General features: G+C 52.0%; 4 protein-coding genes, 1 long non-coding RNA gene and 1 pseudogene across 30 annotated transcripts; 1 reads left to right on the top strand and 5 right to left on the bottom strand.

Annotated features, from left to right (window-relative positions):
- Nucleotides 1–1,917: 1,917 nt before the first annotated feature.
- Nucleotides 1,918–30,092, bottom strand: CPZ (carboxypeptidase Z). Of its 5 annotated transcripts, none has more exons than XM_016951008.4 (11): nucleotides 29,893–30,092; nucleotides 23,110–23,243; nucleotides 21,199–21,573; nucleotides 18,508–18,720; nucleotides 16,391–16,587; nucleotides 15,678–15,839; nucleotides 15,151–15,309; nucleotides 9,718–9,853; nucleotides 7,169–7,308; nucleotides 3,138–3,237; nucleotides 1,918–2,409 (listed from the first exon to the last, which is right to left on the bottom strand). In XM_016951008.4, exons 3-11 carry the CDS (start codon nucleotides 21,563–21,565, stop codon nucleotides 2,054–2,056), a joined length of 1,830 nt encoding a protein of 609 aa, XP_016806497.3. In that variant the 5' UTR covers nucleotides 21,566–21,573; nucleotides 23,110–23,243; nucleotides 29,893–30,092; the 3' UTR covers nucleotides 1,918–2,053.
- Nucleotides 30,093–32,788: 2,696 nt separating this feature from the next.
- Nucleotides 32,789–42,405, bottom strand: GPR78 (G protein-coupled receptor 78). Its single transcript, XM_009440098.4, has 3 exons — nucleotides 41,147–42,405; nucleotides 40,150–40,263; nucleotides 32,789–35,746 (listed from the first exon to the last, which is right to left on the bottom strand). The coding sequence occupies exons 1-3, from the start codon at nucleotides 41,812–41,814 to the stop codon at nucleotides 35,437–35,439; spliced, it is 1,092 nt and encodes a 363-aa protein (XP_009438373.3). The 5' UTR covers nucleotides 41,815–42,405; the 3' UTR covers nucleotides 32,789–35,436.
- Nucleotides 42,406–104,158: 61,753 nt separating this feature from the next.
- TRMT44 (tRNA methyltransferase 44 homolog) lies at nucleotides 104,159–183,086 on the bottom strand. 11 transcript variants are annotated; one of them, XR_010156453.1, is made up of 15 exons: nucleotides 182,399–183,057; nucleotides 176,948–177,062; nucleotides 173,655–173,874; nucleotides 171,499–171,567; nucleotides 170,413–170,643; nucleotides 168,699–168,770; nucleotides 159,431–159,537; nucleotides 157,961–158,144; nucleotides 155,175–155,607; nucleotides 152,266–152,382; nucleotides 113,604–113,919; nucleotides 112,914–113,088; nucleotides 111,710–112,451; nucleotides 107,159–107,430; nucleotides 104,159–106,652 (listed from the first exon to the last, which is right to left on the bottom strand). XR_010156453.1 is itself a non-coding variant. In XM_063809379.1 (11 exons), the coding sequence occupies exons 1-11, from the start codon at nucleotides 183,015–183,017 to the stop codon at nucleotides 113,906–113,908; spliced, it is 2,181 nt and encodes a 726-aa protein (XP_063665449.1). In that variant the 5' UTR covers nucleotides 183,018–183,057; the 3' UTR covers nucleotides 113,546–113,905. The 11 variants fall into 11 exon arrangements, 8 of the variants coding, with proteins under 8 accessions (XP_063665449.1, XP_016806802.3, XP_024211784.2 ...); XR_010156454.1 differs by lacking the exons at nucleotides 104,159–106,652; nucleotides 107,159–107,430 and adding an exon at nucleotides 109,894–110,878; XM_063809379.1 differs by lacking the exons at nucleotides 104,159–106,652; nucleotides 107,159–107,430; nucleotides 111,710–112,451; nucleotides 112,914–113,088 and having other exon boundaries at nucleotides 113,546–113,919.
- Nucleotides 183,087–184,781: 1,695 nt separating this feature from the next.
- On the bottom strand, nucleotides 184,782–187,790 carry LOC134809861 (uncharacterized). Its single transcript, XR_010156455.1, has 2 exons — nucleotides 187,505–187,790; nucleotides 184,782–185,049 (listed from the first exon to the last, which is right to left on the bottom strand). It is a non-coding gene; the product is annotated as an uncharacterized LOC134809861 (long non-coding RNA).
- ACOX3 (acyl-CoA oxidase 3, pristanoyl) lies at nucleotides 187,790–256,936 on the top strand. 12 transcript variants are annotated; one of them, XM_063809380.1, is made up of 18 exons: nucleotides 187,790–187,980; nucleotides 207,400–207,557; nucleotides 207,952–208,185; nucleotides 209,029–209,103; nucleotides 209,576–209,665; nucleotides 213,447–213,590; nucleotides 217,757–217,845; nucleotides 224,130–224,226; nucleotides 226,657–226,839; nucleotides 229,041–229,163; nucleotides 231,320–231,440; nucleotides 233,993–234,115; nucleotides 234,441–234,554; nucleotides 242,147–242,262; nucleotides 248,453–248,627; nucleotides 249,968–250,035; nucleotides 252,662–252,748; nucleotides 256,568–256,936. In XM_063809380.1, exons 2-18 carry the CDS (start codon nucleotides 207,414–207,416, stop codon nucleotides 256,685–256,687), a joined length of 2,103 nt encoding a protein of 700 aa, XP_063665450.1. In that variant the 5' UTR covers nucleotides 187,790–187,980; nucleotides 207,400–207,413; the 3' UTR covers nucleotides 256,688–256,936. The 12 variants fall into 12 exon arrangements, 11 of the variants coding, with proteins under 11 accessions (XP_063665450.1, XP_024211787.1, XP_016806807.2 ...); XM_024356019.3 differs by having other exon boundaries at nucleotides 224,058–224,226; XR_008547428.2 differs by lacking the exons at nucleotides 187,790–187,980; nucleotides 256,568–256,936 and adding exons at nucleotides 195,417–195,556; nucleotides 249,073–249,518 and having other exon boundaries at nucleotides 224,058–224,226; nucleotides 252,662–252,679.
- On the bottom strand, nucleotides 230,649–230,758 carry LOC112209013 (5S ribosomal RNA; annotated as a pseudogene).
- Nucleotides 256,937–283,566: the final 26,630 nt, after the last annotated feature.

Genomic DNA, 283,566 nt, shown 5'->3' with positions numbered 1-283,566 from the left:
CTGGATCCGGGATGGTGTGTGAAGAGAATGCTATCTCCTTGTCTCCCCCTCCCCGGCCCCCACTCTTGCCACGGCCCCCCTGCACAGCCTTCCCCAAGGCTCCCTGACCCACTCCTCGGCCCAGTTTCTACGCCGGGGACCTGGCCCTTGGCCCCTGACACGAACTGGGCTCTGGAATGAGTCCTTCCACCCCACACACCCACTGCAGCAGGCTGTTCCCTAGACAACGTGAACGGGTGGGAACAGAATGAAGTGCAGGGAAGGCCTTGTGCAGGTGCCCCACGGGGGTACTGAGACTGAGCGGCCACCTGCACACCCCGAGTCCTGGGCACCTTGCACCTGCTGTTTCCACACCCACTTCAGCAAAGCAGGAAGCAGAGGTCTGCTCCACGGGCCTCCTGGGGTTTCAGAGGACCCCTGCACGGTGCCCTGTATGCAGTGGAGCCAAATAAATGTAAACCTTCAAGTCACTAGGCGCATGGGTGAATGTAGGATGCAGGGGCTCAGGAGGCTGTGAGATGTTCCTCAAACACTCCAGATCATTCTTGTTCCGCAAACCAAGCGCTGCTGTGCCAGCGTAAGACTTGAGAGCTGTAGGCTGCCTGAGCCCTCCCCATGCCTTCCCCCGAGAGCACGCCACCCAGCGCCGGGGGTGTGCCTGCTCCTCTGGGCTTCAGCTGGGAACCCCGAGGCCTTCGCCTCAGGGCATAGCTGCCAGGAAGCAATGGAACGAGGCTGAGGGTGCTGGTGGGGACCATGCTGTCATTCAGTTGAGGTCAAGGCACTGCTCAGAGTGGATGCCCAGTTCCATGGAGGGACCTGCCCAGGCCTGGAGCTCTGGAAACCAGGGGGGCCGATGGCACAGCCAGGAGCACGTGAGGAGCCACTGCATGGGAGATGCTGCCCTCTCCTAGGGGCTGAACCATGTCCCTCCCACAAAATTCATCTGCTGAAGTCCTAGCCCCAGGTCCTCAGTGTGATCTTATTTGGAGGTAACATCTTTGTAAAGGTAACTAAATTAAAATGAGGGTCGCTAGGGTCTTATATTAGGCCCTAGCCCAATACAAGAAGAGGAAATATGGACAGAGACACATAGAGGGATGATGATGGGAAGAGTGGGGGAAAGATGACCGCCAAAAAGCCAGGGAGCGTGGCGCCAGAAGGAGCCCGCCCTGCCGACATGGCTCTGACGTCAGCCCCCAGGACTGTGGGAGGACACACTTCTGCTGTTGAAGCGCCAGGTCTCTGCTGCTTTTTGACACAGCCCTGGCCGGCTCAGGTGCCTTCTCTGCTGCATTCTCTGCTCAGGCTATGGGACCCCTTCCTGGCAGATCCCGGGGCTGACAGACTTTCTCGATGGTGAGAGAGGGGACAGGAGAGGGTCCCTGGACCCAAGTAGCATGATCAGGATGAGGGAGGTCCCAGGAGTATCCACGCCCATGGAGCCAGGCCCCCCTGGAAGCCTGTGAGCCTGAGTGTGGTCCCTCCGATCATGCCATGAGGCCCCAGGCTCTGGCCAGCTCTCCTGCCCTTGAGCTCTTGACCCTACCTTGGGGTCACCTGCTGCCCACCCCCATCCTCCCATTCAGCACCCCTCCTTCTCCTCTGCACTCCAGGACACATGAGCTTCAGCTGCAGGATCTGGAGCTCAGCTCCTACAGAGGCTCATACCCTTGGCCCACCTCAGTTTCCCATGTGAAGTCAGTTCAAGGCCTGGTGGTCTGGGAAAAGCCAGCTAGTCCACCCGGCCCAGTACAGATAGGCTGGAGTCTCAGGCCTGCAATCCGGACCTGTGGGCAGCAGGATAGCTGCCCGGGATTGCCCCGTGGGGCCCAGGCCACAGCTGCCCTCAGGCAACAAGGGTCAGTCCCCAGCCTTCCCTGGAAAGCGCCTTACACAGATCCTCTCATTCCAGTGGAAAGTGGATCAAAACACTTTAATAAAATGGCAGCGGCTTTGTGGGATGTCTGTGGCAGACAAAATCAAGAGCCAGGAGCCCGGGACGCGGAGATGGGCCTGGGTCTCCACATCCGGGCGGGTGCTGGGGCCGGGGCTAGTACTTGAGCAGCCAGCGTGGCCTGTGCGTGCTCAGCGATGTGAAGTAGGACCACCACCAGGGCTTACTCCCGTCGGCTGAGGGCTGCCTGCGCGCCCGGAGCGGGTCGGGCTCCGTGGCCTCCCCCAAAGAGCTGGCACCTCCCAGCGGGTCGTGGGGCCCAGTCCTCCGTAGCCCATGAAAAAAGTTCTTGGATTCCAGCCCCAGAGGCTGCAGAATGAAGTCCACACGGCCAGCCCTCTTCATCCGGGTGGGGATGATGACTTTCTTGATGACCTTGGCGTAGCCAGGGGCTTGGGCAATGACAATGTGGATACCTGGGGGCAGCAGTCTCCAGTAGTCGCCATCTGGGGCTGTGGACAAATAGATTAAAAATGATTCTCACGAGGACTGCAGACGCAGCCACGGGATGATGGATATGAGTGGGGAGAGGTTAGCATGGGAGGCAGGCGCCAAATGTGCACTTGCCTCTGCGTGGGCCTGGAACGTCCTTCCCACCCCTTTTCTCTGTCAAACTCTTATTTATACCTCAAAACCCTGCTTAGGCACCCCCTCTTCTCTGAAACCTTCGATGACCACTCCCACCCCCCCATACCCAACCCACAGTTAGCAAAAGTCCCCCTCTTCTCTGGACCACATCTCTGCCAGGTAACACATATCACAGCATACCGTCATTTTTCATCGGCTGTGAAATCCCTGTAAGGACAGCCAGAGCCCACACAGGGCTGGACACCCCAGCTATCAATGGGGTATGAACTTTGGGATAGAAACAAACAGGCTTAGGGGTGGAGGTGGCTCCCCCCGGCAATCTTGGAGAAGGAGGCATTTTCCTAGGAATACAGAGCACGCATCCACCATCATTCAGTAGCTACGGCTGGGCAAGCTCTTCCCTCACCAAATGGTGTAAGGAGATGCAGACCCTGGTTCCTGCCCACCCTCCCCGACCCAGCCAGCCTGGGGAGGAATGGAGCCATCCTGCTGAGGGCTGGGCACACTGTGAGTGCCTGAGGGCGCCGGCTGCCACTGTGTGGCATTTCCTTGGCAGACGTGGTCCCCAGGGAACAGCCAGGGACGTGCTCACCTGTGGTGATGTCGTGGCGAATGCCTTTGACTGATATCCGGGCGTTTTTGACTGGCTTGCCGAATTTATCCGTCACCACACCTTTGATGCCCCGGTGGACCTGAAGAGACCAAGGGGAGGCCAGGGAGATGGCGTGAGCTCTCCTGATGAGGGTGGAGGCCGTCAGCTCGTTCCCCACATGCTCCTCAGAGCTCGGTCTCTAGGGGGAACCACCCCACAGAGCCCCACTCTGCCAGCCCTCGCTCTGCCATCTTTAACGAGTCAGTCACTCCCCTCTCTGGGCCTCAGTTTCCTCCCCGGCAATTGACCCAAGCACGTTCTGGGCTTTTGAATGACCCTGCATCTCACCCGAGGCCTGGCTGACTCCATCTCGATGGGCATTGAGCGGAGACCCCTTTCCTGCCACGCTTCCGCCTGATCGGCATTCCTTCCCTGCCTTCCCAGCCACAGCGGGACTCGCTGGGTTCCTCTGAGCTGAGGCTCCTGAAGGTGGCGTGGGCAGCGGAGAGGACGAGGACAGTGCTCGGACCCTCGCTAGAGCAGCGCGGTTTCTTCATCGTACACGTGTATAACACGCCCTGCCTTCTTACCGCTCGCCTGGCCTTGGCACGAACTGGTCCTGAACACACAAGCTCCCTGCACGCCCACAGCTCCAACGTTTTCACCCTGGAAAGCCCTCCCAGAGCTGCCTGATCCTGTCCACATTTCTTGTAAAACAGTTGATGACAAACCACCCACACGGCCCCTGCTCTAGTCAGCAGAAAACAACGTGGGGTCCAAGGATGCTGAAGGTCACGCTGAGCAGGACCAGGATGCCTGTGGGGAGAGGAGTCCGTCCAGCGAGGCTGCCCCCTGCCCGGGCCCTGCACGGGGCTCAGCAGCAACAGATTCTCAAGGGAAAGGGCTCCCAGCCAGGCCCTGCTGTGCTTCCAGAAACTATGAAAATGATCTTGCTCCTCTTAAAATCAGGATAAAAGCAAAACATTTTAGGTTGGAGAGACTGTTTTCCTATATATTCATCTTTATGTCGACTGTTTTATAATTTTAAATACTTTATATGGAGGGAGGAGTCCACAGAAGCAAAGAGCCTGGGCCTACAGGGTCAGGAAGCAGCCCTGGCAACAGGAGCATCCTCCTTCCCTGGCCCCGGGACATGAGCCCGAGAGGGGCTGGTTTTTCTCTGGGCCAGAAAATCAGCTCTGCCGTAGTGACTGTTCACTTCAGACAAACCTTTGCTTCTGGGTGCCTCAGTTTCCTCAGCTGTAAAATGTTCATGAGGCCAAAGCAGCTCTGGCTTCTGCAGGACCGATGATTTTAGCAAGCATATGAACTCTAATCCCACCGCGGCTGACCCCCCACCGTGACCGATGCAGAAACCGACTGGCCTGACACACGCGGCCCGTGAGCTCAGACCCTGCGGCCCCTAACTGCTGTTCCAGGCTCACGCCCAGCTGTCAGTGGTGCAGGTGGCTGAAAGAGGTGAGTGGGCACCCAGTCTAGCTCCACAAAGCACATGCTAGCACTTATCTCTGTGCCACAGGGATCTCGGGAACCCAGAGCACATGGAATCCATGATGAGCACATCAAGGGGTCCCAGCCCTCCTGACGCGATGGAGAGGGACTGACAGCCACTGCCCCCTGCCCTCTGGGGCTCGTGACCCCCACCCTGGATGCTCTTGTCCACACTTCGCTGCTTAATGGAACCGCACTCCTGAAACAATGTCTCATGGACTCGCATTTAGCGGGAGGGAGAGCATAAAAAGTAAGGTTTTCCTGCATGAGAGGTGATGAAGAGAAACTGGACAGCTCGAGAAGCCACCGCACCCCTCAGCAACCCCACCCTGTGGCTTCTCCTCACCCCCAGACAGCATCTGAGCCTTCTCTGCTAAGAATACCCTCACCAGCCCCTCACCGGGCCGATTCCTTCCCTCCCTTCAAAACACAGCTCACACTCCTCCTCCTCCAGGAAGCCCTCCCTGATGACCAGCCACACTGGGGGCCTACCCCAGGGTCCCACAGCCCCAGTCTTCCTCTCTGCCAGCCCTGGTCTCACTTCTGCCTCCCCCAGCCCCACCCGAGAGCAGGGTCTCTTCCAGGAGGGTCTCTTACAGGAGGCCCTCAGCATCAGCCTGCAGTGGACGGATTTTTTTTTCTGTCCCTGCTCTTGGGCCCACGGGTCACCTTCATGAAACACAGGGCACATGCGGTTCTCTGGTGGGGAAGGAGAGCTGCCACGCCGCCCCTCCCCTCGCCCCGGGTGATGTAGACTCCCACCCGAGGCCTGGCCAGGATCACTTTGAAAAAAGCCTCAATTGGCCACGACAGGCTTGATCCTTATCAGGAGCCCGCACCCAGCTCTCCTGTAAGACGTCCGTCTTAAGAGCCAGCCAGCGAGCTGCCCAGCCTTCCAAGGTCCATGCTTGCTGTAAATCTTCATATCCCAAGACTTCATGTGTAATATCTAGGAGCAATGCCAGCCACATTCGAGGCTCCTTCAACCTCATGTTCATCAGACAGCCGCAAAATGCAATGTGCACAGGCCTGGCGCGAGAGCTCATAGAAGAATGGGACTCGCCACAGGTGGTGCAGGGCTGCGGCACAGCCATCAGAAAGAAACTCAAATGGCAGAATGTTCCATTTTACTTTGTGTAGGGCTTTGTTTCTTTCCTATCTCAGCGGCTGCTGCCCCAGGGAGTTCGCTCGATTCTTACTTGGAGGAAGGTTCCTGATTTTTCTAGAAAGGAGGGGGCTCCTGGACAGAGGGCTTGGGAAGAAGCAGATCTGGGCGACACCAGACAGGCCATGTCACTCTCTGACCCTCTGTCTCCTCCTCTGGCTGGCTCGCAGACATTGGGAGCCTGGAGCACGAGCCTGTGTGTGGCCCAGAGACCCCAGGCCAGAACCTCAACTCCATCTATAAAATGGGACGGCCCCGTCTGCCGCCCGGCCTGGTGTCAGAACCGGCTGCCCTGTGTGGGTGGGCGCCAACTGTACGGTGCTGTGCCCTCACCTTTCCTTGCTGCTGCAGCTCAACCCTCTTTCTGAGGCCTGCTTCTCACTGGGCATCTGTGCTCATATGCAATTTATGTGATTCTTGAAAACGCTTGGGAAAAAAATAGCAGAAGCTTCTTCGAACGCAGGCTGCCTTCCCTGTGACATCCTAGACCCTTCTTGGTGTCCCCAGCACCCTCAGTGTGAGCTGTGCTGGAAGGGGAGCAGACATGGGCACAGAGTCCCCACTCTGACACTGAGTGCTGGGGAGACCTTGGCTCTCTGGGGCAGCGAGGGGGTCATTTTAGACACATTCTCAGCCATCCCCACTCACCTCCCACCTGCCTGCTTCTGGGTGACCTCAGCCTCACGATAGTAGTCACCCCTCAGTCAGGACGCCCTGCCCCGCCCCCAGCCTCTGCCAGCCACTTCCTGCCTATACCCTTCACTCTGAGCCCCAAAACCCTGCCTGAACCACACAGCTACCCCACTGCCCACAGCCCTCACTTCCGCGCCTGCTGGAGCACAGTGCCTGCCCCATCCCACGGCTCGAGTCCTCACCACAGCCCCATGGGCTCTCGAGGGTTTTGATGTCCCCTTGGGGTTCTACCATGCTCCCCTCTGCTGGGAGCTCTCCCTGTCCTGTGGTTTGATTTCTCCTACCCTTCTTCAAGGTGAAGCCCTGCGGCTGCCTCCTCCAGGAAGCCCCCCCAGCCTCTGAGGCTGGGTCAGACGCCTCGCTGGGCTGCCCAGGCCCGTGCTCCCTTGTTTAATTGTGCTGCTTTAGGCCGTAACATCCTTGCTCACAGGGACTCCAACACATGGCACTGCCGCCCCAGCACCCACAGGGCATGCAAAGGAGAGCCGGCTGCTGTATCTCAAGTTGTGCATGGTGGACAATTAACCCCAAAACAAGTGGTGGCGAAAGGAGCATGTGTGTATGGGGCAGTGAGGCTACGGGGGCTGCCCTGGGGGCCTGAATGTGACCCACCCCACCCAGGCCACAGCTGGACCAGAGCCCTGAGACCGTCAGAACTCACCGTCTCCACGAAATTCAGGAGTGACTCCTTGTTGTGCTGCCAGAGCGTGTACAGGGCCTCCTCGGGGGGGAACTTCACACAGCCCAGCTCTACCGTGATCTCAAAGCAGTTGGTGTGCAGGTAGTTGAAGTCGGACATGCCTGTGGCACAGAGACAGCCGGGACGTCAGGGGTGTCAGCCACACAGAGACAGCCGGGACGTCAGGGGTGTCAGCCACACACAGACAGCCGGGACGTCAGGGGTGTCAGCAGCACAGAGACAGCCGGGACGCCAGGGGTGTCAGCCGCACAGAGACAGCCGGGACGTCAGGGGTGTCAGCCGCACAGAGACAGCCGGGACGTCAGGGGTGTCAGCCCCACAGAGACAGCCGGGACGCCAGGGGTGTCAGCCGCACAGAGACAGCCGGGACGCCAGGGGTGTCAGCCGCACAGAGACAGCCGGGACGTCAGGGGTGTCAGCGGCACAGAGACAGCCGGGACGTCGGGGTGTCAGCCAAGCGCCCAGCAGGCAGGTGAGTGCAGCAGGTACTCGCCACAGACGCCCCTCCTGCAGCTGAGGGGCTGAACAACTGCAAGGTGGACCATATGATCCCCACTTTGCAGATCCGCAGATGGCGGCATGAGACATTTAAGGGTCCCGCAATGGGAAGAGGCAGAGCTGCATCTTGAGCTCAGGCCGCTTGGCGGCAAAGTCCACAGGCTTCCCCACCCCCATGCTGTCTCTGGTGAGGTCAGGGATGAATCGGTTTCTAAGAGAAAAGCCCGCAGCACGGGGCAGCCGCACAGGCCCCTGGCATCCCAGCTGCTGGCCTGGAGACCCCATGGTGACAATGTCCATTTACCCAGACGCTGTCCTGACCAGAGTCTAGGAGGGTGGTCCTATTAGCTCCATCTCCCAGGGAGACCACGGGCCCAGGCTAGGGTGGACAACCAGCCACCTGGCCAGCCGAGAAGGCCTCAGAGCAAGCTGGGTCGACCCCAGCCATACCCGCTTCTGCCCTCTGTGCCATCTGCTCTTGGAGCTTCTTGTCCAGCAGAAGCCATGACCATCTCCAAGGCAGGCCTAGGACGATGGCACCCACAGGGCTGGCTGTGTCGGGGGCCGCAGGGAGCCCACGCCCTTCCGAAGTTCAAGGCTCCTGAGCCGCAGAGCCTGCAGCTGCTGTTGACAGTCCCTGCCCAGACCCCAGTGTAGCCACAGTCACCGTCTCTCTGGTCCAGCTAGCTCTGATCCCCGGCTTCATGCTTTCCCAGGGCCATGTCAGGGGCAAGAGGGACAGAGGCCAGGCGCAGTGGCTCACGCCTATAATCCCAGCACTCTGGGAGTCCGAGGCAGGCGGATCACGAGGTCAGGAGATCGAGACCATCCTGGCCAACATGGTGAAACCCTATCTCTACTAAAAATACAAAAATTAGCTGGGTGTGGTGGTGGGCGCCTGTAATCCCAGCTACTCGGGAGGCTGAGGCAGGAGAATCGCTTGAATCTGGGAGGCAGAGATTGCAGTGAGCTGCGATCGCACCACTGTGCTCCAGCCTGGTGACAGAGCGAGACTCCGTCTCAAAAAAAAAAAAAAAAAAGGAACAGAGAGGGGCCTCTCCCAGCTCTGCTCCTGGGTGTCTGTTGCAGACCCAAGTCACAGGGCTATGACGGGGGCTGAGGGCCCTCTGCCTGGGTTCTGGAAGGGAGAGAGGCTGCGCCGCACCAGGGAAAGATCACAGGTGCCAACCATTGAGCAGGAGAGAAAAGTTTTCAGAGCAGGCTGTGAAGATGGCTTCAGAGTGTGCAGGAAGTGCCACCTTCTCTGCCCGCCTGCATGGGAGGAGGGGGCAGAAGGGGATGCCACGTGGGTCCTGGCTCTGCCACCTGTGGCCCTGGGCCTCCAGCACGTCCTTCTCTCAGCTGAGCCCAGCGCTCTCATCTGTGATGTGCCGGCATGGAGAGGTGCAGGCAGGGCCCAGAGCATGTGTGCCTGGTATAGCGGGTGCCCCTCAGGACACACAGTGGCATGTGCCCATTATATTGCTCCTGTGCAGCCTCCCCAAGGGCAAATTTAGCAGATAAAGATGTACACGCTTCAAGTCGGGCTCCAGAGAAACCACGGATACAATTGTAGTATCAGTCCACCCCATGCGGGTTCTCGTAAGCATATCCCACGCATTGGAACATCCTTACATTGTCCTAAAAACAATTCCTCACGGTCTCTCTGGAATTCCAATTTAACTGGAAGTCCAGCATTTCATCTGGCAACTCCACTTCCCTAATGTCACAAAGGGATTGGTCATGGGTGAAACTGTGACATTTGAGTGTTCATGAAATAAACTACAGAAGCCACGGGCCTGGGTCCTGCACAACAGTCACACGACAGCTTTTCATCAAGACAGAAACCAAAACTCAAGCCAGCCTCCTCTACACCAGGTGAGGCATCGCCCTGTCTTCCGGTCTCTCCAGCTGGATCCCAGCAGCAGACTGTGGAGTTATGCCTTGCCCCTGCCCCACCCAGCCCCTGCACCCCCCACCCCCACCCCAGTCCCGCCCTGCGGAAGCCGCACCTCCCGTGAAGCTGTACCAGTCCGCCCCGTTGATGATGCTCCCCCTCTTCAGGAAATTGCCTCCACACCTATTCTCCGACCTGTCCATCATCATGGGGTGGACGTCAGCGTAGGCTCTGGACAGCAGCTTGAACATCTGGAAAAGAAACCTGGCTCAGATAAGGAAAGGGTCCCCTGCAGGACGTCCTGTGAGCTGGGGTCAATGAGGGGAGGAGCCGCGCGTGCAAACACCTGCATTGCAGATAGGAGAGGGGAATGGTGTCTGCAGGTAGGAGAGGGGAACGGTGTCCTGCAGAGGACACAGTGTATGTGAAGGCCCAGAGGTGGGTCACAGGCGGTCTGGCACTGCTGGAGTTCAGGGCCAGGTCCCGTGGGTAACTGGGGTAATCACCGAGACTCTGCACACCTGGCCGGGTAGTGTGGGCTTTCTCTCCTGAGGTTACACACAGACATGGTGTCCACAGGGTGTGTGCAGGTTGGCTTGACAGTTTATAAAGCCCAGGCTGTTGGAGCAGTGAAGGCAAGGGTGGGCTGCATTTTCCCCGACTTCATCTCCAAAGCCGACTACTTCTATGAATAATCATTGCTTCATTCCCCACCCCACTCCACCTCCAGGCTGACCAGCACCATCAGAGGCTGGGACTCAGCCTGCAGGAAGCCCCTCCCTGACTACCCCACCCTGCAGCTTCCACTGCAGTTGGTAGAGGGACAGAACACAGCTCACAGGATCTGCCACCCTTGACATGTTTGGATGTGTGGCTGGGATCCTGGGTCCCTCCCCACAGGCTTCCCTTCCCAGCCCAGAGCTTCCCCGCATTGTGCCCATCCCCCAGGCAGAGTCCACAGATCCTCCTTTGTGGGGGTTCTGGGCCGTCTGTAAGTCCCAGACTGACCTTGGGCAGAGGCTCCTGGTGGGTCAGGCAGGCGAAGGGCTCACCCTGCATGAGCTCATCAGGGCCCCACCAAGCAGGACAAGTCTGTGCTGAGGAGGGGGCTCCCTCTGTCAGAAAGGAGGAGTGGAGGACACTAGAGGGTGGACAGGCAGGGCCCAGTGAGTGAGTGAGTGAATGAATGAGTGAATGAGTGAGTGAGTGAATGCGTGAGCAAGTGAAAGAGTGAGGGAATGAGTGAATGAGTGAAAGAGTGACTGAGTGAATAAGTGAATGAGTGAGTGAGTGACTGAGTGAGTGAATGAGTGAGTGCTCCAGGCCAGAGTGAAGATCTCTCCCTGGTGGGGGTCATGAGACTCAGACTCCCAGACGTGAGGTTTGGGGTTGGTGAGGAATGGATCCAGCTTCTCAGAAGTGAGGCTGTGCCATCTGGACTCAGTCCCACAGACACAAACCAAGGGCACAAACACAACCCCACTCAGGCCCTGTGGTTCCAGGGTGGCAGACCATGGACCACTATCCTGCCAGCAGCCCCTGCACCTGTGGGTGGGGCAGCATCAGCTCAGGAGTGGCCTGCCCTGCCTCATAGCAGGAAGCCTCAGCGGACTTTCCCATCAAGAATGAATCACATCCAACAAACGGTCCATCTGCCCAGGCCACATCTGCTACATTCTACCTGTGTCCCACCTCTGACCTGCCCTTATCCATCAGCTTGACAGGGTGTAGCCTCGGGGGGTAGGAGGGTGGGACAAGACTCTCCAAAGTCTGCTCCTGACCCAACCCACCATGTCACCCTTTCTACCCACAAGGCCTCCCTGCCCTACAGTCCCGCCTCCCTGCCCTACAGTCCCTCCTCCCTGCCCTTGCCCTGCGGCCTCCCTCCCATCACTGGTCAGTCTCTAAGGCTAAGGCGTGGAAGGTGGCTGCCAACCACCAGTCCCCAAAACCCTGGGGTGCAGGGGCCCAGATCTGGCTAACACAGGCCTGACCTGGGAGGGCAGGTGCAGGACAAGGACATCAGAGGAGCTGTCGGTCCAGAGGCTGGGCGCACATGGGCAAGGAAGAGACACAGATAAATGAAACCAGGCGGGAGCAGGGAAGCTGGGACTGAATGGGGACCCAGAAACACAGGCTGAGGACCGTGGGAAACCCAGCCCACCCAGCTCCTGCCCCAGGAAGCCCTTGGGAAACTGGCTATGCTCATTCCCACAGCAAGCGTTGGCAAAGCCAGAAAGGGCTTGGCAGGCAGGACACAGCATGAGCAGGATTCGGGCAAAGGGGCACGTGTGGAGCAGCAAAAGGCAGCCATGGCCAGCCTGCAGGGCCTTGAACACTGCCCCCAGGCACTGGCTCTCGTCCATAGGGCACCATGGAAGTTTGGTGAAAGGGCACTTTGGCACACCCCAGCCAGCCCCTCTCATGCTCCCCTGCCAAACCCAGGCCTCTCCTGGGACCCTGGTTTCCAGAGATCACTGCCGGCCACAGGGCTGCATGATCACTGCCCGATGATTGATGGCTTGGAAACAGTGTTATTTTCTCTGGCTCTGATGGGTCTCACTGGGGTGAACATCCCCCCTGGGGACGTCTTCTCACATCTGGTTCTGAGGCTGAGAGACACTGGGCCAGTGCAGAGGGGATGCCTGCCCTGCCCTGCCAGCTCTGAGGCTGAGACACACTGGGCCTGTGCAGAGGGGGACACCTGCCCAGCCCAGCCATGGCCCCCAAGAGCACAGGGGTGCAAGGCCAGGCCAGAAGTGGAGGCCGCCCAGTCACCTCTGCGGGCACTTGCAGAGGTCTGAGCAGAGAACCAGACACCTCACCCCTTGCACCCTTGGTGTGCACTACCTGCAAGAGTCAATGAATGAATGAGTGAGGGAAGGAGTGCGGGAATAAACAAATGAGTGAAAGAATAAGAGTGAGTGAATGAGTTTGTGAGTGAATGAATGAGTGAGAGAATGAGTGAGTGAATGAGTGATGAGTAAATGAGTGAAGAAGTGAGTAAATGAGTGCATGAGTGGATGAATGACTGAATGAATGAGAAAATTAGTGTGTGAATGAATAAGAGAATGAGTGAGTGATGAGTAAATGAGTGAATAAGTGAGTGACAATGAATGATTGAGTGAATGAGCAAGTAGATGAGTGAGGGAGTGAGTGGGTGAGTGAATGAGTGAGTGAGCGAGTGAATAAGTAAGTGAATGAGGGAGTGAGTGAATGCATGAGTGAATGGGTGAGTTAATGAGAAGTGAGTGAGTGGGTGAGTGAGTGGGTGAGGGAATGAGTGAGGGAATGAGTGAGTGAATGGGTGAGTGAGTGAATGGGTGAATGAGTGAGGGAGTGAAGAAGGGAGTGAGTGAGTGAATGGGTGAATGTATGAGTGGTGAGTGAATGGGTGAGTGAATGAGTGAGGGAGGGAGTGAGTGTGTGAGTGAATGGGTGAGGGAGGGAGTACGTGAGTGAATGGGTGAGTGAATGAGTGAGGGAGGGAGTGAGTGTGTGAGTGAATGGGTGAGTGTATGAGTGAGGGAGTGAATGGGTGAGTGTGTGAGTGAGTGAGTGGGTGAGGGAGTGAGGGAGGGAGTGAGTACGTGAGTGAATGGGTGAGTGTATGAGTGAGGGAGTGAATGGGTGAGTGTATGAGTGAAGGAGTGAATGGGTGAGTGAATGAGGGAGGGAGTGAGTGTGTGAGTGAATGGGTGAGTGTATGAGTGAGTGAGTGAATGGGGGAGGGAGGGAGTACGTGAGTGAATGGGTGAGTGTATGAGTGAGGGAGTGAATGAGAGAGTGAATGAGTGAGGGAGAGAGTGAGTGTGTGAGTGAATGGGTGAGTGAGTGAAGGAGAGAATGGGTGGGTGAGTGAGTGAATGGATGAGTGAGGGAGGGAGGGAGTGAATGGGTGAGTGAGTGAATGGGTGAGTGAAGGAGTGAGTTAGTGAATGATGAACAACTTAAAGAGTGAATGGGTGGAAGAATGAACAAATGCAGGACAAATGCGCCGGTGGCCCAGGTGTTGCTGTCACTGCCCCTGGTCTGCAGAGTGCTCAGCTTGCTCTCCCCATTCCTGCTGGGCCACACCACTCGGCATGGGCCCCTGCACCCGGCTCCCTGGGGCTCCCCTTGGTCTCTGCACCAGGTGGCCTGTGCCTCCAGTGCCCCTCCCTGCCCTGCAGCTGGAAATCTCTACCTCACCTGTGGAGACCTTTTGGGAAACCGCCACCTCAGGGAAGCCCTCCTGAAGTCCCAGACCAGGCTTGGGGTTCCCCACCCCAACATATGCACGTGTGCACATGCATGCACATGCACACACAGGCATCCACACACACACGTGCCCTCACAGCCCTCCTGCAGCCCTGGCAATCTTCTCCTTGCCAGTTTCTGGCTCCATTTCCCACCCTAGACTGAGGACCCCCAGCGCAGGGACCAGTCCCGTTTGCATTCCCAGTGATGGCCCCAGGACAGGGAGGGGCCAGGTGAGGCAGGGCTGATACCTGAGTGCCAACCAGGGGCCCAGCTATGTGCTCGGCCGGGTGGCCTCAGAAAGGAGAACAAACGATGTGTGACTGCTGCTATGAGGGGCCCGGCACCTGGCACTTGCCCACCCAGGGCCAGTCCCTCTCTCCCTGCTCCTTCCCCCAAACACCAAGGGAAAGTGCAGGGAGGGAGGTGGAGGGCAGGCCTGGCTCTCCACGCGAAGCCTGGGGAGCGACTCTGGGCTATCAAGGGGCCAGGTGGAGGGCAGGCCCAGCCTCCGGTGGAGTGGGGACCACTAGGGGCAGTTCAGGCAGCTAAGCTCCAGGATCTGCAGCTGGGGGATGGGCGCTGGGGGCTGGAAGCTGGAGGCTGGGGCCCACCTCAGATCACAACCCCTCCCTCAGCCTCCGCTTTCTCATCCACAGTGTGGGAACGGACCAACTCCGCGCCCTCCCCCAGCAGGTCGTCCTAAGGTTAGGGTGGGTTGGGAGGGTCCCAGCATCATCACGGGTCTCATCGCCGGCTGCTCTACGAACAGTAGGAGAAACTGAGGCCCGGAAAAGGGAGGGCCTCACCTAATGGCCCAGTGGACGGTGGGACCAGAACTCCTTCCCCATCCGGAGGAGCTCAGCACGTGAGAAGCAAGCACGACCCCCGGGAAGCAGGACGGGCGGGCAGCATGCGCGCTGCAGCACTGCCCTCTGCCGGCGCCTCCCGGAAACGCACCCCTCTGCGGTGGGAAGCACTGGGGACCCCGCCAGGTGCGGGGCGGAGCTCAAAGGAACAGCAGCGCTGAGCCAGGGTCCCCACCCCAGGAGCTCCCAGACGGGGACATGTGAAAGACAGTGCAGCCAGCCTCGGGGAGATCAGGGGAGCGACGGCCCCTGAGGCCACAGACTTCCAGGAGGAAGGGGCTTCCCTGCAGAGCTGGGCCTGGAGCAAGTGGTGCTGACCCGCTCTGAGTAGAGGTTCCTAGGAGCTTTGCCTTCACTGAGCTCAGGACTGGAGGGGCACCAGCTCCAAGGGGACCGCGCACACCTCTCCCTCCCCTGCACACACCCGACAGCCCTCTCACCTTCTCATCGGGCGTGGGAGAAAACATCTTCTCCTCCTGGGGGTGCTGGGAGAAGTCGAAGGGGTAGGACACCACCAGGTCGCCCCCATGAAGGCTGGCTGAGAGCACAAAGGGTATGGTCTGCATCCACTTCATGATTGCCTTCGTCTCCGGGGCCACCTGCCGAGGACAGACGAGGCTGCCCTCAGGGCTGGGCTTTCCCACTGGCCCGCAGCCATGCCCTGGGCTTCAGCAGCCCTCTGGGCTCCAGTGGTGCAGACTATTAACGGTCTCTACATCAACGCACCAGCTGGACTCGGCCCCCATCACTGGCCCCCTGTGGGGATCTAGGCGTTTCCAACGTGAATCTCTGAATCTCACCAACACCCCAGCAAGGAGGTGTTCCCATTTCACAGACAGGTAACTGAGGCAGGGAGGGAGCACCAGGCTCTCCTGTCCCCAGGGAAGGACAACTCCAGAGAGCCTGGAATAACTAGGGACCCCTGGATGCCTTGGTGGAGACCAGCATGGGCAGCGGCGGCTCCTACCTTACCCCACCAGTAGTGCTGGGGGATGGGGATGTGGTCGCTGCGTGCGCCGCGGGTCTCCGCCAGCCGGTAGTACTCGGACGTCAGGTCCGGGAAATTTCGGTTCAGATCCAGGTTCTGCGCGTTCTGCCTCCCGCTCGTCCACCCGTTGTAGCCGGCACCCTGAAAACATGGCCAACCCCCGACTGGGTGGGGTCAGCACACCCCACCCTCCTCCTTCCAGATGGGTCTCACGCTGGGCTGAGGGTCAAGGCCAGGGGCTGCGGTTTCCCCCGGCTTTATGTGATGAGCTTGGGGGCATGCCTGACCCTTGGCCTCCTCTCCACCCCGGGGCTCCTTGCTGATGCCACAGCCTTGGGGCCTTCCCTGGCTGCTCCCCCTGAGTGGGGCGCCCTCGACAGTCACCTGCTCTGCTCGTTGCCCACCTCCCCGAGAGCTACCCTGACCCCCCGCTGACACACACGGGCACCATCGACTCCCTTTCCATCATTTTCCTCTATCACACGCATCACCTTTTTAATTCACCTAGAATTCTCAGTGCCTTCCTTCTCCCCGGCCCCTGAAGCAGGGGTTTGCCAGTATCGACACCTGCTGAATGCTCCTCTCCTAGAGAGGCAGGAACGAAGCACCACTAGGATAAACTACTCATAAATGGATGAATGAGGGGGTGGTTCGGGTGGTGGCCCACAGGATCCAGGCATCTGGGCGCTCACCTCGGCAGCTGCCACCTCATAGCCGTCAGGGTTCATGGAGGGCAGCAGGTGGATGCGGGTGGTGTTGAGCAGGCGCTGGATGCGGGGGTTACCAAGCAGGTACTCAGAGCACAGATACTGGGCTAGGTAGATGAGCATCTCCCGGCCCGCCACCTCGTTGCCGTGAATGTTGCCAATGAGCTTCACCTCGGGCTCCACTGGGGGCAAATACAGAGACTTGGGGCATCATCTCAAAGCCGGGGGTCCCCAAAGGCATGAGGCCCCCCCACTCAGCAAGGATGACCAGATGGGCTGGGACCAATTCATACTTGTTTTGACTCAAGAATCTCTGTATATAATGAGGTCTCATCAAGGTCATCACTTTTGTTAAGCTCGTTTTTTATGCCTAGCCAGAATTCTTAGTTAGCATAACTCAAGAATATGAATAATATATGTTATCATTGATTCATGCAAATTTAACTGATGGTCTCTCTTCACGTTTGTGTAATAAGTCAAAGTGCACATTGGTACTTAGCTGGGAAGGTGGTTGGCCCTTGAGTGGATGAATGGATGGGTGAATGGATGGATGGGTGATGGATTGATGGATGGATGGATGGATGGATGGAAGGATGGATGGATGGATATATCAATGATGGATGGATGGATGGATAGATGAATAATGGCTGGCTGGATTGATGGATGAATAGATGATGGATGGATGGCTGGATGGATAGAGATATCGATGATGGATGAAAGGATAGATGGATAAATCAATGATGGATGGATGAGTGAATAATGGCTGGATGAAATAATGCATAAATTGATGCATGAATGGATGGATGGATGATGGATGGATGGGTGTGTAAATAAATGGATGGATGGATGAGTGGATGGATGCATGGATGTATGAATGAATGGGTGGATGATGGATGGATGTGTAATGGCTGAATGAATAAATGGATGGATGGATGGATGCATAAATGATGGATGGATGGATGGATGGATGGATAAATGAATGGACTATAGGAAGAAGAGTGGACCAGGCCCCATGGCCTTACTGGCTGTGTGACTGCAGGCAAGTCACTCCTCCTCTCTAAGCCTCGCATTTGCTCCCCTGGAAAATGATGCCTCCTTCCCCAGCTGTGTGTGGCCCAGGGACATCCAGGGATGAGAGGAAACATCCGTGTTCCTCGGATGCCACATCCCGGGGTATAAATGACCTGGGAGCTTTCTGCGCTGGTTACCTCCCTTGGCCTTCTGCACAGGGGCACCTCTTGCCCTCAAATTCCAGTGCTGTAGGGAGAGCCTCTGCCTCCTGCCCAGAGCATGTTACAGTTGGAGAGGGAACAGTGAGCCTTGGGGGCCAGGGTGTGGCCAGGTGGCCTCTGGCCCCTGGTAAGAGATAGAGCCTTTGGGCTCATGGTGTTCATGCTGCCCAGACCAGTAGGATGAAGACTGGCTGAGGCTGCCAGCACTGAAAAGGCCCTGAGTCCATAAACAAAGAGCAGGTGCATTTTTCAGTAACTGGTGATGACCAAGGGTCAAATGGAGGCTGCTTCTAAAATAATCGATTCTGTTTGAGTAGGGAGGCCAAGCTGGGTGGATCACTTGAGGTCAGGAGTTCGAGACCAGCCTGGCCAACATGGTGAAACCCCTGTCTCTACTAAAAATACAAAAATTGGCCTGGTGTGGTGGCCCATGCCTGGAGTCCCGGCTACTTGGGAGGCTGAGGCAGGAGAATTGCTTGAACCCAGGAGGCAGAGGTTGCAGTGAGCCAAGATCATGCCACTGCACTCCAGCCTGGGCAACAAGAGCAAAACTCTGTCTCAAAAAAATAAAATAAAATTTCTTGTTTGTTTTATGTCTTTTCAGCCACTAGATCAATGTCTCCATTATTATGAAATAACCTAGTCTGCCACCCTAAATTTTGAAGTAAGATGGATATCTGGAGAAATTCTTCTTTATACATATAGTGGTTGCACATGCCCAGCGGGACGTGGCGTGCACCAAGCAGCTCCCTGAGGCCCCCAGCTGTGCCCAGGACCCCAAACACCCCACCAACTTGTGCACCCGAAGGTGGAGCGGCCCAAGCCCTTTCCCGAAACGGGGCCGGGCCAGGCCCTCCCAAGGGCACTCACTCAGCTCGTGCTGGCCGGGGCGGCTGGAGAACTCGATGACCAGCAGCTCCCTGCCGTCGAAGCTGCGCCCGATGCTGTAGGTCCTGGCCACGTGGGCGCAGCGGGAGGCTGTCCGCCTCAGCACACGCACCATCTGGGCGTAGGAGTGGTGGCTGAAGCGGATGAAGGTGGGCGGCAGCCCTGAGGGCAGTGCCTCGTCAGCCTCCAGGCCTCCTGGGGGAGCAGTGGGGGGGCTCAGTCAGTGTCAGGCCCCCAGGCTTCCTACCACTGCCTGGGAACGCTGACCACACACAGCACCCTTAGTCCCCTCTGCACGACAGCCATGCTTAGACATCTCTATCTTTAATTAGAGTTCCCTCTGCAGTGCCTACAACGATATCTAAGCCAAACGGCACCTGAGGTATGTACACAGCACAGCGCCATGGTTCCTAACGTGACTGTGAATAAACATACTATGGGGCCACTGTGGGAAGTTCCTAAAATACGGAGCAGGACAACAGAAAGGAAAAGAGATATATAGGGTCCTGGACCCCCCAAGGCAAACCCCTGCTGGGTGTGCAGAAGGGATTTTCCTGGGTGTGTTTTCCATGACAGTGGCGCTCAGGCAGTTCAGTATTCTGCTTCATTTGCTTGGCTAATGGTGGAAACAGGAAGGCTCCTTGTGGTGCCCCCTCCGGCTGCTGTGAGGCTTCCCGGTGTTTCTGTTACAACCTCATCGGTACAACAGTGAGTGCCTGTCCAGGAAGGAAACAGAAAGGGGGGCTCTGGGAAGGACTTGGGGGAGGAAGAAAAAAGGGGGCTGGGGAAGAGGGAGGGGTTCTGGAACTAGAATACGAACGTCTCTACACCACATACGCACCAGCTTCCCCACCATTCTGTCATCCACTAGAACAGAGGTGCCCTGAGGGCCACCCCGGTGACGCTCAGCTCCCTCCACCCCGCCAGGGGCTTTGCAGCAGTCAGGCCCACAGGAGCAGGACGCAGGTGCCCGCAGGCTGTTCCTGGGTCCACAGAGAGTTAATGTGCTCCTCTAAGCTTCTCCTTGCCCTGTGGTTTTGCTTCTGCTCAAAACGGTTCTCCAGGGGAAAGACTAGCAGAGGAAGCCGGCAATTTGGCGGTAGAGATGCCCAAAATAATCTCCAACCGACTCCTTGGGCTTTCCCAGGGCTGTGGGCTTGGCTTCCTTCCTCGCCTCCCTGGCCTCCCACAGGCAGCTTCACCGCCTCTACAGGGACTGAGCTCTGCAGACAGACGGCTCCCACCTGCTGGCAAAGGGCACCCCCCCTACCGCTGCATCGCATGGGAGCCCAGGGTCCACTCTTCTCAGATTGGGAGCCAGAGGCTGCAAGACGTGCCAGGTTCAGCCCTGAGCACCTGACATAGCCTGGAACCCAGGGCTTGCTGGAGCCCGGCCCAGGTGTTTGTCTGCCTTCCTTCTCCTGCCCTCCTCAATGTCCCAGCACAAAGCCACATGTACAGTGGGTGCTCGGTAGCTGTTTGACAAATGGCCAAATCCATCCCTCCATCCGCGACGGGCTTGGGCCACTCCAGCTAAAGACCCCACTGCTGTCACCCTTCCCGAGGCTCCACTTCCTCTTCCATGGAGCAAGGCTGTCTTGAGACTCGCGTGAGCTAGCACATGTGTGGCACCCGCAGTCAGATCCTCTGAACCCAATCATGAGCGGACACTGCCCTGCACAGTTGAATGTGGCACACACTGGCCCTAGGCTCTTCAAAGACAGGTTCAGACTCATTCAAATGCGATGAAACGCCCACATCCAGGCCTCAGTGGCAAGAGCCACATCCCAAGCCTTGGGGGCCACATGCGGCCAGTGGTAACTGTCTTGGACAGCACAGAATAGAACATTTCTTTTACACAGAAAGGTCTAATGGGCCAGGGCTGCTGCAGATCATGCAGGGTCTCTGGTGGACACCGACTCGTGAGACAACAGACACAGGGGGCTCCATGCAGGGCCCCCAACCAGCCCCGCTGCCAAGTGGCCCTCTGGCACCTCTTTGCGCACCTCAGAGACACGTGGCCCATGGTGGCCCAGGCTTGCCCACTCCCCCTCCACTGTTTTATCTGCAAGAGACACCAAAGCATTTCTCCACAGCTCCTCTCCCTCCTTGAGCCCACAGGGCGGTGCAGACCCTGCCTGGAGGAGTCACTCCAGGCCAAACCCTCTGTGTGATCTTCCAGGCCCAGCGACGAGCAATCGTGAAGCTTTGCCCGCCAGACCTCCCGGGGGATGTAAATGTCCCACCCCCCCTTGACCAGGGGTAAGCACTGTGGTTCTGGAGGGTCTGTGGCTGAGGACTGGACCCCCAGGGCCAGCCCTGCACTCTGAGCCCAGGCTCCCCAACACGAGGCCTGCTCACTGCACCCTGGGCGGGGGCACTGCCCCCACTTGGACTCAGCACACTTCCACCCCAGCCTGCCTCTAAGGGGCTGGAGACTTCTGCTAGGGGGCCCTGGGCAGCGAGAGGATCCTCCATCTGCACTGAGCCCCCGACCCTGCCTGGCACCCTTTTGTGGGGAACATGCTGCCTCGGGGAGCAGCCCCGCCCTCTACCAATGCCTGCACCGTCACTGTCGACGGAAAAGCCCTCAAGTTCCTTCCAGTGTGGCTCTTGGTCCTCCTTGACCACCTGGACCCCATGACCACACAGGCCCCCGCCACTTTCCCTTACCCCGAAGCTTCTCCAGCGGGTCGTAGCAGCCCTCGTCCTCTCTCGTGAAGTAGCGGTGGCAGTCGAGGAAGTAGGGCCAGGCCATGTCAATGGCGTCGAAGGCGGGCTGGCAGACCTCCCGCAGGCCCTCGCAGATGTGCCGGCAGGGTCTGCGCACCCAGCCGCCCTCACACCGGGGGGCCAGCACAGCACAGCCCAGCAGCCGCAGGTCCGGGTTGCATTGGCCTTCCAGGAGCTGGTGTAGAACGCTCAGCAGGATGTACTCGGAGCTGGCCTCCACCACCTCCCACGACCGGTGCTGAAGCAGGTTGGGGAAGGTGGTGTGGTTGTAGGCGGCATCGCTGCAGGTCCTGAGCTGCAGGTCCATGCAGGTGGCTGGGGAGGCAGGGTTGGCAGGTCAGTCCCTCCCGCAGTGGCCCTGACCGTCACGCGTCAGACATTTACATAGGGGACCCCACGCAGGGCCAGGGCCTGCAGGGAGGGGCACCCACGGTCTGGCAGGGGAGGACCAGGACAACAGCTACTGTGCAGGAATCAGAGCCTGTGAGAGACCAGAGGAGGAGCCTAAGACCAACCAGATTCAACTACCCACCAGCAAGCCAGCCGCAGCAGGCTGCCCTGAGCCTCAGCGTCTCCATCTGCAAAGCAGCTGTGCCACACAAGGGCCCGTGAAGGCAGCCAGCTGATGCTGCATTAGGCAGGGACAGGCACAGACCACCCAGGAGCCACAGCCGCAGCACAAAGACGTCCCAAAAGACACATCCTGCTTTGGGCGTCTAGTGTCTTTGGGGACCCTAATGGGTCAGTTGGGGCTCAGGACTTGGATGAGAAGTGGGTAATGACAGATGCGGCTCAGCCAGCTCATCTTTGCTTTGCAGCTCGCAGGGATGCCGTAAGCCCAGGCAGAGGGTAGGGTCCTCACTGTTGCTGGGCACCTTCCTGCTTCCTCATCACAGCTGTTTGTTTAGCTCCAAAAGCCCCATCTCTAAGGCCCTCATCGGCCTAGCAGGGCCCTCCAGCCCCGTCGGGAGCTGACTGTGTCCCCGCAGCCGCTGGCTCCACGCTCGCACCCCCAGGTGGCCTTCTCCTCTTTTCCTCAGCTGGACTTTCCCGATGTGGCATCGCATAGGACAAGTCATGACATTTTGCCACGTCTCATGTCAAAGTCTAGAAAGGACAGGATTCTTTCTGCCTCACATTGCCCTGCTCACCACATTTTACAGCCAGGCAAGGTGGCTAACGCCTGTAATCCCAGCACTTTGGGAGGCTGAGATGCGAGGATCACTTGAGGCCAGGAGTTTGAGACCAGCCTGGGTAACACAGCAAGACCTCCATCTCTAAAAATAAAAATAAATAAATAAAAAATAAAATAAAATAGACATTTTACATATGTCATTGACTTGGTACCCAGAATTTTTTTTCTGATATTTTGAAAGCCTCCACTTAGAATATACCAGATGCCCAAATCCGTCAGGAGGCGACAAAGAAATGTTTGCCCCTTTCAGGGAAAAAGCCCTGTCCTCAGCCCTGACCTGAGCACTTCACATTGGTTGGCTCCCACGTCACTTTTGAAACCATCTCACAAGATTCGTTCAGCACTCCTCCTGTCACAAGGAGGAAATCGGGGCCTGGCGGGGGAGGTGACTCACCCAAACCCCAGACTCAGCAGGGGCCCGGCACAGAGCCAGTGACCATGAAATGCATGTGGACAAGGCCCAAATGCAGGACGTGTGACTGCAGTGGGGACTGGAGAGGGATGGAGAGGACATCTCTGCAGGGGCTGGGGTGGGCATAGCCCGGTGGGAAGCCGGTGCACCTTTTCCTGGCTGGTCTCTTTTTGTTGTGTCTAATTTTTCTCTGGCTGTTTACGAGGGGGTTCTGGTTTGATTAATGGGCTGTGTTATCCATTACCCACTTCTGAAATCACGGATTCAGCTGCCTAAAGTGCTCTGACAGTGTGGGTGCTGCAGCCCTCCTACAGAACAGAAGCCAGGGAGGTCCCGGTACTGTACCGCTGTCTGCAGCTGGTGGCCTGTGGCATTCACCTGGAAAGAGAGACATGGCACTGTTAGGGACCTGCCTCGCCATCCTTCACTCACCGGGCAACACATGGCCAGGGCCCTGAGTGCAGGTAGGGACCAGCCCGGGCCACTCTCTGCCAGCTCCATCTCATGGAGTCTTCACAGCAGCCCCTGAGGCAGACACCACAGTCACCCCCATTTCCCAGGCATTAAAGCTGCGTCTGAGAGGTCACATGACCTGCCTAAGGACAGACAGGCAGCAGCGGGCGTCAGTGGCATCCATCTGGCTCGAAGCCCGGGGCTGGGCCATGGTGCCCACAAGCCTGATGTCCAGGACAGAAGAGCCCTGAGGTGGCATCTGTGAGTGCTGGGGCACAAGTACCTCTACTGTGGCCAATCTCAAGCCTCCCACCGTAAGCCGCTGAGTCCTCAGAAGATTCCAAAAGTGTTAACAGTCAGCCCCCGGAGCCCTCACCAGCAGGCACTGCTGCACCCAGACCCGGGCCCCTCCCAGAGTCAGCCACGCAGGCTCCGTGCCCCCAAGGACACCACCAGGGTGTGGCCTCTCCCCATTTCCTGAATCAGGGGCCCTCTTCCAAGAACAAAGGATCAACACACAAAACCATCCTCACAATCGTGGGGTTTCGAGGGCCCTTTCTGAAGCCCAGACATGTGAACCCAACAGTAAGGCCTCTGAGAAGGCCAAACACAGCCAACCCTAAGCAATGCTGGCTGCTAAGGGCCTTGTATGAAGTGGGACCCAAGGCTCTGTGTGCATCAGGCAGCGAGAACGCATCCAAGGCGGGGAAGCCGGCATCAGATTTAAAACCCGGCTAGTGCTGGGACGGGCCCATGCCGGAGTCCACCTGGCCAGAGAGGGGGCAGGCTGGGCAGTGGGAGCAGCAGGAACCCGGAGAAGGGGACGTGACCCACAGGCAGGACGTGTGGAGTGGGTGCAGGGGGCCAGGGAGAAGGGGGCAAGCAGGCTGGAGCAGAGGAAAAGGCCTGCCTGCCTGGCTGTGACTTCACCTCTAGCCAAAACCTGGGACAGAACCTTGAGGCCAGGAGAGTGCAGGCCGCTTTTCGGAGCTCACCCTAGGATCTAGGGGCTGTGAAAACTTGGCTGAGCATATGGCAACTCTCCAAAGGTCAGAGAGACCTGGGCTGCTCTGTGGCCAAGCAGCTCCCACCCTCGGGAACCTCCTGGGACTCGGTTTCCCCACTGGGGACTGGGCAACCACAGTCCTGGATCCCTACACCATTCAGCTCACAAAGCTCTTGTGGGATAGGGACGTTTAGGGCACTAGTCCTCCACCAGGCACTCCTAGGACAGCTCCCATTTCCATTCTCATCACAGATGACAAAAGAGGTCCACACAGCGCTCTCCGGGCATGGAACAGGCGTGTGCGGGCGGCCCTGGGGAAGACGCGGCTGCCCTTGGGCTCACTGACCCTCCCTGTCCAAGCTGGCAGGGAACATGGACTATGAACCACAAGGGCTGTGGAGGGCAGGGAAGATGCCCAGCCCCAGACCACCGGGCCCAGGTGCCAACCGCCACATCACAGCCGGGGGCCCCGGGCAAGCGGCTCTTTTGTGTCTCCATTTCCCCCATTTCACATGGGTTCATTATAATCATTTTGTAGGAATACTGTGAGATGAGACAACCTATGATCCGAGCCCAGCACATGATCTTCCGGGGGGAAGAGGCTCCATCAGCCACAGTGTGCATCATTCCTGCGATGGTTTCAGAACAACCCGGAGACAAGCTGCAGGAGCCCTGCCGTGCTGAGTGTGGGAGAGCAGCAGGCAAGGGCACTGTTTTCCTAAAGCACCTGGGAGTGGGGTGGCCCTAACCCAAGAGGGGTGCTGCAGTGTGCCCACCTGCCCGTCCATGCCCGCGGACGCCCACAACGCGCGCTGGGATGAGCACAGAGGAGCTTGAGTCCCCCTGGATGACTGTCACGGGCCTGTGGGCGTGAGACTGTCCAGACACCCTCCCTGGCACCCTCACGTGACTCCCAGGCCTTCATGGTCCAGACAGAGCATCCCCAGACTCCACCAATCTGCAGCATAAAGGAGGCATGACAGCTTGAACTTTAGGAAAAAAGGAATGAAAAAAAAGCTGGTCTGGGATTCTGCTTGAAATACTGTGCCCTCACCCGCCTGTCGGTGTGGCTAAAGACAACTGGGTGATGTTGGGAAGAGCAGATAAAAGGCTGGCATCCACACAGGGCCCTGTGTGAGCACCCATCCTGTGCAGGGCCCTGAGCGAGCACCAGTGTGCAAAGCTGGCCACCAGTGAGGCCACTCTGGCAGCAGGGTTTGCACTCAGCTGACCCGTGGTCTCGTCCTGCACTGAGCTTGGACCGAGGCAGATGCTACAGCACAGTCAACTCAAGGGTCAAGGTGATCTCAGCCCAGCACCCCTGCTCCACTCCCTGGGTACCCATCACAAGGCTCTGACGGTGCCCGGCTGGCACTGAGCGTGGCCTGGCCCTGAGCTGGCGAGCCTGGGTGAACCTGGAACTTTGTTTATTCACTCAGCAGACATGAGCGACTGGAAGAACTAACTTTGACTTGACCCTGGGGCCTCTGCTGGCCTCAGGGAGCTGCAAGGTGAGGTGTCCATCCCTGCACCTGCTCCTCCAAAGCCACCAAGCGCCCACACAAGTGACTGGACCATCACACAGGGACTGGACAGGCAATCCTTCCTGGCTTCCTGTGGCTTCCAGTCTCCCTTGTTCACAGATGAGGGCACTAAGACTCCAGGATGAACCACTGCCCGTGCCTCAGTTTCCTCATGTGTAGATTGGGATAAGGATCACGTCTACCTCATAGGGCTGTTGGAGGATCCATCAAGATTAATACAACAGGAGGGTGAGGTGCCCAGTGAATGCTCAATACACAGAGGCTTGGGGCATATCGTGGGCAGGAGCAGGACTATCCCCTGTGACCCCCCAACAAGCCGTGCAGCCCCATCGGGGTTTCCCAAGGGGCAGGAAGAGTGTCTGCTGGCTGGGTCACCCCCACTTCCACTGGCCGCCATGTGCAAGGCACAGAGAGGGGTGGGTTTGTTTGCCAGGGCTGCCCTAGCAAAGCGCCCACCATGCTTAGGTTAAATCAACAACAGCCAGGTGCAGTGGCCCACACCTGTAATCCCAGCACTTTGGGAGGCCGAGGCGGGTGGATCACGAGGTCAGGAGTTCAAGACCAGCCTGGCCAACATGGTGAAACCCCGTCTCTACTAAAAATACAAAAATTAGCCGGGCATGGTGGCACACACCTGTAGTCCCAGCTACTCGGGAGCCTGAGGTGGGAGAATCACTTGAACCTGGGAGGTGGAGGTTGCAGTGAGCCAAGATCACACCACTGCACTCCAGCCTGGGTGACAGAGAGAGACTCTGTCTTGAAAAAAAAAAGCAACAACAGTTCAGAGCCCTGGAGGCTGAAAGTCTGGAGGTCTGCAGGGCCGCACTCCCTCTCAAGGCTCTAAGGGAAGAACTCTGCCGCCCTCCCGGCTCCTGGTGGCCCCAGGTACTCCTTGGCTCGTGGCCACAGCACTCCAGTCCCTGCCTCTGTTGTCATGTGTGAACTTTGTCCCTGTGTCTGTCTCTGCCCAAATCTCCCTCTTCTTCTAGGGATACCAGTTATTGGCTTAGGGCCTGCCCTAATCCCTGTCATGTGTGAACTTTGTCCCTGTGTCTGTCTCTGCCCCTCTTCTTCTAGGGATACCAGTTATTGGCTTAGGGCCTGCCCTAATCCGGTGTGGCCTCATCTGACTCAGATTTCATCCACAAAGGCCGTTTCCAAGTACGCTCCCATTCACAGGTGCCAGGGATTACATCATCAGTATGTCTTTTCTGGAAAACACAATTCTTCCCCCAACAATCAGCAAGCCCCAGTGGGTGCTGCTGTGGCCACAAGAGAGTCAGGATGGTCTGGGAGGAGCCCTCAGGGGCTGCAACTGCCCCAAGACCACACAGCTACTCCCATGATGTGGCTGGGCCTTTGCCAGCTGGCTTGGCCTCCGTAGGCCTCTGGTTTTGCCCCTTACCACACGGGGGTGGGCCTGCTGACCCAAAGCCCACCCTCTGCCTCTCCCAGGCCGCACCTGCCCTGGCAGCCACAGAGCAAAGCCAGGACGACTGTGGCTGGTTAGACTATTCACCATTGCTTCCCCACCCCAACCACCGTGGGACACAGACATCCCCGGATCCCCCTGCAGACTTGCAAATGCACAGTGGGGTGAAAACCTGTGCCCCTAGAAGGCTCTCAAGCCATGGTCTCCAGTACAGCAGCCACGAGCCACACATGGCCACTGAGCCCTTCACATGTGGCAAGATCAAACCAATATGTGCGATGTGTGAAATGCACACCAAATTTCAGACTTAGTACTAAAAACAGTGTGTTTCATTAATAATTTTTATATGAATGCCAAAATGCTGGAATATTTTGGACATATTGGCTTAAATAGAATCTGTTATAGGCCAGGCGTGGTGGCTCACGCCTGTAATACCAGCACTTTGGGAGGCCAAGGCGGGTGGATCACGAGGTCAGGAAATCGAGACCATCCTGGCCAACACGGTGAAACCCCGTCTCTACTAAAACTACAAAAAATTAGTTGGGCATGGTGGCAGATGCCTATAGTCCCAGCTACTCGGGAGGCTGAGCCAGGAGAATGGCGTGAACCCGGGAGGTGGAGCTTGCAGTGAGCTGAGATCGCGCAACTGCACTCCAGCCTGGGCGACAGAGCGAAACTCCATCTCAAAAAAAAAAAAAAAAAAAAAAGAATTTGTTATTAAAATCAGTTTCACCTGTTTCTGTTACCTCATTAGTGTGGCTACTAGAAAATATAAAATTCTGTGCGTGGATGGCTTTGTGTTTCTGTTGGACAGCACTGGTCTGAAAGCGGCTTTTGAAATAGTTCTAAGCCTCTTAACCACGAGGTGGCAGCATTTCTTCAACAGGGGAGTGACAGCCCGTCAGTCCTCCCCCTCCTAAACTGACCAGTGGCTGTGCCTGGGTCAGGGATGAGACCTGAATGAGGTCAGAGAGATCAGGCCATCTGCCCAGGTCAACAGCAGAGTCGAGGAGTCAGAATCTGAATCCCAGACCCTAGGACATGAAAATTACCTCTGTCCCCAGGCTCCAGTGAGGACAGGGAATCTTCCACCAGGGAAGGGTGAGGCAGAGAGGAGAGAGCACCAGGCTTGCTCTGAGCAAGACCCAGATGGCGAGACAGGGACATGGCAGCCCGGGGTGTGGGACCTGCACTGCAGCTGACCGGCTCTGCCCACTTCTGCCTGTGGGCTAGAAACATCCTTGACTTCCACACTCATCCATAAGAGGGGAGACTGGACTGGGGGATGAGTGATTTCTCCCAGAAACACTTGCCGATGCCACGGCTGTGCTCAGCACCTGCCAGGGACAGAGACCAGCCCATGCATCCTGCTGGGTGAGGACAGGGCAGTCTGTGCATCCTGCTGGGTGAGGACAGGGTGGTCTGTGCTGCCTGCGTGCAGAGGAGGAGGCTGCATTTCTTCCTGGGAAAGGGCAGGTCAGGAGAGCTTCCTGGAGGAGGGGGCTGTGGTCTCCAACAAGCCTATGATTCTAGATACTGTCTGGGCTCTCAGGGGCCAAGGGGAGGCCCACCCACAACACGGCACAAGCTCCAGCAGCACCCCACCTGCACACCTGCATGAGCACACACGCAGCGGGTAGAAAAGAGCCCAGAGGTAAGGCGAGGAGCAGAGGTGGGAGGAAAATCCAGGAATCAACAGGACGGAAAAGAAAAGTGTCGACACAGCGCACTGAGGTGGGGTATCGTGGTCCTGGCACATCCACTCGCAGGGCTCAGGCAGTTCTCAGGTATCCACAAACCCCAGAGAACAAGCGATTCAGAACCTGACACCCTGCACCCTTGAACCCACACACGGCCCCACTCCCGCAGGAGCCCAGATGTCTGCTTCTGATGAGAGTCCCGAGCACGGTTGGCTAGATGCACCCCCACACCTGGAGAGGCCGTGAGGCCAGACGGGAGCCCAGGATCCAGCCCCCAGCCTCTACCTTCCTGCTCCCCACCCCCGCTGCACACCCCTTGGGTGAGGTCGTGCGGGCAGACCTCCCAGAGGATCCCTGCGTCCCTTCCCTCTCCGGGCCCCAGATCCCTCTAGGGGGCCCACGCCCCCTCCCAGCCCTTAGGGCCACTTCCGGAGACTTGCTGTCCACATCACAGCCCCAGCTGGGAGGGAGGGGTCAAGAGTTTGCCACAGCCCAGAGAGACTGTCCCGTTCCTGGAAAGACCCGGGGACCTTGGATGGCCTCTCACCCTGCAAAGTCCTGGCACCTGCTCCCTCGAACCCACCTGCAGGGCGCCCCTGCTGCTGTGTCCGACAGGAAAAAGATCTCACCCCCCGGCCCAGGCGTGGTGACCCTCTGCTGCCTGGGGTCCCGGCCTGGATGCCGTAGAGAGCCTCCCTGGTGTCCCCGTCCAGGGGAGAGGTCACCCTACCAGTCCCAGGCCACATACTGCCCACTTTGGAGACGTTCTCGCCAGGACCATAGGCGCGTGACCTACTGGAAGAAAGGTCCCGGGCCCCTGGGAAGCGACGGATCACACTCCCCAGAGGTTGCAGGGTGGAGGGTGGAGGGTGGGGGCAGGGGACGGCCTTACCGGCGGGGTTCCGCTCAAACTCGCACCCCGGCCGGGCAGCGGCGACGACCAGGACTGTAAGGAGCAGCAGCGGCGGCGGGGGCGGCATGGTGGGGCGGCGGACCTTGGACGGCCGGCGCAGTGATGTGGCACTCGGGCCGCGCGGGGCCGGGGCTCTGCGCTCGCTGGGCTCCCGCCCCCGGCGCAGGGAGGGCGCCCCAAACGCAAATGCCGGAGTCGGGTTACAGTGGGCAGCGCCAGAAGCTAGAGAGAGGATGCCGCTGGGGGAGGAGGAGGGGCAGGACAGGAGATAAAGGCCCCTGCCTGCCCCGGGCGGAGTGCCCCGCCCCGTCCAAAGGGCTCCCCGCCCCTCCTTGGGCCTCAGTTTCCCCATCTGCCACCTGAGTGCACTGTGGAGCTGGTATGCAGATTCCCTGCTGATCCTGCCTAAAACCCCTGGTCCCCTGCACAGGCTGCGTCTGCGGGTGAATGCGGGTTCTGGCTGCAGCGCTGACCCCAGCAGACCAGGGCCTGTGAGGTGAGGAAAGTGAAGGCATGTCCCCACCTTTTGACACTTGTCCCCTGTGTGGATGAGGGGAGGGGGCTTTGCTGGGTGGCTGGACCTTTAGGAGCCATGTGCCACATGGGTTCCTTTGCCAGCTATACCAGTGCACCAGTAGCAGTCCCCAGAGCCAGCTGCCACTCAGCCAGCCCTGAGACTTAGGACAAGCCCCTTCACCCAGAGGCTGGGGTAATGGAGACAGTACTCACTGTGGCCCCAACTCATTGCTGGCACCCAGCAGGTGCTGCTTCCTGCAGGTCATCTGCTCAAAGATGCCCATTTCAATACCCCCCGGGATCTGGGGCGTCTGGTGCTCAACCTTGCCCTCTCTCTGCCTGGACTCAGCTGGGTCCTTCCAGAAGCACCTCTGACTGCCCCGGCCAGCCTCCGGGGCCACGGTCTTTGACTTCCCTGTCTGAGCTTTCCAGCCCAGGTCTGAGGGCGAATTCAGACTCCATGCTTTCCCGAGCCCCAGCTGGCAGTGCACAGTCCCAGGGAGGGTTTTCCTCCTCCTCCCTGACAGCTGGGGTGGGGACACCATGCCTCCTTGTTGTCCCCTGCTGTGGCAGGCTTAGTTCTCGCGGACGCTGAGCGTTCAGCCGTGAGTGGCCCACCTGTGAGGGTGTCTCCTAGCACAGCCCTCATTCTGGGCTTTTCCTTCCCAGTGGTACCTAAAACAGACAGTTTAAAACAACGGCATTTTAGATTTGAGGAAATTGAGTGCTAGCTTGCGTCACTTTTTAAGACTCGGGGAGAAGAATTTGGTCATCTTTCCTGGAACCAGCTTCTCTCTTCCACAGTTAAGTTGGAAGGGACAGCCTCTAATCCACAGCGTCTCACCCACGAGGGCCCAACCCACCAAATGGTTCATCAGGGGCAAATCACAAGACAGGGTTAATCGTTCCCAGGGGTAAAGAGGCATCCAAGCCGTCCCCATCACACCAAATCCCCAGACACTGTCCAGCCAGCCCAGCGGGCAATAGGCCACGGGGAGAGGACCCAGCCACACCTGTGCAGTCAAGGTGGGGCCAGTGAACCAGCAGGTGTGGCCAGAGCCAAGTCTGCAAGAGCACAGCCCCCGGGGCCGGGTGTGTGGTCCCATGGGGGGTGCCCTGCAGGACAAGTTTCTAGGAGAGAAGCCACTTTGTGTCATCAAAAGAGCACAGACTCACCGCTCAAAAGAGCGGCCCACCTTGGGGCTCATGAGGATGGGGTGGGGTCAGCATGGCAGCCGGAGGAGCCCGTCAGTCGTTGGAAGCCTGCTCCCCAGCTGGACATGGTGTGTGCATGCCGGCATCCCCAGCACTTGCTCCAGAGCGCATGCTGGGGATAAAAGTGGGTTTGACCCTGTTCCTACCCACCCTATGGCTGGACCCTTGAGAGAAGGGTGCTGGGGCTGTGAGCACCTGAGGAGGGAGGGTTGTGTCTGCCTCGGTCAGGTGGAAGGACTTGGCTAAGCAGAGGAGGAGGAAGTACCAAGAGAAGGCCCAGAAAGGATCCAGGCCCCCTGGGGAGAGGCCAGTAGACTAGGGCACCCAGTACTTTAGCCCGAGGCCACGTAGATAGGAGTGGGGAGCAGTGGGGACAAAGAACAGAAAGGGCCAGCAATGCCAGGCTCAGGAGCAGAGACCATAGCCTGGGGACTTCTCAGGGCTTCTGGCAGGAACACAACCTGCTCTCAGCTGCATTTCTGGGAGCTGGCTCTGCTTGGTGGAGGGTGGGTGAGAGGAAGGACTGCTTCGACAGGGACCAGGAAGGGTTCTGGAGGCTTGGCTATGGATGGGTGCCCAGGTGAGGCAGGAGGGCGAGGGTCAGCAAGCACAGAGGGGATGGAGAGAGGGCTCCTGGCTCAGAACCCCTTCTGGCTGAGTTTTGTACCCCATGTGAACAGGAGGGAGGCTCAGGAGAAGCAGATCATGGTCTCAAAAGGACAAGAAGGCAAGCTGAGAGAGAGGACTGTCACTCTGGGCTCCCACAGGGCCTCCCTCTGCCTCACCCGTCATGGAATGCTGCAGCCCTCTGACAGATGGAATCAATTAAAAAACTCCGGTCCCCCAAATAAAATAAATGAGCAGTTATGTCCTGCAAGCTCCCTGCCAGCCTCACAGCCCCCATGGCTCTCTGCTTCCCGCCCACCCATGGGAAAGCCTCCCAAGCTTGCAGCTCCACCGTCAAAACAACGGGAGAAGGCTCCCTCGCTCGCTGCACACAGCGCAGGGCCTAGCCTAGAGGTCTTGGAAGCCCAGCAGGGGATTGCCTGCAAGCCCAGGCATCTAGAAAGCTCTGCTATCCTGGTAATTGGACTGTGGCTAATGCACGGCAAAATTCCCCCCTTTCCATGGAAATGAGACACCCTCTGAATAAAATGTTTATTGATTCACAGCATTCTTGAGACAGCATCATTCCACAACACGTTTAAGTGCACATGAAAAATATTTTTCAAATTAAAAAAAAAAAAAAGGCCACAAGCCTAAGGCAAGGGATAGCCCAGTGTGGGAGCCACATGGGCTGGCAGAGAAGTGCGGAGGGAATGCCCTAAGATGCCTGCTCCAGAACATTCCATGGAGCTTCCGAGGAAGGTGAAACATGACAGCAAGCAGTCCTCGTCTCTAAAAAAGTGTGCCTCCCTCTAACCATGGTGCCTTCCAGCAGGGCAGGGTGCACGCGTTTCCTTGAGTGGCTCTAAATTAGTGACTAAGGATTTTAGCCTGACGGAGATGCAATAACACAGAGTGTAGGCCCCACTGGCTGGCAGGCTGCTCGCACCTGGGGAGCTCCCAGGGACAGGAGAGGGCTCAGCCAAGGAGCTCACAGCCTGGGCTCCAGAGCTCTAAATGGGGAACAACCTGCTTCTGTTGTGCAAGTGCCCTCCCTTATAAGCACAGGGGCACCGGGGTGCAGCACGGTCTCGAGTTCACGTGCCCTCTGTGAACCAGGGCATGACGCCCACCTGTGCCCTCTGTGAATCAGGGCATGATGCCCACCTGCCCCACCTCCTGCCTGGAACCTCTGGGTTTGATTGAACTGGCCAGGTCTGTATTTTAACGATTTTAACTGCTTCCTGACCACATACCTATAGTTGTTATTATTCCAAACAATAATTTGTTTTATTTGAATTACACTTCATGAGTTATACACACTTTTAAATTTATCCTTTTGGGGGAGGCATTGGTGAGTCAGCAAATAACACCTAGTTTTGGCTGGGTGTGGTGGCTCACACCTGTAATCCCAGCACTTTGGGAGGCTGAGGTGGGCGGATCACTTAAGCTCAGGAATTCAAGACCAGCCTGGGCAACAAAGTGAGCCCTCCATCTCTACAAAAAAAATACAAAAATTAGCCAGGCATGGTGTCCCGTGCCTGTGTCCTCAACTACTCAGGAGGCTGAGGTGGGAGGATGGCTTGAGCATGGGAGGCGGAGGCTGCAGTGAGCTGAGATTGCAACACTGCACTCTAGCCTAGGCAACAGAGTCAGACCCCGTCTCAAAAAGTTTTTTAAAAGTATAATAATAACACCTGTGTTTTTGGGGAAGAATCTGTGAAGCCACCTCAGCTGCGTTCTCCACCGTTAATGCCAAGAGCAAGTGACAACCGCGTGTGTCTTTGAAGAATTCAGCCTCTGGAAGGAAAGAATTTGATGTCCATACTCTCCTTGCATTGCTGGCCTTGGGTGTAGGGTGTCATGATACAGGCTCCACGCCTGCAAGAGCCCACGGTTCAAGCCCATCAGAGAGTCCCATGAGGCAGGGGCCTGAGGTCTTGCAGCCCACCCTACCTCTGCAGGGGATGGCCCTGGGCCTTGAAGAAAACAGCAATGACAGAGGCTGAAGAGAGAATCGTGTCCATTCATTCGCTCACTCACTCATTCACACACACACCTCTCCACCGGGCGCCGTGTGCACTGTGCACCTTTCCCCGAGCTGTGAAATAGGACAGATGTCACAGAAGTCCTCAACACTGTCCCATGGGGACATTCAACGACATTGATGGTGGGTGCTCCCACCGGGGAATGGCACCCCGTGATTACTAAACTGGGGGTGATGTACACCGCTACTCAGGGATGCTCCACCTTCTCTTGGCTCCCCCAGCACTGCTGTTGGGGAACAAGGGCCCTCCCCATCCCAGGCCACCCTCTCTGGACACCTGGGCCCTGGCTACTACTTCAATCTCTTGACCGTCTCATGTCTAAGATCCAGAGGCCCAGCAGTGGCCTTCAGGGGGAGGAAACAGAGGTCACATGCTCTGATGATATCTTCACCAGAAAAGGCTCTGAGCACACAGACTCCACATCTTCCGCAGTCAAGATGCCAAACCCCTGGCAAACCACGGAAAGGAAGGCAGGAGACAGGCTCCATCTGCGTGCCCACACACGCAGTCACAGCGGACAGGCCTGGAGCTGGGGACTTCTAGGCTTCTAGAGATGGGCATGTCCCAGGGACTGCCCGTGCCTGCCGGGTCCTGACCACAGACTATCAGATGTGAACTCTGGGAGCCCCCAACCAGACTCCGCCCCAGCATTTATCTCCCAAACCTGGGCAATGCCGAGAACAAATCGGAACAATGCTAATAACCAGGTTGGAGAAACAGGTGTCCACCTGGGCTGCAGAACAGACCCTGAGCAAGAGTGACCACCTCACCCACATGAACAGCAGTCACTTACAGCACGCCCACGAGTACCAGATGCCACACAGGGCACTTCCCTACCCACTGTCTCGAAGCATCGCCATGACCCCAGAACAAGGGTGAGGAAGCTAAGGTTCAGAGAGGAAAAGCCACTGTCCCGGGGCCACCCAGCGGCCAGGCAGCCGAGCCCGGAGCTCTCCTTCGCCACTCCTGCTGTCCACACCCACATCCGGCCCTCTCCTCCTCCTCCTCCTGTACTTCAGCCTCAGCTCAAAGTCAAGCCACTGGTGTCTGGGGGTCCCCAGTGGCATCTCTGTGGCAGGGCCAGTGCCCTTTCCACAGGGCTTCTTAGAAGGTGGGGGCGATGAGCCCTGCCAGGCCCTCAGTGTGTCTGCTGCAAGCAAGAATCATTCTCTGTGTCCACAGAGCCGTTGTGGGTGGACGCTGGGCGCGGGGTTCTCTTCAGCAGCTGGTGCACCATGCCGGCCACATCCAGAGAGCTGTCATGGGTGGATGCTGGGCGCGGGGTTCTCTTCAGCAGCCGGTGCACCATGCCGGCCAGGACTTGGCGGAACGGCCGGCGGAGCAGAGAGTACGTGAACGGGTCGGCCGCCGCCTTGCTGTAGGTCAGGCACTTGCTGAGGATGCCCCACTGGGCGTTCACGGTGATGAAGGGCACGAGCTCCGCCAGCCTGTTGGGGAAGCGGAGCAGCTAACTCAGCCACAGTGACAGCACCTGCCATGCCCTCACACTCCGGGGGAAGGTGCTAGAACCATACTCAAGTACATACCGCAGCCCTGATGCTCACCAGCCAGGGGGCTCTGCACCAGCACCCTGAGCCTCGGGCTCCTCTTCCTAAAATGGGATTACAAGGCCCAGTCCTGGGACTGCGGTGCAAGCCAACATCAGCCCGCATACCACACAGCAGGTGCTCAGTAGGTGGCAGCACTGCCACCGTCACCAAGGCCTTCTCCCACCATCCTCACACTCAGCTCAGTCCACCCACCTGCACGTACACCTGCCGCGGACACCTGCACACACAACCAGCTACCGAGGGAGCCATTACCACTACCAGGTTGCAAACCAACACACCCCAGATGTGAGCTCTGGGAGCCCCCAACCAGACTCTCCTCTGGCATTTATCTCCCAAACCTGGACAATGTTGAGAACAGATCAGAACAATGCTCATAACCAGGCTGGAGTAACAGGTGTCAACCTGGGCTGCAGAACAGACCCTGAGCAAGTGTGACCACCTCACCCACATGAACAGCAGTCACTCACAGAATGTCCACGGGCACCACACACCATGCAGGGTGCTTCCCTACCCACCGTCCCGAAGCATCACTCAGAGAAGCTCGAGGGTGTCTCTAGGACCACCAGGCACACAACTCCCATAAGAAAGGCTCAGTCTCACATTCTGTGTCTGAGCCCAGTGCTTTTCTGAAATCAGATTAGAACTCAGAGTAGAAGGGACTGGGCTCTGCGTGGGGGAAAGCAGCAGGGGGATGGGCCTCTGGGGACTCTGACGGACCCCTCCACTCTCAGCACAGCCTAGGGTAGGGGCCATGGAGTCAGGACAAGGCTTCTGACCAGCGGCAGCACAGCCTTAGGTGGGGGCCACAGAGTCAGGACGAGGCTTCTGACAGCTGTCACAAGCACACATGCTGACCAGTGGCAGCTGTTCCACCTCCCAGTTCCTGGCTTTGAACCAGGGCCCCCAAAGGCCAGGGCTTTCCCCCACAGCCTGATGATCTCCCAGGCAGTGAATTTCTGTCCCAGGATGTCCCACCCCCACTCAGAAGGACTGCAGCCCTGTGATTTACAAGTTTGGCTGGGTCACTCATTAGTTTGGACCACCCACAAACACAGCAGCTGCTGGGGTGCAGCAATGGATCAGACTGACTCCCTCCCTCCAGGGCACCCAGTCCGGCGGGATGGGGATGAGGAGGCAGGCAGGCAGCCACCTCAAGCTGAGGGGCAGGGCCAGAATGTAAGGACAGAGAGAAGGTGAGGGGCACAGCCAGAGCAGAGGCATCCAGAATCCAAAAATCAGGGCAGGGACACAGATCCAAGGCAGTCATGGCTCTAACCACCTACCCCAGGCTGCGGTGAGAATCCAGTTACAGTAAGTGATAGTCCAGAAAGGGCTTTGCCACCAGCCAGCACACGCACATCAGGTACACTGTCACCCCCACATACAAGGAGCCCACCATCAGGCATAGACTGGAGACTGGTCACAGCCAACCATCAGGCAAGTGGGAAGGAGGGTCCTATCAAAGGATCTGAGGAGGCTGGCATTTCTTTCAGCCACTAGGGGACTGGGCTGCAGGTGAGTAAGAAAGCCACACACATGCCAGAGTGTCTATCCCCTAGTTAAGCCACGGTGCAGGTGGAAGTCATCAGAAACACCCAGCTGACGCTGTGTCTGGAGCCACACTGGGACCAGAACTCATGTATCAACTACCAGCCATGACCCTGCAGAGAAGAGGGCTCGCTCACGTGTCCACTGCTGCTCAACACCTTGTGACCGTATCCATCTGCCCTCCCCCCTCCCCAGTAGACCACAGACTCCGCAAGGGAGGGCTCTGTATCCCTGCCCTCCTGGTCTCACTGCCGCACACCCCACGGGCTTCATCTGCATGACTGATTGAGTCAGTAAAACTCAAGAGTGACAACCAAGAAACAAAATAAAAATCCCATGTCCCCCATCTCCTTTACCTACTTTATCCACATGAACTGGCTCAAGGTGACTTGGAGTTATTTCTAACCAGATTAAATTCACCTTCTAGATGTCCACAGAAGAGTCTAACAATGCAGTCCAGTTCTGAAAACAATTCCCAGGAGAAGAGCTCTGAAATATTTTTAGCAATTGCAGGACAATTGGAATGAGTGCACTACCTTTTAAGGGGCAGCAGGGGCAACACACTCCTGGATCTCTGACTTCCTGTGGGTTAAGCCACCAACTGCATTAGAACCTCATCCACACACACTCAGGAGTGAGGTTCTGATTCGGTTCACTCCTATGATGTGAGAGGCACCTGTCAGGCAGGTCCGTCCAAACTGGTCCAGCTGTGCTGCTCCCAGGCGCCAGCCCTCAAGACCCCTCCCCCACTGAAACACCTGCCTGGTCTTGCTGACCTGCATCTCCCACCATCAGAATCGAGAGGAGCTTGTGTTCCATTTGCTTTTGTAACTGCATGACCAGGCACAAAGCCCAGCTCAGAGTAGGTGCTCATTAAATGCTTAGTGAGTGCACAAAGAAATATATAACCTCATTAGTGCTATATTGTACCCACATTTTTCACAGAGAAGAGAGCCTGAGCTGCCCAGATCCCAGAGTTGGTAATGACATTGTGGAAACAACGCTGCAAAGGCAGGCTTCATGACTTTGTTTGGGATTCTTCCTCTTACACTCATGTGCACACTCATAGCTATGCATGCTCACACACATGTTCAGGGCATTGTAAACACGCAGGAAAATAAGAGTTACACCCATGAATCAACATAACATCATGGCTGAGTGAGCCAGTCTCACTCATCATTCATTTAAAATTTCAAAACTAAATGCTGGAGCTCTTGAAATTTTAGCACTCACCTTCTACACATATGTACATGCATGTGCATGTATGAATACACACATGCATGTGTGTATACACATGAACCCTCACAACATACACATGCATGCATGCGCAGGCACATGGGCACACATACACACAAACATGATAATCAGATAAATAGCTGGTTCCCGGGAGAAGGATGCTACAGTTTCCCCATCCACACTTGTGCCCATGAAGTTTCCTAAGAACCAGAGGCCTTTGCCAGGTTTTATGTGAGGAAGGAGGATGCCTGTGATCCACAAGAAACCTGGCTCCCTGTCCCTAAGCCAGATGGGATCAGTGGCGCCAAGAGCTCGTGTCCCACGTGCTCATTCTGAAGAGCTCAGAAGGAACCTGGCAGGCAGGAGAGAGCTGGTGCCACTCAGCGTGGGCACTCTGGGGCCTTCCGGGTTCCTGGGACACAATTGTTTCCCCCCCACCACCCCCCAACAACATATCTAAGCCACCCGGTAACCTGGGAAGACAAGCAGTCATCCTGGACAGGCTGGCCGACCTTGTAGGGCATTAGATAGCAACCTCAGGAGGACCCTACACAAACAGAGCCAGGATCCTGGTACTATACTCCCTGCTGGCTCCCTCCCCTGGGGTGGGGACCTGGGCCCCTTGAGGATGAGGGCCATGGACCCCTCCCAGGAGCATCTTCCTTCAGGGCATCCTCCTGCTATGGCTCAACACATAGGGTGGAGACCTCCCAGACAGCCTGAGCGCTTCAGGGGCCTGGCCAGAAATTCCATGGAGATTCCAAGAAAGGCAAAACGTGATAGCAAGCAGTCACCATCTCTAATAAACAACGTGCCTCCCTCTAACCACGGTGCCTTCCAGCAAGGCAGGGTGCACACATTTCCTTGAGTGGAGCTAAGGTAGTAACCAAGTGGCCGAGTGGGTGACCCGGGAACCCCGGAGGCAAAAACTACAGACTCCCCTGCCCCTCAGCACAGCACTGTGATGATGGTACCAGCAGGCCCTTTACACACACTCTTTCCCAAATTACCTGTGACTCCAGGTAATTCTGACCTGACAAGTACTCAGGCCAAGGTCTCCAGGAAAGAGAGAAGCAAAGAGAACACTCACCTGGCAGTGTTACTGCCCCGAGGCTCCAGCTGGAGCTTCCACCCAGATTCCCGACTCCACGCCCAGGAGATGCGGAGTCTGAGGCCTGAGTTAGTCCCAGGTTGCCTGATTTTGAAAGCTTTCTAGGTTTAAAGAGCCAGGTGCTGATTCACAGACCCCATATCTGCCTGTGCCTGGACAAGGAGAGTCTCCTCATTTATAGGACAGGTTGGGAGCCAGTGCCACCTCCCTCCCAGGATCTTTCCCAGGAGCTGAAGCACAGCCCTGAGCCCGTCAGGTGTGGAGGAGGGTCCTCTGGTGGTGGCCGCCCTCCAGATATCTTGCTGGGAGACCTCAGAGGCCTACTCAACTGAGGCCAAGCCCACCCAGCTGTTCCCACAACAGAAGCTGGACTGCCAGGACCCACCTGGTCATGACATACGGGGCAAAGCAGATGAGGAAGGTCGCAATAGCAATGCCAATCTTCCTGGTGGCGCGGTGGCGGCGCCGCTTCTGCTGGATGAGGCAGCGCTGCCGCACACTGTGGGGACAGAGGACAGTGGTCAGGATGATGGCAGGGTGGGGACAGAACCCAGGCCCAGAGCCCAGGGGCTGAAGTGAGGGCAGACAGGAGGGTTTCAGGAGGATGTTTAGCCTGGAATCTGAGGAGGAAAGAGGGATGGGGGAGAGAGAAAGAACAAGGGGTAGGCTTGCTTTTTTGTAGGTGAAATAAAGGAAGTCTGGAAAAGAAGGGCCAGCTCCTCCTCCCTTCCCTCTGGCTCATCCTTCTCCACACAGAGGCAACTGAGGCAGGCTGCTGATGGAGGGGCAAGGCTGGGGCCCTCAAGGAGGGAGAAGTCACGTGGCCTGCCCACCCCAGGAGCAGGAGAGCCTCTTGGGTGTTCTGTGGGGGGCCAAGGGGGAAAGGGGAACACCTACAGGAGGTAATTTGGAACAATGGCGACACCAGCTAGAGATTCAGGAGACAAATCCTGCCAAGTAGTGAGCAGAAAGCATGGGGGATGGACCCTGCTCAAGACTTGAAGCCCAAGTCCATGCAAGGGCACTGGGTCAGCAGTGGGCAGAAACAAGCAGATGCCTCAGACCCACAGCCATGCACAGGAGGGGTGTGTCTGGCCGCCCACAGCAGAGCCCGCGGAACCCCTCCCGGAGAAGCACACCCCACCGCTCTGCGCAAAGCTCCCTGTGCACTGTGAGCACATATCCCAGGAGGCAGAGGCCCCCGCAGTGTCTGCACCAATGAACCAACAGGAAACCCCTGCGAGCAGCGTGCAGGGGCAGTGCTGTGGCTGGTGAACTCTGGGCGGAGTAACGGTGGTGATGCCCACAGGCTCCTCAAGCCAACTGCCCAGGGAGCGCCCAAGTCCCTGGCCTGGGCCTGTCGGCATGCACTGGGCCAATACCTGGGGTGCAGGTCGGCGAGCAGCGCGAGCGCCTTCATGGTGACGGTGTCCATGCGCTGGCAGTGGCTGCGTGCCACCCGGTGCACCTGGAGCGAGGTGAGGCAGAGCACCGCCAGCGGCAGCGCGAATCCCACGGCATGGAGCGTGGCGGTGAAGGCTGCGAAGCGCGGACGCTCAGGCTCGGGCGGCAGGCGCAGCGAACAGGACGCGAAGGCGCTGCTGTAGCCAAGCCACGAGCAGCCAAGTGCAGCGCCTGAGAAGGCCAGCGACTGTCCCCAGGCACAGCCCAGCAGCAGGCCGGCATAGCGCGGTCGCAGGCGTCCGGCGTAGCGCAGTGGGAAGCCCACTGCCAGCCACTGGTCTGCGCTCAGCGCCGCCACGCTCAGCGCCGCGTTGGACGCCAGGAAGGTGTCCAGGAAGCCAATGACTTGGCATGCGCCGGGCGCCGACGGTGTCCGCCCGCGCATCACACCGAGAAGCGTGAAGGGCATGTCCAGCGCCGCCAGCAGCAGGTGGCCCAGCGACAGATTCACCAGGAGGACGCCCGAGGCTCGAGTGCGGAGCTCAGCGCTGTAGGCGCAACAAAGCAGCACCAGTGCGTTGGATAGCAGCGCCACGGCCAGTACCATCACCAGGAGACCCGCCAGCAGCGCCTCGCCGGGGCCCATGGCGCTAGCGGCTCGCCAGGCACCCTGGGGTTCTCATGGCTCTGCTTCGGGCGCGAGCCTGGGAAAGTGAGGCGATGGAGCAGCTGAGCGGCGCGCCCACGGCTTCTGGGAGGTGCAGAGCCGGCCAGCAAGGTGCAGAGCAGCGCGAGGAAAGCCGCGACAAGTGCAGGGTCCGGGGCACCCGGGGGGAGGGCGTCGCTCTGCGGAGCAGGAGCAGCCCGGGGCCGCCCTGGAGGCAGCGCAACCGCGGTGCTGTCCAGGGTGCTGAATGCTCTCACCGTCCCGGCAGGACTGTCCTGAGGCTGAAGCGAGGCGCAGGGGCGCGGGGCGTAGGGGCGAGGGAGGTCTCTTTCCTAACACTGTATCTTTCCTTCTTCTCTCCTCGTGGCGTGGCAGGATGGGACTCTGCGCTCTTCTGTTCCGGGCCAGGTCAGTCCCTGCCCTGGTCACACCTCCAGCCGAGCCTTCCAGCCCTGGTTCGCGCGCAGCTGAGACGCCAGCAAAAGCCACTCAGTGGATCCTAGGCAGCACAGCCCTCGCCACGCCTCTCCCTCCAGGCGCTGGCACCAAACTGGAGCGACCTGGTGGCTTATAGGGGCGGTAGGGGCGGGAATGAATTGGCAAGAAGCTGTGCAGGCGGGGCAGAGGGAGTGGCGGGGCGGGGAAGGGGGCGGGGGCTGCCCTCAGGACTTCCTCCCATCCCCCAGCCTCAGCCCAGGAACTGTGACTGCATCGACGTTTGTTGAAGCAAGAAGAGCGACAAGAAGTGGAAACAAGGTTGAGAAAGGCATGGGGGAAGGAAAGAGAAGAAGAAAAAGTGAAGAGGAAGTGGGGGGAAAAAGAGGGAAGAGGAGAGAAAAGCAACAGAGGGAGACAAAGAAGGGGGCACCTTGGGAGGACCCACCCAGAACTGGGTGCCGTAAAGAAATGCCTGTCCTTCACCTGGCTCCTGGAGCCCCGCGGTGCGAGGCCTCTCCCACCTCCGCCATCCTCTGTGGTGGCTTCTGAGCCTTCTCACCCAGTGGGAATCTTCTAATCCATTCGTGGCCACTTGGCAGGACAAGGATATGGTGAAGCCTCCTGGAAGCTGCTTCTTCCAGGAAGCTTTTTGGCATTTTCTCCCCAGTGACAGCCACAACATGACAGAAATGAAGGGCAGACGATTGTCCACCCCTCCCCACACCCACCCTCACCTGCAGGCTCTGCCAGCCCTTTCTGAGGGACAAAGGGTGGCTGGTGGTGTGGAGGCTCACCCTGTGGGCCTCTCTTGTGCCGGTGCTGCAAAGTGGCCAAGGGAAAAGCCACAGGTGCACAACTGGCATGCTGGGGCACCCCCGGTTCTGTGCCTTGGGCCTCACATTCTCATCTGTCACATGGGGATATTCATAGCCCCACTTAAACCCCTTGGGCCTCACATTCTCATCTGTCACATGGGGATATTAATAGCCAGCAATAGCATCTGCCTCTGGTGGTTGCTGTTAGGGTTAAATTGGCCAACATGCACAAAATGCTGAGGACATCCCAGCAGGCAGTGAAGGATCAGAACACAGTCAACCTTTATTAGGGGGTCCGTCTTATACCTGGGCAAAGGAAGTTTCATTCAAGTGTCTATGCCAAGTCTCCATAACTACAAACCAGGAATGCCGAGATTCATACCTCAGTCCTTCTGGCTCTAAGTCCAATGTCCTTGTCATCCAGAGAGGCCATCACACCAGCTCCAAGCCACTGCCATCCATCAAATGCAGAGGCTTTCTCTCTCCCCGTTTCTCCCTGGCACTCCCACAAACCTGCTTTCAAATTTTCACCAAATTAGACCTTGCCTGAAGCTAGAGCAGCCACGTCAAAGTTTTCCTAACATGTCCAGGAAGAGTGGGCCACTCTGCAGCTTCTGCAGGTCAGGCAAGGTTGCAGGTGAATAGCTGGGACAAAGTGATTGTGATGGTGGGGGCTTGAGAGCAGGGGCCTCCCCCAACCCCTCCAAGGCTTCTGAGCGACCATGTGCAGCTCTGGGGAGCGGTGGAGTCATCACGTGGCTTCACAGGGAGACTTTGGTCTAGCCACTCACAGCAGCCTCTGTCACCTCTCAACTACTCCAAAGGGAGACAATTCCACTTGCAGGGGAGCAGAGAGCATCTCTTCTGAGACATGAGCATGGGGAAGCTCCACCAGCCTGTATTATGAAAGGCAGGCCATTCGCTCATCTGCAAGGATGTACTGGACAACTGCATGAATGAGAAAATGTGTGTGGTGAGATCTCTGGACTCTGGTGAGGGCACCTTGATAGGTCTAGATCTGTTCTGTTTGCTGCTCTCCCCAAAGCCCCAGTGCTTCTGACCTCAGATCTTGCCAGCCTGGCTGCCCCCCTTCCCTGGGTTGTAGGGGGTGGTTTTGAACCCTGTGGTCTTATCGGTATAATATCGTTTCATCTTCTTACACTCAAATCTCATTCCTGATGAAAAATTTAAATCCTCTGTAGGGTGAAATGCTGGACCTAATCCTTTTATCTTCCAAAAAGAAAAAGTATATGAAAATATTAAATATTTTCACCACTTCTTTAAAAAGTAAGGCAGTACTCCTAACTATGCAATCCTGCCCATTCTTGCTGAGATACGCATTGCAATGATAAAGTTCAGGATTAGTCCCCGAAGGCTCCTCCCCTGCCCAGTGATAGTTCATGGTTCCCCATTGCCTATGAAATTCCTTAGCAGCCCCTCCAAGTCTACCTACATCTGGTCTTAGCCACTCATGCTGGGCCCTTTGCTGTTGCTGTCACTCACACACAGACACACACATGCACACACATACACACACACGCACACAGGCACACATGCAAGCACACACACACTCACACCATCTAGCCACATCCCCTTTACTCATCACCCATGCACTTAACCCACATTACCTGACTTTGTCTGTGTTGCTGACTTGGCCTGAATGCCCTCTCTCTACTTTCCTTTTCATCTACTCCTCTAAGACAAAGCTCTGCTAAGCCTTCCTCTGTCAGCCAGGGAGAGTCACACCTCCTCAGAGCACCTTCCGAGACTTCCATCTCAGCCCCAACAGAAGTGCTGGGCTGAGATGAAGTGCAGAGGCTGAGATGCCACTGCTGCTTAATTAAAGTAAATGGCTTAATTGTTTCCTTATCTGAAAAATAGGGGCAGGAAGACCCATCTTCGAGGGGTGGGGTGAGAATTAAATAAGGTTACATTCAATAGGTGTAAAAGAAATAAGCTTAGTACTAAAGCAAGTTTAAATAAAATCAAATGAGCTCAGTTAACCATTATTCTTTTCCCGCTTTCCTCATTTTTCCTCCCCAGTTGCATGTAACAAGCTGTCGGTGTATATCTGTGGAAATGAATTTGTCATCAGTGATAGCACTGCAATATGATGTAATTGATACAATTCACTTATCTCACAAAATAAGCTTGCTGTTTCTCCTGGGGGGCCAGGGTGGTTGTGTTGATCAGATCTGACTTTGTCCACATCTTCTCTCTGCTCAACAAAGTGAAGGAATCAAGCCTTGTGTGATCACCACAGTCTGCTGTAACCAGCACGTTCTCTTCTACACGCTGGGTGCCCAGTACATCCTTGCAGATGAGTGAATGGCCTGCCTTTCCATAATACAGGCTGGCGAAGCTTCCCTGCGCTCATGTCTCAGAAGAGATGCTCTCTGCTCCCCTGCAAGTGAAATCGTCTCCCCGTGGAGTCACTGAGAGGTGACAGGGGCCGCTGTGAGTGGCTACACCAAAGTCCCCTTGTGAAACCTCCTGACACCTCCACCACTGCCCAGAGCGGCACACACATGGTCACTTAGAAGCCTTGGAGGGGCTGGGGGAGCCCACAGCTATCAAGCCCTGACTGCAGGAAAGCAACTGGAGGGAACAATCTGGCATGTTAACAAAAATGATTGCTCATAGACAGGCGGAAAAGAGAAAGGAGGCAGGTGGAAAGACAGGGAAATGAATGAAACTTCCAAAAACGGGAAGGCGGCAAGTGCGTGATTCTATTCCCCTACAGCAAAGTCCTGTGCGGCCATTAAAAAGCAGGTGTCAGCCCAGCATGGTGGCTCATGCCTGGAATCCCAGCACTTTGGGAGCCCAAGGCAGGTGGATCAGGAGTTTGAGACCAGCCTGACCAATATAGTGAAACCCCATCTGTACTAAAAATAAATAAATAAATAAATAAATAAAATACAAAAATTAGCCAGGCATGGTGGTGTGCACCTGTAATCCCAGCCACTCAGGAGGCTGACAGGAGAATCACTTGAACCCAGGAGATGGAGGTTGCAGTGAGCTGAGATCGTGCCACTGTACTCCAGCCTGGGCAACAGAGCGAGATTCCATCTAAGAAAGAAAAGAAAAGAGAAAAGACAAGACAAAAAGGAGGGAGGGAGGGAGGGAGGGAGGGAAAGAAAAGCAGATGTCCCAAGGAAAAATCCCACTGTGGATTGTTTAGCGGAAACCACTGAGAACACTGGGACCTCTGAACAAGGTATGGAAGCACCAGATCCTGATGCCAGGCCACCAGTCATGGTCACCAATGGCTGATGGAGCTAGGAGTGGTTGGTTGTTTTTCTGTGTCTTTACACTTTCCTGTGACTTTTACATTTTCTGTGAGAGCACGAAATGCTTTGAAAATCAGAAAATCACTCAGGAAGAAAAGCCTAGATCAAGCACTCCATCTGGAGGCCTCACCATCATGACTGGATTTAATTTTGTTTTCCTGCCTTGGAGCATCTTAGTTTTGTAAAATCCCAGTCGAAATTATCTTCCCAGGAGGAGGGAGGAAATGTGGAGGGGGGAAGAGAGAGACAGAGAAAAGGAGAGAGAGAAAAGGGGAGGGAGGGAGAGAGGGAGGGAGGGAAGAAGGGAGAGAGGGAGAGAGAGGGGGAGGGAGGGAGAGAGAGAGATCATGAGCATGGAATTCCTTAGAATAGCAGAGAGGTAGGAAAGTATTACAGCTGGCAATATTATCCACACACTTAGAAATCACACATGCCCTCAGCAGCAACACATTCCCACTAATTCCTCAATGAAACACGGAAGGGTCCCTCAGTGCCATGGAGCTGGGACCTGTGACTACAGGGCAAATAAGATCTGTCCCTGTCTTCTGGGAGTTCACGGCCTGGGGGCCAAGGGCAGGCCAGAAACTGGGCATGACTCCTCCAGGTATGACTGAGGCTGGGGGAGGCTCCAGGCTCTGGGGGACCCTTGGGTGGCACCTGACCCAGCCTGGGTCTCCCCAGAGCAAGAGAATTTTGAAGGACAGCAGAGTTTGACAAGAAGGGATGAGTAAGAGATTATCAGATGGTAAGAAGGAGGAAGGGGTCAGCGGGAAGCAAAGTTCAAGGTTGTGGACTATGGCCAGGGCAACCCCTAAAAAACCTGGAATGCCAGGCTAAGTGATTTGGGATTTGTCCTAGAGGCTGTGGGATGTCAGCAAAGGCTGCTGGCAGGGGCTGTGTCCTGACCTTTCAGTCTGGCAGCCCTGGAGGCCTTTGGGGTCTTGGTCTGTGCAGCCTGAGCTCCTGCTGCTAAGAAGCTCTCAGCTGGGAAGGACCAGCTCTGCACTGGCCCCACCCTGTGTGAAGAACCCTCCAGAGGAGAAAGGGGTTTGTGTGGGCTGGTCCTAGAGTCTCAGCTGAAGGTCACGAAGCAGCCTGGAGCCCTGCCTACCTGATCACCTGCACGGGGTCCCTTTATCCTCAGAGACAACCCTGCAGCCAGGGCATCATGCTGGGCCACTCACCTGGCCTCCTGTCCTCCTGAAGCACCTGCAACTCTGGAAAGCTGTTCCCAGAGACAGCCCCAGTGCAGGGAGCCAACTGGGCCCCTTGGCTGCTCTGGCCTCAGGGGTGGCCCACCCTGGCAGGCCTCCTGCAACAGGAGGCTGAGGAGGGAGGCCCTAGCCTCAACCAGATGGAGGACATCAGGATGGAAAGAATCCACAGCCAAGGTAAGAGTGTCTCCTGATACTTGGAAGAAAACTCTGGCACTAGGAAGGAAAAGGGTTCCAGTTGAGGAGCCATTCAGGCCTGGGTTGATTCTGCACCTTCTCTTCTGAGCAGTATGGCCTCATCCTCCCTGAGCCTCAGTTTCCTCATCTGCAGCGTGGGAACTCAGAAGCTTCCCCACAGGGTTGGTATGAGGATTAAAAGAGGCATGAGTTGCTGGGCACAGTGGCTCATGCCTGTAATCCCAGCACTTTGGGAGGCTGAGGCAGGCGGATCACTTGAGCCCAGCAATTTGAGACCAGCCTGGGCAACATGATGAAACTCCATCTCCAGAAAATCATGTAAAAATTAGCCAGGCATGGTGGTGTACAGCTGTAATCCCAGCTACTCAGGGGAGTGAGGTGGGAGGATCACTTGAGCCCAGGAGGTTGAGGCCGCAGTGAGCCAAGATCACACCACTACACTCCAGCCTGTGCGACTAAGCAAGACCCTGTCTCAAAAAAAAAAAATTTTTTTTTTTTTTTTTTTGAGACAGAGTCTCTTTCACCCAGGCTAGAGTGTAGTGGCATGATCTTGGCTCACTGCAACCTCTGCCTCCTGGGTTCAAGCAATTCTCCTGCCTCAGCCTCCTGAGTAGCTAGGATTACAGCCGTGTACCACCACGCCTGGCTAATTTTTGTACTTTTAGTAGAGACGGGGTTTCACCATGTTGGTCAGGCTAGTCTCGAACTCCTGACCTCAGGTGATCCACCCGCCTCGGCCTCCCAAAGTGCTGGGATTACAGGCACAAGCCACTGCACCTGGCCCCAAAAAACATTTTTTTAATAAATAAAAGAGGCATAAGTGTCACCACGAGTGTCACAACCGCCCCCACAGCAGTCACCCGGAAACGCCGATGCTCAGACAATGCCACCCACGGTGCACTCACAGAGGGCCTGCAGCCAGGACAAAGGAGACCCACGGGCATCCTTTCATCCACTTATTCCACAAGTGCTTGCCCCTCTTATGCGCCAGGGCTGAGCCAGGAACCGGGAGGTTGATGGCTGCCTCCACACCCAGGGTGCAACAGGGGCCTGGAGAGAGGGGTGCAGGTAAGGCGCAGCAGGCCACAGAGGAGAGGCCATCAGTTCTCACTGGGCAGTCAGAACAGCCTAAGAGACAGGCTCTCCCTTGGGTTCAAATCCTTCCCCTCTTCCCCTCCCCCGCTGCCTCCTGGACGTGAGTGGCCTCAGGCAGGGAAGGTGACCATCTTTCTGCCATCTTATTATCTTTAGTGTGGGAAGAAACTTCTCCTGTCTCTCATGGACGCCTAGGCACAGTAAGTGTGACATTTACCATGAGAACAGCTAGGATTCTCACTAGGTAGAAGGTAAGGGAAACCATGGTGTATCTTTAAGTAGGAATCAAGAGACACAGGGAGGCCTCCATGGCCACAAGGGCCCACTGCTTGCTTGAGGCTGAGGCTGTGGGTCCCCGCAAGGTGCAGCCCCTCCACCTAGGACATGGCAGGCCCTGTCAGAGCAGAAACCACCTGCATCATGGTTCCAGGGAAGAAGCTGGATGGTGGACCTAGGTGACACACACCTGTGGTCCCAGCTACTCTGGAAGGCAAGAGGATTGCTTGAGTCCAAGAGTTCAAGGCTGCAGTGAGCTATGATTGCACCTCTGCACTCCAGCCTGGGAGACAGAGCAAGACTGTGGCTCAAAAAGAAAGAAAAGAAACTTGGTTGAAAATGTGAAGAAAGAGGTTGGGGAGAGGATGTGTGAAGCTTCCCAGGAAGGCTTCAACCTGAGTTTAGTCTTCATGGGAATAACATTTTAAATAAACAGTCCAGTTGTTCATTTAGGAAATGCTGGTTGTAGGTCTGAGGACAAGATGGATAAAACCAGGGTTTGTCACACGACATAAACATGTGAAATGCACCTCTGAGGAGCCTAGAAGGAGCCTACCACACACCTGGTCTGGACAGGACACATAGCCTGGGCACAGGCAGTGCCACCTTTGGCAAAAATGTTTCCAGACATCGCAGGTAATGGTAACACATTATGACCTCCACCAGGAATCATTCTCGTGATACTGGGAGCAGCCAACACTTACTGGGGAGGCCTTCCCATGCGTCACCTCCTCCATCTTCCCAGCAACCCGGTGAGGTGTGGATTCCACCTGCCCAGTTGCTGTGAGCCGTATCTACTCACCACGGCTTATATGCAATGACTGGATGAAGACACAAGGCAAACATTGTCAACAGCTCTTAGAGTGCATTGGACATTTCACCTGCTTAACCCCATCTGATAAGCACCCAAACAATGAGGCAGGTTTTTTTTTCTTCTCAATTTGCCACTGGAGAAACTTGCCCCCAGAGAGACCAGGGGGCTGGCCTGGGGCCACAGAGCTGAAAGGAGCCTGAACCACCCCCACTGTTGGACTCCAAGCCCTGGACCCTGCCCTCTGGCGCCAGCTGGAATCCAAGCAGTCATTAGGCGGGCCCTGCCCACCCTCCATGCTGGTGGCCAAACTGGGAATTCCAGTTGCTGAATTGCAGCTAAGTTGCCTGGAGAGAACTCAAGCTCTCCCTGTCACTCTGCACAGCACCGATTATTTCTGTTTCAGCCACGGTTGGGCATGTCCCCAACAGTTTTTCAATTCTTTGCCTGACAGATACAAGGAGACACCCCAGCCAGAAGGCCTGTCCCACGGCCTCCATAACTGGCCCAAAGAGGACACCAGGATGAGGAGGCGGATAATTAAAACCTGGAGTATAATGACTGCATGAGTCAGGCCTAATTACACTCTGCACTGTGGCTGGTGACTCAGGGGTGCCTATGGGAGGCAGAGCACCAGCTTCTGTAGCCAGCATCTGGCAAAGCGGTCCCGACCCTGGCTCAGACACTGGGTCACTGCATGACCTTGGACAAGTCACTTCATCTCTCTGCACCTCAGTTTCCTCTTCTGCAAGACAGCAGGAGCCATCTGCTTAGATTATCGGGGGTGGCAGGAAGAGATAAAACAAGTTGGAAGCAGCCCAGGCTAAGCATACAGCAGGTGCTTACTAAGTGTCCCATGGTATGGAGCTGCAGCCAAGCATACAGCAGGTGCTTACTAAGTGTCCCATGGTATGGAGCTGCAGCTGGGCTGCCTCAGTCACTGAAGGTCAAAGTCACCAGTGGAATTTGGAGATGGGTCACACTGTTGAGTTGGTTCACTGGATGCATAAAGCAACATACTCAGCCCCTTGGTTACTGTTACCTGTAATAGGTAAACTAAAAGTCAAATGAAATGTTGGGCCTGGGGTGGGGAGCCTTGAGGCTGGACCAAACTCAGATATGGTCTGTCTGGGCTCAGATCACCAGCCTCAAAGCTATCCACAAAAGGAAAAATTAAGCCAGGGCAGCAGAAAGTACCTCTGAGACCTGTGGGTACCAAGAAGACAGTCCATGTGGAGAAAGGGAAAAACCAACTAACTGTGAAACCCAGAGGGTGTGGTGTCAAGGAATTGTTCCATTTTACAGATTGGTATCATCAGCTTCCTGTGAAACTTTTACTAAAATGGGTTGTGAGAGTAACTACTTCATGGACAGTATCTTTAATTTTAAATGCTACAGAATGAAAGGGCACGTTTGGGTTGATGCAGGACCCACAGCTCACTATTGAACACTCCCTGATCAGTATATGTGATCCAGCTGCACAGGAGGTTATGCCTGAGGCAACGGCCAGCCTGTCTGACTAGATGAAAGCCACCGTGGAGTCTGTTTACCCTGAGAAGGGGACTGCCCAACTCTTCCTATAAATGCCAAGTGGAGCACCCCAGATGAAGCAACTGATATGCTTCATATACAAGCCATGTGGGACTGGCTTTATGATGACCAGGATATTCACCCATAGAATATACCCATTACCCAGGTCATGGTAAATGCTGTGGTTAAGGGGGTCCCTTCTATGTGGGCACCCCAAGTGACATTACTCCTGCAGAATCAAACAACAATTTAAGAAGTTCTCTCAAATTTGTTGTTGTAGAGCCGGGTGTGGTGGATCACACCTGTTATCCCAGCACTTTGGGAGGCCAAGGCAGTTGGATCACTTGACGTCAGGAGTTCAAGACCAGCCTGGGCAACATGGTGAAACCCTGTCTCTACAAAAGATAATTTTTTTTAATGTTGTTGCAGCTTTCTTTCAGATCCTAAGAAAATATGAGGATAATTAAGGTTTAAAAAATGGGAAAGTCAAAAGCATGCCAGGTTTTCTAGTACTCCAGCTGGTTACATATGATGGTCTGTTCTTGTGCAGATTTTAAACTGATAGGCAAATTTCATCAAGAAAAATTCAGAGCACAAAGTTGGACCTGCGACTATAGGTTTCCTAAGTTCTCTGCCTACTGCTCTATTTTCTTTTCTGCCTGCTTTAAATCTGCCATCACCTTTCTACTGGTGTTGAGATAACAACTAGTTGGCGTCTTTTTTTTTTTTTGCATACTGGTGAGTTTGTATTGATATCTCATGGCTAGAGTTCTGAAGTAAAAGCTACAGGATCTTTGTATGTATGTATGTGTATGCTTAGATGTGTTTACTTGTATGTATGTATGTTATGGCCACAAGTTACCAAATTGGCTTAAAAATAAAAGTACTCATAAATTAAGTAATAAGCCCTAGTGCTTTTCAAGTTAATGTGACTTAAGTAAATCTTTTATAAATAAGCTGGCTTTAAAATTATTAGTAAAATAAAATTAGAGATGTCTTCATAATTATCAGCATATCTTATTGTTTAAGTTTATTGATCAGTTTTATATTTATCTCTGCTAGATAGTATAAGGTGTCAAGGTTTGGCATGAAGGTTATAAAACTATAAATCCAGCCTGAAGCCAAATGACCCTTGAATAACTGTTGATAAGTAAAGTATTTAATATTATTTATTTAATGAAAACAGCTAAATCCTGAGTTATTGGCAAAAATCCCATTTATTTAACCTTAAGTTTCTCATTTAAGTAAACACCTGATATTCACAGGCTATAAAAATGGTTAAAACAGGAAAATAACTTTAAATAATGACCATCCCAGTTTTCATAAGTAATCTAAGTAAACTATTAAAAATAAAAATAATAACTAATTAGGTAAATGTAATAGAATAAATACCTATAAGTAAGCTGGGTGCGGTGGCTCATGCCTACAATCCCAGCACTTTGGGAGGCCCAGGTGGGTGGATCACCTGAGGGCAGGAGTTCGAGACCAGCCTGACCAACATGGTGAAACCCCGTCTCTACTAAAAATGCAAAAAATTAGTCAGGCACGGTGATGCATGCCTGTAATCCAGCTACTTGGGAGACTGAGGCAGGAGAATCGCTTGAACCAGGGAGGAAGAGGTTGCAGTGAGCCAAGAATGTGCCACACTGCTCTCCAGCCTGGGCAACAGGGTGAGATTGGGTCTCCAAAAAAAAAAAAAAAACTTATAAATAAATTTATATATAATTAAGAATCTAAAGTCATATTAAATATTCATTAAAGTTTTTAAAAAATTATATTACAGTAAAACATTTTTCAAAAAACGTGTTATTAAAAGGAAAATAATTTTTGTTTAATTCAAAGTTTATGAAATGAAGTAAAAATAACCGGTAAAAAAGAGAGATGTAAAGAAAGTTATACATATATGCAGGCATTTTTGGCAAGAAAGCTTAAAAGAAAAATAATTTTATATGAGAAAAAAATTTCCTATGATAAATTTTTGTCCTGAAATAAAATGACTGTTTAAGAAAAAGAATGTTTAGGATAAAATGGGAGGGCCAGGCATGTCATAAATGGTTTGTGCAAGTCCTAATAAGGTTTATAAAAAGAGAATTTATATATATATGTGTGTGTTTGTACATATATATATATATATATATATAAACTTTATGTGATTAAATTGTCTATAATTAAAAGGAGATTATGTATAATAGTCTTTCTACAGATTAGGCCTTGATATTAAAAATGCACTAATACGGCCTGGCCAATGTGGTGAAACCCCGTCTCTACTAAAAATACAAAAATTAGCCGAGTGTGGTGGCAGGCCCCTGTAATCCCAGCTACTCAGGAGACTGAGGCAGGAGAACTGCTTGAACCTGGGAGGTGGAGGTTACAGCGAGCTGAGATCCTGCCACTGCACTCCAGCCTGGATGCCAAGAGCAAAACTCTGTCTCAGAAAATTAAAAAATGCACTAATACACTAAAGAATTGGCTAGAACAAAATTCTCTTAAAGTATTTATTCTTAATAAAATTGCAAGAGATTTTAATTTTTAACCCAAAAGTTCAACTTTTATTGCGTGTTGCTCATAAACCAAAAATAAAATTCTAAGCCCCCCAGCTGATGGACCCCCGACCCCTAGTCAGTGAAGGGCATTCCAAAGAAACCTGAAAAACTAGCACAGGCCATGATGAAAAGCAGGCTGGACATGCCTCATAATACTCTCCTCCCTTTGGAATTCGAGCACTGCTAACCAGCATTAACATTAAAACAGAGACTTAAGGAGAACAAACAGACTCTTTATAGCAATAAGACACCAAATTCCAACCTGACTCTCGCCTAGCATCACGAGAAATAGCAGGCTCTGGAAGAAACTGAAGTATTTTACCACAAAGTACATTCCTTTGACATACTTTGAAATGGCCCTAAAAAGCTGTCTCTGGTGGAGAAAATCTGCATCCTGCAGAGAATCCCCTTCCTTCCCAGATCTTTTCCCTGATCCAGGAGAGAATTAGCTAACAGTCTGGCACCTTTTCATGTCTGATCAGAGCTCTGGAGCCTGCTACCTGGAGGCTTCACCTGCACCATAAAAACACCTTGGTCTCCACAATCCCTTAGCTTAACACAGACACTCCTTTCTATTGATTCTAGATCTTTAAGTCATAATCCTAACTGTTTAAACCAATTGCCAATCAGAAAATCTCTGAATCCATCTAGGATCTGGAAGCCCCCACTTCCAGTGCTCCTGCCTTTCCAGACTGAACCAATGTATACCTTCTATGTACTGACTGACATCTGCCTGTAACTTCAGTTTCGCCTGTGAAAGGAAATTAAATCTGGGGACCCCCAAGTTCACTTAGCTAAAAGGAAGAGTCAAGCTGGGAACTGGGTCACGCAAACCTGCCTCCATCTTTTGGTTCCTGAATCAGATGGCTACAGGATGAAAAGCTACCAGCCTCCCCCATATTTTGCCCACAAGTAAATTCCTAGTGAGCTGTTAAAACTTCATCGTGGCAATGCAAATTGATAGCTTATCTTTACAGGTGTAGTCACACTGGCCCCCCCACCCCACCGCCAGACCAAATGCATGTCTGATTGCTCCCCTACCCCATTTTGGTGTTCTCTTATGTAAAATGCAGGTTCCCCACATTTTTCCTTCACCCCTTTTTTAATGTGAAAACTGAGCTTCTCAATATCCCACCCTTTCTCCTTTAAATTTGGAGCCCTCAAAATCATCTTCAGAGAAAGGCATAGACCTGTCTCCCAGGCAGATCCTTAATGTTGGCAAATAAATCTCCTAAAATGATAAAAACTTGTCTCGTCAGTTTCTTCGACTGACACCCTAAAATGCATAAAATCAGACTGTAACCCAGCCACTTCGGGCACTTGTTCTCGGTGCCTCCTGGGGCTGTGCCAGGGGGCCATGATCCTCACATGTGGTTCACAATAAATCTCTTTAAATATTTTACAGAGTTTGACTCTTCGACGACATGCTATTTTTAGCTTTCTCTCCCATTTGAGAAGGTCTGAGATAATCTCTCCCCTTCAACTTTTTTCTCAACTCCTCTCACTTTTTTACTCAGATTCTAACTATTGTTGTGATCTGATGCTAAAGATGTTTTATCTTAAAGGTCTAAAGGGAATTTTCTTTCTTTTTTTTTTTTGAGATAAAGTCTCACTCTGTTGCCAGGCTGGAGTGCAGTGGGGCGATCTGGGCTCACTGCAACCTCCAATACCCTGATTTAAGCGATTCTCCTGCCTCAGCCTCCCAAGTAGCTGGGATTACAGGCATGCGCCATCACACCCAGCTAATTTTTGTATTTTTAGTAGAGACGGGTTTCACCATGTTGGCCAGGATGGTCTCGATCTCCTGACCTTGTGATCCAATCCGTCCGCCTCAGCCTCCCAATCTGCTGGGATTACAGGTGTGAGCCACAGTGCCCAACCCTAAAGGGTATTTTCTTCTACTATAACATTCTGTACTCTTTGCTGTTCCTGTCTAAATCATTCTATGAAACCCAACACCTTCTCTTATGACCCAGGACACACACTTCCTGTGTCTAATTAATTCAAGTACCGTTTTCAGTTTTGACTTGCAAGGCCAGCTAACTGGATTTCCCATAGGGAAAAAAATCACACTGCAGAAGGTGGGGTTTTCGTTTTTGTTTTGGCTTCTGGTAACTGGCCTAACAAACATATTTTATGTTTTGGGGTTTGTTTCTCTGTCGCCCAGGCTGGAGTGCAGTGCTGCAATCATGACCCACTGCAACCTCCACCTCCCAGGTTCAAATGATCCTCCCACCTCAGCCTCCCAAGGAGATGACATGACAGGCACATGCCACAACACCCAGCTAATTTTTGTATTTTTTGTAGATGTGGGGTTTTGACATGTTGGCCAGGCTGGTCTCAAACTCCTGGGCTCAAGTGATCTGCCCGCCTTGGCTTCCCAAAGGGCTGGGATTACAGGCATGAGCTACTGTGCCTGGCCATATTTTACGTTTTATTGAAATAATTCCTATGTCATCATTATTAAGTTTTTTATTTGCTTACCAAAACTGAGATTTAAAAAAAAAATTCTTATGTCCATGTAACTTTCTGTATTGCTTATTTATTTTGAGACAGAGTTTCACTCTTGTTGCCCAGGCTGGAGTGCAATGGCCAATCCTGGCTCACTGCAACTTCCACCTCCCAGGTTCAAGCAATTCTGCTGCCTCAGCTTCCCACGTAGCTGGGATTGCAGACACGTGCCACCACACCTGGCTAATTTTGTATTTTTAGTAGAGATGGGGTTTCACTATGCTGGTCAGGCTGGTCTTGAACTCCTGACCTCAGGTGATCCACCCACCTCGGCCTCCCAAAATGCTGGGATTACAGGCATGAGCCACCAAGCCTGGCCTTGTATTGCTTTTAAAGTCCTCGTGCTGTTAAGTTACAAGGATTTGATGGCTGGGTCCAAAAGGACACCAAGACCTGCTAAACCTTAAACACTGAAAGCAGTTAAAGTCTCATCTTCAGACCCAGGAGAAGATGATAATCAAAATAAGCTGCATTTATGAGAAACAGGGCCAGAAATTAAAACCGTTCAACCTCTCAAGGCCAAGGGACTATCATGGAAGAGGCGGACGCGTGAGATTGTAAAGACAAATTTTGAGACATAAAGTTAAGTTCAGAGTTTCTCTACAAATTAAACATTAACATCAAACGCACACTGATGTAAGACCAGTATCTGGGCCTCTGTGTCAGATTAACAAGCTTTCTGGGAGCATTAACCCACTCTTTAATAATAATAATAATAATAATTGTATAAATACTGGGGATTAGTTTTTTTAAATAAATTTAAAAAGTAAAAAAATTATAAAAGATTATAAAAAGGTTTATAGAAGGCCAGGTGCAGTGGCTCACGCCTGTAATCCCAGCACTCTGGGAGGCTTAGGCAGGCGGATCACGAGGTCAGGAGATCGAGACCACAGTAAAACCCGTCTCTACTAAAAATACAAAAAATTAGCTGGCATGGTGGCAGGCGCCTGTAGTCCCAGCTACTTGGGAGGCTGAGGCAGAATGGCGTGAACCTGGGAGGTGGAGCTTGCAGTGAGCTGAGATCGCGCCACTGCACTCTAGCCTGGATGACAGAGCAAGACTCCATCTCAAAAAAAAAAAAAAAAAAAAAGTTTTATAGAAACTAGAAACTATATCTTATGGTGAAAATAAATAAAACATTTGTTTATTTGATTAAATTTGGCAGGATAAGTGATATATTCATGTAGAGGTAAAATTTGTCTTTCTCTCTTCTGAAACAGATTTCTGTGTAACTATCCTTTGAGAAAACTAAACAAACAAAAAGAAGGGGGCATGGGGGGAACAGGAGAGAAAGAGAGAGACAAATTTAATTGACTTCATGCTGTCTTCATTAGGTTGTATCGTTTGGGAAAGTAAGCCTTCTCTCAAAGAGTAAAAGTTTTTGCCTTTTTAAAAAAAAAATGTTCGAGTCAGCACTATATCTAAATAAATGAATGATACAATGACCTGTGACCCTGTTTTGTGATATCAAGAGTTTTAAACCTTTGCTGTTTGACAAGCTTTCCAGAATTAAATGATTAATTCAGTCTTTTTGACCTCATTAATTATTTTGATATTAGGTCCTGAAGTTCAAAAGAAACATATTCAGCTGATTTGGTATGTTAAAATTATACAGGAAGCAATGTTGAATATGAAATGGTATTTAACTTTCTTTGGATTATATACATATATATATATGTGTGTGTGTTATTAGTATGTGTTCCTAAATTGTACCAGATTCCTGTGATTCTGGTATATCTCAATATATGTTATCAGTAGCAATTATGATTATTATGTTAAATTGTTGTATGCCACAGAAATAACCAAATTTCCTTGTCAATTATGTCTTTACGGCTGTTCTAACACTTTTGACATCCACAATAGTTTTACTTTAATCCTTTCAATAGCATGGTTTATAATCAGCTATAGAATTCTGAGAAGTACTCTGATAACTTTAAAGATTGTGCCATTGGAATAGAGATAAAAACTTCCAGGGTCCTCATAAAGAGCTGATGTATTCGTGAGGTTTCCTGATCCAATACCAAGCAGAACAGGAGTTAATTGCATGGACTGAACTAACAGTAGATTGAAATAATCTTTTTTTTTTTTTTTTTAAATGGAGTCTCACTCTTTTGCCCAGGCTGGAGTGCAGTGGTGTGGTCTTGGCTCACTGCAACCTCTGCCTCCCAGGATCAAGCAGTTCTTCTGCCTCAGCCTCTCGAGTAGCTGAGATTACAGGCATGTGTCACCACACACCCAGCTAATTTTTGTATTTTTAGTAGAGGCAGGGTTTCACTATGTTGGCCAGGCTTGTCTTGAACTCCTGACCTTATGATCCGCCCGCCTCAGCCTCCCAAAGTGCTGGAATTACAGGCATGAGCCACCATGCCTGGCCTGAAATAATCTTTTATTTATTTATTTTTTACACTAAATCTCGCTCTGTCACCCAGGCATGAGTTCAGTGGCACAGTGGCTCACTGCAACCTCCTGGGTTCAAGTGATTCTTCTGCCTCAGCCTCCCAAGTAGCTGGGATTAAAGGCACCTGCCACCATACCCAGCTAATTTTTTTGTTGTTGTTGTATTCTTAGTAGAGATGGGGTTTCACCACGTTGGTCAGGCTGTTCTGGAACTCTCAACCTCAGGTGATCCACCTGCCTCGGCCTCTCAAAGTGCTTGGATTACAGATGTGAGCCACTGTGCCTGGCCTGAAATAATCTTTTATGACTCTTTGTTTAAAACATTTGATTATTTTTGTTGTGTTTTTCTTCTTTTAAGATATTTACACCCTTAAACAATTAAGGTAAATTTTTATGAGCAAAATTTAAAACATAATTCCTTTCTTTCTACTTAATTTCTCCGAAATTTGAAAACTCTCCGTCGGTATTCTTAATCTATGGCAATATAGTTATTTACATGGGTTCAATCAGAATTTGTTCTATCTTATAGCAGGACACAATTGGAGACACTGGGTATTTTACCAAGGCTTTGCTTAGAATGACATCTTCAGATTGCCTTGAGAAAATGAAGCTGACCTATAGAGCCAATAAAAGCCCCTTGAAAAACTGGCCTCATACCTTGTCCTTTACAGGGTTCTGACCTGTGGCGGGTAAGAATGTCACTTTCTGACAGGCCCAGGATCGTTTTCTTGGGACCTCGAAAAGAGAGGAAGTCACCCAATTCATACAGGTATCTGCAGGCACAGATAAATCCTTGGCTGGGCTCAAGCCTTTTGGAAAGGTCTAATCTTAGATTCCTTATGAAAAAGTTTCCAGCCAAGCAAAAATTTTTTAAAGCCTATATGGCAGATAATTCTTGCTGCACTTTATGCAAATAATCAAGCTAACTATAATTAAACTAAAACGTAATTTTACAAATAAATTGGTCCTACTATGATTTTGTCTCTAACAAAATTGGGGAATTGGACAGAGAAAAATTATGTCTCAAGAAAAACTGTAATAGACTTGTTATTAGATTGTAGCCTTGTCCAGGATTTTTCAATTTTTATTATTTTTCTACAATTTGGACTGAATCCTAAAATTTTTCCTGGCTACAAGTCTCCAGAATAATATTTTCAATTTTTTTCTTTCTTTTCATTGTTTTCCTTTCCATCTTCTCCTGATTTAGAATCACAAAAAAATTAAAGCGGTGCCTTTAAGCCCTGTGAGCTGAAGCTAGACAAAGCTTGAAAGACAATAACAGCAACCTATTGATATATTAAGACCTAAGCTACTTTCATCCCTGCATACTGACTGACGTATGGACTTCAGAGGGATATGGCCTATGTCAGTTTTCCAGGGTTGTTTTCCTTTTTGTTGTTATTCCTCCCATTCTTTTTCTCTTTTCCTCCCCTATTTTTCTCTGTGAGACTCGAGACTACATAACTTACTAAAAGTCAGCTTTCCTAACCACCTGGGACCTAAGCCATCTCAGAATAAACCATCCTAGCCACGAGAGACATCAGACAAAACCCAAGACCAGAGACTCAGTGTTCTTCTAAGAGGCTTTCTTTGAAAGATTTTTTTTAATGGGGGTGGGAGGAGAAAAGTGAAGGGAAAATAACATCTTGAGCACAATTCACTATGTCAACTGGAAGAACATTAGTCTGAAAGCCCCACTGTGCAAGAAGCTGCCTTTCCTCTTGTTCCTAAGCAGATAGAGAGCTACAGATAAAAAGTTATTTACACAGATAGCAACTCTATGAGCACAAGACAAATACCTAATTGACTATTTCCATACCTGCTCCCTTTCTCTTGCAACGTAAGGATTCACTAATGCAACCACACCCTCCCTTTTTCCCCTCCAGCCTGCTTCTCCCTTTTAAATATTAAGGCCCTCAAAATCATTTTTGGAGAATGGCACAGACCACCCACTGTTTTTGTGAATCTGTGTTTTCTTCTGAGCGTGTCCTTAACCCTGGCAAAATAAACTTCTAAACTGATTGAGACTTGTCTCAGACACTTCTTGGTTTACAAGGATGATAGCAACAATGGTGAGGGTGGCGGTGCTGATAATGGTGGTGATGCTGGTAGTGCTGATGGTGGTCATGAAGGTGCTGCTGGTGGTGATGATCATATGCAATAATAACGAGGGTGATATTCACATTTAATTGTCCTCACCGTGTCCCAAGCCCCATGCTAGGAGTTTTTTTTTTTTTTTTTTTTTTTTGAGACAGAGTCTCACTCTGTCGCCCAGGCTGGAGTGCAGTGGTGCAATCTCAGCTCACTGCAAGCTACGCCTCCCAGATTCAAGCAATTCTCCTGCCTTAGCCTCCCAAGTAGCTGGGATTACAGGCGCCTGCCCCCATGCCTGGCTAATTTTTGTATTTTTAGGAGAAACAGAGTTTCGTCATGTTGGCCAAGCTGGTCTCGAACTCCTTACCTCGTGATCCGCCCGCTTCAGCCTCCCAAAGTGCTGGGATTACAGGCGTGAGCCACCGCACCCAGCCTAGGCACTTTCCTGTGTTACCCCATGCAGTCCTCTCGCCAAGCCTATGCAGTAGATATTGTTACTACCTCTATTTTTGGAGAGAGGAAACCAATGCCCAGGGAGGATGAAAACCTCACCCAAGGCCCTGCCTGTGGCTAGTGGTGGAACTGAGAGACACGGCTGTTTACCTCCACGGGCTGTTGCAAGAACGCCTGAGGTTAGGTGGGAAAGAGGCTGTGTGAAACGCCAAGCCCAGAGGCCTTCCCTGAGGACGGTCCCAGAGAAGGGGAGGAGGGTGAGAGCAGGAGGCCCCAGGAGGGGTTCAGACGCTTCCAGCAAACAGAGCAGAAAAGCTGGTTCTTTCACACCCAACAGACTGACTCAAAGGTCAGAGCGAGATTTGATTCAATGTCTTAACATCCATCATGCATCACTCAATAAACATTTACTGAGAGCCCCACACAGAGTGGTGAGTGAGTCTTAGGGAAATCTTCCCGGCTGTGCCAGGGAGCCAGGCTGGCTGCAGAGTCCTGGGCTCAGCGGGCCCCTCTTCGCCCCCAGACAGCTCCTCCCCCGGCAGCCCAGCCTCTTCCCAGGGGGAGCTCACTCACCTCCAGCCTCGAACCTGAGAGAAGCCCAGGCCCGGTGGAGAAGCGATTTTACTTACCTCTCTCCAGCTCCACGCACAGTACCCCGCATTGGTAACTGGACATGGGCTGCAGTGGAAGTATTCACACTGTGGAACCGACAAATATTTCCAACCAAGGCTCCTGTCCTGCGGGGCTGGTTGTTCAACATCTACCAGCACAACACTGTCCAGGCCCCGACTGTCCCCCTAGCTGTGGCCTCTGCAAGGCCAAGTCTGGGGACCCTGAGGCATGGAGGAGGGGTGTCCGAACGGCCTGCCTTAAGCTGCTGACGGTGTTGAGGCCCCACACGGCCCTGCAGCCAGCAGGCCAGTAGGAAGGACAAGACCCCAAACCAGATCCATTTCCAAAGTTAAGGCTTTGCCGTTGATTGTCCTCCATCTGATGCCACAAAGCCAAACCCATGCCAGGACGGATGCTTTTCCATGGGAGCGAGGGAGGGAGGCTGCCTCTCAGCCCCTAGCACAGACAGAAACTAACCATCTACCAAGCACGGCTCAGGTGCCATCTATTCAGATGGTGGGGCGGGGTGCTGAGGCTCAGAGAGAGTGAAAGGGTGAAAGGGTTTGCGGAGGGCCTGCCTGAATAACTCCAGCCTGTCTGACACCTGTGCCCTCGGAGAGACTCCCTAGATAAGGCCAGAGACGACCTCACCTCCTCAAATACAATGCAATGGCACCTGGTCCACTCTTCACCTCTGGGCTTGTTTAATCATGGGCCTCCCCCTTTAGAGGCAGGGATAAGGGTTTGAACTTTGTGGTCTCTGCTAGACTCTGAGCCTTTCCAGAGACTGCACATAGTAGGTGCTCAACAAATAATTGTGGAATGAAAGAATAGTTGAAAAAGCCTAGTTCTCACAGCTGGATTATGACGATGGTATCAGTCAGGGTTCAACCAGAGGAGCAGAGCCAGTAGGAGGTTTATCACAAGGGATTTATTGCAAGGAATTGGCTTAGAGGATCACGGAGCCAGTTAGGCGAGTCTGAGGTCTATAGGGCAGGTCATCAGCGGGGCTGGCTGGAAATTCAGATGGGCTGCAGCTGCTGCCCCCAGGATTGATTCCACTCTTAGGCCTTTCAACTGGCTGGATCAGGCCCACCCCGGTGATCTAGGACAATTTCCTTTAAAGGCAGCTGATTATGGACTTTAATCACACCCACAGCTGATTATGGACTTTAATCACACCCACAGCTGATTATGGACTTTAATCACACCCACAAATACCTTCAGAGCAACACCTGGATTCATGTTAGACTGGATACCTGGGCTCATCGCCTGACCAAGCTGACAGCTAAGACCGACCCTCCCAATGCCCATCAGAGTGAGCTGAAGGCACAGCTCGTCAGCATAACCACTGCCCCTCACTGGGTGCCTGTTTGCCTGCCTGTCTCCTCTCGCGCTCCTTGAGGCTGGGGTCTGTGAATTGGTCTTCCCTCGATCCCAGGAAGTGAGCATGTGCAAGGGAAATTTGCTGCCCCAAAACATGCAGGATGGTGACTGCCTCGCCCACAGCCCTGCTGCGGGAACCTACAGCCTGGGAGAGACAGATTGGGGGTCTCTAATTTGGCTGATCCTGTGGTCGGTCGGCACCCCTTCCTGCTGAGGCTGAACCAGCATTTCCAGGGGCCCTGCCATCCACGCCACCAGAGATCTCCCTGAACTACACCAATTTCTCTTTCCTCTCTTCCCACCCAAACTCACCTGTCCAGGATCTCGTCCCTGAGGCCTGGCTCTCTGCCGGTCAATGAGGGGCGCAATGTACACCTTCACAGAGAGCTTCAAGGCCTGATCCACGGCATGAGGTGTGCAGCGTGCTCCCGACTTGGAGCCAAAAGACCCAGCTTTGGGCAGGCTCTGCAACCTGGGTGAGCCCTCACCCTCACTGAGCCTCAGTGTCCCTGTCTGCAAAATGGGGGAAGCAGCACATCCCCTAGGCACAGCCCGACTCTGGAACAACAAACGTATGCCAAGATGCCAAAGATTCTCACCCGCCCTGTGGCTCGGTGCTGGCCAGGGAAATGGGGGCCGAGCTGTGGCCAGTGAGGGCTGGACCTGGCTCCACACTCAGAATGATTGAATTCTGCATGGTGGCTCTGGCCGGGCTTCCCAGACAAGCCTGGGTGAGTCAGGAACAAGGCAGGCCTGGGTGGGGCTGGGGGAGGGCAAGAGTGTACAGCATGCCACCATGGCCACCATGGCCATTCTAACAACACCTCCCCAGCATGGCGCCCCGCCTCTCCACTGCCCCCAGATCCCAACTCCCACCCTGCAAACGTGGAACAATGGGAAACTTCACCCCCTTCCTTGGGGCACAACTGAGGCTAAGGTAGAGAAGGCGACCCGTGACTTCCTGGAAGGCCGGGAAGCAGAGAGCCCAGCTGACCCTCACTGCCCTTCCACGAGTCCCAGCACTGTCCCTGGCCCATTCTTCATCACTGCCGCCTCTCAGTGGGAAAGCCAGCCAAATTCTGTGCCAAGCCAGGAAGCCAGTCCTGGGGACAGGGTGGGCGAGCTAACAGGTAGGTGGCACCAAACATGCCCTGCCTAATCAGTGCCCCCCCACCGCCCCCCAAGCACACCTGAACCAGCTCCCAGGGTCCTCAGGCAGGTGCTGGGTCACAGCAATGATCAAGGAGGGGTGGCCTCTGGGGTGGACAGACAGACAGACCCGGGCACAGGGAGGTGAGGGATCAGGAGGGGCAGATGGGAGGCCCCCAGCCCAACCTTGAGCATTGGGGCGAGCTCTCAGTGGGTGGGGCCTGTGCCGAGAGCTGTGGGCCAGGGTGGGAGCTGGGAGCAGGCTGGAAGAGTGGCCTTGGCACAGGGAGCGGCATGGGTGCCAAACACTGCTGTGGTGGGCTGGGGGCAGCTCGAAGCCTCTTGTTGGAGCTGGATTCCCAAAGCAGCGGGTCCGCGGGGGCAGATGCTTTAAAGGGTCCTGTGCTGAGCGGAGGGTGTGTGGGAGGGGCACAGGTGTCCCAGAGCTGGGGAAGGGCTGCCCCACTTGTCCCGAGGAGAAGACTCCAAGGGCCTGAGCCCGGATGTGGCAGGGAAGGAGGCTCACAGCACCCACTTCACAGATGAGAAAACTGAGGCTGCCAATGGCCCCCGCCCATTTTGGCTGCCTTGTGATCATGTTGGCTCTGGGATAAGTAACCTCTCTTTCCACATGCCATGAAAGGTTGGCACTCTGAGTACCTTCTTCTTTTCACTAAAAATTCCCTCCCAGAACCCACTTTCTGCTTCTTCACGGGACCCGCTGGCCGGGCCTCCCACCACAGTGAGGAGCCACGAGGGTCCCCTAGTTGGATGCTCAGGTCACACTGCCCTCGGACTTTCTGCACAAAATGCTCAGGCCCCTCCCCACCTCCAGGCCTCGGGACCAGTCACACAAGAAGAACTCTCCGGGTTTGTTTGTTTGTTTTTATAAGAGGAAAAAAATACCCAACAGAAAACTGACAAAGTAAATGAACAGGAAATTCACCAAAAACAAAAAAACGTAAATACTGTATACAGATGGACCATAGCAAAACTGTGTGAAAGGTGGTCGCGGACAGGCGGGGTGGCTCACGGCTATAATCCCAGCACTTTGGGAGGCCAAGGCGGGTGGATCACGAGGTCAGGAGTTTGAGACCAGCCTGACTACCATGGTGAAACCCCTTCTCTACTAAAAATACAGAATTAGCCGGGCACGGTGGCACATGCCTGTAATCCCAGCTCCTCGGGAGGCTGAGGCAGGAGAATAGCTTGAACCCAGGAGGCAGAGGTTGCAGTGAGATGAGATTGCGCCACTACATTCCAGCCTGGTGACAAAAGTAAAACTGTCTCAAAAAAAAAAAAGTGGTGTCAATGTACTAGTCCTTAAAGATAGGGAAAGAAGAGACAGAGCTCTTCACCATGAGGTTGGTAAAATTGCCTCCCGATGGTGATGGGGAAAATGGACACAGGTTTTTCACTTGCCCTGCCGGCAGGGAGGGGCAGTCTGGGCATTGATACTAAAAACAGGCTTATTATCCTTATGCACAATTTTAAATCCATTCCGCAATCATTTATTGAGTGCCCGTAAAGTCTGACAGCTGTTTGTCCAGGCATTTAACACCGAAGAGCCTAGCATAGGAGTCCAATGCTTTGGATGCATAGAGGACGGCAGTGTTTATATAACACACACCTGGAGAGTGGATTCCCTGCCAAGAAAACACCAGGAGCTGTGAGATCCGCGAGCCAGTTCCACATTCATGGGCACAGGAATCTGCCTAGGCTTATGGAGTTGACTTAAAAAATAACACAGGAGATCATACATGGCACATCATATGATCTCACTATGTGTCCACATCTGGGTGTGCACGGGAGGGCTTGGGGTGTGGAGGGGTGTGTGTGTGGAAGGGGGTAACCTTCATGTGCCCAGAGAAGACCTTGAAATCATGTTCATCAAAAGACCAGCGTCCATCTCTCTGGTCATGGGCCTCCATCGATCTCTTTTTTCCTCTAATTTTCTGTATATTTCTTTTTACTTCTTTGATATCCCTTCTTTATGATATCCCTATGCCTTGCTTCCTAATGATATCCCTATGCCATGTTTTAAAATAAAAATGCTATTTTCAAAACAATTTTCTGTTTAGTTACCCCCAGAGAACTCGTGGAAAAATACACATCAGCCCTCTTAGGTATTTTCAGTCTTGAAGAACAGCTTGAAATGATTTCCTCTGCAGGCTGGTGACAGGGCTGGAGTGCCCATGGCAGGCCCCGCCAGCCTCCCGTTGCCAAGAGACACTGGATAGGAGGGAGGCAGTCACAGGTGGCCACTCCCAGCAGCCTCCCTCCTGGGTGCAGGCCTGCCCCGGGGGAACCCAGGGCCTCCAAGCAACAGAGCAATCCTTAGGAATTACAGGTGGCCCTTGAATAATGTGGGGTTAGGGGCACCAAACTCCTGGGCAGCCAAAAATCTGTGTATGACGTTTGACTCCCCCAAAACTTTGTGTGTGTGTGTGTGTGTGGTTTTTTTTTTTGTTGTTGTTGTTTGTTTTTGTTTTTGTTTTGAGACAGAGTCTTACTCTGTTGCCCAGGTTGGAGTGCAGTGGCCCAATCTCGGCTCACTGCAACCTCAGCCTCCCAGGTTCAAGTGATTCTCCTCCCTCAGCCTCCCAAGTGGCTGGGAGTATTGGTGCGCACCACCACGCCCAGCTAATTTTTGTATTTTTAGTAGAGACGGGGTTTTGCCATGTTAGTCAGGCTGGTCTTGAACTCCTGACCTTAGGTGATCTGTCTGCCTTTGCCTCCCAAAGTGCTGGGATTACAGGCGTGAGCCACCATGCCCAACTGACACCCCCAAAACTTAACTAAGAGCCTACTGCAGGCCAGAAGCCTTACCAATAACATCAATAGTCCCTGAACACAAATATATACTGTATTCTAACAATGAAGGAAGAATCTGACAATCTAGCTTTAGCGAAAACATTAACAAAATCATAAGGAAGAATAGATGTATTCACTGTGGAATCGGGCCATCATGAAGGTCTTCATCCTCATTATCGTCACCATGAGCAGGCTGAGGAGGAAGAGGAAGAGGGCTGATCTTGCTGGCTCAGGGGTGGCAGAAGTGGGTGAAAATCCACGTATAAGTGGACCCACACTGTTCAGACCCATGTTGTTCAAGGATCAACTGTAGTTAAAAATCCATTCATTCAACACACACCGTGGAGGCAGAGCCTGTGCTGCAGTGAGGCTGGCCCAGGAATCGGCAGCACCCTGGGGGTCTCTGGGGTCGGGGAAGGCTCCTCCAAGCCTGGTCGAACACAGCCTCGCAGGATGCATGGGGCTTTATGGATGGGCACAAGGAGCAGGGGAAGGCCTCGCACAAAAGCAGATAGCACCAGAGAGCAAGGGATACCAGGGTGCCACAGAGGACGTGGAAGGCCAGAGGAGGGAGTCAGAGGTACCCCTTTTACTTAGGTGTTAGTTTCCTATGCAGTGTAAGGAATGATCAACTTCACCCACCCCACATCCACGTATTCATTTCTGCAGGGCAAAATCCGGGCAGGGCTCAGCTAGGTCCTCTGCTCAGCATCTCACGAGGCTGCAGTGATGGCGTCCGCTGGGTTGTGATCTTATCTGAAACGCAGGGGCCTCCTCCAAGCTCTCAGGCTTGGTGGAATTTGGTTTCCCAGGGTTGTTGGCAGGGCTTGTTCTCAGCAGCTAGAATTCCTGCCCAGGTCCCTGCCAGGTGGAGCCCCATTTTCAGAGCAGCAAGAATGGTCTCTCCTGTAAAATCCCTCCCTCCTGGAGGAGCCCCGTCGGTTTGAAGGCTCCGATGATTAGCCAGGCCCACCCAGGATTATCCCCCGTTCTTAAAGTCCACAGTACCAGGAGATAACCTAATCACAGCCGCCAAATCCCAGCAGATTCACAGCAGGCCCACATCCCCCGAGGGGATTATATTGGGCGGTACACTAGGGGGCGCGATCTTGGGGCCATCTCGGAATTCCTCCTGCCACAGTCATGGCTCACTCTTGCAGCCCTCGCTCCCTGCCAGGTGGCATCCTGGGCATTGCCCTCCTAATGGTACTTTGAGCACTTGCCCAGGCTTTTAGTCCTCTGGTCATTATTTGCAGAACTAGTCAGAACTGCCAGCCGGGCCCAGTGGCTCACACCTGTAATCCCAGTACTTAGGGAGGCTGAGGCAGGTGGATCACCTGAGGTCAGGAGTTTGAGACTAGCCTGGCAAACATGGGGAAACCCCGTCTCTACTAAAAATAGAACAATTAGCCAGGCGTGGTGGTGGGTACCTATAATCTCGGCTACTCAGGAGGCTGAGGCAGGGGAATCGCTTGAACCCAGGAGGCAAAGTTTAGTGAGCTGAGATGGCACCACTACACTCCAGCCTGGGTGACAGAGTGAGATTCCAACTGAAAAAAAAAAAAAAGAACTCTCAGTATTTCTCTCCGGCTGCCCCTCCCCTTCACAGCCACATCAGGAACAAGAAAACTGCTGCCAATGCCGTTGGCCTAGCCATCCTGCCAGAGCTCCAGGGCCAGGAGCCAGGATCAGAGGGGATGCAGTTCCAGGGAACCTGGCCCCCGGGATCCGCTGATGAAGACGCTATCCTGCACCCTCCCTTCTAGCCACCTGCAGCCCCAAGACCACGCTGGCTGCCTGGCAAGGTCCCCAGAGCTCTCTTCCCACCTCTCAAGAGCTGGAGACCTCCCGGGTGGGGCGGCTGATGCAGCTGGTCTGTGCTGGGCACCAACGCTCAGGTGGCAGCTCTGGCTACAAGGGCAGCCTAGCCTGGGGCTCTGGCCTTTGGGGCTCACCCCTGGCCCTGCAGCTCCAGAATCTAGGCCAGGCCCAGCCCTGCAATTCTTGATGCTATAGCTCATGTGCACTTGGAGATGGCAAATGCCATCGCTCGTTTTACAGGTGGGGAAACTGAGGCCCCACGGGCTGTCTATTTTCTCATTTAGGACTCACAACCACCCTGGGAGATGGCACATGCCCCTTTTACATGTGGGAAGCAGAGTCCGTGCTGGAAGAGAACTATGGAGGCTACAGGTGAGTTATTAGGACAAGGACCGGGGTTATCCTTGCATTCACTCAACAGACGTGTGCTGAGCATCAGCTCTGGGCTCGCACCTGCTGGGCCTGGGGTCATAGAGGCAGATGCAGCGCAGTCCCCAGCCTCGGGTTACCCACAGCAGCGATGCTGGCATGTATGAGGCAACGGAGGCCGGGCAAGCTCCTCAACCAGCAGCCTAGAAGCACCTGCCAAAATTCCAATTATCACCTGGGGTCCCTGCATACCTGGCACCAGGCAGAAGGGTGAGAAGACCCCTCCTTGGGTCATTTAAAGGCACCATGCCCAGAGAGACCTTACTGCCAACAGGCCTGAGGCTGTCAGGACCCAGGGGGAGCACATGCCCCAGACTGAGGAAGGGTCTGCAATGGTTCCTTAGAAGTGAGGCCTGGTGGAGACTCAGAGGCAGTGGAGAGCGGAGGCTGGGGTGGAGTTGGGAGAGCACTCCAGTTGAGGGAATGGCATGTGCAAAGACCTGAGGTTAAGAGGAAGAAATTTAAGGCTATTAGAATGAAGGAGTGAATTACTATACCAGTAAGTGAGTTCCCCATTCCTGGAGGTATCTAAGCAAAGGCTGATGTCCAAGAACAGGGACAGGACCTACAGCTGGACTGAGAAGCAAGAGGACGGACCAACAGGAGCCACAGATGCTTCTGAGGGCTTGAGTTGGACAGTCGGGAGGATGGGGATGCCCTCGGCAGGGAGAGAACTCCAGGAAAGTTGCAGGCATGAGAGGGACTTAAGTCATGGGCAGCTGAGATAAAGCAGCGAAGACGCCGGAGGAGGCTGGGAAGCATTTGGAAAGAAGTGCAGCCGATTAGAGCCACACCCCCAGGAAAGGGTCCCTGCGGTCCAGCCAGCTGGGGGGTGCGAGCAGGAGTAAACCCACAGCCTTCACTGTCCCTTCTCCTACTGCATTGCAATCACCCACTCATGTGGGCCACCACACTGAACTCTGGGGACCAGGGACTGTCTTAACACCACCATGCCCCATCCCAGGCCTGAGCTGCTTCCTTGGAAACCCCAACATTAATTCACAGTAATTAATGTGAGCCCAGAAGCCACATCAAAAGTCTTATTCTTCATTCCCAATCAGGAGATAGACAGCTTCCCAGGCTGCACACTCCCACTCCTTTCCTAGGGCAACTGGCATTCTTAAGTCAGGTCCTAGGCCATGGGTGGCCAACCATGGTGCAGTCCTTCCAACAAACAGACTGATAGACATTTCTTACGCCCATCTTATGCAGGGGGTACTTGCATGTCAGTCCTGTAAGGTGACAGCTAAAATCAACACACCAATCAGGATTTGGCTCTGCTGCCTATGAAGAGAAAACCCAAATAAGATAGAGGTTTTGTCTCTTGCATATGGGAGTCCAGAGGGAAGAAATCCAGGACCAGTAGGCAGCTCCGTGGTCATCAGAGACTCAGGCTCCATCCTTCTGTTTCACTATCCTTGAAGAGTAACTTACATCTTCAAAGTCACCTCCTGCCACAATATGGCTGCTGGAGCTCCAGCCATCACATTCCAAGTTCCAGGCAGAAAGCAGAAAGAAAGGGAAGGCAGAGGGAAAGGATATATACAAATAACCTGTTAATGGCCGGGCACAGTGGCTTATAATCCCAGTGGCCTGTAATCCCAGCACTTTGGGAGGCCGAGGCAGGCAGACCAACTGAGACCAGGAGTTCGAGACCAGCCTGGCCAACATAGCCAAACCCCATCTCTACTAGAAATACAAAAATTAGCTAGGCATGGTGGTGCATGCCTGTAATCCCAGATACTTGGGAGGCGGAGGCACGAGAATCGCTTGAACCCAGCAGGTGGAGGTTGCAGTGAGCCGAGATCATGCCACTGCACTCCAGCCTGGGCAACAGAGTGAGATTCAGTCTCAAACAAACTAACTAACTAACAAAAACAAATAGCCTGTGCTCCTTTGAAGATTTCCCAATAGCCATATTCAGTGACTCCCATTACATCTCTTTGACCATCCTGGGTGACCAGGGAAGATGAGGACACAGTCTCTTAAGTGAGCGCATCACCACTGGGCTGGTCACTTGCTGCTTTGCTCTCTGCCTCATTCCTGCCATGAATGATCAGAACCTGTGCACCCCTCAGCCTCCCAGGCCAGCTGGCCTCCGGTTAGGGTCCTGCAGTAGGACGGGGAAGGAGACAGGGGAACTCTCCTGCTCTTTCCAGTTATTCACGATGTCTCTAGACACCTGCAATGGCAGCAGCGATGTCCTTGATAGTGGCTGCAGCTGGCCAAGGTAGCAGCTTTTCAGTGACCCCTGAACTGGGCCTGACAGCATCTCCACCAGCAGGCCCAGACTCGGGGTCAGCCCTGCTGCCGCAGCAGCCTCTGATGTTGGAGCATTCCTTGCATTTCCTCTGGCTCCTGCAGCCTTTCCAAATGCTCTGACCACTGCACTGGACTAAATCCCACCTGCTTGAAATTCTTGGATGGGTTTCTGCTTTCCAGGCTGACAGTGGGGCAGCATAAAATCAGGATTCTGTCAGAAAGAAAGAAGGGGGGCCAGGCAACGAGGGAGCAGCTCCCAGTCTCTGCCAGTCCAGCTCAAAATACAACTCACTCTATGAAAATGGAAGACCCAGGCGCACAGCCCACAGTTCTCATGGACTCACTTGCTTATTAGGAATGAGAGGCCGTACCTTGAAAGGAGGTTAACCCAATTTACGGGCAAAACTTAAGGCATGCAATTTCCCTACTGTAGAAATCTCTAGAACGTGCCTTCACAGAATGTCAGGGTTCTTCCCCTTGCCATGAAAAATAGGAATAGAAAAAGAAATGTTTTTCCCATGCTAGTCAGCAGGGAAGGTGGCATTAGACTTGGGAACATGTCATTCCTCCAAATAAATCGGGCAATAATGGGGAAGTTAATTTCTTCAAACAGGTGTGCTGTCTTCGTCCATTTTCTGCAGCTATAGCAGAATACTGCAGCCTGAATGACTTATAAAGAGCAGAAGTTTATTTGGTTCCAGAGGCTGAGAAGTCTAAGGGCATGGCGCTGGCATCTAGTGAAGGGTCATCCCATGGTGGAAGGCAGAAGGTGAAAGGGAATGCAGGAGACAGAGCAGGAAATGGGGCCAAACTCATGCAAACTCCTAGAAAGCTCAGGCCAAAAGGCTGAAACCACCAACCAGGGTCCCCAGTGAAGGCAGCTGGCAAAGAGAGAAGCGTGCAGTGGGGTGGGAGGGGGTGTCCAGCCAGGATCAGCCCCAGGAACAGGGCAGATAGAGCCCACTCCTAGACCCTGGGCCTACACTTCTGGCCTCAGCCTCCCTGCAGTGTGTCCCAACTTGGCAGCCTTTATCGTTGTCACAGCAAAGTGTTGGCAGCAGGTGGGGCAGGGACAAGGGAGGCCAAGGAGGAGGCCACAGCAGGGAGGCTGCAGAGCCCCTGGCTCACTGCTCACGGGAGCTAAGCCCACTGTCAGGTTCTGGGGCAGCCACTGATAAGGGCTAGGCTGTGATCTGAAAACTCCATGCACCTCCCTGACCCCGGCCTCCCACCCCCACATGCAGAGGTGGCCGCCGGCTTTCAGCCTCACAAGGCGAACCATCACAGAGCAAGACTGCTGCCACCGACGGGCCCAGAATCCTGCCACCTTCTGGGTGGTGCCGATTCTGGAACCAGGAGCTCTTCAGTGAGAGGCCGTGTCCTCCAGGTTCCAGGAAAGAGTGTCTGGGGACACTTCCTGGAAGGCAGCAGGCCCAGAAGCAAAGAAGCTTAGGCAGGAAGGGCCTGCAAGGTGCTTTCATTCAGCCCTGCGTGTTTTCTCACTCAGCAAACACTGTGTTTGGGCTCTGGGGGCAGGACAGAGAGCCAGTAGGTCATGGGTTCTGCCTTCTCCTGTCCAGCCCTGATGCCTGCCAGCTGTGGGGTTCAGGCAGCCACTCTACGGCACTGTCATGGGAAAAAGGAGGTACAAGCTGCTCACGTATTAGCAGAAGCTACCAAGCCCCCCAACACACCGGAGACACGGGAGATGCGACCACTCCCTGGGCCCGCCAGTCAGCAGTGCGCAAGACTCATCCGCCAGATGGCACCGCGTCAGAAAAGAGCAGGTGTAATGCGGGCTTCTGAGAGGGGAAGCAGTTTCTCTTGGGAGGAAAAGAAGGTGCTGGGCACAGGTGAGTCACCTGCATCTCCTCCCTGTGCAGTGGCGGGGCTGGTAAGGACAGGAATTGTGGATGGCCCTGCTCTGTAACTCCTGCCAGTTTTCATGGTGTAAACACTCTCATCTTGGTCAACTCCAAGCTTCCAACCATGACGCAACTGCCTCCCCAGAGGTCTGAGTCAGGGGTCTCCAGAGAAACGGAACCAATACGAGAGAGGAGAGAGGAGAGAGGAGAGGAGAGCGGAGAGAGGAGAGAGGAGACAGATTTTTGTATGGGAATTGGTTCCTGCAGTTATGGAGACCAAGAACCCCCACAATCTGCCGTCTGCAACCTGGAGACCCAGGAAAGCAGATTGTATGACTCAATCAAGTCCCACAGCCTGAGAACTGGGAGCACCAGGTGCCAAGGACCGCGGGCAGGAGGTGTGCACGTCTCAGCTCCGGGAGGCAGAGAACCACTGCCTCCCTCCTCCGCTGCCTTGTTCCCTCTGCACCCATAGTAGATGGGATGATGCCACCCACACTGGGGAGGGCCATCTTCTTTCCTCAGTTTTCTCATTCTAATGCTAATCCCTTCCAGAAACACCTCTCAGGCACCCAGAAATAATGTTGCACCGGCAGCTACCTGGGCACCCCCAAGCCCCAGTGAGTTGATGCATAGCATCAGCCTGCACGAGACATTCCTGAGCGTGTAACAATCCACTCTAAGGCAGCGGCCGACCCCAGCAACCACTGCCTGTGGGAGACAGAAGACAAACACCAAGCCTTGTTGGGCCCACCCCAGACAGCCCCAGGGTGTGTGTCCAGATGCGCCCTCTGCCCCCCATCTCCATGTGTGGGGCCTAACGTGTGTGTGGCACCAGGCATGCAGTTGCCTCTAGGGAGCCTGTCTAAACCATGGCATGTCCTAGACACCTCCAGGGGCCATGCAGCTAGAGGACAAGGAAGCTCACAGGGCAGGTCCCGCTGCCCCCAGAGGGAGTCCCTGCTTTTCCTTGTCCTCCTCCTGATCTCGTGGGAATGAGAATCCCCTGCTCTGAGAGCCTGCAGGCTCTGCTAGGCCCTGGGCCAGACACTAGCCTCAACGCCACCTCATTGGCCATCTCAGCCCAAGAAAAGGCACAAGCCCATTTCACAGGTGAGGAAATAGAGGCTTTCAGTGTAACCGCTCAAGGGGTTCACCTTGCCTGCTGCCTACACAGAGCTGATTCATCAAGACAGGGGAATTAAAAGAGAAAGAGTATTTCATGCAGGGCCAGCTGTGCGGGAGACCAGAGTTTTATTACTCAGATCAGTCTCCCTGAGCATTCAGGGAGCAGAGTTTTTAAGGATAACTCGGTGAGTCGGGGGAAGCCAGTGAGCCAGGAGTGCTGACTGGTCAGGGGTGAAGTCATTGGGAGTGGAGGCTGTCTTGTAGTGCTGAATCAGTTCCTGGGTGGGGGCCACAAGATCAGATGAGCTAGTTTATTGAACTGCGTGGCGCCAGTTGATCCATCAAGTTCAGGGTCTACGAAATATCTCAAGTGCAGATCTTAGGAGCCGTTCAGGGAGGTTACAGCGAGGCACGTTTGACCCCCACTTCCTGTCATGGCCTGAACCAGTCTTTCAGGTTAAACTTTAGAGCACCCTGGCCGAGGAGGAAGTCCATTCAGATGGTTGGGGGATCTTGGAATTTTATTTTGGTTTGCAACAGGCTACCAAATCCTCAAAATGGCCAAAGAGGGCGCCATTCACCCATTTTACAGGTAAGGAAAGTGAGATGCGGTGAACCTGAGGTCGCAGGACCCGTGTATGGAGTCCCAGCCTCCATGTCCTCATGGAAGCTCAGAGGCCCCCTCTCTGTGCCCTTTCCGGGGTCTTCGCCTGGCATCCTCTTCCACACCCTGAGTTCCCAAACAACTTACCCCAAGAGGGGGTGTGAGAGATGATTAAAACCACCATCCTCTCACAGCTCAGTAAGCCAGGAGTCAGAAACCAAGGTATGGCAGGGCTGGCTCCCGCGAAGCCTCTGCGGGCAGGCTCCTTCCCGCCTCTCCCTGCTCCTGGTAGTCCCAGACGTCTCTTGGCTGTGGCCACACGGCTCCACTCCCTGCCTCTGACTCCGTGTGTGGCCTCCTCCTCCCTCTGTGTTGGTGCCTTCTTTTCTGTCTCTCATGAGAACACTTGCCATAGGATTTAGGGTTCACCAGATCATCCTGAAAATCTGAGACAGGTCTCAGTTACTTCAGAAGGTTTATTATGCCAAGGTTGAGGATGTGTGCCCGTAACACAGCCTCAGGAGGTCCTGATGATATGTGTCTAAGGTGATGAGAGCACAGTTTGGTTTTATAGATTTTAGGGAGACACAAGACATTGATCAACATCTGCAAGATGAATATTGGTTCAGCCTGGAAAGGCGGGAAGACTCCAAATGGGAAGGAGCCTTCCAGGTTGTACGTGGATAAGAGACAAATGGCTGCAGTCTTGTGAGTTTCTGATCAGCCTCTCCAAAGGAGGACTCAGATCTGCATTTATCTCAGTGAGCAGAGGGGTGACTTTGAGTAGAGTGGGAGGCAGGTTGGCCCTAAGCAGTTCCCAGCTTGACTTTTCCCTTTAACTTAGTAATTTTGGGGCCCCAAATCAGTCTCATCACATCTGCAAAGATCCTTTTCCAAACGAGGTCACGGCCACAGGTTCTGGAATGTGGATGTATCTTTAGGAGGCCACCGTTCAGCCTATGGACTGCAAGCGTATCTTTCCAGGTACAGAAGGACAAGATCAGAAGTCACCTCTCCGCCTGTCCTGAGCCGGATGCACAGCTGTCCCCTCTCCCCCTTCTCTTCACTTGTTCACCTTATCTTACATAAAATGTACATTTACTCAGTCTCACAAGAATGTCAGCATCTGCCTCACTGCCTACCCGTCCCACCTTCCCTCTCCTTAAGTACTCCCTTCCCCTTAAATACTGAGTTCCCAAAACTTTCTTTGGAACGCGCAGGTCACAGACGCTCCTGGGACGTGTGTTTTCCTTGGGCGTGTCCTCACACTTTGGCTTGTGAGCCTCTACTGATTTGAGACCCCTGCCCCCGTCACTTTTTGGCTAAACGAGGACTCAGCTTCAGCACACGGAGGTGGGAGGAGTCCACACAGGTGTGTTATCCCATTAGCCACAGAGTCCTGCTCTTACCCCACCCCTGGAAGGGAAGATTAGGCTGGAAAAATAAATATTCCTGGAAGGAAAGGCATGTTGGGCAGGCCAAAAGGAAGGTGGGGAACACAAGGGGAGGACGGAATGCATTTCATGAGGGGTGGCTGTGTCTCCTGCCAGGAATGCCCGGCAAGTCCTGGCCACCTGGGGGACAAGGCGGAGTCTCAGTGGGGAGGGTGGGGAAGCTGCGGTCCTCAAGGAAGCAGGTAGAGTGAGTCGGGGGGTGTTCTAAAAGGGAGGTCTGGGATGGCTTTGCTGAGAAGGTGATGTCGAACAGAGAACAGAGGAACTGAGAGACAGCACGGGGCTGTCCGGGGAGGAGAAGGACCCCCGTTGGGGACACCCTGGGATGGCCATGTGCCGGGCTAGGGCGAGGAATAGCAAGTGGCCGTGGTGGGCAGGCCGGGGAGGGGGCGCCCCAGGAAGCCAGGTCACGGAGTTTTAGTTCTTCCTCCAGAGATGCAAAGCTTCAGGGGGCTTTAACAAAGCAGGGGAGGCTCAGAGGACCTCAGTGAGGCCGTTGCCGTAGTCCTGGGAGACACAGCAGATGCGGGCGCGGTCAAGGCCCTGGTGGAGTCCGGATGTGGCCAATCGCGCAAGCAGCTGGGAAAAGTCCTAAGGGAGCAGCCATCACAGGAAGCCGCTGGGCCGCGGTTTGCTGTCTAGGCGTTCGAGGAATCTCCAGCAGCCCTTTGGGAAGCAGTTATTGCTCTTTGCCACCGACCTGGGGCTTCAAGGACCAATTCCAGCCCCGCGACCTGCAGACCCTGGTGCCCCCACTGCCGGGGACACGCTCAGCTCCACTCCCATGTAAGTAGGGCAGGAAGTGCAAGCCAACTGCCCTGGGGAAAATAACACTGGGGACAGTCACGCAGAGCAGCGTCATCGCCAGACAGCCTGACCAAGGCGGTGCTGACCAGGATCTGGGAGCGAAGAGTCCCCCGGCCCCCACCATGACCGCGCACCTCCACCCACCTAGGCACCCAGAGTCCAACCCGGAGAATCGCCCTGAACGCTCCCTCCTCAGTGCCCCCAAGCAGCACCAGGTCCTTCTTGTGTTAAATGCCTCAGGTTCCGTCCCCCACGCCTCCCAAGAATTTCTCTAGATATGCACCCGGCCTCACTCCTTCTATTCTTAAATCCCATCAAGGATTCTCTGTGGCTTTTATAAGATCCAAACCCCACCGTGGGGCTTATGAGGCTCCATCTGACCAGGCCCTGTTCCCCTCTCTGCCCCCACTCCCATTCCTGCCACAGCCCCCCAACCACAGGACCTTTGCACTTGCTGTTCCCATCATGAGCCTACTAACTGTTCCCTGCCTAGCTATGCTGGGTCTCCTTCCAGGCCTCAGGTGACACCTCACTTCCTGACCCTCCAGGTCTGTTGGAGCCCCAACACAGGCTCTCCAGAGACATCCTCTTTCCCCAACTCCAGCACATGGCCTGTGTGGTGTGGGCTGTTGGCAGCACAATTCACAATGGTGGGTTTAGCTCTCCTGTTACTGCCAGACTCCAGGAGGACAGGGGCCACACCTGCTTTCCCAGGTCAGGAACGGAGCCTGAGATGTGTTAAGGCTGAGACTGTTTATTTTAAACCATGGAAGCAGCAGCTGCTTCTGTGCAGAAAGGGATGGAAAGTCACCTTGAAGCTTTGCCCTCTCAAATCACCTGAGCAGGCTTCCTGGGTCATGGAGAGGTGGGTACTGTTTACCTCCTGCCCTGTGGGAGGGGTGCAATAGAACCTTTTAGGTCCCTGTATTAGTCCGTTCTCACACTGCTATAAAGAACTGCCTGAGACTGCGTAATTTATAAAGAAAGAGGCTTAATTGACTCACAATTCAGCATGGGTGGGGAGGCCTCAGGAAACTTACAGTCATGGTGGAAGGTGAAGGGGAATAAAGGCAACTTCCTCACAAGGCGGCAGGAGGAAGTGCTGAGCAAAGGGGGAAGAGCCCCTTATAAAAACATCAGATCTCACGAGAACTCACTCAATATCACGAGAACTCACTCAATCTCACGAGAACTCACTCAATATCACGAGAACTCACTCAATATCACGAGACCAGCATGGGGAAACCGCCCCCATGATCCAACCACCTCCACCTGGTCTGTCCCTTGACATGTGGGGATTATAGGAATTTGGGGGATTACAGGAATTATGGGGATTATAATTCAAGATGAGATTTGGGTGGGGACACAAAGCCTAACCCTATCAGTCCCCCAAGGTAGACCCCAATACTATCCCTTGCCAAGCTGGGGGCTCGCAAATGAGGTGCAAGGTGCATAAGAAACCCAAGGCCTTCCAGAGAAAGGGCCTGCACCCTAGGGTGTGAACAGGGTCATGGAGAGGAAGAACCAGAATGACAGGTGGACATCCAGGTTAACAGGAGCCAGGTACTAGACAGGAATGCCGGTGCTTCTGCCCTGGGCTTCTTCGCAGGCTGGGGTCAGGGCAGTGGGGACAGCCATGAGGTCGCAGAAGCCCATCGCCTCATGCTTTAATCAGTGACACTTCCCCAAGGGACCCACAGTCCAGGAGGGGAGGAAAGTGGCTCTCCTGGTGCCTTGGCAGGGCAGGGGCGGGGAAGTGGGTGGTTTGGATGCGGAGGCACCTCCCCACGCCTCCTGCGGTTCATGGCCTGTGTGCCCTGCCCGTACCAGCTCCAGGGGCCTGGGGGAAGAACCCCAGTGTAGTGTCCATCACAGCCTCACTCTTCTGGGCTGGGACTCACCACACTGGCCACTCCCTGTCCAGGGCTGTGAACCCATGCAGGCAGGGTCCATGTTTTGTCCCTTTGTCCCCACAGCCTTGCACACCATCAGCCTGACTCAGTGCTAAATGCATGAAGGAACTCATGACCTCAGAGCCCAAGGAAGTGCGTGCGTGAGACCTCCTGGTGCTCTGAGAAGCTCAGCTATACAGACACTGCTCTAAACGCCAGTCCTCAGCTGCGTGCCACTGCACTTACGATCGCTGCACTTGGCAGGCTCTGTGTTCCAGATGCTGGTAATGAAAGTGCTTTGCTTGGTCACCACTCAGGGCCCAGGTGTGCAGGATGCAAACTATTCCCTCTGCAGGGAGTGCCATCCCACTGCTCCAGACCATTCCAGGCTGCTTTGCCCCTCTCCATTCAGAACACAGGGCCTTGTGCACAATCACCTGGTCAGCTGGGAATCTCCAAACACAGACACACATGTGTGCTCATGCACACGCACTTGCACCCAGGAGCGGAAGGGCCCAGAGCTGCTCTGTGCAGATTTGCAATTCCCTCATGAAGTCGAGCCACCGTCCCTGCAGCTCTGGGACCCCTACACTTATCTGGGGGTGTCCATCCTTCTCCCAGGACCTCAAGGCCAGCACCTCAAGGCCAGGGCACAGAGCCAGAATGTCAACCCAACAGATACCAAAGTCAGGCTGATATCCTGGAAAAGCCTCCTCCTAGAACCTTTCAGCCCAGCTCTGCTGCCTCTCCATCTTCCATGAGGCTCTGGTCACACTGCCTGGCTGTTTCTCCTTTCTGCTGCAGGGTCTTGTCACCCGCTGTGCCTCTTGCTAGCACGCACTGCCTCCCTTTGATTCCCCATGTGACCACACTGCGTCATGCTGTGGCCCTCAGCTCAAGGATCACCCAATCGAAAGCCCACTTTTGAGCACCTGCACCTCTCCCGGCCACCCTCATCCATTGGATCACCTTGATTTCATCATGTTGTGGCCAGTATTGAAATCATCGTAAAGCATGTTCAGCTGGTTACTCTGTCACCCCAAACACAAGAGAGCAGGCATGGCCCATCTTATCTTCCACTGCATCCCCAGTGGGCACAGAGCGGGCTGCCAGTGAAAATTAATTTTTTTTTTTTGATAGAGTCTCACTGTCACCCAGGCTGGAGTGCAGTGGTGTGATCTCATCTCACTGCGCCACCACACCCGGCTGTCCAGTGAGATTTCTGAGTGTAAGAATGAATGGATGAGGCCATCTGTCATGCTTCCCTTTTCATTCCCAACACTCCCCCTTTTCTATGATCCCCATAAAAGTGAGCTCTGGCCAGGCACAGTGGCTCATGCCTGTAATCTCAACACTTTGGGAGGTCAAGTCAGGAGGATCACTTGAGCCCAGTAGTTCAAGACCAGGCCTGGGCAACATGGCAAAACCCCATCTCCACAAAAAATACAAAACTTAGCCTGGTGTGGTGTGTACCTGTGGTCCCAGCTACTTGGGAGCCTGAGGTGGGAGGATCACTTGAGCCTGGGATTTGAGGTTGCAGTGAGCTGTGATCACACCACTGCACTCCAGCCTGAGTCACAGAGTGAGACCCCTTCTCAAAAATAAAAAATAAAAAATAAGAGCCCTGTATCATTTTTGTGCTCCGACCTCATGAAACAGAGGCAGGGACCTGAGTCCATGTGAACCGGCATATTGGGAAGACCGCTCTCAGATGGGCAGGGTTACTGGATGAGGGGTGATTTGTACCCCAAGTCACTGCAGTGGGTCGGTCTCTGGATGGGGTGCTGGAGTCTCTGGCAGCCTAGGACGGCAGGCAACTCAAGCTGAAGACCCCGAGCAAGGAGTCGGGGCTGGGCACCTGGGCAGGCCCTCCCCACCCCGTGCCTCAGCTTCCCTGCTGTAAGGGGTGGCTTCAGCCAGGGGACTTTGAGTGAATGGGGGCCCAAATGTCACCATCTTTGGAAAAAGCTCTTAGCACAATTAATTTAAGGATCTTGAGACGAGATCCTGCTGAATTGTCCAAGTGAGCCCTAAATCCAGTGGCCAGTGTCACTGAGTCCCGAGCCCAACTGGGGAAGATGCTTGGAGAAGAGAAGCAGGCCCGCAGTGGGGAGGCCCTGGGAACCCACAGGCGGAGTACAGGGATGCGGCCACAAGCCGGGGAATGCCTGGGGCCGCCAGAGGCTGGGAGAGGCATGAAATGCATTTTCCTGAAGGCCTCTGCAATGAACCAACCCAGCTGGCAGCTGGATCCCAGAGTTCCAGCCCCCAGAACACACATCTGCTGTTTGAAGCCACTCTGGTGGTGTTTTGTGCGGCAGCCTAGAAACGTGGTCCAGATGCTATCAAGTCTGAAATTCTGGGCTTCTGTACCTTAGAAAGGGACAGATGGATCACACGGGGGAGGTGACACACATGGTGCCCACAGCCCCAGGCCCCGCCCCTGCCCCACCGGAACCTCTCTGTGCCTCAGTTTCCTCCTCTGTAAGGCGGGGATAATAGCCACCATCTTTCCCAGGGCTGCTGAGAGGATTGTGCAAGAAGGCGCAGGACTCTGAGAACTCCCGGCATTCTGTAACCGGCTGTTACTGTGTTGTTTTTTCTTGTTTGGGAGCAGAGAGATGGATGTGCTGACTCTGAAACCAAATAAAACCACAGAGGCAGAGGCCTTCATCGCAGGCGAGGAGTGCGAGGGCGTGTTCAGGATCCAACACTGAGTTAAAGGGAAGCAAGAAGCGAGACAGCCGCCCAGGCCACCCCGGCTTCCTCGGCCTGTGTGTGCACGAGCTGAGCTCATGGGAGTGTGGGTGTCTCTATGCCTCTGCATACCCAGAGACAGGGCAGGAAGTTACTTTCTCTTTGAAAGGCAATTCATACTCTCCTCACAGTGTTTTTCTGTAGTTTCCAAATATCTGACAGTAAATGAGCATTGTTTTGAATGTAGGAAAAGCCCCCTCAATCAAACATTATCAATGAGCCTGTTCTTGTAAGAGCAGAGAGAATTTTCCATGTGGCAGCAAATCTCACTGGGAAATCCCCAGCATCTCTAGGTGGATGCGGTAAGCCCCAGACACTCTTGAGAGTGGCAGAGTGATGTGCACTGGGCTAATGAGTCTGCTCTGCAGAACATTCGAGGGCAGGTGGTGCCCCAAGAACCCAGCCTCATGGGACCCCAAAGCCTTCTCCTCACTTCCTTCTCCTCTGATGAAAGAAAGACCGAGGTGCCAAGCAGGTGTTGGCTCCTGTGCAATCCTACACATACTCCTTTGGTGCAAACAGGACTGGGGGCAGCTGGAAACCCCCGGGCACTAGGGCATCCCATGTCAGGCTTAAGGCAGCTCAGTCACTACCCTCTGTGTGCACAGAGGAGCTTGGCACTGGAGCTTGCCAGGGCTCTTCTGCAGTGGAACATTCACTGCTTCATCTTCATCCATCATCCACACGTCATTGGTGATGCTGGGTCCCTTCCTGGGTGCTGGTGGCACAAAGTGACCACAGGTGATCTCTGACCTCAAGGGGCTCCCATTGAGTAGGAGGGACAGATGGGAGACCCCTCAGGATAGCAAGGACACCGTGGTGCTGACGTGATGCTGGGGATGGCAGATGAGTGTGTCTCAGGCTGTAGACACTGTGTGGCACAGCTGCTGGTGGTCTGGGAGCCAGGACAGGTTGGAGCCGAATTTCAGCAAAGCCGCCAGGAATTGAATTCAGTGCTCATGACTTCACTCTGGGGCTCCTTCCAGCTCTCCTGGTGGCAGGAACCCAGAAGGAACTCACACCTATCAGACCGGACTGCATGCCAGGCACGTCATACGTCATCCTTTCTGATGCTCACGATAGCCCTGTACAGTTACCATGCCCCTCAGGGTTGTTAGAGAGAGGATCAAAGAGGTTCTGCAATGTGTGTGAAGTCCCACACCGCCAGCAAGTGGCCGTGCTGGGGTTGGAACCCATCTACACCACTGCGGAGCCCATGGCCATGTCCTGGAGCTATTCTTCCTTCTGTCTGGTCCCACCTGCTCTCAGTACCCATCTTACACATCCCCAGAAGTTTTGTTTTCATCAAACGTTGTCTTCAACTCATCCCATGACCCACTGGCAGAGGAAGACAGAGGCCTGAGTCACCGGTGAGCTGGCCACTTGGCACGGTTTGGCCACTGTCTCACTTGTGTCCTTGAGCAAGCCACTTGCCTCTCTGGGGTGAGGATGAGGACTGGAGTGAGCACTCCCCCTTCTGCCTGCCCCACATCCAACCATATTTGCTGGGACCACAGACATCTCCTTGGGAACTCATCCCTTATCATCACCCACAGTCTTGATGAGGTATCAGTGAGCCTCTGCTGGCCTGGCTGGGAGGGGCACACAAAACTCCCCCTGGTCCCCCGTGCTCCCTCCCTGGAGCACAATCTGGAGGCAGAGAACACAGAACACAGAAGTCACACTCCAGCCCTCCTGCCTCCCTGGGGCCCTGCTCTCACTCTGCTCTCTTCAGACCCTGGTCCCGCAGCATCTCCCGCGCCCCTGCAAGGGCTCCAAGTGCTCTCAGTACCTTCTTCGTTGGCTCCAGTCAGCCAGGGTCAGCTTCCGTTACTTGTAAGTGAAGAACTCTGATGGGCCCAAGGGACAAAGGTTGTTTCTGGATCTCAACTTCCTCGCTCAAGAACTTCAGGTGGCTTCCCACTGCCCTCGGATCAGACCCAACCTGGCCTCAGATTCCCCACTTCTGTCCCCACTGCTGCTCAAGCTGCATCCTCACCCCACACCTGACTGCAGACCTGCCCTGCATGCGCCCTGGATGCCGCCCTCTGCTCTCACCACCACGTCTTCTCTCCCTGGGCCTCCCAAATCTAGTCCATCCCAGGAGGCCAGGGCTGTAAACCCAGGGTTTTGTCTTCCCCATTCCCATTCCACAAGGCCTTTGGGGAAGGTTTGTCCTGAGGTTTGCCAGATTAAAGGCAATAAAGAGCCAGTCTGAGCAAGAAGAGGCCTTTTCTGGGGTCTCTGGAACATTCCTCCTGGTATCCAGAAACACGTGGCTAATGATGCTGACACCCAGGCAGGGCTTGGCCCTGGGCAATTGGGCCGGGGTCTGATCCACAATGACCTCCAGCTCAGGGGACATGTCACCTGAGAATTTGCCCTTCCTACAAGCCAAGACCCCACCTCACCCCACCTGCCGAGGTTCTCTCAGCTCCCCTGACAGCTTCCTTCTATCAGGAAAAGACAGGTCTTCAGCCCCTAGGAGGTTCTCAGCTCCCAGCCCCCCTGACAGCCTTCTCCTATTAGGAAAGAACATGTCTTCAGGCCCTAGGAGGGTCTCAGCTCCCAGATCCCATGCCTGACTAAGAGCAGTGGCGATGGAGCATGCGGCGTGACAAAAGGTCTACAGGTGGACAGACAGGATGAATGGAGGGGCTGGAAGCAGGCAGCCTGGTTCCTGGTCCAGGAGTCTCTGTGAAACCATTGCCACTGACCTCCTCACTCTGCCACTTTCACTTTTCGATTGAGTCATTCCGCAGTTTGAACGTGTGCCAAACTTCAGCAATCACAGGAAGGATGAGAGCTCTTCTTGGCCCCAGCTCTCCCTTTGTCCTCTGCAACCGATTACATTACACTCGGCTCGGCTAAACCAACCTGAGCAAGCATGGGAAGGGTGGGTGGATGGTCAGTGTTCTGGAAGGATCTCCCGAGAGTCAGCAGAGCTGAGCTAAGGCCCCAGCTCCACCAGCACAAGCAGATCTCCCAGGCAGCTGTGCTGCCTCTGCGTCCCAGGAATACCTGTACTTTCCTGCCTCTCTGCCTTTGCTCAGGCTGGGCCTTCCACCAGACTGCCCTTCCCGTCTCCATCACTGGACCTTTCCTAGATATGAAACAGGTCCCGGCCAGAGGTGATGGCCCCTCCTCCCCTTCGTCCCCCAGTACTTGTGTGTGCCAGAAAGACCTGGATGTGCCAGAAAGACTTGATGTTATAACATGGGGCCAGACAACTGATGTCCTTTCCTTGATCCTACAGCAAATCTGGGACAAAAATTCTATTACCCTCATTAATGAGAAAAGTGAGGTGCAGAGCATTTACCCCCCATGGCTCAGCAGGTGCCTGACTGAGGCAGCAAAGGATGGGTGCCGAGACTGTCTGGCCCCTGCCCTGTCTGCCTTCCCTCAGTCAGTACCAGCCCTCGGTTTAGTTCCTGCCACTTCTTTATCCCACACGTGTTCAGTGGGAGCTGGTTCCTGGGGACTGTGCTGGATGTGGGGCACCCAGGGTGAGATAAGGCCAGCCTTGCTCCCATGCCTCCCTTGGAATGGTGTTGGAGGCCCATGCGTGAATAGGCACTCGCGTGCTGCCAACCCGAGGACAAGCCCCAGCCATAGTGGACAGTTGTGCTGGTTTCTAAAATCACCCCCTTCTCCCATGGGGTGTCCCATCGCCCAAGGACAGGGCGATGGTGACCCTGTCCTTGGCCCTGGTGCCATTTCTCTTGGCTCTGATTAGCCACTCTTTCCACGTTTCCATGCAGCCGTTCCAGGCACAACTACTGCATGCTCTGGGTTTGTGGGGGACACAGAAATGACTCCTTTCCTTTGTAGACTTTATTCCTTCACAGGCAACTAGAGGACTTGGGGGGCTACTTTCAGCTTGATGCCTACCCTCCCCGTAAGAACAGGGCCTATTTCCCTGGTTTACAGCTCTACCCTCAACAAGCCAAGCACAGGGCTTGCCCCAAAGAAGCTGCTTAACACACACTTGCAGAATAAATGGCTAAGAGTCGTGGTCTTTAGTCTCCAAGAGTGCATGGTCTAGAGGGATGACAAAATACAGACACATCCCTGGGAGAAGCAGCCGAGCCAGCTGGCATCACCCGCCAGGGCCTGCCAGGGCTGCTGCTGAATTGCTGGGACCTTGGTTTTGGCCAGCCATGGTCCTTTGGCTGGGGTCTGCAGTGGGGAGCTCAGTCAAGGGAGGAGAGAAAACCCAGGGGGCTTCCTGTAAGAGCTCTCTCGGGGGCCTTCCTGTAGGCCCAGAACCCTGGGCAAAATGAAAACACACAGCCTCCTGTTCAAAAAGCAGGAGGAAATCTTTATCCTTCGTTCAGAGTTATCTCTCTCTCTCTCTCTCTCTCTAAAGTTGTCATGGTGTTTTAATTTGCTATTTGATGTCACTCTCCCTTGGACATGGATGCTTACAGGGTGAGGACAGATGCAGACAGGAACTCAGGACCCTGCTGTGCAATTCAACATGCCAGGCACCTGATCCCAACTCTGACTTCCCTGCCCCTGAACCCAGGCCCCAGGGCAGAGGGCAGCAGTGATTGTCAGGTGAGGGCAGGAGGCATGGGACAAGTATCAACCTATAAACAGAGGCTTGGCAACAAAAAAGAGTCAAACTGTGTAAAATATGTGAAGGGATTTATTCTGAGCCAACTATGAGTGACCATGGCCAAAGGCACAGTCTCAGGAGGTCCTGAGAACAGGTGCCCGAGGCGGTTGGGTTACAGCTTGATTTTACGTATTTTAGAAGGAGAGAAATTACAGGCAGAGACAAAAATCAATACACGTAAGGTGCACATTGGTTCAGCCTAGAAAGGTGGGACATCTTGAAGTAGGGGCTTCCAGCTTGATATGGTTTGGCTCTGTGTCCCCACCCAAATGTCATCTTGAATTGTAATCCCCATAATTAATTCCCATGTGTCTAAGGAGGGACCAGGTGGGAGGTGAATGGATCATGGGGATGGTTTCCCCCATGCTGTTCTCATGATAGTGAGGGAGTTCTCATAAGATCTGATGGTTTTATAAGTGTTTGACAGTTCCTCCTTCACACACCCTTCTCTCTCCTGCCGCCACGTGAAGAAGGCCCTTACTTCCCCTTCACCTTCGACAATGATTGTAAGTTTCCTGAGGCTTCCCAAGCCATGTGGAGTTGTGAGCCAATTAAACGTCCTTCCTTTATAAATTACCCAGTCTTGGATATTTCTTTATAGCCGTGTGAAAACAGACAAATACACAGGTCATAGGTGGATTTAGAGATTTCCTGATGGCAAGTGGCTGACAGGGTTAAGCTCTGCCTGAAAAGCTGAAGTCAACAGAAGGAAATGTTTGTTGTTAAGAGAAGGGGGAATGTGGAAGCCAAGGTTCCTGTTATGTGTCAGACCCTCCTTAGTTAACTCTCTCCTGGATCAGGAAAAGACTGGAAAGGGAAAGGGATTCTCTACAGAGTGTAGGTTTTCCCAGTAAGAGACAAATTTGCAGGGCCATTTCAACATATGTACATTCTGGGGGTAAACTGCTTCGATCTCTTTCAGGGCCTGCTATCTGTCATGTGATGCTATACTAGAGTCAGGTTGGAATTTGGTATCTTATTGCTACAAGGAGTCTGTTTGGTCAGCCTCAGGATCTCTGTTTTCATGTTAATGCTGGTCAGTCGTGTTGAAACTCCGAAGGGAGGGGGTATAATGAGGCGTGTCCAACCCACTTCTGTCTTGGCCTGAACTAGTTTTTCAGGTTTATGTTGGAATTCCCCTGGCCAAGAGGAGGGACCATTCAGTCAGTTGGGGAGCTTAGAATTTTAGTTTCAGTTTACAGGCTCCAAGTCCCCAGCACATGCTCCACTCTCCCTTAGACTTTACACACAAGACACAGATTCAAAGATAAACTGCCAACTCCAGGGCACTAAACCCCAAGCCTAGGGCCCTGTTCGTCTATGGCCGAGCCAGCCCTGCCTCCTTCCACCCCTGCCTGAGGCCACTAGCCAGCTAAGGACCAAGCAAACCCATCCTGCTGTGGTGACGGGCTATGGCCTCCCAGAGGACACTTTGACTCCATGACCCTGCGTCCTGGTATGGCTCCAGTGACTGTATATAAAAGGTGCTGTTGCCTTCATGAAGAGGGTGCGAGCTGTTTTCTTTTTTTGGCGTAGACACAGTCTGTCTATTTCACCTTCTAGTTCAGGTCTTCCACCCCTGCTGCTGTTGGTGTTCCTTTCTTATTTCCCTTTACCCTGGATCTTTCATTTAATTCTTTGAAAATATGCTATTGATGGGGCATGGTGGTGCACACCTGTAATCCCAGCACTTTGGGAGGCAGAGGCAAGTGGATCACTTAAGCCCAGGAGTTTGAGACCAGCCTGGGAAACATAGTGAAATCCTGTCCCTACAAAACATACAAAAATTAGCCAAGCGTAGTGGTGCGCACCTGTAGTCCCAGCTGCTCAGGAGGCCAATGCGGGAGGATCACTTGAGCCCAGGATGTCAAGGCTGCAGTGATCCAAGATTGCACCACTGCACTCCAGCCTGGGTGACAGAGCAAAACCCTGTCTCAAAAAAAAAAAAAAAAAAAATAAGAGAAGAGAAGAAAATCTGCGATGGGTGGTTTTTCTGTTGTTCAGACACTGGTTTATGCTCAGTGCTTCCAGGAATGACCCACCTGCCCCTCTCACCTTCATGTCTGCACCTGCCCTCCAGTTGTTTAAGGTTCTGCCTCTGGATTTTCACTTTTTATTCTTGTTCTTGCTTTCTCATGCTTTTTACATTCATGGAATCATTGATTTTTACCCAAAGTTTTGTGTGGTTATCTCCTTTTTTCAGTTTATCACTTTGATATGTGATTTCAAATTTATTTCAGCACATTGAGCTGATTTAACATTAACACAACATTTCCCTTATTTTATCCTAATAGCTCCTTTTTTTTTTTTTTTTTTTGAGACACGGTCTCGCTACACTGCCCAGACTGGACTACAGTGGTCTGACCTTGGTTCACTGCAACCTCGGCCTCCCGGGTTCAAGCAATTCTCCTGCCTCAGCCTCCTGAGTAGCTGGGATGACAGGCATGTGCCACCACGCCCAGCTAATTTTTTGTATTTTTAGTAGAGACAGGGTTTTGCCATGTTCCCCAGGCTGGTCTCGAACTCCTGACCTCAGGTGATCCACCGTCCTCAGCCCCCAAAATGCTGGGATTTCAGATGTGTGCCCCTGTGCCCGGACACTAAAATCTTTATTTCGATGTCTATTCCTGACAGATTACCTAAAAGATTAACTAAGGCTTACTTTACTTTTTTCTTCTTCCTTCCTTATCATATTTTATTCTTTCTTTATAAATGTTTTTTGTAATGAATGGCCAGTGACTTGGTTGGAATAATATAACAAAAAATACCCCAAACTTCAGCAGCTTCATGGGATGAACATTTATCTCCCACCTCCCCTCACCCCCACCCCAGTGCTGATGTTCCTGGTGGTGGGGGCAGGGTACTCTGCTCCACTCAGTCATTTAGGGATGCAGGTTATGGGGACTCTGCCATCTTGCGGTGTGGCCCTAGGTCACACTGGATGACGTAAACTAAAAATTAAATGTTAAGCCCCTCAACTGACTGAATGGGCCTCTCCTCTCTGCCAAGAGAGGACAGGGCATTCCAAAGTTAACCTGAAAAACCAGTTCAGGCCGTGATGGGAAGCGGGGTCAGACATGCTTCATTTCACCCTCCCCGCTTTGGAATTCAGGCACAGCTGACCAGCATTAACATTAAAACAGGGGAGACCTTCAGACTTTTTGTAGCAACAAGACATCAAATTCTAGCCTGACTCTAGTACAGTATCACATGACAGATAGCAGGCCCTGAAAGAAATGGAAGCGTTTTACCCCAAAATATATTTATTTGACATATTTTGAAATAGCGTTGCACCTCAGGTGATCCGCCCACGTTGGCCTCCCAAGATCCCAAAATGCTGGGATTACAGGCATGAGCCACTGCCCAGCCTAACAACATAAAATTTTAAACATCCACCATGTAACCCATAATGATGTGGCCCAGGAAGACCCAGGAAACCCTCAGCTCATGTGGAAAAGACAATCAACAGCCGCCAATACCTGGATGACCCGGATGTTGGAATTCGCTCATGAAAACTTTAAAGCAAGTGTTGCAGAAGTAATCCAAGAGGAAGAGGTGAACACTATTGAGTTCAGAGGAAAGATAGGAGATGTCAGCAAAGAAACAGAAGCTACAAAGAACCACATGAAAAATGCAGAACTTTCAAATGAAGTAATCAGAAATGTGAAAGCCCACTGTATGGGCTCAATAGTAGAACAAAAATGACACAGGAACGGGTGAGTGAACTTGAAGATAGAGCAATGGGCCAGGCATGATGGTTCATGCCTGCAATCCCAACACGTCAAGAGGCTGAGGTGGGAGGATGCTTAAGGCCAGGAGTTTAAGACCAGCCTGGGAAACACAGCAAGACCCTATCTCTACAAAATAAAAATAAAAATAAAAAAATTAGCCTGGCGTAGTGGTGTATACCTGTAGACCCAGCTACTCTGGAGGCTGTGGCAGGAGAATCGCTTGATCCCAGGAGTTCAAGGCTGTAGTGAGCTATGATTGTGCCACTGTACTCTAGCCTGGGCAACAGAGCAGGGCACTGTCCCTTAAAAAAAAAAAAAGAAAAGAAAAGAAAGCTAAAGCAATATAATTATTCAACATGAACAGCAGTGAAGAAAATATTTAAAAATGAACACAAAATCCAACTGCCCTTCTTTTTTATTATTATTATTATTATTTTTTTTTGAGATAGAGTTTTGCTCTTGTTGCCCAAGCTGGAGTGCAATGGTGCAATCTCGATTCACTGAAACCTCTGCCTACCAGGTTCAAGCAATTCTCCCATCTCAGCCTCCCAAGTAGCTGGGATTACAGGCACACACCACCATGCCTGGCTAATTTTTTGTATTTTTAGTAGAGACAGGGTTTCACCATGTTGGTCAGGCTGGTCTCAAACTCCTGATCTCAAGTGATCCACCCACCTCAGCTTCCCAAAGTGCTGGGATTACAGGCGTGAGCCACTGCACCCAGCCACCAATGCCCATTCTTGGTAAAAATTCTTAACAAACTAGGGATAGAAGGCAGCATCCCCAACCTGACAGAGTGTCTGCAAAACATCCACAACTAACTTGTACTCTATGGTGAAAGACTGGGTGCTCTCCCAGTGACAGCAAGTAGAAAGCAAGGCACCCATTCTCAGTTTGGTTTACACTGACTAGAGGTCCTAGCAAGGGCAATTAGGCAAGAAAAATAATTAGAAGACATGCAGATTGTAAAGGAAGAAGTAAAACTCTCAATTTGGAGATGACACAAGCTTATATGTAGAAAATCCTATAAAAGCTACAAAAAATCATATTAGAGCCAATAAAAAGCTGAGCAATTTTGCAGGATGCAAGATCAATATATGAAGTCAGTAGGATTCCTGTACACAAGCAACACACAAGCCAAAAGTGGAATTGAGAAAAAAATAGCATTAATACCATCAAAAAGAATAAAATACTCAATAAATTTAACCAAAGAAGTGCAAGACTTATTCGCTGAAAACTACAAAACATTGTTGAAAGAAATTAAAGGAGAGTTAAATAAATGGAAAGATACTCTGTATTCATAGATTAGAAGACTAGACTTATTAGGATGTCCATACTCCTCAAACCAGCCTACAGAGTCAGTGTGGTTCCTATCAAAATTCCAATGGTGTGTTGCACAGAATGAATAAGCTGATGCTAAAATTCATGTGAAATTGCAACAAAGCCCAATAGCCAAACAATCTTTAAAAAAGAACAACATTGGGGCCAAGTGTGGTGGCTCACGCCTGTAATCCCAGCACTTTGGGAGGCCAAGGCAGGTGGACTGCTTGAGCTCAGGAGTTTGAGACCAGCCTGGGCAACATGGTGAAATCCTGTCTCTACAAAAAATACAAAAATTAGCCAACATAGTGATGCACACCTGTAATCCCAGCTACTCGGGAGGCTGAGGTAGGAGAATCACTTGAACCCAGGAGGTGGAGGTTTCAGTGAGCTGAGATCATGCCACTTCACTCCAACCTGGGCAACAGAGCAAGACTGTCTCAAAAAAAAAAATTAGCTGGGTGTGGTGGTGCACACCTGTAGTTCTAGCTCCTCAGGAGGCTGAGTTGGGAGGACTGCTTGAGCCTTGGAGGTTGAGCCACTGCACTCCAGCCTGGGCAACAAAATTGAGAGTCCAGAAAGATACCCATACAGCTATGCCCAAATGATTTTGACAAGGGTAACAAGATCATTTCATAAGGAAAAAATCTTTTTTTAACACATGGTGATGGAACAATAGGACATTCATATGCAAAGAAGAATGAATGTGGATCCCTACCTCACATCACGTACAAAGATGAACTCACAACTCTCAAGTCCTAAATGTAACAGCTAAAACTATAAAACTCTTAGAAAGAAATATGGATGTAAATCTTTGTGACCTTAGATCAGGCAAGTTTCTTGGATATTAAACCAAAAGCAACAAAAGAAAAATTTAAATTGAACTTTATCAAAATGTAAAACTTTTGCTGCAAAGGACATTCTCAAGAAAGTGAAACAAGAACACACAGAATGGGATAAAATGTTTACAAATCATATATCTGATAAGGGTCTAGTGTCCAGAATATATAAAGAGCTTTCACAAGTAAACAAAAAAAGCACAAATAACCCAATTAAAACATGAGGAAAGGATCTGAGTAGACATTTCCCTAAAGAAGATCTGCAAATGGCCAGTAAGCACGCACTATGGCCTGAATGTTGACGTCCCTGCCAAATTCATATGTGGAAATTTAACCTCCAAGATTGTGGTCTTAAGAGATGGGCTCTTTGGGGGGCCCTCTGTTCTCATGAATTGGATTAATTTCCTTATAAAAAGGGTTTGAGTGGCAGATTTGTTCCATCCACCTCTTCTGCCATGTGAGGACACAGCAAGAAGGTACCATCTTTGATGCAGACAGTGGGCCCTCACCAGACACCAACTCTCCCGGTACCCTGATCTTATATTCCTCATTCCCTAGAACTGTGATAAATACATTTCTATTGTTTTTAAATTACCCAGTCTTAGGTATTCTGTTGTAGCCATAGGAACAGACTAAGACAGCACATGAAAAGATGTTCATGGTCATGAGTCATTAGGGAAACACAAATCAAGACCACAGTGAAATACCACTTCACATCTATTAAGATAGCTGCAACCAAAACCAGAAAACAAGTGTTGCCAAGGATATAGAGAGGTTGGAACTCTCATACACTGCTGGTGGGAATTTAAAATTATGCACTAGTATGGAAAACAGACGGGTAGTTCCTCAAAAACTTAAACATAGAGTCGTGTGATGTCCTAGCAATTCTACTCCTAGGTGTTCAAGAGAATTGAAAACATGTTTACACAAAAACTTGTGTACAAATGTTGATAGTCAAAATAGCTAAAAAATGGAAACAAATGTCCACCAACTAATGAACAGATAAAAAATTGTTGTATGTGGCTGGGCGCAGTGGCCCACGCCTGTAATCCCAGCACTTTGGGAGGCTAACGTGAGAAGATTGCTTGAGATCAGGAGTTTGAGACCAGCCTGGGCAACATGGTAAGACCCTGTCTCTACAAAAATACAAAAATTAGCCAGGCATGGTGGTGCATGCCTCTAGTCCCAGCGCTTTGGGAGGCTGAGGTGGGCAGATCACTTGAGGCCAGGTGTTCAAGACCAGCCTGACCAACATGGCAAAACTCCATCTCTACTGAAAATACAAAACTTAGCTGGGTGTGGTGGTATGTGCCTGTAGTCCCAGCTACTCGAGAGGCTGAGGCAGGAAGATCCTGGGAGCCCAGGAAGTGGAGGCTGCGTGAGCTATGATCGTGCCACTGCACTCCAGCCTAGGTGACAAAGCAAGACCCTGTCTCGATAAAATAAAATAAAAATAAAAATTATAGCATGTTCATATTCATACAATGGAACATTATTCAACCATAAAAAGAAAGAAGTACTGATACATTTCACAGCACGGATGAACATGTGTGAAAGCATGTTAAGTGACAGAAACCAGACACAAAAGGCCACATCTATTATTCCATTTATATGAAATGTCCAGAAAAAGCAAATCCACAGAGACGGAAATAGTTGAGTGGTTGCTGGGGGTGGGATGGGGGAGGAAGGCCTGGGGAGGAGCGATGATTGGCACAGGCTTTCCCTTTGGGGTGGTGGAGCTGCCCGGGAACTGGGGAATGATGATGGTTGCACAACACAGAATTTACCAAAATCCGCGGACACTTTAAAATGGATAAAAGAGTGACTTTGATGTCAGGAGAACTACATCTCAATTAAAAATACAATTAAAAAATAAACAAAGACGTATGGGATCACAATAAAACATCCAAAGTTTGTGCTCATCAGAGTCTCAGAAGCTGAAGAGGAAGTGGTTGATGCAGAAAAAAAGATATTAAAAGAAATAATGGCTGAAAATGTCCCATATGTGGCAAAAGACATAAACTGGAAACAAACCAAACAGGTAGGTAAATGGATGAACAAAGTAGGCAACACCTACAGCCCACACAGATGCTGCTCAGCACGGAAAAGGAAGGGCCCTTGGCATGGGCAGCAATGCCAAGCTCACAGCCCTGCTACCTGGAGCACTCCTGTAACAGCGGCTCTAAAGTCTCTGTCAGAGGGTTTCCATGTACACCGCATTCTCTTGTTCTTTTTTGTTTTCACTGAGACAGGGTCTCACTATGTTGCCCAGGCTGATCTCAAACTCCTGGGCTTAAGGGATCCACCTGCTTCGGCCTCCCAAAGCACTGGGACTACAGGCGTGAGCCTCCCTGCCCGGCCATGTGGCATTCTCAATAAGGCAAAGCTAAAGTGACAGAGAGCAGGTCACCGGTTGCTGGATGACGAGGGGTGGCATGGGGAGTTTCTCTGGGGTGACTAAGCGGTTCTGCGTCCTCACTGCAGTGGGGGGAGGCGGGTCACACAAATCCATACACCTGTTAAAATTCATAACTCTGTGCACCGAAAAAGATACGTTGAGAGCATGAGAATCTAAAAAGTAAAATATACAAATTTTAAAAAATTATTTTTCAACCTCAGCTCAGGAAAAGACATCCTGGGGACCCTGGATTGAGAGAAGGTGGAAGATCATCACGGCTAGGATGCTAGGATTTTGTTTTCACAAAACACACTCCATACGCGGAGGACTTTGCCGCTCACAGAGCCCAGTTCCACCATTTCCCAGTGCGTCCTTCACATCCACTGGGTGAATAGGTGAGCAGAAGTCCACTCCCCAGTGAGGGCAGAGGGGCCCCTGGAGGCACGAAGAGGAGAGTGCCCAACACGCAACCACGTGTGGCTGTCCATGGCAGGGCAGGTTCTGTGCCTCCCACATTCAGCTTTTCCTGCACACACCTCATCTACCTGGACAACCTCGCTTTACCCCTGAGGCCTGGGCTGCGGGAGGGCCTTGCCTGTGCTGAATAAGGAGGCTGGAGGGAGCACGGGTCCCTTTCTCGAGGGCACCGCCAGGGAGCTGGGTTCCCAAGGGAGTCCCAGTCTCTCCAAATACCACCCTGGATCCATGATGTGTGGGCACCACGCTGGATCCTGGGAGGGAGCTCATACCCAAGCATTTCCCCCTCAAGCTGGGTGACCTAGAGCAGCCACAGGCTCTCCCTGTGCCTCGGTTTCCTTAGCTATGAAAGTAGAAATAAGACATGAAGATACAGAAATAAAGAGACGTAAAGATCCCAGCTCATCGACTGACTCTCCCACTTCCCGTCTCTGAGATGGGCTGCACCCAGCACCCTCACACTTGAGCCTGTCGTCGGCTGGCAAGTCCTATGCACTTTTGGCAATGCATGAGTGATGTTTCATTGCCATTTACAATGTCCTCAGATTGTCAGCTGGTGGCAGAAGGAAAAGCGCCACACATGCTTTACTTGGCAGCAGTTTTTCCTCTTAGTGATGTGGAGATGATGCCACCACGTCTTGCAGTGGGTCGTGTCCAGGAGTGGAGGGCATGTGGTATTTATTTATTCTTGCAGCCTCCTGCGAGCCACCCACTATGCTGGCCTGGGGTGTAAAGAAGAAAGGCCACCCCCAGCCAGCCAGGAGATGGCAGCCCAGCAGGATGGCCACACACAGATGATGCAATTCTGCCCAAGCAGCGGAGATGGGGAGCGAGGCCCACAGAACCTGTCCCAAATGCTTCCCGTCTTGAGGCTTGGCTCCCGCTTCCACACCACTGGGTGCCTGGCTCTGCCGCAGCCCCCTTCACCCCCCCCCCACACCTGCCCACGTGCTCCCCAGAAGTGCCCAGGCTCACCACCTCACTGCAGAGCTGCCCCTCTGGAGCCGGCAGTTTTGCCCCTAAAACGAGAGCCTAGGCAAGCTGATCTCCAGAGGCCTCCTCGGCCCTCATGGCCCAGGAACATAAATTTTCATTTCTTGTAAACTTGGAATATTTGGAATTCCACAAGTTGCCCCATTGAACTTTTCCAGAAATATTTCCCAAGCTGCAAATTCTTGGGCCTCCTTTGAAATGCATCTTCCTCCAATCCTGCTTCTCTATGCCCTTGGCCTCCCCTGAGGCCCAGAAACTCCTGAGTTTCACTGGGAGGTCTTTTGAGTGGGTCTCCCTGAGGGGTCTCCATGAGAAGCTGTGAGCTTTCAACCCCCATGCCAGGGAGACTAGGGTGATGGGGCTCCAGGAGGTGGAATCTGAAGCTCATGTCACCCTGGAAACACCTCTTCCAGGAAGGCCCCCTGACCACCACCCCTTCTCCCAGCAGGGTTCCTTGGGCCAGCACATGTCCAGCCATCTGTGGGAAGAACTAACCTACCCTAGGCCGTCTGCAGTCCTTCTGAGTGTGACTAGCACACGAGACTCACTGCGTGAACAGGTGTGTGCACACGCTCCAGCCAGGTGAGCCATCTCCCAGGGATGCGCCCGGGTGATACCGCAAGGCCAGGCCACAAGAAAGTCTCCAAATACTCTGATTTCTGTACTTGTTGTGGGCCTGGAACAAACATTTTTCAGACAGACCCCAATCTGTCAACTGTACTGTGTCACCCTGTAGGGGCCCCTTAGCTCTGTGGCCAAAGGGCCCACTCCAGCAAGGTCACCACATCCCATTCAACCCCACATACCCAGCCCCCAGGACAGGGTGTCCTGGTAAGGGAACGGCAGGAGGAATCAGCGCCTGAGAGTGTGAGCCAGGAATAAGTGCACAGAGGGACAAGTGCAGGGATGGAGCTGTCTTTTCCTCGCTGATCTCTGGAAGTGTGGTGTGGGTTTGGATGCCAGTCCTCCGGTTCCTGTGTGGGAAGCATTCTCCCATCTGTGGTTTGTCTTTGCACCTTCCTTGTGGCACGATTCTGCACGCAGAGTATATAAAATCCTTTATGGCTTGAACTCTTCATGTCCCAGTTGAGAAATCATTCTCTCTTTTTTTTTTTTTGAGATGGAGTCTCACTCTGTTACCCACTGCACAGGCTGGAGTGCAGTGGCGTGATCTCGGCTCACTGCAGCCTCTGCCTTCTGGGTTCAAGCAATTCTCCTATCTCAGCCTCCCGAGTAGCCAGGACTACAGGTGTGCACCACCACACCTGGCTGATTTTGTAGTTTTGGTAGAGATAGGGTTTCACCATGTTGGCCAGGCTGGTCTTGAACTCCTGGGATCAAGTGACCTGCCTGTCTTGGCCCTCCAAAGTGTTAGGATTACAGGCGTGAGCCACCGCGCCCAACCCTTCTTAACATTTTTGAGTTTTGCTTTTCACGTTTAGATCCCTGATCCACCTCAGGTTTGTTTTTGTGCGTGGCGTAAAATAGAGCTGAAACGTTTTCATTGTCCGTACAGACAGGCTATGACTCCAGCCCTATTTCTCAAAGTAACTGCCCTTTCTACACCAAATGACATGGAAAAGCCACAGCCACTGTCTGGCGAGGAACCTGGTGTGCTCTCCCTCACCTCCTCCGCTGGCCAACTCCTGTTCATTCCTCAGTACCCAGTGGTGTGCTCAGGCCTCCAGGAATGCCCAAGTTTGGTGCCTCCTCTGGGCTCCCACTAGCTCTGTGTTCCCATCTGTCAACAGCAGAAGATAAGTGGACAAGCCATCCAACCCCCTGGGATCAGCCGTCAGAGGCTGGAGCTGTTTCTCTTATAGCTGTGTGACTTTGGGCACATTCCTTGACTCCTCCAAGCTCAGTTTCCTTGTCTACAAAGACAAAACAAAGATTTTAATGTGTGTCATGAAGTTTGAGGCAAATATTAAGTAAAATCATCTTTATAAGCTTTCTGGCCTATCAGGAGGTCTTTAGAAATTATTGTTATTATGGCCCCAGTGCTGCTTGCAGATGTGAGAGCCACCTCTTTCCTTGGCTGCTTCCCCACAAGACTGAGCACTGCCTGGGCATAGGAGCTGGGGCTGCCCCCAGGCCTGCCTGTGGGGCGTTTTGTTTGCTAAACTGGGTGTACACAGCCCTGGACGAAGGCGGGAAGAAGGGAGGGTGCCATTATGGCCATCGATGGGGAGAGGAACATCGAGAAGACAGAGCAGCCTCGGGCTTGGCAGAGAAAGGGGGTTCCAGTCTACGTGGCCACCTCGTCCCTTCCAGGCGTTCCTTTCACTGTGGAAAATCAGACCTGGCACCCTCCCGGCTCAAGGCACAAAGCCCTGGCAAGTTCTATGAGGACTTCTCCAGATGGCCCGGGAAGGCCTTGGTCGCATTCTGGCTAAACACTCTCCAGCCACCCTCAGCAGCCCTGAGCTGGGCACAGAGTTGGAAGCAGCTCAGCGCCGTTGCTGGGAACAGGAGTCCTCCCCTCGGCACCACCCTGGCCTCCCCCTAATCCCCGCCTGCCTGTCACCCCACCAGGGACATAGCTGAGCAGGCTCAGCATTGAGATCTCAGCCTTCGATATCCTCTCTCCAACTAAAAGTCAAAACGGGCAACTTCAAATGTTTAAAAGGCATCAGTTTTCTCAGCAAGGTTTCCCCGGGCCCTCTCTGCGTCCAGCCCTGTGATAAAAGCAGGAGGTGGGAGAGGATGGAGACCCCACCCTGCCCTCTACTCGGGGGCAGTGACCCAAGTCCTGGGCCACGACATTATGTGAGAAAGGAGCTGGTGAGGCCGACAGAGCAAGTCAGTCACAGTGTCAGGGCCACTGGCTCTCCTGTCCAAGGGTCTGTCCTCACCACCGAGAACATTCACGACCAAGCCAGGCCCAGCTCCTGCCCTGCTCCCTCCGGCCAAACCAGGCTCTTCCTGTCAAAGGCAGTCTCTCATTTCGAAGACCCTGAGCTTTGGGGCCAAACTGTCCATTCATTCATTCATTCATTCATTCATTCATCTCTCTGTGCTTCAATGTCCCTATCTGCAAAATGAGCATAACCTCAGCACCCACCCCACAGGAATGCGATGTGGATTTCCTTCGTGGGTGAAATCTCAGTTAATCATACTCTCTCTTTTACCTTGCCTATGATTGGAACCTAGGGATGAAGACATCAGGCATACAGGAATGAATATAAAATATCACCTTTATCAAATGAGAAAAAAAAAAGGCTGGGTTCAGAACATTTGCAGATGTGCGGCAATGACTTCCTAATGCCACCAGGGTTAGGTCACCGCCCAGCCGCAAGCAGCACAGGCCACACAACCTCCCCGAGTGGGCTTCCCCAGGCCTGGCGGCTGGAAGGAGCTGACCACGCCCAGAGCTGGGGCAAAGAATGGAGAAGCAGCAGATACTCATGGACAGTGTCCTCCCCGCAGACAACACCCTCCCCGCCGAAAGGCAGGGCAAGGAGCAGGGCAAGGGCCGTCCAGTGCCCTGGAAGGTTTAGGAAAGGTGAGGAAACCAGGCAGAGGAAGATGCATTCTATGACCACCTTCACCCACATTCCATCCAAACAGTGTCAGGATATCAATAAAGTGCTTAGAACAGTGCTGGGAAGAGAAAGTGCACAAGGACCAATAGCTATCACCATTATTACAACTTGTACTTTTCAAGCCCTTGCTATGTGCCCAGCACCAAGCAAGAAGCTGAGGATACAGAAGTGTGCAGGGCGAGCACGGCCCTGCCCTCTCGAGCCTCAGCCCCTGGCACTCACTTCTGTGTGATGTTGAGTAAATCAGTCACTTTCCCGAACGTGTTTCCTACTCTGTCAAAAACCAGCTACCCTTTAGAGCTGTTGAAAGGATGTCATGAGATAAAGGTGTTATAACACCTGTCTTCTTCAAGTCATGTTAATCCTGCAACTTTGTTATTTTTCAACATGTTTTAGACACTTTAGGTCCGTTGCACTTTCATATGAATTTTATTTTAGTTTAGTTTAGTTTATTTTTTATTTTATTTTATTTTTTCCTGAGATGGAGTCTTGCTCTGTCACCCAGGCTGTAGTGCAGTGGGGTGATCTTGGCTCACTGCAACCTCTGCCTCCTGGATTCAAGCGATTATCCTGTCTCAGCCTCCTGAGTAGCTGGGATCACAGGTGCACATCACCATGCCTGGATAATTTTTGTATTTTTAGTAGAAATGGGGTTTTACCATGTTGGCCAGGCTGGTCTCAAACCCCTTACCTCAAGTGATCTGCCCGCCTTAGCTTCCCAAAGTGCTGGGATTACAGGTGGGAGCCACCGTGCCTGGCCTCATATGATTGTTAGAACTGATTTATTGATTTTTACAAAAAAAAGCCTGCTGATGCTGCACATGGTGGCTCAGCATAGAAGTTCTCTTCTATTCCTACTAAGCTGAGAGTTTTTATCAAGCACAGATGTCAGATTTTGTCAAAGCTTTCTTGCATCTATGGAGATGATCAGGTGGTTTTTCATTATTAGTTTGTGAATGTAGTAAATTATATTGATTGCTTTTAAAATGTTAAACCAACCTTGCATTCCTGGGCTAAAAATGCCTTGGTCATAATTTATTATCCTATTTTTATATTATTAGACTCAATTTGATAAAATTTTATTACAATTTTTGCACTATGTTCTTAAGAGGTATTCGCTTATTTTCTTGTAATGTCTTTGTCAGGTTTATGTATCAGAGTAATGCTGGCCTTACAGAATGAGTTGAGAAATATCCCTTCCTTTTCCATTTTCTAGAAAGCTTGGGTATAATTGGGGTTATTTCCTTCTTAGATTTTTGGTAGAACTTGATAGTGAAACCACCTGGACTTCAATTTTTTTATGGGGAAGTTTTTAACAACAAATTCAATTTCTCTAATAGATGTAGAGCTATTCAGGTTATATTTTTCTTCTTGAGTGATCTTTGGTATTTTATCTTTCAAGAAATTTGTCCATCACAGCTAAGTCATTGAATTTATTGGCATGGAGTTGTTCATATTATTTCTATTTTCTTTTCAATATCTATAGGGCCTGTAGTGATGTCATCCCTCTCATTCTTGATTTTGATATTGTTGGGCTTTGCCCAAACAGGATCTCCTACAAAACAGTAATAATATTTCAAGCAGACATGCTCCATTAGCTTTTCCAATAGTTATTTCACTTTCTTCCTGGAATCTCCCAAACATATTCTCACTGCCTTCACCTCTATTTGTACCATCAGGTCCTGCATGGAGTTTTGCCCCATGGGATGGTAGTGCAAGGTAGGGCTAGGTACAACTGTATACAACAGAGGGCAGAATTAAGTGGCTTAAGCAGATGAAAGGTTTACTCTCTCAGGTAAAATAAAAGATATCAGGAGATGGGCAGTCTGGGGCCAGTGTGACAACCCCACACTGGCTGCTTCTCTCTTTCTGCTTCAACATATTTGGTATGTGGTGCCCATCTTCAAAGTCACAATCTGGCTGCCAGAGCTCCAATAACTACATCTGCATCCCAGGCAAGAAGAAGGGAAGGGCAGGGGTCAGAAGGGGTGAGCACCACTTATCTATTCCCTTAGGGAACTTTCCTGGAGCCCGCTCAGGTAAATTCCACTTGCACCCCATGGGTCCCACCCTACAGATTAAACTGCCTGACTCTGCCTTCAGCCTGGGGCCTCTTCCACGCCTCACCATCCCTAATACCTCCCTTTGCCCCTAGTACAACCCCACACCCAATGAAGCCAGGGCACCTTCCGTAACTAAGGCCCAGAGGATGATCTTCATTCCTCTGTTCTACAGATGGGGAAACTGAGGCCCAGAGAAAAGGTGTTTGGCCCAAGGTCACTCACAAATTTAGTGGCCAAGCAGGGCAACCACAGCAGCCACTCTTCCTAGCCAGAGCTCCTTCCATTGCATTCCTTCTGGTTCTTTGAAGATGACATTCAGGGAGATTGACCAGGTGGACCCAAGACCACCCAGTAAGCAGCTGAATGAGTCATCTTAGGGTAAGTGTGCCAGGTGCCACTGAGCCCCCCAGAACATGGCTGGGTGTGGTCTTACTTATCACAAGTGATCTCTCATTCACCCCACAGGTTTGCTCCACCCTGACCCAGACCAGAGCAGAGCTGCAGATGGGGCACCCCAAGAAGGTTCCTTTTGTCTTCCTAGAGCAGGGCTTCAGTACCTGACACTGCTGACTCATGTTCCCATCTCCCAGAGTGAGGGATCTCACACACACACGCAAGTGCATGCACAAACACAGACACACGTGCACACTCTGGAAGAAGCAGGGCTGTGCGATTTTGCATAGAGGCATCTGACACCTGGGAATGAACGATTCTAATTCCACAGGCACTCACTGAGTGCCTCCTGGGCTTAACCTCTGGGCCCTTGGAAGCATGAGTGTTGGCCACAGGGCTGCCCCAACGGCACCACTGAATAGGAGGGAGTTGACAGCCCCTGGGATGGCAGCCAATTTGCCCTTCTCCTCAACTGAGATAATACTGGGACAGAAAAGATTTCGAGGCAAATGACACCCCATGCATGGCACATCCCACCCCACCTTCAGATGATCAGAGTTGGAGAGAATGGTAGAAAATATTAGATGAAGCTGCAGCTGCCTCCGTGTCTCCCCGCACCCCTGCCCATTTGACAGGGGCAGCCCAGGAGTCCCTGTTACATCTCTGCTGGGCTGGTGCAGCTAGAAGAGGAGAGGCAGCTCCCAGAGGGGCTGTGAGCAGAGAAGGGCCTGTATCGAAGGCCATTCTTTTTTTTTTTTTTTTTTTTTGAGACGGAGTCTCACTCTGTCACCCAGGCTGGAGTGCAGTGGTGCGATCTCAACACACTGCAAGCTCTGCCTCCCGGGTTCACGCCATTCTCCTGCCTCAGCCTCCTGAGTAGCTGGGACTACAGGCACCTGCCACCACACCTGGCTAATTTTTTGTATTTCTAGTAGAGATGGGGTTTCACCGTGTTAGCCAGGATGGTCTTGATTTCCTGACCTCGTGATCCACCCACCTCGGCCTCCCAAAGTGCTGGGATTACAGGCGTGAGCCACCGCGCCCGGCCTGAAGGCTATTCTTGACCCAGGATGTGGGGACACCCTCTGACATTTCCCAGCCACCCCGTATGGTGAGGGCTCCTTTCTCATTTTGCAGAGGATGGCTAAGGTAAATTGCCTGAAATTAGCTGGGGGCATGTGAGACCTGGTACCCAATTGTCCAGGCCAGAGCCCACACTCCCCAAATCTCAGCATCTTCACTGCTGCTTCTCTCTGGGGCAAAGAGAAGCCCAGCAGCTTCCCGCCCTCCCTTCTGCCCTAATGCCCAGCTGCAGCCTGCATGGACAGAATCAGTTCCTTCTAGGAGTGCCGGCTCAGAGAAAGGTCACTTTCAAAATAGAGAGATTCTAGAATGCGCCTCAGTTCTTGGAAGTCACTTTTTCCTTCTCAGCCAAAAGAGCGAAAGCAGTTGCCCAGGCCCCCGCCCTCTCTTGTCCACGCCAGAAGTTTGTGCCTCGTGCAAACTCGAGAGAAATGGGCGCCTCCCAGCCATGGCCTACTGCTGACGTGGCCTCAAGTCCGGGCCACCACAGGGAGAAATGGGACCTTCCAGAGCTTGTGCAGGAAGAAGCTGGTCATGCCAAAGTGTCAGGCCCTGCCCTGGCCAGAGGGACTGGGCTCCGGCAGTCGTGCCTTTGGGGACTCTCTGAGTGAGGGGCTGGAGGTGGAGCAGGAGAGGCCCTCGGCTGTGCTGGTGACCCTCTCATGCTGTCACTCAGCTCCAGGGGTACGCAGACCCCACAGGGCCCCACCCAAAGCTACCCCACTGGCCCCACTCCACCCTCCCTCCCTGAAAGCCAGGAAGTGCCATCCAAGCGCCCACCCTGTGTAGGCAAGGACAGGAAGAGCCTAGCACAGGTTACTCAGGTGCATGGGCAAGGCCGGGTACCAAGCCAGGTGTGTCTGACCCCAGAGCTGGTGCCTTCTCTCCTGCATGCCCTACCCTGCCCTGAGCCACAGCCTCATGGGGCCAAAGGCAGACTTCTTGAAAGGGCATAACATCCAGCCAGTCATCAAGGTCAGAGGACTCAGGACAACTAAGCTGGAAGGACCCTAGAGCCACGTGGCCTGTGTGCAGGTCTCAGATGAGGATTCAGGGGCCCAGAGAGGACACGACTCCTCCAGCCTCACACGGCAGGTTGAGGAACAGAGTCGGGACACACCTGCTGCCCCCTCCTGAACCCTGGAGACATCAAGCTCCCTACCAGATGGCTGTTGCTTCCTCTGCCCCCCTCCCTCTTCTGCTCCCTGGCACTGAAGGAGTGGCAGGAAACTCAGGAGGGCCCTGTCTTGACATGCCATGATCACCACTAGATACAAATGAACTTTTCAAATAAATTTCTGGATGAATCATTATACCAGGAAACCTTGAAAACTGCCTATTTCTCCTGGAGGCTTCTATCCTCTGTCTGGTCCAACAGCTGCCTGCAGTCTCCTTTCTTGAAAACTTGTAAATAATTCATTTGGCTGACGGGGCTGTTGACAACTATGCCAGTGTCTGCTGCAGCCCCAGCAGCTGGAACCCCAAGTCCAGCGAAGTCCCCTGGCTGTTAAAATCAGCACTGAGTCCTTAGCTCCTCTTTCAAGTCCATTCTCTCCCCAGACACTCATGAACTGGGCAATAGAGCATGGCCCTCATGAGGCTCCATCTGCACACCAATCCTTCACTGGGGTTTCAAATCAGCCAGAAGAGATATCTGCAAGAAGCTTGTTCAGGTTACACTGTTACAAGGTTACATTGTTACAACCGTACATCATTGCCAAGGCCACATTGCTCATGAGAAGATGGGTGAAACTCTAACAACTCTCTCTGATGAGTTCTGGGCTGGTGGTGTTGTTGTTTTTGTTGTTTTGTTTTTTGTTTTTTGAGACAGGGTCTTGCTCTGTTGCCCAGGCTGGAGTGCAATGGTGCGATCTTGGCTGACTGCAGCTTCAATCTCTTGGACTCAGACTCTTCTGCCTCAGCCTCCTGAGTAGCTGGGTCCACAGGCACACACCACCAAGCCTAGATAATTTTTTTTATTCTTGGTAGAAATGGAGTCTCACTATGTTGCCCAGGCTGGTCTTGAACTCCTGGCCTCAAGCCATCCTCCCACCTTGACCTCCGAAAGTGCTGAGATGACAGGCATGAGCCGCTGCACCTGGCCTGGGCTGGGGTGAGGTTTTTCAGGGAATGGTGAAGGGTGAGGGGCTAGAGAATTAGGCTTGTTGATTGGTCAGGTCAGGGAAGGGAGATGAGTCATCAGTATCTGGGACCATGTTCTTGGGCGAGTCAGCTCCTCCGGGGTCCTCAGGACAGCTGGCGTCAGAAGTGTCCTTGGCACGCAGAGCCTGGAGGGGTATCTCAGGGGAAAACACGTTCCCAGTGCTCAGGCTGTCGTCTGCAGAGCACTCGAGGGGGTGATGGTCTTGTGGCCGGGCCTGCGTGACTCTGGGGCCATAGCAGCAGATGGGCACGAGGTGGTGGGTTGGAGCGTGGCCACCCAGGGACGAGCACAGAGGGCGCCGCGCTGAGTTCATTTTTGTTTTCCCCCCTCTATTCTTCCCTGGTTAATTTTATGAAGTTTACAGGGACGGTTTCAGACCCCCAGCGTACAGCTGGGCAGAACTTCCATCTTGTCGTGGGGGAGAGACCACGGACAACCATCTCACTCCCAGGAATGCAGGCGCTCAAAGGAGGGTGTCACACAGAGGCGTGGAAAGCCTGGCGAGCTCTTCCAATATTTTCAGGCACTTCCCACTTCTTATTGGACTATAACAGACATGAAGAAGTACAGATGTCATCAGAGGACAGCTTGATGGACTTTCACCAAGTGGGCACAGCCCTGAACCAGCCCCATGTCACCCCGCCCTGGGGAGGGAACGTTTGAGCGGAGGCTGAAGGCACTGGGAGTGAGCTGTGTCAGTGCCTGGGGAACAATATTTGGGCAGAGGGACCAGCCTGCTCCTTGGCCAGGAGCACCCCAACCCCTAGCCCAGCCTCTGCTCCCTGCCCCGCTTCCTGCATGGCCCTCAGGCCATCCCAGGGGTCATATCCCCCTGAAAGCCTTTCCTGACTCACCCGACTCGGGTTGGGTAAGGCACTGGGAATGAGCTGTGTCAGTGCCTGGGGAACAATATTTGGGCAGAGGGACCAGCCTGCTCCTTGGCCAGGAGCACCCCAACCCCTAGCCCAGCCTCCGCTCCCTGCCCCGCTTCCTGCATGGCCCTCAGGCCATCCCAGGGGTCATATCCCCCTGAAAGCCTTTCCTGACTCACCCGACTCGGGTTGGGTAAGGCACTCCTCTGGGCTCCCACAGCCCCGGCCCTGCCCCTGGTGACACTTGCTGTTCCTCTGTCTCTGTCAGGCTGGGAGCAGCTTGGGAGCAAGGGCAGCATCTGCTCAGGAAATGCTGTGGATGCCAACTGCTCTCGTCATTCTATGGGCCTGCCGCAGGGGCAAAGCCAGGACAGCCCTTCACCGCTGCCCTTCGGTGGACCGTGAGTTCCCAGTGGTCAGCCCGAATCCTCCAAGACCATTTCCTCTGAGCCTAGAACAGGACCCAGAACAAATTGGGTGGTAAATAAATAAGTGAAGCCAGGTGCATTGGCTCACACCTGTAATCCCAGCACTTCGGGAGGCCAAGGCGGGAGGATTGCTTGAGCTCAGGATTTCGAGACCAGCCTGGGCAGCATGGTGAAATCCTGTCTCTACAAAAAAATACAAAAATTAGCTGGATGTGGTGGCACACGCCTGTACTCCCAGCTCCTCGGGAGGCTGAGTTAGGATGATCACTTGAGCCCAGGAGGTGGAGGTTACAGTGAGCTGAGATCATGCCACTGCACACCGGTCTGGGTGACAGAGTGAGACTCTGTCTCAAGATAATAATAATAAATAAATAAATTGAATGGTGCCCCGCCAAGTGCCCAGTGCACGTGGAGCAGGCATCACTCTGCGGCTCCACACCCTGTCTCCTCCCAACACGCCTGTGTGCTCCACACTGCTGCTGCTCTTACTATGTGGGCCTGAGCCTGGGGGCCTTTGCAGGTAACTGTGTTAAGTACAACATTTTTAGAGAAAGTATCAAAACCGTTCAACTCAGTGAATTCTTATCAAGTGGACACATCCATGTAGCGCTGCCCCCCAACTGGGTCCCAGATCAGAAACTGTAGAACATGACCTCACTCTGAGGTCCCCTGCTACTGCCTCAAAGGATGAGGGCAGCCACCGTTTCACCCTCCATCCCCACAAATGCTTTCGCCTGGCTGGAGGGTTGAGTAAAAGGTAGTGCACGCAGTGGCTCACATCTGTCATCCCAGCACATTGGGAGGCTGAGGCGGGCGGATCACTTGAGGTTAGGAGTGTGAGACCAGCCTGGCCAACATGGTGAAACCCCATCTCTACTAAAAAAATACAAAAATGAGCTGGGCATGGTGGCGGGCACCTGTGATCCCAGCTACTCAGGAGGCTGAGGTTGCAGTGAGCCAAGATCGCACCACTGGGCTCGAATCTGGGAGGCAGAGGGTGCAGTGAGCCGAGATCACACCACTGCACTCCAGCCTGAGCAAAAGAACGAGACTTTGTCTCAAAAAAAAAAAAAAAAAAAAAAAGATCAGAGCCCAGGCCTCGTCCTGTGGGTGCATAGTCTGCTTGGCTTGTTGGCAGTGATATGTGCCAGGTGCCCTGTGCAGAGGTGGCTCGTCCCTGCTCACCTAAGCTTCTGTTGCACGTGTGGACCACATGTAGTGCCTCCACTCCCTGTGGACGGGTGCATGGTGGCTTCCAGTGGGCTGGACTTGTGCTTTCGTGCACATATGTGTATGTTTCAGTTGGGGGTTTCGCCAGGAGTGGGAATGCCCAGGCACAGCGTGGCTGATGCTGCTAGATGGTTTGGGTTCAAACCAAGTGGTTCAAAGCATTGAACCAATCCTTTCCCACCAGCCCCACCCAAGAGTTCTGGCTCCTCCACACAGCACTTGCAGGTATCTGCCGGGAGGGTTTTGGGCACCCTGGTGGGTGTGTAGTGATCTGGCATTGTGGTCTCAATCCTCATTTCCCTGATGGCTGATCACGATGAGACACTTTTCCATGTTTATTGATGATCTGAATATGCTCTTTTGTGATGTGTCTTTTTAAAAACCTTTATCCATTTTTATGTTTGATCTACTGTTTTCTTATTGAATTGTAGTGATTCTTGATATATTCTAGGTTCCAATTCTTTGTCAGGTCTATGTACTATTAAGATCTTCTCCTGCTCTTTGACATCTGTTCATTCTCCGTGGTGGCTTTTGATGAGCTGACATTTTTCATTCTATTAGGGTCTGACATCCATTTTCACCTTTATGATTAGACTTTATGTTTCCTGGTTGATACGGTTTGGCTGTGTCCTCATCCAAATCTCACCTTGATTTGTAACTCCCACATTTCCCATGTGTCGTGGGAGGATCCCAGTGGGAGGTGATTGAATTATGGGGGCCAGTCTTTCCTGCGCTGTTCTCGTGATAGTGAATGAGTTCATGAGATCTGATGGTTCTAAAAAATGGGAGTTTCTCCACACAAGCTCTCTTTTTGCCTGCTGCCAGCCATGTAAGATGTGACTTGCTCTTCCTTGCCTTCTGCCATGATTGTGAGGTCTCCATAGCCATGTGGAACTGTAAGTCCAATAAACCTCTTTGTTTTGTAAATTGCCCAGTCTCAGGTATTTCTTTATCCTGAAGTCAGGAGTTTGAGACCAGCCTGACCAACATGGTAAAACCCCATCTCTAAAATGCAAAAATTATCTGGGTGTGGTGGCGGGCAACTGTAATCCCAGCTACTGAGATTACAGTCTGAGACAGAAGAATTGGTTGAACCCAGGAGGCGGAGGTTGCAGTGAGCTGAGATTGTGGCACTGCACTCCAGCCCAGGCGAGAGAGTGACATTCTGTCTCAAATAAAATAGGTTTATTTACATTTTTAAAGGAGATTTATTTAAGAAACAAAAACACAATGGAACACCTCACAGGCTACTTTACACAATAAAATAGGCAGTAATAACAGACATATTTTTGCAAGCATAGACACTCGGTGATGAGCAGACAAACCGTATTCATAAAGAAATTCCTGAGATAACAGCTGTCATTTGAAAACCCATGAAGGACACCCTACGTCTGGTGACGTGATCAATCAGACACTGATGGGTCAGCACTGCACATGCAGCTGCCCAAAGAAACAAGATCTCGAGAAATTTACCTTTCATAAATTCAGGCATACAAAAAGGACATCTCTTCATTTATTGAGGAAGTTTTGACGATTTTATGTACACACACACACAATGCTTACACATAAAGTCAATGTTGTGATAATCATTTTCATGGAGTCACATTTGTAAAAAATGCATACAACAAATTAGAACTCTCAAAGTCTTTACACAATTTATACCTCCCATACTGGAAATTATGCAAAGATGAAATACATAGAATAACAAATTGTAAAAAATTACGTTGATAATTAAAAACAATGGGCCTGGGTGTGGTGGCTCACGCCTGTAATCCCAACACTTTGGGAGGCCGAGGTGGGCGGATCACTTGAGGTCAGGAGTTTGAGACCAGCCTGGCCAACATGGTGAAACCCTGTCTCTACTAAAAATACAAAAACAGGAGGCTGAGGCAGGAGAATTGCTTGAACCTGGGAGGCAGAGGGTGCAGTGAACCGAGATCACACCACTGCACTCCAGCCTGGGTGACAGAGTGAGACTCTGTCTCCACAATAATAATAATTTTTAAAAATGGGAAAACAACAACAACAACAACAACAAAAGAAAACTAAAAACTAAAAAGAAAATTCATATGACAAAGTGTATTAAAGGGATCTATTACAGGGATAGATTAGAGCAATTGCACGAGATGGTCCAGAAAGGCTGGCCGACTTTCACAACCATTGACTATCTTTGAAGTCTCTCATCTCAACGAATAGTTGCTTCTTATCCTTTAGGACATGACTCTCCTAGAATTTCATCAGCTGGAAGAAATGCCAGTGCAGGCAAATAATGCAGTTTTAAACTGAAGTTTTTGTCACTACCATACTGCCTGGCCAATCCACTTATCTGGATGTTTTTTTTTTTTTTTTTTGCCAAATGCATTGGGCTGAATGGAAAAAAACAAACTTTATTGCTAACACTTGAAATGTGCTTTTAGAAGCCTCGATTGAACCGAATTCCAAATCTGTCATTATGGTTTAGGGATTCAATTAGATGTTAGGGATTTTAGACTTTAGGGATGTTGATCTTTCAGGATTTTGACATTCCGGATCGTGGCTTTTGGGATTGTGTCTTTTGGGGTAATGACCAGCACCAAGCCAGGATAACCTCCCCATCTCAGATCCAAAATCATTTCTGCAAAGTCTCCGTTCCATGTAAGGTCCTAAGTACAGGTTTTAGAGATTAAGAGGTGGGCATTTTGTGGGGGAGGGGGGACATTATTCTGACTCCCAGTCAGTGAAACTGCAAGTGCAGACCACCACGGAGAAGGGAAGCACCTCCACAACCAACCCCCAGGATCGCAGTGCTCTTAACATTTTCAGGCCTGTCCCTCTGGACATTTTTCAGACTGTGTGTGTTTTCAGGAACGGGCCCACACACTTCTGTAACTCGCTGTTATTAAAGCTCACGGCACTCCGGGCATCTGCCACATCGCTAAGCATAGACACTTCCCCCACGCTGCCACGAGGCTGCCTGGGGTTCTGCTGGACCAGATTGGAGTAACCAGTCTCCCGCGGGGCCACCAGGCCGTTCCTGACCTTCTGCGCCATGCACAATTACAGGCAGCATGCTCCCAGCCCATCCATGCTCACCCTTCACCTGTGGGACTCCGGTGCCAGCTCATTCCCCAGGACATCTCAGGCCAGCCTCAGTTTCTCTCCATCCTCATTGGGTGATGATGGTCACTGCTGGTCACTGCCGTGGGTGCTCAGGCATGGGAGGAGGGGTGCGGAGTAGCAGCGGCCCTGAGGCAGACCCAGGACCTTGGGGAGCCCTGTGCCCCCTCCACCCCACGACTCCCTCCTTGGCCTCCATGTGCTAGAGCCCCAGGGCAGCCCCCCAGCTTCCCCCACCAGCTCCACCCTGCTATTCCATGGGCACCTCACACCCAACACGTCTAAACCAAATGCTTTCTCCCTCCCGGGCCCTCTTCCCCTGACACCCCCTGAGGTCCACGCCTCTCTCTCTGAACACATCCTGGTGTTCTCTTCCCCTCCCACCACTCCAGTTGCCATCGGGGGTCAGCAGAATAATTCCCCTCACCCAAGATATCCCAGTGCAAATCTCCAGGACCTGTGACTACGTTAGGTTGCGTGGCCAAGGGTCAGAGACACCATGCAGGCATGAAGGCAGCTCACCGGCTGACCTTGGAGGGAGGCCACCTGGATTGGCGGGTGGGCCATGTGATCACAGGGGCCTTCAGTGCGGAGCAAGGGCCAGAAGCAGAGCTCCATCGAAGGGGGACATGGCTGCAGAAGGTCAGGGGACACCCCATGGCCGGCTCTGAGATGGAGGAAGGTTCCCTAGCCCAGGAACGCGAGAGGCTTCCAGGAGCTGGAAAAGGCAGGGAACGGATTCTCCCCTGGAGCCTCCAGGAGGACCCAGCCCTACCGATGCCTAGACTTCAGCCCACAGGACCTGGATAACCAAGTCCAGTGAGAACCGATCACGTGTCTGGACATTCCCACTGCTGAGGTCCTGGTGATTTGTTGTAGCTGCAAACAGAAGCAGGCCACCTCCACTGTGTGGCTCCCCATGTCTATGTCCAGCCCGGATCTCGCTCTGCAGCTGCAGACACAGGTACTCATTCTCCCTATCATCTCCACGGGGATGCCAAATCACTCAAACTCACACTCCACCCCACCTGGCCACCCCCTTGGGTGCCACACCCAGGGAGCCAAAACCTTAAGGCCTGGCTCAGAGTCCCGAGTGCGGCAGAAGCAAGTGAGCACGTCTGACATCCAGATGGCAACACCGCTGCTCTCGCTTCCCTGTGAGGCCTTGCTCATAGCTCACCCCCGGCTGTGTCCTCCTGCCTGCAGCATGGAGATGGGGTAGCTGGATGCAGCAAACGAGGGCCTTCTCCTGGTGAGAACAGCGACGTGGTGCAGGACTCCAGCGCCGCCCCTCCTGGGTGTGGTGTGGGGGCCTGGGCAAGGACCTGGGTCTCTCCAAGCCTCAGTTTCCTCATCTGTGAAATGGGGACAAACACACCACTGCCAAGAAAACTGTTGGTCCTGACCAGGCCCCTTCAGGGCCACTGCCCCTCCCCGGCAGCTGGGAGTGCCCCCTGCAAGGGAAAGTTGCCCATGGTCAGTGCCGCCCTGGCTCGGAGTTGGGGCAGGGAGCAACTTCTTAGGAAGCACCTCCAATCGCATGAACAAGAATCCCCATCTCAGCTCTGCTTCTAGGGAACCTGGCCCAAGGCTGCCCGCTTCACACAGGGCTGCCCACATGCTCCTGCCTGGGCACCTTACACAGCCACTCACTCGCCACTGCCACTCCGGGGCAGCTGGCATCTTACACATGAGGCCGGAGAGGCTCAGAGGGATCAGTGCCACTTTCTGCAGTGGACTCCCTCCCTCCCTCCCTCCCCACTCCCTTTTCCCTCCCTCCCTCCGTCCTCAGGGCTGCAAAGGAACTCTTTGGTTCCTTCAAAGCCTCAGCGTTGCATTTGCAATGAATGTCCTGATGTTTTTTGGTTACCAGAGAAGAGTTGCAACTACAAAATCTCAGATGCATCTGTGTTCTCTTTTCCAGTGTCCATAGTAACTCCCAGTGTTACTCTGTCATCTGCTCAAGGGAGGGGTGATGGCTGGGCCCTCTCTGGGTCCTGCCAGCTGCCAGCCCTCCAGGGCAACGGCCGGGATGGTGCATGAGGCTGGGCTGGTCAGTGGCACTGCTGAGAAGAGGAAGGGGCCCCAAAGTAGGCGGCGGGAGGAGGAGGAGGAGGAAGGCAGCCAAGGACACAGAAGAGACACTTGCTCGGACAGCGACATTCTCCCTCTTCACAGGTGAGCATCTGTAAAGGAAGGGAAGGGTCTCACCCCAAACGCAACAGACCAAAGCCTTGGGATGTATCAGCAAACACGGGGTTGTGTTTCTGTGTCTGTGGGCTCATGGGAGGTGCAGATGCCAGCACCTCACACTCATGGGGGATCTGCAGCCCAAGGCACCGCAACCCCATGGCCACAGTCAGTCAGCCAGACCCTGGCCATGAAGGCTGAGGATGGGGTCCCTTCCATCCAGTCCCACGGACACTTCTGAATGTCTGCACCACTCAGAGGTGACTCTGAGCAGACATCAGGTTCAACTCCGCAGCCCAGCAGAGGGGGCGAGGTGGCCAGGCCTGGCTGGGGGTCACTTGGGGAGGGGGCTTGGAGACTCCCGTGGGCTCCCCAGGCCCAACCAATAACCCACACAACAGACACAACCCATGGCACCCAGACCCACCCGCAGGGCCCCGGCAGGCCAAGCTCCAGCCACAGCCCTTGCTAATAACAAGGTCACGTCCTGAAAGTCCCTCCTCACCCTCCCACAGCTATACGAAATTGCCCAGGGGCTGCCTCGGGACCCCACACAGAAACCTGAGCTGTAAAACTTGCCAGATGTGAGGCTGGGTGTAGTGTCTCATGCCTGTAATCCCAGCACTCTGGGAGGCCGAGGCAGGCAGATCACCTGAGGTCAGGAGTTCGAGACCAGTCTGGCCAACATGGTGAAACCCCATCTCTACTACAAATACAAAAATTAGCTGGGCATGGTGGTGGGCACCTGTAATCTCAGCTACTCGGGAGGCTGAGGCAGGAGAATCACTTGAACCTGGGAACTGGAGGTTGCAGTGAGCCAAGATTGCACCGTCACGCTCCAGCCTGGGCGACAAAAGCGAAACTCCATTTCAAAACAAAACAAAACAAAACAAATCAAAGCAAAAACTGCCAGATGTGAGGCCACACCTAAGCTTCCCAGGGGGCCTGGGCTTTCTGGGCTCAAGGCTCTGCCTGCTGCCAGATCCGTCACTGGGGGACAGGGCAGGGGTGAAGGAGCGGGGGCCGGAACACGCTGTGTCTCCTCAAGTTTTTCCTGGACTCCTGTCTGTACATGGAGCGACAGCCCTGCCTCCAGGTGACCAGGGGCAGGACCCAGGATCCCAGCAAGCTTGCTTGTTTGAACGCTTTTTGGATGCAAGTAACAGAAATGAATTCTGGCTTCAGCCAGGAAAGAAGAAAACAGAAAGAAGGAGAAAGAGGAGAAAGGAAAGGAGGGGAAAGGGGAAAGAAAGGGGAGGGAGATGGCAGGATGGTCCCAGAACCCACAGGCAAGGATGCACGCTGAGCTCCAGAACGCCCAGAGCAGGCGCTGGGGGAGGATGGGAGTGCTTCCGGCACGCAGCCTCCCCTCCCGGGGTTTTCAGCCACGTCCCTCTGGGTACAGTGTTACTCAGCAGAATAATTCACTGCCAGGCGATTCTGGGCTTCTAAACTATCAGCCAGCCCCTCAAATAGACTTGTCCTTCTTCGTTCACTTCCCCAATGTGGACACGCCCTGGCCTCGCCTGGTCGGGGGCCCCCATGGTGTGAGCACGTTCTCTGCCCACATAGGCCAGGGCTGAGGTGGAGGGAAAGAGCCCCCAGTGCCTGCTTGGAGCCGGCCACACTTCTGCAGGGAACACAGCTCCATCCAGCTGTGGGGGCTGAGCTGGGAAGCCCTGAAAGGTGCCTGCTGGCCTCCAGGCCCAGGCCAGGTGGGAACCTGCTGTGGTCGCAGGCCTCCTTGACCCTTCAGGCAGCAGCTGACTCCCTGTCCACAGCCAGCTGCGTTCCAGTGGGGAAGCTCCATCCCAGGCCTGTCTGATGACAATTCCACAATTCCACCCACGCTGCCTCCAGGAAGCTCTGCTGATGAGGTTCCCGTGGCCCTGCCTGTTGCAGGCGGCTGACCGAGGGCCAGCAGCCCAGCCAGCCCAGCTCACCAGGCAGCCAGCCCAGCTCACCAGGCAGCATTTCTCACTTGGAGCACGGGAGAGCTGGAGTTGTTTTTATATTTGTGCCAAGAAATGGCTCCAAGCACTGCAGACGTGGGCTCTGGCGGAGCCTCCAACAGGGCAGGCCACGTGGGGCCAGCAGCCTCCTTCCGCCCAGGGGCTGGCCCAGGAGGTGAGAATTCCACAGAGGAAGTGCACACGTAGCACTTGGCCCGCTCCCCCTGGGGCAGAGCCATCACCTCCCAGCCCTAGAGGACCCCAGGCTGAGGGGGGAAGGGGCTGCCCAGGTCACACAGGGACCCTGGAATGCGGCAGAGCCCAGCACCAAAGGTTAAGTGAGGCCAAATCAGCACTGAGTGTGGAGTGGTGCCCGGGCTGGAAGGACAGTCACTACCTCCCACCCCAGCAGGCGGCTGAGGGCTTCTTTGTTTTTGGTGGAGTCAGGATCTGGCTAAACAGACTGTTAAAGAAATGCGGAATTCCAGTCCATGCCGTTTTCTGGGTAACAGAGGGTTTAGGAGAAATCCCTTCTGCTCCACTTCTGTTGAAAATATTTCTGCACTCCAAGCGCCCTCAGCAGTGTCAGCAGGGCACAGCCCCTCAGCAGCTTGTGACACCCACGTGCCCTGGTCTCAAGGAGGTCCCCAGACATTGCACTGAGCACCAGGTCTCCTTGTGAACGTCCCCATGAGAGCAGGGAGTGCCCCTTCTCTAGCTGGTGTCCCATGTCCTCATCAGGAGCACATACTCAGGGCCACACAGCCCTCGTCCCCAACTATGGTGCTGTGATTTGCTGTGTGTATTCGTCCATTTTCACACTGCTGTGAAGAAATACCCAAGGCTGGATAATTTATAAAGCAAAGACGTTTACTTGACTCACAGTTCCACATGGTTGGGGAGGCCTCAGGAAACTTACAATCATGGTGGAAGGGGAAGCAGGCACATCTCACATGGTGGCAGGAGACAGAAGTGCAAGAAGGAGGAAGAGCCCCTTACAAAACCATCAAACCTCATGAGAACTCCCTCACTATCACCAGAACAGCATGGGGGAAACCGCCCCCGTGATCCAATCACCTCCCACCAGGTTCTTCCCTCAACACCTGCAGATTACAATTCAAGATGAGATTTGGGTGGGGACACAGAGCCCAACCATATCAGTGGCCTTGAGCAAGTGTCTCAGCCTCTCTGTCTCTGCTTCCTCATCTGAATGAGAGGGTGACAGTGAGGACTCCCATCTCTTAGGGTTGCATGGGCATGAAACAGTGCAGCTAGTGCAGCGGAGGGCAGGCACATTTGCTGCTCCCCTTCCCCCACAGGGCGTGACTCGTGCCCCCCACACCGGCTCCCTGTCCAGGGCCACGGAGGAACCCTGGGGATCTCCATCCACCCTACCACGTCTTGCAGACGAGGATGCCCAGGCTGCAGAGGTGCTGGGAGGTCAAGGTGGCAGAGCTGGGGCTGAGTGCTGGCCTCCCAGGGCAGGAGGCTCCTCCTGCGCCCTTGAGCCTGGAGCACCCTCCCTGCATCTGGCCTCAGTGCATCTGACTTCCCACAGGCAGAGATGCCACCTCCTCAGGGGCTGCAGGCTCCTGTTTGCAGATGGAAGATGCAGCTCTGAGGGGTGAGGAGTCACAGCCGGAGCAGCACCCAGTCAGAAGCCTGCTCCAGCCACAGTTTCTGCCACCTCTGTCCTATCTCTCCTTTGAAAGGTGGGGGACAGGGACCTAGAGAGGCTGCCAGGGCCCTCAGTGTAGCACCGCCTCTTCCTGAGAGGTCACGCAGCCAGGAGAAAGGACAGATCAGCTGTTGTTGGTGGAGGGAGTGGGACATGGAGGGGGCATTCCTCTGCGGCTGGGGGCAGCACTCAGGGGAGGGTGGGTAGAGCAGAAGGTGAGTAATGACCAGAATCAGCAGGACCCAGACCAGGAGGCTGGGGGAAGCGGTAGATATAGCAACAGGTACCCTGCGGGGGCCTATTTAGAATCTAGAGAGGTGGCATTCAGCCCCAGGGAGCTCAGGGACTGGGGTGGTGAGGCACAGGGGGCTGGCACTGGCAGGGCAGGGCTGCCACCATGGAGTGCAGTTTGCAGGTGTGGCCAGGGTGCCTGGATTGTGACAGGGGCAAGAGCAAGGGTTTGGAGCAGACCCTTGAGACCCCAGGAAGAGCTCTGCCAAGCCTCAGTGCCCTCTTCCCCACAGGCAGGATGAAGGGAACTTCCTCCCGGGTGGAAGAGATGAGCTATTGCAGGTGGATACAGACTCGGCGCAGGTCCACACCCAAGGGATGGCAGGACCTGCACACACTACAGACTCGGCGCAGGTCCACACCCAAGGGATGGCAGGACCTGCGCACACTACGGACTCGGCGCAGGTCCACACCCAAGGATTGGCAGGACCTGCGCACACTACGGACTCGGCGCAGGTCCACACCCAAGGGATGGCAGGACCTGCGCACACTACGGACTCGGCGCAGGTCCACACCCAAGGATTGGCAGGACCTGCGCACACTACGGACTCGGCGCAGGTCCACACCCAAGGGATGGCAGGACCTGCGCACACTACGGACTCGGCGCAGGTCCACACCCAAGGATTGGCAGGACCTGCGCACACTACGGACTCGGCGCAGGTCCACACCCAAGGGATGGCAGGACCTGCGCACACTACGGACTCGGCGCAGGTCCACACCCAAGGATTGGCAGGACCTGCGCACACTACAGACTCGGCGCAGGTCCACACCCAAGGATTGGCAGGACCTGCGCACACTACGGACTCGGCGCAGGTCCACACCCAAGGATTGGCAGGACCTGCGCACACTACGGACTCGGCGCAGGTCCACACCCAAGGGATGGCAGGACCTGCGCACACTACGGACTCGGCGCAGGTCCACACCCAAGGATTGGCAGGACCTGCGCACACTACGGACTCGGCGCAGGTCCACACCCAAGGGATGGCAGGACCTGCGCACACTACGGACTCGGCGCAGGTCCACACCCAAGGGATGGCAGGACCTGCGCACACTACGGACTCGGCGCAGGTCCACACCCAAGGGATGGCAGGACCTGCGCACACTACGGACTCGGCGCAGGTCCACACCCAAGGGATGGCAGGACCTGCGCACACTACGGACTCGGCGCAGGTCCACACCCAAGGGATGGCAGGACCTGCGCACACTACGGACTCGGCGCAGGTCCACACCCAAGGGATGGCAGGACCTGCGCACACTACGGACTCGGCGCAGGTCCACACCCAAGGGATGGCAGGACCTGCGCACACTACGGACTCGGCGCAGGTCCACACCCAAGGGATGGCAGGACCTGCGCACACTACGGACTCGGCGCAGGTCCACACCCAAGGAATGGCAGGAGCTCCGTCCACGCTGGGGGTCAGCATGGAGCCCAGGTCTGGACACAATGAGTGGGGCGGGGCAGGAGCTGCTGGCTGAAAAGCTGGAGCTGGCACAGCTCCAGGGAAGGAGGGCAGCAGCGCAGGCCCGGGAGGAAGAGGGAAGGCAGTAAAGCTGGCGCGGGTACCTGGCGGGGAAGGGAGCAGGCACGGGCAGAGGGGATTCCCAGCCTTAGTGAATGGGGGCCATTGCTCAGCCCTGCAGGAGCTGCAGGAGACTCAGGTGGGCCATGGGGAAAGCCGAGGAGGTGGGGACATGAGCAGCATGGAAACGGCGCTGAATGTCAGGCTGAGGGGCTTACACCACGCCATGTCCATTCCATGCAGTGCAGACCCCTGATGCAGCCCCTGCCCCGCCCTGAGACCCTCCCAGCAGCCACCACCAAGATGCCCACCAACCTCAGAGGCTCAGAGGCTGGAGGGGGAGCAGGAGAGAGCAGGTGTGGACGGGTGCGGGGACTGCAGAGGGCACCACAGGCTCGGGAGCCTCGGGGGAGATGCTCTGTCCCATAGCTTGGGAGCGAGGCCAGGACAGGCTGAGGTTTGCAAGCCTTGGCACCGAGGTGCGTGTGAGGGCTTGCTGGAGACGAAGCTAGCCAGGAGGATAAGAACAAGAGGGGCTCAGAGCCTCTCGGAACTCCAACATTTAGGAGGGTGAAGGGGAAGCAACCAGGGCACTGAAGAACAGCCAGAGATGCGGGGACATAGGACGGAACTGGGAGCCAGGGCCCAGGCCAAAGCAAGAGAAGAGGAAGCTTCTGGAGGGGAATTCTTTTCCCAAGAGAAGCCCTGTGTCCACCTGACCCCCGTTGATGGCAGGAACCCTGTGTGGGCATCGGGGTGGAAAGTTCTCTGCACCTTACTGGGTGCTGACTCTTTGCTGTGTTCTCTGAGGTATGTGGCCCAGGAGCTCCACCAAACCCTCCATCCGGGTGGCTGCCTGAGATCATTCTGCAGGCTGGGGCCACAACAGAGGCCACCTCTGGGACCGAGTGCTGTGTCCCTTGCTGGTGGGTGCATGGCCCTGTGCACACTGTCAGCCCAGTGTCCTCCACACCTGGGTCCGGATTCCCACGTGGGTGATTCTCTTGCTTTAGGCTGCTTCCCCGGGGCAGATGCTTGAGCCGGTCCGACTGCTGCAGCCACGGCCTAGGGTCTGCTGGGATAGAGTGCCGCCCTTTCCGGGGCTGTAGGGGACAGCTTGCCTTGCAAGGTGAATGGAGTAGACCCTCAAGGGTGTGTGTGCAGAGCGGGAGAACACCCCTAAATGCGGCTCCTGCAGCCTGGGGAAGGGGATGGGTTTCTTTGGCTGAGAATTGTCCAGGAACCCCAGCCAAGTCCAAGTCCTCCCTCTACAGATAAGGAAGCAGAGACCCAGTGGGAAAGCAGCCCAGGGTCACAGCCAGAAACCAAACCTTGGCCTCTGCCTCTCATGTGGGAGGTGAGGGGTGGGGAACGCCCCCTCAACCCATGACATTACCTCATCCCAATGGTATTCAAGCCTGTGCTGAGTCTGTGTGTGCCTGTGTCTGTTGTGTGTTCAAGGGTGAAGAAGAAGTGGTCTTGGGCCAATCCAGAGAGTGGTGGGCAGACCCTGTAGGGGCCCATGTTCCCCACCTCCTGGCACTGACACCTTTGATTAATCTCCCCCGAGTGTAAGCCGGATCTGGGAGCTGGGAGCTGGGAGCTGGGACCTGGGACCTGCGTCTCACCAATAGCATCCACCAAGGCAATGGCACTGCTTCCTTGACATCCCTGAATAAGATCATAACTGGTTGTGCTGCTGTGTGTGAGATGGCCCTGGGAGAGGGCCCTGTGGCCAGGAAAAATCAACCCCACTTTGCCAAGGAGGAAACTGAGGCACAAGAAGTCTCTGGCCAACAGCCTGCAAGGAATCGAATACTGCCAACATCCTGGTGAGTGTGGATGCAGAGCCTGCCCCAGCCGAGCCTCAGCTGAGACCACCACCCTGGCTGGTACCGTGATTGCAGCGTGATGTGACCCTGAGCAGGGAACCTTGCTAAGCTGCACTCACACTTCAGACCCACTGCACCATGAGATAAATATGTGTCCTTGAAACCACTAAGTTCGTTGTAGTTTTTTAAGCAGCTGAAGATTAGAAATATTCAGAAGCTTCCTCTCCCTCCACCTGACCCCCTGCTTCATCAGAGGATTGCAGATGTGGTCGACAAACACCAACAGGAAGCAGGCAGGGCAGGGCGTCTATTTCATGGCGGCTGCCTGTCCTGAGGACCATTCCCATGGATGCACTCAGGGCAGTTTCTGGAGTCATTCCTGGCAGAGTATTCTGAAAACACACCCATTAACCTTCAGGGCTGATATCAAAAGAAGCCCTCGTTTTATGGGTCAGAACCATTTTGGAGAATGTCACGTTATGACTCACAGAACCAAATTTATTCTCCCTCTTTGAACAAAACAATCAATAGCCCTTCTGTAAAATTCAGCTGCTGCTCAGAGGACCAGTTGTGTGTCTCCTCCTGGGAGAGGGGTTACTTCCCCAGGGACCCGGGAAGAGGTGGGACGCCAGCTGTCCCCAGAGTGGCACCAGTCTTCTCAACAGAGAGATGTGGGCAGGGGTCAGGACCAAGAGCAACTTCTGGAACCTTCCAGGCAGCCTTCTAGGTTTTTGGATGGAGAGGCTGGGGCCCAGAAAGGACAGGGGTTGCTGAGCTCACAGCAGATAGCAGCATTGCCCGTGAGACTCCAGGTGCTGAGGGCCCCAACTGAGCACCTCCCAGCTAGCTCCCCATAAGAAGGAAGAAGGGAAGAAGGGGAAAGGAAAAGGGAAAGGGGCAAAGAGGGAGAGGAAGAGTCCAAAAGCATCTCAAATAGCAAAGGAACGTCCCATCTGCCGGAGCCTGGTGAGAAGGCCCTTGTGTGAAATCGCTAACCCTCACTGAGTTCTCACAGTGGCCAAGCGCCCGCTAAAGCTGTTAGGCTCCAAATGTACTCAACCTTCTCAACAATCCTCTGCCAAGATTATCCTCATCCCCGTTTTTCCCAGGAGGAAACTGAGGCACAGGAAGTTGAGTGACTTCCCCAAGATTGCAAGTTTTTGAGGCAGAGCTGGAATTTGAACCCAGGACATCTGGTCCCAGAGCTCATGCTGCTATTAATAGCAGCAGCCTACATACCATCTCTCAGACTTCGAACTGCAGGGGCCAACTGGGGGTGGGGTCTCTCCTGCCCCACATCCCCGGATGGACCAGGGCTCCCCTCAGGCCACCTGCCAGCTCCACCACAGGCCACCTCCCGCCCTGCACATGCACAAGCCATCGCCTCTGCTGTCACTCTATCCCCAGCACATGGAATTGCCGGCCATGCAGTAGGCACTCAATTGGATCCACTGAGCAGTGGCACGGCCACCTGCCCCACAGCTGGGGGCCTGGCAGGGCTGCATCCGGGTTTCTGGCCCAGGGCAGAGCTCCCTCATACAGTGCTTCCCAAGCGATCTCACCCCCACACTGAGGAAGTGGTTCTATCTATGGGTGCTACAGCACAGGGAGGGGGTCCCAGCATCACAGGAAACACACTTGTCTTCCCAGCACCTTGGGAGGCCGAGGCGGGCAGATCCCTTCAGGCCAGGAGTTCAAGAACAGCCTGGTCAACATGGTGAAACCTCCGTCTCTACTAAAAATACAAAATAATTTAGCTGGGCATGTTGGTGCACACCTGTAATCCAAGCTACTCAGGAGGCTGAGGCACAAGAATTGCTTGAACCCAGGAGGTGGAAGTTGTAGTGAATAAAGGTCAATGCCACTGCACTCCAGGCTGGGCAACAGAGTGAGACTCTGCCTTAAAAAAAAAAAAAGTAAACAGTGCCCGCCAGACACTTGTGAAAGGTGGCAAGACTGGCTTCATTCAGACCCCTGGAGTGGGGAAGAGGTTCCAGGACACACTGAGCTGAGTCTCAACTAAGACTAAGGGGACTAGGGCTTTTATTTTATTTTATTTTATTTATTTATTTATTTTTTCGAGAGGGAGTCTCGCTCTGTTGCCCAGGCTGGAGTGCAGTGGCATTATCTTGGCTCACTGCAACCTCTGCCTCCCAGGTTCAACCGATTCTCTCTTATGCCTCAGCCTCCCGAGTAGCTGGGATTATGGGTGCACGCCACTAAGCCCAGCTAATTTTTGCATTTTTAGTAGATATAGGGTTACACGATATTGGCCAGGCTGGTCTCGAACTCCTGACCTCAGGTGATCCACCCGCCTCAGCCTCCTAAAGTGCAGGGATTATAGGCATCAGCCACCGCACCCAGCTGTTTTTATTTTTTTAGAGACAGAGTCTCACTCCATTGCCCAGGCTGGAACTCCTAGGCTCAAGCAGTCCTCCCTGCCTCAGCCTCCAGAGTAGCTAGGATTACAGGCACATGCCACCACTCCAGCTAATTTTTAATTTTTTCATAGAAACAGGGTCTTGCTATGTTGCCCAGGCTGGATTTGAACTTCTGAACTCAAGCAATCCTCCTGCCTTGGCCTCCCGAAGTGATGGGATTACAGGCATGAGCCACTGCGCCCATAGGCTGAGAGCTCTCTCTCTATTTTAGCTTTTATTTCTTGTCCAAGGGTACATGTGCAGGTTTGTTATATAGTAAACTCCTGACTCAGGGGTTCAGGGTGCAGATTGTTTCATCACCTGGGTACTCAGTGTAGCATCCGACAGTTTTGTGTTTTCTTCTGAACCCGTCCCTCCTCCCAACCTCCTCCCTCAAGTAGGTCCCCGTGTCAGTGATCCCCCTCTTTCTGCCTACTGTTCTCATTATTTAGTTCCCACTTATAGATGAGAACACGCGGTATTTAGTTTATTGTTGGTTTCATCTTTGGTGGTGGTGGTGAAAGAGGCATGACACTAAATTGACCCTCAGGACACTCCCCTCCCTCCCCACCCCACACCCCCCCACACACATGCCCTCACCCCTGCCCACCCCCACACTCAATTCTAAAGGGAGAATAGAGAGGAAACCAAAATTGGAGGGTTGAAGAAGAGGGAAGGCAAAGGCCTGAGGATCCATGGATGGAGAAATGTATGGCAGGTGCAGGAGGACAATTCCTGGAAAGGGTTTGGCCAGGCAGGCTGCGGTTTGGCAGCATTGCATTTTCTTGTACAACACCTCAGCTCAGGGGCTGGGGTCACCTTTAGAGACACGGCCCAGGGCAGGGGGCCCAGGCTGAAGATGGGGCAAGTGTCTCAGCACAGTGTTGGGGCAAGTCTCCTGTGCCGGATGGGAATTCACAGCTCACCCCAGAGCCCCAGGCCCCTAGAACCCGGAGCTACATCTCAGGAGGCCACCTCTAACCCAGGCCTCCTTGATGGCCACACTCTGAAGCTCCTGGGGAACTGAATCTCCAGCCCCTCCTCCTGGGCTGAAGGCCACTGCTGCAGCTGCCCCTGCTGCAGCTGGATCTGCCCCTGCTGCACCTGGAGCCACAGAACCACAGAGAGGGGAAAAGACAAACTCACCTCCCACGAGGGACCCCCTTACCTCTCAAGCTTCAGCTCAAGGGTACCTCCTCTGGGCAACTGGACCACACAGGGACCACCATTCCCCAACAAATATAGAGGGCCCCGTGGCTCTCACTGTAAAGGTGGGGTTCACTCCCATGCCCCCTGCCCCTGCATCTGCTGACTCCCCACCCAGAACACATCGCCCCTGGCATCTCCAGACAGGGCACAGTGGCATCACTTCTACTCACAGACCATCAGCCAGACCTGTGGCCCAAGCTAACACAGGCAGCTGGGAATGAGGGGAGGCGTGGATATTGGGTGGGTGTGGCTGTCTCAGCATGGGACCCTCCTTCAGCACCCTGGCAGGGGGAGACACCGCATTTTATCAAATCTAAGTAAACAGCAGGAGGCATCATCCTTTCCATAACACTGAGAAAGAAAATCGCTGCCCCTCTCTCTCTTCCTCCTGCACTGGCCATATGGAGACATGCCTGCTTTCCCTTTGCCTTCCGCCATGATTGTAAGTCTCCTGAGGCCTCCCCAGAAGCTGAGCAGATGCCAGCATCATGCTCCCTAGACAGCCTGCAGAACCCTGAGCCAATTAAACCTCTTTTCTTTGTAAATTACCCAGTCTTGGGTATTTCTTTATAGTGATTTGAGAACAGACGAATACAGGAGAACACCCCTACAAGAAGGGAGGTACACGAGGTAGAATCTGCATTTACTCGGCTTTCTGGAAGAAACTGCCAGACCGTGCAGTGCACAGGGTGCAAATCAAGCAAAATGTCATCATCTTCATACCCTGAGGAGTCAGGGGATGGAGTTCACAGCTGCCCAAACTACTGGAAATTGAGGAGAAAACCCCGGAGAAGGAGAACCCACAAAGGGAGGATCTCCAAAACCTGCATGTCCACTCTCCTGACGTCTTCCACTGAGTCTTGATTTGCACTGGAGTGGGTGGGAGTCCACAGAGGCTGGGGAGGGACAGTGAGAAGCATAGCTGAGCAAGGCCATGCTCTCAGCCCAGCAGAGGGCACAGGTTCTGCTCCCTGCCCCTGGGATTTTCCCAGCCCCCCCCATGCCAGCCCCAGTGGCACAGCTCCCATACACCATGCTGTGCAGGTAGCTCAGGTGGGCAAAGGGCAGAACCCTGAGGGGAAAATCCTCACTGCCTCTCACCTGAGTGGCATCTGAAATGTTGTGGGAAATAGAGAACTAGAGAGACTAAAGAGACAGACATGGAGAACAGGAGGATTGTTTATTTTAAGGTACACACCAGCTCAGTGGACTCACATCTAAAAAGCTGAGCCTTGAACAAAGACAGAGCAGGGTTTTTTTGTTTGTTTGTTTGTTTTTTGAGACGGAGTCTCGCTTTGTCGCCCAGGCTGGAGTGCAGTGGCGCGATCTCGGCTCACTGCAAGCTCCGCCTCCCGGGTTCACGCCATTCTCCTGCCTCAGCCTCCCGAGTAGCTGGGACTACAGGCGCCCGCTACCACGCCCGGCTAATTTTTTGTATTTTTAGTAGAGACGGGGTTTCACCGTGTTAGCCAGGATGGTCTCGATCTCCTGACCTCGTGATCCGCCCGCCTCGGCCTCCCAAAGTGCTGGGATTACAGGCGTGAGCCACCGCGCCCGGCCTTGTTTGTTTGTTTGTTTTTGAGACAGAGTCTCGCTGTGTCACCCAGGCTGGAGTGCAGTGGCGCGATCTCGGCTCACTGCAAGCTCCGCCTCCTGGGCTCATGCAATTCTCCTGCCTCAGCCTCCTGAGTAGCTGGGAATACAGGCGCCCGCCACCACACCCAGCTAATTTTTTGTATTTTTAGTAGAGATGGGGTCTCACTGTGTTAGCCAGGATGGTCTCGATCTCCTGACCTTGTGATCCACCTGCCTCGGCCTCCCAAAGTGCCAGGATTACAGGCGTGAGCCACCGTGCCTGGCCCAGAGCAGGGTTTTTATAAGCTGGCTTACAAAAGCAAAACAAAAGCAGTTAATCATATAGTGCATAGCTTGTGGACTTGCAGCTGCATCAAACGAAAAACAAGAACTGGCTAAATACAGACATTTGTAAAACATAATCATGCTTAAGAGACTAAGGAAAGGAGTAACAGTAAAGGAATTTGTCTTTCTCTTTTTTTTTTCCCCCCTCAACCTTGCTCTGGAGAAGGAAGAGTTGTCTAAAGCCCATTCCTTTAGCCTTGGCTTTTCAGACAGCATTATCTTATAACTCCTTGAAGTGAGCTGCTAAATAGAAAACACTTGTTCTTTTCTTTTTAGCCCTTGCCTTGCCACATTCTAGGCCTTAGCTTTTACTTTTCTTAGAGTGAAGAAAGGCAGTATTTATTTTTCTTTAATTTCTGCCTCAGAATAAGTGAGAGGGAAGCCCAGGGCCCCATCACAAAGGCCTCTTATGGGCTCTTTTCATTAAAAATCACTAAACTTCTTTTAAAAATCAATTTTTTAAAATTAATTTAAAAAATTTAACCCCATTTCGTGCTTTAAAAAAAAAAAGAAAGAAAAGAAAAAGAAAAAAAAAATCACTGAACTCCTAATTACCCTAGAGGCGAAAATTTACTGGCTGCCCCTGAGGCTCAGTCCTCTCTCTCTGAGGGAGCCACAGTGACCGCCTTCATCTGCAGGATAGATTAATACGCGTTTCTAATTAATCACACAGCTCTGTGACCCTGAGCAATTCACTTTCCTTCTTGGGGACCTCTGCATCTCATTTAGAGGAGCTGCCTCTGGTTAACTGCCCAGAGGTCTTTCTACTGTCAAGTGCCCTGTAGCAACCGACAGTCCCAACTGCATGGTTGAGCTCCTGCATGGGGCGGGCTTGAGACGCAAACACCCACTCCTGCCTTCCATTTCAGCTGCAGCCTGGCCAGCAGGTGTTCCACCACCGTCTAACAGATGAGGTGACCAAGGTGCTGCTGCAGGCCGGGATGAGAACAAGGAAGTCAGAGGCTACTGTTACTGAGTGAGGGTAGTCGTCCAGGTTCTTGGTGTTTTGAACAAAGAATTGGACACAACGTACAAAGGAAAGAAGTAAAAGCAGAGATTTATTTTAAACAAAAGTACACTGCACAGTGGGAGCAGGGTTGAGCAAGTGGCTCAAGAGCATCTGTCACAGAATTTTCTGGGGTTTAAATACCCTCTAGAGGTTTCCCATTGCTTCACTCTATGCAAATGAAGGTTTCCCACTGCTTCAGTCTAGCGGCCTGTGACCCGTCTGATTGGCTGCAGGAGGGAAACAATCAGAATGAAGAATAGGCCCCGCCCACGACCAGTCTGATTGGTTGTGGGAGAGGACCAGAGTGAAGAGTAGGTCCACAACCAGTCTGATTGTTTGTGGCAGGGAACCAATCAGAGGTACTTTCATGTTTCAACTGCCAGCAAAAAAAGGAGGGGTTGAAAAGAGGTTGCCTCTGGTATCCAGTCAGCACGAATCGGCCTCAGGTTCCCTGCCTCCAGACCCGATTCTCCTGCCTCACTATCAGGCGCAAGACAATGACAGGGTGTGCGCTCAGACACGGGTGCTGCCTGCTCCTGATTCTGGAAGGAAATATGAGGCAGTGGTTTCCAAGCTTGCATAATTTGAGGGCTGCCTTTGTGATGTCGTCCCTCTCCATGCACCAAATAAACTGTCACCTAGTTAATACTTTGTATTTAGTTGACCCACTTTTTTTACTGAAATGGATTCATTTTGAAAGCTCCACTTCATCATCAATGAGAAACCACCATGCACCATGACTGGAGGGTGAAAAACAAAGGCATGCCCCCCAGACTAAACCCCAAGTGTCCCTCTGGTCAAGGGCCTCACAGGGAAGAGCCCTGCCAGGAGGCTGCAGCCCAGCGTGGAAATCCTGACTCTGGCAGTTGCTGTGTGACTCTGGGCAAGTCACTTAACCTCTCTGAGCCTCAGTTTGCTCCTCTATGGCATCAGGTCACTAACACCCCATGGGTGTTTAACTATGACAACGGATGCAAACTGCCCAAGTGCAGCAGGACTGTGAGCAACAGACAGGGGCACAGCTGCCTCCTGTTCCAGGTGTGAACAGTCTCCCTACCCTAACCTGGGGTCTCCAAATGTTCTGTCTTCCCCTGACTAAGGACTCTCATGGTGGACAAGTCAGGTGATTCCAAACAGCCATGGCAGCCATTTCCTGGATGAAAGCCTGTGTTGGGAAAGAGCAGCTGGGAGCTGGTGAAAGCACACCGTTCACCTGTGTTTAATGCTTACCATGCACTGCATCGCGATGTTTCAGTCCACCACAGAACACACCTACGACGGTGCTCCCGGAACACAATCACCAAGCCACAGGGAAGAGTCAAGCTGGGAACTGCATCAGGCAACCTGCCTCCCATTTTATCCCTATATAAGACAGCTGCAAAGACTGGAAAAAAAAAAAAAAGCTTCATACCTCCCTTGGGTATTTGAACCCAAAATATCTGAGACAGGCCTCAACCAATTTAGAAAGTTTATTTTGCCAAGGTTAAGGACACACCCATAACACAGCCTCAGGAGGTCCTGATGACATGCGCCCAAGGTGGTCGGGCACAGCTTGCTTTTATACATTTTTAGGGAGACATGAGACATCAATCAACATATGTAAGATGAACACTGGTTTGGTCTGGAAAGGTGGGACCACTGGAAGCAGGGGCTTCCACGTCACAGGTAGCTAAGAGACAAACAGTTGTGTTCTTTTGAGTCCTCGATCAGTCTTTCACTGAATACACAACTTAGTCTGGCTCAGTGAACCTGCATTTCTACTAAGATAAAACAAACGTAGGGCACAGGAAGCCATCAGGTATGCATTTGTCTCAGGTGAGCAGAGGGATGACTTTGAGCTCTGTCCTTTGTCCTGTACCTGTGAATATCAGCTATCCATTTACATTGTGAGGGTGAAACTTAACACAACTGTTTTAGGGTGAAGATCTTGGGGCCCACAAGGAATTTACTAGGGAACAAATTGTGAGGGAGGTATGCAGCTTTTTAAAACCTATGCAGCCATCTTCTTTAGGAATAGAATGCGAGGTTAGCCTAATGTAGTTCCCAGCTTGACTTTTCCCTTTGGCTGAGTGATTTGGGGGTCCCGAGATTGATTTTCCTTTCACACTTTGTGCGTCCCATCACCCCACAGCTGCCTCACACACCTGGTGTTTTCTGCATCTCTCAGTTGCACACTTTTCTCTTGTGCCTGATTTAATCTCGTGTGGTTAGTTCATCATGGTCCCTAAGCATACGAGATCCACAGCTAATGTTGCTGGTAAGAGACCAGTAAGAGTCATTATTGCCAGTGACTGACCTGAAAACGAAATGACAAGTGACTAAGGACCACGAAGGTGGAAAATCAGAGGCGGTTATGCTCGCCAGGCAGGCAGGTCCCATTCCACCAGAGCTGTGGCCCTGATGAGCAAGGACAAAGCGACAGCTGCTGAAAGAGCCCGCCTCTGTGAAAGCAAGGCGACCAATGGAAAGTGGAGGCCAAAAGGATCCACTGCACTGAGAGCAAGGTGACTAACGGAAAGTCGAGAGGTGCCTGGATCCAACATAGACTGAAGACCAGACAGAGGAGTGAATGCCTCTCAGCATTGTAACTGCCCAGAGGGTTCTCCTTGCCCACTGCCTACACAGAGCTGATGGATCAAAACAGGAAATTTGCAATAAAGAGCTTAATTCATGCAGAGTCGGCCGTGTGGAAGACCGGAGTTTTATTATTATTCAAATCAGTCTCTCTGAAAACTCAGGGATTGAGGTTTTTAAGGATAACTTGGTGAGTAGAGGGCCAGTAAGTCGGGAGTGCTGATTGGTCGGGTCCAAGATAAAATCTTAGGGAGCTGAAGCTGTCCTCTTGAGCTGAGTCCATTCCTGGGTGGGGGCCACATGACCAGATGGGCCAATTTATCTATTTGGGTGGTGCCAGCTGATCCACTGAATACAGGGTCTGCAAAAGATGTTAAGCACTCATCTTAGGTTATCACAGGAGCAATTTAAGGAGGTTCAGAATCCCACCACCTCCAGCTGCATTACTCCTACACCATAATTTCTAATCTCATGGCAAATTTGTTAGTCCTATAAAGGCAGTCTGATCCTCAGGCAGGCAGGGACTTTGTTTTGGAAAAGAGTTGTTATTGTCTTTGTTTCAAAGTTAAACCATTGTGAACCCCAAATATCTGAGACAGGTCTCAGTCGATTTAGGAAGTTTATTTTGCCAAAGTTAAGGATGTGTGCCCGTGACACAGCCTCAGGAAGTCCTGACGACATGTGCCCAAGGTGGTCGGGCACAGCTTGGTTTTATACATTTTAGGGAGACATGGGACATCAATCAATATATGTAAGGTATACATTGGTTCTGTCCAGAAAGGTGGGACAACTCGAAGCAGGGAGGGGACTTCTGGGTCATAGGTAGATAAGAGGCAAACGGTTGCATTCTTTTGAGTTTCTGATTGGCCTTTCCAAAGGAGGCAGGCAGAGACGCATCTATCTCAGTGAGCAGAGGTGGCTTTGAGTTCTGTCATTTGTCCACAAGGAATTTCCTTGTGAGGGAGGTATGTAGCTTTTTAATCTTAGTAGCTATCTTTTTTTAGGAATAGAATGGGAAGCAGGTTTGCCCTAAGCAGTTCCCAGCTTGACTTTCTGCTTTGGCTTAGTGATTTTGGGGCCCCAAGATTTATTTTCCTTTCACACTGTAAACTAAGTTCCTCCCAAAGTAGGTTGAGCCTACGCCCGGGAATGAACAAGGACAGCTTGGAGATGAGAAGCAAGATGGAGTCGGTTAGGTTAGTTGTCCTTTCACGGTCGTAATTTTCTGTTATAATTTTTGCAGAGGCGGTTTCAGCACCACGGCGATCATGGCCAGAGCAAAAAGTATGTTTTTGATGTTGAAAGGAAAGGCTGGACCTGACTTTGGTATCAGATTTACTGCCAGTTCTGGGTGGTTTACATGATTTGAGGATCGTTATGCATTACATAATGTTAAGATGAATGCTGAGTCTGTGGGTGCTGATGTGAAGGCAGCTGAAGAGTTTTGGAAGCTTGATTATGGAGGAAATTTACTTGCCACAGCAAATCTTCAATATGGAGGAAACCTCCCTATTCTGGAAACAGATGCCTGAAAGGACTTTTGTATCTGCCCAAGGGGTTTTTCCTGACCACTGCACAAAGAAAGACCACGGCATTTTTGTAGAGAAAGAGTTTAACAGACACAAGGGTGGCCACGCCATGTGGGAGACTGAGTTGAGAGGTGACAGCGTGCTGGCAGTCCTCACAGCCCTCGCACGCTCTCGGTGCCTCCTCTGCCTGGGCTCCCACTTTGGCGGCACTTGAGGAGCCCTTCAGCCCACTGCTGCACTGTGGGAGCCCCTTTCTGGGCTGGCCAAGGCCACAGCCGGCTCCCTCAGCTTGCAGGGAGGTGTGGAGGGAGAGGCGCGAGCAGGAACCGGGGCTGCGTGCAGCCTTTGGGGGACAGCTGGAGTTCCGGGTGGGCATGGGTTTGGCGGGCCTGCACTCAGAGCAGCCGGCCAGCCCTGCCAGCCCCGGGCAGTGAGGGACTTGGCACCCGGGCCAGCGGCTGCAGAGGGTGTACTTGGTCCCCCAGCAGTGCCGGCCCACCGGCGCTGTGCTCGATTTCTCGCCAGGCCTTAGCTGCCTTTCCATGGGGCAGGGCTCGGGACCTGCAGCCTGCCATGCCTGAGCCTCCCACCCACTCCATGGGCTCCTGTGTGGTCCGAGCCTCCCCGACGAGCACCACCCCCTGCTCCACGGCGCCCAGTCCCATCGACCACCCAAGGGCTGAGGAGTGCGAGCGCACAGCGCGGGACTGGCAGGCAGCTCCACCTGCTGCCCCAGTGCGGGATCCACTAGGTGAAGCCAGCTGGGCTCCTGAGTCTGGTGGGGATGTGGAGTCTTTATGTCTAGCTCAGGGATTGTAAACACACCAATCAGCACCCTGTGTTTAGGTCTAGGTTTGTGAGTGCACCAATCGACACTCTGTATCTAGCTGCTCTGGTGGGGCCTTGGAGAACTTTTATGTCTAGCTCAGGGATTGTAAATACACCAATCGGCACTCTGTATCCAGCTCAAGGTTTGTAAACACACCAATCAGCATCCTGTGTTTAGCTCAAGGTTTGTGAGTGCACCAATCGACACTCTGTATCTAGCTGCTCTGGTGGGGCCTTGGAGAACGTTTGTGTCGATACTCTGTATCTAACTAATCTGATGGGGACATGGAGAACCTTTATATCTAGCGCAGGGATTGTAAACGCACCAATCAGCACCCTGTCAAAACAGACCACTTGGCTCTACCAATCAGCGGGATGTGGGTGGGGCCAGATAAGAGAATAAAAGCAGGCTGCCCGAGCCAACAGTGGCAACCCGCTCGGGTCCCCTTCCACACTGTGGAAGCTTTGTTCTTTTGCTCTTTGCAATAAAACTTGCTACTGCTCACTCTTTGGGTCCACACTGCTTTTATGAGCTGTAACACTCACCGCGAAGGTCTGCAGCTTCACTCCTGAAACCAGCGAGACCACGAGCCCACAGGGAGGAACAAACAACTCCAGATGTGCCGCCTTAAGAGCTGTAACACTCACCGCGAAGGTCCGCAGCTTCATTCTTGAAGTCAGTGAGACCAAGAACCCACCAATTCCGGACACAGAGTCACTACTCAAATCATTCTCATCCAAAGCTTGTAGGTTAGGGGTTTTTCAAAGGCAGTTTCAGGGAAGGCGTGGGGGTGGCCAGGTAATGGGTGCCTGCTGCTGATTGGTTGGGCAGAGATGAAATCACACAGGATCAAAGCTGTCCTCCTGCGGGCTGAATTGCCTCTGTGGGGGCCACAGGAGCAGGGGTTGACGGGTCCAAGTGGAGCCATGGGTGTCAGACATGCAAAAAGTCTGAAAAGATATCTCAAAAGGCCAATCTTGGATTCTACAATAGTGATGCTATTGGCAGGAGTAATTGGGGAAGTTGCATGTCTTTAACCTCTGATATAATGGCTGGCAATCATTCATGTCTGTGCCTTAGCAGGACTCCTCTCCTCCCCCAGTCTGACGGCCTTCCATTAGCTTTACAAAAGCAGTTGAGTTTGGGGCAAGGCCTATTATAATTTAAACTACAGCCTAGGCTGGGTGTGGTGGCTCACGCATGTAATTCCAGCACTTTGGGAGGCCGAGGCAGGCTGATCACCTGAGGTCAGGAGTTTGAGACCAGCCTGGCCAACATGGTGAAACCCATCTCTACTAAAAATACAAAAAATTAGCCAGGCGTGGTGGCTAACACCTGTAATCCCAGCTACTCAGGAGGCTGAGGCAGGAGAATCGCTTGAACCCGGGAGGCGGAGGTTGCAGTGAGCCGAGATTGTGCCACTGAACTCCAGCCTGGGCGACAGAGTGAAACTCCATCTCAAACAAAACAAAACAAAACAAAACAAAACGAAAACAAAACTACAGCCTGTCTTCCAAAGTTAGCCTAGCCCTATGGCCCAGGAATAATTGAGGGAAAGGTAAGATGGGGGTGGGTTAGCTCAGATCTCTTTCACCATCATCACTTTCTCACTGACAGAATTTTTGCATAGGTGTTTCACTATCATCCTTAAGGAGGCCAAGTCAATGCCAGGTTTCCAGGCTTTTAAGGACTGGATACCAGCCTTGCCTGGTGGCCATGTTGCAGGCTATGAATGTGATCCCGTGCAATGACAGCCCCAGGGCCTTCAAGCGAAACAGTGAGCACATGGGGCCAGGGCACTGCAGGAGCCAGGCAGTCAGGAATAGCCCACTCCTCTTCCAAGAGGCCCTCCTGAGTTGCCGGATGACACAGTTCCTTTCAAGGTCTTGCTTGTGGGTGGTGCTGCTCCTGCACATCCTCCTCTTACTGGTGATTTTCCTCCCTACGTCGCAGTGGTTCCCCCTCCAAATACCACTCCCTTGATCCCATGGACACAGCACTCATAGCAGCTTTTAAGTCCTCCTGGCTGAGGAGGTCCTTTGCCTGGGCTATAGCTTCAGCTGAAGAGTCTGCTGAGAAGGCACTGACGCAACTGTGGAAGGATGGCATCTAGGGCTGCACCAGAAACCTTGTTTGAGCTTGGGGTTGTCAGGCCTCTGAGCCCAAGCCAAGCCATCGCATCCCCTGTGACTTGCATGTATATGCCCAGATGGCCTGAAGTAATGAAGAATCACAAAAGAAGTGAAAATGCCCTGCCCCACCTTAACTGATGACATTCCACCACAAAAGAAGTGTAAACGGCCGGTCCTTGCCTTAAGTGATGACATTACCTTGTGAAAGTCCTTTTCCTGGCTCATCCTGGCACAAAAACTCCCCCACTGAGCACCTTGCGACCCCCACTCCTGCCCGCCAGAGAACAAACCTCCTTTGACTGTAATTTTCCTTTACCTAACCAAATCTTATAAAACAGCCCCACCCCTATCTCCCTTCGCTGACTCTTTTCGGACTCAGCCCACCTGCACCCAGGTGAAATAAACAGCCATGTTGCTCACACAAAGCCTGTTTGGTGGTCTCTTCACACGGACGTGCATGAAATTTGGTGCCATGACTCGGACCGGGGAACCTCCCTTGGGAGATCAATCCCCTGTCCTCCTGCTCTTTGCTCCATGAGAAAGGTCCACCTATGACCTCAGGTCCTCAGACCGACCAGCCCAAGAAACATCTCACCAATTTCAAATCCGGTAAGTGGCCTCTTTTTACTCTCTTCTCCAACCTCCCTCACTATCCCTCAACCTCTTTCTCCTTTCAATCTTGGCACCACACTTCAATCTCTCCCTTCTCTTAATTTCAATTCCTTTCATTTTCTGGTAAAGACAAAGGAGACACGTTTTATCCGTGGACCCAAAACTCCGGCGCCGGTCACAGACTAGGGAAGGCAGCCTTCCCTTGGTGTTTAATCATTGCAGGGACGCCTCTCCGATTATTCACCCAGGTTTCAGAGGTGTCAGACCACTCAGGGACACCTGCCTTGGTCCTTCACCCTTAGTGGCAAGTCCCGCTTTTCTGGGGGAGGGGTAAGTACCCCAAACCCTTCTCTCTGTGTCTCTACCCCTTTTTTGCTTTTCTGAGGCAGGGGCAAGAACCCCTCAACCCCTTCTCCTTTACCCTTAGCAGCAAGTCCCGCTTTTCTAGGGGGCAAGAACCCCCAATCCCTTATTTCCACGCCCCAACCTCTTATCTCTGCACCCCAATCCCTTATTTCTGCACCCCGACCTCTTATCTCTGTGCCCCATCCCTTATTTCCATGCCCTGACCTCTTATCTCTGCACCTCAACCCCTTATTTATACGACCCGACCCCTTTCCCGCATTTCTGGAGGGTAAGAACCCCCGAACCCCTTCCCTCCTTGTCTCTACTCTCTCTTTTCTCTGGGCTTTCCTCCTTCACTATGGGCAACCTTCCACCCTGCATTCCTCCGTCTCCCTTAGCCTGTGCTCTCAAGAACTTAAAACTTCTTCAACTCACACCTGACATAAAACCTAAATGCCTTATTTTCTTCTTATATTCAAGCAATGCCGCTTGACCCCAATACAAACTCAACAGTAGTTCCAAATAGCCAGAAAACAGCACTTTCAATTTTTCTATCCTGCAAGATCTAAATAATTCTTGTCATAAAATAGCAAACAGTCTGATGTGCCTGACGTCCAGGCATTCTTTTACACATCGGTCCCTTCCTAGTCTCTGTGCCCAATGCAATTCGTCCCAAACCTTCCTTCTTTCCCTCCCGCCTGTCCCCTCAGTCCCAACCCCAAGCGTCACTGAGTCTTTCTAATCTTCCTTTTCTACAGACTCATCTGACCTCTCCCCTCCTCCCTGGGCTGCTCCTCGCCGGGCTGAGCTAGGTCCCCATTCTTCCTCAGCCTCCGCTCCTCCACCCTATAATCCTTTTATCACCTCCCCTCCTCACACCCGGTGCAGTTTACAGTTTCATTCCGTGAGTAGCCCTCCCCCATCTGCCCAGCAATGTACTCTTAAAAAGGTAGCTGGAGCTAAAGGCATAGTCAAGGTTAATGCTCCTTTCTCTTTATCCCAAATCAGATAGCGTTTAGGCTCTTTTTCATCAAATATAAAAATCCAGCCCAGTTCACGGCTCGTTTGGCAGCAACCCTGAGACGCTTTACAGCCCTAGACCCTAAAAAGTCAGAAGGCCGTCTTATTCTCAATACACATTTTATTACCCAATCTGCTCCCAAAAATTAAATAAAAATCCAAAATTAAATCCAAATCCAAATAAATAAAATCCAATAAATAAAAATCCAAAAATTAAATTCCAGCCCTCAAACCCCACAACAGGATTTAATTAACCTCGCCTTCAAGGTGTACAATAATAGAGGCAGCCAAGTAGCAACATATTTCTGAGTTGCAATTCCTTGCCTCCACTGTGAGACAAACCCCAGCCACATTTCCAGCACACAAGAACTTCCAAACGCCTAAACCGCAGTGGCCAGGTGTTCCTCCAGAACCACCTTCCCCAGGAGCTTGCTACAAGTGCCAGAAATCTGGCCACCAGGCCAAGGAATGCCCGCAGCCCGGGATTCCCCCTAAGCTGTGTCCCATCTGTGTGGGACCCAACTGGAAATCGGACTGTTCAACTCACCTGGCAGCCACTCCAAGAGCCCCTGGAACTCTGGCCCAAGGCTCTCTGACTGACTCCTTCCCAGATCTTCTCGGCTTAGCAACTGAAGATTGACACTGCCTGATCACCTTGGAAGCCCCCTGGACCATCACCGACGCCGAGCTTTAGGTAACTCTCACAGTGGAGGGTAAGTCCATCCCCTGTTTAATCGATACGGGGGCTACCCACTCCACGTTGCCTTCTTTTCAAGGGCCTGTTTCCCTCGCCCCAATAACTGTTGTGGGTATTGACGGCCAAGCTTCAAAACCCCTGAAAACTCCCCCACTCTGGTGCCAACTTGGACAACACTCTTTTATGCACTCTTTTTTAGCTATCCCCACCAGCCCCGTTCCCTTATTAGGCCGAGATATTTTAACCAAATTATCTGCTTCCCTGACTATTCCTGGACTACAGCCACATCTCATTGCTGCCCTTCTCCCCAACCCAAAGCCTCCTTCGCATCTTCCTCTCATATCCCCCCACCTTAACCCACAAGTATGGGACATCTCTACTCCTTCCCTGGCAACCCATCACATGCCCATTACCATCCCATTAAAACCTAATCACCCTTACCCCGCTCAACGCCAATATCCCATCCCACAGCACGACTTAAAGGATTAAAGCCTGTTATCACTCGCCTGCTACAGCATGGGCTTCTAAAACCTATAAACTCTCCTTAAAATTCCCCCATTTTACCTGTCCAAAAACTGGACAAGTCTTACAGATTAGTTCAGGATCTGTGCCTTATCAACCAAATTGTTTTGCCTATCCACCCTGTGGTGCCCAACCCATACACTCTTTTGTCCTCAATACCTCCCTCCACAACTCACTATTCTGTTCTTGATCTTAAAGATGCTTTTTTCACTATTCCCCTGCACCCCTCGTCCCAGCCTCTCTTTGCTTTCACCTGGACTGACCCTGACACCAATCAGTCCCAGCAGCTTACCTGGGCTGTGCTGCCCCAAGGTTTCAGGGACAGCCCTCATTACTTCAGCTAAGCTCTTTCTCATGATTTACTTTATTTCCACCCCTCCACTTCTCACCTTATTCAATATATTGATGACCTTCTTTGTAGCCCCTCCTTTGAATCTTCTCAACAAGACACACTTCTGCTCCTTCAGCATTTATTCTCCAAAGGACATGGGGTATCCCCCTCCAAAGCTCAAATTTCTTCTCCATCTGTTACCTATCTCGGCATAATTCTTCATAAAAACACCTGTGCTCTCCCTGCCGATCATGTCCAACTAATCTCTCAAACCCCAACCCTTCTACAAAACAACCCCTTTCCTTCCTGGGCATGGTTGGATACTTTCACCTTTGGACACCTGGTTTTGCCATCCTAACAAAACCATTATATAAACTCACAAAAGGAAACCTAGTTGACCCCATAGATCCTAAATCCTTTCCCCACTCCTCTTTCCGTTCCTTGAAGACAACTTTAGAAACTGCCCCCACTCTAGCTCTCCCTGACTCATCCCAAGACTTTTCATTACACGCAGCCGAAGTGCAGGGCTGTGCAGTCAGAATTCTTACACAAGGACCGGATCGCATCGTGTAGCCTTTTTGTCCAAACCACCTGACCTTACTGTTTTAGGCTTGCCATCATGTCTCTGTGCAGCAGCTGCTGCCGCCCTAATACTTTTAGAGGCCCTTAAAATCACAAACTATGCTCAACTCACTCTCTACAGCTCTCATAATTTCCAAAATCTATTTTCTTCCTCACACCTGACGCATATACTTTCTGCTCTCCGGCTCCTTCAGCTATACTCACTCTTTGTTGAATCTCCCACAATCACCATTGTTCCTGGCCCGGACTTCAATCCAGCCTCCCACATTATTCCGGATACCACGCCTGACCCTCATGACTGTATCTCTCTGATCCACCTGACGTTCACCCCATTTCCCCACATTTCCTTCTTCCCTGTTCCTCACCCTGATCACACTTAGTTTATTGATGGAAGTTCCACCAGACCTAATCGCCACACACCAGCAAAGGCAGGCTATGCTATAGTACAAGCCACTAGCCCGCCTCTTAGAACCTGTCATTTCCTTTCCATCCTGGAAATCTCAAGGAAATAACTTCTCAGTGTTCCATCTGCTATTCTACTACTCCTCAGGGATTATTCAGGCCCCCTCCCTTCCCTACACATGAAGCTCAGGGATTTGCCCCCACCCAGGACTGGCAAATTAGCTTTACTCAACATTCCCCGAGTCAGATAACTAAAATACCTCTTAGTCTAAGTAGACACTTTCACTGAATAAGTAAAGGCCTTTCCTACAGGGTCTGACAAGGCCACCGTAGTCATTTCTTCCCTTCTGTCAGACATAATTCCTCAGTTTGGCCTTCCCACCTCTATAGAGTCCGATAGCAGACCGGCCTTTATTAGTCAAATCAGCCAAGCATTTTTTCATGCTCTTAGTATTCAGTGAAACCTTTATATCCCTTACAGTTCTCAGTCTTCAGGAAAAGTAGAACAGACTAATGGTCTTTTAAAAACACACCTCACCAAGCCCAGCCACCAACTTATAAAGGACTGGACAATACTTTTACCACTTTCCCTTCTCAGAAGTCAGACCTGTCCTCAGAATGCTACAGGGTACAGCCCATTTGAGCTCCTGTATAGACGCTCCTTTTTATTAGGCCCCAGTCTCATTCCAGACACCAGACCAACTTAGACCGTGCCCCCCCAAAAAAACTTGTCAACCCTACTATCTTCTGTCTAGTCATATTCCTATTCACCGTTCTCAACTACTCATACATGCCCTGCTCTTGTTTACACTGCCGGTTTACACTGTTTCTCCAAGCCATCACAGCTGATATCTCCTGGTGCTATCCCCAAACTGCTACTCTTAACTCTTGAAGTAAATAAATAATCTTTGCTGGCAGGACTATGCTGAATCTCCTTAGGCACTCTCTAATTAGATGTCCTGGGTCCTCCAATTCTTAGACCTTTCATACCTGTTTTTCTCCTTCTCTTATTCCATTTAGTTTTTCAATTCATATAAAACTGTATCCAGGCCATCACCAATAATTCTACACAACAAATGTTTCTTCTAACAACCCCACAATATCACCCCTTACCACCAAATCATCCTTCAGCTTAATCTCTCCCACTCTAGGTTCCCATGCTGCCCCTAATCCTGCTCAAAGCAGCCCTGAGAAACATCGCCCATTATCTCTCCATACCACCCCCCCAAAATTTTCGCCGTCCCCACACTTCAACACTCTTTTATTTTTCTTATTAATATAAGAAGGCAGGAATGTCAGGCTTCTGAGCCCAAGCCAAGCCATCGCATCCCCTGTGACTTGCACGTATATGCCCAGATGGCCTGAAGTAACTGAAGAATCACAAAAGAAGTGACAATGCCCTGCCCCACCTTAACTGATGACATTCCACCACAAAAGAAGTGTACATGGCCTGTCCTTGCCTTAAGTGATGACATTACCTTGTGAAAGTCCTTTTCCTGGCTCATCCTGGCTCAAAAAGCACCTCCACTGAGCACCTTGCGACCCCCACTCCTGCCTGCCAGAGAACAAACCCCCTTTGACTGTAATTTTCCTTTACCTACCCAAATCTTATAAAACGGCCCCACCCCTATCTCCCTTTGCTGACTCTCTTTTTGGACTCAGCCCGCCTGCACCCAGGTGAAATAAACAGCCATGTTGCTCACACAAAGCCTGTTTGGTGGTCTCTTCACGCAGACGCTCATGAAAGGGGTGATGACCCAGGTGCGCCTGCCAAGGTGTGCGTGAGTGGCATCCAGAGGAGGACACACAAGAGTTCACCCAGGACTTCAAAGGATTTGCCCAGGATGAGGAGGCTGCAAAACTCAACACGGCTGTGGCTAGGACGGCAAACAACTCCAGTCTAGGGTGGAGGAGGATGCCGTTGAGGAGCGCCTCCAGGCGGCTCCTGAAGAACTGACAAATGAGCTGCTGGAACTGGAAGAGGGACGCAGAGCTGAACAAGGGGCAAGAGAAGAGGCAACCGGCGAAAAACAAGATGAGCCCCAAGAAAATTTACAGTGAAGGGTTTAGCAAAAGCTTTGCAGACCTCGACACGCACCTTAACAAGTCTGAAGCATAGACCTCAACACGGAAGGCTTTCTTTCATAGACAGGAATGTTCATAGTGCCTTATCTGCTTACAGGCAAATCTATGATGATAAAAGGAAACCAAGCACATCACCATGGCCATGTTTCTGAAAAGAGTGACAATTCCTCAAGAAGAGCCTCAGACAGGGCTTTCAGGATGGATTCAGAAAGCAGCCCTGTTATCACAGGCGGTGACTGCCCTAGGTGTGCTAGTCCCCTAAAGACCTTCTGATGGGACAAGACGAGGAGGTGGGAGACAGTGATATTGATGATCCTGACTCTGTGTAGGCCTAGCCTAGGCTACTGTGTGTGTTTCTGTTTTCATTTTTAACAAAAAAGTTTAAAAGTAAAAAAGCATAAAGAGAAAAGCTGATATAATATAAAGAATATTTGCCTGTAACCCCACTTTGGGAGGCTGAGGCAGGAGTGACATAGTAGGTTGGTAGGCAGGCAGCAGCAGGACAGGAAAGGGCTACCCCAACCCACCAGGAATGTCAGGTGACTGAGCATCAGGTTGTCGACGAAGAGAGTAGATCCCTGTAAAGTATTTGTTTTCTGTAAAATATTTGAAGAGATTTATTCTGAGCCAAATATGAGTGACCATGGCCCATGACACAGTCCTCAGGAGGTCCTGAGAACATGTGCCCAAGGTGGTCGGGGCACAGCTTGGTTTTATGTATTTTAGGGAGGCATGAGACATCAATCAAATACATTTGAGAAATACGTTGGTTTGGTCCAGGAAGGCGGGACAACTCAAAGGTCGGAGCAGGGGAGGGAAGCTTCCAGGCTACAAGTGAATTTAAACATTTTCTGGTTGACAATTGGTTGAGTTTGTCTGAAGACCTGGGATTGATAGAAAGGGAATGTTCAGGTTAAGATAAAGATTGTGGAGACCAAAGTTCTTTGAAGTCTAATAGTCGCTGCCCTTAGAGACAATAGATGACAACTGTTTCCTATTCAGATCTTTCAAAAGGTGCTAGAGTTTTAATCTCCTCAGGATTGGGAGGGTCTGGAAGAAAAAGATCTAGCTATGTTAACAGAGATTCTTTACAGATGCAAATTTTCCCCCACACAAAACAGCTTTGTAGGGTCATTTCAAAATACGGTAAACACATTTTGAGGTAAACTACTTTGATTTTTCTTCCTTGACTTGTAATGTTATGCCAGGGTCAGGTTGGAAAGTAAGTCATAATATACAGGGTTAAATAAAACCCATCTGATGAGAATTTCTGATTTGCAGGGCAGGACTCCCCAGACCCCTTAGATAGGAATCTGGGCAAGATAAAAAATCAGTTTAGTCCTCGAGGTGATGGTCCCACAGTTGTTAACACTGGCTGTCTAAAAATGATCATTGGTCGCAGGCGCCAGGGAGAGGCAATTTCCCAATAGATAAAGGCACTTGAAATTGCTCACCAGCGGCTTCCAATAAAATCTCAGGAATTGCGTAAGTGGGCTAGAGCAAGCGCATTAAGAGACAAAATGGCAGAGCATGACCTTCTGGGGGCGTCCTACCGGAAAAGGGAAGCAGCCTCAGGCGAACATACATACAACTTCACAAACCCACTGCGAATGCTCACGTCCCGAGTGCAAGGAGGGCACCGTGCATGCAGGCAGCCCACCCTAAGGAAAGCATCACGGGAAAAGGGACACAAGACCCCAGAAGTACGCCAATATATAAGACCCCAAGTCAAAAGGTCAAATGCTGCACTCCACCTCCACAGTGCGTGCTTGGGTCTCTTCCAAGTGTACTTTTTCTTTCCTGCTCTAAAGCTTTTTAATAAACTTCCACTCCCGCTCGGAAACTTGCCTCAGTCTCCTTTTTCCGCCTTATACTCTTCAGATGAATTCTTTCTTCCAAGGAGGCAAGAGTTGAGGCTGCTGCAGACCCATGTGAATTCACCACTGACAACTCAGATATTCGCCACCCCTAACAGGAGGACCGCTTCAGTCCAGGAGTTCAAGACCAGCCTGGGCAACATGGTGGCACGTGCCTGTGGTCCCAGCTACTTGGGGGGCTGAGGCAGGAGATCAATTAAGCCCAGGAGGCTGAGGCTCACTGTAGTGAGCCGAGATGGCGCCACTACACTCTAACCTGGGTGACACAACAAGACCCCGTCTCAAAAAAACAAAATAAAAAAAGGAAAAATATTTTTGTACAGCTGTACAATGTGTGTTTTAAGCTAAGTGTTATTTAAAAAGAGTCAAAAATGTTTTTAAAATTCATAAAATTAAAAAGTTAGAAAAAAGCTCAAGTGAATGTGTTATTGAAGACATTTTTTTAGTATAAACTGAGTGTGGCCTAAGTGTGCTGTTCATCCAGCCTGCAGCAGGGCCTCAGAGGCACTCCCTCTCCCTCACGGACACCCATAGCCTTGTCCACAGGCCCCAATCAGGGGGAGTGCCCTCCACAGCTGAAGCATGTTTTCTCTTTTACATCATATTTTCACTGTACCTTTTCTACGTTTAGATACACAGACACTTACCGTTGCGTTACAACTGCCTACAGCATTCAGCACAGCTAATGTGCTGTGCAGGCGTGTGGTCCAGAAGCAACAGGCCGTCCCGTCCCCCACAGCCTGGGTGTGGGGCAGGCTGTCTCATCCAGGAGCGCGGGGCACACTCTGATGTTGCAGGATGATGAAATCACCTAACAACGCATTTCTCAGAATGCGTCTGCACTGTTAAGTGACACATGACTGTGCTTTCTCGTGAACCACCTTTTCCCAGAATGATGAGGTCCACAATATAGTTTTCCAAGCAAAAACGGCAACAAGGAAAGGTCAAGCAGAAATGAGCTGGGGGCAAGTCAGCAGAGGGCTCAGCTTCTCCTCTGGGACTCTCTTCTCAGTCCACCTATACAAGGCTCTTCTGCACGAGGCCCGGGTTCCTCGTTCTGTGACAGTTGTGGCCCTGGAGAGTAGCCGCAGCGGATGGCAGGATGAGAGGGAGAATACGCAGCCTCAGCCCCTCCTCCAGGAAGCCTGCCCCTGCCAACCCCGACAGACCCCAGGGCTTGGCCATGCCACGAGCCAAGGCCTACGTGACCTGGTGTCTGAATCCCCAGCACCAGTCCAAGGGGCTGCGGTCACCATGGTAACTCCACAAGGGCGCCTGCAGGCCCCAAGACCACAATGCTCACCACAGGTGGGCCTCCTCTGCAGCAGATGGGGCAAGTCGGGGCGCCTGGGGACAGAGGCTGCCCCTCAGCCAGTGAGACCTAGTGCCTGCGTGGCACTAGTCTGAAAAGCAGTGTAGACGCACTGTACCCCTGGCGAGATTCCCCCTCATGCCCACCTTCATGGCATTCCCTCGATCCCACCTGTCCAGGGGAGACATTCAGGCTCCGAGAAGTCACCGGGAAGCCCTTGGGGCTGGCCACAGCAGGCTGCCATGATCAGTGCCCCGCCCCACCCCCCGCCAAACCTCTATCTGCCCACCTTCATCCACAGATGTACTGTTCATTGCTGCAAAGGAACCGTGCCCGACACCCAGTCACATGACCTGTGGACAGGGGCACAGTGCTGCTGGGGGGCAGTAAGAAATGGTACCTGGAACCTGGAGATCAGGTCAGGTGATGTAGTCCCCAAGGGCTGTTTCTACCAGCTGATTATGCCAGGTGACACGGAGGGGCCTATGGCCATGGTGGGCCCCACTTAGCAGAGCTCTTGGCCTGGCAGGACCCCACCTGGGAGAGCCAGGGCCACCCCACATGCCCCCAGCCCCATCTGATGCTCCTTTGAGACTGTGTCCTTGCGGCTTATGACTGGAAACTGCCGTACCAAGTGTTGGGGAGCTCATCTTCCCCAGGGCCACCGCCCTCACCAGGACTGCAGCTCCAGAGCCAGGTTTGGAGTCCAGCAGCACCAAGCGCAGAACCAGGCTCTGTGGCCACTCTCCTGTCTCCCCACACTGGAAAACTAAAGCAGGGAATCTGGGCTTGGGAAAGACCTGGGAAGGGGAGAGGAAATGGGAGTCCAACCACCTGGAGCCATCCTGGGCCTGGCAGAGGCCACACACTCTGGCATGGGGGACACCTTGGGAGGCCCCGAGGCTTGGGCGGCATCCTGGGCTTAGCTCAGGAGGTGTGCCCCTTCCAGGAGGCGGCGGCAGGGCTGGTCCTCTGGGCCAGGCTCCCTGCACTTCCCTCTCGCTCTGCCATCCCTTGATGTCGCCCCAAGCCCCTTTGTGGTTGGCCTCAGCCCTTCCTGCTGCAGGGAGAGCTCCAGCGAGGCTGCAGGGCTGGGGGGCCGAGGGGCATCAGGTGGCTTGTCCTGAAGTGCATGACCCTGGATGTGCTGAGCAACAAAACCTGAAAGCCCTGGTGCAGCCTGGCAGGAAGATGCCTCACGGCCTAACACAGGGGCTGGGGAAGGGATGCGGCTCTGCGGCTCGTCTTTGGGAAGAGAGTTCTTTCCATCTTCCTGCTCCACCACCCTCAGTGCTGGGCTCCTGGCTGCTCCCTCGGGGCTTCTACACCAGGCGTCCCCTGCAGGGAGAACTTCCCAGCGTGGGGACCCCAGAGGCCTCACCAGAGCTCCCTTGTGCCTCACTAGTCAGAGCTGCAGCTGCTCGACAAACTGGGGCCTGCCCCAAAGGGCCACGGAGCGCCAGTCTCCCAGTAAGATGAAGGGTGGACACTTCCAGGGCCAGGCACCTCCTGGCACATCCTCAGCCTGGGATCTGCACTCTGGGACTGACTTGGAACTCAGAGGGCAGGGTCTGGGCCCGTGGCAGCGCCGCCCCGTGGTGCTGCAGAGCTGAGGTGCCTTCAGAGAAGATGCCCGTTTATTCTCACTGCTCAGGAGTGATGAGTGCGGCGCTGCCACGGAATGCCACACGGCTGCTGCCAATAACCAGGCGGATATACCCAATGGAGAGGCACCAGGGTACACTGCAGAAAGTCAACGGCAGAAAAGTGTGGACTGCATGTGACCTTTTGTATAAAACCATAGAAATAACTTTAAATAGAAACATCGGGGGTCAGACGCCATGGCTCGCAGCTGTCATGCCAGCACTTTGGGAGGCTGAGGTGGGAGGACTGCATGAACCCAAGAGTTCAAGGCCAGCCTGGGCAACATAGCGAGACCCCGCCTCTAAAATTTTAAAAGTTGGCCAGGCATGGTGGCGTGCATCTACAGTCCCAGTCACTTGACAGGCTGAGGCAGAAGGATGGCTTGAGCCCAGGAGTTCAAAGCTGCAGTGAGCTATGATCTTGCCACTGCACTCCAGCCTGGGCGAGAGATCAAGACCCTATCACTTCATAAAAATAAAAGAGAAACAAAACAGGATTTTTTTTTCTGGAAGGACTAAAAAGGACTGCTGCAGTATTTCTGGGGAGAGGGTCTCATGGAGGAGGGAGGAAGGTGTAGGTCTTACCTTTGTCATCTGTGATATTTACATTTTTAAAGCCCTGTCAACAATTCACTTAGGATTTTTTTTTTCATGCCACTTAGAGTGGCCCATGTCAGGAAATTATGAGTGTTTTTATTCTCTGTAACTCTAAAAACAACCTCAACATAGCAAGTCTTACACCTTTTTTAAAAATACCAATCTGGTGGATCCCTGCTCCAGAGCAGCTGCTCTCCAGTGTGGTGAGAAACGCTGGCAGATACGGTCTTACTTCTCGAGGAGCCCCATCCTCTTCACAGATGTGGACATGGTGGGGCACGCGTCGGACAGCGCCCTGGGAAGGGCCTGTGCAAGGCAGCCTCAGCCGCTCTCCCCCAGGAGACACTGTAAGGATCCGTGCACAATCTTTATGATATGAAGATGCTGTGCACGTTTCAAGCGGCTGCATCTGAAACAAGCCAGGCACCTAGCTGGGGGCTTCCGAGTAACTGTGGCTTCTCTGGCGTGTGATGTTTATGAAATACGGTTCATCACTGTGAGGATGTGGAGAAAGCTGGGAGGAGGTGGGCTGAAACACAGCCAGAGCAGAGACCACAGCACTGAGGACTGCCGGGGAAGCTCTCCTTGGTTTGGCCTCCCCGACCAGGCCTCGGCTGGCAAGGATGCAGCTCATGAAATCTTCTTCCTCGGGGTGGTCCGGGGTGGCCGCAGCTCCGCAGGCCCATGGGCAAACGGGCAGCAGTCCGTGGACAGAGCACAGCCATCAGGGTGATGCATGAAGAACCAGCAGAGGCGGGTTTTGCAGGCTTCGGAGAGCAGTCTCTGTTTCGCTTCCGGTTGCTTTGTCTTCCACAGTGTCTCCTCTCGCCAGTCGCGGATGTGAACTCTCCCATTCACAACTGTGGTTTGGAACAGAGAAGACACACTGAGAAGTAAACCTGAAAGTTCCTTAATTCACCAGCCTCTGTTTAGCTCCCACGCCACGGGAGGTGCCAATCCAGGGTCAGGGATACAACCGGAACACAGCCTAGAGTTCCCGCTGGTCACAGTGAGTCTGCCTCCAGTGGGAGTGACTGAGGTATGGGATGTGTCTTCAGGCAAGGCCGGGGAAGGTGAGCCCTGCGGGAGGTGAGCAGCAGCCCTGCGCAGACCCAGGAAGAGCATTTTAGGCAAAGCAGCAGCAAACCCGAGTGTCCCAGGACAGACTGCACCAGGACTGGCCGCATTCGAGGGACAGCCAGAGGGGAGGGCAGAGGACAGAGCTGGGTCCCTTGTGGCCTCATCATTGAGGCCACCAACCTTCCCTCTGGCTGAGAGGCAGGTCCTACAGAGCCACCATTTTAGAAGGATCACTTGAGTGGAGGAAGGAGGGACCATGGTGTGAGAGCTGAAACACGAGAAAACATCTGTGCTGCAGCCCCGACCTCTGAGGACTGTGTCAGCATTACGGGCAGAAAGAGGGGCAAGGCGCAGGTCCCTCCATGCAGTCTAAGGACGGGGCTGGTGCAGGGCAGCCTCTGCTCCTTGGTGCCGTCCCGGTGCACTGGGTTTACATGCGCCTCCCAACCGGAGCCCCTCCAGGTGCAAGTGTGGAGTAACAGAGGCCAATGAGCTCTGGAACAGGAACACGAAGGGGGACCTGCCTACGTGCAGTAGTTTAGATACCCCCTCTGAAAGTGCCACTGGGACCCAATGGCCAGGGCTGATCTCCAAACTGGGGAGCTGGAGGGACATCAGAGTGGGGTGGGGCCAGGAGAGGGCTGCTGTGGGCCCACTCGTCACCTGGGTCCCAGGCCTCGCGGGCCTCCTCTAGGCTGCCTCCTGACCCCGCCGCGCAAATTGGGCCGAGATACCCCCCTACGCTCCCATTTGGCCGTTTCCTTGTGGGAAGCCAACAACTCCCCGTGAAACATGGCCAAAGCAACCACCTCCTTCCTGGTTCTCGCTGGAAGCTAGGAAACCGCTCACGACAGAAGGCTCGGGGGAATAAAGGAGCCTCAGTGAGGAAGTCTGGCTCACCGACTTCCAAAGAGAACTTGAAAGTGTAGGAATTAAAGCTCGAATTCTGCCTTCAAATCACCTTGTGTGTGGCAATAACGAGCCTGTGTGCTTTTGACAGACTGATGTTTTACAGTTTCCCCTGAAACTAGAGAAATGAGCCCAGAGAGCGGCGCCACAGTTGGGGGCTCACCCTCACAGCCTGGCTGGAAGCACCGCCAAGGCCAGGCCTGACCCTGTTTGCCCTCCCACGGCTGCCTCTCTGTCTCGCCTCCCAACATCGGAGCTGAGGATTCTTAACCTGAAGGCTCCCGTTAAGGCAGTCCCGCGACATTCTGCCCATGTCCCCACAGCAGCACCTCCTGGTGCAGCACAGAAGGGCACATCCTGGCCACTGAGGGACCTGGAACCCTCTAAAGGGTGCTCAGGAGGAGCCCCAGGGGCCAGAGCTTCCCCCCAACTCCCCATGATCCCAAACAGTGAGGGGCCTCTGGCCTGATGCCCTGACCTGTCAAGAGAATGGGGGGTGGGGATCACTGAGGCCAAAGGCTGAGTACAGATTCCCCTCAGAGCCAGCCTCGGCACCCCCTTCCCCACCGCAACGTGACAGGCCAGCTGGCGGCAGGCCCTCCCACGCGGCTCCGGAGTTAAGAGCACACCCAACCATGTTTTGGAAGCAGGACCTGCAGGGTGTCTAAGGACTGAGGAGCGGGCGCTGATGATAGAGATGAGGCTCCCGAACGGCGCAGGCAGGCTCCAGGCTGGCCCAGCCTCACTAACCCACTCCCCGTGTCTACAACCCTGGACATGGCAGGTAGCTCCTGGCCACCCCTCTTAACACCTGAGCCCCCATCTGGCCAGGTGCCAGAAGGGGCAGCCTTCCAGAGGCACTTGCTCTAGCCAGTTAGAAAGACAACCAACAGCTAGAAAGACTCTCCTCCTCTGGAAATGTGCTCCTCATTTTGAAATGGAACCAGAGAGCCACAGTCTGCTCGACCCAAGTTCCTGTCACCTCCTCCCTCCTTACCGTGCGCATCCCCTGGGACTCTACCTCAGCACAGGAGCCGCCATCTCCACCACTGCTTCTAACAGCAGACACTCCCTTTCACCAAGTTGCTCTGAGGAACGGGTTGAGGATTAGAGTCCTCGGATGATGCCATAGGCTCAGGGGTGCCAGTGCTGGGTCAGACCTGGCCCGGACTGTGGCGTGGCCTCTCCACTCACTGGGAGACGTCGGGCCAGCGCACTGACCTCTCTGAGACTTGTCTGCATGTTCAAGGAGGAAAGGCCTGCTCTGCCATGAGTGCAGGATGAGATGAGGCCCCGCGTGTACCCAGCAGCACGGTGCCAGGCTCCATACCAGCCAGCATGGATGGAGCGCGCCCACCCCTTGGCGGCCTCAGGAAGGGGCAGGGACAGAGGCAGGGCTGGCCCTTGTGGCCCTCACGGGTCATGCTCAGGGCTGGCTGACCTGAAGCCACCTGGAAACATTTCCAATTCCTCACTCTCATAAACATTTTCTGAGACTAGCCACGTTAGCTTAAAACAAAACCTAAACCTCATACAGAGATAAGACCCAGCTTCAGAGCATAGTTTTCGCATGACTGGAGGAGAATGTTTATTTGGAACCCAATTCCCAGGCCTCCTACTCAGAAGCGTTTCCAAAAACAAGTTTGCCCCCCAGGGTGACCTGCACAGAAAAACACTGACATACAAGCAGACTCATCATGGGTGAAAAAGACAGTATTTCAGGAAACCAACAAAAACAAGTGTTGGGAAAGACAGAAAGAGGCCCCGTGGAGGTGGGAAGTATTCTAACTGCCTAAAGCTCTATGCAAGGAAGAGCAGACTCCAGGCAGCAGGCCCAGCCCAGCCAGCAGGCCCAGCCCAGCCAGCACTGCAGGCCCAGTGTCTACTCTGGGGGCAGCCTCAGGGACACGCTTCTGCGCCTGCCCCGAGAAACAGAGGCTCCAACCATGCTCACGGGCCCCCCACCCAACAGCAGCTCTCCCTAGAGAGGCCAGTTCAGCTGAAAGCCAAGTTCAGCTCTCCAGGAGCAGGCAGGCACACAAAGGCAGTGTGTGTGTGTGCACAAACCCACACGCTTGCACTCTTGTGTACACATGAGGAATGGCACACACACCTGTGCTCTCTCACACACCCAGAGAGCCAGACACTGTACTGCACCTGACCCCCACGGCTACCTCATGGGCAGGGGACCCAGAAGCTAGGGTGTGAGCCAGGCCACTCCTTCCCACTGTGACTTCGGTGTCATCCCTACCCATCAGAGGCCCAGTCCTTTTCCTGGTCATGGCGGCTGTAACCCGACCAGCTCCCACTCTTACTCCTCCCAACCCTGGCTCTTTGCAAATGCTGTTCGCTCTGCCTAAAGCTGTTCTCTGTTCCTGACTCCTCTTTTCCTTCCAGGCCCAGCTCAAGTGTCATTTCCTAAGTAAAGCCTTCCTGAGCCCACTCGGGCCAGGCCAGCTCTCCCTGCACATCACAACTCACAGAAATGTGTGCTTAGGGCATGGTGGTGACACAAGAAGACACCTACTATTCTTAAAGATGCACGTGGAAGTACTTAGGGGTGAAAAAGCATGCTAGCTAGAATTTGCTTTAAAATACATACAGAAAGAGGAAAAAAAAAAAAGCTCCACAAAGCAAGTTACGGCAAACTCCCCCAGCCGCTGGCGCTGGTAAACCATGGCTCCCTGCCCTGTTCCTGCCCCCTCTGTGCACACCTGGAAGCTGCAGATGATGGAACTGTGTACACCGCTGGCACCTAGGTGAGCACCTGCTACATCTCCCCCTCCCTCACTGCACCACCGGCTCCAGAAGGCCAGGGATGTGTCTGCCTTGCTTTGCGGGCTGAGTGAATGGACAAGCGGGTGGAGGGCCCTCCTGCCTCCCCATACCCTGGCAGTCCTGGAGTCACAGGGCATTGGGGAGCAGGGGAACTGGGTACCAGGACCTCCGCCTGCCCAGGCCCGCGGGGCAAGGGCCACAGGAGTCCAGGCCTCCGCCTGTGGGGCAGGGCTCACTCTTCCCACTCCCCAGCCTGGCTCTGTGGCTCGGGATGCTTTCAGTTTGCAGCAGCTAAAGATGACGCCAAACAATGACCCCCAGCCAACAGGGGACTGGCCAGCGGCTGCCCGACTTGCTCTGTCCTGCGTGGAGCAAGTGGAGCTGAGGTGTCAGCAAGCACAGCATAGGGGGATAGAGACCAGCCTGGGGACATCGCATGGGACGAGGTCCAGAGGAGCAAGGAGGGAACGGGGTGACCCACGTCCCACCCTGAGGTCAAATGCCACCCACGTCAGAGCTGGGTGGGGCACCGCAGAACTTGCTGCTTCTGTCAGATTCTTCTGTGAGTCTAAACCACTCTAAAATAAAACATTATTTAACTGAAAAAAGGGGGAAAAAGAAGGAAAGAACGGCGGGGGAGAGGCGGACTCCGTACCTTGGAACACCTGGTGGCTGTTCCGGAGCAGCGTCTGCAGGCCCCCACACTCCCGCTTCAGCCTCCGCAGGGTCTCCGTGTCCAGCTCATTGGCTACTTCTGCCAGAGATAGGCTCTCTGTGGAAAAACGGGTTTTTTTTTCCCCAAAACAACAACAAAATATTACGAACCTGTCACACAGGCAGAAACAGTCCATTTCAGTTCTATACACTCACACGCTTTATGCACTCCAGCACGAAGGACCACGATTCCATCTCACCTAACCCACACCACACCACAGCCAAACCGTGAGGGCCGTGGTGTCCCCACCCAGCTGAGGTGGCACAGCCTGACAAGGCGCAGCCCCACACATGCCCCATGCCCGCACAGGGCCAGGCGTCAGGTGATGCTGCCTGCTCTGGGTGGTCACCTCAAGCTCTTCTCGCTGGTGACCCATGAAGGGGGGTGGCTGTTTGGAGCCAGGGTTTCTCAGACTAAAGAAGGAAGGCCAAGCTGGCAAGCCTGGGGCCTGAGCCTTCCCAGTGGCTGCTCCAACCATGGGGCAGCCAGCCTGGCGCTACCGGCTCTAGGGTGGCCAGCAAGGCCATGCTAGGCACTAAAAAAAGGAACAGCACAGACACCACAGTGATGGTCTCTTTCCCATTTGAATTTCTGCTTTGAGAGCCTGCAGGTATTTCAAAATGCTCTCATCAGAAAACCTGGTGACATTAAAGTCATTTATTACCAAAACATCAAATTGGATATGAATGAAAGCTGGTTTTCCTGCATGTATTTGCCAGGAACTTCCTATCTGCCAGGCGCTGCACCTCACATCTTATCCACACCCTCCCAAGCTGCAGGAGAGCGGAGGAGACGGCGCCTGTCTGCATGCAGCTGAGCCTGTCAGACCCCTACGGATCAGGACACCACACTCCTGACCCAGGAGCCTGGTGCTGGCAGCCGCTGTCGCAGCTGCTGCGAGAATCCTGCCCACCCAGCCTGGCCAACCTTCTGAGTCCACCTCTCGGCTGTCTCAAATCCATTCTGAGAGGAGTGGGAGTGTTTTAAAAAAGATAACATATTGTCCCAGTCAGCCTTCCCTGTCGCCCCGGCTCTGGCCCAGCACGGACTCCATAACAGGGAATCTCACACTCAGCCATGGGTGCCTCCTGGCCTGGCATATCCGGCCTCTTGGTTACTCATCCTTTGACGTGTGCGGTCTTGACTCCTAGCCAGGCAGGACTTGGAGCCTCTTGAGGGCAGAGCCCTTTCCTACCCTATTTCTCAGCAGTGTCCCACATGGACAGACGCCGAGCTAGGATGGGTGAGGTCCTGGAGACAGAGCCACACATGGCCCACAGGCACAGAAACGCAGAGGTGCCTGCCTGAGGACAGGCTGGGTGGGGGCGACCAAAGGCCCTGAAAGGCCGCCTGTGGGCAGGAGGGAGGCAGTGGGCTGAGAGGCCAAGGGCACAGCTCCTCCCTTCTCACAGCAAGGCCACGTGGAGAGTCCCTAACAAGCCCCAGACCCATGGACACCCATCTGGAGGGGACGGGGGTCCAGGGCCTGTTAGGCGCCCTGGTTCCCAAGTTCCAAGGGGCAGGCAGGACTGAGCCCACCGCTCACCCATCCCCGCTCTCCATCTCCAGGTCTGTTCCTCCTTCCTCCTCACCCACCGAAAGCCGTCCATCCCAGGCACAGCTGACATCTGTGTGCCCGTCATCTCCTGGGAATTTAAAGGTCAAACTGCACTCAAGAACTGTCACTGTTTACTGCACATGGGAACTTTCAGACCACACTGATGTCCCTGGGGGCTCTGGGTCCCAGTTGCCTGTGGTGGGCCCTATGCTCTGCCAGCCTCAGCCTTCTTCCTCTGTGCTCCAGCCCCACCACAGCAGGGTGCCTTTAGTCAGCAGGGCCAACCCAGAGGCCCCACGGTGCCTGGTGGTTTGCAGCTAGTCGGCCCCATCAGCCACTGAGCCAGGGCCACTCTCGCCAGATGGCTAGAGGCTCTGCTGACCAGGTACCACCAGGTTCGAATGATTTCTGGAGGGGCCGTCTGTGCTCCATGGCCCGGTCCCATCCCACGTACACATGGTGCAAGAGGACAAAGGATGAAGAAGGAAACGGGCATGATTTTGTCCCAACATTCACAGGTGAGGAAAGCAAAGCCTGGAGAAGAAGGGTTTCCCTCAAATGCGCAGCCAGGTAGGAGTCACCGACGGAGGGGCCAGGAGGGGATGGGGCTCCGTGCTCTTCTCCAGTTCCCAAAACTGCAAGAGAAGCCAGGCGCTGGCTGCAGCTCTACACCACCCTCTGGCGGCCAAGCAGCATCCCTGCCCGGAAGGAGGCGAGGTCCTTACAGCCCTGGCTGGCTCTCTGAATGCCGTTAATTTCAACACACCACTCACCTGAGAACATAATTTCAGCACACCACTCACCCCATAAGAACAATCGATGTAATTTTCTCCTTCTGCCATGGATGATTGTTGTGTTTTGGGGATTTCAAAGAGAATTAAATTATCGAATCACAACAGCTCCAAATCTTACCACATACTCAAGGGGACAGTGCATTTTGCTTGCACTCAGTAACCTGTTTTCTCTTTGGATAATTTCTAGATTGAAAATGAGTAGTTCTAGCCCCTAAACCTGCATGTTTGGTAAAAGTTAATTAAGGGTCCAAACTCTGTCACTCCCTGGCCTGGCCTCGGCCTTCCTCCCTGGAAATAACAAAGTCCTTTGTTTATAAGAGCTATTTGGAAAATTTTAAAGAATTTGCTTGAAGAGAGCCTATGCACCCACCATCAATGGCTTTTTCAAAGTGTGTAGTCACAGGGCCACACCATTTCATGTCGGTTCTGAAGACGTGAATTCCTGCCCTCAAGCCTGGGAGCGTGCTAGCCCCTCCCTAAGATGGTGGACAGCTTACCTCCCCCGTTCCAGGTCTTCAAACTCCCATTTCGAGAACTTCTTGTGTTTAATTGCTTTTCACCTAACAGTAAATTCGCTACTTGCAAAACCACTTGGTCAATAAAATCTCGTGGCAGGGCGGCACAGTTCCTCACACGCTCAGCCTTTTCTCTGGGATGAAATCCAGGTAGCCAGGGTCCTTCAGCCTGGGGCCCTGCTCCATGCTCAGCGGCCCAGGCCCTGGCTACACACCCGACCCTGGCGTCCAGAGCTTGCTGACCGTCACAGTGACCAGCACTGCCAGCAGCAACCCAGGGTGGAGAAGGGGAAAGCTCCTGGCCAGGTGGGCTTACAGGGCAGCCCCGCCTGCTCTTAATGTACTGAGTCCTCTTTTCATCCACGGAAGCTTCTCTGGAGGAAGGGTATGTTCTGGATTTTCCAACGAGACAGACCTGCGTTTGAAAAAAGCAAAGCAATTATTTTAGCTGGCTAGTCTATTTCAACGTTCTCCATGGAATTCTCTCATCCTGGAGTACAAATCACAAGTTTTCAATGTCTATCATGAAAAAATCCTGATTTAAAAAACTGACACCAGCCAGGTACGGTGGCTCACTCCTATCATCCTAGCATTTTGGGAGCCCAAGGCAGGCGGATCACTTGAGTTTCAGACCAGCCTGGACAACATGGCAAAATCCCATCTCTACTACAAATACAAAAATTAGCCGGGCGTGGTGGCCCTCACCTGTAGTCCCAGCTACTCAGGAGGCTGAGGCAGGAGAATCATTTGAACCCAGGAGGCAGAGGCCAGTGAGCCAAGATTGTGCCAATGCACTCCAGCCTGGGTGACAAGAGCAAAAACTCCATCTCAAAATAAATAAATCAATAAAAATACATACAAAATAAAAACTGACACCAATATAAGTAACTTAAAAATTAAAAAAACAGTAAGAGCCCATGGTTCCCTCTCATCATCGTTAGATCTTGGACCTTCACAAGATCTAACAAAGGCGCCTAAACTCAAGAGTCCACACTCCCGGGCCCGGCAGCCGCACCGTCCTAGTTTCCCGCTGCCGCCCCTCATTCCACCCCTCGGCCGCCCGGCGGGGGCACATGCTGATGGTAACACTGCAGAGTTGCAGAGTGCCCCAGGAGCTGGGAAGGGAGGCAGCTTTGTCCCCACCTTGCCAGAGCCAGCGAGCGCATACGGGGGCTGCGCAGAGGGCCTGGAGCCATAGAGGTGCTCCATGCGTGCTTGCCTCCCTTGGCGGCACACCCCGATGGAGGGTGCCCTTCAGACAGTCCCCTCCGGACAACCAGGCCCTGCCCAGCCCCAGCAAGGGCACCTCATTTCTGGGCTTCCTCTCCAGGCATCAACTACAAGGCCAGGCGCGGGTGATAAGGAAGCCGACCTCCTCACTACGTGACAGCCACACCTCTGCTCCCCAGCTCTTCCAGCGGGATTTTAAATTCTCAGTGCCTGTCACACACCCAGTCCCCACCAGACATGTGCTGTGTGTGAACTGCTTTAAAAATGACAAAGCACGTTCACATCCACTCTTACATTCGATCCCCAAACCTGCCAGTGATAAGAAAACTGAAGCTCAGAGAGATGAAGCGACAGTCCACGGTCTCTACCAATTAGTAATGGAGAAGCAAGTGCAAAAATCAAAGCCACGGGCTCCTCGGACCTGCCTAGAGGACCCAAACTTTAGCAGTTTCCCCAAATCAATTCTGAACTCAGAAGACCAAGACTTGCCAAAAACAGAGGACACTGAGAGGATAACGGGACGGTTCAGCAGCAAGTCCTAAGGTAACTTCCCACGGTAGCAGGGCAGTGACAGCGCCAGCGGCCCTGAGGCCTGTGCCACAAGCCAACGCTGCTCCTGGTGCACGGCTATGACGGCAGCCAGCCAGCGAGTGCCCACGACATGCCCTCCCCGCTGTGGGCTCTGAAGACATCATCCCGTCCAGCCCCCACAGAGACCCGGGCAGCCTCCTCCTGGTCTCACAGGTGAGGACAGGCTTGCAGAGCTCCGCGATCAGCCCGAGTGCACCACGGGCAGCAGCAAAGCCGAGGCTTCACTCAGATCAGCTGGGCCCTTTCTTGCTAAGGCAGCCATCAAATTCTGTGGCCTGGACACGGCGGGGTTATTTTTTAAAAGCACACTGTCTGCCAGCCACAGTCTTGTCAAATAAAGTTACCAGAGACTGAGGTGAGCTGCTGTAAACACTTCCACGGTACTTTCAAAAGGTCAAGCCTTTGGAGCGGCAAGAGGGCATAAGTCTGCCCTGTCCACACAAAGGTCAGAGGCACAGTCCCACTGCTTACAGAAAGCCCCCGGGCCAACTTCTGCCCAAATGACATTTCAGGTGAATCTGAATGAACTAGGCCTTTAATGAGAAAATGGGAAATCACTGTGAACTTCTGAAACACACTTCAATCGCAGCCAATTATCTGCGACTTGAAGGAGCAGGAACTTTCCACAGGGAGTTCAGCCACAGGCCACACTGAGGCCTCCTCTGGGCAGGTCCCCTGGGGCCACTCAGAGCTTCTGGAGAGGCAAGGGGGGCTTGGCGAGGACTCCTGCAGGCCTGGAGGAGGGAGCACCCGGGTGCCTTTAAGGAGGGCACCATGGGACAGAACAAGCCTCTGGGCCTCATCAGTGACAGAGCACAGAAATCAGCACCGGCACGTTCTAGAACATTTTGAACGTTACAGCATGGTTCATGGCTCTGTGACAGAGCCCTGAGCTGTCCATCTGAACGCCGACATACCGCCTGGAACAACATGAGAATCAGACATACTCTTTTGGTTGAAGGAATCCTGAGGCAGTCTTCGTCCACGTGAAACCCACAGGTGAAGCCCACTTCTTTAATGAAGTCAAGGTATTCCCGGTACTGAGTCTTCTTACTCTGCCTCCGGGAGTATCTTCCAACGAAGTCAAAGAAGCAGCAGGGGAGGACAAAGAAGCGGCAATTGTAGGAAGACCTTCAAAAAGAACCAAAAACCACAGGGTCAAGCATCCCGAGCAGACGCAGTCCAGGAAATTCGGAACAAAGCCACATGGCAATCGCGCATCAGGGCAAAATAGGGAAGTGATGTTCCTGGCCAATATTGTTTCTTTTTGTTGTATATAATGTCCACTTTTATTTCAGCTTCAGGGGGTATGTGTGCAGGTTTGTGGCATGGGTGTACTGCAAGATGCTGAGGTTTGGGGTAAGACAGATCCCATGACCCAAGAAGTGAGCATAGTAACTACCAGGGGGTTTTTCAAACTCTGCCCTCTCCCTCACTCCCCACTCCAGCAGTCCCCAGTGTCTACTGCTGCCATCTTGATGTCCCTGTGTACTCAATGTTGAGCTCCCACTTATCAGTGAGAACATGCGGCATTTGGTTTTTGGTCTCTGCAATAGTTTACTGAGGATAATGGCCTCCAGCTGCACCCCATGTTGCTGCAAAGGACATGATTTCCTTTTCTTTGTGGCTGTGTAATATTGTTTTTCATATTAAAAGATGAATTACAGCCTTCCCCAAGTTAATTTCTAGAAATAAAGCAACACAGTATATCTTTTCAATAGAATCTAATTACTTTTATAAAAATGATTTTTTTCACAGTTCCTGTTATCAAGTGTCATCTGAAACTTCTTGAAGTACTTTAAGACGTCAGCTTTTAATAGGAACTGTTAAAGGGAAGCACAACCAAGCCTGAGCGAAGACCTGATCTTTCACCTAGTTACTCCTTGAGAATGAAAACAGCTCAGAAGAATCTGAGATAAGGAGACTCAGCAACGAAACGTCAACGAGGAGCAGCACAACCTGCTTTGTGACCAAGTCTCTCGGACACACACAGCTCCCCGTGCAGAGGCAACTGTGGCTGCAGAGGGTCTATCGATGGGTAAATTTCCCCTTTAAAGGCAAAGCCTCATGTTTTCAGAAAAAAACTTCCAAAAAGGACACCTCTTTTGACACCGGATATAAATACCGTAGAAGTAATCACAGTGCCAATCAGTGCTGGCCAACAGAGATATAATGTGAACAATCTCAGTAATTTTATATTTTCCAGTAGTCATATTTTAAAAGGTAAAATAAAACAGGTGGAATTTATTTTAAATTTAACCCAATATAGGCAATATGCAAACATTTCAAAAATTGGAACTACCCACATTTCAAGTGCTTGACAACTGCACGCAGCTAGTGGCTACCCTTTTGGACACCACTGATTAGAAGATGAAGCATTCCCCAGCCATTCACCTGATAACTCCTCTACTTCTCACCTGGCTGCAATGACAGGTATCCATGGTGTGAGTTCATCAGAATGGTTACCGATTAACCAATCAACATCAGGGAAAAGGGTCTTATCATTGGGTGTGATTGCATCTTCCTAAGGGAATAACAAAACAAGACAAAATGTTTTGTGAATCATTGTAGAGCTACTGCATGGGCAGGACATGGCGGGAGGGTATAGGCTCTGGAGTCACACAGCGCAGAGCCGCAGTTCACCTGCTGCATGACCAAGAGCGGGGAAGAGCGGGGAAGTCGATGGTATCCTCCCTAGGTCTGCCTAGAGGGCAAGATGTGCTGGCAACTTTTAGGGAAATCACCGGAGAAACTAACAGCACTTTTCTGAGTGCTAATCGCCTTTGGATCATTTAAAAGCTGATTTTTCCACAGGCATAAGAAGGAGCTCCAGGAGAGACGGCCACGGAATGGTTTCACCTCTGGCAGAGCATGGGAGCAAGCAATGGCTTCGGAGGAAGTGAATGGAAGGCAGAGAGGTCTGAAGGTGATTTAAGTGCATAATACAACACAGGGGTCTAACCTCACAGGCCTTTCAATCTAGGAAACCAAGTCTATGAATAGACAGAGAGAATTTACATATGTAAATACACGAAATTCTTTACCATTAGACTCTTACCTTTTGTAAACTGTCAGAAAGTGATTAAGATCCCCCTGAACAGGCACTCTACCCATTCTGACAAATTCTGCAGTTAGGCTGAGGACAGCTTGCTTTTATGATTTAAGAACTTTAAATAGGCACCCTACCCTTTCTGATAATCAGCAGGCCATCATTAATTACTGAAATCAACAGTTTCAATAGCAATTCTGTCAGTAAAAACTGGAAAGAGAGAGGGGAAAGAGAGACCACACAACCATTGAAAATCTTCTTAATTTTCCAGTGGTAGGATGAGTCCCCAAGATAAGTGAACAGAAGTTATTCCCTGATCATAACGGGGAAGACATTCTGAGAACACTCACTCTTCAAGGCTATTCTTTCTAACAGCAAAACTATAACACAAGAATGTTTTACAGACATGGTAAGTAAAAAACTAAAACTGAAATTCTGTCTCTCTCTGGTTCTTCAATAAGCATATGTGCTTCTATTTACATAGATGTTAAAATACTGAAAATAGTATTGTTCAAGGGTATACGTATAATCTACAGAGATATCAAACCTTTGGGACTATTTATTCTTGATTCCCACTCATTCTAGATTTAAGTTTGCCCATCTGTCTCTTTAAATGGTGTGAATAAATTAAAGCATAACTGACATTTAGTAAAGACCATAATCATATTTTATATTATCTTGCCAACAGCACTAGATATCAAAGCCCCACCTGTTTTATGAAGTTTTTTTGTTTTGTTTTGTTGTTGTTGTTGTTTTTGAGACGGAGTCTTGCTCTGTCACCAGGCTGGAGTGCAGTGGCGCGATCTCAGCTCACTGCAACCTCCACTTCCCAGGTTCAAGCAATTCTACTGCCTCAGCCTCCTGAGTAGCTGGGATTACAGGCACCCGCCACCACACCCAGCTAATTTTTGTATTTTTAGTAGAGATGGGGTTTCACCATGTTAGTTAGGCTGGTCTCGATCTCGTGACCTCGTGATCTACCTGCTTTGGCCTCCCAAAGTGCTGGGATTACAGGCATGAGCCACCACGCCCAGCCGTTGTTTTTCTTTGAGACGGAGTATCGCTCTTGTTGCCCAGGCTGGCTTGCAGTGGTGCGATCTCGGCTCACTGCAACCTCAGCCTCCCTGGTTCAAGAAATTCTCCTGCCTCAGCCTCCCGAGTAGCTAGGATTACAGGCATGTGCCATCTCACCTGGCTAATTTTGTATTTTTAGTAGAGACGGGGGTTTCTCCATGTTGGTCAGGCTGGTCTTGAACTCCCGACCTCAGGTGATGTGCCCACCTCAGCCTCCCAAAGTGCTGGGATTACAGGCTTTTATGAACTTTTCACTGGCATTTTGAACACAGCAAATTCCAATATTCCTGTTTCATATAGAGGTTCACACAATTAAGACAATTTGTGATCACCACCAGGCTGTTGTTATAAACAGGTGTTTTGTTTTTAGTTTTTTAACACTCTCTTGCTTGCAATCAAATGAGGTTTTTGAAAGAAAGAAAAAAAGTTATATTCTACGCCTGGCCTTTGACTTTCTAGATTGTACCTGTTCGTGGAAACCACTCAACTGCAGCTGGAAGGAAATCATTCACTAGAAAATCCACAAACACCATGTGCACGTCAACGGAACCACCCTCATTCTGGCCACGCTCCTCCAAGGCAGAAAGCATGACAGAACTCCTGGCATTTATTTAACACTAGAATAAACATGGCTATTTTAGCACTGAGACTGAAGGTTGGGAGGTAACAAGGAAAAAACCTACACACTTGATTAGAATACAGAACTCTCAACAGCAGGCCTTTCCTGACTAAGTGCTCGGGGTAGGGTCTTCCCCAGGTCAGATGACCCTACAGAAAAGTCTGATGCAGGCTGCTGGGGAACCTCAGCTAAAGAACTAGAGCCTCCGCCCGTTCTCCAAGGGGCACCCTCAGCAGCCAGCTCTTCCCTAGGGTCTGGGCTTACACAGATGGCCTACTCACTGCTGCCTGAATTTCCTACCCAAAGGTGCTTTTTCACCTGGGGACACATGGAATTTTGAAATCAGCCACATCACTACTGCTTTAGCTTTGGTCATTAACTTCATAGCCAAGTTTAGAGCCCGATTCTGGGACATGTGTGAGAGTCTATAGTCTACACACATATTTGCAGAGCCTCCCCAGTGCACTGGCTAGATTACCAACATTCCTCAAACCTGAGGTTTTGAAAACATTTCCTAATGTAATATATGAGTGGACAAGCAACTGCCAATCACTGTAAAATAAAGCAAAGAGTAAATGTACAACCAAAGAGTAAGCACCCCGGCCCGGCACAGCGGCTCATTGTCATCCCAGCCCTGTGGGAGGCCGAGGTGGGAGGATCACTTGAGCCCCAGAGTTTGAGACCAGCCTGGGCAACATAGGAAGACCCTGTTTCAACAAAAAACAAACACAAAATTAGTCAGGCATGGTGGTGTGCACCTGCGGCCCCAGCTACTCGGAGGCTGAGGTAGGAGGATCACTCAGTCCAGAAGGTTGAGGCCACAGTGAGCCGTGATCACATCAGTGTACTCCAGCCTGGACAACAGAGTGAGACCCTGTCTCCAAAAAAATAAAAGGGGGGCTGGGCGTGGTGGCTCATGCCTGTAATCCCAGCACTTTGGGAGGCCGAGGCAGGTGGATCACTTGAGGCCAGAGCCAGATCAGCCTGGCCAACATGGCAAAACCCCGTCTCTACTAAAAATACAATCAGTCAGGCGTAGTGGTGGTGCGCGCCTGTGGTCCCAGCTACCCGGGAGGTTGAGGCACAAGAATCCCTTGAACCTGGGAGGCGGAGGCTGCAGTGAGCCGAGATCACGCCACTGTACCACTCCAGCCTGGGTGATAGCTCTCAAAAAAAAAAAAAGGAGTGAGGCCAACAGAAAACATAAAAGTAGTTTTGGAATATTTTTCTACTTATTTTTTATTTTCTATTTCTATGAAATGATATGCCTGAGATTTGTTTCAAAATAACAGTGGGAGCTGCTTGAGGGTAAGTGATAGAGAAAAGAATAATCCTTGCAGCTGGCTGGGTGACTGCATGGAGTACCTACATTCCTCTCTCTACTTTTGTATATTCCTGACATTCTCCATGATGAAAAGTCAACATTTTTTCATCTCATAAAACAACATTCTGCCCTCTGGCAGATGAGGCTCTGTGACCTAGTCACACCCAGAGGGAGAGGCCACTCCCACACCACCCTGGGAAAGTGAGGCCACGCCCACAGAGCCACTATAACCTGTCCTAGGACTGCTCCTGAGGGCTACTCATGACTTTTTTCCCATCAGGGAGTCATTTCTCTGTCCTCAGTACCAGGAGAAGCAAGCTACTCTTGACCAAGATCTGACTGATCTGAGTGCACTTTAACCCCACGGTCACATGGCTCTAGTGCCCAGGGCTGGCTGACAGCGTGGAATAGATGTGCTGTCAGGCCCAGACCCCCAGGTGTCTTGATGTCTGTAGCCCACCCTGGCCCAGCCTCTGTTCTGTTCTCTTCTCCAGTGGCGGCCACTACACAACGCCCCCAGCCTCCTCCTCAGCACCTGCCACCACCCTCGAACCTGCTGCACACACTGGCTGTGTGTCTGCAGGTTGTCTGCCTCCCACCCCCTTCCCATGACCATAAAGGCAGGGGCTCTTGTCACTGTTGAATCGTCAGCACCTAAGAGTGCCTGGCAGGTAGGGGACACTCAAATATGTGATAAATGTGTACAGCTGTTTTTTCTCCCATTGGATGCATCTCTTGTAGTGCTCAGAATTCTTGCTGAAATGAAGCATATCTGAAGTAGGACCTTTTCGAAAAGCATTATGGCAATATGTATTGAAAATCTTTAAAGTCCAGGTAGGAAAAATATTTTTTAAGTGCACTATGATTTACACACAAAGATTTATGTAGCGTAATTTGTCATCTGAAAACAGATGGTCAAGAACAGAAGAGCTGAGTAAATAATTCTGCCTTCACCGCTTGCCGTACACATGGCTGACCTAACCTCCCCAAGGGTACGTCGGTTTCCTCGCCTGTAAAATGGGGATAATAAGAGAATCAACCTCCCAGTGCTGTTGTGCAGATTATGGTAGGTTACTGTACATAAAATACATTTACCTTTAGAAAGGCATCCACACACAGCACTGGATGACTGTCAGTTTTTATTACTATACAGCTGGCCCTTGAACAAAGTGGGAGTTGGGGGTTCTGAACCCCTACAGATGCAGTTAAGAATCTGTGTATAACTTTTGGAGACAGAGTCTCACTTGCGTCGCCCAGGCTGGTGTGCAGTGGCACAATCTTGGCTCACCGCAGTCTCAACCTCCCGAACTCAGGTGATCCCCCAACCTCAGCCTCCCGCGTAGCTGGGACTACAGGTGCATGCCACCATGTCCAGCTAATTTTTTTTTTTTTTTTTAGTAGAGATGGGATTTTGCCACGTTGCCCTGGCTGGTCTCGCACTCCTGGACTCAAGTGATCCTCATGCCTTGGCCTCCCAAAGAGCTAGGATTGCTGGTGTGAGCCACTGTACCTGGCCCATGTATAACTTCTGACTCCCCCAAAACTGACTGCTCATAGCCTATTGTTGACCAGAAGACTTATCAATAATATAAACATAAAAGTCGATTAAAACACATTTTGTGTATTATATACTATATCCTTAAAATAAAGCTAGAGAAAATGTTATTAAGAAAATCGTGGCTGGCTGCAGTGGTTCACACCTGTAATCACAGTACTTTGGGAGGCCGAGGTGGGTGGATCACTTGAGGTCAGGAGTTCGAGACCAGCCTGGCCAACATGGTGAAACCCCATCTCTACCAAAAATACAAAAAATAGCTGGGCATGATGGTGGGCGCCTGTAATCCCAGCTACTCGAGAGGCTGAACTGCTTGAACCTGGAAGGCAGAGGTTGCAGTGAACCTAGATCACACCACTGCACTCCAGCCTGGGCGACAGAGTGAGACTCTGTCTCAAAAAAAAAAAAAAAAAGAAAAGAAAAATCATAAGAAAGAGAAAATTTACTATTCACTGAGTGGAAGTGGACCGACCATCACAAAGATCTTCATCCCCATCCTCTTCACATTGAGCAGGCTGAGGAGGAGGAGGAAGAGAAGGGACGGGTCTTGCTGTCTCAGGTGTGGAAGACATGGAGGAGGTGGAAGGGAGGCGGGAGAGGCAAGCACATTCAGTGTAACTTCATGAAATACATCATAATTTCTGTCTGCTTTACTTTTTAGTTTCTCTAAAAACGTTTCTATCAGTGCCAATCCTTTTTCCATCATTTCCTTTAGTTTCAGTGCATATCACGGAAGAGTCTATGGCATAAAAGAAGTCAAATGCAGTCTGGAATAATCAGGGCCCTTCTGCCACACTGTCTGATGTCAATTTGCTTTCTGGCACTGTCTCTTTTACATATTCTTCCTCATCATCTGGCGCTGGGTTGGCAGCACTCATCTCCATCAGGTCGTCTGTAGTTAATTCCTCTGGAGTGGAGTCTATTAGCTCTTGAATTTCTCAAGATCCGTATCTTGCACCCTTCATCTCCTGCCTTTGTTTGCTATATCCACAGTCTCTTTCATGATTTCCTTGACTGGCTCTGTTGTAAATCCTGTGAAGTCAGGCATGACACTTCCACCCTTCATCGCCCACCTTTGCCATATCCACAACTCTTTCACGATTTCCTTGACTGGCTCTGCTATAAATCCTGTGAAGTCAGGCCAACATCTGGACACCATTTTCTCTGGCGGGAATTTGTTTCAGGCTCGGTAGCTTTCATGGCCTTTTCTGTAGCAATGACGGTGTCTTCAATGGTAAAATCCTTGCAGGATTTTCATGATATCCTCTCTTGTAGTTCTCTTCCACAGCATCCAATCCTTTCCATTGAATACTGTGCATAATGAGGCTTAAAGGTCCTTGTAACTCTCTGATCTAGAGGCTGAAAAGAGAAGCTGTGTTTGGGGTCAAGCAGACCACATCAACACCATTGGTGTTAACTCAAGAGGTTCTGGGTGGCCAGGAGCATTGTCCAATATCAACAGAACTTTAAAAGGTAGTCCCTTACTAACAAGGTACTTCCTGACTTCAGAGACAAAGCCTTGATGAAACAACACTAGAGTTCTTGCTGCCCAGGCCTTCTTGTACAATCAAGCGACTGGCAGCTGGTGTTTCTCTTTTCCCTTCAAGACCTGGGCTTAGCAGCTTTACAGATAAGGGCAGTCCTGATCATAAATCTGATTCCATTTGCACAGAACAGCAGACCTAGCCTGTCCCTTCCTGCCTTAAATTCTGGGGCTTACTTCTCTCCTTTTTGGCATTTTTTCCAGAATAGGGTACTTTAATCTGCATTAAAAACCTGTTCAGGCAGACATCCTTTCTCCTTGATGATTTTCTTTTTACAATGTTTTATTTTTTGTAGAGATAGTTGGCGGGGGGGGGGGGGTGTCTTGCTATATTGCCCAGACTGGTGTTGAACTCCTGGCCTCAAGCGATCCTCCAGCCTTGGGCTCCCTAAGTGCTAAGATTACAGGCATGAGCCACCACACCTGGCCTCTCTGGTGATTTTCTTAATGGCATCTGGGAACTCATCTGCTGCCTCTTGGTCCACTAAAGCTACTCCTCCTGTTATCTAGATATTTTTACAACCCAAGTCACTTTCTAAAACTATCAAATCATCTTTTGTTGGCATTAAATTCTCCAGCTTTAGAACCTTCACCTTCTTTCTGCTTTGTCATATAATGACTTCACCTTTTCTCAAATCATATTAGAGTCTGTATGTATGCTTTTCTTGTAGCAATCCTGCAACCACATCAAAGCTGCATTCTAAATATGAGATGAATACACCCGCCTGCTGGTGTACCTGCAGTGACAGTTTCACAAATTTCTTTCCCTCTCTTGCTTTTTTTTTTTTTTTTTAACAACAGTTCTTACACTGGATTCATTTATCTTGAAATGGTGGGCAACTGCAGCTGCAGACTGAAATCTATAAGACATATCAAGGAACTCAGCCTTTTCTTCTAATGCCATAACTTTTCTCTGCTTCTTGGGAGACTTCCAGCATCACTAGTGGCATTGTGTATGGGTCCTGCAGTGCTACTCGAGGTTTACAGTATTGCACCAAACACGTTGAAAAATACCAGAGATCACGTTTCACTGGGCTATGCAACTGACTGGAGGAATGAGCTGGTGCCACAGAGGTGATCGGTGTCACATAGCATTTTAAATGGGCACTTGAAACACTTGGGCTCACTGCAGTAGGAACGAGCAGTGACCAGGAAATTTTACAGTAGCACTGAATGGACTACAGTTAGTTTCATGCAATTATGATTCAATACTGCATCTTTACGTTCGCGTTTCTCTTGACAGAGAATGACACCACATACAGTCTGGGTTTGTGTAAGTTTTGATAGATTTTAACTTCTTATAATAGATTTGTATGTATTTCATGGTTGTAAATGGTAAAATAGACTAGTATGTATGTATATTTAATGCATTCAGGACATATCTAACTTTTTCTGAATTTTTTTCAATATTTCTAGGTTATGCATTTCATTTGTCAGTTTTTTCAAATTGTTGCAAATTTCCAACAAAATTTTCCAATGTATTTATTGAAAAAAATTTGTATAAAACTGGCCCACAAAGTTCAATCCCGTGTTGTTCAAGGGCCAGCTGTACTTGTGTTGTTGTTACCTACAATTCAATGGAACATTGTACAGCCATTAACAACATGCTTGCAAATAATTGTCAAAGACTTCAGAAAATGCCTAGAATGGGATGTTAAATGAGCAGAAGCAGCCAGGGTCAAAGTTCCATATACACCATGGTCACAAATATTATTTTTTAAAACTGTAAATGTGTACATATTGATTTCCCTAAATAAAAGAGAGTGATTATCTCTGGGTAGGGGCATTAAGAAAAGTGAGACTGTTTCAAGTCCTAAAAAAGGGAAATGTCAAGGGTAAAGAGGACTGGCCCAAAGATATGAGAGAAATTACGTGGGACTGCACAGTCTGCCCTACACATCATCTGTGTGCCCGGAGGTGATCCCGCCAGGGGGCATCTCGCTTCCGTGCTGGGCACCTGGCTGCCTCCACTTGCTCATGGGGGTGCTCCAAGAAGTCTTCTCAGAGGCCCCAAGTGGGGTCAAGCCCCTCCTCTGAGTCCCCACAGCCCTCTAAACCTTCTATCCCAGCCCTGGCACAGCCACCGCCCTTTGTGGCTCATCTGCAGGTGTCCCCATCCCTGGCACAGTCCTGGCAGGCAGGGTACTAACTGCTTGCTGACCGAACGAGCAGCCTTTGGGAGGCCTTGGAGAAGACTTCGCAAAATGCACGGGGCACAGCCCCCACCTCAAGGCTGCACGGGAGCACCCCACACAAGATACAAACGGCACCAACAAACTCAGGGAGAGACAGCACTTCTGCCTGGAGATCAGCGCCCTTCAGTCAGTTTAACCAGAAGGTTCTGCAAAGTCTAGTTTCATCTCTCTTTTTCTCTTCTCTAATTTCAGAGCACTTAGATTAATGTGAAGGTTTACTATCAGCATGTCTGCTTGACCTATACAAAGAGACACATTCATTACAGCAATTCCCACCGGGAGCTAAGCCATGCTGAGATCAAGGGCATGCGTAATAAAGACGGTACCTCTAACTGAGTTTGTGGTCCATACATGTCCCAGATTTTTCTTCTTCGGACATCAATCCCTCTGCCTGGATGCTGAAAAAATTAATTTTAGAAATCAAAGGTTAACCTTAGTACTTCATAATAAGTTAGCAAGAACACATTAAAGCTCTGCAGGCACTGCCAGAAGGACGAAGGGCAAGAGAAGAGCTTCCTGCCAGCAACTCATACCCGTCCTGATGCGTCCAGCGCACCAGGTGCCATTACCCTGTGATACGATGGCCAGCTTAGCCACTTCCTGCTAGCAGCAACAGCTGGAACCTGCAGCCCAGTCTGGTGGTACCAAGCTGATTTTCTTGCTGCTGTACTGCACAGTACTGTACTGACGGCCTGCACATATTTGCCTACGCCTCTAAGAGCTTGGAATGGTTGTTACAATGCCCTTTTTCAAGTGTGTCATTAGCATTCATGGATGACACCAGAATTTCTCAGCTGTCTGAAACAGATACCCACATCCCTGCAAGGCAGGTAAGAAGGTGTACTGCGCTAATGGTCATTATGATGGGACATGGAGTTCAAGATGGGACATGGAGTTCAAGATGGGACATGGAGTTGAGTGACCACAGTGGCCTTTAGTGTGGGAACATTTCCAGGGCCAGTGCCCCAGGGAGCACACCTGAGAACGTGAGCCAATTCTCTGCTCTCAGTCAAGGTCAGCTGCTGGCTCTTCTTGCACCTTGGCCACACTCATTGGCTCTCATAGGGCAAACTTATTTATTCCAAGCCTGCAGAAGAGGAAGGGTGCACGAGACACCTCCCAGCAGTCTCCAGGTACCAGCTACCAAGCTGCCACCTGATACACTACCACCCCCACAACCAGCTTATAGGTATTATGATTAAAAACTCATTCTTTAATAACACACTTGAAAAAGGGCATTGTAACAACCATTTCAAGCTCTTACAGGTGTAGACAAATATGCGCAGCCTATCAGTACAGTACTGTACAGTACAGCATAGCAGGAAGATAATCAGTTTGGTACCATCAATATTGGGCTGCAGGTTCCAGCTGTTGCCCCCTAGCAGGAAGTGGCTAAGCTGGCCATCATATCATGGGATAATGGCACCTGACGCGCTGGACGCACCAGGAGGGGTATGAGTTGCTGGCAGGAAGTTCCAGGCACAAGACACCCACCCCTACTGACCGTGCTACCTGGGCAGGTGCCGCTCTCAGCCCAAGAGTGCTTTCACTGCATCAGCTGAACATCCAGAAAATAAGGGCAAAACCCAGTACCACACTGTTCCATACTGTTGTCTGTGTATACATGACTGGCCGTCCGAGCCAGAACTGAAGCTTCTCTTATTTGTTTTTCTTTTTTTTTGCAGAGATGGGGTTTCACTACATTGCCCAGGCTGGTCTCAAACTCCCGGGCTCAAGTGATCCACCCGCCTCGGCCACCCAAGGGTTAGGATTGCAGGCGTGAGCCCCGTGCCTGGCCTGAAGCTTCTCAAGTGCAGAACCTGCCTTGCTTTTTATCTCCCTCCAGCTCCTTGAGATGGTGGGTTTCAAAAGAAAAATCTGACAGCAAAAAAACATCCATGCTACTCAAAGCCTGTCATTTTATAGGTCCATGCCGGGGCCTGGGGACTTCCTCTTAGGTCCAATGAGATCACCACGTTTCCCTTGTTTTAGGAGCTGTTTGTTTATCAAATTAACAGAAATTTATAAGTCTCTACCTACTCTGATAGCTGGCTGACTCCAAATCCAGGCTGTATCAGCAGAAAAAGATGTCAGTGAACCCTGTGCCTGACTTGAGGAAACTCTGGACAAGTTACCAGAAAAGGTGATGGAGCCGGGCCTTACCCCCTCACTGCTCAGGATGTGGACCAGGAGGCCATTTCCACATCCCAGGTCCACAAAGGACTGCCTGGCAGTTAGTCCCCTCTCAGCCCTTTCTTCTTCCCATAGAATCTAAGTGAAGAGAAAAACAAAACAAAGTCAGGTGGTAATTCACTCTACGCAAGAATAATTCAGACACAAACTGGTCAAAGAAAACTCTGAGTGAAAGGAAACTTGAAATCATCTACACTAAACATTCTTTTTTTTTTTTTTTTCTTTTTTTGAGATGGAGTATTGCTCTTGCCGCCCAGGCTAGAGTGCAACGATGCAATCTCAGGTCACTGCAACCTCCGCCTCCTGGGTTCAAGCAATTCTCCTGCCTCAGCCTCCCCAGTAGCTGGAACTATGAGCACCTGCCACCACGCCTGGCTAATTTTGTATTTTCAGTAGAGACAGGGTTTCACCATGTTGGCCAGGCTGGTCTCAAACTCCTGACCTCAAGTGATCTGCCCGCCTCGGCCTCCCGAAGTGCTGGGAATTACAGGCTTGAGCCACCAAACCCAGCCTACTCTAAACATTCTTATAGATAAGTAAACCAAGATGATTAAATCAGAGGGCATGTCCAAATGTAGCCAGCTAGTGAGCCAGCTGAGGAAAGGGCTAGAAGGTTCTAGGCCAGGGCCGGAAGACACGTGTTCCTCAGTGCTTCCCTGTGCCAGCCGGTGCCTCCACGATGACTGCTGAGTGTGGACGTACAGTTCCGCCTGCAGATCAAGTTGGAACCCGAGGTCAAGTTTCAACCCAAACTTGTTGTATACGCATCAAAAGGACCACATGAAGTCAAACCATTACACGAGAAACCAACCTTGGCCAGCAGAATTGTGAGCACCGGCAGTTATGGATTTGGAAAATGTCCTTCACTACAGGGAACATCTGCCTATAGCAAACTCCACCCACTCGAGAAGCTGAGGTCGCTTACACCCTTACCAGCAGGTATGCTGCGATAGCCACATCTTCATACACGAACTTCTCAGGATCAGTGACTTCAGGCCACACCTAAAACAGTTTCAAGAGCAAACGTAAATTGTTCGGTTTCCCCACCACCATTTCCCAATACTTTAAGTATCCCTATAAAGCATAAATCAAACTGGACTAATCGTACACTAAAATAGGAAACATAAGCTCAAAGGCAGGAATTCACAACTGGTTTCTTACAATAAAAGATTTACATAAAGAAACAAGGCATGCCAAGAACAATCCAATCCAAAGCAAGATTTCACAATCAACAGAATGTACCTAAGGCATTTAGCTGAGGCAGTGGACACAGAGGAAACACTTAGCTACACTGTGCTCATTGTCTATGCAGATAAGGGCAACAAACAAGGAAACTAGGCGTGGGAGTGAAACTAGGGCAGGGAGAGCCGCGAGCCACAAACTAGGAGACCAGTGCTCCAGCCCCTGGTCCATCAGTGGCTGCTGTCGCCCTACCTGTCAAACAGGGATAAAGCCATGCCTCAACTAACACACAGGATAATCAAGGTGCTCTGAAAACTGTAAAGCACTAGCTGTGCAAACATGAGCTCTCATTATTAAAATTAGTCATGTTCAGAACTGGCATTAGGCAAAACAGGAAAAACCAATGGCCAATGTTAAAAGTTGAAATTTCTATTTCCAGTCACAGCGCCTTAGACAATACAGATGAACCATCCCACTAGAAACAATTTCAAAAGCTGGAAAAACATAAAAAGTACCTTCTGGGCGGTACCAAATAGCTAACAAGATGGCAAAGGACCACGAGGCCAGGATGTGGGAGGGAGCCCAGCCTCAGTCAGCCAACCCCGGGGACCCACAGGTGCTTCAGCAATAATGAAAGGTCACAGCTTTAAGCCTGTGACCTTTGGGGTGCTTTTGTTACAGAGCAAGACGTGACTGATTAAAAAAATACATGGAAGCCGGGCAGTGGCTCATGCCTGTAATCCAAGCACTTTAGGAGGCCAAAGCAGGCAGAACACTTGAGCCCAGGAGTTCAAGAACAGCCTGGGAAACATGGCAAAACTTTGTCTCTACAAAAAATACAAAAAATTAGCCAGGCATGGTAGCATCTGCCTGTGGTCCCAGCTACTAGGGAGGTTGAGTTGGGAGAATCGCTTGAGCCCGGGAGGTTGAGTCTCCAGTGAGCCAAGATTGCACCACTGCACTCCAGCCTAGGCGACAGAGTGAGAGCCTGTCTCAAAAAAAAAAACAAAAACATGGAAATGACAAATTGTGGTTACTCCTAGGAGGGGAGGAAGATGGGAACTAGGAAGAATAGTAAGTAGCTTTGACTCTACCAGCAATGCCTTCTGCCTTAAGCTGGGCATAAACACACAGATGTATTGGGGGAACCCGCCCCCAATTCGGGCTCCCTGACTTCCCGCAACACAGATGTTTCTTGTTATACTGTTTTTACATCTTAGATAGAAAGTTTAAGCACATGTTATTATGAAATGTATCTCCTTTTGGGAACTGCTCTTTTGTACTTTAACTTTTCACATTTTCTTAAAATATATTTAAGTTTATACAAAGAATTATGGTAATTTAGCCATTTTTTTTTCAAGGTTCCATTACTTTTCAATTAAATATTTCCCTTTAGGTCTCTTGAAAACAAATAATATACAAGTAAAGATCAATCCTTTTCCATTATATATCTGTCTATGTTTTTGTTGTGTGCACCCCTAAGTACGTCAAAGTACAGCCTGCAACAGGAAAAACAATTTTACCTGGAAGAGTTTGATTATTTTACCTCATGTAAATTAAGGGTGAGCTGGGCACGGTGGCTCACACCTGTAATCTTAGCACTTTGGGAGGCCAAGACCAGTCTGGGCAACATGGTGAAACCTCATCTCTAATAAAAATACAAAAAATTAGCTAGGCGTGGTGGCATGTTCCTGTAGTCCCAGCTAGTCCAGAGGCTGAGGCAGGAGAATCTCTTGAACCCGGGAGGCAGAGGTTGCAGTGAGCCAAGATCACACCACTTCACTCTGGCCCTTTTTTTTTCAGGTGACAGAACAAGACTGTCGCAAAAAAAAAAAAAAAAAAAAAAGAAAAGAAAAGAAAAGAAAATCATGAAGGGGGAAAAATCAGATATTCTCCACCAGAATTACCTTAACCATTTCCTTATACTTCTCTTTAAGTTCCTGGTAAGCCTTGCTATACTTCATAATGGAGATGAGGGAAAGGGTGCTTTTAAAGTCAGTCTTCTTGTTCTCTACAGACCACTTGGCCAACTTGGCCAGCAACTCTTCTCCAAGCCACGTGGGTTTGGGATACACGATTCCATCTGAATGCCATCTTTCTGGACAGAAAATTAAAACAGATATGAACCTTTAAAAATAAGAGAAATATGAATAAGCACAGATATGTTCAATTCTTATTTTAAAATTATCTATTTACCTAATGAAGAAAACAGAAGCTAAGACATCTATATTACCAAAAACATAAAACGAACTAGAACTAGTTACAGAACTTTCATCTAATAGAGAAAAACATGTAAAAAGCACAGAGAATCCCTCTTTTCTTGCAAACTTTGTTAAGAACATATTTACACACTGCGAAGCCCCTGAGGCAGCTGAACAAATAAAGGCCTCTCTCCTGCTGCTTCATGCACAAGGAGCCAGAGTCTAAGCGTCCGAGGATTTTCCTAACATTTCTATTCTTTACCATTTTCACAGGTGCAACTCAAATGAGTATACTGGCTCACCGAATAGCTACTTGCCAGAAGGCGAAGTGCTCGGCCACAGAGATAAAGACTGCTGTGCATTTTGCCGGCTTATTTTGTCTTTCACATGTCTTCTGCCATCAGAAGGTTCATGACAGCGGGGGGCTTCTGTCTGTCTTGCTCACTGCTCCGCCCCCAGGTCCCAGCAGTGCTGACACATAGCAGGCACTGTTCATGGATGCATTCAATAAATGAGGAAAAGCTCACAATCCTTGGGAGGACTGGCGGGACAGATACAAACCCAGATAACAATACACTGTCCAAGGGCTGCGTTTGGGGCAGCACAGGGAAGGGGAGGGCATTAAGTTTGCTGGGCAGATGAGAGAAAGCTACGATAAAAGTGACATTCAATGGACATTCCTAAGAACAAGCAGATCCCAGCCACTGGGTGAGCGGGGCAGAGCCGGAGGGCCTCACAAGTGTGCTGAGGGCGCGGCAGCAGCATGGCCCCACTGGAGGGGACAATGGCAAGTGGTCCGTCTGGTGAGAGCTGTGGTTTCCAGGTTTTCTGCCACCACGGTGCATTAGAGGGACACAAGTCACTTCCAGAAGATTCTCCAGAGAGTCAACCCCAAAGTGGGTCTGAACCTTTCCCCTGGCCCAGCTCCCTGCTCGGGACTGTGAGGTCTGTCCTGCTCAGTCCAGAAGCGTTCCTGCTGGGCCTGACACTAACTTTGGTGGCCCCTGCGCGCTGCAGAGATTCTGCCCAAGGGGCGTTCCTCGCTCTTCCCTGGGCCTCAAGCTCTTCCCCAGGGTCCCCCAGAGGTCCATACGGCCTCCTCCTTCATCCGCCTCTCTTCCATGTCCCTTCTCAGAGGCCTTCCCACATACCTCAGCCACACTCTGCCATTTCTATTGAGGGGACACAGTCCTGCTTGGCTGAGTTTTCCTCCCTACACCACCTAGTATGGGAGCAGATATTCTCCACTGCCCCAGGAGACTCACTTCCCGCTGCGTGCCAGCCCTAACACATGCTGGGCACACAACAAATGTTGCCGAAAATGAATCCAGCTGCGAAGAAGCACGCACATCAACAGTGGAGCCCCTCATTTGTGTTCAACTCAGAAGGCAGTACATCTGGCCCCTGAAGTGTGACCTGTGCCCAGAGACTGCGAGGAACAGCGGCCCGGTGAGGCTATGACTAGAAATGCCACCCTGGGAAGGTGGGGGCAGCAGCCACGTCCTCAGTAGCTCGTTAAAGAGCAGTGAACATCACTCCGATGCCGACTAGAAATGCCACCCTGGGAAGATGGGAGCAGCAGCCACGTCCTCAGTAGCTTGTCAAAGAGCAATGAAAGTCACTCCAACGCAGCAGGCACATGCCAAGCACCTCCTGCAACCCCGCCCTGCACCAGGTGCCCACTGCCCCCAAGACAGGCACCACTTTCTGGCTAATGGGCACACAGCTCAGCATCGCCGAGCACAGAGGTGCCTGGCACAGGTAAGCATGGCTTCTCCTAGTGTCTGCTCTCACTCCTCACTCTCCAACAAGGGCATGCTAGCAGGAAGGGACCTCAGGGCAGGATCCCCTGACAACTCGGGGCAACCTCTGGATGGTTCTCAAAGGGCTTCATGCTACAGGGCCTGAGCACCCCTTTCAAGCACGAAGGCTGCAACAGATCCATGTGAGGCCCAGCCCTGCCACCTCCTCAGAGGCTCAGGAATGATTAAACCCATTTCAAGGTGAGCAGACAGAGGGCCAGGAGGTAGAGCACATCCCCAAGACCACACTGCTAGTGGGAAGCCCATGCTCTTCTCACCACACCCCTCTGCTTTCTAGGAAGCCCCGGGCAAACTCATTCCAGTTACTCAGACGTTATCCCCAAGACTGTTTCGGAAAGTACAGCTTGGATGTGGCACTCAGGAAAATATCAGCTAACAAGTCATGAATGAATTCACCCCTCCTCTGACTTTTTCGTTTTAAAAATACCAAACGGTATGAATTAAATTTTATACTTTCTATACAGGCCCAAATACCATATGGAATTAAGGGTGCTTATTAAACTGCTACTTTATAATAAGTATCACTGAATTCTTACTACAGAAGGAACCATCACCTATTCCCCATTACTAAGTCATAAAAAATAACAAAATAGGCTGGGCTTGGTGGCTCATGCCTGAAATCTCACTTTGGGAGGCCAAGGCAGGTGGATCACCTGAGGTCAGGAGTTTGAGACCAGCCTGGCCAACATGGCGAAACCCCGTCTCTACTGAAAATACAAAAATTAGCCAGGTGTGGTGGTGGGTGCCTGTACTGTGGAGACTGAGGCACGAGAATCACTTAAATGCAGGAGGTAGAGGTTGCAGTGAAATGCGATGGCACCAATGCACTCCAGCCTGGGCAACAGTGTAAGACTGTCTCAATAATAATAATAACAATAACAATAAAGAAATTTGAGTTTGACTTCAGAGCTAATGCTAAGGGCTGCTGATCATCACAGCCACAGGGAAGGTAGAGATCAGAGACCCCAGCCAGGCTGTGACCACCCAGACTCGAGGCCAGGCACCAACAGGAAGAGCAACATGGCCTGGGCACATAAGCTAGCAACTGCATTCCTACAAACCATAACCACCTCAGAGACAGGACCTTAAGCTCTCTGGCAACCCAGAATCCTTTGGCTACCTAAAGAAATCCTCAATGGAAACCATAAAACTAGGAGTCCACTGTCCAGCTCTTACCATTCTTCTTTGCTATGACTGAGCTGAATTTGATACACATTGCTCATCTTAACCTTTAAGTTCCCCTCATCATCTTCTTCCAAAGGCAAAAATGTTACAGTTCCATTGAGGACATCTGGAAAGAAAAAGAGAAGAAGGACAAATTACAACTGCCTAGCTACCGTCTCATCAGAAGCAGTATTAAAAATAGGGATGAGTCAAGCACGATGCTTTCAGTCCCCCAGCACTCTATTCACAATGGCACTCCAGGAGAGGAGCTTTTGCCTTTCATTCACTGCTACAGCCCACAGCCTAGAATGTGCCAGGCATACAGCAGCCATTCTCTGCAAGTATCTGTTGAGAGATGCATGAGCCAGGACCTGAGGGAAGAGCCAGCCAATGTGGACTCTATTGGAACTTGAGAGCTACAATCAGAGAAAACAGGGGACCTCTGCCCTAAATGAGTGTCTGCCACAGCCTGACCATGATCTTCGAGTGTGAGCAAGGCACAGAACACTGCTCAGCCATCAGAGGCCAGTTCAGGAAAGCGGATATCAGTCCAGGCCTTCCTAACAACCGCTTTATGTTGTGTGGAGCCCTTGCTGCATGTAGGGACTTCACAGTCACCTTCCCATTAAACTATAAGCAGAGTGGCATATTCCTAAGCTAAATTTACAGCATTCTGTCAGTTTGTGTGGATACTTAAGGTTTGGTTGTATAAAGTTCTATCTCTAAAATCAATCGTGTTTACCTTTGATATTAAAAAAAATTGCAAACTCTGTTAAAGAGGAATATACACTTCACAGGCCAAATATGCACAACTGTGGTTCACCTTCCACAGCAGATGAAAGAACAAGACCTGCCAAAAGGAAGCAGAGGCTGAAGGGGCTAAGTGGATTCAGATGGAAAGCAAGCAGTGTGGGGCCGAGAAAACTCTAACAATCAGAGTCTACTGCTATGGAATACAGGGTGGCCAGGGAAGTCCTCCCTAGTTAGGTGACATTTGAGCAGAGAGCCGAAGGAGGTCAGGGAGTGTGCCATGGGGCACCTGGAAGAAGAGTGTTTCAGACACAGGAGCAGCAATTGCAAAGGCCCTAGGGCAGGCGTGTGCTCAGGTGCATGGGGAATGGAGGTGAGTGGCGTGGACAAGGTGACAAGTGGTAGAAGGTGAAATCAAAGGGTAACAGGGCCCACCCAGGTCACATAGGGCCTTGCAGTTCATAGAAGTACAGCTTTTACTGTGAGTGAGACCAGAGAGAAGAGGACTGACACAATGCATCATTCTTTCCATGAATTATCTCATTTAAAAACTGCAACAGGACCAGGCGTGATGGCCCATGCCTGTTGTCCCAGCACTTTGGAAGGCCAAGGTGCGAGGCTCACTTGAAACCAGGAGTTAGAGACCAGACTAAGAAACATAGTAAGACCCTATTTATACAAAAAATAAATAAAGAAAAATAAAGCTCACAACTTTATCATCCAGTATTATTTTCACCATCCTCTGGATCAGGGTTTCTTAGCCTCAGTGTCACTAGCATGTGTGGCTGGATAACTCCTTATTGTTGGGAGTTGTCCTGTGCACTGTAGCATGTTTACCAGAAGCCCTGGCCCCTACCCACTAGATGCCAGCAGCATCCTCTCCCTCCCTGCCCAGTGTGGCAACCCCAAATCTGCTGTCACTGTTGTCACTACACAATGATAAATTTCGATTTTTAAAATTTTTAAATTTTTCATTTTTGTGGGTACATAGCAGGTATATATATTTACAGGGTACATGAAATGTTTTGATCCAGGCATGCAATGTGAACTAATCACATCATGGAGAATGGGGCATCCATCCCCTCAAACATTTATCCTTTGTGTTACAAACAATCCAATTACACTCTTTTCGTTATTTAAAAATGTACAATCGTGGCCGGGAGCGGTGGCTCACGCCCGTAACCCCAGCACTTTGGGAGGCCAAGGCAGGCGGATCACATGAGGTCAGGAGTTGGAGACCAGTCTGGCCAACATGGTGAAACCCCATCTCTACGAAAAATACAAAAATTAGCTGGGCGTCGTGGCACATGCCTGTAATCCCAGCTGCTTGGGAGGCTAAGTTAGGAGAATCGCTCGAACCCAGGAGGTGAAGGTTGCAGTGAGCTGAGATCACACCACTGCACTCTAGCGTGGGCCACAGAGCGAGACTACTCTCAAAAAAAAAAAAAAAAGTACAATTAAGTTATTATTCATTATAATCCCCCTGTTAGACTATCATATACTAGGTGTTATTCATATTCTATTTTTTTTGTACACTTTAACCATCCCACCTCTCCCCCAACCCTCCACTCCCCTTCCCACCCTCTGGTAACCATCCTTCCACTCTCTATGTCCACGAGTTCCATTGTTTTGATTTTTAGACCCCATAAATAAGTGAGAACATGTGATGTTTGAATGACAAACTTCTGAGGATCAAAACTGCCCCGACTGAAACCTCTGTTCTAGATGAGAAAACCAGGCGTTCAAAAGATTAAGTAATCTGTCTCAAATCCACATAGCCTCAAACTGAATTCTGTTCTTTAACTAAAGAAGTCAAGTTCTTAACCACTGTGTCATCCTGTCACCTGCTACTAAGTTAAGATTTCTTAGTCACATTCCTTTTTTTTTTTTTTTTAGACTGAGTCCCCCTCTGCTGCCCAGGCTGGAATGCAGTGGCACGATCTTGGTTCACTGCAACCTCCACCCACCAGGTTCACGTCATTCTTCTGCCTCAGTCTCCTGAGTAGCTGGGATTACAGGCACCTGCCACTACGCCTGGCTAATTTTTTGTATTTTTAGTAGAGACGGGGTTTCACCATGTTGGCCAGGCTGGTCTCGAACAGTCACATTACTCTTAAGACCTTCGTGATCTTGCCCAGAATAGGGCCAAGAAATATACAAAAGTTGCAAGAGCATCTCCACTTCACACAAACAGCAGCTAGCATTTATTAGGCACTTACCATGTGCCAGGAACTATTCTAAGCACTTTACAATGTATTAATTCCATTTAACTCTTCCAGCAACTCCAAGAAATTTTATTATTATCCTATTTTACAAATGAAGACACTGAGGCACAGAGAGGCTCTATAACCTGCCCACAGCCATACAGCTTGTAATTGTCAAGACCAAAATTCAAAGCCAGGCTGTCTATATTCCATGGAGGATACAAGTCCTCTGGTGAGCCTTCCTGGCGGGAACTGAATATAGAAAGCAATCCTGAAAACGTATTCCTTGTTGAGAGGGAAAACTGCCTCCCTGAGAGGAAGAAAGGAAAAAATTCAGTCCTATCCCTCTGTTCAGCGAAGTCTACACATGAAGGCCTCACGGGTACTGCCTCTCCGATCCTCAGTCCAGTGGATGGACAACGTAAAATGGTTAAGATTAGAACACAGTTGATAAGAGCTGGAAGAACTCCTAAACTAGACTGGACTGGCAGAGAGGCCCCCTGGAGGAGAGGACACCTAGAGTCTTACAAAGGCACAGAGGCAGACAGTATTGGGAGCCATGAGAGGGGACTATGTACCTCCCAGCAATTGCTGCCTGAGGTAGGCAGAAGAGCCTCCCAAAAGTGTCCATGCCGTAATACCCAGGACTCGTGAATATACTGCATTATATGCCAAAAGGGACACTTGCAAACATGATTATGGTTACAGACCTCAAGAGGGAGAGTACTCTGGATTATCCAGGTGGGCCCGGCCTAACTCCATGGGCCACGAAGAGCAGAGAATTTTCTCTGTCTGGAGGCGGAGGAGAGAAGCAGCAGGAGAGGAAGGCAGAGAGATTCCAAGTATGAGAAGGATTCAACCCCATTGCTGGCTCTGAGATGTAGGAAGCTGCATGAAAGAACCAGAAAGAAGCCTCCAGCAACTGACAGCCAGCAAGCGAACAAGGACCCCAGTCCTACATAAAAAAATTGGATTCTACCAACAAACTGAATGAGCCTGAGAACAGATTCCTTCCCAGAACCTCCAAATAAGAGCCCAGCCGGCAGGCTGTTTGATTTTGGCCTCGTGAGAGAGACCCACAGCGGAGAAACCAGCAGAGCCAATGGGGATTCCTGACCTACAGAACTGAGACAATCAATTTTTTGTACTGACCAATGAATTTGCAGTAATTTGTTACAGTGGCAATACGAAACACATGCTGCTGAATAAAGTTTCAGGTAAGAGTGGCTGAGGCTGAAGTGTCAAGGTCACGGGCAGTAAAAATAAATGCCAGAGATTTAACGAATGCTGAGGACTAGTAGGTTCCCATCCATCCAGTCTCTATGCTCTTTCACAGTTATTTGTCTCAGCATAAATAGCTCTCTTTATGTTGGGGAAAAGGCTTATGGCATGCCTGTATAAACTGGCCATAAAAATATGAGACAATAAGTTGTGGAAAGCCACAAGAGGCCTCTGAGGAGGAAAGCCTTCTTATTGTCATGAGGTTCCCATGCTCTGGGCGAGACCTACTGTCTTACCTATAAACACTGTGTTCAAGGAGAAAGACACTCCTTTGAATCACTACAATGTGGTCAGACATGCAGGCTCCTAGTTAAGCACGCTCCCACTAGTTATTCTCCGACAAGTTAAAGATAACGCTGTTTGAGCACAAAGGAGATTCATTTAAACCGCCACTGCTATAGATGACATGTATGATGCACTGTCTCCCTTTCACCGTCTCGCCCCGAACGTCCGCTTCTTAGATCTAAGTGATTGTACTCAATAGTGTGGAGACCAGAGCTCCGAGGCTTTGGCAGCCTCCATTTTGCAATTGGCCCCCTGGCCCCCAATCTTTATGCACTCTTAACCTGTCTCGTCTCATTCCTTCGTCGCCACCGGACTTTGAGTACCCTACGGGTGGTGTTGAGGCTGGTCCCCAACACTTTTACACCTACAGCTTTACCTGCTAAACTCCTAGGTATTACGCAATATCCAGCTAGTCCTTCACTGTCTTTTTTTTTTTTGAGACGGAGTCTCGCTCTGTCGCCCAGGCTGGAGCGCAGTGGCGCGATCTCGGCTCACTGCAAGCTCCGCCTCCCGGGTTCACGCCATTCTCCTGCCTCAGCCTCCCGAGTAGCTGGGACTACAGGCGCCCGCCACCACGCCCGGCTAATTTTTTGTATTTTTAGTAGAGGCGGGGTTTCACTGTGTTAGCCAGGATGGTCTCGATCTCCTGACCTCATGATCCGCCCGCCTCTGCCTCCCAAAGTGCTGGGATTACAGGCGTGAGCCACCGCGCCCGGCCTCACTGTCTCTTTGAAGCCTTCCAGACACCACCCCAATCAATTATCCCATCTTCTGTACTAAGGACACACATTTCTATGCGCCCACTCAAAAAACTATCAAACACCTAACAACCTCCCTAGGACATCGCAGAGGAACTAGTACCCTTAGGACTTTTTCATTGACCCGAGGTTCTATGAATGCTTTTTTATCTAATCGTATCCGTCCACTATCAAAACACTCTTACCTTGCACGACTATTTCCCTCCTGGGAGTTGTAAGGGGGCAATGTGGGCTAGTTTTCGGGATGACGGTTCTGAGAACCACGTCGAGCTCACGCTGCGCCTCTGGCTGCGATCCCGCCCCGGAGCTGGTGAGGAAGGCCAGCATCTCCGAATTGCCACGGGCGAGACTTCGGGAGAAATCCTCCCACAGCGAATCCAGATCTGCGGCGGGGAAGTCGCCCTCCCTTCCTTCAGCATGGCCGGGGTGCCCGGAGTCCCTCAGGGGCACTGAGGCGGCTTCCCTCTGTGCCTCCTCTTGCTGGCACTGGCCCTGGGCCTCCTCAAGTTCGCAACATGCCGTGCCCTGCTCGGGTCCTGATAGCGACCTGGGACCTGGGCCCCCTCCGGGGGAACCCTGGCCGGGTCCCGGACCCCGCTCCTTCTGCTCCGAGCCTGCGCTAGTCCCGGGGCCGCGGGCCTCGGCGCAGGGCAGGGCGGCGCTCCAGCGGGCCTCCAGGCGGGCGCCGCAAAGCCGTTTGTTTGCCACCTGCGGCCTCTCCAGCCACACTTCGACCGCAGCCCAGAAGCCCTGTGGGAGAAGCGCGCCTGGGTAGCTGATCCCGGTACGGCCCACCTCAGCCATGGCAGCCAGCAGGTGTACAGCCCTGGCCGCAGCGCGCCGAGATGACGCAGCCCGGTGGCGCGGCGCGTTGACGTCATGGAGGCGGGGTGCTGGGACCGAAAATGAGAATGGCGCCACTGGAGAGCCTTTCCTGCTTTTGGTTTCCCTGGCAGGGGTTGAACTGTGGAGTGTGTGGGTGAGGAATTTGACCTGTGTTTTATTCCCTTTTGAGAGAATTCTGGACGTGGTATAGTTACAGAATCAAACATCAGCCAGCCAGCGGGTGTGGAACGCATTGTCCTCAGTACTGATTACCGATAAAAGTCAGGGAGCCTAAGTTTGTGAACGTAAAAGATGAGTCCTCTTATGAAAGCTAACTTTTCTCCACTTGGGTTCTGGTTTGCTTTTAGTGCTGGCATTACAGCCAGTGCCTTCCTAAGTCTGAGTGCAGCCATGGCTGTTTCACAAGAATGATGTAACGTTGTCCCATAAGGGATGAAAGTCATCTGTCACCTACTGTAGCAGGACAAGCCACAGACAAAACTCCTCAGACACCGGATTAAAGAAGGAAGAGGTTTATTCGGCCGGGAGCATCGGCAGACTTGCGTCTTAAGAGCTGTGCTCCCCAAAAAAGAAATTCTTGGCCTGTTTAAAGGCTTACGACTTTAAGGGGTCCACGTGAAAGGGTCGTGATAAATCGAGCAAGCATGGGAAACGTGACTGGGGGCTACATGAATCAGCTAACAGAACAGAAAGTTTTGCAATGCTTTTTTCATACAATGTCTGGAATTTACAGATAACACAAGTAGTTTAGGTCAGGGGTTGATGTTATTATTATTATTATTTTTAACTCCTAGGGCCAGGTGGTGGTGCCAAGGTTGTCTGGCTATTTATCTGACTTTTGTTTCTTTCTAACTTTTTGCTTTCTCTCTTTTCCTCCTGTCTTATGAACTAGGCAAGGTGGCAGGGAGGAGGGCAGCAGGAGTAGTAGTGGTCTCCTTATCCCTTCCTTTGAGAATTTGCACAAATTAGTGGGAGTTCTCGCTTTTATTTTTACTTTGAGTCTCTTTGGGAGACAGAGTGATAGTGTTTTATGTAATACACTTGCAGTGAGGGTTTTAAATTCTCTTATAGCTGGAAACTATCTTTTAAATAAAGACCTAGGATCAAACCTGTGTTAAACCAGTACAGGCACATGTGCCAACTTTGTCATGTCCTAAGCAGGTTAGTTTTTTTACTGGGTCTTAAAAGCTTTTTTCCTAGCAAGCAACACAGTATTTCTTAATAATAGGAGTTTTTAAGAGCCAGATGCTTGAACTTGGCATCTGCTTGGGGAAAGAGTTAAAGTAATCTTGAGGCATTAAATCTTTTGCTTCTCAAGGCCATTGGTCTCTCATGTTAGCCTTTTTATAAACATAACATGAAGAAACGTCTAGGCTGCTGGCAATGTTTTCAGCCAGCTGAGCAAATAGGTTGTTTGTTTGTTTTGCTAAAGGAGGAGGCTCTTGTAACTTCTGGTTTATGTGTTTAAAGAATGACTTAAAGACTCGGAATTGTTGCTGGGCTGGACGGGTCTGGGTTTCCTGACTAAGTAGTATGTGTACAATGGGGACACCTTATATAGGTGTTTCTTCTAGCATGGTTATGGGGGGTAACAATAACAAAACAATATACAGCATATTTATATCCAGCAAGGACAAAAGAGGTCCTTACCTGGGGAAAAGATTGAATACAGTGACAGAACAATAGGAAAACAGTATTACAGGAAAACTATTAGTCTTAAGATTTTTAACTACGTTTACTTGCTTGACAAGTCCTCAAGCTTCGGCCATGCGTAGACTATTCAGCCGCCAGTGTGTGACTAGAGCCGGGCTTGTTGTTTCTTCAAGCTTCAGCCGTGCGTAGACTGGTCAGCCTCCGGAGTGACCAGAGCAGGGCTGTCGTCCTCAGCAACAGCTTGGTCTCGTCTCAGGATCAGCCGGGTAGGAAGATCTGTGTCCTGCTGGCTGGTCTACTTGTCCTGAGCTGCCAGTGTTAGCTGACTGTGATGGATCTAAGACACAACACCTGCAACTTTTAACAGCAGTGGGAGTGGAAAAGATTACAGTATAAGGCCCATCCTATATGGGTCCTAGAAAAATTAGATTTTACTTTTTAACTTAAACAGAGTCACTAGATTTAAAGGGGTGTCAGGCTTATAGGCATTTTTATGTATTTAATTATAAACACTTTGTATGGCTATTTCTAAAATCTGCATTTGCTTTCTTAAGGTTAATTCCTTTAGTTCTTGGAGGTCACCTTTAATTTGACCTATGATTTGGGGGTGGCCGACCGAACAAAATCTTATAGGGTAAATACCTAGTTTGTTTGGTGAGGGTGCAGCTGACTTGAAGGAGGACCATAGGCAAAAGCCTGATTTTATCTTAAATGAATTTCCTGGCAATATTTTTTCAGTAGCTGCTCGAGTGTCCAGTTCATGCACTCCACTTTTTCTTGAACTTTGCAGCCAATAGGCTGTGTGTAACTTCCATTTTATTTTTAACAGTCTTGTTAAATCCTGCCCTATTTCAGCTACAAATGCTGGCCTATTGTCTGACTTTAAAGTTAGAGGCAGTCTAAACCTGGGGATAATGTCTTTTAACAGTACTTTAGTCACTTCTTGTACTTTTTCTGTCCTGGTGGGGAAAACTTTAACTTACCCTGGAAAGGTGCAAACAAGCACTAGCATGTACCGATAGCCTCCAGCATGAGGCAGTTCTGTAAAGTCTATAAGCAAGTTTTCACAAGGTATGGTTCTTTCTCCTGTTTAAGTTTCTTAGAGGAGGGGTTCTTTTTCTTTCCCTCTTTGTAACTCTATCTAGTGGCTTAGCCATCAGTGAGAAATTGGAATCCAGATATGGCAGAATCCTGCTGCTTTTAACTTCTAATGTGACAATGGGCTCCTGGGAGCCTAATAAGAAGGTGCCTAGTCTGCCCTAGTCTTTACATTCTTTAGCTCCTGCCAGCCTGATCAGATCAGTATTTGGTTCCTCCAAGGTGCGGCAGCCCTTGGCCAATGGCCTCTTTGTCTTGCAGCCTTGGCCATTTCCTTTATTGCCTTCTGAACATTCACCCTTCTAGTGTCCTTTCTTTTTTCATCTCACACATTAATGTCTCTCTAGCCTTGGCCGGCTCTCGAATCCTTGCCTAACTTGACTTCTTCCACGTCTACATCCGTGTCCACGTCCTCTCGCATTGCTAATCTCTCTTTTTATAAGAGCTGTTGCTAACAGATTGGCCTTTTTTCTTAAGTCTTTGTTTTTCTTTTTCCTTCCTGAGTTCTCCTGCTTCTATGGCCAGCTGGCGGGGCCAGGCAGTGGCACAGGCCCTGCCCCCGCGCACTGCTGTCTCTCCCATTTTCTTCTGATTCTCTTTTTTACACTTACTGTGAGTCTTTCTTTTTGTTTTGCTCTTCTCTTGGCACTGGTCTGTAGCCTCCTCTTTTTTTCTAGATAGATCTGAGCTGGGGAGAGGAATTTAACCCTTGGCGTGCCTAGCTGCCGCACTTATTGCTTTTGCTCTTTCCTGTTTTGTGCCTTGGTCACAGTTAACATACGCCTTGGTGGCCACTTTTATAGACTGGGTGATATTCATGCCTGTAGCTTCTGCTTGATGTTACCCTGGGCTTGCTTTACAAACGAAGTATTCACTATATATATATTTATATATATATTTACATATATTTTTTACATATATATTTACATATATATTTTTATACATGTAAATATATAAAAAATATGTAAATATATAGAAATATATATGTAAATATATATATTTACATGTATATATTTCTATATATTTACATATATTTGTGTATATATATATTTATATACATTTTTTCGAATATATATATATGCTGATTTTTTTTTTTTTTTTGAGATGGAGTCTCGCTCTGTTGCCAAGGCTGGAGTGCAGTGGTGTGATCTCGGGTCACTGCAAACTCCGCCTCCCAGGTTCACACCATTCTCCTGCCTCAGCCTCCCGAGTAGCTGGGACTACAGCCACCCGCCACCACGCCCAGCTAATTTTTTTGTGTTTTTTTTTTTTTTAGTAGAGACAGGGTTTCACCATGTTAGCCAGGATGGTCTCGATCTCCTGACCTCTTGATCTGCCCACCTCGGCCTTCCAAAGTGCTGGGATTATAGGCGTGAGCCACCAGCCTCAGGGTTAAATGGGGTGTAAAGCCAGAATGCTTTACAGAGTCTCTTATAAAACTGACTTAGGCTCTTGTCAGCTCCTTGAAGCACTTCTTAAATCTTTTTTATATTAATTGCTTTTTTTCTACTAACTCTTAGCCTCTGCAGAAGTGCCTCTTAGTACTGCTGCAAATGCTGAAGCTGAGTTGCATTCTCTGGGTCTTTTTTCCCCTTTTTCCTAGATCTTAACAGGCCCTTTTTAAAATATAATTCTCCATGCAGTTGGAGGGTTAAACAGGCATACTGAGAGTCAGTGTAAATGTTTAGTCTTACCTTCACTGAGTTTTAAGGCCTGAATTAAAGCAATGAGCTCAGCTTAACGACAGTGTCCAGGGTTATCACTGCATATCCTGCACGTCTCTCTCCTTGTGGGTTGATGAAGCTGCTCCCGTCCACGTATAGCTCCCAGTCTACTGATGCCCAAGGCTGGTCCCGGAGGTCAGGTCTGCTAGAGTAAACTTGAGTCCAACACCTCTACACAGTTATGCTCGACAGGGCTCTAGCTGCTGGGAACAAGGTGGCGGGTTCAGGGTGTTTCCAGTTTAGTAGATCAATGGTTAAAAAGGGCTGATAGATGAAAGTCTGTTGCCCCACCCCCTGGATGTGGGCTTGGTCATTATAATAGACAGGTCCTCGTGTCTCCCTGAGAGGCATTTGCATAGCTCCAGCAAGACCAGATCTGAGAGGGCCCTCTTGACTATCTTGACTTCCTTCCTTGGCCTCTTGAGGCTCTGATTCTCCCCTTCGAGGTAAGACCTGGGGCGTGTTAGCTCCTTAATCTCGTTTCTCAGGGGGCTGTTGGCCTCGGTAAAGGCAGGTAGGCTGGGACATATGGAGAAAGAATTTCTGTTATCTCTGGCGGCTCCTGCAAAACTGGCTTCTCATGGTCTTTCTGGGACTCCCCTTTTCAACTCTGTGTCTGCTGGTGCAGCTGTTCTTACTTTCACTTTTGGCTTTTTTGCAATAAGCTGTTAAACAGGGCTAAATTTATGCCGGTTTTTGTCTATATTATATTTAACCATGAATCAATATAAAGGAATTGATCTAGGTCCACTGGCTGTCCTCCAACCCCTGTCACCACCTTAAATACATGGCCAATTGTTCCCTGTCTGTAGTTCCTTCGGTGGGCCATCCAACACCAAAAGAGGGCAATTCTTTTTTTTTTTTTCTTTTTTTTGAGACGGAGTCTCGCTCTGTTGCCCAGGCTGGAGTGCAGTGGCACAATCTCGACTCACTGCAAGCTCCGCCTGCCGGGTTCATGCAATTCTCCTGCCTCAGCCTCCTGAGTAGCTGGGACTACAGGTGCCCGCCAGCACGCCTGGCTAATTTTTTGTTTTTGTATTTTTAGTAGAGATGGGGTTTCACCATATTAGTCAGGATGGTCTCGATCTCCTGACCTCGTGATCTGCCCGCCTCGGCCTCCCAAAGTGCTGGGATTACAGGCGTGAGCCACCACGCCCAGCAAAAGAGGGCAATTCTAATTCACATAGAGTTCTTAACCTCTGGGGGCTTAACTCTGTAATCCCCTGCAAAACCTTTCTTAAGGTTCTGTAACATGCATTTTAATAGAGTAAGTTTTGATGATTAGATGACTTTCCTTTTATTTTTCTTCTTGAAAATTTTTTTTTAACACAGTTTCTAGTGGAGTGGGCTTACTTTGTGTTTGACCTATTTTTCTCTTGAGACAAAACAACATTCACACTACAAGAAGGAAAGGGTAAAAGGTTACTCACTCGTCTAATTCACACTAAATGAAAATCAAAATTAAAACCAAAGTGTCATTAAAGGCACACCTGTTTGTCAAGGAATTTAAGCCAAGTCAAAATCAGAACCAAAGCCAAAGTCCCAATAAAGGCACACCTGTTTATCAAGTAATTCAAGTCAAGTCAAAAACAAAAACCAAAGTATCAAGCAATTCAAGTCAAGTCAAAAACAAAACCCAAAGTGCCGGTACAGGCACGCCATGGGTGATCAGGCCACGCTTCCACTCAAATGGAGTGTGCAAGTTCCAAAGACCAGTCTTACCAAGTTTCAAATGTCCAGACTTAAAGTGCTAGTTCCTTCCCAGTGTTCAGCCACTGCACTGATCCTCCACGGGGGCTTGCCATGCACCGCTCTGACAAGGCATTCCACGGGGGCAAATGCCTACCCGGGAGCACTCTCAGGATCCACATCGCGCAAGCTGGCTGGAGTCCCCTGCAGGGATGCTCTACAGGGCAGGCATAAGCTGCCTAAGGGGCTGGCTTGAACGTCCTTTAATCACCTCGCTTCCCAGTCAGGGAACCAAGAAATGTAGCAGGACGAGCTGCGGACAAAACTCCTCAGACACCGGATTAAAGAAGAAAGAGGTTTATTCGGCCGGAAGAACTGGCAGACTTGTGGCTTAAGAGCGGAGCCCCCCGAAAAAGAAATTCTTGGCCTGTTTAAAGGCTTACAACTTTAAAGGGTCCATGTGAAAGGGTCGTGATAAATCGAGCAAGCGTGGGAAACGTGACTGGGGGCTACATGCATCAGCTAACAGAACAAAGTTTTGCAATGCTTTTTCATACAATGTCTGGAATTTAAAGATAACACAAGTAGTTTAGGTCAGGGGTTGATGTTATTATTATTATTATTATTATTTTAACTCCTAGGGCCAGGCGGTGGTGCCAAGGTTGTCTGGCTATTTATCTTACTTTTGTTTCTTTCTAACTTTTTGCTTTCTCTCTTTCCTCCTGTCTTATGAACTAGGCAAGGCTGGGGGGAGGAGGGCAGCAGGAGTAGTAGTGGTCTCCTTCCTTACTACATGTCCCCAGGAGGAACAGAGAAGGTTGGATACTGCCAATTTAGCCCAACATCATCAGCAGCTGGTCTGCAGAATCTCTACTAAAATCCAAAAACCTCCAATATTCTTAATTACTTTTGTACATTAATCCCTCCATTGGGATTTTGCCATTCCCTAAAGGATCTCTGTCGGAGTAAGAAAAGTGAAAACTAACTCAAATCATGTGATTTATTAGAGAGAAAAGCACAGACCAAATGTTGGTAGAATTAAGTAAAAGGCAAATGAGACATATCCTCCCAGACACACCGGCTCACCCTAGCCCATTCAGTGTTTGATCACATACAGTAATTGATTTTTATGCTATCTTAGTTTTCAAGGGCTTCCATAACAAATTACCATAAGTTTGGTGGCTTAAAACAACACGCATTTATTCTCTCATAGTTCTAAAGGCTCTGAGAATCCATTCATCTCTCCTAGTTTGTGGTGGTTGCCAGCAATCGTTGGCATTCCTTGACCTGTGCCTCCAGCACTTCAATCTCTGCCTCCGTGGTTACGTGGTGTTCTTGTTTCTCCAAATCTCTTTTCTTCTTCTAATAAGGGCAACATTCATATTGGATTAGGGCCAACCCTAATCCAGTATAATCTCATAGTGATTAACTGCTGAATGAAACAGTCACTGAGATTAGGGAGCGTGTCAGGAGAATGGTGCAGATGGCAGAACTATCTCAGACTGTTTCCCTTTGGGGAAGCAGGCCCCATCCAGAGGCTGCTGGGTCCAGGGAGCAGGGAGAAAGCTGGAGATATCCAGGCTTAGGTCAAGGATCTGACCCACTGCCTGGGGCTGGAAATAGTGTCTACATAGCACTGTCCTGTAGGACTTTCTGTGATAATGGCAATGTTCTGTGTCTGCACTGTCCAATACAGTAGTTACTTTTGGCTACTGACCCGCACTTGAGTGCAGCTAGTGCAACTAGGGAACTGATTTAAATTAGATTTATGGGAAATTGAATGTATTTAACTACTGCACATTTAAGTAGCCACATGAGGCTAGGGGCTACTGTTGAACAATGCAGCACTAGAGACACTCACCTGGGACCCTTAAAGCCCCTCCATTCTGAGTTGTCAGCGTCTAAGTGCTGGAAGCTGGGTGGAACTCGAGAAGCAGCAGTGGAGGCTCCAACCGGAAGTCCCTGGCTGCTCTGAGCGCCCTGACTGGCAGCCCTGTTGTGCTGATCAGAATGATGGCTCCAGCCACTTCACAGCAGCCCCCATTACCTTCCAGGGCCTCAGCCAGAAACTCATCTGATGCCAAGACCTTAACAGCATAGAAACCCGTTAAATTCAATATGTTGGGTTTATAATTTATAAAAAAAGTCAGGCCGGGCGCGGTGGCTCACGCCTGTAATCCCAGCACATTGGGAGGCCGAGGTGGGTGGATCACAAGGTCAGGAGATCGAGACTATCCTGGCTAACACAGTGAAAACCCGTCTCTACTAAAAATACAAAAAATTAGCCGGGCGTGGTGGTGGGCGCCTGTAGTCCCAGCTACTCGGGAGGCTAAGGCAGGAGAATGGCTTGAACCCGGGAGGCAGAGCTTGCAGTGAGCCGAGATGGCACCACTGCACTCCAGTCTGGGCAACAGAGCGAGACTCCATCTCGAAAACAAAAATTCATTGGCTCAAGCTGGTAACATTTGCCATAGGGACAGCCATTTGTATGTGCATCTTGTACAAAACCACATTTATGTTCCACAACTCTTTCCCAACACCGTTTTCAGCTGCCTACCACTTAATGTGATGTGACTAGGGGAAGTGAGGTGGCTGCTGGGTGGTGGTGACGACTGTGGCCGAGCTGTGATGGATCATTCTTGGTGCTGAATCATCAGAACCCATTCTCTTCCCAAGGACCTGGTGACTTCTTCCAGCCATTCTTCTGGGAATTCAGAACCAGCCAGGGAGGTGGTGGTGGGAAAGACAGAAGGGATAAATGGAGACAAATGACCGGAGGGTGGGAGGCAACTTTAGCTTTAACAATGTGTGCACATAACAGCAATGGCCAATGACGGTCAATAGCACCAAGGTCTAAAACTGAGCAGGGAATGGGTGTGCCGAAGGGAGCAGAAGTGGGACAGAAGTCAAGATAAACAAGAGAGGGGGTGGGTGAGGCCCTATGGCAGTGCTCCCGTGGGTCATTGTCCACTGAGTTACTGAGGACACTCACCCCACCCCTACTGTTCACACTAGGGGTCCACGTGCAGCTCCTGGTGGTTTCACCCAGAAATAGCTAACAAATATGTATAAAGCCAAATTCCCTTATTTTTTTCCCCAAATTTGCTCCCTTGGTGCCAGTCCCAGTGGCATCTCCATCCACCCAGGTCCCAACAATACAACAGAGTGTAGCACGACCCCTTCCTCTCTTCCTACCTCCCCACCACCCTGACTCACAGAGAGGCCCGTGTTCCCTGTCAGATGCAGGTCAGCAGTGTCCTCAGGCCCAGGAGGGGAGCACGGTGGATGGAGAGTGCTACAGCATGAGCAGGCAAATGCCAGAAGGTGGCCCCAAGGTGAAGCCATGGCCAAAGCTGAGAACTGCAGTCTTACCTGCAGATGCCAATCTGGGAAACTAAATGGAGAGAGTGAAGTCAGGGGGCCAAAACTTGCTACAGGCCAGCCCTGACAAGCCAGAGGGTAGAGGAAAACAAGTGTGAAAAGAGGAGGGCGAAAAGGGACAGGCAGAGAAGGGAGGGGAGCCGGAGGACCTGGCCAAGGCTGGAAACCTGTGCTTTGTTTTCTCCATGTCATTTTGTGATGATGCCCTAACTTAAATAGAACCAACAATAAAAAGACACTCAGCTCCCTCTCCACCCTCCAGCTCCACCAAGATGGCCTTATCTCAGGCCCTTGTCTCTTACCTGTACTGGCTACCAGATGCCCTGAGCTCTTCTCCTTTAGCCTGCCTTCCAGTGTCTACCTAGAAATGGCTTTCCTCTCCCTCTCACTCCTGCAATGGACCCAAATCATTTCCCGGTGGGAAGATATTTTTATTTTTATTTTTTGAGATGGAGTTTCACTCTTGTCACCCAGGCTGGGGTGCAATGGCGCTACCTTGGCTCACTGCAATCTCTACCTCCTGGGTTCAGGCGATTCTCTTGCCTCAGCCTCCCAAGTAGCTGGGATTACAGGCGCCCGCCACCACGCCCAGCTAATTTTTGTATTTTTAGTAGAGATGGGGTTTCACCATGTTGGCCAGGCTGGTCTCAAACTCCTGACCTCAAGTGATCTGCCCACCTCGGCCTCCCAAAGTGCTAGGATTATAGGTGTGAGCCACCACACCCAGCCAAAAGATGTTTTTCTAATGTCAGTAACACATGGGAACCCAATTGATTAGTAGTTGTAATTTTGGCAGAAATTGTGACCTAAAGGAGGTGTGAGTTCTGCAATAAATGGTTATTTTATTACTCTCAACAGTATCTCCAAACATTTGAAAAACAGTGGTGTGTATTTTTTATTAGACCATGATTGCTTTGTCTTCAGGCAATCCTTGTTGCTCCTGGGGATTCAGGGACCTTTGCAACAACACAATAGACCTCTGGCTGGGAAGGCTAGTCTAGACTAAGGATCACTTCCGACTGCTTAGCAGGGTACCTGCCAGGCCCGAAATGATCTTTCAGTCCCTTCCTTCTGCTTTTGCAATCGGATGCTCCCACTGATACCCATAATTATATGTCTGTTTAAATAAGAGTAATAACTGTGAAGAAAAATGTTGCCATGGAATCAAGGAGAAGGTATTTCAGAGTAGAACAGAAGTAGACAGATTTTCCAAACATGACCTGAGTATCCCCACCCAGATGTCCTACCAACATCTTAAACTTGACACACATTTAAAATTGTACTTATCTTTCTCCTCCCCGTAACTGAGCTGCACTGCCCATCTTTTAGTTCCCTATAAATGCAAACCTTTGGATTTAGTTTTCCTTGTGCTTTTTTCATTTTTTTTTTTTTAACGCAGAGTCTCACTATGTTGCCCAGGCTAGACTCAAACTCCTGGGCTCAAGTGATTCTCCCACCTCAGCCTCACGAGTAGTTGGGACTGCAGATGAGAGAACAATGGCGCACAACGCCTGGCTCTTCCTTGTTCTTTACATGGCAAATTGCTAAGTCTAGTTGATTCTGTTGTAATGCCCAACCTTGTTTTTACTAACCCTGTTTTTAGACTCTCCCTTTTTCTGTAATCACTTAGCCTTGTTGCCACCTGAATTAACTCTCCCTTCGCTAAGAGAGCCAGACAGACTCCATCTTGGCTCTTTCGCTGGCAGCCCCTTCCTCAAGGATTTAACTTGTGCAAGCTGACTCCCAGCACATCCAAGAATGCAATCAACTGATAAGATACTGTGGCGAGCAATATCCGCAATTCCCAGGAATTCGTCTGATTGATAACGCCCAAAGCCCCGCGTCTATCACCTTGTAATAGTCTTAAAGCCCCTGCACCTGGAACTGTTTACTTTCCTGTAACCATTTATCCTTTTAACTTTTTTGCCTACTTTATTTCTATAAAATTGTTTTAACTAGCCTCCCCTCCCCTTTCTAAACCAAAGTATAAAAGAAAATCTAGCCCCTTCTTCGGGGCCGAGAGAACTTTAAGCGTTAGCTGTCTCTTGGCCGCCGGCTAAATAAATGCACTGTTAATTCGTCTCAAAGTGTGGCGTTTTCTCTAACTCGCTCAGGTACAACACTGTCTCTGTAAATTTCATAAGAGGTGTGTGTGTCTTAGTTTGGATCTCCCCAAACAGACCTTGAGACGAGGCTTTGGGTGCAGGTAATTGAAAATGGAGCTGATCTCGGAGTGCACGAGTGAGGAAGTGGAAAGTGTGAGACAAAGAAAAACAAGTAAAGGGTGGGTGATTGAGCTGGTTGCTGCTCTGGTCAACGAGGGCCCACTTCCACTAGGGGCTCTCTGAGAATCTCTGCAGAACCACGGTTCTCAAACTTCAGCAAGCTCTTGGGCATGCCGGGTCTTACTATGTTGCCCAGGCTGGTCTCAAACTCCTGGCCTCAAGCGATCCTCCTGCCTCGGCCTCCGAAAGCGCTGGGATTACAGGCATGAGCCACCATGTAGAGCCTGCTGATGAATTTGAAAATGCCCGGCCCCAGACTGGGGGTCCTGATCCAGTAGCCTTGGAGTGGGCCCCAGGAAGGGCCGCATTGTGAACTGCATCTCAGAACTATGGCGCTCCAAGAGGTCAGCGACTCGCCAGAGTCGGTCAGCCAGGCCTTGCCTAAAGGCAGAGAAGCCAAGAGTGCCCGGCAGCGCCTGCCGAAGCTTCGTGGCTTCCAGCCCGCCCGGGTGGCAGCGGCGTCCGCGTTTCCAGGGCAACGAGGGTGGCGCGGTTGGATGACGTCAGGGCGCCCGCGGCTCCGCCCCGCCCATGGGACGGACGGAGGCCGAGAGGCGTGGCGGGGGAGCAGTGGGGCCAGGCCAGAGACAGCTACGCTGTGCGGGCAGCTAGTCCTAATACTCCGAGTCGGTCGCCGGCCGACAGGCATCACTTGAGCGCCTGCTGGGTGAGTTGGACGGTGCAGAGCAGCGAGGACCGCGGAGCCGGAAGGTGGAGGCTGCGTTAGCCCCAGGGGCGCGGACGCGGCGGGGCGGGAGCGGGGGCGCTGAAAGTGCCAGGCCCGGGGGTGTGGGGGCTGTGCGGATTCGCGGGCGGGGGGGCCAGGGTTACCCAGAGCAGGGGCCAGGAGGGCAGGTGGCCCACGTGCTGGGCGTTCGGAGGACTTTACACATTGAACTAGGCAGCTGTTCACGAAAGGGAAGTGATCGACATCGCAGAGAAGACTGGAGGCAGCTGTTGCCAGAATAGTGATCTTGAAGCCCCACTACCTTGCCAGAAACTGCTCCAAGCGTCTCATGTGAATGACAGCAGCCTAGACGGTAGACCCTGGGCACTAGGCAGGCGTCACTGTATTTGGATGACAGTAGCCTCAGACAGTAGACCCTGGGCACTAGGCAGACATCACCATATTTGGAATGCAGCAGCCTAGACAGTAGACCCTGGGCACTAGCCAGGTGTCGCCGTATTTGGAATGCAGCAGCCCAGACAGTAGACCTTGTCTAGACGCTGGGCCCTAGCAAGGCATTGTTACTGGCCGGTCTTTGCTCCCAGGGTGGTGGCGGGCCGCTCCCAATGGCAGCAAGGCCTTGCTCTCTGACCTGGGGTTCTTGGCCTCATCCATTCCAAGGAATGGAACCTTGGGCCATGCGGTGAGTGTTATAGCTCTATTAGAAGCTGTGGGTCACGGAAGAGAACTGTGGAACCCAGCGACTAGTGTTCACCTACTTGAACCCAGGATGAACCCAGGCACTTAGCTGTGCAGGAACAATGGTGAGTCTCTAGCCCGGGAGCAGAAACCGGTGCCTCGCTGGATCAGAAGCGCAGCGGACACCCTGCTGGATCTGGGGGGGGGGGGGGGGGTGGAAGTCAGCGGGGGGTCTGCGACAGCAGCGATCAGCAGTGGTGGACGGCAAGCAAAAGCTTAGCTCAAACCGGAACAAACATGGACCAGAAGAGTGTGCAGTTGCAAGATTTAATATAGTGAAAACACAGCTCCCATGCAACGGGAGGGGACCCAAAGAGGGTTGCCCGATTCGGCTTGAATGCCTGGGTTTATATCCTGATCATTGTCCCTCCCCCTGTGCTCTCAGGCAACAGATGATCTGATTATTTCTTTACCACCTGTTTTTAGCCTCATTGGTATTTTAGTGAGCTCTCTTTACTACCTGATTGGTCTGGTGTGAGCTGAGTTACAAGCCCCATGTTTAAAGGTGGGTGTGGTCACCTTCCCCAGCTAGGCTTAGGAATTCTTAGTCGGCCTAGGAAGTCCAGCTAGTCCTGTCTCTTAGTCCCCACTCTCAACAGGAAAACCCAAGTGCTGTTGGGGAGGTTGGCCGATGACTGCTCTAACTGCTTCCTGCTGAATTGGGGCGTAGTAGGGGTCACGCAGTTGAGATTTCCTCGGGAGTGGTGCCTTCGATGTCATCAACATCGGAGCATGGGCTAGCAGGCCAGTCCAGGGGTCCAAGGTAGATCTTAGTCATGGACTGCATCTGGGGCTCCATTTGAAGAACATTTGTAGTTTTACAGCTTTGATTCTGGAAGAGACAAACTTAACAAGGAGGTTAAAGATACAGGGATTGAAATGTATGGCCCGAAGTGCAGGGGCATATGGGTGTGGATGGTGAAAGTGGGGTTTCCTTTAGAAAAACTCCTATACAATGGGGCATCAATATTTCTGGGAAGTCGCATTCTCCATAGAAGCTCTTGGTAAGGGGAGCTACTGGTAGTATAGCGGCATGGAGGGGGTGCGGTGACAGTGAAAGGGGGGTAAGACAACAGTAAAGAGAAAAATATGATGGGGGGGGCCATGGAGCTCTACGATTCCAGTTACTTTCCTTGCAGTTGTCGCTTGAAGAGCAGGTGCAGATCCTGTAGAGGTTCACAGGAATAGCTAGCGTTGTCTCCTGAATTTTTGGATTCCTTTGGTGGTATCCAGGGTTTGATGTGTCTAAGACTCCACTCCAGACACTTTAACTGCACTCAGGGTAGATAAAATGACTGGGTAGGGCCCTTCCCAGTATGTATCTAGGGGTGGGGACTTAGAAGGAAGGGACTTGACTAATACCATGTTACCAGGGTGGAATTCCTTTCCCTCCTCTCGGGTACAGGTTCCCTGTAATGTTTTAAGAGCTTGTTGATATTTGGCTAAGGAGGTGATGTCTGCAACTAAATTGGCCGTCTCTCGGTCAAGCACAAGGTCATTGGTTAGGAAGGGCCGTCCATACAGCATTTCGTATGGGCTAAGTCCTGCTTTTTAGGGGGAGTTTTGTATTCTTAATAAGGCTATAGGCAACACAGCAGCCCATGCGAGGTGGGTTTCCTGAGTTAGCTTTTTTAGATGTTGTTTGAGCGTTTCGTTCATTTTCTCGACCTTCCCTGAGGATTGTGGCCTCCAGGCGCAGTGTAAGTGATATTGTATGCCTAACTAACGTCTACGATACTCCCTGGGTTACTGCAGCCTTGAAAGCGGGGCCATTGTCACTCTGTAAGTCTCGGGGAAGTCCGAATCTGGGAATTATTTCATGAATTAGTGCCTTTATTACCTCTTTGGCCTTTTCTGTCCTACAAGGAAAGGCCTCCTCCCAACCAGTGAAAGTATCTATCCAGACTAGTAGATACTGAAATCCCTGAGATTTGGGCATGTGGGTAAAATCTAGTTGCCAGTCTTCTCCTGGGTAATGGCCTGTTCTTTGTTCTCCTGAAGGAGCTTGGCGATAAGGCAGGGGATTATTTCTTTGCCACACTTCATAGGCCATGACTATCTGCTTGATAGTTTTGAAAAGTCCTGATCCAGTTAATAATGATTTGGCTGTCTGATAGGTGCTATCAATGCCTAAGTGAAAGGTCTGATGAAGGGTTTTAAGTAATTTCAATTGGTTAGCTGCAGGCAAAAGTATTTTTCCTTCTTCGGTGGCTAGCCATCCTGAGGGGAAGAAACTATGTCCTTGTGAGGTTCCCCATTCTATTTCTTTTGAGTACTGGGGCTTGGTTTCCTACAGGGGATTACCCCATACTAGGGGTCCTTCTATAAGCATTTCTAATGGAGGGTCCCACCTTGTGGCTCTTTTGGCTTCAGTATCCGCTTCGCGGTTCCCTTCTATTTCCCTTTCCTTTCCTTTCTGATCACCCCGGCAGTGTAAGACTGCCACCTCTTTAGGTTTCTGTACAGCCAATTGTAATCTCCTAATGGCTTCCTGAGGTTTGATAGGTGTTCCCTCGGAAGTTAGGAATTCCCTTTCTCTCCATATTGCTGCGTGGGCATGGAGGACTAGGTAAGCATTCTTAGAGTCTGTGTATATATTTACCCTTTTTCCTTCTCCTAATTTTAGTGCCTGAGTGAGGGCTATTAGTTCTGCCAGCTGAGCGCTAGTTCCTGGAGTGAGGGGATTACTTTCAAGTATTCCATTATCACTGACCACTGCATACCCCGCTTTTCGAAGTCGTTTTTCTACAAAGGAACTTCCGTCAGTATACAAGTTGAGGTCGGGATCAGTCAAGGGAACCTCTAGAAGGTCCCCTCGAGCGGCGTAGGTTTGAGCAATCACCTGTTGACAGTTATGTTCTATCTTTTCTTCATTGTCTGGAAGAAATGTGGCTGGATTAAGAGTTGCACGAGTGCACAGTCGCAGCACTGGCCCTTCAAGTAATAGAGCCTGGTATTTAAGCAAACGGTTGTCTGACAGCCGTAAGTCTCCTTTAGCAGTGAGTATGCCGTCCACATCATGAGACATCCACACAGTAAGATCTCTTCCCTATATCATTTTAACTGCTTCAGATACTAAGACTGCTACTGCTGCCATTACCCATAAACAATGAGGCCAACCCTTTGTCACTACATCAGTTTCCTTACTCAGGTATGCCATGGGTTGCAACCTGGTCCCTCGGACCTGTGTAAGGACTCCTAGAGCTATTCCTGTTTTTTCTGTGACATATAAAGAAAAGTCTTGCCCCTTTGGCAAGCTTAACACTAGGGCTTGGATTAGGGCCTTCTTTAGGGCCTGAAAAGCCACTTCTGCTTCAGGTGTCCGTCTTACTAAATGGGTATTCACTTTCTGAGTTTCCTTAATTAGTGTGTATAATGGCCTGGCTATTTCACTGTACCTGGGAATCCATATTCGGCAGAAGCCTGTTATGCCAAGGAACCCTCTTAATTGCTTTATGGTTTTGGGATAAGGATAAGCCAGTATAGGCTGGATGCATTCCTCACTGAGGGCCCTGGTGCGTTTGGATAATTTTAGCCCTAAGTATTTAACCTGCTGTGAGCAGAGCTGAGCCTTTGGTCTGGAAACCTTGTAGCCACAGGTGGCCATGAAGTTTAAGAGCGCTTGGGTGGCTTGATGGCACAAGGTTTCTGAATGGGTGGCTAAAAGTAAATCATCCGCATACCGAAGGACGAGAGTGCCCAAGTATGAGAACTGGCTCAAGTCTTGGGCTAATGCCTGGCCAAATAGATGGGGGCTGTCCATGAACCCTTGGGGTAAAACAGTCCAGGTGTGTTGAGACATTAGATTCAAAGGATCTTCAAAGGCAAGCAAGAATTGAGAGTCAGGATGTACAGGGATGCAGTAAAAGGCATCCTTAAGGTCCAGGACTGTAAACCACTCTGCTTCCTCTGGTATTTGGGAAAGCAGAGTGAGTATAAGGTTAGGTACAGCTGGGTATAGAGGAACAACAGCCTCATTGATAATCCTGAGATCTTGCACTAACCTCCACTGTCCACTGGGTTTCTGTACTCCTAAAATTGGAGTATTGCAGGGGCTATTGCATGGTTTTACTAGGCCTTGGGCTTTTAGGTCCTTAACAATCTTTTGGAGTCCTTGTTGGGCCTCGGGTCTAAGAGGGTACTGCCTTTGGTGGGGAAAGGAGGCGGAATCCTTTAGTTTAACTTGAACGGGACGGGCATTCTTCGCTCATCCATATTGTCCTTCTGTTGCCCAGACTTCAGGATTAATTCCTTCCTCAAGTAGGGGACAGCAAAAGGTGTTCCTTCTCCCATGTTCAGGTGTATAATGGCCCCTGCTTTTGCTAGAATGTATCTCCCTAACAAGGGTGTGGGGGTTTCAGGCATAATTAGAAAGGCATGTGAAAAGAATGAAGTTCCCCAGTCACAACTTAGTGGCTGGGAGAAGTATCTAGTGACTGCCTATCCTAGGACCCCTCGGGTAGTGACAGATCTGGAGGACAGTTGTCCAGGACCAGAGATTAAGACTGAGAAGGCCACGCCAGTGTTCAGGAGACAGTTAACCTTCTGGCCCCCAATGGTCAAGCATACCTGGCGCATGGGCTGGCGCTTGCCCCGGGCACCCTCAGTCCTGCTGCTGGCTCATCTGGTTAGTGGCTTCTGACTGAAAGGACCTTCCTTTCAGTCCCTTCCTTCCACTCCCCTGGGGCAGTGGGCCTTCCAGTGATTCCCTTGACATGAGGGGCATGGACGAGGGGGCAGCTTATTTCTATTCAGACAATCTTTTTTAAAGTGTCCTTGTAGACCACACTGGAAGCAAGCCCTATCAGGCATTTGATTTGCCCAGTGTTTCCCTTTTCCAGAGCCTCCAAAGTAAGATGCTCTCCTCCCCCAATTTCTACCCAGCTTACCTCCGCTGCTGCAATACAATCTCCAAGCCTTGGCTCCTTGGCCAGGGCCTTAGAACTGATGACCCAGTACTTTAACAACTGGAGCTATGCCTACAACAACACAATAGATCAGGATGAAAGCGAATTGAGTAAATTAAAGGCAGGCGCATATTCCTATAGTGGCAAATGGGGGCAAGAAGTGAACTTCTGCTTGCCTGAGGGCCCGTTTGTCCTGTTCTGCCTGCTCCTCCTGATCTCTATTGTGGAAAAAAACCGAGGTTGCCAAGTTCAATAGAGTTTCTGTGTTTTGCTCTGGGCCTAAGGTGGACTTTTGAAGTTTTTTTCCTAATGTCTGCATTACACTGTTTAACTGACAACAAAGTGGTATTGGAGTGTTATAGGGTCATAGAGAAGACCTTCAATTATCAATTATAGGTTTTAAATTTACCCTGGCTTTTAAAGGAATAGGGTACACTGTTTTTTTTCTTAACTACTTATATATCTCTCTCTTTGTTTCTTTCTTTGACTTTCTGTCTCTCTCTTTCTCTTTGACTTTCTGCCTTTCTTCCCCCCTCTCTCTTTCTCTCTCTCTCTTCTCTCTCTCTTTCCTTTCTCTCTCTGTTTCTCTTTCCCTCTCATTCTCTCTCTTGGTAGATGGATTTTGGGAACACAGCAGAAGAATGTTCGCTCGTTGCCCCCATTTGCCTTTATAGGAATATGCGCCTCCCTTTAATTTACTCAATTCGCTTTCATCCTGATCTATTGTGTTGTCGTAGACACAGTTCCAGTTGTTAAAGTACTGGGTCATCACTTCTAAGGCCCTGGCCAAGGAGTTAAGGCTTAGAGATTGTATTGCAGTGGGGGAGGTAAGCTGGGTAGAAATTGGGGGAGGAGAGCATCTTACACAATGGGAGAGCAATCCTCCTAGCCATTTACAAACTTGGGGCCCTGGCAAGGGTGGTAGGTCCCACATAACTTCCCATGTCGAGAGCTGTATATCTAAATTGGGAGGGACACCAGGGACAAGACTCCCTGGGTTCATACCCTAGGTGCTTAAGGACACAGCGTAGAGCTTCCTTAGATCCCTTTGGAGATACAACTTGCTCTAATACTTGGGAGAGGAAGTGAGTCTGAAGCATTAGTACCTAGGAGGCAGGGATCAGAGGAAGTAGATTCAGAGGTAAGGAGAATTTTGGGGCTACACTTTCAAGAAAGTCATGGTTAGGACCCAGGAGGTATGGGCCAGAAGGAGAGATAGGGGTGCACGCATGGGCAACTGTTGAATAGAGACTTCTGGCTGCACCATGATCTCGACCGGCCAATGCCAGGAATTTGGGACGACAGCTTTCTGCCTCTAGTCGGTCCTCAGCTTCCCCAAGAAAACTGTAAAAGTGGAGGCTGGTTCCAGGCAGACCAATGCTCCCAACCCAAAAGGGTTGGGGGTTGTTAGAAAGTCTTTTCCCAGAAAGCCTCACACCTGAGTCTTAAGTCCGGTGGCCGCGCTAATCATTTTTAACCAGCCAACAGGTGCCCAGTATTTTCCTCCAATTCTAAGGAAGGATAGGACAGAATAGCAAGTGAAAGTGGTTCAATATTACTCACCGCTTTGGAGAATCCCCATACGAGCCCAGCAAATGTTACCGATGAGTCTTTGCTCCCAGAGCTCCCAAGATGGTGGTGGGCCGCTTCCAAAATGGCAGCAAGCCTCTTGCTCTCTGACCTGGGGTTCTTGGCCTCATGGATTCCAAGGAATGGAACCTTGGGCCATGTGGTGAGTGTTATAGCTCTATTAGAAGCCGTGGGTCACGGAAGAGAACTGTGGAACCCAGGGACTAGTGTTCAGCTCAATTAGGACGAACCCAGGCACTTAGCCACGCAGGAACAATGGTGAGCCTCTAGCCCGATTGGGAGCAGCAATGGGTGCCTCACTGGATCAGAAGCTCAGTGGACACCCTGCTGGATCCGGAGGGGTGGAAGTCAGTGGTGGGTCTGCGATGGCGATGATCAGCAGTGGTGGACAGCAAGTGATAGCTCAGCTGGAGCTGGAACAAACATGGACCAGAAGAGTGTGCAGTTGCAAGATTTAATAGAGTGAAAACAGAGCTCCCATTCAACGAGGGGGTACCCAAAGGGAGTTGCCTGATCTGGCTCAAATGCCTGGGTTTATATCCTGATCATTGTCCCTCCCCCTGTGCTCTCAAGGGATAGGTGATTTAATTATTTCTTTACCTCCTGTTTTTAGCCTAATTGGTATTTTAGTGAGCTCTCTTTACTACCTGATTGGTCTGGTGTGAGCTGAGTTACAAGCCCCATGTTTAAAGGTGGGTGTGGTCACCTTCCCCAGCTAGGCTTAGGAATTCTTAGTCAGCCTTGGAAATCCAGCTAGTCCTGTCTCTCAGCACCACTGTATTATCACCCCCAAGGTGCACAGATCTTAGGAAGGTCGCCCAGCTAGGAAGCTGTAACATTGAGATTTGAACCCAGACAGTCTGGCTTCACAATCCTTATCTCTAACAGTTGTACCATAATGCAGTAAGGTTGGTGACTTCAAGTGGCATGGGCCCATAGGTACTTGTTAGGATCTGGGGATTTGGAGCCAGCTGTGCTTGATAATAGTTGTATGACCATGGTCAATGTTTCTAAGAAGCTCCAGTTTCCTCACCTGGAAAAGGAGACTACTGATAGTACTTGGGCTTGGTGGGCACAGTTGAGGTCTGTGTAGCTGCTTAACACAGTCACCTGCACACAGCACCAGCTCAGTAACTGGAGGTTGTTACGAGGGTTTTATCGGGCTGGAGAGAAATGAGAAGATTCCGTAAGGTGTTAGAGATGCACTGTGGACTTGGTAATGTACTGAGGTTATGGCGCATGGAGAGGGGAATTCCAACATGACACTGGGGTTTGTAATTCAAGTAATCCTTAGGTGACTGGCAGTGTGGAACTGGGGTGCAGGAGGCGAAGCTGGGTCAGGGCTGAGAGGCTGAATTCAGTGTTGAACACTCAGTATGGGCATCTCCAGAACATGAGAGGTGGGGAATTGCCGTTGACTGCCAAATGAGCTCACGAGTCTGGAGGTGTGAATCGGGGAGCCTTGCACACATTGAGGACGTGATGTTTTCGGTTCTCTTGCGTACATACCTCAGAGTGGAATTGCTGAGTCATGTGGTCACTCCATGTTTAATCACTTGTGGAACTGCCACACTGTTCTCCAGAATGGCTGGGTCACTTTACATTTTCACTGGAAGGGCATGAGAGTCTGATTTCTCCACATCCTCTCAATACTTGTGATTATTTTTCTGTTTCTTTTTTCTTTTTTTTTTTTTTTTTTTGAGACAGAGTTTCACTCTGTCACCCAGGCTGGAGTGCAGTGGCGCAATCTAGGCTACTGCAATCTCTGCCTCCCGGGTTTAAGTAATTCTCTGCCTCAGCCTCCCAAGTAGCTGGGACTATAGGCACCTGCCACCATGCCCGGCTAATTTTTTTGTATTTTTAGTAGAGATGAGGTTTCACCATGTTGGCCAGGCTGGTCTTGAATTCCTGACCTCATGATCCACCCATCTGGGCCTCCCAAAGTGCTGGGATTACAGGCATGAGCCACTGCGCCTGGCCTATTTATCTGGTTCTTTAAGAGATAAGGTCTTGCTGTATCACCCAGGCTGGTCTCAAACTCCTGGGCTCAAGCTGTCCTCCTGCCTTAGCCTCCCCAGAGTAGCTGGGACCACAGGCACGTGCCACTATAGCCGGCATTTAGTATCTTTTTGCTCATTGCCATCCTAGTGGATGTGAAGTGGTCTCTCATTGGGTTTTTGGTTTGCATTTTCCTGGTGGCTAATGATGTTGACCATATTTTTCTGTGTTTTTGTTGTTGTTGTTTGTTTGTTTTGTTTTCTTTGAGACGGAGTTTCATTCTTGTTGCCCAGGCTAGAGTGCAATGGCACAATCTCAGCTCACTGCAGCCTCTGCCTCCTGGTTCAACCGATTCTCCTGCCTCAGCCTCCTGAGCATCTGGGATTACAGGCATGCGCCACCATGCCCAGCTAATTTTTGTATTTTCAGTAGCGATGGGGTTTCACCGTGTTGGCCAGGCTGTCTCAAACTCCTGACCTCAGGTGATCCGCCCGTCTCGGCCTCCCAAAGGGATTACAGGTGTGAGCGTGCCTGGCCTTTCCTGTATTTTTTGGCCATTTGTCTGTCTTTGGAGAAATGTCTATTTGAACCCTTTGCCCATTTTTTAATTGTTTTTTTGTCATTTTATTATTGAGTCTTAAGAATTTTTTTTTTTTTTTTTTTTTGAGATGGAGTCTCGCTCTGTCACCCAGGCTGGAATGCAGTGGTGCAAACTTGGTTCACTGCAACTTCTGTCTCCCAGGTTCAAGCGATTCTCCTGCCTCAGCCTCCTGAGTAGCTGGGATTACAGCCATGTGCCACCATGCCTGGCACATATAATCTTTTTTATATGTTGCTGGATTCAGTTTATAAAATTTCATTCAGGATTTTTGCATCTGTATTACAAGAGATGTTTATCTCTAGTTCTCTTGTGATGTCTTTGTCTGGTTTTGGTGTCAAAGTAATACTGGCCTCATAGAATGAGTTGGGAAGTATTATCTTCTCTTCTGTTTTTGGGAAGAGCTTGAATAATTGATCTTCTTTAAATGTTTGGCAGAATTCACAATGGAACCCCTGGTTTTTCTTCATGGACAGTTTATTGATCGCTAATTCAATCTCTTCAGTCATTATAGATCTGTTCAGATTTTCAGTTTTTCATAAGGCAGTTTTGTTAGCTGTGTCTTCCCAGGAATATGACCACTTCATGTCATTTGTTGGCATACCATGGTTCACAATATTCCCTTACAATCCTTTTTATTTCTTTAGGGTCAGTGGTGATGTCCCATCTTTGATTCCTGATGAGGAATTTGTGTTTTCTCCTTTTTATTTGGCCAGTCTAGCTGAAAGTTTGCCAATTGTGTCAGTCTTTGCAAGGAACCAACTTGATCGTTTATTGATTTTTCTCTATTTTTCTGTTCTCTGTTTCATTCACAGTTGCTCTATCTTTTATTATTTTCTTCCTTCTGCTTTAAGAAGGAAGGAAATAATTTAAGTTTACTTTGTGTTTCTTTTCCAGTGTCTTAAGGTGGTACTTGAAAGGCATGACTCTGAGGTTAGACATTGCTGGGCTTGGAGTCCTTCTCCCCACTTCTCAGCGGAGGGGGTTTGGGAAACACAGCCTCTCTGAGCTTCCGTTTCTCCATCTTTCAGGGGGGGCAGTAGTACTTGGCTCACAGCTGTTGGAGGGCGACATAAGATAAGACTATAGAAGGCAGGATTCCTGCCGCCGCCCACCAGCAGGTGCTCAGACCTGCGGCTCCCACCTCCCTGCACAGAGGGGAGTCAGCATCCTGAGCGGCCAGACTCAGGCTCCAGCACCGCAGGCTGTTTCAGCTCAAAGGACTCAAAAGTTCCTCTTTCCTCTAGGCCTTAAAGAGTGAAGGTGGGCGGCCCACGCCCAGGACTCAGACAGACTTGGGTTCACCAGCCATTCCCTTCAATGCCTTCATCAGCCAAGCCACTAGGAAAAGGACCCAGTCTATCCAGAAAATTCCAGAATGGTTATTTGGTCAAGAGAGCTGAGTTCTGGGAGGCCTGCTGTGTTAGCGGGAAGCCAGGTGTCTATATGTCGAGGAGAAGCCAGTGCAGAAGCCTGTGATCAGATGTTCTGTGCTGGAGGCCCTGTGTCCAGGTGGACCGGCAGTGGGTGGAGACGTGAGGTACCATTGTGTGTGGCCAGAGTGGACTGGCTGGCACTGGCTGGATTCCAGAGTGAATGCTTCCTGACCCTGGGTTTAGTGAGCCTTGGGGATGAGTCTGGATGTCCAGGGTGCTCCCAAGAGGGCAGGGTACTCTCAGGCAAGGCTGTGTGACAGAAAACAAGACCTCTGACGATCCCTCTGCCCTGTGTGCCTGGTGACCCCCAGGCTGTGCCTGGCTCTCTTCTGTGTCCTTGGCATCTGTGTTCAGGAGTGGACGAGGGAATTCTTCTCGCCTTTTCTTCTGGGAAAATGATGCTAGCCATTCACAGAGTGATTCTCTTTTGCCATCCTTTTGGATTTCAAGTTTACTTTTCTCTGATTTGTAAGGTGTTGCGGGCTCTCCTGTTGGTGGGGGTAGTTTGAACCCATAGATGGGAGAGCATGGATTCAGGTTGCATGTTTTGTGCAGGCTCTTATCACGCGATGGCATCCACTGTGGAAGGAGGCGACACAGCTCTGCTCCCAGAATTCCCCAGGGGGCCCCTCGATGCCTACCGAGCAAGAGCGTCCTTCAGCTGGAAGGAGCTGGCGCTGTTCACGGAAGGGGAGGACATGCTCCGCTTTAAGGTGAGGTGTGCGGTTGCGCGGTTGCGCGGTTGCGCGCAGCTTGTCTTTTTTCCCAGTGGGGTCTTAGTTCGTTAGCAGAATGGGATTTCTGGCTCTCACAGCTCCTCCTCTGCCGGGCGAGGCTCATCCCAGGCAGCGCGGCCTCTCTCCTCTCTGCACCCCAGGACAGGCCTCAGGGAATTGATGAGGAGTCTGGAGATGAACACGGATTGTTGATGTTTCTTAAGCCTCCAGTCCTCTAGTCCATTGGGAATGATAGTCATATCTCTGTCTGGGTGTCTCCGGGTCAGACTGTGTCCCATGAAGCCTGTGGCCTGGAGGTAAACTATATAAGGGCACATGGAGAGTCCATCTTTTACTCCAAATAAGCCTTCCCCATCTCCTGCGTTTCCAGAAAACCATCTTCTCAGCTCTTGAGAACGACCCTCTTTTCGCTCGTTCCCCTGGAGCTGATCTGTCCTTGGAGAAGTATCGCGAGCTGAACTTCCTTCGATGCAAGCGGATCTTCGAGTATGACTTCCTCAGTGTCGAAGACATGTTCAAGAGCCCTCTGAAGGTCCCCGCCTTGATTCAGTGCCTGGGGATGTATGACTCTTCTCTGGCTGCCAAGTACCTCCTCCATAGCTTGGTGAGCATGCGGCCCAGGGGAGAGGGAAACGGCTTTCATGATGCGCTGAGCCTTGAGGGATGCCTGTCCCAGGGCCAACCAAGAGGCAGAGAAACACCAGTTTGTCCAGCTATATTTGCAAATTTTAAAAATTATCTTTTTTTTAATGTTTTTTAAAAAATTTCAGTCCCCCTTTTCATTTTTTTATTTTCAAGCCCATCCACCATCATGTAATTGTAAATTTACACACATAAGTCCTTGAATAAAATACAATGTGGTGAAGCTTCAAGTCCCATCAGAAGAGGAGCTGTTGGGACTTTTTTTTTTTTTTTTTTTTACCTCATACAAAAAAAGAGACAAATGATTAAAAAAAAATAAAAAAATTTAAAAAGTAGGCCAAAGGGAGAAACCTGTGTTTTTCCTTCCTTTGTAACATACCAGCAGAGCTGAGCTTGGGCAAAATGGCTTTGCCCTTAGCCTTGCCTGCATTGTTTGATGGGCTGGTGGGCTCTGCTCTCCTTACAGCTCTCCCTGCTGTCCTCAGACCCCCAGGACTCCTTGCAGGCATCTTAATTCCCAGGTGATTTCTGTGTGCCTTATACAAGGTGCTTGGCACAGAGATGTAGGTCTTACCACTCACATGAACTCAGGGACCCGGGGCAGCTGTGTGTCAGGAGACCCTGGCCTTGGGCATCCAGGCTGCTGGCTAACCTCTCAGCACTTGTTCTCCACCTTGGGGAAAGTGCAGTGTGGCAGGGAACCAGTGTGGGCATGGTGTTGAGTGCCGTTGTCTGTTGTGATGTTCCGGAAGAGCAGTACTCTTCTTACCTGCCCCCTGTTGATAGGACGATGCTATACTTTCAGGTTTTTGGATCAGCAGTTTACAGTTCTGGTTCTGAAAGACATCTCACATATATTCAAAAGATCTTCAGGATGGAGGTAAGTTCTGGTTCATGGTGAATTGTGAGCCTGGTTCTCTTGCTTGATCTCTGTAGAGATTTGTGAAAAGAGAAGATTGTAGAAGGGGGTGCCCAGGGGGCTTATGCTCTTCTTGTTTCCTAGTGTTCTCAGGCTTCTCACCAAATAGCTAGCACTGTTCTTTAGCAAACACAGGCACATTGACTTCCTAGCACCAGGTGAATTGTCACTGAGGCCTTCCACTGTCTTTTCCTGACGAGCAGTTCCTGCCACCTTGCTGACGTGGAGCAGCTGCGGTCAGCTTGGTGCAGGCTGCTGTGGTTGCCAGCTGAGTGTGGCAGCATGACTCAGTCAAGTCACTAGTTGGGTAGATGGAAATTTGGGGCTTTGATATGTGGTTTCATCTTTAAAGGAAAGATGGCAGTGAGGTCCTTCTGGGAATGTGCACAAAGAACTTTTCTTGCTTTCCATCATTTTGTGCTTTGACGTTTAGATTTTTGGATGTTTTGCTCTGACCGAATTAAGCCACGGCAGTAATACCAAGGCCATTCGCACGACTGCCCACTACGATCCTGCCACTGAGGTAGGTATTACCTTCCCCCGGATCCCTGGGTTTGGAGCATATGAGACGTCATGAGTGCAAATGCCGTTGCCAAGAATAAGAAAAAAAAAACATTAAAGCAAGAGGCCTGTCCACATACACATGTGTAGAAATACCCACTGAGATTCATCACACTGAAAAGTGGGGCCCAGGAGATCAGGCATTGGAGGACAAAGCCTGTGCCCACCATGAACTTTATGGGGAATTGATCGTGGTTTGGATTTGTGTGTAATTTGAGTGCAGTGAAGAAGCCCTCATTCTGTAAAATTTATTGCCTTGTTTACCTGGCTGCCTACGCGTAGTGGATTCATAAACCGTTCGCATGGCCCTTGGTTTCTACGATGGGCCCCATGGAGACAACATGCTCCCTGCCCTCTGCCCTTTGTGGCTGTCCCTCTGCGAAGAGCCTGCCTTGTCCATTTCCGCCACCGCAGTCTGACTCCTCGGGTCCTTGCCATCCTCTTGACCTCTCTGGTACCTGCATTGTGGCCGCTGCCTGGGAGCTTCTGGTGTGGTGCAGTGAGACGGGCCACAGATGGATGCACTGGGGCTGTCAGTGCTGTGGAGGGGCGCAGGGTGCAGTGAGACGGGCCACAGATGGATGCCCTGGGGCTGTCGGTGCTGTGGAGGGGCACAGGGGTGCAGTGAGACGGGCCACAGATGGATGCCCTGGGGCTGTCAGTGCTGTGGAGGGGCGCAGGGGTGGAGGGAGATGGGCCACAGATGGATGCCCTGGGGCTGTCAGTGCTGTGGAGGGGCGCAGGGTTGCAGTGAGACGGGCCACAGATGGATGCCCTGGGGCTGTCAGTGCTGTGGAGGGGCGCAGGGGTGCAGTGAGACAGGCCACAGATGGATGCCCTGGGGCTGTCAGTGCTGTGGAGGGGCGCGAGTTGGAGGGAGATGGGCCACAGATGGATGCCCTGGGGCTGTCAGTGCTTTGGAGGGGCGCGGGTTGGAGGGAGATGGGCCACAGATGGATGCCCTGGGGCTGTCAGTGCTATGGAGGGGCACGGGTTGGAGGGAGATGGGCCACAGATGGATGCCCTGGGGCTGTCAGTGCTATGGAGGGGCACAGGGGTGGAGGGAGATGGGCCACAGATGGATGCCCTGGGGCTGTCAGTGCTGTGGAGGGGCACAGGGGTAGAGGGAGATGGGCCACAGATGGATGCCCTGGGGCTGTCAGTGCTGTGGAGGGGCGCAGGGCAGGGAGGGAGGATGGGGAGGGTCCCCACCCACCCTGTTCTGTTCCCTGGCCCTGCCTCCCTGCCACCACGTGACTCTCCTTGGCCTCCGCTTGTCCCTGAGGCCTAGGTCTCCCTGCCAGTCTTTCCTCACCCGCCTTCCACCCTTCCCCATTGGCAGTGGTCAGGGAGGACTGTTGTGTGGCAGGAAGTGAAGCTCTGCACCTGCAGATGTGCTCAACGGTCATCCATCCATCATTCTTTCATCCATCCATTCATTCTTCCATCTATCCATTCATTCTTCCATCCATCCATTCATCCTTCCATCCATCCATTCATTCTCTCACCCATCCATTCATTCTTTCATCCATCCATTCATTCTTCCATCCATTCATTCATTCTCTCATCCATCCATTCATTCTTCCATCCATCCATTCATTCTTCCATCCATCCATTCATTCTTCCATCCATCCATTCATTCTTCCATCCATCCATTCATTCTTCCATCCATCCATTCATTCTTCCATCCATCCATTCATTACACAGCCTGGGCTGTGTGGACTGTGCCTGGGGTACTGCATGGAAGAGCCCAGGAATGAACTCAAGCAGACCCGCAGCCCAGCAGGGATAAGAGGTGGTCCTCGCACAGGGTGCCCCCGCTGTGGGGCCTTGGGAGTGGGGCCAAGGCTCCTGCTCAGAGTGGGGCTAGGAGAAAGTAGGGCATGAGGCTCTTTTCAGAATTTTCTTTTAAGCCATAAGATATCTTTATCTGAACCCAGGTCTTTCTGGCCCCATGGCTGCTTCTCCTCCTGCTGTCCTCTTTGCCTGTGGCCTGCAGTGCCAGGAGGCGGGGCCCTTTCTGACAGGCAGATGGACAACGGCACCCAGGTAGCCTTGGGGTGGGGCATCAGAGGACCACCTCCCATTTCCACCTCCTTCTTTTTGGCATTTGATCCCTAAGCAGAGGTCGGAGTGTGGCATCAGATCCGTAGAGTTGGGGTGCCCAGGATCCAGGCTGGGCTGCTGGCTGAGCATTTATTTGGACAGCAGGCATTGCTGGGTACCTGTTGTGTGTGAGGCACAGCTTTCCAAGACTGGGCTGGAAGTGGCGAGCACAGCAGACAGGTCTCTGCTGTCCTGAAGTTGTGGGCTGTGGGGGAGACACAGACACCAACAGAAAGAAGTGAGATGTGCTGGGCACCATGGAGGCCCTCCAGAGAGCAAAGCTGGCATGCCGGGGCGCAAGAAGGCAGCCAGACAGTCGAGACAGTGGGAAAGATCTGTGTGGAGCAGTGCAGGCCCCGAGGAGCCGGCTTGGGCCGGTGTTGCAGTGCACACCTGCACTGCGGAGAATGAGTGACAGGTGGAGGTATCAGAACTGCCGCGTGCTGAAGAATGAATGGGGAGGGCCTGGCTGAGACTGGGAGCCCTCCTTACCCTGGCAGGCGAAGAGCTGGTGGTCCCCTGAGAGAAAAGAACAGAAGGCATGGCTGGCAGCCACCCCACCTCCTACTTCTCCTCAGTGAAACTTCAGGATCTATAGGATGATTGTTCACTACTCTCAGTTTACAAAATCCCACTGGTTAGACAGGAGGAAGCCCTCCCCGGCACGTTATTTTGTAGCCTCCCACCCTGCAAGGGCTGGAACCAGAACCAAAACTTAGCCACGACAGCCCCTAGCAGTGACTGGCAAGCTCCGCGTGGAGGATCAGTGTCTCCCGAGGCGGCCCAGGGCAGCTCTGTGGGCCACCTGTGGGCTGTCTGCCTGAAGGCGCTCATCTTTGTCCGCTTGCGGATCCCGGCCACATTACGCAGCACTGCTGGTCCGCATCCTCCCTCCCAGCCTTACTCGAAGGGTTCCCAGCAGACGCCCCTGGGGCAGGCCCAGCCCCAGCGGCCCAGCTCCTGCCTGTTCCCACGTGCTCTTCGCTTCTGACCCATGCAGCATCCTCAGTGTTCCTTGGGGATCTGTCCACACCCCTTCTAGCCAAACACCGAACGCTGTGATGCCACAGCCCATCTGCTAGTTCACGCATGCGTTCATTCCTTCCTTTCTTCTGATGTTCTGAGCGGCTGCCTTGTGCTCGGGGCATTTGGGATATAACTGTCAATCACGGAGCTGTGGATGGGAGAGACAGCAAGGGGGCAGCAGTGTGTTGTGAATTAGAGGTCCTAAAGGACTGAGTGGACTGCACGGCATTCCCACAGCCCTGCCCACAGGGCACAGACAGCCCCGCCCACAGTGCACAGACAGCTCCGCCCACAGTGTATCCACAGTGTTTCTACCTAAGGGGCGTGGTCAGGGACTGAAGACTATATGATAATGAAAACTCCCTGGAAGCGTTTGCCAGCCTGCGGAGTATTTTGCATCTGAAGGTTCTTTAAGTCATAAGGCCCAGGAATAGGCTGTGTTTAAAAAATAGGCCTGCCTGTGCCATACAAGAACTAAAATGTGCGATTAGTTTCAACTCTTGCCTCAGAGATTTTGAACGTAGAAAATGGAATCTGTCTAAAAGGAAAACACCAATTCTGCATATGCTTTAGTTGCTAATTATAACTAACCTAATTTTTCCCTTGTGCAGGAATTCATCATACATTCCCCTGATTTCGAAGCTGCCAAGTTTTGGGTTGGCAACATGGGCAAGACAGCCACTCACGCGGTGGTGTTTGCTAAGCTGTGCGTGCCGGGGGACCAGTGCCATGGGCTGCATCCGTTTATCGTGCAGGTAGGACGCTGGGGTGGCCCTCAGTGGGGGCAGTGTTTACCCCCAGGAAGCACTGGTAATGTCTGGAGTCATTTTTGTCATAACAAGGGTGGGGCATGCTTCTGGCATCTGGTGAGTGGACCAGGGACACTGCCCAGGACCCCAGTGCATCCCATAGCCCCGCCCACAGTGCAAACAGCCCCGCCCACAGTGCATTCCACAGCCCTGCCCACAATGCAGATAGCCCCGCCCACAGTGCATCCCACAACCCTGCCCACAGTGCACAGACAGCCCCGCCCACAGTGCACAGACAGCTCCGCCCACAGTGTATTCCTACAGCCCCACCCACAGTGTATCCTACAGCCCCACCAGCAGCGCACAGATAGCTCTGCCCACAGTGCAGACAGTCCTGCCCACAGTGCACAGACAGCTCCACCCACAGTACAGATAGCCCTGCCCACGGTGCACAGACAGGCCTGCCCAAAGTGTATCCCACAGCCCCGCCCACGGTGTATCCTACAGCCCTACCCGCAGCACACAGACAGCTCTGCCTACAGTGCAGACAGTCCTGCCCACAGTGCACAGACAGCCCTGCCCACAGTGCACAGACAGCCCCACCCACAGTACAGATAGCCCTGCCCACAGTGCACAGACAGGCCCGCCCAAAGTGTATCCCACAGCCCTGCCCACAGTGTATCCTACAGGCCCACCCGCAGTGCACAGACAGCTCCACCCACAGTGCAGACAGTCCTGGCACAGTGCAGACAGCCCCGCCTATGGTATATCCCACGGCCCCTCCCAGGGTGCATAGGCAGCCCCACCCACAGTGTATCCCGCAGCCCCTCCCACGGTGCAGACAGCCCTGCCCACAGTGCACAGACAGCCCCACCCTTGCCTTAGAAAGAACCATCCAGCCCAGTGTCCCCCAGTGACACAGCTGAGAGGGCCTGGCCAAGGCTCCTGGCCACAGGAGCTGCAGGCCTCTGAGACCATCTGGTTGATTTGATGCACAAAGTTTTTCAATTTCGATGGAGTCCAGTTTTACGTTTTTTTCTTTTGTTGCTCATGTTCTTATTTTTCAGTTGACCTGACGTTTGAGCTATTGCAGACCAGAGAGATTTTTTTCATTGTAAGGTTACAGGACAAAACCAAAGTGTTTTTCCTACTGTCATGCAGCCATCACAACGCTTCTGACATTAGATGTGTGTGGGTTTCTCCCCACCAGCAGGCAGCTCTGCAGCAGAGAGCAGCTGGGCGTCCTCTGATTTAACTCCATACTGATGCTGTTCACCTGGGGTGAGCCTCAGACCCCGCCCCCCGCCGCAGTGAGGGCTCAGTCCCACAAGAAGCTCCCCAACCCTTTGGATGCCGATGGCAAGTCCAGGTTGTGGCCTGTGCCTCTGATCAATCCCCTAATTGTACCTTGGTCTTCATCCTGAAGCTATTTAGGGGTCTGCAACCATCTCATGAGCACACAAAAGACTGTCACCACTGCAGAGAGTCCAGGGTTTTAGGAGTCGTGTGCTGGGAAGCAGGTACAAGGCCAAATATGTATTTATCACAGCATCGTAGTTACCTGAGGCCAGTGTGCCTTGTTTCTGTGATTATAGATTTCTACCTGGAGTGGACTTCTTGCGGGAGTTGCCTGGACTAGAATTCAGCAGCTTTCGGCGTGTCTGATTTTGGGGACATAGAGCCGCAGTGTTTTAGACTTGTTTATGTTGTGCTAAAAACACTCCGCAGGATTGTGTCGCCCCTCTCGCCACTGCACCAAGTGCTCAGGGCACCTGAGTCCACCTCCCAGAGCCACGGCCTCCTGCCTGATAAGGAGGGACGGAAACAGTGGTCTTGGGGTTATTTGGACAGGATTGTGATCTGCGCCCCAGACCTGAGCTGGTGGGCGGAGGGGCAGGCATCTTTTGCAGGTTTCTTTCTTTTTTTCTTTTTTTTTTTTTTTTTTTGTGAGACAGTGTCTGAATCTTTACTGGGCCTTGCTGAAAGATTTTAGAAAAGGAGAGGATGTTTACATTTGGGTTTTAGCCCTTTTTTAGTGTTTCTTTATTTTAAAGTTCAGTGAAGTTAGATGGTGAATTGACATACATAAACAGAAGCCAGCTAGCAGGTCATGCACATAGCTAAATTCCCCGTAGCACCACCTCCATGTGTCTCTAAAGCAGCTTTTCCACTTTGGCACTGTTGACAGTTTGGGCTGGGTAGTGCTCACTGGGGCGCCCTGTATGCCCAGGGCTGGGCTGAGCACTTCTGGCGTCTGGCCATTCTGTGCCATAGCTTCCTGCAGTTAACACAACCAGAATCTCTCCAGACACCACCCGTGTCCCCTGGTGGGGAAGGGGAAGGTGGCGCGTCCCATGGTTGGGAATCCCTGCTGTAACAGTGCCCAAGGATGAAGCTCCACGTCCTTCTGTCGAGTTCCCACAGTGCGCAGCCATTAGCTGGCTGGACCTGTATCTTGGGGAGCGGTGATTGACCAGAATATTCATAGCCGTTTCTCCCACTACACCTATTTGCACAGCCATTTTGTCACTTTACTAAAATCTAGCAGAGAGTCCTGTGTCTAAAACGTGAATATGAAATTCCCGACGTCCACCCGGCAGCACCGGCCCCCGTGTTAGTCTCTCATGGCTGCCACAGCAAAGCACCACAAAGCAGGGCGCTCGAAACAGCATAACGTACTCTCCCAACTCTGGAGGCCGGGGTCTGAAATTGAGGAATCTTTAGGGTGGCATTCCCTTTAAAGGCTCTAGGGGAGGATCCTTCCTATCTCTTTCAGCTCCTGGTGGCCCCAGGCCTGTGGCCCCATGTGGGCGGCAAGCCACCCAGGTGCCGAGGCAAGAGACTGAGGACACGAGCTGTTCCAGTGTAATAAAATATAAAATAAGAATAGTTATACCAGATATAGATCTTAGATATGATTATATATGAATATCAATAATCATTAGTTTGTAGCAATTACTCTTTATCCCAATATTATAATAATCCTCGCTCTATAATCATAACCTAGGAAAAACCAGGCCATACAGAGATAGGAGCTGAGGGGACATAGTGAGGAGTGACCAGAAGGCAAGAGTACGAGCCTTCTGTTATGCCCAGACAGGGCCACCAGAGGGCTCCTTGGTCTAGCAGTGATGCCAGCGTCTGGGAAGACGCCCGTTGCCAAGCAGACCGTGGTCTAGCAGTAGCATAAGTGTCAAGGAAAAACACCTGCTACTTAGCAGACTGGGAAAGGGAGTCTTCCTTTCCCTGGGGGAGTTTAGAGAAGACTCTACTCCTCCACCTCTTGTAGAGGGCCTGACATTTGTCAGGCTTGCCCGCAGTTATCCGGAGGACTAACCGTCTCCCTGTGATGCCGTGCTTCAGTGGTCACCCTCCTAGTCCGCCTTCATGTTCCATCCTGTACACCTGGCTCTGCCTTCTAGATAGCAGTAGCAAATTAGTGAAAGTACTAAAAGTCTCTAATAAGCAGAAATAATGGCGTAAGCTGTCTTTCTCTCTGTCTCCTCTCTCTCTCTCTCTGTGCCTCAGCTGCCAGGCAGGGAAGGGCCCCCTGTCCAGTGGACATGTGACCCATGTGGTCTTACCTATCCTTGGAGATGGCTCACTCTCCTTATCCTGCCTTTGTCTTGTATCCAATAAGTATCAGTGCAGCCTGGCCTTTGGGGCCACTACCGGTCTCCGTGTCTTGGTGGTAGTGGTCCCCCGGACCCAGCCGTCTTTTCTTTTATCTCTTTGTCTTGTGTCTTTATTTCTATGCTCTCTTGTCTCCACACACGGGGAGAAACCCACTGACCCTGTGGGGCTGATCCCTACAGCCCCAGCGCTGTACTCTGTGCCTCCGTCTCCACATGGCCCCCTCTTCCCCACACCCACTCCTCTTCTGACTCTCACAGGACACTTGCTGTGGGATTTAGGGCCCACCTGGGTGATTTGGGATGACCTTATCTTGATGCTCTTAAATTCATTATATCTGCAGGACCCTATTTCCAAATAAGCTTCCATTCCCAGGTCCTGGGGTTAGGACTTGGATGTATCATTTCTGGAGGATGGTTTAACCCACAGCCGCCCAGCGTTGAGTCCATGGCCCACCCTGTGGGTTTCTGAACACATTTGTTTTGATTTTTGTGTGATTGTAACAGTTGCTGTTTGCTGCTTTCTGTGGCTTTGTATAGATCCGGGACCCGAAGACCCTTCTTCCCATGCCTGGAGTGATGGTCGGCGACATAGGAAAAAAACTCGGGCAGAACGGTCTGGATAATGGGTGAGTGACGGAGGCTGCTGAGCCCTGAGCTTCCTGCCAAGGCCCAGGCTGCGTTGTCGCTCATGTCTGAGATCTCACTGGCCCCATGGATGCCATGCCCTGCCCTCTTAGACTCAAATGCGGTGGGGACCTACGCCTAGCCCCTGTGCATGCACTGGCCACGTCCTGCTTGAACTCCACTTTGGGAGGCCAACTTGATCAGAGACCTCAGCAAACCAGCTTCACCTTGGCAGGCGGCTCCACACTCTCAGATCAGACCCAGGCCTCTGTGTACAGCTGGTGGGGCCCCTGCCTGGGGGGCTGCCTCCTCTGTGTGAGGTCCTCCTCAGCATCCTGAGCCTCCCCCGGCTCAGCCTCTGCACACATCCATGCTGATCTCAAGGGACCCATATCTGCAGTTTCTGCCTCCGGAGTGGGCTTGCTCCTTTCCGGGTAATCCCAGTGTCACAGCACTTAGAAAGAGAATTCCGCTGGCTTATTTGTTTAATCAGCCCACATATATCTATTTAGCAGCACACATGTGACACCGGGTTGGTGTGGCCAAGGCCTGGCTGAAGGGTTGGATGGGGTGTGCAGAGGGGAGGGGCGTAGAAAGATTAATGAATGCTTGATGGCCACATGGAGGCCTGGGTGGCCGGGGAGAAGTGGCTAGTGATTTTGGAATGTGCAGCGTTTCAGGTGGAGGAAGCAGTGGGAAGTGTCAGGCCCAGGCCTGTGCTGGGATGCAGGCGGGGTAGGGAGGCCAGGCCACAAGGGCCTTGAGGGTCTTTGAGGGATTGGATTTTGGAGCTCCAGGTCGTTAGCAGCATGACTTTTGGAGTGAGACAGATGTGCAGCCGGCCCTTTGTGTCACCTTGACCAGCTTTCTTGGCATTTCCTCATCTGTAAAGTAGGTGACAAGAGAGGTCCCTGTGCCAGGGCCCTGCCAGGCCCTGCCTGAGCAGGCCGGGTTTGAACTTCCTGGCCACTGGCCCAGTTGGTGCCTCCCTCACTGCGAATGCTGGACTCCACACGCTGTCTCCCCGAGAGCCTGATCCAGCAGGGTGTAGACCCCTCTGTGCCCACGAGATGATTTATAACTTGCGGGTAGTGGGACAAGGTATGACCATGCCTGAGCCTGATGGCCTGAAAGATGTCTCAGGAGTGTTTCTAGATATGCATGTTTCATATAGTGTTTCATAGCGAGGCTGGTGGAGAGGAGAGGAGGCTGCCTTACAGGAGTTGGAAATAACTGGTTATCGTGACCAGGTTGTCTCCAGAGGGAGAAGATGGGCCAGTGGGCATCTGAGCGCTCAGCGATGGAGAAACCTCCTTCTACCTGTCTCTTCTGAGAAGTCAGGGTGATGGGCAGGGAGTGTCTTAAATCTCTGCTTGGCCCTTTAAAACAGGCAGGGCCCCAGACTGTACTAAAGAGGAAAATCTTGATTGATTTTTATACAGTGTCAACTTGAGAAGAAAGTAAAAGGACATTGTTAAAAAGCAAATTCTTGTGATTTCAGGCAAAAAAAAAAAAAAAGCAAAACAAGACACATATGCACAGCCCTCCTAACTCCACCTGTCCTGCAGAGTTCTGGGTTCTCACTGGCTTATACTAAAATAATACAAGGAACCTGCTAGTTAATGTTGGAGTTGGCAGGGAGGAGAGCGCCACCCTGACCTGCGGCTGTCAGTTCTCTTGAATGACTACTTTCGCAGGGTGCCTGGGAGGCGCTTGGCATGGACGGTGCCCGTGTAGCGGGTATGGAGGGTCGCTGTTCAGGCCCTTCGCCCTCAGGGCAGCGGGAAGCCCCAGCCATCTGGAGGATGTAATGCGGCTTGGTCTGTTTGAGAAGAATGGCTCTGGCCTCAGGGTGAGAAGCTCTGAAGCGCTGTGCAGGAAATGGGGTGTAGGAAGCATTGTTGTTCTGGAGAATCTGCATCCTTTTATTAGACCCGGCTGATCCCTTTCAGGGCTCTGCAGCCACAGGCACTGTTACCCATCTACTGAAGTGTCCTATGTGTGCACGTAAGGCCCGACAGGCATCTCCACCCGGGCATATGGCGGTGGTGAATTGTCACATCCAGTGGGTGGCCTCGGGTGTGAGCAAGGCTCTTCTTCACTGCTCATTCAGTTTCATGAATGAGAGGCTTTGACATTATTTTGGGACATTGCAGAGAAACCCTGCACTTGGTTCCCCCCTAATAAACGTATTTCTAGAGATTGAATCCACACCTCTTACTGGGATAATATTCGAAGGAGCATTAGATCAAACCATTAATGATTAATACATCACACTGATATGGTAAAGCCTCTTGTAAGACTCAGAAATACGGTCTCCTATAGGATCGCCACGAACACCATAACGACAGCCCTTTGACGCTGCTTCAGAGCTGCTCCACCAAGCCAGGTCCCTGTGCCCCCAGAGCCTTTCCACCGTGTCTCTCTGCAGGGTGACAGGGATGCAGTGGGATTCGTCCATCTTTGATCCCTGAGCCTTTGAAGGCCTAGGTTGGGCTGGGATGGGTGATGCAGGCGGCCTGCTCTCCGCCCCTTTCCAGATATGCACATTTCCCATCCAGGGCTGGAGGGTCTGGGCAGGGCACCCAGCAGGGGGCGCAGTGATACCAGTGTTCCCTCCGGGTTTCCCAGCCAGTTTCTGCTTGGATGTCTGTCTTTTCCAAGATCAGCATTATAATTTAGTGATTTTTGTTACCAATGTTGAAATCATTTATCTTGAAAAAAGTGGTTACAATTTGTAGGTTAGATTTTGTCACTTTACAAGAACCCCTGAGTATGTGGGATGACTGCCTACAAATCCAAGGTAAACGTAAATTGTGTGGATTAATTTTAGCCAAATAGCTCTAAAAGCAAAATAATAAAGATCTTTTCAAGTGATAGTTTCAGCCAGACTCTTAAGGTGGGCTGCACCTTAAGGGTCTTTCTTTGTGCGTTTGCCCTGAGCTGAGGCGGTGGCTGGGAGGATGCCTGCCGAACTCAACGGCCTGCTCTGGCAGGCTTGGCTGGGCTGGGCTTGGGGAGCCCTTCCAGGCCCCAAAGGAGGAAGGAAGCTGCTGTAATAAGAAGCAGGATGTCCAGGGCGCGGGGTGTGTGCTGAGGTCTGGGCGCTTCTGGGATTGGAGTGAGGGTTTCTGTGCCACACTCAGGCCTCCCGTGCCACGTGCATGTCCAGTGACACACACACACACCTCCTGTGCTGTGCACACACACACCTGTGACACACGCACACGTCTCCCGCTGGAGACACTGGATCTGGCTTGCATTTGAGTTGGCCACATGTGACCACCACTGTAATAGCTTTTGTGGAACAGAAGGGATCCCCTGAGAATTTGTGGAAGTTTGCTTTCCTTTGAAACTCACGGGAATGTTTTTGCAAGTATAAATATATTCTGTGTGGTGAGAATGGGGGAAGAATTTCCACTCCTTAAAAAGGGCGCTGACTGTGACCGGATCATACTGGAAAAGGCATCCCTTGGCTTTCAAGTAACAGGCTGGAGCACGCTGGGGCCATTGGCACCGAGGCAAGGTTTTTCTCACGAGGTGGGGTGTTCTGAGTGTGCGGCTGTGGCATGGGGGAAGCTGCCACCAAACTGGGCAGCTGGGCCTAGGGCTTTGGAGGAGCTGGCCCCCCCGCTGCCTTTCACTTCCTGCAGGTGGGCAGGGGCCTGGCAAAGCAGCTGAGAGCTCTTCCCTCACCAGGTCACCCAGGTTTCCCTAAGGAGCTCCAGCCCCGTCCCCACTCGGCCCCAGGGCCTTGCTCCTCCTGGGAGTATGGAAACTGTCGCTGTGTCTTTCCCTCAGGCTGTCCTGGGAGTCAGGATCATGGCCTGGCCCTTGTGCCTCAGAGGATGTCGTCTGCCCCACCTGACTTGTTCATACCATGCCACTTACGTGCCCGTCCCTTAAGTCTGGCAGGCCCCATGCACGGTGGCCCCCTCATGGAGGGGGGTGAGCCCCGGGAGACTGCTGAGAGGCAGCTAGCTCACCCAGGAACCAGGAACGGTGATGGTTGAGGGATCCCACCCTGGGGTCCGCCTCATACCCTTCCCAGGGTGGGGCATAGAATTCCCAGGTGGGCCGAGGGCTGCCTGGTGTCAACAGTGACTGCATGGAGGGCATGAGGCCAGGAGAGAACCTGGCGGACGGGGCACCACAGGCAGGCAGGACCACCTCATGGCAAGGCGGTGATGCTGTTAGAGGGGCAGATGGGGCACCACAGGCAGGTGGGACCACCTCATGGCAAGGTGGCGATGCAATTAGAGGGGCAGACGGAGGTCAGCTTGGGGGGATCCTCCACATTGGCCTCCGCCATTCCGAAGGCCTTTGGGAAACGGCCCAGCTCCCACAGGGAGGACGGGCTGAAGAGGCAGAGTTAGGAAAGAGCCAATATGGTTGCTGCAGGAAATCAGCCCAGGAGAGCTGAGTAGGGATGGAGGTGCTGGGTCCTAGGCGGGGATGGAGGGGAGAAAGTGAATCGGGCCAGCACAGCAGAGCTGGCAGCCCAGGACCGGGTGACGATGGGGGTGTGGGGTCATCCAGAGCAGGACTCAAGGAAGAGCCCATGCAGGAAACGGGTGCCTCTGGTTCCCTTCCAGCATGTGAGATTATTCTTTATAGATGAGTCTTCTGTGGTTTAGTAAAAGACTATTCTGTAGGCAGGGGTCCCCAACCCCGTGGTACTAGTCTGTGGCCTGTTAGGAACTAGGCCACCCAGCAGGAGGTGAGCATCGGGTGAGCCAGCAAAGCTTCCTCTGTGTTTATAGCCACTCCCCATTGCTCACATGACTGCCTGAGCTCCCCCTCCTGTCAGATCGGTGGCGGCATTACATTCTTATAGGAGCATGAATCCTACTGTGAACTGCGCATGTGAGGGATCTAGGGCGAGCGCTCCTTATGAGAATCTAATGCCTGATGATCTGTCTCTGCCTCCCATCACCCCCAGATGGGACCATCTAGTTGCAGGAAAACAAGCTCAGGCTCCCACTGATTCTGCATTATGGTGAATTGTATAATCATTTCATTATGTGTTACCATGTAATAATAATAGAAATAAAGTGCACAATAAATATAATGTGCTTGAATCATCCTGAAACCACTCCCACCTCCCCCTCATTCGTGGAAAAACTGTCTTCCATAAAACCGGTCCCTGGTGCCAAAAAGGTTGCAGACTGCTGCCCTAAGGCATTGCAAGTGATCTTAGGAATCAGACAAGTTGCTATAGGAACTATTGATATTTTGAAGTTTGTTTTGGGGGGTTTTTGCACAGTTTATGTAATATTCTTAACCTAGCATAGCCTTATTCCCTAGACTGTTGTGTAATAGGTTTTCCTGACCAGACAACCATAACAGGTATCTTTGGTTATTAATACATCATGATCCATAACAATGTGTGTGTAATCCTATGCTCAGCTGTTCAAAAGAAGTGAATTTCCTTGCCGAGGGAGCACCAATGCCATCACACCAGTTATTTTGTTTGACTGAAGAGTTTTAAACCTCATTTTGCCGATATTATTACACTGTGGGTTCTGGTTTAAGATTGAAATATGAGAATCAGAGATTCCAATCTTTGGAAACACAGTTCCCGTCTTTTCTTTTGAATATCTGGAGTTCTGTACTTGGAGTACAACTTACCATATACACAATGCTTTTATTATTATTATTATTATTATTATTATTATTATTATTATTGAGATGGAGTCTTGCTCTGTCACCAAGGCTGGAGTGCAGTGGCGTGATCTTGGCTCACTGCAACTTCCGCCGCCCGGGTTCAAACAATTCTCCTGTCTCAGCCTCCTGAGTAGCTGGGACTACAGGCACATGCCACCACTCCTGGCTAATTTTTTTTTGTATTTTTAGTAGAGACGGGGTTTCACCATATTGGTCAGGCTGGTTTTGAACTCCTGACCTGAGGTGATCCACCCACCTCGGCCCCCCAAAGTGCTGGGATTACAGGCATAAGCCACCACACCCAGCCTATTTTTTAACCTACATTTTTTTCTTTTTTAGAAACAGGGTCTCACTGTGTTGCCCAGGCTGGTCTCGAACTCCTGGGCTCAAGCAATCCTCTTGCCTCAGTCTTCCAAAGAGTTGGGATTCTGGGCGTGAGCCACTGTTCCTGACTAGACTACTTTTTTGAATAGAAAGTTGGTTGAATGTTCCTGTCTACTTGCTCTCTGCCATTTTCTTTGTCCTCGGGGATTGCATCACCTTTTAGGCTGCCCTTGGAGAAGAGAAGAGCCTCAGGGCAGGACCCCTGTTTAACAGAAGCCCTGCTGCTTCCCCACAGTTTCGCCATGTTCCACAAGGTCAGAGTTCCTCGCCAGAGCCTTCTGAACCGGATGGGAGACGTCACCCCCGAGGGCACCTATGTCAGCCCCTTTAAGGTACAGGCATGGGGGGCCGTTCGTGTGCCGTGCTTCCCAGGTGCCTTCCTCTGCAGGGCCTGGCTCCATGCTCCTCCCTGCACCTGGAAAGGAGACCCCTCCACGTGGGCCAGGTGTCTGGGGCATACTTCTCCTGGCTTGGGTTCTGGTGCTCCCGCTAGAAGGGGACTCTTGGGGCAGCCACAGCACCAGGTGCTGGTGTCCAGGGGGTGAGTCCGGGCCTTACAATGCCCACTCCCCGTCGGGGGCTGCGATTAGAGGACTGCCCGCTTCCAGTGATGCTTCCCTGAGGATTTGAAGGAGACGGGTCTCCTGGCGAACTGTCCACAAAGGGGGACGACAAACAGAGTTCCCCGGTGTCCAGAACTCACGCCTGGCTTAAGTTCATGGAGAGCAGAAGAGAGACCGTGGTCCTGGGGAGTGATGGCCCAGGTCATAGCTGATGACCCTCAGGAATCATGAGCTCACAGCAGGTGGGCCACCCCGAGCATGCACCCTTGGAATAACAGTCCCCAGCAGCATGCAGCATCTGACATCAGGAAGCACGGATGGAAAAGGAGCATGATGGGGATGCCCAGAGACACACAGGGTGCGCAGAGTGGGAACAGCAACGCGAGACCAGGAGCTGCTCACAAACGGAGATGTTAATCCAACATCAATTAAAAATAAATGATTGGAAGAACAGGCACAGCATTTGGGATAACTATCTCAGGAGGATGAATTAGGGATTGGAAGCTTGTCCTCTAGAAGGCAGAAGGAGAGGATTAAAGAAAATGAAGGCTGGGTGCAGTGGGTCACGCTCGTAACCCTAGCACTGTGGGAGGCCAAGGTGGGCAGATCGCTTGAGCCCAGGAGTTCCAGACCAGCCTGGGCAATATGGCAAAACCCCGTCTCTACTAAAAATGCAAAAATTAGCCGGGCATGGTAGCGCGTGCCTGTGGTCCGCTACTTGGTGGGAGGTGGGAGGATCACTAGAGCCCAGGAGGTCAGGCTGCAGTGAGCTATGATTGCATCACTGCACTCCAGCGTGGGCAACAGAGCGAGACCCTGTCTCAAAAGAGAAAGAAAGAAATGAAGTTTAGAGAAATAAAGGAGAGAAATGTCTCTAAATGAGAGGGGAAGAAGGCTTTTGGTTGAAGGGACTCTTGGAGGACCAAAGAGGAAAAGTAAGGAAGCACCTATGCACGTACCCAGGCACACGGTAGAGAAATTGAGGAATTTCTAAGAGAAAATTCTAGAATCTTCCAGATCTGACTCCAGTGGAATAAAAAACACTTGAACTTCAGATTTCTCAAACATGACAGTGAATGCATGAAGACAGTGGAATCATATTTTATACCCTTAAAGGAAAATCACTTTAAATATATATTTATATATATTTTTTGAGGTGGAGTGTTGCTCTGTCACCCAGGCTGCAGTGCAACAGCACGATCTCAGCTCACTGCAACCTCTCCTCTGCCTCCCGGGTTCAAGTGATTCTCCTGCGTCAGCCTCCTGAGTAGCTGGGACTACAGGCACCCGCCGCCACACCTCGCTAATTTGCGTATTTTTAGTAGAGACGGGGTGTCACCATGTTGGCCAGGCTGGTCTTGAACTCCTGACCTCAGGTGATCTGCCCACCTCAGCCTCCCAAAGCGTTGAGATTACAGGCATGAGCCGCCACACCCGGCTTAAATATGTTTTTAAACACAACGAGACTGTGATTCCTATGTGAGAGTGTGATTAATACGCTCAGACACACAATTACCATGCTGCCTTGGAAGAAGGACCTAGATGGTCAGAGGAGTGGCCCGATGGGGCAGCAAGGGGCAGGGCAAGAAGGACGGTCAGATCACGTGGCAAGGGCTGTAGATTAGATGTGCCCACCGCAGCCTGGACAGGCCTTAGCAACAGCCTCTGCTGACGCCGGTGATGCGTGCGAGGAGATAGTGGACGGAAGATTCCAGCTAGACGCACGTAAAGGAACTGCCTGTTCACAGGCACACAAGGAACAAGAGGTGTCCGTGAAACCCCCTGGAATGGCTGCCTGTAATGGACTCCGCCCCTGCCCTCTGGCAGTACAAGCCACATCTGATTCTTGCCAAGGTTAAAGGTGGGCCTTGGAATCTCCAGGCAGACGGTTTGCAAGTCCCCAAAGCGGGAGCACCCTTACCGAGCGCTGTCATACCATTCCCTCTGCTAGGACTGTACCTTCTCCAGGCAGCTGGGTGTCCCCTCCCCGGCACCCCCATTCCATCCACGGTTCATCAGTGACATCTCTACCCGCCTGCCGCACCGTCCTGTGTCTTGGGCGCCCTGGGGATGGGGCCTGGGCAGGTGGGCACAGGTCTACTTTGGATGAACAAACGAGGGCACCTTCGCCTCTGAGCCACTCTGCCCAAGGTGGCCGCGCAGCCGGGCTTGAGCTTATCATCTGCGTCCCTCCCGTAGGACGTCAGGCAGCGCTTTGGAGTGTCCCTGGGGAGCCTGTCCTCGGGCCGGGTCTCCATCGTGAGCCTGGCCATCCTTAACCTAAAGCTGGCCGTGGCCATCGCTCTTCGCTTCTCAGCCACTCGGCGTCAGTTTGGACCCACAGAGGAGGAGGAAATACCAGTGCTTGAGTATCCAATGCAGGTACGGGGTTTTCAAGCATCCTTTCACTGTCTCTCTATTTTATATGCAAATTCACTTCTTTTACATAGTTGCCGTTTGGTTACTGGGAGTTGATCAAAGCTCTTAAGGCAATTAACAGGATGATTAGTTAGCGGGAGTGCGGCATCTCAGGCCGCAAGGCTTCCAGCAAATGGTTTTTAATTTAAAAAGAGTAGATACAAAGTAGCCAAAAAAGGAAGATGGAAAGAAGCAAGTCTTTTTTTTTTTTTTTTTTTTTCCAGACGGAGCCTTGCTCTGTCACCAAGGCTGGAGTGCAGTGGGCATGATCTTGGCTCACTGCAACCTCCGCCTCCCAGGTTGAAGTGATTCTCGTGTCTCAGCCTCCCGAGTAGCTGGGATTATGGGCATGCACCACCATGCCCGGCTAATTTTTGTATTGTTAGTAGAGACAGGGTTCTGCTGTATTGGCCAGGCCGGTCTCGAACTCCTGACCTCCAGTGATCCACCTGCCTCGGCCTCCCAAAGTGCTGGGATTATGGGCATGAGTCACTGTGCCCGGCCAGAAAGAAGCAAGGATGGGGCGGCTCTGGGAGGTGGGTGTGTGCACGGCTGCACGTTCAGGTGAGGCCGCCACAGCTTGGCAGGCAGTGGCCTTGCATGCCCTGTGCACACTCTTTGACACTTTCATCCCATCCCTAAGAAATGATTCCTGGCAGGTGATCTGGAAGAAGCAGCAGCTGAGCGTGCAGCCCTGTTCACTGTGATGGCATTTAGAACAGTGGCGTGGGCACAGAGCGTTGGCCCTACACGTCCTCAGAGATGGGGCAGCTGTTGACATGCACAGATGCAGCCCAGGCAGCAGCGTGGAAAAGCACGGACATTGTTACATGGAAGGGGGATGAACTGTCACAGCGAACATGCCCTGTGCTCTGGGTTTGGTCTTCACAGCTAAGAGGGTTGGGCTTAGTCCCACTTTACAGGTGAGAGAACTGAGGATCAAATAGGAAATCCAGTTAAAGTGCACAGGCTAACTCAGGCCCAGGTCCCAGGCCAAGCTATGCATGAATAAAGGTAGATTTGGGTGAAACTTCCAGGAAATTGTAACAGAATTGCAGTTGTTTCTTTCCACATCCTTTGACCAGGGCTATGAGCCTGTTTAGTAAGTGTTGCCATTCATGCCTGTGTGGCACCCATCCCCTCCCGTGTGTGGTCACAGCACTCTGGGTGCCAAGGGCAGCTCGGCGGTCAAGAGAGCGCACTGGGGCCACCATGCTTGGCCTTACCACCAAGGTCCACCCCCAGCTGGCTGTGTGCCCCCAGGCAAGGTCCTTAGCCTTTCTGTGCTCTTGTTTTATCATTTGTAAATTAGAACTGATGATAAAACTTCTTCCTAGGATCAGTGTGAGGATTAACAAAGTTAGGGCATGGAGGCAGCTGGCGCCATGTCTGCTCAGCACTCTTGACACGTTAGACCATGGTGGTGATGGCGGTTTCCTCAGGATCCTCTCAGGCTTGTCCTGCCATGTACCCAGCCACCCACCCACCCATCCATGCATCCACCCACCTGTCCACGCATCCCCCCTCCTGTCCACGCATCCACCCGCCCATCCATCTACCCATCTACGGATTCATCCATCCACCCACCCACACATCCACCTACCCACCACCCACCATCCATGCATCCATCCACCCACCCACCCACCCCCCCATCCAACAATAGGTGGACCCTATCCTGTTTCAGACAAAGTGAAAAAGACATGCACTCAGCCTTTCGAGGGGCTGCCAGCTCTGTGTGGGCCTCAGCTTTCCCATCTGTCCCAGGGTGACGGCCTCATCCTCACAGGCTCATGAGGCACATGCTGTCAACCAGTCAGTCCGTGTGCCGGGGAGTTGGCCCCTAGCAGTGCTGCCTTCTTAATTCACAGATAGACTGGCACTTTGTTCTGTAGTGACTTTGATGGGACAGCTGTGAATAGCCGCCGTTTAGCGAATTGCGTTTGAGCTTGTCCGTCAAGGGCTATGGGTGAAAGCCAAACTGGCTGAGTTGAGAGCGTGTCAGGGTGAAGGCTTTCTGATGTGCCGGGAAGACATGTGGAGACCTTCAGCACTAGTGGGTGCGTGGCCCTGACGGCCTCTCCCTGCACTGGCTTTCATGGTCCCTGGGATGGGCTGCCCTTCATGGGAACCATGATGTGTTCACGCAGGTGTCTTGTCTGTTCTAGCAATGGCGCTTACTTCCATATCTGGCAGCTGTCTACGCCTTAGACCACTTCTCCAAGTCGCTCTTCCTGGACCTGGTGGAGCTCCAGCGAGGACTTGCATCAGGAGACCGCAGCGCCAGACAGGTGAGGTGGTGTCTCCTTCCTCAGCAGCATCGTTTAAATCTCACACGGTTGGAGCAGCATAGATTCAGCCTTCATTTCAAAGCAAAATCAGTCCTTTGATTTGCGAGGACAGAGCATTCCTCCAGTTGTTCCCACCCACTCGGAGCTCTCGGCCTCTGCTGCGATTGAACGGGCTGGGCACGCGTCCACACTCCTGCCTCTCAAGGATGTGCTGACACAACTCCCGGTTCCAGTCTGTGAGTTCAGCTGTTGGTCTCCTTTTGAGAACATGATGGTTTTGCAAAATCCACATTACCCGCCCCTCAGTGGATTTCATGGTTCTGAGCCTTTTGTAAACAGCTGCACAAAGGTCTGAATCCCACCGACTGGATTTGAGTTGACAGTCAGAGGATTTGTGCCAGAAACGAGCGTGCAAATCCCGAGATCAGCCTCGGCATAAAGAGACATCGGGAACAGATTTCTTTGTAGATGATTATGAACTGATTTTCCGTTGTCCCTCCTGCTGCCTCCTGAGCAAGAGTGAAATGTGAATCAAAAGAAATAACCGTGTTTGAAAGCAGAGGAGAAACGCCACAGATTGCTGTTATGTACAACATCAGAAAAAGCCTGTATCTAATTAGCATATCTTGAAATATTATCGGTGTCCACATTCACGGCAGATGATGGCGAAGGGATGACCTGCAGGATTGATGGCAGAGCAAACCCCAGGCCTGGAGGCCTGAGGAGGGAGCGCTTCTGACCACTGAAGGGGTTAAGCCTGTGTTTTCCCGGGAGCGTGAGTCAGTGGAGCTTTTGCCAGCTGACACTCGCATTGTTCTCCTGTGAATAATGTTGTAAAGGGTGACCGGGCTGATTCTTTCTGAAACTCAGTGGTTTAACCCAGGCAGAGGAGGGCCTCAGCTCAGCCCCTTATGTGAAGTTGAAAACACTCATAAAATGGGTCACTGGACTTAGCATGCGTGTGTGTGTGTGTGTGTGTGTGTGTGTGTGTGTCTTCCTCTTAATTGTTTTTCCTTTTTAATGTCTTTCTTTTTTAAAAGTAAAAATTCTTCTTTTACCCTGAATCAGTCTCTTAGGTTTTTGTTTGTTTGTTTGTTTGTTTGTTTGTTTGTTTTTGAGACGGAGTCTCGCTCTGTTGCCCAGGCTGGAGTGCAGTGGTGCGATCTTGGCTCACTGCAATTTCTGCCTCCTGGGTTCAAGCAATTCTCTTGCCTCAGCCTCCCAGAGTAGCTGGGACTACAGGTGCCCGCCACCACACCTGGCTAATTTTTTGTATTTTTCAGTAGAGACAGGGTGTCACCATGTTGCCCAGGCTGTTCTCAGACTCCTGAGCTAAACTGATCTGCCCGCCTCGGCCTCTCAAAGTGCTGGCATTACAGGCGTGAGCCACTGTGCCTGGCCCAGCCTCTTAAGTTTTCATCATTAGATATCAAGCAGAAGCAAAGGAGTCTTCTTTTTTTTTTTTTTTTTTTTTCCTTAAAAAAAAGCCTGCAGCACCTGGTATTCCCAGGCGGTCTCCCATCCAAGTACTAACCAGGCCCGACCCTGCTTAACTTCACGAGATCAGGCTCATTCAGGGTAGTGTGGCCATGGACAGCAAAGGAGTCTCAATAAAACATGTTAGGCCTGAGGGAGGCACGGTGAGCCCCCACACAGAGCAGACCATCAGTTACCGAGGCGCTTGCAGCCTTCTGGGAATGGACTGGTCCCGGCCCTTCCCTGTCCTGGGAGCGAGCACTGTCTGCGGTGCTGGGTCTGGTTCCCTGGCCTTTCTTCATGGTTTCGCTGCAAACAATTGCAACCTTCCATGGTGTGTCATTCACTTTGACGTTTGTGAACTTTATATAAAGTGGGCCATGATGCACATTCTTCTGCAGTTTGCTTCTGGGACCCGTGTTAGGGCCCTGAGAGCTATTTGCTGTGTAGAGCTGTGTTTTCATTGTTGTGAAATGGTATGAGCGTACCACAGTGTACCCATACTTGGATAAAGACCCTTTTTCATTTCTAATTACAATTAGGTTTCCTCTTCTGTCATTTTCGGGATGTCTTGTATTAGACTAGAGGTGATATGGTGGTTTGATGTTATTGCTGACTTATGACTTTTTGGTGTCAAAAGTCTCTTTTCACCTGTTCTTGTTGGATTCCCTCACCCAAAGGCAGAGCTTGGACGTGAGATCCACGCCCTGGCATCGGCCAGCAAGCCCCTGGCCTCGTGGACCACCCAGCAAGGAATTCAGGAATGCCGGGAGGCGTGTGGAGGACACGGCTATCTGGCCAGTAGGTTTTGGAGAAGCACATGGTGGTTTCCTGTCCTTAGCCCTGCTGTTTGACTCTAGACCAGGGGTCGGCAGACTGCGGCCTGAGGACCAAATCCAGCCTGCCACCTGTTTTTGCAAATAAAGTTTTATTGGAACACAGCCAGCCACCCCCGTTCATTTGCACATTTCCTGCAGCTGTTTTCGCACTGCAAGGGCAGAGATGAGTAATCGCAGCTGTGACAGAGACCATGTGGCTTACAGAGCTGAAAATATTTACTCTCTGGTCCATTGCAGAACAAGTTTGCCAACCCCTGCCCTAGATAGATCCCACTGCTTTCAGATGCCTGATGCTTCTTGGCCAAAATATAGGCAGAGAGCAGCTGATCTGCTCATTTGAATTTTAACTATTTGGTTAACAGCTTGGTAGTAAACTAGCACCATGTTTTGTTTGAATAGAAAATTCTTACACTTAGATAAAGAGTTAGTTATATTGGCATTGATGATGACTGAGGCAGCTGTTATGTGGTTAAGAGCGGAGGCCACCAGCTTGCCTGGGATTGAGTCCTGGCTCCATCTAACAGCCTGGTAACTGTGGGCAGGTTGCTTAACCTCACTGTGCTCAGTTTTCTTATTTTTAAAGTGGGGGTGATAATAGTGTACCCACAACATAGGTTCTTGCCAGAATTAAGTGAATTACCACGTATGAAGTGTAAGCATGGTATCTGGCATGTAGTGCGTGCCCAATGACTTTTTTATTTGCTAATGCTGTTATTATTAGAATTATCATCAGCATTATTTACAGCTTACCTGCAAAACTTCCCGTGTGCTAATCTTAAATAATTAACTGGCAAAAACTGGTTGCTCAAAGAAGGCCATGTACACACTCAAAACAGCCACAGCATCAGCAAAACTCTCTTGCCCTCCAGGAGCACTTGGTCCTTGCCAAGTTTGTGAGAGTTTTTGTGATGCTCTGTCTAGAACTACACACACACTTTCAGCGATCATCCGCCCACCACTGCAGTTCTAACTCGCACCTGTTCCAGCATGGGCTGTTAGCAACGTGGCCCCTCACTCCCACCACAATCTGTCTTTGTCACTTACTGACATGTGGGTAGCCATGGCTGTACACAAGTTACTCATTTGCATGCTTTGTCCTCTGCGCAATGCCCTTAGTAGTTTTTGTCTTTGTAACTCATCGGGATTCTATAAATAGTTGAATAAGGAAATTGAATCTTGCAGTACTGCAGACAACAAAGACGATGGAATCAAGATTAATCATATACATATACATATACACATACATATACATATGCTGGGATTGAGACCAATACGACCGAGGCTCCATCTAGGTTTAGAAAATCAATTGCAAATGTTTCTGCTGAGGCCTCTCCCAGCTCTTGTTCAGTGGCCAACCTGTTATGTGGCAGGAAGCTCGTGGCATGATTTGACAGCAAGTCAGGAGAAAATCAGGTGTTCTAGGTGATCACAAGGCTAATCACAAGCCTGTTGGCAGTATGGCTGCAATAGGACTCCTTTCATGCTCTCAGGATCCATCAGTCACAGTACATGAGTGTGAGAAGTCAGCTCCACTCCCTTCCTGCTAGGCCCATCCCAGCCTCACATTCAGAGAACACTTTCCATCAGAGTAGGCAGGCTCAAGTGTGTGAGGGTCTGGAAAGCAAGCCTGACAACATATGTGAAGGCATCCAGCTAACTGATAGGAAAGACAAAAAAAAGTTAGCTTGAAATTTCCTGTGTTAAAAGAAGAGTTCATTCAGTTATGGACGGAAGAAGGGCAGCCCTGGGGGCATCAGCTCGCTGAGATGGGTCCCTCCTATCAGCGACCCCATGCCAGGGGAGGCTCTGCAGGGCTTGCTGACAGCAGTGAGGAGCTGGACCTGGGATATGAAGCACAGGTGGCAGTTCTTTGTGTCTGGTCAAGCTGAGTTCAGGGCTTTTTTTTTTTTTGGTCAGAGTCTTGCCCTGTCCCCGAGGCTGGAGTACAGTGGCATGACCATGGCTTACTTTCGCCTCAAATGCCTGGGCTCTTAAGCAATCCTCCCACCTCAGCCTCCTGGGTAGCTGGGACTAAAGGTGCGTGCCACTATGCCCAGCTAATTTTTTTTTTCATTTTTTATAGAGATAGGGTCTCACTGTGTTGCCCAAGCTGGTCTCAAACTCATGGCTTTTTGTTGTTGTTGTTGAGACAGGGTCTTGCTCTGTCACCCAGGCTGGAGTGCAGTTGCACAATCTCGGCTCACTGCAACCTCCGCCTCCCAGGCTCAAGCGATTCTCCTGCCTCAGCCTCCCGAGTAGCTGAGATTACAGGCACACACCACCACACCTGGCTATTTTTGTATTTTTAGTAGAGGTGGGTTTCACCATGTTGGCCAGGCTGGTCTTGAACACCTGGCTTCAAGTGATCCACCCGCCTCGGCCCCCCAAAGTGCTGCCATTACAGGTGTGAGCCACCGCACCCAGCCTCTTAGGGCTTTTTAAATTCTCACATAGTGACAGGCTGCTTCTCAAGTATACGTCTTAAATGATGGTACTATTGTGGCTTCGTTGCAGTGAACCGGTTGGGTGTCCTTAGAGATGACAACGATCCCAACTGCACATACGAAGGTGACAACAACATCCTGCTGCAGCAGACAAGCAACTATTTGCTGGGCCTCCTGGCACACCAGGTCCAGGGTGAGGCTCTGCTGCACACTGGTGGGGGCGCTGGAACCCAGCTGGGGCGGGGGTGGGTTCTCCTGGCCTCACTGATTCAGCTGTTCTGTGAGTGCATCCTAGGTTTGCAGAAGGAAAGAAATGTTATTAGATAGTGCCGACCAACTCCCCAAGGCATGGGCAAAGGCTGGGATGGGGAGGGTCCTTGAGACCCAGACCCTCGCCTGTGGGTCTGTGGCCATCGGGTCCTCTGGACACTCTCTGTGCTTTGGGGTGCCCCCAGCTTGGGGTTCCCAATGGTTTGGGTTCCTGTCTTCCACCAAAGTCACTGGAATGTGTGTCCTAGATGGAGCTTGCTTCCGCAGTCCGCTGAAGTCAGTGGACTTTCTGGACGCCTATCCCGGCATCCTTGACCAGAAGTTTGAGGTCTCCAGTGTTGCCGACTGCTTGGACTCTGCAGGTAAACACACAGGTGGAGGGCTCCCCTGGCCTCCTGATTTCCTGTCATTCCCACCAGGAAACGCACCGTGCCTCGGTGAGGGGACCCTTGGCAGTTCCAGCCGGGGCAGCAGTGGTGGTGGGAGGCCCCGCATGCAGCTTGTCCTGGGCTAGATCATGGACTATCTCTTTGTGCCTGACGCCGAGTTAGGCGCTGACTCCACAGATGAATTGAAGGATGCCCACTTGCCACCTTATACCTTGCCTCTTGCCTTCCCCTCCCATAGGATAAAGGGCGTGAGAGGCCACCTGGCCTGGTCTCTGTCCACTAAGCAGCCTCTGCCCGCTGCCCTGGTGCCTGGGCTGCTGCTGTCCCTGGGCCCTCCAAGCCACCTCACCTGTCAGTCTTCCCCACTCCCAGGCCCTGCCGACTCCCCAAACAGCAGATGCCCCTTCCCGCCCTGGCGCACCTCCCGCACCTCCTTCACTCGGCCCCTGTGGCACAGGCTTATCTCCTGTGGGTGCGGTGGTCGGGGTGGGGCCTCCTCCCAGGGCCCCGCACAGAGCTGGCCACGGACAGCCTCCTGCAGGTGTGTCATGGGAGCTGCTGCAGGCTCTGCCTCACCCACACGGGGTCTGTGGCTCAGAGAGGTGGGAGCGAGAGCTGGGAATGAGGCGCCTGGCCGTGCTGGCAGCATCGAAAGCAAAGCAGCTTCCCTGTAGACTGCGCTGGATCCTGACAGGGGATCCCTCTCCGGAGAGCAGCTGCTCTCGAGTTCCTGGGTTAATTCTGCACATGCTCGTTATGTGCTCACTCTGCAGTTCTGCGGCTGGCGGCCAGCATGATGGAGAACCTGTGCCTGCCCTCATGGGACTTTACAGTCTAGACCAGCAGACACAGAAACATCCCAAGGCCTCAGTCTTAGGGCAGCAGGAATTCTGCAAAGCAGTGATCCTGGCTGGTGAGGTGGAGTGTGGCTGGTGACCACCTTGCAGGGGCCTTGGCCTTTGAATTGAGGTCAGTGAAAGGCGGGGGCAGCCATGGGGACCCCCGATGGACGGGTGTGTCAGGAGGAGGAGGCAGCAGGGTCCAGCCCATGCCGAGCTCATCTCGATGTGAGCATGCATCTCGTTCCCCTGAGCGTGCATCTCGTTCCCCTGAGCGTGCATCTCGTTCCCCTGCTGTGAATGACGGGAGGTGAGCGCAAGAGGCCCGGTGGAAAGGGGTGTGCTGTTTGTTTTGATGATTCATATTTTTAAAAATGTTCCTCATGGGAAAAGGCCACTCTTGGCTGCTCTGTGGAAATGGAGGTGAGAGGCGGCTGGGACAGGCGAGGGGGTCTGCCCTGCGCCCACACACAGAAGCACCCGGCCGAGCTCTGCGTGTCCTACAGGGCACTCCTGAAGGCTCCCTTGGTGCCAGCTGCCTGGGCGCAGGGAGGGGCAGAGCGAGGATTCAAACCCAAGCCTGTGGGACCGCAAAGCTCGGGATCTCTCGTTACTGCTCCTGGATACTTCTTGCCCAGTGGTCTGGGTGAGATTTGACAGAAAGAGCAGGGCTGGAGCTGCCCCCACCTCCGTGCCACCCATGTCCCTGTCAAATGCCTTCCTCCCACCACAGCCCCCGTCTGTAAAGCCGCGTATCACAGAGAACAGCTCAAAGCCGCAGCGACGCCTCCATCTCGCCATCGCCTCACTCAGCAGTATTTAGTGAATGTCTTCACTTTGCCACCAAAGCACCTATTTGCGCAGAAGAGAAGGGCCGAGAGGGGTCCCGATGCCCTGTCCCGGCGGGCAAGGTAGAAACTGACTGCTGCCATGACACCCGAGACGTGGAAGAGTAGCCCACCTTCCTGAGTGAGAGAGACGTCAGCTCCCGCCAGGCTGCCGGGGTTGATCCCGGTCCCTCCTCCTGCCGGCCGTGGAACCTACAGCAAGTCCTTCAGCCTTCCTGCCTCGGTTTCCTCATCTGCAGCTCGGGGACGGGGATGGTACCCCCTTCATAAGGTGTTTGTACCGTGGACTGAGTTCATGCACGTAAAGCACTTAGTGCAGCACTTGGCGCCACATCAGTGCTCAGCTCAGCAGCCACGGAGTTTGGACAGGAACCGCCCTCGAGGTGCCACACGTTCAACTGGGCAGATAGAGCGGGGATTTGGAGATGCAGGACGCTTCTGGCTTTGCATTCAGGAGACCAGAATGTGAGGCTCCCCTGGGGTTCTGGGAGGCCCCTGGATCCTCGGGAGGAGGGAGCACTGGCCTCCTTCATGCAGGGGACAGGCACACATGGAGGACGCGTTCCGGCCGTCGGGACCGACGCCGTGGATGTGATAGCAGCCCCCGAGCGTGTGTCCTTGTCCGTCTCCAGCCCTGCAGGCTACTTCCTTGTTCACACGGCAAAGAACAGGACAACAGCCGTGGCCGAAGCCAGTGTGGAGCCTGGGCCGGTCCGGCTTCCCGGCGCCTTCCCCTGCCCGCACCGTCAGCATCGTCATCAGGAAGCGTCTGCATCACTGCTTGCTTTCTCGTGGTCACTGCGCTGGGTTACAGCTTCTGACGGTAACTAACCGTGCAGATCTCAGCCTGCCTTTTTGGGTGCCAGTGGGAAACGGGGACACGTTTGATGACCTATTTCTGATGTTTGCAAGTCACTTTTTTTTTTTTTTTGAGACGGAGTCTCGCTCTGTCGCCCAGGCTGGAGTGCAGTGGCGTGATCTCGGCTCACTGCAAGCTCCACCTCCCGGGTTCACGCCATTCTCCTGCCTCAGCCTCCGGAGTAGCTGGGACTACAGGAACCCACAACCACACCCGGCTAATTTTTTGTATTTTTAGTAGAGACGGGGTTTCACCGTGTTAGGCAGGATGGTCTCGATATCCTGACCTCGTGATCCGCCCACCTTGGCCTCCCGAAGGGCTGGGATCACAGGCAGGAGCCACCACGCCCGGCCGCAAGTCACTTTCTAAGCTTCCCAAATGTTGCCACAGAAAGAACTAGAAAATGACCTAATCATTGTGGTAACTTCAACCCAACCAATACCTTTTTCCTAAAACCATCACTCCTTATATTAATAAAATCAAAACATAAATGGGACAGCCAGCTTCTCCATGTGCCCATCACGCTCTGCTCTTCCCTCCCCTTCCCGAGACTGAAAGCAAAAGCAATTTTACAGTCTCTCCATCATCGGGAAAGACACCAAAGTCATCTGCTTTTCTGCAACTGCTCTAATATTTACAAGATGCAACAAAGTGAAAACGTTTTCCGGAGTAACAAAGGCAAATGGCTTTCACTTGTTCAAAGTGGTATGGGAGAGAGACCGCCATTATCCCTCACGCCGCAGGGAAGCTTGTGGGTTCTGCCAGCCCCATCGTCTCAAGGGCATTTGGTCACAGATCCCAGGTCTCAGGGCTGACTGCAGCCTGCGTCATGTGGATCTTTGGTAAAAGCTGTTTAGGTGATGTGGGGCCCTCAGGCTCTGCAGGATTGGAGAGACACAGGCCTCTTCCGGGGTTGCGCTTGCCTATGAGGAAGGGTGGAGGATTTGCCAAGCCAATGGCGGGTCCTTCAGGGGTTCCGATTCTGACTTGGGTAGGGGAGGCTGGGTTTTCTGTTGAGTTCCTCTGATTTTTGCACAGGCATTTTTGCACTGAGCTGAGTGTCACAGCCCTGTGCCTTGGGGGCCTGTGCTGTTGCTTCCTGCAGTGGGCCCTGTTGTTTAGCTGGCTCATATGCATTCATAGTAAGCAGTTGCAGTGTTCACTACTCGGACACGTGTGTGTTTGTGGACTGCAAGGTCATGGGATGTGGGCCAGAGGTGACATAGGGTCATGTGTGAGCAGTGGGGTCACATGGAGTGAGTGGTGAGGTCACGTGGAGTGCACAGTGAGGTCATGTGAGGTGAGCAGTGAGGTCACAGGTGAGCGGTGGAGTCACGTGGGGTGAGCGGTGAGGTCACGTGGAGTGCATGGTGAGGTCATGTGAGGTGGGCAGTGGGGTCATATGAGGTGAGCAGTGGGGTTCGTGGTGCAGACAGTGCTCCCAGAGGGTGGGAGCACAGGCTATTGGGTCAGCACTGCCCCCTGCTGTGACCTTGAGCTAGGCTTTAATCTCTCTGAGCCTGTTTTCCTTCTGCGAGACAGTGGGGAGGGAATGCGGTCACCCCATGCCACCTGGCAGGGGCCAGGCCATGGTGCCCTCAGTGGGGGGCTACTGTGTGTGGGGGGCCACAGTCCTGAACACTTACTTGGAAACAACAGATGCAGGTGAGGTCTGCCTTGGTGGGTCAGGGAATGTCTCCCAGAAAACTGGCACCTGAGGGTGTCTCAGAGGGTCCGTGCGTTGTGCTTTTGGGGAGCACCGGCCATTCAGGAGCACCAGAGCGGCGGGCTTGGTCAGACCCGGGCCTGTGATCTGGCTGAGGAGTTGGGGCCGCCGTCCAGGCCTTGCTTTCCAGGGCTTGCCTGGGTCAGAATCCGAGTTAGGAGTGCTCTGATGCTGACGCAGAGGGGACTGGACCCAGAGACGGGAGAGGAAACCGAGACCCGAAAGGCAGGCAGTGCATGCGAAGAGCTCACCATGGGGTTAAGGACAGAGCCCCAGCTGGGGAGGGGGCAGATCGAGGGGCAGTCATTGGGTGCACAGGGCGGCTGGGGGCACCTTCGAGAGTCCATCTGGTGTGAGGCACATGGAAAGGCCTTGGTGACCCAGGATTCTGGGAGAGTCTTGAGGACAGAGGTTGTTGACGCTGGGTGTGTCCTCAGGCCGCCAGCAGCCGCATTCCGAGCAAGAGAATTCACTGCCCGTCAGTGCCCGTTTTCCTGCCTAGTTTGTTTCAGCGATACTTTTTCACTTCCAAATTAACTCTGAAAATGACACACACAACACCCACCTTTCATTGTTTGCTTTCATGTGCTTTTTGGGGATCTTCTCCCCTGCACGTGAACACATCAGACTGACATGATTTATTTTTTCACGAAAAACCAAGAACCAAAAGTAGAGTGTAAGGAAAAAACACAGTGCAAACATAACTCATTTCTCAAGCGTCCCTCTCACTTGAAGCCCACAGCACAGTCTAACTGGCCGTCGACATGAAGCCTCATGGGTTAATTCTGGTTGCAGAGACAGATTGGAAAACTCGGGTAACTGCCGTGAAGTGTCCACCGCAGAGGGACACCTCCTGGGGCAGTGTTTGGGAATGGCCAGGACAGGCTGGGAGGGAAGCCCAGCCATGGCTGATGCGTGGTGGGACACGGGGGCCTCTGGTGTGGTCAGAAGGAATTTGCACAAGTGGTTTCTGGCCGGACCGTTTCCTTGGTTTTGTTGCTGTGTAAATAAGTCATGGAAAGCACAACTGTACAGCGTCTACCTTTCCTTGCTGTTCGTGACCATCTGCCCTGCTGGGGAGAGCTTGGGATGTTGCAGAGCCTTTAGGAACAGGCGGTGGTCACAAGGGCCTCCCCTCAGCAATGGTTGCAAAATAGACCTGAGTTTTCCAGTAAAGTCCTAAAGAGTAGCATGTGAGGCTCAAGGATGACCCCTGAGCAGCCTGCCAGCAGCAGAGGGCCACGGCCTGGGCACTGAAGACAGCAGACAGTGACTCTCTTGGTGCAGAGCCAGAAACCCCAAGTCAGGATGGGGCAGGGCTACCCGTCTCCCTCTCGGGGTCGGGGGGCTCTTCCCGCCCAGGCTCCTGGCAGCTCCAGGAGTCCTTGGCTGTGGCTGCATCATGCTGGCCTTTGCCTCCTCTGTGACTTTGCTGTCTCTGCATCTTGTAAGGACACGTGTCATTGGATTTAGAATCCATCCTAGTCCAGGAGTCCCTGATGACCTCACCTCAATACCTCAACTTCATGACATCTGCAAAGACCCTCTTCCCAACAAAGGTCACATTCACAGCTGTGGGGGTCAGTTGGGGCCACCATTCACTGCCCCATGCCTGGCAGGACTTGGCGAGGGGAGCCTTGGCTCCCTGAAGATGCCTGCATGGAGGAAGCCTCCGCCCAACCCTGCCTGCGCCCTGCCTGCGGGGTCAGCAGCACCCGTCTTTCAATCCCACTCCCTCTGGGGAGCTGAGACCTCCGGCAAGCCGCCTGACATGTGAGCCTGGGAAACGGCCTGCTCTGGTTTGTGACAGGCTTCTCAGTTATGCCGTGAGGGTGAACAGATGTAACGGCCGAAAGCAGTCGGGTGTGCTGTGGCAGGAACTGCAACGTTGGGTATTTTCTTTTTTTTTTGAGATGGAGTCTCGCTCTGTCGCCCAGGCTGGAGTGCAGTGGCACGATCTCAGCTCACTGCAACTCCGCCTCCCGGGTTCACGCCATTCTCCTGCCTCAGCCTCCCGAGTAGCTGGGACTACAGGCGCCTGCCACTGCGCCCGGCTAATTTTTTGTATTTTTAGTAGAGACGGGGTTTCACTGTGTTAGCCAGGATGGTCTCGATCTCCTGACCTTGTGATCCGCCCGCCTCGGCCTCCCAAAGTGCTGGGATTACAGGTGTGAGCCACTGCGCCCAGCAACGTTGGGTATTTTCTTCCCAGTGACCTGGGCTGTGTGACATAGAAGGAAATCCCAAGCCCCCCTGAGTTCAGCCTTTGGGCTCAGACTCAGCGTGGCTGATCCCCATTCTCCTGCCTGGGATCTCTGAGCAAGACCGGCTGCCAGGCAGAAGGCCCCTGCAGCCTGGAGGCACCTCGTATCTGGACGCCAGGCCCTCTGTGCCTGGGCAGGGGGTGGGTGTGAGCGTGGCCTCTACATGTGGCTGGTTTGCACCCCTCCCTCACATGCTCGCCATGTACCTGGGTCCCTGGGCCCATGTCCTCATCAGTGGGGTAGTAGCAGTACAGCCTGGTGGGGTCTCAGGACCACGCCTGGTCCATACGGAGTACTGTGGGAGGCCAGCTCTGGCTGTGCTGTGGGGGGCCCCGCAGATGTGGGCACCACTGCCAGGGGAAGGGGAGGACGAAGAGGGGTCTCCAGCTGTCCTGCCTGACACCCCACCCCGGGGCCTCCCTGTCTGCAACATCTGCTCCCTCCTGCCCTTTTGAGCTTTGTGGGAGGGGCCACTCAGGGGGCGAGGCCTTAGGTTCCCCCCTCCCCCACCATGTCAGTCCCCAGTTCCACAGCTCCAGCATGCGGTGAGGTCCAAGGGCCAGGCAGGGGGAGGCGAACGGAAGCACCCCTTCCTCTCGCCACTGGGCGCCACCGCCGGCCAGTTGTCCTGCTGCCCATGCAGTCCTGGCTGATGCTGCAGAGGCAGCACCACGCTTCACACAGACCAAGCCTGGTGCGTGTGAGAACGTGCAGCCGTCCCACTCGGGGGCCCACTCTAGCGGCGGCGCCGTGTTCCTGTGGCCTCCAGGCTGCTGGAACAGTGTAGAACTCAGGACAGCCCTGGGCTGAGCCAGGAAGTGCCTCCAGCCAGGGGGGCCCTGGGTAGGTGCCCTCCCTGTGCTTCAGTTTCCCTACCTATAAAATCAGACCCACCCCATACACTTGCTCGTCAATGAAGACAACCTGGTACCTGCAGGATGCTGGCAGTGCCTTGTCCCTGGGGGTGAGTTGTGACAAATGCTGTGTTCTCTATTATTACTTTTTCTCCTTCTGTTTCTCATTCCGAAGTCGCCCTGGCAGCATACAAGTGGCTGGTTTGCTACCTGCTCCGAGAGACTTATCAAAAATTAAACCAAGAGAAAAGATCAGGAAGCAGTGACTTTGAAGCAAGGAACAACTGCCAGGTACGTATTTGTTTTCAAAATTCCCTTTTGTATTATTTGCTCTTAATTCCCCGGCCGTTGTGTCCCTGGGAGTTTGAACATCCTGGCAATTCAGGCCCCAGACCCCGAGCTCCCGTGACCTTGGGCAGATGACTTGATGACTTTGCTGCTTGCTCAGCTCCTCTGTAACACAGGGATGGCGGCACCTGTCTTGCTGGGCTGGGGAGGTCATGGATGTTACATTTACCGTGCCTGACAGTTCCCAGCCCGTAAACCAGAGCGGTGAAGCTCTGGGTTGTGAGAGCCTTGGATGCACAGAGTGGCGGGGACACCATTGCGGGCACTCAGAGCACTCCCTCCTGACTCATGTGAGTGACGCCAGCGCCCTGCTTGGTTTTCCACAAGTTGCTCTCACCTTCCCGAGGGGCTGGGGTGGCAATGGTGAGTGGGTCATCGTTGGCCTTGGAAAGCGCTTTGGTTCTCACACTTGGACAGGGCTGTCTCTCATGTTCCAGGAAGCCACAGGGAAAAAATAGCCTGTTATAAAACACCTTGTCATGCCAGGAACCTTCCAGCCCTGTCCCAGCTGTCTGCCCTAGAGCAGAGCCCAGCCCCCACCCTGTCTAGGGGGCAGCCGGTGGGGGCAGTAGGGCTCCCGGATGTGTCTGTGGGTGCCATGAGCACTCTTGGCTGGAGTGCGCCAGCCCTAACCGTAGCTGTGGGGAGACTCAGGCCATGAGTGTTGGGCAGGGAGGCCGTGGATACAGAGAGAGCTGCTGTCACCCCTTTTCCCTAGCGTCGGTTCATGAGGTTATGGGTCACCTTCAGTAATGAAGCCGCTATGGGGACCCAGGTCCACGTCTGCCTGTCTCTGGGAAGGCCCAGCACCCCACAGCCTGCTGCTGGGGGGCAGCCCCGCCCCTCAGGCCAGCGCCTCTAGGAACCTGCTGGACACACCTGCCCTGGGATGAGGAGAGAAGGCAGGAAGGATGGGCTCCTGTCAAGCTCAAAGAAACCCAGATTGGGCCAGGTGCAGTGGCTCACGCCTGTAATCCCAGCACTTTGGGAGGCTGAGACGGGTGGATTACAAGGTCAGGAGATCAAGACCATCCTGGCTAATATGGTGAAACCTAGTGTCTCCTAAAAATACAAAAAATTGGCCAGGCATGGTGTCATGCGCCTGTAGTCCCAGCTACTTGGGAGGCTGAGGCAGGAGAGTCGCTTGAACCTGGAAGGTGGAGGTTGCGGAGAGCCGAGATCGCACCCCTGCACTCCAGCCTGGGCGACAGAGCAAGACTCCATCTCAAAAAAAAAAAAAAAAAAAGAAACCCCTATTGAATTTATAACTGAAAATAAATAAAGTCAGCAGGTGGCCAGGGTCAGTAAAACTTGTAGTTTAGGGCCATGGTGACCAAAGCTTGAAGTGACCCTTCCAGAACAGGCCGCCTTGTTTACCCACCCTGGGTGATACACAGCAGGTTGGGTCATTCAGAAACCAGTGGATGCCTGTCAGCTTCCACTGCTCCCTCCTCTGCAGGCCACATCCTTGCGTTAAGGTGGAATAGGCTGCTGCACTGGCACATGTCTGTAATGCCACTTTAGGAGGCTGAGGCAGGAAGATCGCTTGAGCCCAGGAGGTTGAGGCTGCAGTAGGCTGTGATCACATCACTGCACTCCAGCAAGGGCAACAGAGCAAGACCCTGTCTCAGAAAAGAAAGAAAACATTTTTTTAATGGAATAGAGATTCTCCAAAGAGTTACGAAACAAGACCCCCAGAGACGGGGGGCACAAAAGGACCCCCTTCCTAACAACACCTGTGTCTCTTAGAACTGCCTGGTAGGTCCTTAGCACCCCCTTCCAGCCCCGATCTATGCTGGGGACCTGGCATGTGTGACCCCACAACACCCCGAGTGTGTGGCTCAGCTGCTGAGAAACCCCTCCTCACCTGTAGCTTTTCCTTCGAGAACTTCGTAGCAGAATTTCACGGAGGGCTGCGGCAGAGGCCAGGAGGGGTCCTGGGTTCTGATCCGGCTAAGACGGTGACCCTGGGCTGAGCTGTGGAGCTGACAGACACCCACAGACACCAGCCCCAAGGCCTTGGAAGGAAAACAGTTGCCAGGGCAGGGCTTCGTGTTCCAGACCTGCTCCGGGTCACGGAGCTTTTAAGAGCAGGGGACATTTGTGATAGCTGAGAGCCCCTGGGGCCCTGGGCTGGATGCTACGGGGGCCCAGGGGAGACGCAGCCCCTTCCCCTGCAATACGGCATGCCAGGAAAGCCTCAGCCTAGACCAGCCTTTTCAGGAAGATGGGAACTGGAAGCTGTTAAAAAAACCATCGGATTTGGCTGCATAAAGGTTCAGCATTTCTGCATTGCAAAAGATGCTCTAAACAAAATCAGAAGACACACAGCAGCCTGTGGAAGCCCACGTAACATGTCGCCGACGGAGAACACCCCCAGGAAGGAAGGAATTCCTTCAGATAGATGCCAGCCTGGTCGGAAACCAGCCCCAGCAGCCACTGACCTGGAGCCAGGGCCAGGAGCTGCAGGTCAAAGCCACACTTCCACAGGCATCAGGCTGGGCTCGGGCAGCAGCACCATTCATGGAGAGGGTGATGGCTGTGTCCTTTGGGAAGGTTACTGACCATTTTTGTTAAAAGTGTGCTTACTCTTTGACCTGGTGGAGAAAATTTATTAACTTTTAAATATTTTCTGGCTCCTGCCAGTAACTGCTATCCACCATTTACCCACTGTAAGCCAGGCATGCACACAAAGGTCTTTAAAAATGCATTTCTCTCATTTTTTGGCTGAGTGACACCTTTACCTGTTCAACAGCCAGTAGATACAAAAGATGGGTGGTGGCATCCCCGCAGCCTGCCTCCAGCCTGGGACCAACCCCTGCCACAAGGGCTCGAGGTTTCCTTCAGGGATTTGCACATCAGAAGGCGGACAAGGACGAGGACATTTGTTCTCCCTGAGCCACATGCTGGATTCTGTACCTGGGTCGTTTCATGTTGTCTACTTTGGGAGTGAAGGAAGTTGAGGCCAAGAGAAATGCCCAAGGTCCCCCAGCTCACCCGTGCCGGGGCCAGGATTGCACCCGGGCCAGCTGTCACAGAGTCCAACCCTTTCCCCAGGCTGTGTGGCTGCAGTCTTAATTTTGACAGTTTGGGGTTTGTTTTTTTGCCTGAAGTATGCGTTGCCTCTTAAAATGTACTTCACCAACCAGAGTGTACCAGACTGGGACCCTCTCCTCTCTCCTGTGCTGAAGGTTTACGGACAGCTGACCTTAGCTGCATCGAGCCTGAGAAGTGCCTGTCACAGTCCTAGCTGGGGACAGTTTGGCAGCTCTGGAGGGGCAGCTGAGGTGGTCCAGAAGATCCCCCTAGAGCAGAGCCCAGCCCCGCCCTGTCTAGGGGGCAGCTGGTGGGGGCAGTGGGGCTCCCGGATGTGTCTGGGTGCCGTGAGCACTCTCGGCTGGAGTGCGCCAGCCCTAACCGTAGCTGTGGGGACACTTTGTCCATGGGGGAGGGACTGCACCTGAGGCATTACTGTCCCCCCGGGTCGCCGGAGTCCATACCGCATGGGATGCTTCCTGGGCCCCAGCCCACCTTGGTTAATGCTGTGGTCAGCTCTGCTGGTTGCCATGGCAGACACTGTTTAGGGAGCCCATCCCCAGAGCCTGTGTCCTCCCCGGTGACTACTGGCCTTACGTGGACCTTTCCTGGAAGAACAGCGCAGTATCATGCAGGCAAATCCTGGGGACTGAGATGCCGTTGAGTACAATAGAGCTGCCATCGCTGGTGCTTCCTGTGAGAGGGCCGCCCTGACCCCAGCAGCACCACGCAGGAGACAACGCTGAGGCTTGGAGCCATGACGCCTTTTGCTCACGCGCAGAGCTGCAGAGCCGAGTGATGCTGTGTTTCGAAACTCACTGGCACTCGCGATGCATTATTTGACAGCAGCGAGGTTCCAGGAGGGGCTGTCTTTCTGGCCCCTGCAGTATGTCTGGCCTGTGCCATCGCTGTATCAAGCTGTGTCACTTTCATGGAAAAACACTGAAGCAGTGCCGGTCTAACACAGCAACTGTGCAGGCGACGGGGAGAGTGGTGCGGAGCACAGGGCTCACTCAGATTCGGTTCAAGGACGGCCTCTCTGTGCCTGGGCCCTGCTGGGATTGGCCTCATCTCTGGGTTCGCAGAGGACCCATGGCGAGAGGAGAGGCCCTCGTGGTGTGGGAGCACGTTTTGGGGTGTGGGCAGGATTCAATGGAATTATCGTGTTCTCGTGGACACAGGAGCAGCCTACGGGAGTGCAGGTGCCGTCACCCGCTTGTTTCATGGAAGGTGGAAGGAGGAAGGGCTGAGGCCTGGAGCTGCAGCACCACACCTGTCAGCTACCCCACAGGCCTGTATTAGCCTCCTGCCAGAGGCCTCAGGTGGGAGCCTGAGGGCTGCCCCACCTCATTCGGCAGGGCTCTGGGAAATTTGGGTGCTAGTCCTAGCTGGGGTCTGTCAGGCAGTCCCCATTGCCCCAGAGCAAGTCCAGATCCTGCCACCAGCCCTCACTCCAAAACCAAGGCCCAGAGCTATAGCGCATGTGAGATCAGGAGAGGGCAGGAAGCCCCAAGGCCCCAGGCTGGCATGCTCCATGCTCAGACAGCAGGGAGCAGGACGGGCCTTCCTGGCACCGACAGGACGGCCCACCCAGGAGTGTGCAGGGCCCAGCGGGGGTCTTGGGACAGGACCAGTCAGGCTGGCACGAAGCAGAGCGGGAAAGGCGCTTCTCCCGGTTTCTGTTTTCCCGAGGCTCCTGATCCCAGCAGGGCCCTGGAGAACACTGGCTTTGTGACTGGAGACCCTGCTGCCGTGTGCTTCATCCTGCTGTGTTCTGGGAAGATTTGGGGCAGCGTCATAGCAGCGTCATAGGCCAGGCATGCAGCCGGGTCCTCCTGCAGCCATCAGTCCCCCATACACCATATTTCATCACTTAGCTGGATTTTTTTTTTTTTTTTTTTAAAGTAGCACCTGCTCATCCTAACAAGTCAAGCAATGTGTGTGTTGTTTTCCTAATTTAAAAAATCTGGTAAGATGATAAATGGGAGACAAGGAAAGAAAGGCTAATAAGTGAAGTTGATGATTATCAGCAAATGTTTTTGATATTCATTAAAAAAGAAAAATAACAGATGCTGGTGAGGCTGTAGAGAAGAGTGACACAGATACACGGTTGGTGGGAACGCAGATTCATTCAGCCACCGTGGAGGGCAGCTTGGCAATTTCTCAGAGAGCTAAGAGTTGCCCTTCCCCTCGACCCAGTGATCCCATTACTGGGTATACACCCCAAAGAAAAGCAGTCATCCTGCCAGCCAGACACATGTACCTGTATGTCCATCGCAGCGCTATTCACAATAGCAAAAATGTGGAATCAACGCAGGTGCCCATCAGCGGTGGACTGGATAAAGAAAATGGGGTACATAGGCACCATGGGATACCGCGCAGCCATCACTACGAACAGTCATGTCTTTTGCAGCAACATGGATGCAGCTGCACGCCATTATCCTCAGCAGACTAACGCAGCAACAGAAAATCAAATGCTGCATGTTCACATGTACAAGTGGGAGCTAAACATGGGGCACTCATGGACATAAAGATGGGAGCAGCAGAGCCTGCGGGGGCCGTACAGCAGGGGGAGAGGGAGAGAAGCCTGCTTTGGAGGCTTTGGAGGACGGGGTGGCAGTTCCTTTGGAGAAGTGAAGTCAATTGTGAGCTCAGGGAGGAGCTTGACAAGCCCCTTCAGCTCCTCTGTGTCTTCCCGTGTGGAAGAAGCCAGGTCCTGGGCCCTTGGGGGCCTCCTGGTGGGCGCCCACGCTATAGCCGCAGAGCATCCCGAGGCCGGCTCCAGGCTCCGTATGCAGTGCCGGTGCCAACCCCAGTCCCAGACGGGAGCTGAGCTGAGACTGAGGCCTTGCAGGGCGTCGGTGGAGCCAGAGCAGTCCCAGCTCCATCTTCATAGGCCTTTTCCATTGTGTTCTGGAAACATGTCTCGTGCTGCGCCGCATCTGTGCGCTGCCTCACCTTACGTTACTGTCCTAGGACATGCACGGGAACGCAGACCCGCGTTCGTGTTTCCTGAGAACTTCCTCCACCGGGAATCTGGGCGGGGCTGGGACCCTCACGGTCCTCACGGTCCTCACGGTGCCGTCCTGTGTTCCAGGTGTCCCACGGCCGTCCGTTGGCGCTGGCCTTCGTGGAGCTCACGGTGGTCCAGAGGTTCCACGAGCACGTGCACCAGCCTTGCGTGCCGCCCTCGCTGCGGGCCGTGCTGGGGCGGCTCAGTGCTCTGTACGCCCTGTGGTCCCTGAGCCGCCACACGGCCCTGCTCTACCGAGGTGAGGCTTCTGACTGCGGGCTTGCTGTCCTCCCCAGAGTCAGGGCCCCCCTGTTGTATCTAGGAAGCTGCTTCCTGCACCATCGTCCTCCTTCCACGGGACTTACTGAGCACGGCGGATGGCGCTGTGGACAGATGAGAAGCATATGGGGCAGAGCAGCGTCAGGGTGGCGCCGAGAGACCCAATTTTTCTTTCAGTTGGGGTTCGGTTCAGAGAACGCTTCCAGAAGGCCGCCTCATGCCAGGCAGCCTGCCGGGCTCTGCAGAGAGCAGAAGCCCACCCCCTAGGTCCCATAAGGCACAGACAGACACGAGCCAGGAGTGCCTAGACTTGGGAACACTGGAAGGCTTCCTGGAGGAGGGGGTGCTGGGGCTGATTCCTGGAGGATTGGTGGGAATAGGGTAAATCAAAGTTTGTCAACTTTTTGTTCATTGTTGCCCCCCAGGAAGTCTTTTTAGGTGGTTTTTCCCAATGGCTGGCACCCATGCATCTTTGGTACTAGGATACACTGCATATCCATTCATGTCCTGTGTCTCTGGGCTTGTGAAGAATAAGATCCTCCCCACCCCAAGAGCCAGCGTTTACCCCCTGGAGGGTGGTGCTGACCCCGTGGAGGCCTTGACAGTGCTCAGGTGCACCAAGGAAGGGACACAAGTGTCTGCCAGAGAGGGCGGGCACAGGGCAGGAGCCCCACTGCTGCCTGAGAAAAACCCTAAGTGATGAGACACAGTTCTCTCCAGCGGAAATCACAGCAAACGCAGATCCCACCACAGATGTGCTCCCGAACGCACAAGGCCACGGCCTTGGACCTCTTAGGGCCCTGCCAGAAACCACAGCGGCTGGAGGTGACACCAAGGACCAAGTCCCCCTGCAGCCTCTGAGTCCCTGCAGGTGCCCACCGCCCCCACCCCCCCAACTCCCCTGGGTGGTCCCAGGCACCCCCTCGCCCCTGTGCCCCCTGCCGTGCACCCCTGCTTCACTCTGCCCAGGAGCCCCTTCCTCACTTTCTCCCGAGGAAGGAACCCGCCCAGCCTCCCTGAACCCCAGCAGGTATGAGCCCAGCGGCCACCTGTCACCTCTGAGCCTGAGACCTTGCCTCCCTCGCTGCCCCGGGCCAGAGACCATCAATGCCTGAGTGGGAAAAGGGTCTCAGAACTCGGCCCCTGAGCAGCACATTCCTTGGGTCACAGCTGGGCTGGGGACAGCAATGACACTGATGTGTTCACCCAAAACAGGCCTCCTATATGGCCGATTTGGAAAGTGCACTCAGGGCATGTTGGTATTGGGGGTGGTTTTGGACTGAGGACCCAGCCCCCATGTGACCCAGGCTGTGCTTGCAGGAGGATACTTCTCTGGTGAGCAGGCGGGAGAAGTGTTGGAGAGCGCCGTCCTGGCTTTGTGTTCCCAGGTGAGCCGTGGGTGCTGTCACGTTCTCTACATCCATGTTACACAGCCGCCCAGAGCAACACGCATCCCCTTAGCATCACCCAGACTGACACGCACCGCCTTAGTATCACCCAGACTGACACGCACCGCCTTAGCGTCACCCAGAGCCTACACGCACCCCCTTACCCAGACCGACACGCACCTCCTTAGCCTCACCTAGAGCCGACACACACTGCCTTAACGTCACCCAGAGCAGACACGCACCCCCTTAGCATCACCCAGAGCTGACACACACCGCCTTAGCGTCACCCATGAGCCGACACACACGCCTTTGCAACCCAAACATTCACGTGTGTTCAGTGTTTAGTAAAAACTGTAGGATTACAAGAAAATATGGCTACATCAGAAATTTTTGCAAAAGAAACCTGTTGGGGCGTCTCCAGATCTGCACACACCCAGGCCCTCTCACACACCTTTTGCAGCTACTTTGAGAATTCTCTGAGTGTTCAGGGGACTTAGCCTCCAATTTAAATTTGTTTCCTGGCAGTTTCCTTGTTTATTATATTCTTTTACCTATGTCACCCAGGAAATCAGAGGGCCCCAACCCCACGTTCTGATCCGGGAGCTCTCTTCCATCCAGGGACAGAAGCTACAGTGCTGTGCTGTTTAGCACGGTAGCCGCTGGGTTGGGGGAAGGCCGCTGGGTGTGAGTGAGGGTCTCCGATTTCCTTTCATTGCACTGATTTTGAGGGGCCACTTGTGCTGGTGCTGGTGCTGCTTTGGTGGGCAGGGCCACTGTGTCCGTGGAGACGTCACTCCACTTTTGCTGCTAGGAACTGGACTGAGTGCTGCTGCATTTTAGCACAATGTCTCAGGTGACTGCAGACGTGGCCTTTCATCTCGCCTGTCGCTGCTTTCACACTTGATCTGAGACCAGTGGAACGTCCCTGTGACTGGCTCTGAGCCTCTCTCGGGATTCATTGTATAAAGCCCTTCCCTGAGCCTGCGGTTCTGGAGAGGGGCGTGTCTGATTGTGGCGCACGTATGTGGCCACATTTACTTGTCTTAACATCGAACTGGCCACAGGGAGGGGTTTTCCTTGGCTCCTCCAAGAGCCAAATTTTACCCCCTTGGGGCAGTGTTGACCCCATGGAGGCCTTCAGAGTACGCAGGTGCACCAAGGAAAGCACGGGGGTCTCCTCGCCAGAGAGGGGGGCATAGCGGGGAGGTGTTGTTGATAAAAAGTGTCCGGGTGTGGTGGCTCATGCCTGTAATCCCAGCACTTTGGGAGGCCAAGGCAGGAGGATCACTGGAGGCCAGGAGTTCGAGACCAGCCTGGGCAACGTAGTGAGACTTCATCTCTACAAAAAATAATTTTAAAAAATTAGCCAGGCTTGGTGGCACATGCCTGTAGTCCCAGCTACTCAAGAGGCTGAGGTAGGGTGGCTTGAGCCCAGGTGTTCGAGGCTGCAGTGAGCCGTAATTGCACCATCACGCTCCAGCCTGGGCAACAGAGCAAGACCCTGTCTCAAAAAAATAAAAGCCACAACTGATTTCCCAGTGAGGCTATGGCCAAGGCTGGATGACCGTTGTGTGCCACTCTGTGTGTGCCCATCCATACTGCTGTCTTGGGAAGGCCAAGGTCAGCCAGGTGGAGAAGGTGCCAGCCATCCACTAGACCAGGGCCAGCAAACTCAGTCCAATCCTGCCGTTCACCTGAGTGTCTTCTCTGGGTGCCTTTGTGCTTCCACAGCACAGTAGGCAGTTGCCAGAGACCATGGCCCGCAAAGCCAGTAACATCTCCCACCTGGACCCTTACGGAACACGTTTGTCGGGCTCAGCGCCTGTGCTCTGCCAAGAGCTTCTCTCCGGGAGCAGTGGCGTTTCCGGCCTCTGTGCTGAGGCACGTGGACCAGGACCAGGTGACCACGCCCTGCAGAGCGTGGCGCTGAAACGCAGAGGTGCACTCAGTTCCTCCGTTGTGGCCTTTGTTACTCTGTACTGACTGATTGCCTTTGATCCATATCATTAATGGTGTCTCCCATTCCTGGGTTCTATGCAGTGTAGCCACGGCATTTCATAATATTTTAAGGATAATTTTTTTTTTTGCATTTTAAGAAAATTCTTGAGAGTCCACTCATAGAAATTTCATGTGTCATATTGAAGAATAATTTGTCCAGTGGAATGGGAGAGTAATAAAACCACCGCCAACCGAGGAGGCTTCATATGCTTATGGCTTTTCCAAGTGCTCATAAATGCCTTCTCTATTACATGTTTTCTGGACATATTTTCCTTTACTGGAACAGCAGTTGCCCAGATAAGCCAAGGCTTAGAAACGAGCCTCTGAATGCAGTTGCTAATTCACGAGCTTCAGGGTCGTCACTTTTAAGGGCCTTTTCTACCTTGTTGGGAAGAAACAAGCCCTGGAAGTCCTGAGTGAAAAGCAGCATGGTGAGAACATTCCAGCGCACAGCAAGGGCCTCGAATCCAGGCCGGTGAAGAGATCACACATGGGCAGCAGAGCCGCACGTGCCGCTCAGGTGACCCATTGCTAGTGGGTCCTGGCAACCACACACGGGGCTGTTATGCTTTGGTCACCATGGAAATTCCCGGGAGGTGCCAAGTGTCTGGGCTTTGTTTTCCAACAGCTGAAAGACGATGCAGTTGCCCTGGTAGACGTGATCGCTCCTCCTGACTTTGTTCTGGACTCACCGATTGGCAGAGCCGATGGCGAGGTAAAGGGAGGACAGGGCCTCATGGGAGTGCCCCAAGGGTTGATGGGCATTTCTGCGGAGCGGAGATGCTCCTGTGGGTCAGGGGTCTGGTGTCTTCTGGAAAGTGGTCACACGTGGGGGAGCTTCTTGGGGAGGGCCCGGGACAAGTCAGGACTGTCTCACTCTGGTGCTTCCCCATGCTGGCTCTGTGGTTGCAGGGGACTTGCCCATCCCCTGCCTGCCTTTTCCTCCCGAGATGGGGTGGTGGCACTGCCCGCCTGCACAGGCAGAGGTTGGAGGTCCACACACTGTGACCTCTGCCCTCCTCCCACTCCCCCCGGCCTCCCCGGTCCCAGGTCTTACCCCCATCTGACCATGCTCCTGGCCCTGCAGGCCTCTCCCCCATCCCTGTCCTGGAATCCCCAGGCCCCTCTGTCCCCTCTGACCATCCATGGTTGTCACCGGGGTTACTCTCCCCTGCCCCGCTTTCCCCCAACCGCCTCCCTGTGGCTCCTCAGCTCTCCTCCTGCCCCCCATGTTCCATAATGATTCCTTCAAAGCAGATGGGGTCAGGCCGCCCCCCTGAGGGAGCCTCCATCAGCCTCCCCGACTGCCTGCCACGCCCCAGCCCCATGCAGCCACTGAATCCCTCCGAGGCCCTTCACCCCACGCTCCCCTCCTGCCCACCAGATCTAGCCTTACTGGCCTCCCCGTCTGTCGCGCCAGGCCCGTGCCCACCCCAGGGCCTTGTGCCTGCTGCTCGGGCTGCCTGGAGTGCCTTCCATTCTTTCAGTATAAGCTGACTTGCTGCCTTGGAGAGGCCTTCTCTGGCCTCCAGCTGAGGCAGTGCCCCCAGGCACTGTAGTGCTGCCCTTGCTGGCCTCATCAGTGACCTTGTGTCTCCCTCCCACCTGATGATGCCCTCGAGGAGCGATGCTCACAGGTCCACTGGGTGCCTTCCAGCACCCCACTGCTTATGGGGCTGTGTCTGTCTTCTGCTAGAGGGACTCGGCGTGTCAATGCTCATGTCCCGTGCCTGAGGTCCCCCGGCTGTGAGTCACAGGGGCTTGACCCCATCCCTGCCCCCTGGCCCCGTGACTCAGTTATTTCTGCTGAAGCACCTGCTGAAGCACCTGGGTCTCTGCCCAAATGGAGATTGAGCCTTAGTGGGCAGGACCCTCCCTCAGTCCTCAGGGAATGCTGAAGTCTGTACATGAGCCCTTACCGGCTTAGCCAGGGAGGGCCCAGCGCCTGGCCTCAGCGCGGCCCAGGCTACACCTGGGTTGGGCTAGGTGTGCCAAGAGGCAGGTAGTGCCAGGAGCCGGGTGGGCAGGGCAGGAGGTGAGAGTTCCCCGTAGTAGGAGAGGCAGGGATGGTCATCTCTGCAGAGGGCCTGCTGTCCTGCATCGGGGACTGACCACTGACCATCCGCAGAGCCCATACAGCCCAGATGATCACTGCCGCTGAGAGCTGAGAGCCAGAGAAGCCCAGTGGGTTTCCCAGCCAGGGAGTGGCAGAGCCAGGATTTGAAGAGACTGTGCCCTGCTGTAGGGAGAGAAGACTTGGGGGGAGCCTTGGGTCCTGGGGGAGTGCATAGGAGGGGGACTTGCCCTACCCACCTCCCTGGGAGAGGCAGTCTCCCCGGGAGGTGGGGGCTCACCAGGCAGACAGGCATTCGAAGAGACACTGGAGCCAGACCCGCCATGGAGGACCCCCGAGCACACGGGACTGTCTGCCCCGTGCAGGAGAAGCCGGAGCGGCCTTGAGCGTCTACCTGCTGCGCCTTGCTCTGCAGAGGCAGGCCCGTCTCTGAGGCAGGGAACGACCAAGGAAAGGAGAGACCTTGCCCATGATGGAGGGGCCCCCTGGCTCTGGGTTCCATAGTTAAAACCAGAGCCAGCTGGAGGTGTCGCTGGCAGGATGGTTTATTAAATGTGCATTCCTGGCTGAGCATGGTGGCTCACACCTGTTATCCTAGCACTTTGGAAGGCTGAGGCGGGCGGATCCCTTTAGCCCAGGAGTTTGAGACCAGCCTAGGCAACATACTGAAACCCCGTCCATAAAAATTACAAAAACTGAGGTGAGAGGATCCCCTGAGCTTGGGGAGGTCGAGGCTGTGGTGGGCAGTGATCGCGCCACTGCACTCCAGCCTGGCCAACAGGGTGAGACCTCATCTCAAAAAAAAATAAATAAATAAAAATAAAAGTGCATTCCTTCCAGTTGCAAGGAACTGGTGTATTAACCAGGAGCTGCCAGGTGAGAAATTCACTATAAGCGAACAAACAGAGCTGCAGGGGAGTTGAGACCATCCTTAAACCAAGCCCGCTGCTCCAAACTGTGAAACATAAGCTGGAACCTAGGCCCTGTGGAGCAGCAGCCTGGGTCTGTGTCTGTGGAGCCCAGAGTAGCAGAGTGGGGAGGAGGGGTTGCTAAGTGCATTTAGCGGGTGCAGGCAGAGGGGTTTCTTCTCAATAAAATGGGTCAGCGTAAGCTGGATGCAAAATAGACCACCTCCCCAGGCCCTGGAGATGGTCTGGGCTGCCCCTTTCCACCCTGCACGGGTGAAGTGTCTGCTCAGCTGCCCTTCGCCCTTCATTTGTACAGCCTTCCTCCAAGACAGGAGCGTCTCTCCCCATCTTCCCAGTGAGGCCACTTAGGCTGAGAGCAGTGAAGTCTGCACCTCCCGTAGGGGAGTGCTGGCCCGGGGCAGGACCAGAGGAGCAAGGTGTGGTGGCCCAGGTCCAGAAATCAGCCAGTAAGGGCCACTTGGCGAGGGCATCCTGCTGCTGGTGGCCACGTGCCACCTGTGCGGCCTGTAGCGGCCTGGGGTGTGAGAGCAGATTTCAGAGCAGCAGTCGATGCAGCCTTGCAGCATCCTGCGGTGGCTGCAGTTACTAAGAAACAGCGTGTCCACTGCCACGATCAGTTCCTTTTTTTTTTTTTGAGATAGGATCTCACTCTGTCACCCAGGCTGGGGTGCAGTGGCATAATCTCGGCCCACTGCAGCCTCAACCTCCTGGGCTCAAGTGATCCTCCCACCTCAGCCTCCCAAGTAGCTAGGACTACAGGTGAACTCCTCCATGCCCAGTTAATTTTTTGCTTTTTTTTTTTTTTTTTTTGTAAAGATGGGGTTTCGCCGTGTTGCCCAGGCTGGTCTCAAGCTCCTGAGCTCCAGTGATCTGCCTTCCTCAGCCTCCCAGAGTGCAGGGATTACAGGAACGAGCCACCTCACCCAGCCAATAATTTCCAAAGAAGAGGGCGAGGGGTGATTTTCATTATAAATGTGTTTTATAGTACTTTATAATTGAATTGTCCTAATTGTTTTCTACTAGAAAAAAAAGAAAATATTCATATAAATTTAAACCATTTTAAAATTTCTCTAAAAAGTGACAGAGAATTTCCTGTGCTTTTTTGTTATTGTTGTTGTTGTTTGTTTTGAGACGGAGTTTTGCTCTTGTTGCCCAGGCTGGAGTGCAGTGGTGCGATCTCGGCTCACTGAAACCTCTACCTCCCAGGTTCAAGTGATTCTCCTGCCTCAGCCTTCCGAGTAGCTGGGATTACAGGCATGCACCACCACACCTGGCTAATTTTGAATTTTTTTTTAGTAGAGATGGGGTTTCTCCATGTTGGTCAGGCTGATCTAAAACTCCCGACCTCAGGTGATCTGCCTACCTCGGCCTCCCAAAATGCTGGGATTACGGGCGTGAGCCACTGTGCTCAGCCGAATTTCCTGTGTTTTTAACAAAAACTTTGAGGAGTTGCATTTGCACACTCAGCCGTCTAGGAATCTTCTCCTTCTTATTTCTTCGTCTTCACTTGCTGTGTACGTGTTGTTTGCAGCTCTACAAAAACCTCTGGGGCGCTGTCCTGCAGGAAAGCAAGGTGTTGGAGCGGGCATCCTGGTGGCCAGAGTTTTCTGTGAACAAACCTGTCATAGGAAGTCTGAAATCGAAGCTCTAGTGGGACTGGCACACATTCAGCCAAGTCTAATGAAACGAAGGGAACTAATCAGACTTGGACCTCAACTTCTGATTCCAGAACACGCCGGAGATTGCTGCTGCTTTCTGAGCCCGCACCTGTGCGCCTAAACTGCTGATTGGCCTCAACCGCCCAGGCGGACGGGAGGGAGGCGCCCGGCCGGCTGGACTAATCTGGGATTGCGGTGATTTGCAGCGTGGAAAAGAAATACAGATGATCATGTCTACCTGATGCGCTGTGGGTTTTTTGATAATTAGAATTTCGCACATTCAGTTTTCAGGGTTCAGCTCCTTTCTCTAAAGTAGACAGCCCATTGTCAGGGATCTTCTGGTCAGACAACCTGTGATTCATCTAGATTTTTTACCGAGCTCCACTTCATTGAGAAGTCAATGATGCCAGTCTGGTTCTTTGTCAACTCTCCCTCGGCTTTGTCACATAATCGAATTATGTCATAACCTTATTAATTTGCACATAGATCATCTGAATGTCATGGTTTAAGACTTAAGGAGGAACATCTGTTTGATTACTTTCTTTTGTGGAACTGGAAATTTCCATCGAGGAAATGTTTTTTTAAAAAGTCTAATGATTTGAATGGGCAATTCAGTCTCCAACCGCCCCCCTCCCCCTGCCGCCAGTTATATACAAATCACTTTATTGGTAACATGTTTGATTTGTTTGTCCCTGCAGAGTCTACCCAGCAAGTCCTTGCACACATGTGGCCTGTCCCCACGGCGCTGGCCACAGCCTGATTGCAGCAGACCGGGGCCATCAGTGCACGCCTCCCCCGGTCACTCCTGCTCCCCGCAGGGCCATGGGCTTGGCTGCCCTTCCCAGTGTTAGGTTCCCGGAGCAGTGCTGTCTTTGCATCTGGGTCCTGCTTCTTAACCTCTGATCAGCTCAGGGCACGGAAGGCCTTCGTCATCAGTAGCAGGGAGTTGGGTCACTCTGGTGCCCCCTGACCCCCGTGGCCACACTCGTATCACCACAGCCCATCAAACAGATGTAACCCAGCGTGTCTCAGGACGGTGCCGAACCAAATAAGACCAGTTCTTATTTTTCCAGGTAGCCCAGAGAACTTTTGAGCGTCTGAAGGGCATGGTCCAGAATGTTTTTAAAAACTGAATTGCCAGCACTGGAAATCACTTCTGAAGCTCTCATGTTAGAAAAGGGGCAGGACACCACCCCCCCACCACATCCCACCCCTCTGGGGCTCCAGGGGCATCTGAGGGGTAATTAGTGACTTCTTTGATGAGCACCTACCGCCTGCCAGCACCTTGCTGAGCACTCAGGATTCATCATCTCGTGGGACCCTCAGCCAACCGTGTGGGGTGAGTTGTGCCGTTTGCTGCATCTGCAGAGGAGGAGACTGGTCCCAATAGGCTGGACACTGCCGCAGGCAGACAGCAGGAGGTGGCCAAGCGGGACCAGAAGCCATGGGACCTCCCTGGTGCCTGAGTGCCCCAGCACAGGGCTGAGACGCAATAGGTAGGTGCTGGTATCCATTGTCACTCGAACCCAGGAGCATCCCCACCTGAATTCATCTTACTCTGGTTTAGAAGCTTCCTTGGGTTTAAACAAAGTCTTCGTGGGTTACATGTGTTTTGTCTATGATACTCTTCCTGCCTTCAGAGAGAATGGGAATGAGAGTGCTCAGGCCCTTGGCGAATTAGATGGAGCAGTTCCGAGTACAAACCCAGAGAACACGTCAGTGGTGCCTGCCAGTGTCGGAGGGGCTCATTCCCCACTGAGGCTGCCACCCACAGGCCTCACGGGCCCGGGGTGCCCAGCCCCACTGCCTGGGGGTCCCAGCCCAAGAGCAGTTGGGCCTGGGTGGGCTGTCAACTGGGGTCACGCAGATTTCCACCAGGGGTCCCCCTCACAGGACGCCTCAGGCCGTGTGTGTGTGGACGGCTCCTTTACCTAGACCTGTAGCTTTTCTAAACGAGAAGGAACAGGCTCCCAAGTCCTCTGATGTGCCCGCAGCTAGATTCTAGGTGGTGGCCAGCCTGAGTTAGAGTCACGGTCACTCCTGCCTCACCGCCCTCCAGAGCAGGCCCCAGCTGTCCTTGTCTCCCGAGTAACAGCTTTGGGCATCTCCGGAGGGGTTTTCATGTTTTGCCTTTTTTATCACTTGGGACTTTGGTTTGTGGTCTAGTCCAGCCTTTGGTCTGAAACTACCTGTTTTTCCACCAGCAGGTCACAGAAGTTGTTCAAGGTCAAGGGTATGTTCAAGGTTTACAGAAAAAAACACATTTGACTTCGGTGTCACATATGACGGGTTCTCATGCAGGAGAGCTTTGTGATGTCACGTTGTCACCATGTCACACATGACGGGTTCTCATGCAGGAGAGCTCTGCGATACCTGTGGCCATGATGTCACCATGTCAGACACAATGGGTTCTCGTGCAGGAGAGCTTTGCGATGCCACGATGTCACCATGTCAGACACGACGGGTTCTTATGCAGGAGAGCTTTGCGATGCCACAATGTCACCATGTGGTTTGCATTTTCATATCCACCTGTTGGAAAGGTCCTCATTCCCCAACTGTGGGAGCTGGCACACTTTACTGGCAGTGTTGACAAAAAGCCAAGCTCTGTGAAATATTTGAAGAGGTTTATTCTGAGCCAAATGTGAAGACTATGACCTGTGACACAGCCCTGGGAGGTCCTGAGAATAGCTGCCTAAGATTGCTGGGTTACAGCCTGATTTTATACATTTTAGGGGGACAGAAGTTAGAGGCAGAGAGGTCAGTCAGTACATGGAGGGTGCACATTGGTTCAGCCCAGAAAGGTCTGAAAACAGGCTTCTAGGTATAGGTGTGTTACAGGAAAAGGGACCCCATCTGGACCCCAAGAGAGGGTTCTTGGATCTCATGCAAGAAAGAATTCAGGGTGAATCCATAGAGTAAAGTGAAAGCAAGTTTATTAAGAAAGTAAAGGAATAAAAGAATGGCTACTCCGTACAGCAGCCCCAAGGACTGCTGGTTGCCCATTTTTATGGTTATTTCTTGGTGATATAATAATCAAAGGGTGGATTCGTGCCTCCCCGTTTTAGACCTTGTAGGGTAACTTCCTGACGTTGCCATGGCGTTTGTAAACTGTCATGGCGCTGGTGGGATTGTAGCAGTGAGGACAACGAGAGGTTACTCCTCATGGCCATCTTGGTTTTGGTGGGTTTTAGCCGACTTCCTTACTGCAACCCATTTTATCAGCAAGGTCTTTATGACCTGTATCCTGTGCCGACCTCATCTCATCCTGTGACTTAATGCCTTAAGTGTCTGGGAATGCAGCCCAGTAGGTCTCAGCCTCATTTTACCCAGCTCCTATTCAAGATGGAGTTGCTCTGGTTCACATGCCTCTGACATTTCTCCCCTCCCTTTTATAAGACAACCTTTAATCCTAAGGGTTGCAGAGGGATGAAGATCCATCTTCTGTAACTTCTTCAGGGTGAATAGGTTCCATGATACTCCTGCCTATTAAGGTCTCTTCTGTTCAGGGTAGAGAAGAGCTCAGCCATAAAGCCTTGGAATGGTGAGAGCCATTCATAACTCTTGAGTTCTCACAAAAGGTGATATCTGAAAGATTATTAAGTGTTTAAGAAAACATTCAGTAAGCTTGTCCTATATTCCTACACAAAGAGTACAACAGCAATATAACAGAATAAGCAAAGCTATCCCAAGTGAAGTAAATTAGAAGGCTTTCCATGAACTGGGCATGTTGGAACTAAGCTGACATGGGGCTGTTAGCTGATTCTGATGTGCCCAGAATTAGAATACTGATCCAGATGTTTACATTACCCATCCCTCTTGTTTCTTCTGAGCAGCAGCCAGAGATCACTGGTTGGTTCACAGGAATAAGCAGGGTTAGCCTAAATTGCAGAAACAAACTTAAAAACAACGATGAAACTAGAATTTAAGAAGTGTACCATAGTTCTTGAAACATAATTTCTCTCTCTAGTTTCCCATTTTCCATTTTTACTGAAAACAAATCTTGGTAAGACTGATTTTATTATACTTGGCCTGATTGTTTGTATAAAGTACAGCAAGAATAATTATTTTTCACATAAGCTCTTTTTAAATTGGCTTTGATGGAACTCTGTTCCATAGAAGGAATCTCAGATAAGACTTTTTTAGAGCCAGGCCCTGCCATGGGTTTGTACCCTCAAATACCTATGAGTTGAGTAAATTCCTCTCCTCTTGAGCCTCAAGATAGCTTGGGGCTACTGGACCTGTTAGAAAGTGATATTCTTCACTTACCACAGGTCAGGAACCCCATACAGGGACTGTGAAGATAAGGTATGAGCATTTTGCCAAGGGGCTTTTATTGGCTTTACAAGTCAAGTTTGATTCCTTAATGCAAAGCATCCCATTCCAGTTAAAGCCTTGGTAAAATAACCAGTTTTTCCAATTGTGTCCTGTTACAAAAGAAATCAGATGTTTATTGCACTTATGCAAATAACTATATTGCCATTAAATTAAGAATACTCACAAATAGTTTCCAAATTCTGGAGAAAACAGAGAGAAATATGCTCCAAATTTTGTTCACAGGAGTATATTTTACTCAATTGCTAAAAGCTGTACATAGCTCAAAAGAAAAGTTTCCTTGACTCTGAAAAACAAAACAAAGGATCAGCAACATTTTAAGTAAAGTTAAAAACATTACTTCAGTTTTTTATTGGTTCAGTTAATTTAGTTAACTCCTGTTTTGCTTGATATTCATGAACATTTCAGCTCTCTATGAGAGTTCTGAAAGTTTTTCCTCCATTCTAATATCACAATTTCCAAAGTTATTAAAAACCTGCTTTTAAGAACCCCTGTGAGAGCTCCATAGTTGGTTATAAACCACCTTCTAAAAAGGATTAAAACAAGGTAACAATTGTCTGTGGATAACAAAATATTTTAGGGCAGCCACAATCAAAAACATGAAATTTGGTTACCTTTGTGGCATGCAATGATTTTATGTAACAATTATAATTATTAATAACATACAGTAAGTCACATTAGAATTAGAGGATTTTCCCATACTTTTGGAACATATACCAATAACACATTTATACAAATAACAGCCCAAAGAAAACCAAACACCATTTCACATTTGATAATGCTTCCTGAGCGATTTTTGTACCAAATAAGCCAAACGTCACTGTTGCATTAGTGCACTGTTGATGTCAAAGCCAATTAATTCTTAATGAAATCTTATAGACAAATGTGTTCAAACTTAATCAGTTTGGCCATAAGGTAAGTTTCTCATAAGCCTTTGATAACCCTTTACACATTTTTATTAAAGAGCAGGTCATAGGCAGGTTTTTGCTCGAAGAAAAAACCTGTTATGCCTTTATTCCCATGTTCAGTTTACAGAAAAACTGAATAATACCCCTTTAACTTTAGCCCATTTGTTCATACCCAGAATTTTTTTACAAGATTAACTTATCGCAAACCTTCCACAACTTGCGTAAACCTTCAGCTTGATTCTAATTTAAAACAATCCTTTTTTTTTTTTTTTTTTTTTTTTTTTTGAGATAGAGTCTCCCTCTGTCACCCAGGCTGGAGTGCAGTGGCATGATCTCAGCTCACTGCGAGCTCCGCCTCCTGGGTTCATGCCTTTCTCCTGCCTCAGCCTCCTGAGTACCTGGGACTACAGGCGCCCACAACCACGCCTGGCTAATTTTTTTTTGCATTTTTAGTAGAGACTGGGTTTCACCGTGTTAGCCAGGATGGTCTTGATCTCCTGACTTCGTGATCCGCCCACCTCGGCCTCCCAAACTGCTGGGATTACAGGCGTGAGCCACCGCGCCCGGCCTAAAACAATTCTTTAACTCTTTAATCTAGGTAAGAAAAATCCACATTTCCATGTCTTCTTATAATCTTTTACCAAAAGACACATTTCACTTTTCTTACACATCTTGCATGTAAAACTGTTTTTTTTAGCAGTCTTAATTACATGTGACGATGTTAATTGTTAGTGACTTTTACTCTTGGTGAAAACCTTGGTAAGTTGGGGATTCTAATTGTGTACCAGTTGTGGAACTTAGCCTAGGACACACCAGGCAGAAGTGCAGATAAGGGGGCTGACTCCAGCATTGCTAGGGGCGTGGCTAACTCCACATGTCCCTGGCCTTATCTAGAATCTAATGCTCCAGAGTAGGAAACTGAATAATTTTTAAAAGTCAGGTTGGGCGCAGTGGCTCACCCCTGTAATTCCAGCACTTTGGGAGGCCAAGGCAGGTGGATCACAAGGTCAGGAGATCGAGACCATCTTGGCTAACATGGTGAAACCCTGTATCTACTAAAAATACAAAAAAATTAGCCAGGCGTGGTGGCGGGCGCCTGTAGTCCCACCTACTCAGGAGGCTGAGGCAGGAGAATGGCATGAACCCAGGAGGCGGAGCTTGCAATGAGCCGAGATCGCACCACTGCCCTCCAGCCTGGGCAACAGAGTGAAACTCTGTCTCAAAAAAAAAAAAAAAAAGTCAAAGAAGCAGTTTATGACCTTAAAACATTTAGCAAACTTAATATCTCACCTGCGTAATTTAGACCAAATGTTTACACGTTTGAAGATATTTTTATTTTGCCAATAATCTTTAAAACTCCTTATTTCCCAAAGATTACTTAAGTCACATGAACTAAAAGGCATTACACTTTTTACTTTTCTGACAAAATATTTAAGCACTTATTTTTAAACCAATTAGTTAAAGCTGTTTCATTCATAAACATCACACACATAATACATATAAATACATAGAAGATAAAGAACTTATTTTCCAAGCCAGGAATTGAACCCTGAACCTGGGCCACCATTGTGAAAAGAGAAAGCATGGCCACATGGTTACAAGGTCAAGCTCCCAAGAATGTAGAAGACAAGAAGGAAACCTCATCTAGTTTTTTGAGGGACCTGCAGCAAAGTTTGTAACTGACCAGTTTGCTGAGCTGTCTTGAAAAGCAGGCTTAAAGGTGTCCTAAGTCCGTGCTCTATCCTAAGGTACTCCTCTTTATGACAGAGCAATACAGAAAGACACGCAAAGCACACCAGACCTGGTTGGCTACAGCTTAAGACTAGCCTCACAAATCCTTTATTCCATTAATCAAAACTTTACAGGACATAAACAATTATTTTTACAATTTATTCAACCAGTTTGCACAGAGAGAGAAAAGCATTGCCTGAGGCAGGATGGGGAAGGCGAGGCACTCAGGGAGGTCAGAGAAAGACCCATCCATTGCAGCAACACTGAAAAGTTTAGGTGGCTGCTTGTCAGTCATGAAGGGATCTTTTCCAGCAGTCCTGTCAGCTCCCAAGTTTCCCCGTTTAAGGAGGAAAAAACTTCCCAAGTCCTACAATCCTGTACATGGCTAATTCTGTCACTCACAGCCATCAGCAAAGAGTGCAAGGCAGATTAATCCCAAGAGAATAGCAGTTAACATCCCATAGTGCCAAACCTGTTCTTAGCCAGAAGGGACTTTACCGAGAGAGACCTTACTGAGAGGGGCCTCTAACCCCCTAAATCTGAGAAGGGCCTCTAACCCTCCTGAGGTGGGCCTCTAACCCAAGGTTGAGCAAGCATCCTTACCTTTCCTTAAGAGGGGCCTCTAACCCACTGTGTCTTAGGACAGACTCTAACTCCCCTACGTTGGGCCTCTAACCCAATCCCATCCTTTACCCAGGTACCCCACCACTTATTCAAAGTCGGCCAACCAGTGGTGCAGTCTACTTCTTTTGGGTTGAGGGGTCTCCTCAGTATCGTCCCTTCCATGATTCACCAGAAAGACGTTACCAGACCCTACCACTTACCCAAAGTTACCCTTTGGGTCGGGGGTTTCCACACTATAGTCACTTCTGTGGTCGCCAGAAAGATGTTACGGGACCCCACCACTTAACCAAAGTAAACCTTTGAGTGAAGGGTTTCCACACTGTCGTTTTTTCCATGGTCACCAGAAAGATGTTACAAGAAAGGGGTCCCAATCCAGACCCCGAGAGAGGGTTCTTGGATCTCATACAAGAAAGAATTCAGTGCAAGTTCATGAAGTGAAAGCAAGTTTATTAAGAAAGTAAAGGAATAAAAAAAGGGCTACCCATAGACAAAGCAGCCCTGAGGGCTGCTGGTTGCCCATTTTTATGGTTATTTCTTGATGATATGCTAATCAGGGTGTGGATTATTCATGCCTCCCCTTTTTAGACCATATAGGGTAGCATCCTGACGTTGCCATGGCACCTGCAAACTGTCATGGTGCTGGTGGGAGTGTAGCAGTGAGGATGACCAGAGGTCACTCTTGTGGCCATCTTGGTTTTGGTGGGATTTAGCCAGCTTCCTTATTGCAGCCTGTTTTATCAGCAAGGTCTTTATGACCCGTATCTTGTGCTGACCTCCTATCTCATCCTGTGACTTAGACTACCTAACCATCTGGGAATGCAGCCCAGCAGGTCTCAGCCTCATTTTACCCAGCTCATATTCAAGATGGAGTTGCTCTGGTTCACACGTCTCTGACAGGTAGATTCAAAAATTTCCTGATTGGCAATGGGTTGAAAGAGTTAAGCTTTGTCTAAAGAGTTGAACTCAGCTTGAGTTAAGGTGGGGGCGGGGGTGGTTGTGGAAGCCAAGGTTTTTCTTATGTTGATGAAGCCTCCGGATAGCAGGCTTCAGAGAGAATAGATGTGCATGTCTCTTATAGGCCCTTAAAAGGTGTCGGAGTCTCCAGAAAAAGCCTAATAAGGGAAGCAGATTCTCTGCAGAATGCACATTTCCCCCATGAGAGACAGATTTGCAAGGGCCATTTCAACATATGTCAAGGAAGTATATTTTGGGGTAAAATACTTTGATTCCTTCGGGGCTACTATGTGTCATGTGATGCTATACCGGAGTCCCGTTGAATTGGGTATCTTATTGCTACAGAGAGTCTGTTTTGTCAGTCTAGGATATCTGTTTTTATTTTAATGTTGGTCAGTTGTGTCTAAATTCCAGAGCGGGGCAGGTATAATGGGGCATCCCCAGCCCTCCTTCCCATTCATGGCCTGAACTGGTTTTTCAGGTTTCTTTGGGTCCCGGTGGCTGCAAGGGGATGCACTCAGTTGGCTGGGGGACTTAGAATTTTAGTTTTGGTTTACAGCAGGATTTGATGGGCATGCATATTTATCAATGTGAAAGTGTTGTCTGTGGGCGGCGGAGGGCTTGGGCCGTGTCCAGGCCACGCGCTGCAAGGGTGCAGCCCCCACACACGGTCCCTGCTCCTAAAGCTGTTGCCCCCACTGCAAGAGTGGAGTAGGTTGAGGTGTAGCCATGACATTCTAGAAACTACATTTTTTGTAATAGTCATTTTGAAAATAAGACATTTGAAAATACTGTGCAGCAAAAACTTGAATAATTGGAATAAAAATGTTCAGTTTAATGTCATTGCTTGCTGCCACCGTTTTCTGATTGTAAAACTAATGTGATTATTAGGTACTATTTTGGTAATGTAGAAAACTTTAAAGATGAAAATAGATATCACTTATAACTCCACATGGAGAAATAGTTGCCCCTCCAATTTAATTGATTTACTTTTGGGCCACAGGGGCCCAGAATTTGATTCATTGTACTCCTTGGTTCATGCCAGTGTTCCTGCACCCAGCACTGAAGCTGAACATTGACAGTGACTTGCCCCTGCCCCAGAGTCCTCCCTGCATTCCCCTCGAGGGCCCCCGTCTCCTGGCCCTGGTGTCCGCTTTCCTCTCAGCTGCCAGGAACGTGTTAGTGTGCCCTGTTCTCCTTTCCCTCACCTGCTGGCTTCATGTTAGCATGCACCATTCTGCTCACTTTCTTCCTCTCACCTGCCAGGATCATGTAAGCATGCACCGTTCTGCACACTTTCTTCCTCTCACCTGCCGGGATCACGTTAGCATGCACCGTTCTGCACACTTCCTTCCCCTCATCTGCCAGGGTCATCTTAGCATGCACCATTCTGCACACTTTCTTCCTCTCGCCTGCTGGGATCATGTTAGCGTGCACGGTTCTGCATACTTGCTTCCCCTCACCTGCCAGGAACAGGTTAGTGTTCCCCATTCTGCACACTTTCTTCCTCTCACCTGCCGGGATCATGTTAGCGTACACCATTCTGCACACTTTCTTCCTCTGTGTACGTGTGTGTGGTTTTCCTTTCAGAAATGGGTCATACTCTGTGGACATCTTTTTCCACTTAAAGTGATGGCACCGCCATTTTCCCAGTCAAGTAACATGAATGTACAAGATTAGCAAACTTCCTCCTGAGAGATGGAGAGTTCAAGCCTTCTGCTCCGTGGCAGCCATCCGTGCACATGCATCACTGTGCGTGAGCTGGTCCCAGTGGCTTGCTGAGACACGCTCTGCACAGGGGAGATTTCTGATACCACCAGGGTGGGAGGCAGTGGGGCAGGTAGAGCCACAAGTGGGGATGAGGGAGCAGAGTCTAGGGCAGGCTCCTGGATGGACACCAGCTACACTATCTATTGGATGTGGGACTTCCCTCACTGATGAAATGAATAAGAGAATCTTCCTCATCCTGCTGTTGTTGGCGTTAAAACGGGTTAATGCATGAAAGCAACAAAGCCCGGCCTGCAGACAGCACTTGGTAAGTCTCCTCTTCCCAGCATGTTCAACAGGAAGCCCTCATTCCCTCTAGAATGTAGGAGTCTTGCCAGCGGTGGCCTGTTTGTTCTCTGCCTGTTGCCGACCTGATGAGAACATAAAATTGGTGTCTTCTGTATAGATTTCCTTCTTATTGCCCCTCCTGTGGCTGAACATATCTTCCCCTGTGCTTGAAGTCTGTTCATATATGTTCTGCTGTGATAACTGCCCATTCTTGTTCTCTATCTAAGAAGGCATTTAGTTTTGAAAATATTTTGTTGGCTTGTAAGATATTTGTACATATTAAGCACAGCAAACCTGTAACATACTCACTATAAATCATTATTCCTCATGCATCATTTGCCATTTAACTGTATTTTTTTCCTTGTTGATGTAACCTGCTATAGTTTACATTTTTAAATCAGAAATACATGCACATTTTAAAACGAAGACTCTTATGCTCTAGCCTTTGAGGTCATGCTTGGAAAGTCCTTTCTCACACCAAGATTATTTACACTTTCATCTCTTTTTCTCTGAGTACGTTTCAGTGTTTAATTGACCAGGAATGTATTTCGAGGTGTGATGTGAGACAAGGATCTGAAATGCTTCGCCCACTGAATCATCATGCACTGACCGAAATGCCACCTGTATGAGTGCTAAAATAATTGTCGCGGGACCTGTGTCTGCACTGTTTAATTTTACTGTTGTTTCTCACATCAGCTTCTGTTGTTTTCATGGTTGTGGTTCTCATACTTTTAATATCTGTTGGAGCAAATCAAAAATGTCTTATGTATGTGAACTTTGGTGTTATTTGTCAAGTCTGGGCATTCTCCCACCCCCATATTAAAGAATGTTCTCTGGAGTTTGTCTGGAGGTTTTGTTTAACTTTTAGATTCACATCAGGAGAATCTATGTCTTCATGGTAAGTGGCCTTCCCATCTAAGACTATTTCTTCAAGCTGTTTGTAATAAAAAGCTGTGTGGTTTTTGTATGTTTATTTTGGTCACCTTATTGAAACCTTATTTTAATTATGACAGTTTTTCATTGATTCTCTTTGGTTTTCCTTCTCTATCATTGGCAAATAGTGATGGTTTACCCTTACCCTTCTGATATAGTTTGGCTGCGTCCCCACCCAAATCTCATCTTGAACTGTAGTTCCCATAATCCCCACGAGTCATGGAAGGGACCTGGTGGGAGGTAATTGAATCACGGGGTAGTTACCTCCATGCTGTTCTTGTGATGGTGAGTGAGTTCTCATGAGATCTGATGGTTTTATAAGGGGCATTCCTCCTTTTAATTGGCACTTGTCCTTCCTGCCGTCATGTGAAAAAGGACGTGTTTCCTTCCCCTTCCGCCATGATTGTAAGTTTCCTGAGGCCTCCCCAGCCATGCTAAACTGTGAGTCAATTAAACCTCTTTCCTTTATAAACTACCCAGTCTTGGGCAGTTCTTTATAGTAGCGTGAGAACGGACTAATACACCTTCCAAAACTTTTACCCGTCATTTAACTTTCCTGTCTAATGACATCTGCTGGCCCTGCAGGATCAATCTTTCACACCATGCTGGGGAACCATTGCTTGGTGTCTGACATTATGGGAATGCCTTCAGCCTTCGCATTAGTTTGATGCCGTGTGGACGGTGGACTGGAAAGACAGTCTTGCTTGGCAGTGGACACAAGTGTGTGCCCATGGTTGTGCCCGTGGCCAGAAATCTCTGTGACTCACCAAGGGAGATGCCTGCAGAATGAGAGAAGTTTCTTACTGTGAGCTTAAACACAGAGGGAGCTTCCTGCGGCTACACGGGGCCAGCTGGGATGCATGCCTGCAGAGACATCTCAAAACCACAGGCGGATGAAGAAGATAAAAATCAGCCAGACCCCATCATCTGTGAAAGCCCAGAAATATCTTGGGGTTGAGGTCTTTGTGGCTGTCACTGCTAAGGATCTTGATGGTGGTGGAGGCGTGGGAACTCTTTCATTTTAGGATGTGTAGTTGACATGGAGCAGCCTCTTGGAAACTTGGTTTGGATGCACTTCTGATGGCTCAGCCCAAGCGTGAATCACGTTCCCCCATCATAGTGTATCCACCCCACCCTCCAGGTTTTAGGTGGTTCCAGCCCCTGGGCTGCCAGCCAGCAGGGAGTGTCCATCTGACCAGCGTTTAGTGAACACCTAGCTACACGTAGCACTGTGTGGGGACAGCATGTGCCATAGGACCACCTCCTCGTCACCAGAAACTGTCTTCCTGCTTGACTTTGTGGGCCTTTTACTAAGACACTTCACAGGCTTTTCATGGGTCCCATGGGGCCGTGGTCCCATCTGAAGCATGCCCCAGCCATGGGTCCCCTGGAAGTCAGGGGGTCTTGGCTTCTCTCCTTGTGTGGTGGACCCTGTGGGCTTCCTGTCCAACTTCCAACCCTTCCTCCTCACTAACAGAACCCCAGTTCTGTCCACATTTCTCCCCAGATGTGGACAGCCCCAAGCCTTGGGAAGCTGCCCTGCCCCAGCACTGGCACTGGTTCGCCTTAGCTGAAGTGCCCTAGCACCTTCCATTCCCTTGGCCCCAAGGACTGGCTCAGTGATGAGGCAAAGTCCAAGGGTCCTGTTGAGTCTTAAAGACTGGCTGGGGACGTTGGGACAGAAGTGGGCTCTCACTTCCGGGGGACGTTGCCCTGGCCACTGAGGAGCTTCAGGTGGCCTCAGCCATGTTGCCACCACGATGAGACCGAAGCCACCCTATGGAGTGGGGCATGCCATGGGATTCACGGACCACAGTGGAAGCACAACTACAGGCCGTGACTGCAAGAGGACAGGGCCCTGGATGGACGACAACTCTTCCCTCTCTGGCTTGCAATTCTCCTGCAGAACTGACCGAATGCAACACCCTGGAAAAAGGAGGAAATGACCCGAACAGCCCAGGGTGTGGCCTTGGTCCTCCCAGATAGGATACTCTGCAACACGTCTGCTCGGTGAGCCCAGTGGTGCCCAGGGTATAAAAATCAGGGCAGAGCACTTCTGGGTCCCTCTGCAGTGCAAGGTGGGCATGCACAGATGCGACTCCGTCCACCCTGGGTGGCTCTCCTGAGCCCTGGGGCCATGGCTCGAGTGGAGCCCAGGCTTCTGTTTGGACTTGCTGCCTGCCTGTGAGCATCCTGTCTCTCTGGACCAGACCTAGGAACCCTGGAGGTGGCCTTCCTGGTGTGGGAGCCACCTCCTAATTGCTCGAGGCAGCTGGGCAGGGTGCGACAGACTCCTTGCACGGAGTCCCAGCATTGGCCATGGTGGGGACTGCTTGGCCCCACAGGCACGTGCAGAGGAACCCAGCTGGGTGGCTCCCCTGTGGCCCTGCCGGAGCCTCTACTCTCCATGTGAGGAGGGGAAGATGCGCTCAGTCTCTGGCCTGGGCGGGCCTGTGCCGCGTGTGCTGTGCCGTGGTCCCCGGCACTCTCGCCTTTGCATTCCCCTCTGGGGCCACTTGCTGTCATGCAGCTTACATCAGAGGGTTTCCCTTGGGCTCTGGGCTTTGATCCTAAATCTGGGAAGTCAGGGCCACTCTGCATGAGAACCCAGAACCCGGTGTTCCTGTGGCTTCCAGGAAGGCCCCACCCACCCGCACCCATTCAAGTGCAAGGACTGACCTCAGCTCATTTCCATCCCACCAGCCTGTCCAGCAGCCGCCCAGGAAGGGACTTGGTTTGCTTTGTGATGCTTGGAGGAGGATGTCCCCAGCTCTGCAGTGGTCAGTGGGAGCCCCGTGTTGTGTTGTGAAGGGAAAATGTGCAGTGACTTGTGGAAGGACCTTCCTCCATTCACCCCCTCCATTTACACCCTTGCCTAGGAGATAGACGAGGAGGTTTGCTCAGTCCCGGGCGGCTCTGTGCCCAGCCACTGCACTGAGTTTGGAGCAAGGTTTGCTCAACCTTTTATGTGGTTCACAAGCTCCATCTGAATTCTTTCAAGCAAGGAGGCCCACATTGTGCTGAACTGTTTGCTTTGCAAGAGAAAATACACATCTAGTCTTACAGGGCCGAGCACTTGGGGAATGAAAACAACCCAAGAACAGCTGCCCACGCATCCTCCCTGGGTGTTTGTTCTTCGATGCATTATTTGTTTGCCAAAAATTCTTGACATCTCTTGAATTGTTTTTTTCTTTGCTTCACAGCAAGGCTTCTAAAAACAAAATAATTTTTTAGGAACATTTTCCTACGTCGTCATCCTTAAAGACCCTAGTCGATGTCTTTTCTGCCAGCCTTTGAGACGTGGCACAGGAGCGTATAAAGCAGACAGGCTTGGGAGTTAGGCCCAGGTTCAAATCTTAACTTTGTCATTTGCTGTGAAATGGCACATTGGGAATGTTTCTTAACCTTTCCATATTGGTTTCCTCCTATGTAAAGGTTGTAGAACTACCTGCCTTCCAGAGTCCTAAGCATAGGCTGAGATAATATATGTGAAAGTCTCTAACAGTCCTGAGCACACAGAGGGGCTGTGGCTAGACTGGACCCTAGGAGCTGGGCCCAGGAATCTGTACTCCTTCTTGTACCCTTAGACATTTCTGACGGCCAGTCTCAGGACCTATGCCTATTCACTGGGCCTGAATTCTGAGGAGGAAAGGGGGGTGGTCAGTGTCCCTGGGGGCAGGAGAGGGGCCATCCGTGCGCTGGTGAAGCTGCTGAGGTGAGGACAGCAGTCCCGCCCTGTGTTCTCTGTGTCCTTGCCCGTGTGTGCCCAGGCCGGCTCTGCTCTCGGCTTCCGGTTCTCCCTCCTCAGTGTGGGGCTTTCTCAGGATCTAGGGTGGCCGCAGTGTGAGGTCTGGGCGGACCCTTGTCTGCGCATCCCAGTCCTGCACAGAAGGCCTGGCCCCTGCAGAGCCTGGCCTTTGTATCTGCGTGAGCACCACCCCCACACACCCGGCCATCTAGCCCTTCCCAACTCAGGACGGCTGGGAGGCGCTCCCCCTCTGTGCCCTCCCCACCCTTCCCCACGTCCCTGACCAGCAGCCTCTGCATGGATGTGAAGATAGTATAGGCGGCAAGACTCGAGTTTCCCCTGGCGTCAGGGTGACAGGAGCCTGTCACCTTCCGACCCAGCCGTAGCCTGTTCTCCAGAAGGAATCACTTGGTGGGCCTCTGTCACCATTGGCTGCAGCAGCCCCAGCCCTCAGGACAGCACTGACTGGGCCTGGCCACTCCTCTCAGCGGCCTGGAAGCTCGTGGAGCCCAGGACCCAGGTCTGGAGGGTCCCTGTCTCCAGCTCCCAGCACAGGGCCGCACACAAACACTGGGAAAGCACTCAGCAAGCCCTGGAGTGGAATGGGGGAATGATGAACAAGTGAGGTGAGTGAATGAAGAAGTGAGTTAATGAATTAAAGGAATGAATTGGGCAGGTCTAGATGGTGAAGCAGGAAGGGGGCCATGCTGGCCACCGCGCCAGTGCCGGACTTCCAGGCACGGCCTCGCCACTCCAACCAGTGGGTCTCTGCCCTCCCCACAGGAGACATGGGCTCTGCTGTCCCCCTACTATGGGCTGTGCATGAGGGGCCGGCTCCCCTCTGTTCCCCTGACCAGGGACGGGTGTCTCCTTGCTGTGCCTCTCGTAGGACCCGCACGTGAGGGGCTCAGCTGAGGTCAGTGGTGAGCCGAGGAGCTTGGACGGAACCACCTCTACACCAGGCAGGACGTGTGGGCAGCCGCAGAAATCTTGCTGCAGTATGCCATGGCTAGATGGAGTCTGCCAACCAGGGAAAAGTCCACTCTTCCTCTTGCAATATCATTGCATTTTAAATTCTTTAAAAACCATCACCAGGAAAAAAAATTTAAAAAGCTGCAGCTCCCTTCCAGTCCTATTAAATGAGCAAATGCTCTTTCCAGAGATCCTTACTTGCCAATTACAGTAACTGAGGAGTTTTGTAAGGTATGCATTTCTTTTCGCATATAGGAATCCTGTATAAAATAACAGAGCACTGAAGAAAGACTCTGAAACTGCCAAGGGAGGTCGGCCTGCTGCCCTCAGCCTCTGGCATTCTTCTGCATGGGATCCTGGCCTCTGGGTGAAATGTGCTAGAGCTGGGCTTCAGAAACGCAGGCAGGTTCCTCCTGGCCCCTCCAGAAGTGAGGTCAGCATGGGAGAAGCCACTCCAGGGAGGAGATGACCCTCTGCCTTTCCTGAGGGAGAGGAGGTCGGCAACAAAGACCTTGAAGGTCCCGGGTCTTCCTTTGCAAACACAATGCTGTGGGAGTCCCGGCTCTTTACATCCTTCCCTGGAATGATGACCACACAAGGTGTTACAGGTTCAGTTGCATCCCCCTACAATTTGTATGTTGAAGCCCTAACTTCCAGGAGTGCAGTGGCGCGATCTTGGCTCACGGCAACCTCTGCCTCCTAGGTTCAAGCGATTCTCCTACCTCAGCCTCCCGAGTAGCTGGAACTATAGGTGTGTGCCACCACGCCTCGCTAATTTTTTTGTATTTTTAGTAGGGACAGGGTTTCACCATGTTAGCCAGGATGGTCTCTATCTCCTGACCTCGTGATCCGCCCACCTCTACCTCCCAAAGTGCTGGGATTATAGGCGTGAGCCACCACGCCTGGCCAAGACAGGGCTTTTTAAGAGGTGATTAGGCTGGGCGCGGTGGCTCATGCCTGTCATCCCAGCACTTTGGGAGGCCAAGGTGGGTGGATCACCTGAGGTAGGGAGTTTGTGACCAGCCTGACCAACATGGATAAACCCCATCTCTACTAAAAATACAAAATTAGCCGGGCATGGTGGCTCATGCCTGTAATCCCAGCTACTCGGGAGGCTGAGGCAGGCAAATCACTTGAACCCGGGAGGCGGAGGTTGCTGTGAGCTGAGATCGCGCCATTGCACTCCAGCCTGGGTGACAAGAGCAAAACTCTGTGTCAAAAAAAAAAAAGTGATTAAGGTAAAGTGAGGTCATCAGAGTGGGCTCTAATCCAGTCTGACTGGTATCCTTATAAGAGATGAGGACACAGACACTCACAGAGCGATGACCAGGTGAGGACACGGAGGGAAGGTGGCATCTGCGGGCCGAGGAGAGAGGCCTCAGGAGAAACCAATCCTATCGACACCTTGGTCTCAGACTCTCAGCCCCCTGAGCTGTGAGAAAATAAATGTCTGTTGTTCCAGCCCCCAGTCTGTGGAACCCCACTATGGCAGCCCCGGCAGACTGATAATCATTCATTCCCTGTGGGATTTTTGTGAGCCCAGCCAGGGACCAGATGATTCCACCCACTTTATTTTATTTTATTTTATTTTATTTATTTTATTTTATTTTACAGACAGGGTCTCGCTCTGTCACCCAGGCTGGAGTACAATGGCACGAGCTCAGCTCACCACAACCTCTGCCTCCCAGGCTCAAGTGATTTCTCCTGCCTCAGCCTCCCGAGTAGCTGGGATTATAGGCACCCGCCACCATAGCCAGCCAATTTTTGTATTTTTTTAGTAGAGATGGGGTTTCACCATGTTGGCCAGGCTGGTCTTGAACTCCTGGCCTCAAATGATCCACCCGCCTCGCCCTCCCAAAGTGCTGGGATTACAGGCATGAGCCACGGCGCCCAGCTGATTCCACCCATTTTAGATAAGGAAACTGAGGCAGAGAGAGGCTTCGTGGCTCATCTGAGGTCCCTCTGACAGTGGGGCACACCATACCCTGGGACCAGGTTTCAACTTCTGGTCCAGGCTGTCACCTCCCAGAGGAAAAAATCACACGGTTTAGGGCTGCTGGATGATACAGGATGTTCAAGGGAAGCTGTGAGGAGGCACGTGCAAGACTGGGAGGCCCAGGGTACAGTTGGGGCCTGATGCAGAAGCCAGCGAGCTGCCATCTCACTTCCTCTTCCACCAGCCCTCCAGCCTCCAGAGCCCATCCTCCAGTGAGGACGTGGGCCATAGGAGGTCAGGAGCTGGCATGCAAACTCAAGTTCACCAGGCTCCAAAGTGTACTAGGCTGTCGCTGGAGAGAAACTGCAACCAATTTATGATTTACAGGGTCGTTCGTGCACATTATCTGATACCATCACCTCATGCCCATCACAAGGTCGGGATGAGCCCCGTTTTCCAGATGAGGAGACTGATTTCCAGAGAGCTCAAGTGACCAGCCTGTAGCCCCTGAGTGAGGGAGGAGAGGAGCCCTCGCTGCCTCTGCCCTGGTCTCTGCCCCAAATGAGGAGCTCCCACGGGACTGGGCACTGGGCACTGGGCGTGGGGTAGGGGACCTTGCAGTGCTGACACTCAACGCATCAGAAGGAGGTGCTGCACCACCCACCCCCCTGCCATGTGCTACAGAGAACCACAGGCAAGGGGCATGGAGACGACTCAGTGCTGTGGGCTCTGGATGTTCTGCAGCAAACTCCTCCTTCTAGAAGGTTCCTTCCCTCCGCCCTCACTTCTGAGATGGCGCTGAGTCCATGGAGGTACACAGGGAATTGATACCTGGTGCCACAGAACACCGTTGGGTGATTCTTTCTGATTCTGAGTACTTGGGACAGGCAGGGTTTTAAAGACTCAATCTAAGGAGCATGTCAAGGAACAGATTCAAGGTAGGCTTGGGGCGGTCCACCCTCACCAGGACCCATGGAGAAACAGGCAGCAGCTGGAGGCTCAGACCTCCCTCGGCTCCCCTACGGGGCGTGTTCTCTGGCTCTGCAGTGAGGTAAGCCTACCCTAACCCTAATATTAACCCTAACCCTAACCCTAACCATCACAGAAAGTGCACGGGGCAGAAAGGCAGAGGCTTGCGGTTCTGGTGGCATCTCTGTAGGGACCTCGGTTTTAGGCCCTGCCTCAGTTCCCCTGTCTGCAGCCACAATGATGAAGAGGATAACAGCTCTGGGGATGCTGCTCCCCTACCCCCAGCCCAGGCATCCCACCCCAGGCCTGGCCCACCTACCAGGAGTTCCGGGAGCCAAGACGACACTGCTCAGGAAGCTGTGACACCATCCCCAGCCCAGGGGACAGGAGCCCTTTGTGGGGACAACATGAGGCCGGCGTGGCTCCCTGCCCAGCTGCTGGCCTCAGCCCCATCTGGTCTGTGTTTGCTCACGGTCTTCCTGAAGCCAGGCTGGAGAAGCGCCCCCAGGCCGGCCGCCGGGCAGTGATTTCCTTTCCCTGATGTGCTCCAAGACCAGGCTGGTTTCCACAAACTCCAGCCCCCACCTGGGCTCCACACTTGCCTGACGTGACCTTGAAACTCTAAGATAAGAGCTTCAGAGGCACAAGAGGGCTGTGGTGGCCGCCGTCCATCAGCGCCAGCCTTCCAGCCCCTCCCCACCTACCTCACCCTCCCGAGACCCCTCCCCAACTTCTCCCAGACGCTTCCCCCATTTTAACCCAGTGTTCACCCCTCATGCCTCCTGACCCTCCCCCACATCTACCCAGTCCCCCTGCCAACCATCCAGCCCTTCCCATCATTTCCATCCAGTGCTCCCATCCCCTCTGTTTCCACCCCCACATACACCCAGAGCATCCCCACATACACCCCAGCTCATTGCCTGGACACACCCAGCGGCTTTCCCACCTCCATCCAGCCCCTTTCGCAATGAGCCATTTATCCAGCAAATACCTACTAAGTGTTTGCTATGTGCTGGGCTCTGAACAAGTGAGTAGTTGGGGGTGCTACATGGTACACCGTGTTTGAACTCCCCAGCAGAGGGCCAGCCTCCGGAGGCGCAGGTTACCGCGGCTCCTCATCTCCCGCTGCCTGGCTCTCAGGAGGCAGGGGAACCCGAGGCAGTGTGCCAGGAGAGGTGGCACCTAAGAGGGCTTTTGGAAATCTTCTGGCTCTCCCACGGTTCTGTATATGGGGAAACTGAGGCCCAGAAAGAGCCAGGAACGTGATTCCCATCATACAGCAAGGACCTGAGCCCCAGCCCTGCATCCAGTGCCCCTTGCCAACGAGAGGGTTCTGACGACAAGTGGGCTCGGCCACAGGCCAGAGCAAAGTCCAGGGCCGGCCGGCGAGGTAGCACGCGTGTCACAGCGGGACGTGTCAGGACTGTCCTCTAAACAGTGATCCCAAACACGCCAGCCAGCCCGAGCGGCGCCGACCACGGGCGCGCGGGAGCAGGGCTGTGCGCAAGCAGGGCTGTGCGGCGTGCTCTGGTTTTGCCGCCCTGCCGTGGGTGTGCAGGGTGGACGCAGAGGCCGATGGCCGTTAAAGGGGCACAGGAAGAAGCCAGCCCCCTTCAGGGACGGACGGGGAAGCTCAGCGAGGCAGGGGCTCCTCAGAAGGGAAAAGACGCACAAAAAGGGCCGTGTGTCCTTCAGCCAGGGGTAGACGCCGCGCTGAGCGAAGCCCTCAACAGGCGGAACTTCTTGCACCCAACAAGACATCCGCAGGGTGTCCACCTGCCCAGGACACCTGTGAATGTTGGGTGGATCCTGCCAAACAGTCCTCCAAAGCACTCATTCCAGTTCCCACTCCCAGCAGCTGCACCCTCCCCCAGCTCCCTCGCCCCAGGATCTCACCGGCACTTGGTATGTTCCATCCGCTTCACTTCATCCTTTCCGGTGGGCGCGCAGGAGGATCTCGAGGGGTTTTAATTTGCATGCCCTGATGGCTGACAGAGCCGAGCATCTTCCCAAGTTAATTGGCTGTGGGACGCTTTCCTTTGTGAAATGCCTGCCCAACTCCCTCTGTTTGAAATCAGGGTGATTTGGTTCCACGGCCCATGCCTCTTCCCTGCCCAGGCTGACGCCACCTCTGCAAAAAGGGACTCGGCCCATTTGTGTTCTGTCCACCTAAGGATTGCAAGATGGATCCTTGAACCCCTGAAGCTCCTGGGGCAGGGCGTGGAAGAGCGATTCCAACTCAAGGCAAATCGTGTTCGGGCGCTCATCCCTCCACGGCCAGGCTGCCATGGGAGGCTTTTCCTAGTTCCCCCCGACTCCATCTCCATCCCTGCCTGGCCAGGCCTCTGGAAGTGAGGCTGTGTCCTCCCTGGGACCCCCAGCTGCTGGCCCAGCCTTTGTGGTGGGAACAGCACCACCATGCATTAAGAGGCCTGGATCCTTCTCTCTGCTGTGGAGCCTTGGGTGACCATATCCCTCTGGGCCTCAGTTTTTTCCACCTGCTTAGTGAGGGCATTGGAACGCAAAGTCCTTTGATTTTAGCCTTCTAGCTGAGGTCATTTCTCTCCGTGAAGGTTTCTTTATAAAATCATAAACAAAATAAATACTTCATGTAAAATGTTAAAATCAAGGAAAAGAATCTCCCAGAGTCCCACCTGCTCACCCCCAAACAACAAATGCCGTCATTCTGGGGCGTTTCTTTCCAGACTTGTTCTTGGAGTGATTTTCTGAATATAATTATGCTCCTGTCACTCATGTGCCTTTTCCTCTCACTTCCTCCATTGACGTCGGCTGTAAGTATTTCCCGTGGCACTGCGTCGTCCTCATTCGCCCCTTTTTAAATGGTGACCTCATATCCCATGAAACCAGTGATCACCAGCACTCAGCCCTTCCCCACTACTGGACATGAAGCTGCTTTCCAAGTCTCATGATGACACACGGCACAGCAAGGGTGGACAGACGACCCAAATATGTGTGGCATGCTCTGGGTTTGCTGCTGTGGGTGTGCAGGGTGGACGCAGAGGCCGGTGGCGGTTACAGGGGCACGGGAAGAAGCCGGCCCCTTTCAGCGAGGGATGGGGAAGGTCAGTGAGCTTCCCTGGGCTCTGTGCTTGGGAGCTCAGCATCCCTGAGCTCTCAGCACTGATGCAGGAATCTAGCCGGACTCCTGTTCTGGGTTTTCCAGGCCTGCACCTTTTCCCTAAAGCCACCGGCTCTTATCCCTTTCCTGGGCCTGACCTGGATATCTAGGAGGGAAATATCTCGTGTATTGGTGTCAGAGTTCCTGGCCGGCCATGACTCCAGAACCCCAGCAAGTGACACAGACTTTCGGAGCCTCAGTTTTCTCATCTGTAAACTAGGTACAGCATCGCCTACATGGCAGGGCTCCTGTGAAGACTCACTGTGATGCCGGACCCAGCTCATATTGGGGTTCAGCAGATGGTGACGGCCGCTGCCATGCAGCCACCAGAGTGAGGCAGGAGGGTCCAGCCTGGGGAACCCCAGGGCACACAGGGCCAGCTCCACTCTCAGAGGGATCTCAGGGGGCAGAAATCCCCAGGCCGGATGCTATGGCTATGTCCGGGGACCCTGCCTGCCCAGGGGCTGGGCTCCCAGCAGCGCGTGGGACACCCACAGAGCGTGCTGGGTCTGAGGCCCCTCTGCCGGGAGGGCTGTGAGCTTGTCAGAGAGGAAGAAGGAAGGAGGAGTTTGTGCGGGCCTAAGTCTGGGGCCTGAGGAGGCAGGCCTAGCACTGCGGTGGCCGGGTTCTGCTTCTGATCCCGGACCAGGCAGCTCAGCCCCGCGGTATGTGGGCTCACCGTGGCCAGCCCTGAGTTTATAAGCATCAGAACTTTTCCAAACATCCATTCTCTCTTGGCCTTGCAGCTGTTTCTTCTTAAACACACACACACCCCCAAACCAAAACACAACAGCGGAGTGGGATTTGGACACTTCCAGTCCTCCACTCATCCCCAGTGGGCCCTTGCCAGGTCGCAGCGGGACCCACGGACAGCACCGACAGCTGCTCTGGAGCGGGTCGGCTCACAAGCGCCCGGCCCTCCCTGGCTGGAATTCTCTGTGCAACGGGTCCGGCCAGGCCTTCCAGAACCCCCTGAGGCTGCTCCAGGAAAGCGGGACAGCGGGCCTCCTGCTCAGAGCCTCTGCACAAGCGGTTCCCTCCACTCCAGAATCGTTCCTGTCACTGTCCTCCCTGCTTCTCCTCATCCAGGGGCTGTTCCCAGACCAACCCGCAGTGGTGCCTTCAACTCCCCAACGCCCTGCCCCCCACCCATCTCTGCCGCCCCAGGAGCCTGCCTCTGTACCAGGGATCAGCTCTCAATGGAGATGAGGGCCGGGCCATGGCTCTGCGGTTCTCCTCCGGGTCTTCAGAACCACATGTATGACAAGCGTCCAATGAATACTTGTTGGACAAAGGCCTCCATGGATTGGGTGCCTGTAGTTCCCGGGGCTACAGCGAATCGACAGACCCCTGCCCTCTGCAGAGCCCAATTCGCAGGACAGTCAGACATCCTCAGGGTCTCTGAATGTGACAGCAACTGCTGGCTCACCTCCTCCAGGGGGCCGTCCTGAACCCGCCAGGCCAGCCGCTCCTCCTCCATGCTTCCCTCTAATCTACCTTCAATCTAATCCTGTTCCAGTGTGGGCTCCTTAGAATAAAGATCAGGTCGCGTGTCCTTCCTGCGCCCTTCATCACCACCAGGTCAGCACGTGCGCACCGCACACTAACCCACTCTGGGCACCGTTCCGGGCTGGGTGCACACAGCGGGCAGAATGAATAGCCTGCTCTTCTGAAGCTTACATTCTAGTGGGAAGAGGAGGATTTTAAAAACAAACACCACAAAGCGGTTTCACAGATAACTTCTTTCTAGTTTTTATTGTGGGATATTCGGTTTTTCACTACAGGTCTCAATGGGCTCCGAAATGTCCACTCGCAGATTCTACAAAAAGAGTGTTTACAACCTGCTGAATCAAAAGAAAGGTTTAACTCTGTGAGATGAATTCATACATCGCAAAGCGGTCTCACAGATAGCTTCTTTCTAGTTTTTATCTCAGGATATTCGGTTTTTCACTATAGGCCTCAATGGGCTCCGAAATGTCCCCTCACAGATTCTACAAAAAGAGTGTTTCCAGTCTGCTGAATCAGAAGAAAGGTTTAACTCTGTGAGATGAATCCACACATTGCAAAGCGGTTTCGCAGATAGCTTCTTTCTGTTTTTTATCGTGGGATATTCAGTTTTTCACTATAGGCCTCCATGGTTTCTATCGTAGAATATTCGGTTTTTCACTATAGGCCTCAATGGGCTCCAAAATGTCCCTTCGCAGATTCTACAAAAAGAGTGTTTCCAGTCTGCTGAATCAAAAGAAAGGTTTAACTCTGTGTGATGAATCCACACATCGCAAAGCGGTTTCACAGATAGCCATAACATGGGAAGGCTCATCACCTGGCTCAGAGTCACTGTTGTTTGTAAAAGGTATAACTGTCCTGCTGCTGCTGTGCATTTGGCTTGCGCCCAGAGAGAGAGAGTGAAGGTTTTGACCCTGTAAGGGAGAGCCAGCCTTACAGGCCAGGGAATGCAGCTGCAGGCGTGGGAGCGACAGGAGACTCAGAGCCAGAGCGGGCAACCGAGACAGAGACAGACAGTGTAAGGGAGTCACTGAATAAAACCATACTTCAGGCTGGGCACCATGGCTCAGGCCTGTAATCCCAGTACTGCGGGCTACAAAATGCCCAGCACAGAACCAAGTACATGTTAAATCCCCTCCACGTCCCCCTCACCACCCAGGAGCACAGTCACTTCCCAGGCACACAGGAGTTAGGGCAGATGTAGGGATTTGAAAACTGGACCTGGTATATCTGGCCATAGGGCTTATAGGGAGAAAACAAAATATTTGCAGGCTGGCTCGGTGGCTCACACCTGTAATCCCGGCACTTTGGGGGGCCGAGGCAGGTGGATCACTTGTCAGGAATTTGAGACCAGCCTGGCCAACATGGTGAAACCCCATCTCTACTAAACATATAAAAATTAGCCAGGCTTAGTGGCAGGTGCCTGAAATCCCAGCTACTTGGGAGGCTGAGGCAGGAGAATCGCTTGAACCCAGGAGGCAGAGGTTGCAGTGAGCTGAGATGTCACCATTGCACTCCAGCCTGGGAGACAGAGGGAGACTCTGTCTCAAAAATTAAAAAAAAAAAAATGTAAAAACAACAACAAAAAAATTAAGTGTTTGCAGCTGTCGTGGGAACTGGAGAATTTGCCAGTAATTTGGAGGAAATTCGCCCAAAGCCTGAAGACAGATGGGGCCTGGGATCATGGTTCTGGCCGCTCCCCCATATTGAGGGGTTGTTTCTTCCCACACAGGGTGTAGAGAGACCAGAACATCATCTTTTTCTCAGAATACAAGTGAGCCTTGGCCTTCCCTCTGTTTGTGGCCTTCAAATAGAAAAAAACAATCACTGGCTTTACATCTGGCGGAGGAAGCAGGACAAAGTCCCCCACAGAACACAAGAGCTGGCCAAGTCAGCCAGCCACGCAGGGCTGAGCACCGGCAGCCAGCCCAGGCCTGTGTCCTGTCCAAGGCTGAGGAAAACATGGCCCCTCCCTCAAGGGCATCCATTAAGACCTAACAGGGGAGGCGAGGCCAAGATTCTGGAAGCTGTCAGCGGCCACAGCCCCACACCCCAAGCCACTACCTCCTCTACTATGACTTCCCCGTGCATCTGGGACACTTGGGCCCGTGTTTTCCTCCTCCTGAGGTGTAGATGGGAGGAAAGGGTCTTCATCTGCTGCTGCGGCAAACTTCCCTTAGGCCACCATTTGAGCTGTCCCTTAAAAAAGTTGATGGCTCATCATAAAGCCTTTTCTTTAAGTTTGTTCTTAATCAAAGTTGAATGTGCATTCTGCTAAGATCATACCAAATGGGAAAAGTTGAAAGTATGCCCACTTTCACCACTTTTATTCAACTTAGTACTGAAGTCCTAGCCAGAGCAATGAGGCAAGAGAAAGAAAGGATTAGACAAATTAGAAAGTCAAATTTTCCCTGTTTGCAGATGACATGATTATATTTAGAAAAACCCAAAGATAGCCAGGCACAGTGGCTCACACCTGTAATCCCAGCACTTTGGGAGGCTGAGGTGGGTAGATCACCTGAGGTCAGGAGTTGGAGACTAGCCTGGCCAACATGGTGAAACCCCATCTCTACTAAAAATGCAAAGATTAGCTGAGCGTGGTGGCGGATGCCTGTAATCTCAGCTACTTGGGAGGCTGAGGCAGGATAATTGCTTGAACCCTGGAGGCAGACGTTGCAGTGAGCCAAGATCGCACCATTGCACACAGCCTGGGCAACAAGAGTGAGATTCCATCTCAAAAATAAGAAAAACCCAAAGATGCCTCAAAAAACTGGTAGAACTGATCAATTTAGTAAAGTTGCAGGATACGAAATCAACATACAAAAATCAGTAACATTTCTATATGCCAATAGTGAGCAATATTAACAAATCAAGAAAGCAATCCTATCTATAATAGCTGCAAAAAATGAAATGCCTAGGAGTAAATTTAACCAGAGGTAAAAGATTTCTATAACAAAAACTGTAAAGCACTGATGAAAGAAATTGAAGAGGACACACAAAAAATTGCAAGATATTCCATGTTCATGGAATTAATTTTGTTAGAATTTGAAAGAATTAATGTTGTT

This window comes from Pan troglodytes, chromosome 3 (assembly GCF_028858775.2).
Source record: "Pan troglodytes isolate AG18354 chromosome 3, NHGRI_mPanTro3-v2.0_pri, whole genome shotgun sequence".
Lineage (NCBI taxonomy): Eukaryota > Metazoa > Chordata > Mammalia > Primates > Hominidae > Pan > Pan troglodytes.
This window is presented reverse-complemented; position numbering and strand designations above follow the sequence as displayed.

Coding starts and splice junctions, on each gene's coding strand:
- CPZ (XM_016951006.4), bottom strand. CDS start 29,980: ATGCCGCCCCCGCCGCCGCTGCTGCTCCTTACAGTCCTGGTCGTCGCC. Junction 16,588..18,507: donor CCCCGGCCAGCACGAGCTGA/GTGAGTGCCCTT, acceptor ATTTGCCCCCAG/TGGAGCCCGAGGTGAAGCTC. Junction 2,410..3,137: donor TCGCCACGACATCACCACAG/GTGAGCACGTCC, acceptor ATTTGTCCACAG/CCCCAGATGGCGACTACTGG.
- GPR78 (XM_009440098.4), bottom strand. CDS start 41,814: ATGGGCCCCGGCGAGGCGCTGCTGGCGGGTCTCCTGGTGATGGTACTG. Junction 40,264..41,146: donor CTCGCCGACCTGCACCCCAG/GTATTGGCCCAG, acceptor CTGTCCCCACAG/TGTGCGGCAGCGCTGCCTCA. Junction 35,747..40,149: donor GCCCCGTATGTCATGACCAG/GTGGGTCCTGGC, acceptor CTTCCCCAACAG/GCTGGCGGAGCTCGTGCCCT.
- TRMT44 (XM_054682760.2), bottom strand. CDS start 183,017: ATGGCTGAGGTGGGCCGTACCGGGATCAGCTACCCAGGCGCGCTTCTC. Junction 152,383..155,174: donor GAAGACCTGGAACGGGGGAG/GTAAGCTGTCCA, acceptor GTTTTTCCACAG/AGAGCCTATCTCTGGCAGAA. Junction 147,704..152,265: donor CAGCCACCAGGTGTTCCAAG/GTACGGAGTCCG, acceptor TCCAAACCACAG/TTGTGAATGGGAGAGTTCAC.
- ACOX3 (XM_024356019.3), top strand. CDS start 207,414: ATGGCATCCACTGTGGAAGGAGGCGACACAGCTCTGCTCCCAGAATTC. Junction 209,666..213,446: donor ACTACGATCCTGCCACTGAG/GTAGGTATTACC, acceptor TCCCTTGTGCAG/GAATTCATCATACATTCCCC. Junction 226,840..229,040: donor TGCTTGAGTATCCAATGCAG/GTACGGGGTTTT, acceptor TGTCTGTTCTAG/CAATGGCGCTTACTTCCATA.